General features: G+C 43.2%; 2 protein-coding genes and 2 long non-coding RNA genes across 7 annotated transcripts; 2 read left to right on the top strand and 2 right to left on the bottom strand.

Moving 5' to 3' along the window:
- Window positions 1-15492: 15492 nt before the first annotated feature.
- Window positions 15493-33350, bottom strand: CDX4 (caudal type homeobox 4; the record flags this gene model as incomplete). Its single annotated transcript, XM_081847246.1, has 3 exons — window positions 32808-33350; window positions 17220-17365; window positions 15493-15747 (listed from the first exon to the last, which is right to left on the bottom strand). Exons 1-3 carry the CDS (start codon window positions 33268-33270, stop codon window positions 15493-15495), a joined length of 864 nt encoding a protein of 287 aa, XP_081703372.1. The 5' UTR covers window positions 33271-33350.
- Window positions 33351-65557: 32207 nt separating this feature from the next.
- On the bottom strand, window positions 65558-263828 carry LOC309333435 (vascular endothelial growth factor receptor kdr-like). Of its 4 annotated transcripts, none has more exons than XM_081846914.1 (30): window positions 263532-263828; window positions 209672-209768; window positions 205882-206102; window positions 187412-187536; window positions 182550-182712; window positions 181573-181709; window positions 178980-179145; window positions 176287-176404; window positions 175751-175929; window positions 158123-158273; window positions 150039-150159; window positions 138282-138390; window positions 130592-130885; window positions 126946-127092; window positions 122286-122411; window positions 121065-121171; window positions 119689-119824; window positions 117460-117564; window positions 113365-113481; window positions 111210-111298; window positions 108289-108454; window positions 107025-107122; window positions 105598-105720; window positions 104625-104736; window positions 95225-95324; window positions 91008-91113; window positions 87439-87563; window positions 85908-85986; window positions 78496-78596; window positions 65558-69800 (listed from the first exon to the last, which is right to left on the bottom strand). In XM_081846914.1, the coding sequence occupies exons 1-30, from the start codon at window positions 263593-263595 to the stop codon at window positions 69602-69604; spliced, it is 3981 nt and encodes a 1326-aa protein (XP_081703040.1). In that variant the 5' UTR covers window positions 263596-263828; the 3' UTR covers window positions 65558-69601. The 4 variants fall into 4 exon arrangements, with proteins under 4 accessions (XP_081703040.1, XP_081703041.1, XP_081703042.1 ...); XM_081846915.1 differs by having other exon boundaries at window positions 113365-113478; window positions 263532-263827; XM_081846916.1 differs by lacking the exon at window positions 263532-263828 and adding an exon at window positions 210373-210582.
- LOC309333659 lies at window positions 99407-113399 on the top strand. Its single transcript, XR_014152650.1, has 3 exons — window positions 99407-99883; window positions 112296-112479; window positions 113325-113399. It is a non-coding gene; the product is annotated as an uncharacterized lncRNA (long non-coding RNA).
- LOC309334163 lies at window positions 254450-259889 on the top strand. Its single transcript, XR_014152926.1, has 3 exons — window positions 254450-254955; window positions 256484-257115; window positions 257880-259889. It is a non-coding gene; the product is annotated as an uncharacterized lncRNA (long non-coding RNA).
- Window positions 263829-274866: the final 11038 nt, after the last annotated feature.

Here is a 274866-nt window from a genome sequence, read left to right as displayed (position 1 = left end):
CAAGCCAGCTCTTGGATTTTAGAGGCTTGTGTTTGAGAGTCAATGCAAGGACTCAAAATGGATGCAAAGAAGGGGGGAGGCCTGCCTTCTACACCCCTCCTGACCAGTGACAATTATGCATCTTGGTCTATTAAGATGAAGGCCTTGCTGCAGAATCAGAGACTGTTTGGGGTGATTGAGAACCCCATCCCTGCAGCACCAACGTGTGCTTGGGAGTCACAGGATGTGAAGGCCAGAACTGCTATAATTCTGTGCGTGTCAGACTCTCAGCTTATCCATATACAGGATTTACAGCACGCGAGAGATGTTTGGGACACGCTGAGAAGGACACATCAGAGAGATGCAGGTTCTTCAGCGTTGCTGTATTTTGAGAAGCTGACCAACCTGAGGCTTGCGCCTGATGGAGATGTTCAAGCGCACCTGACGGAAATGAAATTTCTGCGTCAACAGATGGTGGAACGCAATTTCCGTCTGGATGAGGAAGTGTTTTGCTTCATGGTGATCAACAGCCTGAATCGGACTTACAAAACAGTTGCCAGTCAGCTGGGGTCCCTCCCAGCGCAAGATCTAACGTCGGAGAGGGTCTTTGCCGTGGTTCTTTGTGAACATGACAGACTTGCCGCCCTGGAAATCAAGGACAGGGGGAGACAAGAACGGAGTTCTGACACCCCCACTGCTGTAGCTACTGGAGAAGATGCTGTAGCTTTGAACGTTGTCCAATGTTTTAATTGTGGACAGACTGGGCATCTTCAGCGGAACTGCAAGAAGCCACGTCAGAACAAAGGAGCCAAGGGAAGCTCCACGAAGTCTGAGGCGTCAGGCAGAGGTCATGCCAAGTCAAAGGCGAAGCCTGCAAAGGCTTTGATGTCGAAAGGAACCAAGCCGGAAGTGGAGAACGCTTTTGTCGTAGACACGGGTGCCACATTTCATATGTCCCCAAACAGACAGCTGTTTTCTTCGTTTAAGAAGCAAAGCTTCGTTGTACAACAAGCCAACGGTCAAGAGCTGGAAGCCACCGGAATTGGGACTGTGTATCTTAAAAGTCTGAACTTGACTATAAACAATGTTTATTTGGTTCCAGAGTTGAAGTACAATCTGCTCAGCGTTTCGCAGATTGCCAAGAAGGGACTAAAACTGTCTTATGATGATCAACACTGCGAGATCTACAAAGATGGAGAGTTGTATCTTTCTGCCAAAGAGAAAGATGGACTGTATTTGTTGACTTTTGATCAAAGTGATTACATGAATTGTAATCCTAACATGATCTCTTTTGCAGGTGTAGCCAAGAAGAACGCCAACCAGGTCACCTCGAGGGTCGACAGGGCATTTCAGCAGGTGTATGCTGATGTGATTGGTCCTCTAGCACCTTCTAGAGGCAATGCAAAATATTACCTAATATGTGTTGATTCTTTCACAGGTTTTGTCTGGATTTATCTTTTGGAAAGACCGAAAGAAGCCTTAGAAAGGTTTAAAGAGTTTTGTGACAAGGTTAAAAATATGCATGATGCTGACATAAATTGTCTTTGCACAGATGAGAAGCCAATTTTTCTTTTACAGGATTTCCAGAGGTTCCTGAAGAAGAAAGGGATAAGACACAAAATTGCAGCTTCCGAAGAAGCTTGGAACAGATGTATCTGTGTTAGGGTGAACAAAGAATTGCAAAAGGGAATGGAAGCGCAATTGCTTAGTTCACATCTGCCACAGAGTAATTTACAGAGTAATTTTGTCTGAATCTGGTAAGGTGATTCTCACAAAATTTCTAGAGAGTGCTCCTGAACAGGAGAGAGTGATTGTTCACACATTTCCCACAGGTGATGATGATGATGATGATGATGGTGTTGATTTTATTGAATTCAGTAGTACTGATGATGACAGCGATAGCTCAGACAGCTCAGTTGTCACAGTCATTGAGAGGAAATCTCACACAATGACTAGACCCTCAGAAGAGGAGGACGAACCACTGTTTACAATTGGTACTGGTTCTCCAAAGAGTCCAAAGGCTGAACCAGAAAGCAGAGAAGAGCAGCACCTCTTACATAGGTCTGAGAGAGCAACGAAGGGTGTACCACCCAAGAGGTATTCAAAAGAGTTTGCCAGCCAAGCTATTGCATGTGTTGCTGTTGTAAACGACCAAGGTCAGATTGAAGCTGTGTCTGAGTCAGAGACAAAGGCACAACAGAGAGTTGCTAACCAAGGTAATGCAGATGCACTCATTCCTTGGAAGTCACACAACCAGAGAGGTACATTGGTAAAACCAGTGGCGGGTAGTTCCAAGGGTGGAACTGAAACAACAGGGGAGTGTTATACATATAACAACTGTTTGTTTTCTTCTCTGGATGACGCTTTGCTCGCAGCACGCATTGATACTTTAGGGGGAGTATGTTATTCTAAAGCAGCAATGCTGCAGCAAGCAAAGGCTCTAGCAGCTCAGTCAGCTGCTTGTGGCTGCAAAGCCAGACAGGATGTATGTGACTGTTGCCATGGATACAAAGGGGCAGTCCATTCTGTACTGAGCACCGGATGTTAGCTCAGTGTGTGTGTCATATGACCTGTACAGGATGTACATGGGTGGAGTTTAGAGTTTCTCTCTGTTTGTTGAAGAGAGCAGACATCTTTTACTGTATGACTGCTAAAGACAGGAATAAAAGCAATGTAGATACATTTCTGTCTGAGTCTGATTCCCCTCCCTGGGGATATGCTGGGGAGGAGAAGGAGGAGAAGCAGTTGGTGTGTTTTTTTCACAGCCTGAGGAAAATCGCTGGAACGGACCTCGTATGTTTTTCCTGCCGGGAGTCGCCGGAGGGAGGTCAAAAGAATTCAGCCGGTGCCTGGAGAGATAGGCACATACCTCTGACCGAGCCTGATTTCTAACAGAGCTATACCATGTTTATAATATGTATGACATCTTACATAAAGTGAATGAAAATAGAGTGGTCAGATTTGCCTAGGGGAGACATGGATTCAAATCTCTGCTTATATAAAAGTTAAATAGTATTATTTTATAATTAAGATACATTCCTCTGTTTCTCAATCGAAGGAGGCCTTTAAGAGTGTCTTCCAACTTGTTTTCTGTATGGGAATTCTGTTGGTGATTCTTTTGAAAGAACGCACACCGGAAATATTTCATAGGAAAGTCTTCCCCAACCTGGCGCCCTCTAGTTCTCTTGGCCTCCCATCAGCCCCAGCCAGCACAGCTGATTAAAACTATAGTTCAAAACCAGGTTGAGGAAAACTGATGTATGATGATAATCCATATTTCTCAGACTTTCTTAGTGAAGCCATGATAGAGATGAATTTTATGTATTTCATGAGTTTCTGCACTGTTTTTCAATAAACATTTCCAGGGCACTTTACAGCAAGAAATAATGAACAATGAAAACAATTAAAACAGCAAAAATAACTTTATTCTTTACACCAGTAAAGCAGCAGGTAAAAACAGCATTCTTCAAATCTGGAACTATACTTGATGATCTGATAAAGTTAATAGTCTTTACTTAGACTTTGTTATTTTAACTCATGTGCAACTGCTTATTCTACATGCCTGTTGTATAGTTTTGTTCTTCTTTTAATTTTTGTCTGTTATAATTGCTCTCTCTTTTATATACATTGTAAAATGAAATAATAATAAAAAGCTTTACACAAAAATATCAAGTATTTAAAGTTCCATAGATATTAAAATCTCAATAGATGTTTGGAAATACAAGTGTTTGCCTGGGACTAAAAATACGTTAAATTAGACAAGTCTCCTTGGGGTGTCACAACTGATGTGAACCAGTTCTACCAGGTCCAAGCTCAGTATCCTATCTTCAGTCTAAACCATGCAAGCACAATAGTATTTTGGCTTATGTTTTATACTATTTATTTTTATCTTTTATTTACAGGCATTTTAAGAACCTGGACATCTAGATCAAGGGAAGTAATAGTGCTACTGTATTCTGCTCTGGTCAGACCTCACGTGGAGTAGTGTGTCCAGTTCTGGGCACCGCAGTTCAAGAAGGACACTGACAAACTGGAACGTGTCCAGAGGAGGGCAACCAAAATGGTCAAAGGCCTGGAAACGATGCCTTATGAGGAATGGCTAAGGGAGCTGGGCATGTTTAGCCTGGAGAAGAGGAGGTTAAGGGGTGATATGATAGCCATGTTCAAATATATAAAAGGATGTCACATAGAGGAGGGAGAAAGGTTGTTTTCTGCTGCTCCAGAGAAGCGGACACGGAGCAATGGATCCAAACTACAAGAAAGAAGATTCCACCTAAACATTAGGAAGAACTTCCTGACAGTAAGAGCTGTTCGACAGTGGAATTTGCTGCCAAGGAGTGTGGTGGAGTCCCCTTCTTTGGAGGTCTTTAAGCAGAGGCTTGACAACCATATGTCAGGAGTGCTCTGATGGTATTTCCTGCTTGGCAGGGGGTTGGACTCGATGGCCCTTGTGGTCTCTTCCAACTCTATGATTCTATGATTCTATGATTCTATGACTTAGACTCACTTGAATCTGTATTGCCTCCTAATTTTTTTAAGCAAAACTAGTAACGAGAAGTACAAATGTTTTGGCACAAGAACAATCACCAAATGAATCTCAGTGTTGAATGATAGTAGCCATTAGTAGCAGAGTTGTTTTACAAGCTAAATTGATGGGTTTAGCATCTTGTAGGATTAGTCTACTGTAATTACCCTTCTCCTCTGGTACTCAGTGGCACACTTCAGGCACAATTTTGCCAAACTCAAGCACCTTTAAGTCTCAAAAGTTTTAATGGGAGATATTTAAGCATGTGCTGAACTCTGCCACTGAAATTAATCAGCATGAAAAAGTGCATAACTTCAGCTTAATTCTATCCTTGCTGTTAACCTTGCTAGAATTGCCAATGGTCCATTATTCTTAAATTCAACATACACAAAGAAGAGGTTAAATCTGGCTTACAGGTTTCCATTAAAACAACCACAACAACCCTTTCTGCTTTAATTTGGGCCTTCAGGAATATATTTTTAAAACAGATGGCAAAAAGTCTTCTGTAAAGCAATAAGTCATTTATTAAATAAACAGGACACTATAATGGGGAAAATTACAAATTATGGCAAATGATCTTAAGGCACGTCTTACAGAAGGCAGACATGCTTTTCATTTGCATCTAAGTCAGTAATTTATTGTACTTACTGAGTGATACCTAGATAAGTCATAGAGCTGATCCATTGGGTATGACTAATGCTGGATAGCACCCAATGCATGCTTTTTAGTTTAAGCATGTTAATATGAGGTGAGACTTCTTAAACATTAGAGCATCATGAAACTTAGCCCAGCTGTATCAGTCAACTAAACATTTGGGGGTAGCAAAAATTTTTTTTTTTAAAAAAAAGCTCTCATAATGAATATTTTTTCATACATTAAGAATATCATAGGATAACTTTATTGGAAAGACTGTATTCTAATGTAAAAAAAAGAGATGCTATTAAGAAAAATAGATTTTTTCATAATACTCTGGCTCATGCTGCAAAGTGCTATAGATTCAACATCTTTCAAACCTAAACAAATGTATAAAACTTTGAAACTTGCAACTTTGCGAAGGTGAAGTTATTTCAAGCTACCAAGATTTCAGCCTTTAGAAGCTGAAATTATGTAGATTTAATTTGCATAAGCACAGAAGTTTCATTTCTAAATAAAGGTTCCAGCAAAGAGTTAAGAAGTTTTAAGCTCCACTGATTTCAGTAGGAAAGTTAAGCACTTGCTTAGTGCACTTTCACTCTGTGAGAGGAATGAGGAATAGATATGTGTGGGATTTGAAACTTCAGCTGGATCATGCCAAGAGTTCTACTAGAGAAGAAAAGATTGGGGGGGGGGCAGATTACAAGGTTGGAAATATAATAGTGTCCACTTATCTTTATTAGTAGAGTACATGCATTTTCTCATCCATTCATAAGATGAGTTTTGTCTTTGACTATGGGGAGAGACTTGATCCATATTAATTGTGTAACAGAAGGTGAAGGCACAGAAGATTTGGGAGCTGGGATTAGCAGCACTGTATGAAACCCTTTTAGGAGATAAGGAATTCATTTGTAAACAAGTATCTGTCCTGGAGGGTCCTTGGTCGTAAGAATGCCAATCTTCCCTTTCTAGGTCATCATGAGAACCCAGCTCCCCAAAGACTGGTTTACCAGTCCATGGTTTTCCATACTTGGCAGATGACAATAAGCCATGCAATCTGTATATGGTGCTGTGGAGGCAGAGTTTTGTATTGTTAGATGGTTATTGTTGCTCCTTAGGGATCCTGGTTTCTTTTTCTTTCCAAAAGATGGCTTACATATGTGATATCAGTGACTGGTGGATTTTTTTTTACATCCTGCTTGTTGGTTACTCTCTTCCTATTTAAGGTGAAATATAAGTTATTGCTGGTCTTTGGAACACATCACAATCTGATTGAATCTATTACTCTATTTTGAATTAACAGTCATTGTGTTACCACGCTTCTGGTAGTCATGGTTTTGGAAAAGGTCTGCCAATTCTCTAAGTGCATGTCCATTCAAATGAAGAGCTGACGCATCCAAGCAACCCCACCTTTCTGCTAGCTCTGTCTTGCTCTTTTTGTTTACATTTAAAAAATAAAAATAAAATCCTAGATCATATATAACTAAACACTAAGGTATTTGTCAAAGGATGTCCTTGCAAAAGAGATGTGACGTATTATGAGACCTTTAGCTTTTCAGATAGGTGGATTCTTTCAGAGCTCTTTACACCTTGACACCATTCAGACTAGTACATCCATACTAATTCCAGGAAAGAGGGAAGCTGTGACCATCAGAGAGATGGGTAAAAGGCAAGCAAGACAGTTTCTCTAACAAGTGAAGGTGAAGGAAAGTTCAGTATCTAGAAGTGGAAAGTTTAACTCTCATTTTCAGAAGTGGGGAAATTCAGGCACAATGACAAAATGTCACTCTCCAGGACCCATATCTAGCCCTCAGAAGTCTCCACAGGCCACACATCCTCACTAGCCCTGCCTTGTACCCTCTTTGAGTGTTTTTGCCTGTCTGGAATGTGCCCTTGAACTCTGACCATGCCTCTTGTTTCCTGGATGAAAGATGGAGAGGGGTGTGGGAGTTGATTGTAGATGCTACTGTACAAGGGTAAAATTCACAACTGTTGTTCTTCCCACTTTGCCTCTGGCCCTCCCCACAAATGACATGTCATCCTCAGAAGATTGTCTAGCAGGCAATGTAGTCTTGGGATAGAAAAGGTTCCTCACTCCTTCACTTGTTTCATTTCCTTTGTAATATGTTCAGATTTTGATAGCATTAAGCAAGAAATGGACATTTCAGTCAGTATCTGGGGATTAGTTGGGAACAGAGATGGCCAGAACTGTAAGGCAACCTTCTCCAACCTGGTTTCCCTCCAGATGTATTATTATTATTATTATTATTATTATTACTACAGTGGTACCTCAGGTTACATACACTTCAGCTTACATCCGCTTCAGGTTACAGACTCTGCTAACCCAGAAATATTACCTTGGGTTAAGAACGTTGCTTCAGGTTGAGAACAGAAATCGTGCAGTGGCGGCGCAGCAACAGCAGGAGGCCCCATTGGCTAAAGTGGTGCTTCAGGTTAAGAACAGTTTCAGGTTAAGAACGGACCTCCAGAATGAATTAAGTACTTAACCTGAGGTACCACTGTAGTTTTTATTAAAGATTTTCTTGTGTTACAAAACAAACAAACACGGAAAAGTACATAAGAGAACTCATTCTGAAACTTACCTATAGATGGTACCTAACAGCATGGAAGCTGGCGCTGGTACACCCAGGAACCTCACCTAAATGCAGGAAAAGCTGCCCTTCCAGATATTTTGAACTATGACTCATATCAACCCTAGCTTGCATGGCTATTCCCCAAAATACCAGAAGGATACCAGGTTTGGAAAGGAAAGGCAAAATGAAGTGGTCAGTGACTTGTCACTCACAATCCACCATCAGTTCCTGCACAATCCTTATTGAAATGAAATAAACTGCATAAGAGTACAGTAGTTTCTGATTATTGCAATGGAGCATGTGCAGGAATCTTTCATGATGTATTGTGCCCTATATTAACAGATGGGATAATTGTTGTTTAGATATTTCAGCCACTGAAATGTCTTGGTCAAGCCTTCTGTTCCATGGAAGAAAGAAGGTTTGGCACTCAGGAAAGAAATGTTGAGGGCATGAGGAATAATTGGCTTCTTTCCCAAATTCAGGGACCAAAGATGTCTGGAAGGCAGGCAGGCGGACATACATTCTTTCCCCACATGCCAACAGTTTCTCTGATCCCTGGTCCATCTCTTTCTCCATAGGAAATGCAAGAATTTCAGTCAACAAAATGACCACTCTTGTACAAACACTCTGTCCACTCTGGCTGCTGCTTGAGTTCTCTTTGTTTATGAAAGGATGTGTGCAAATGGGGGAAAGGAAACAAAGTGCTGCGAAGTAAAAACACACCTGCAAAATGTTCTGGCTTTCCACTTGTACAAATGTATTTCACAAACATTTATTGCATAAAATAGCTTTTTCTTTGTTACAGTTAACAAAATACTTACTGAATCAAACTTCCTGCATTGTTTCAAATGAGTCAAACTGATGTTAAATAATCACTGTTGTTGTATGCCACTCCTGTCTTTGAGCTATGTAAGATTCCAGGGGTTTCAGTCTCTCACTCAGGGTCCATATTTCCTTTTGGAAATGTGGCACATCAGAGACTGTGGTATTCGTAGGATATATAGTGTATTTACACATATATACAACCTGAGCCTCCAGTGAAGGTGTTCACAGCATTAATACTCCAAGCAGGCATTGCTTTTCTCACAGCCAAAGCCTTGAATGCAAATAAGCTCTCAAACCTTGCTCTCAGAAAATTGCTCTGAATCTCCTGTTCCTGCTTTACTTCTAGGTCACATTACTGCCTCTACCCTAAACTTCTAACTCACATTGTTTCTAACTCTTTATTTTAAACTCTGGCTTTATTGGTTGTGAGAGGGGCCCCACCCATTTGGCTGTCTCATTAAGTCCCTTGGAGCTCATGTTTTCTGAATGGCCCATAACCTGCCTATCACCTCAAAAGGAAACTAGCTAAGCTTAATTATCTTTTAACACTTACTGATCCAAGGATTAGAGATGGCTAGTACACCTCTTAGCACCCCAAACCTTAATTAGATTCTAATACTTTGCTGGATCTGGGGATTGTAGTTGTCTGGTAGTTTTCTGAAATTAGCAGTATTTGATTAAATTCTAACACTTACCGGTTCTAGGGATTTAGAGGAACCTTGCACCCACAGACTCATAACACTATATAACTACTAGGCTAATGATAGATAAGGCATTGTTCAATTTTATAGCAATATATTTTAATCAGGGCTGTCAATAGATTAGACATATTTTAGTTATTAATCTACCTTTTAACCAATTAATATATTGAGTTCAAATATAGTTGCATTTTTTCCATGAGATACTACTTTTTGTGCTACTGAGTAAAATAACTTGCAACTTGATTAATAAAGGATCATTGTTAGAAGGACCATCTTTATCATTTCTTTTCGCATCCTGTATTGCAGTAATAAACTAGGGCTACAAGTGGCTTGAAAATTATATAAACAACTGTGCTCTTAAGGTATAACAGCTCCAAAGAACTTTTGTTCTTAAATCAACTCATTTAAACTTTTCAGTTCTGATTTTAACCTTTGGATACTGCCTTATTAAAAACTCTGCTTTATGTTACATACTAACAGCATCTAATGAAAACATATTGCAATCAAAAGTAAGCAGCATTTTAGCAAATTAGAGTTAAAATATGTCTTCAAAGCCTTTCCTTATCTTCCGTCATAATTATCTCCTGTATGTAAACAAGGTAAAACAGACTGGTTTACCAGATAAACTGATCCTGCAATGATCCTGGGGCAAGTGACTAAAGTGCAGTTTTTGTTTTGACATCCCAAATTTTCACACCAGGAAGTGTAAGTTTCTCTTCCTTTAATTGCCACCATGGAATTTCTAAGGACTTTTCAAGTATGTTTAGGAGAATAAAAGCAACGTAATCCTTGCTTTGTTCATTGATACCAATGTAAGTTGATGGCAATTTAATATTGCATGGGCTGCTCAGTATCATGTCTTTGTATTTTTGAACTGAGATATAAAAGAATAATTTTCTTGCCTACATTTTAATATGATCAGTTAGTGTATTTATTGTAGGGTTTTTGTTTTGTTTTTGTATTTTTACTTATGATCACAAGAAATAACAGCAAAAGCATTTGTGCCTTGACATTTCCTGTAGTAGCTTACACCACACTACAATGGAAACATCTGTATCATTGCAACCTTTGCCATTCCATGATGGCTGGAGCTGATGGGAGTCCAAAACATCTGGAGGGCACCACATCAACAAAGGATGGTTTGTTAAAAAATGTGTATATAAAGCAACTTTAAGGTCTGTTACAGTATAATGTTTGTTTAATTTTTTTAGAAGACGGAACCCATTGTTACAGCCTAAGTTAATCAAGACTCTTTAAGCTACAAAACAACTTTCAAAACTGGATAACAGAAGAAGTAATGTAAAAATGAACATATTTAGCAGTTTCCACTGACCCACTCAGAAGGTGAATTATTTGCTTTGTCTCCTGTTCATTTCATCCTCCAGTAGTTAATATTTCTGAAAACGACACACAGGGCCAGACTTGGAACCCTTCCATATGTCCTTTTTTTTGTGCATTCATGATTATTTGTGCTCATGATGGTAATGGGATAGTTATATTCAGACTAGCTTGCAATACTGTTGGTGTCTGCAAAAGCTTTGGGGCCAACATACTGCTTCATTTCCAGTCAGTGTGTGTTTTGTAACTTCCTACTGAAATCTGGTAACTTTTTATACCACAAATATTCCATTTTATATTTTTTTGTAAAACTCAGTGCTTTTTTCCTAGAAAAATAGGTGCCAGTACTCACCATGAAATTGTTCCAGTAAGTGTCACACTTTTTAACAACAAAAGAGGTGCTGGTATTGAGTACCCCTGAGTACCCCTTAAAGAGCACTGGTCAAACCTAAGTGGCATTACAGTTTAAGAGTGCACTCCAGATAGTAATACAGTAATGGGAAACAACTAATAAAGCAGAATGAGATGTGGACAGTCCAATATAAATCTACCCTTAATGCACTTTTGCTATGTCAATGACATATTGCGGAATACACCTGCAGAAAAACCACCAATCTGGGTGGCCCGACGTGATAGTTTTTGGTAGTTTGGCCCCATTATTGTAAAATAATATTTTTTTTTTTTATAAAAAAGAATAATCTCTTGTTGGAGTGGACTGGGCTATTGGGTTGGACCCCAGCTGTTTAATTCTTTCCTATCTTCTAACTTTTCTCCTCATAATTGCTCTCCTCAAGCTGCCTTTGTCCCAGAGTAGTGTACTTCTAACAATAAAAATAGCTAGAGGAGAAAAAGGTCAAGCAGCCCATTCTTGCATTATTCCTCCATTTCAACTTGAAACTTCTCATGTTTTGTTTTGTTTTGTTTTGAGCATAGCAGAATGATACAGGTAAGTATGTGGCATTCTACTTTGGACCTCAACCTATGACGTTTTGAAGATGGCTTTGGATGCAAACAGGGTAAGCTTCTTCCATCAACAACCTGCATAGAAATGTGTGCAAATATTAAGTCAAACGTTTTGGCAGACTTTGGTAAATTTGAAACTGATTTCATCTGCTCTTGTATATCAAATTTAAGTATTTTCCTCTGTAACATCTTAACAAATCAAATACATGCACTTAACTTAGGTTCAATTCAGATAACATGTCAAACCATGGTGAAGAAAGCTTGAGGCTGCAATCCTATACCTATTTAGTAAATCCCATTGAATATAATGGTGCTTATAGGGTCCTCATGTTTCATACTTTATAGAGGGCAGTCTCAAGGGGTTATCCAATCCATGTTTGGTCAGTGGTTCCACCTGGGCCAGATTTTGGGGCAGAGGTACAGGACCCCACTCAGCAGATTGAGCAGGAGGGCCCTCAAATGCAGCAAGGGAGCCTTATCACATTTTGAGGTAAAGGAGTGCATATAAAGAGAGATAACACCATAAAACTATTAACTCCAGGGGATAAAATAATGTATCTGTTTAAAGATACCATTAGAAAGGAATGCAAGGCTTGGACTACAGACTGAGCAGGAACACAGATCACCTGGTCACACACTTTCTCACTATGAAGGTATGCGCCAGAGTTGTATTTTAAATTATAATTATTTATTAATTTGCATCTATACATGTAAATCAGAACATGCAAATCTGTGCCCTCTTATTTGATTATGTGTTTCCTCCATGGCGACATGAAAGTGGCCATAACAGTGATTTCCTTCTGAGTACAGCATTTCTCTGTAGGCAGTGCTTTTGTTTCTGTGTGGTGTCTGAAATGGCAAGACAGTTTTGTCCAGAAGCTGCTGCACTACGAGTGGGGAGTAAATTTATGAAGCTGAGCAGACAGAATGTGAAAGCACACCTACAGCCCTGATCCATGATTTTTCTTCGGTAGACAGCTACTATTTATAGGATTACACTAACAGGTTGTAACATTGTATGGTCTACATTTAGCACACAAATCCTGGTTAAGTTTCCAAATGATAGTGCAAACCATAGTTTGGCATGATGTCTCAAATGAATCATGATATGAGGAATGTATGGTTCTTGAATATTTGGGATATGTCCAGGCTTGAAGTGGGAACTCATGGTCTAAGGCAGGTACCATGGATTAGGTGCACTCAAGTCACAGAACCTTTTTCAGATACAGAAAGAAATAGTAGCATTCAGCATCAGCCCTGAGATTAAGTGACAGCAGGCCTTTGGTACTGCCAGGCCTGATACGCTACTAGGAGCCTGGCACTATGTCCTTTTCCTGGTTACTGATAGAGTACCCCCAGTGACGGAGCTTCGTGCTCTGGCACCGGGGGCAGAGAGCAGGCGGGGTGGGGCTGGCGTGCCGCTCGCAGGGGCGGGGCGCGTGTTCTGGGGGCAAGGGAGCATCCAAGATGGAACCCCACTGGGATCGCACTGCTGGGGGCAGGGCGCTCCCCTGCCCCCCTCTTCTTCCACCAGTGAGTACCCCACAATTGGGTCAGTGGACCACAGCTAAGGGAAGGGGGGGTTGTACTCTAGCTTGCAGTTTTCCCATGGCATCTTGTTGGCCACTGTGAGAACACAGTGCTGGACTAGACAGCCTTTTGGTCTGATTCAGCAGTCAAGCTCTTATATTTTTAATATTAAACTGAGAACTGAACATGCAGCTTCCGACACACTGGCCTGTTTCAAATACTAATTTTAAACATGATTAAGATGATATAGCTCAAGCCACAGCTCACACAGGCATCTCCTCTTTCACAGAGTGAAAGCTTCTGCTCTTGGTTTTGGCGAAACCATAGTTTCTCATTATGTACGAAATCCAGGGAACTGTGGTTTGATCATTGTTATTAACTAGAATTAGAATGAACGGCAGGTCCCTAAGTTTCTATGTAACAAGAAACTGGTGTAGTCAAAACAGAACATAAAACTTTTCATTCTTGTTCTCTCGCATTCAAAAGGATACTGGAATCTCACTGCAGCTAATTTCCCTCCAAACCAGGATAGAGAACATTGTTGGAATCCAGCTCCCATGAGTCCCAGCCACCATGGTCAATGGTCAGGGATGATGAATGTTGCAACCCCGCAACATCTGAAAACCACAGGTTCCTCATCCCTGATCTAAGCCATAGTTTAAAACTGATAATCTGAACTCAGCTTTTGTGGGTGCAGATTAGGTGCAGATGAGTATCACATTTAGTACTGCAAAGTATGGATGAAAATGTGGCTTCTCATTTGTCTTAAGGTTCCATTGGAAATACACATCCTTTTGGCAGCTGCTGCATCTAGGTGCATATAACTAGGTATGTGCAACCCCTTTTTGCACAAGAGTCTCTCCTGTTCAACTGAATTTTAGAAGTAGATTTTAGTTAATCAATAATTTAAAAATCAGAACTTGAAGAGTACCTCCCCTTCTCTATTAATTCTGGTGTCCAGAGCAATCCTGATGTCATTTAGTTGAGAATATCAAGACATGAAATCATAAGCTCCCGTGCAGATATGAAATAAGTTACAAAATTAAAACCACAGGAATATTGAATTAAACAATGGAATGGAACAGAAGCTGGTGATGTGCCATCAAACTTATTTCATGGCTTCAGGTTGGAGATGTGAAGACCCAGGGGGAAAAAAAACAGTTTTGTTTCTTCTACCTGCCCCATCCAAGCCTTTCCCCTCCCCATGACATGTGAAAGGATAGATAAGCTTGTTTCAACCTGGGCAAACCTTCAGCTTTTAGAAGTCCATGATAAATACAATGACAAATATGAAGAAACAGAAACTGATTGTGGTGGCTCAGAAAAATAGGTTGATTAAAATTCATGTAATATCCCTCTTTGCTTTGTCACAGTTCTGTTTATGGATATGAATGCTTTATGTCTGCTTCACATTGTGGAGGACTGTAGGAGACACAGGGTGGTAATCAGTGCTAACCCTGCTCATGGTACACCCAATACTAACTTAGCTACATTACTTTCAGTGGGTCTACTCTGAATAGAACTTACTTGAATAATTTTACACTGGAAACATCCAATCAGCAAAAAGTTGGCTGGTGTGTAACCTCCACACTAAAAAACAACATCTGCATTTGGACAAGCCATTGTGCAAACTCAGCAAATTTGCACAGTGTCCTTCTTTTGCAAAATTTATTGCTGGTCATAACAAGGAACAAGGAGTTTGCCCTCAAGCACTGGAAATCTTTCTTAGCTATGTGTCTAGGTTCTGAAATTTTATCAGGCATTGCCTGTGCACCTTCAGGCATAACTTTTTAGCCATAAGGACTAGGAACTTCTGTTTAAAATGAAAGTTGTTCTTAGGAAGCTGAATTTTGTGCCTAATACTGCACTGTCTACTTTTCCTGTACTTCTGCAGAAACACAGCATATGCCCAGTCCTGACAACAAGCTACACTGACTCAGTGTAACCCTTCGTTTCCTTGTAATTGTCATTAGATTCACCCTGTTAAGAGAACAGAATAAAAACATTCTAGAAATAACAAATTACTGGAATTGCTCTGTGTAAAAATTATTCAGTCTCAAATCAAGCAAAGTATGGCGCTGCAGATTTGGGGCATTTATTCCAAAAAAGTTTTTCCGGCCATAACCCCCTTTCTCTCAGCCACTATTTCCAGACCGCCTTTGCAGTCAAGAACACAAGGTTCCCAAAGAGCTTTTGCCATATCACAAGTGACCTTGCCAAAAGATGTTTTGCTGTTTCTCCCAGGCCTTGATGTGATGTGAAGTTCTCAGTATTTTACAAATGGCTGTTGTGATCCTGGGGCTGGGGAGTTGGGTCTCTTGCAAACAGCTTTGGCGTTCCTGTTGTGAACTGTAGTGCTCCATGTACCCATGCTTTATCATGTTCTTCCTTTAACGCAATGACCTTACTGAGATGCCACAACTTGCTGGAGATTTCCATTGTGCTGTAAGCCATTCATTGGAAGAGGAGCAGGTGGTGGAGGTGGTGGGAATAAAGTTCCAGTCATTTCTGAATGCGTCTGTGGGTCAGGCATTGGGATGGGACTCATTGAACCAGAGTCACTCTGGATGGAACTGAGGCTGCTGCCATCAAAACTTGTCATTTTCTTCTTCATTAATTTTCTTTCTTTGGCTCTTCGGTTCTGGAACCAGATTTTTACCTACAAGGGCAAATAATATAATGGTTTCAGTTGCTTACCACAAAATTATAAATGCATATGTCCTTCTTTGTATGCCTTTCTCTAATTAAATCACTGGGAAGGTGTGTGTTGCACATTTGGGTCCAATGTGAGGGGCAGCAAAATAACAAAATGGATGTATTTGCCACCCTTTACATTTGTTGACAGACTCTGTGACATCAGACAGAAAGGCACATACAGTGTGCTTCTAAGAAGTTGTGTGCAGTGTATCTGTGAAAGCAAGCAGTGCCATCTTTGGTACCCTCACATACCACCCTCATTAACTTTTGAGTGAACTTACTCAAATTCTGGTGGCAGCTTGTGCCACCAAGATGGCACCACTTCTAGATATGCTTTCTGTTCATGTGTCTTAACAACTGGATACACTTGCCCAGTGCTTTTTTCCTTTAAAATGTTTTTTCCTACTCATATTGAAATACTGCTCCTTGATGAGGCCAAACATAGATTCACAAAATGTTTAGGGGTATGCGTACCGCCACGTACCCCCAGAAAAAAGCACTGCTCTTGCCTCCCAGGCTCTGTGAGAGATATTATACGGGCAAGACAAACTAAGTCCAAGTAAATCAGAAGTTGAGAGAATTACAGTATTGCCTGATATTAAAATGAGGGGGCAGGTATGTAGTGTGCCACTAATTCTTACTGTGAGAATAGTACTGTTATCAAGCAAACAATAGATTTCCCATTTTTGAAATATTGATAGATATCTTAGATGCCTGCCATGAAAAGCTTCATCTAATGACAACTGCATATCAAACTACTGTTAAAGAGACAGGAGCAGGCTGTGCTGGTTTTTCTCTGCTAAGCTGGCAAGAACTTGGGGAGAGGGGGACTCATACAGTAAGTAGTTCAGCACAGAGCATGTACTTTGCATGCATAAAGGCTCAGATTCAGTCCCAGGCACAGGTGGCAAGTGATGGGAAAGTCCCCTACTGCTGCCTCTCAGGGTAAAGTGTGCGATAAACAGTGTGACCTGGTCTAAGGTACATTCCTATCTTTCCAACCTTAATGTAGCCTTTGCAAACCTGATGCCATCCAGGTATGTTGGATGACAACTCCAATCAACCACAGCCAGCATGCTAGTTAGCTTTTCTTAAAGCATACTTCATGCATTCCACAAGTTTTCACTCCCATTTCAAGCTTAAAACTTTAAAAATAACTATACAGAGTCACCTTTAGTACCACCTTTTCAAAATCTGAGCAAAGACTCAATAAGGTGTGCTTAATACCTTGTTCATGGCAATTTTTGTCTATTTATAAATAATAAAAACATTTAGACCACTTATTTATAAAACATTATTAAAGTGAATAGTCACAGTGAGTTGAACTGAGCCATTTTACACATACCTCCCTTGAAAGCTTTGCAGTTTTTGTTTTAACACCACCCAAATTTGGTCCAGTAATTTACCTCTTTTGTATTGGAAACCATACTCTACCTGTCTCTCTGAAAGTCTCAGGTTTGCAGCAAGTTCAGACTTTCTCCTGATTGTAATATATCTATTGTAATGAAATTCCTTCTCTAGTTCTAATCGCTGATGATCCGTGTAAACTACACGGTACTTCTCTCTTGTTCTTGTTTTACCTGTTCAGAAAAAAACAAAAACAAAATACGCATAGGTATTTCTAAACCAGAAAATTTGGCATGTCTCATGTTTGTGTCTTGATTGACTGAAATACAGATGTCTACATATATTCTGGAGAGTGCCAGGATACACACTCTTGCATACTCTCGCTTTCTTGACAGTAGTAGTTTGTATGTGTATAGATTCCTGCATTGCAGGGGGTTGGACTAGATGACCCTTTGGGTCCCTTCCAGCTCTACCATTCTGATAATGAACTATATATAGAGAGAAATAAAGGGGGTGTGACTGTGCTCCTTGATTTCTCTGTGGCTTTCAGTACCATTGATCATGGTATTCTTCTGGACTGACTCAGTTGAATAGGAATTGAGGGCCCTGTGTCCTAGTGGTTCAAATTCTACCTAAGGGGACAAATAGTAGTGGTAGAGTGCTTTCTGGCTTCTTGACAGTTACGCTAGGTGCTGCAGGGCACTGTTGTACCCCTAATACTATTCTTTCTTTCTTTCTTATACTGCCCTTCACCTGAGGATCACAAGGCGGTTAACAATATAAAAACACAACAAATACATAAGATAATAACAAACAAAAACAATGATCCCACCACCACCAACACACAGTTGAAAAGGCCATAGATTGTTTAACTAGCCAAAGATTGGGGAGAAGAGGAATGTTTTCCCTGGCGCCTAAAGATTTGTAACAAATGTGGCAGGCAATCCTTCTTGTGGAGAGCATTCCACAATATTCTACATAAAAAATAGCATTCTATCCCCAGAGTGATTTAATATCTATATGAAGCTACTGTGGCCAGCCATTTGGAGTTTTGTGTTAAGGTGCCATCAGTACGTTGATGACACTCAGCTCTATTTCTCCATAACATCTGAAGTAGGAGATGTCATGTAGGCTTTGGACTGGTGTTGGGATGAGGTGAGATAAGCTAAGCTTGAATCCTGGCAAGATGGAGGCACTGGGTGAGTGGTTCCTGTGGCTGAGAATATGGGCTATTGTTGCGTTCCTTGACATGCTTACTTTCCCCTTGAAGAAGCAGGTACACAGTGTAGCAAATGCTTCTGGATCCAGTGCAAGTCACTGGAGGCTCCAATAGCCTTAGTGGCTAGAAGCACCTTTTACCAACTGTGAATGGGGTGACAGCTACAGCCATTCCTCAACCTGCAGAGCTTGACCACAATAGTTCCAGCACTGGTGACTTCAAAGTTGGATTACTGCAGTGCACTCTTTGTGGGGCTTCCCTGGCACCTGATCCAGAAGCTACAGTTTGTGAAGAATTCTCAAATGGTTGCTTACAGGAGTTAGAGCCTGTCTGCATACACTTCTCTTCAGATCTGCACTGGTATCCCATTTGAAACCAGGCCAATTACAGTAGTCGCTTAATAGCTTGGGACCAGTTCACTGTTCTCTTTTTGGTGTCAGTCAAATACATTTTTGTTTGGGAAAACCTATTCAGAAATGTAGACGTTACATGTGTTTCATTTATTTTTAGGTTTTTTTATTTTAATAAGCATTTGAATGTTTTCAACATCTGCTTTAAACATATATATATATATATATATATATATATATATATATGCAGGTTTTGGTGTCCTCGGGTGTCTTCCCGTGTAAAAGTTGGGGTGTCTAGGCGACGTTTCGACGAGGTCTCACTCGTCATCTTCAGGCTGGTGCTTTCGGCTTCTTGTTACTGGAACAGAGCAGGATCTCCTATAAATACTGTAGAGGGGGTGTGGTGTATAGCCTCCAATGTTCTGGGCAGAGAGGAAGTTCCCAGGCTAGTGTGCCTTTTCTTCTTTTGTTCCTTAATTACTTGAGAGATATCTTGAGTGATTTCTTGAGTGATATCCTGAGTACCACTTAGGTGGGTCATTAGGTGTGGATTAGTTGTTAAAGTCTTTGTGTCTTGACCTCTTGAACTTTGTGAAGAGTTTTCCTGAGAAGATGGCTGTACTGTACTTAGTTGTGCTCTGGCTTGGCTTCGTGTATAGGGGCGAGCTGTGGTTTTGTGGCTTGTGTCAGCCAGATCTGTGATGGGATTGCAGGGGGGTGCAGCATCCGGAGGTGCCACCATGGATTGGCTACTGGATGGTGTCTGTAATTCATCTGTGGAGAATCCAGACACCTCTCCACAGATGAATTACAGACACCATCCAGTAGCCAATCCATGGTGGCACCTCCGGATGCTGCACCCCCCTGCAATCCCATCACAGATCTGGCTGACACAAGCCACAAAACCACAGCTCGCCCCTATACACGAAGCCAAGCCAGAGCACAACTAAGTACAGTACAGCCATCTTCTCAGGAAAACTCTTCACAAAGTTCAAGAGGTCAAGACACAAAGACTTTAACAACTAATCCACACCTAATGACCCACCTAAGTGGTACTCAGGATATCACTCAAGAAATCACTCAAGATATCTCTCAAGTAATTAAGGAACAAAAGAAGAAAAGGCACACTAGCCTGGGAACTTCCTCTCTGCCCAGAACATTGGAGGCTATACACCACACCCCCTCTACAGTATTTATAGGAGATCCTGCTCTGTTCCAGTAACAAGAAGCCGAAAGCACCAGCCTGAAGATGACGAGTGAGACCTCGTCGAAACGTCGCCTAGACACCCCAACTTTTACACGGGAAGACACCCGAGGACACCAAAACCTGCATTCCTGTACCCGTGAAAATCTACGAAAGCAAATATATATATATATATATATATATATATATATATATATATATATATATTTGTATTTTTGTAAATCACACAGAGGTTTTCTTACTATCAAGAGGATTTAATTTTTATTAACTGAAAATAAACAAATTCATGGATAGCTTAGTGGGTTATAGCTGATAATGCCAAGGTTGCAGGTTTGATCCCCATATGGGGCAGCTGCATATTCCTACATCGTAGGGGATTGGACTAGATGATCCTCAGGGTCCCTTCCATCTCTTCATTTCTATGTCTAAATATTTCTTTTACAACTTTGTTTGTTTGTTTGTTTGTTGTATTTATACCCTGCCCTTTAAGGGGAGGGGGGAAATCTCCCAAGGCAATTTACCAAGCTCAGTACTAATACAGTTCCTGTCCTTAGGCTCAAGACATTGACACACTAGGGGAAATGAACGGGCAGGGAAAGGGAAAAACAAGCTCAAGCATGGGCTCTTCATGTTATAGTTCTTAGCAAACTGTTATATAGGTTATTTCTGTCTTGCCTTTTGAAAAAGAGTAGTTCCTCCTCTGCTCCTGGATATGATTGGTTTGGGTGGAGGGTGGGGGAGCAAGAAGCACTTCCTGCCCCTCCACCCGAACCAATCAGATCCAGGAGCAGGGCAGGTGACTGTATCACTTTTATTGCCCACTCTTCATCCAAGGAGCCCCACGATGGGATACGTAAAAACACACAAATATAAAATACCTTAAAATTTCAGAAAATATACACTAAAAGCAACAGCACATTGAAGCAGCAGAAAGAGTGGATTGTCACCCCATCTCACCTCTCCAAAAGCCTAGGCAAGGAAGTGCATCTTGACCTGTTGACAAAAGCTGTACAAAGTTGGTGCAAGTTATACCTCAGAGGGTGATCCCCCACTTTGGTGCTTCTGTTGAAGAGGCCCTCTAACACATTGTGGAAAAATTAGCAGTTAAACCTGGTAATTATAGATGTACTCAGTGCTCCAATGAGAATAGCAATGTCTGCATTACATTTTTATAGGTGGCTATAAAGACTTGAGTGGGATGCACTATTTGAACTAGTCCTAAATTGTTTAACCATTCTACAAACCCTTTTAATACAGGCCCTCAAGACTCTCCTCAGGCTGCCCTCAGGACTCTCCTAAGCCACAACCCTCAGCAGCCCTGCTCCATACCCTGTCTGGAAGGTGTCCTTGATCTCTGATAATGCCTCTTGATTGCCAAACTGAAAAATAGAGAGTGGTGTGTGAGTGTATGTAGACACAAGCCTACGGTTCAAAGGCACAATTTACATTTGTTGCTCTGTCTACTTTTTCAGGCCCCATTCACCAGTGGCACAACACTACCAGCCCTGCAAGAAGAGAATGTGACTCTGTAAATGGTTCACCATCCTTGCTTTCCCTAGTTCTTTACAATTAGTACCACTGTTTTACTTACTCAATATCATAAGGCAAATAGGGTACCATCTAGCCAAAATGAAGCACATTTGATCTGTTTGCTATGGGAGAGTTAAACATGTCCTCAAGCTCTGTGTGGATTCTGCCTGTGGATCTTGGTATTGTCTCAGATCATGTGTAAAGTTATTCTTCTTGAGGGAAACATTCAATCTCTACCTTCTTTTAAATAAGCAAGGAATTGTATGTACAAAACAACTTGTTGCAATTTGCCACAGTTACCTAATTTTCAGACTTTGTTTTGCTTGTACAGTTTGTACAACCCGCCCCAGAAAAGTCAACAGGTATTCCATTGAAATAAAAAGGACTTAAAAGTGCTTTATTTGGGCTGAATTGTATTTTGCATTTTTAAAGAAAACAATTGGAACATTGTCCCATTCATTTTTGTATGTGTATGTTTGGGGTATGTGGTGGGGGAATATAGTGATTCCCAGTGGTTTCTTGGGCTCTATCCCCTTTTTTAAAAAACACGTGAGAAAAGTTTTTGTTGCATCTTGTTTCAAAATTAATTATTACGATGTGCAAATGTTAGGGCAGAGCCATTTAAGTGTTCATTTGTAATCTTTTGTGGAAATCAGGCTGTTCTAAATGCCATGAAACTACTCACCTGATGTTTGACCTGTATTAGGATACTCCTGTTATTTTACCAGTCTGTGACTCAGCCTGAGTATTGTGTGGGATGGGAAGGGGGTGGGGGAAGTTTTCCTATTGGCCATAAAATTCACAGAGTGTTTCTTTTGAACACAATAAAAGCAAAGATCGGGCCTCTTTATTTGCTGTGAAAATTGTCGCTCTTTCCGGCAGTATAACTGCTAAATAAAAGGAAGAGAAGGAAGAGACAGGGATGCACATCAAAGCTGGAAGAGGTGTCAAAAGAGGGTCTGTTGCTTGACATGGCAGATAGGCCTCTGAACTGAAGACAATGGATGGAAGGGGCAAGACATGGCGGGGTGGGGGATGCTCAGACCTCACAGCTAGTTTACAAAGCAAAATAAATTAGCATGAAAACTGCCTCTGGCTCACCCTGTCCTCCTTGCTTGAGAGTTGCTCCTGTTTTACATCATTAACATCCTCTTTGTCACATGAATTAGTCTATGTCTGTGACTTCTGCAGGGTGATAAAAAAGAGGCCATGTTGATATTCTCGTTTGTGTGATGGGGACACAGTTCTAATTATACACATTAAATCTACTTCAAAGCAACAAAGAAATGGTTCTGGGCAAAAATGTGAACGAGATCTGAAGCTCAACTGTTAGCATAGTGACTGATGTAATTGTTAAACTTATTATAGAAGTGGGGGATACTCAAATCTAGCCTTATTTTGGGTTGTATTCAAGTAAGTCCTACTTAGAGCAGACCCACTGAAATTAATGGGCCTAAACTAGGCACATCCATTAATTTTAATGGTTATACTTTGAATAAAACATATTTGAATACAGTCCATTGGTTTTACCACTTAATTCAAGGATAGGGAAATTGTGGGCCTCCAGCTCCCATCACCATCTCATCACTCCCATCACCATTGGCCATGCTGGCTGGGGTTGATGAGGGTTGGAATTCCAGCACTGTCTGGAGGGCCAAAGGCCTATATTAGTCCTCATTTCCTTGAAACAAAGTTTGATAATGTTTGACTCTCATTCACTGCTTGGTATATGAGTCTCTCTTACCCGTCCCTTATTTATCCCTCCACAGTCAAAGTTTTAAAGGGTTTTACTGTCATTTTGCTTATGCTATTCTGTGAGGTGCCATGTACCTTAATGGTATTAAATAACTGATATAGGACACAATCCTGTGGCAGATTCTTCTGAGCAAGCTCCCTTAAAATGAACAGCAGCTGTGGAAGAAGAGCTAACATAATATGAGGTCTTCATGGAGAATTGCACTCTTAGCTTGTTGATAAATGGAAGTGTATGGAGGTGGGCACCATCTCCTTATACTTTCTGCTTCCATGCGCTTTTCTCCAAATTAGACTACTGCATGAGGCTGGCACTGAAGACTACTTGGGAAATGTAGCTGTTCCAAAAAAATAAATAAATAATAGAGTACTATATTGCTGGGCAGGAATATATACAGTGGTACCTCTGGTTACAAACTTAATTCGTTCCAGAGGTCCGTTCTTAACCTGAAACCGTTCTTAACCTGAGGTACCACTTTAGCTAATGGGGCCTCCTGCTGCTGCCAGCACACGATTTCTGTTCTCATCCTGGGACAAAGTTCTTAACCCGAGGTACTACTTCTGGGTTAGCGGAGACTGTAACCTGAAGTGTTTGTAACCCGAGGTGTTTGTAACCCGAGGTACTACTGTATTGCCAATTTTGGAACTTAACTTATTGTCTGTTTCTGAGCACAATTCATAGTGCTGTTGGTTTTAATCTTTAAAGCACTATTGTTTTAACAATTTTTATATGTGCAGTTGTTTTAGCTTAAATCTGTTTTCATTGTATTGTGAAATTGCTTTTATGTATTTCATAAGAAGCTATTAATAAATTAAATTGGTAATAAAACAACAATAAAATATCTCTGAGGCTGCCTGCATCCACATGTGTCTGCTGACAGGTTAAGATAAATCTTAAGAGATGAGGCCAGTGCCTGATTTATGTATAAGCTAAACAAGCTATAGCTTAGGATCCCACTCTCATGGGACCCCCCCAAAAAAATTAAAGGAAAAAAACCTGGATGTACATTTCCAAAATATGAGATAAAAACAATTAAAATAAAACCTACATACAGCAACAAGTGTTTTGTGTTGTGCAGGCTCCTATGATGTAAATAATGGGCCCCACCTAAAATATCACTGGTTAGATACCTATTAGGTCCATAAATTACCATATAGCATATATTCCAAACAAAAAACAGTGACAATTTGTTGTTGACAAAGGACAGCTGCACATATAAAGGGCCCCATTACCTTCAGTAGCTTAGGGCCTCATCAAACCTAAATCTGGCCCTGGATGAAGCAGATAGAGACCAGGTAGAGAGACATTTTGGTGTTAGCACACTCTCTCTGCAGTTTTCTCACCAAAACACTGCCTTTTCCTTATCAGGGAAAGACTTTTATTTACCCAGACATTTTCAGTGGTCTCAGGTTTACAATTATGTAGCTCCTGGGAGGTGCCCCAAAGGCTATAGGAAGCACCAGTTCTCTCTCCCAACGGAGAGAGAGATTCCGCCCCAGACAAGAAGAGCTGGTGTAAGGGAACCCAAACATGAACCCAAACTTGCCTTCCCAATATTAGAGGAGTGCCGGGATGGACCAAGCAAAAGCTCAGATCCAACAGCTTCCCACTCCAGTTAATGCCTCTAGGTAACTACGTTAGCCCTAGATTTTATTTCCTTCCCACTGTTTCCAGCAGGACAAAAGATGTATTTATTCTACATTTATTCTTACATTTATATTCTACTTTTCCCCTCAACCTGTTGTACATGGTTCTGCCCCCTCCCCATTTTAGCCTCACAACACTCCTGTGGGGTAGTACAGTACTGATTGCGCCAAGGTCACCCAGTGAGTTTCATGGCTGAGTTGGGGTTTAAACCCAGGTCTTCCAGCTCCTAGTCTTTAACCACACTGGCTCTATATTGGTTATTTAAAAAAAAAAAAAATTAAGGACAAGAGTGCATCTGTGGCCCATCCTACCAGGTGGTGTGCAGGAGGGCATTGGATGAGGTGGATGAATAATCTTCAGCAGTTCTCTCCTCCACCCTTGCACCACCCCTTCTGTACTTACTTTTACAGTGTAGATCCATTGAAATCAATGACCATGACTAACTTGGTTTTATTAATTTCAGTGGGTCTATTCTGAGCAAAAGGGTTTTGTTTTTTAAAAATTGAGTTTCACATATTTAAGATTTAAGGTGCTGGTTTTGACCTTTAAAGCCCTTCACAGCCTAGGACCCTCACGGCCTAGGACCCACGGAGAGCCTCAAGGTCCATAAATAGCAACACCCTAGTGGTCCCGGGCCCTAAGGAAGTCAGATTGGCTTCAACCAGAGCCAGGGCCTTTTCAACTCTGGCTCCAGCCTGGTGGAACGCTCTGCCTCATGAGACCAGGGCCCTGCAGGATCTGATTTATTTCCGCAGGGCCTGTAAGACAGAGTTGTTCCGCCTGGCCTTTGGCTTGGAGCCAATTTGATTCCCTCCCCCTCTTTCTTTTTCCTTTCTCCTCCTGCGATGAGGCTACATTTTAATATTTTAATGTTTCAATATTTTAATGTTGTGTTTTAATTTTGTTTTTAAGTTGTATTCATTCAACTTATTTTTATTATTGCTTGTTAGCCGCCCTGAGCCCGGCCTTGGCTGGGGAGGGCGGGGTATAAATAAAAATTATTATTATTATAATTACTATATTATGACTGACAGTTTCCTTTTATTTTTCTTACAGCTAATACAGTGGTACCTCTGGATGCAAATGGGATCCGTTCCGGAGCCCCGTTCGCATCCTGAAGTGAACGTAATACGTGACTGTGTGTGCACGGGTCATGTTTTGCCACTTCCGCACATGTGTATGACCTCATTTTGAGCGTCTGCGCATGCGCAAGCAGCGAAACCCGGAAGTAACGCGTTCCGTTACTCCTGGGTCGCTGTGGAGCGCAACCCAAAAATGCTTAACCTGAAGCGTATTTATCCCAAGGTATGACTGTAATACACAACCGCCAAAATCAAATCAGCAACCCAGAAAGTTATGGGAAGGATGCAAACCAAAGCAGAGTAAGTATCATTTTCCTTAAATTACATGTTCTCAGGCCCGCTTTAGGATTATATCCTTAATCTACCTTTTAGTCTGTCCGTAGACCTGATTGCAGATAGCGATTCTTAAATTGTTCTGCTTCTTGACTGATTTTTTTATAATTGTGGTTCTTAAAATTTGTTCTACAATTGTTATGCAGCACTGGAAAATTTATCTGAAAACATATTATAAAATCATAAATTTATTTTGCAGATTCCTCCCCCACATTTTCTCAGGCTGTGTCTTAAGTTAATATTACTATTTTTTATCATTCGGTCTCATGTAGGTCTTTAAGGCAAATATATATACATATATATTGACAGGGGGTGGGTTGACCGATATTTGCCTTTTATGTACCGTATTTTTCGCTCTATAGGGCGCACCGGATCATAGGGCACACCTAGTTTTTAGGGGGGGAATGAAGAAAAGCATTTTTATTCCCCCCCCCCGCCGCCCCAAACAGCAAAGAAGCCAAGACAGCCACCAACCCCTCTCGCTCTCCAGGCTTCAGCGAAAGCCTGCATTCGCTCCATAGGACGCACACACATTTCCCCTTCATTTTTGGAGGGGAAAAAGTGCGTCCTATAGAGCGAAAAATACGGTATCTTGCCTTGGTTCTCCTGTTTCCAGGTTGCAGCTCTGGATTTGAATTGTTCTGAAAAAGAATGGTAGGATAATATATACAATAGGCATCTATTGTATCTATACTTAGCATTTATATAGCATTTTAGAGTGTTCAAGTTGCCTCACATATTGTCTCTTTAATATGTACAACAACCACATAAGGTAGGTCAGTATTAAAAGCATCCCCATTTTCAAGAAGAGAGATCGTGGTTTCCCTAGTGAATTCATGGCTGAGGAAGCAAGATTTGAAACAAGGACCTATCAGTTCACAATACAGTGGTGCCCCGCAAGACGAACGCCTCGCAAGACGGAAAACCCGCTAGACGAAAGGGTTTTCCGTTTTGGAGGCGCTTCGCTAAACGAATTTCTCTATGGGGTTGCTTCGCAAGACGAAAAAATCTTGCGAGTTCCCGCGGGTTTTTCCCCGCTTTTTTCGCCCTGTTCCTAAGCTGCTAAGCCGCTTAACAGCTGATCCGCTGATAAGCCGCTTCTCAGCTGATCGCTAAAAGCCGCTAGACCGCTAATAGCGCTAATCCGCTAAGCTGTCAATGGGCTTGCTTCGCAAGACGAAAAAACCGCTAGACGAAGAGAATCGCGGAACGGATTAATTTCGTCTTGCGAGGCACCACTGTATTAATAGTGACTGCACAACAAAAATAAACAGAGACTTACAGCCAAGTCTCAGAGCATCTGCTTTGCATGCCAAGTGTTCCAGGTTCAATTCCAGGTAGGGCTGGGAAACACTCCTCTCTGAAACCCTTGAGGGTTGCTATCAGTCACTGTAGAGGGAATATTAAGCTAGATGGGCCAATAGTCTGGCATGGTGCAAGACAGGTTCCGGCCTGGTGGAACGCTCTGCCTCATGAGACCAGGGCCCTGCAGGATCTGATTTATTTCCGCAGGGCCTGTAAGACAGAGTTGTTCCGCCTGGCCTTTGGCTTGGAGCCAGTTTGATTCCCTCCCCCTCTTTCTTTTTTCTTTTCCTTCTCCTGCGATGAGGCTACATTTTAATATTTTAATGTTTCAATATTTTAATGTTGTATTTTAATTTTGTTTTTAAGTTGTAATCATTCAACTTGTTTTTATTATTGCTTATAAGCCGCCCTGAGCCCGGCCTTGGCTGGGGAGGACGGGGTATAAATAAAAATTATTATTATTATTATTATTATTATTATTATTATTATTATTAAATTTCTGTCGGTATTGACATCACAGTACAGGCAGCCCCCCATTTATGCAATGTGGTGAACCCAAAAGTGACCTGGAAGCGTTATAAAGACATTACTGAAACATCACTAAAAGGGCAGAGCTGATGTTTACAGTCTTTCTTAATGGAGTTCAGTTATTTCACTGATGTGCGCGATGTCTCAGAACGAAACCCCCACATAAATGTATATTTTTACCTAAATCCTTCGAGAAAGGGGGCAAAAGTGAACCCTGGGCCAGAGAAAATGTTGAATTTAAAAACTTCAGAAAAACCTGGCTGCAGGATCAGGCCAAAGGCCCATCTAGTCCAGCATCCTATTCTCACAGTGACCAACCAGATGCCTCAAAAGGAAGCACACAAGGAGATCCAGAGTGCAGCAGCGCTCTTCCCACTTGTGATTGCCCCCCCCCGCCCCTTTCAGTGATTTACAGTATTTTTTAAATTATTTAACACAATTTATATACAGTACTGCTTGATTGTAAACAAACAAACAAAATCCCTTTATTGTTTATTGTTTAGCAGTAGTAACAAGAGAAGTCCCTTCTCTTAAAAATTGGATTTCCTGAAACCGATAATGGATTAACAATCCCTGGAAATATTGCACTAAGGCCTGCAAGAAAACAAAGGAGGGAGGGAAGGGCAATAGGAAGCACACACACACATATATACACAATGCTAGCTCTTGACCTAATAACCATGGAACCCTGGTTTTTTGGACTGTGATTGTTACACCTAAACTGGACCTCTTTATGCACTATTTTGCACCTGACTCTGTTTGGTGAATTTTAAGATTCTGGTAGAAAACAAAGCAGATCCCAGGGAAAAGACACAGACACAGCACATGGCATGGACCAAGTTTCTACTCACCATGAGGCTGTACCTTGAAAAAACCCATAGCCCTCATACGGAAGCCGAGGAAAATCTGGAGTGAAGTGAGCATGAGAGTGTAAGAAGTGTCCTGCTGGATCAGGCCAATGGCCCATCTAGTCCAGCATCCTGTTCTTACAGTGGCCAACTAGATACCCATGGGAAGCCTGCAAGCAGGACCTGAACTCCACAGTGCCTTCTCCATTGTGGCATGAGAAGGTGGCACCAATAATGAAATGTGATGGCAAAGGGGTAGAGGTCCAACTGGTACAAACCAAAACAATAGGCTCTCTGCATTTGAAGGGGATATTTATTATTTAAAGGCAGGTCTGTTCCCTGGGCAAACATACTCCAAAAGAAATGCTCAGCTTCTGGTCAAACTGTCTTGCAGAGAAAGCTGGCCAGTGTTAACACTCATCAAGGAACCCCTGATAAACTTCTTGAAAGCCCACAATACCCTTGAAAGCAGTTTGACAACCTCTGACCTAATACTCCTCTTCTCACAGGGGAGCATCTGCCACTGTTGGTGCTAAATACACTATATAAAGCATTTGAACCAAATAGGAGAAGTTTGGCCATCTGCTATGTTAACTACCAAGTCTTTGTAGCAGTATATGCTTGACAGCAAGTCAAAAATTTACAAGGCATGCATCATATTGGTTTTGTCATATTTGAAAACTTTAAATCTGAAAGCTCTGGCTGCTAACAGATGACTTGATGTTGACCACAAATACAAAGTCTGTCTGCATGTGTCTACCTTGTTGTAGCGGCTATCTAAGACTGCAGTGGGCAGCACTTAGAAACTTAGCTCAGTAAAGACATTTTATAAGGAAACTGGTGAGATAACTAGCTCTAAAAGGTTCTGTTCTCAAGAGTATATAGGGGGGGGGGAAGAATTGTGTTTCTAATTGGTTGTAGGTTCCATTTGGATTCTTTCCAGAAGATCCAATCTCTTTCTCAAGGTCAAAGCAGAGCTCAGTTCTGGAAAATAATAATAATCTAAAAAAATATTGACAAGCTGCTTTCCAGAGTTGGCTATCACCTAATTCCATATAGCACAGTGGAGGAAAAATGCTCAATAGTAACAATTTTTAAAATATGCTTTAACTGAGTGTTCTTGCCTTAATTGTTGGCCACTTGGATTCTGTAAAAAGAAGAGCTGCTGATATTCCTGATGGTAGAGAGTATAGCATCCAAAAAGAGCATTTGAATAAGCACTTTGCTGCCAAATATCCTTAGGGCAGGTTCTATCAGCTGCCCTGATTTCTGGAAGCAAACAAGCACTGCTTTGTTGTGCACTGTTCATGGAATGTTCATGACACCTTGTTGGCTACTGCAGAAGACAGAATGTTGGACCAGGCAGCTCAATCGGTTCCTGTTTACAGGACAGTTCTTATATTATTAATTTGTTAGGTTCTAAAGGGCTCTAGCATGGTGTGTTTAATTTTAGTTAGAATTGTCTACCAATCTGGTTTTGCATTGTGAGGCAGGAAGTGTTTATTTATCTTCAAGGCGCCACGAGACTCCTTGTTATTTTTGTTGCCACAGACTAAAACAGCTACCCCTCTGGAATTTGTTATTTTTGTTAACATCAAAATATAAGAAGAAAACTGCATTAGGCCAAAGGCCTGCCTCATTCAGCATCCTGTTCTCACAGTGGCCAATCAGATGCCTATGGGAAGCCAGCAAGCAACAGCAACTCTCACCACATGTGAATCCCAGCACCTGGTATTGGGACATACTGCACTGTCTCTGACGCTGGAAGTAGAACACAGTTATTGAGCTGGTGGCCATCACATTATTGGAGCAAATTCCACAGCCGTGTGCTATGTGAAGACGTACTTTCTTTGTTGTGTCTGGTTAGATATATCAGACAGATCTAATTGTTCTGTTGTATGTGTAGGCTGGGCACTGACAAGGAGCCATGCAGCAATATTCTGTGCATGTTTGCTTGTAAGTAAAATTCCACCCTGTTTCAAATGTGGCTAACAGTGCAATCCTAATCATGTCTACTAAAAAATTGAGTTGAGATTGCAACCTTCAACATGTGTAGGATGTGAACCTCAGAGATTGAACTTCCAGAGAGGGGGACTGTGCTGAAACCTAAGAATGGCAACTCTAGGTACTTACATAGCAGCATTTTTAAAAGTCAGTTAGAGTGTTGTGGGAGATAAGGGTTCAAATCCTCACTGAACCGGTTATTGTCTCTCAGCCTAGCCTACTTAACAAGGTTTTTGTGAGGATAGAATGAGAAGGGAACCCATGAGTTCCTTTGATGGAAGGTGGGATATAAGAAGAAGAGGCCTCAAAAGCAATGTATAAAGTTATTTGAAAGTTATTTCAATAAAGACCTTTCCAGTAGCCTGTATTTAGAGAAATACTTTACCACACTCCTTCACTTGGAAGAAATCATTTAAACCATTGATTAGCCCCTTGAGATTTACATGCCCCAGCATTCCATGAAGCCATAATATCACAGTTGAGCTCTTAGATGTTCAAATCACTGATCAGAGTTTCCTGTACTTTACATAATCAGCAAGGAGTAATATGTTTACACTACTGTTTCATAACCAAAGGATTCAATTGAAAGCTAAATACATTTAAGTTTTGCAGTACTTAACACCCCCCTTAATAGCACTATTGTTCTTTGAAGGATTGCCTGCAAAAGTGTGCCTGGCTCATTTTGGGATCCTGGCATTATGCATTATGTTATAGAGCACCAGGTATTGCAGCAATTAACTTCCACGGTCTCTTAATAGCCGCAGTCAAACCACACAGTAGCTGTGGTTGTTCAGGATTCTCTTTTTAATGCAGCACTTTAAAACCAGATTTTTATTATTCATTGTCCATATACTATAATTACTGAGTGTTTAGTAATCTGGCAGTTCCTCCTCACACACCCCCCGCCCCCCGCCAACACCTTTATTCTAGTCCATTATCTAACAAATATTTTCCTGGAGCTCCGAGATATATTGTATACAATTTTTATTTCACCAGCTTACTATTGAAACTCCTATGAAAAGATCAAGCTGGTTGTGTGTGTTAGATCCCTGCAGTCTCTGAGCATGCCTAGCATTTTAAAGTGAAGGATGACCTTTCATCTACTGTCTCCATTTGAAGTGTTAATGCATGAAACCCTATAAATTGAACATATAACCATGGTGTGATGCTGCAGACCTCCCTCTCATGTAGACCTCAGAAGATGTGAAGCTTTATGTGAATATAACTTTTCTCCTTCAAGACCATTTTAGTTTTTCAGCCATACAAGTGTGTAGAAAATGTGAGAAGCTTACTCTTAAATGAGCCATATATTCAATTACAGTGCTACCAAAACAGCGTGTTTCAGCCTGCTGTCCTATATGGGAGTAAGACTTAATTCCTATAAACAGGCATAAGGTTATGTTGAATATTTTAAAAAAATAATTTGCAGGATTATCTCATTTAAAAGACTTTGGGTAATAACAAACTAAACCATACTCAAACAGACCCATTGAAATCAATTGACGTAAGTCATACTCAGAGTGCCCCCATTGTAATCATTCACTTTAAGTCCATTTATTTCAGTGAATCTCTTTAAGTATGACTTAGATGGATATTACCCCAGTTCACTTTCAATTAAAAATTCTCTTATCCCGCTCCTCAAAACCCTTGTTTCTGCACATTGCATGTGGTGATTATTTCATTATATTTGATCTTTCATTGATATCAGAAGGACAATAAATCAAATTTGTTCAAAAGCATAGACAACGTCTAGGGAAGCAATCTTTTTCATCCTGAGCAAGAGTTTTGTATTCCCGTGCAGAGGTGTGTGGGTGAGATGGCACAGAATAATGCTAGAGATTTCCGTGTATAGATTAGTCCTCGCCAACATACCTGTTGAAGTGGATTGGACTGTTTTCCTCATCCATTCGTAAGAGCTTTGTCTTTGACTGTGGGGAGAGATTTGCTCTGTATTGATTGTATTTACAGAAGGTAAAGCCCCCGATCCAGCGGGATTCAAGGAGTTGTAATCAGCAGAACTATAGGAAACCTGCCCGGGAGATGATCCATTCATTTGCGTAGCGGTCACAGTGTTGGAAGGTGCTGGGCCATAAGCATTCCAGTCTTCCCTTTGCAGGCCATAATGTGCTCCCCAAGCCCCTGAAGGTTGTCCACGGTGGTCCATATTTTGCATTGGATGGTATCCCATGTAATCTGCGTAGGGTGTTGTGGAGGCAAAGTTTTGTGCCGGCAGGTTGTTGTTGTTGTTGCTGCTGCTGCTGCTGTTGCACCTTACGGATCCTGGATACATGCTGCCTTCTTTTTCCAAAAGATAACTCACATACATGATGCTCATACCCTAGCTTTGTCCTGCCAAGGCATCCTGCTTCTACTCCTTTGATGTCACACCCCCTCCTCTTTCTCTCACTCTCTTTTTCTAGCCCCAACTGGCTCTATGAATGACTCACGCTAGCCCTGAGGTCTCTTTACTACACATGATTAACAATAGTATTACCAGGTGCTGGGCCAACAGTTTACTAAGGTTCTGTCTGATGTCACAGATAACTGGCTGCTCTCAAGCAACATTTGCATTCAAATGAAGGGTTAGCCATCTCAACAACCCCACCTTGCTGCCAATTTGGGTGCTTCCTTTCTCACAGATGCTCCATGTCCTGACCTACTGGTTTCCCAAATCCCCAGACAGACAGGGCACAGATTCCACACATTTATTTATTTATGCAAAAATAAAATAAATAAGAACAACAAGTATCTCATTCCATCATAAATGAGTTATGTATGCACTTGCTGCATCAGACTAACACATCTGTCCCTCTAGAATTTGTTTTGTCAGTTGCAGCAAAAAGAGTCAAGAAGAGTCTTGTAGCATCTTAAAATCAACAGCTTTATTTTGGCACAACCTGTTGTTGACTGTACAACCTCTGGCATCAGACAAAGTGGATTTTTTTCTGTGAAAGGTTATGCCACAATACAATGCTTAGACTACAAGGTAGGAAAGCTTCCACTGAAATATACTGGAGATTTGAATAAGGCCATCTGATAAGCAAGTTCATTTCTTTTGACAACTCTTGGGCTGGGATATTGCTTAGGGGCTTTTGTTGAGCTGTGGGTTGTTGCTGTTATTGATATTAATTTTTTGTATCTTTATTTTGCATCTTGTATGTGGAAAATTGTTCCATTTGGTTGTGTACTTTTTGATGTTTTATTTACTGCTTCTGACTACTTTTGCTGTGTTTTGAACTGAATAACTTTTTTTCACTTTGAAAGCCACCTTGAACATTGTTTATACTGTGGAAAAGCGGCATACAAATAAAATTATGTATGTAGGTGGCACAGAATAATGAGATATAATGTAGGTATTTATGTATGCAGTGCTTTTTTCTGGGGGTACGCAGGGGTACGCATTTTGTAAATCTTTGTACTTTTGTCCATTTACTGCATTTATTTTTCTAGATTTGAACTATAAAATGGGGATTTTCTTGAGTCAAAATGAGAGTACCCCTAAACATTTCTTAAAGAAAAAAAATCACTGCCCCAAAACATTTTGTGAATCCAAGTTTCGCCTCATTGAGGGGCAGTATTTCAATATGAGTAGGAAAATGAGAGTACCCCTAAACATTTTTTAATAGAAAAAAGCACTGTATGTATGTATATATCATTTTCTTCTGAAGACGGTAATCTTCTTTGCTATGTCAGAGGAGTGTGTCATTCCCTCTAACCACTAAGTGATGCATTACCTAATCAATGACTCAAAATTATTTTTATCACCCGGTACTCCACCCAAATTTATCACTGGAATGGTGGCGGTTTGTGGGGTGGTGGCACTTACTTGACCACCTATCAATGGCATCAGTGTGACCTACTGTAAGGCAGAGGGATGAGGTAGTGGTGAGGTCAGCTTGGTGCAATCATGAGTTGAAACATGGTGGAAATGTCAAATTGTCAGTGGCAATTTAATTTTCCCTGTTCCAATTAAAGTTAAACACTTTTGCATTACATGACGTAGGTAACTGGGCTTCAGTGTATTTATAATTGGCTGGTTCCCTCCAGATGTTTTGGAGTGGAGACTGGGGCTGATGGGAGTTGTAGTCCAAAGCATCTGGAAGGCTGAACTACAAACATTCTAGCTGAAATAAAGAAGGAGTCTTGAGGCATCTCTTTCAAACTCTCTTTTAACAGATTGAAGCAACTGAGAATGAGTTGCTTTCTATAAAGTGCTTTTTTTAGATATTATGAGAATATCTCTTAAAAATGCCATTAAAAAAAAACAATGCAAGAAAGTTCCATGTTTAAACGTGTTACAAGTTATAGCTGAAAATAATCAGGAGGATGATTCCTACCAACCAAGAAAGAAATATGTTCATTTTTAAGTGTGAATTGTATTGGCGCTGTTTTTTTATGAGCCAGCAAAATATAATCAGGATAATTAGGGGGGAAATACAGTCGCTTAATGATGTGATATTTAATTGCACCTTTATGAATGAGCTGACACATTAGAGCAAATCTCTGTTGAACACATTCAACGTGTAGTGAATTGTTCCATTGACTCAATGTGTGTGTGCCCTTAGACACCTCCAATGTAACACCTATTCCCACAATTAGAAAATGTGAAGTAAGCAGGATCTTTTGGGAATGTAACTATGTTTAGAGAAGGATGTTCTTTTCCAAACAGGATTCCAACACAGGATGAATGACTTGTGATTGTTTCCTCAAGGTGCATTCTAGAATGACTTTCAAACAGATTTACACGTCTGCCAAATTTGCTTCTGTAGTGTTTAATTCATTGATTCTGGAGTCTTGTAGGGAGAATCTTCATGATACATCTGCAAAGGTTGTAAAAACATCCTGTGCTCTTTCATACTGGTGTCCTTATAATATTATGCTGAACGCTTTCCTGTCCCTACCAGTGGAAGACATTGGCATGGTGTGAGGAAATTGTTATGTATATATTCTTCACACAGTGCATAGTTAAACTATGGAATTTGCTACCACAAGATGTAATGATGACCACTAATTTGAACAAGTCAAAAAGACAATCTGGCAAGTTCATGGAAAGAGGCTGTTAATGACTACTAGCCATTATGGTTATGTTCTACTTCTACTGTCCGAGGCAATCTGTTGCTGGGAGTCACAAGTGGGGAGTGTACAATGGTACATCAGGTTACATATGCTTCAGGTTACATACGCTTCAGGTTACAGACTCCGCTAACCCATAAATAGTGCTTCAGGTTAAGAACTTTGCTTCAGGATGAGAACAGAAATCGTGCTCTGGCGGCGCGGCGGTAGCAGGAGGCCCCATTAGCTAAAGTGGTGCTTCAGGTTAAGAACAGTTTCAGGTTAAGAACAGACCTCTGGAACGAATTAAGTACTTAACCTGAGGCACCACTGTACTATTGTGCTCAAGTCCTGCTTGTAGGATTTCCAGAAAAGGTATCTGACTGGCTACTTTGAGAACAGGATGTTGGACTAGATGCTCCTTTGACTTGGCCTAGTTGAGCTCTTCTTACATTTTGTTTACCTGGACAAATAGCTAGAATCATAGAATCATAGAATCATAGAGTTGGAAGAGACCACAAGGGCCATCGAGTCCAACCCCCTGCCAAGCAGGAAACACCATCAGAGCACTCCTGACATATGGTTGTCAAGCCTCTGCTTAAAGACCTCCAAAGAAGGAGACTCCACCACACTCCTTGGCAGCAAATTCCACTGTCGAACAGCTGTTACTGTCAGGAAGTTCTTCCTAATGTTTAGGTGTCTTCATTCAGATGATGTCTTCATTCAGATGATGCTGAAAACCCATTGGAGTTTCCAGGGCCAGCACTACCACAAGCCTTTCTGTAATAGTCACCTGAAGCAGCACTCTGGGAGAGATGGCAGTTCTAAGGGTCTTAGTTGATCACAAGCTTAACATGACTGAACAGTGTGATGCAGCAACAAAGCAAGCATCAACAGAAGTGTAGTCTCTATTTTCAAATATCTATAGGGCTGTCACATGGAGGATGGAGCAAGTTGTTTTCTTCTGCTCTGGAGAATAGGATTAGAACCAATGGCTTCAAGTTACAAGAAAGGAGATTCCGACTAAACTTCAGGAAGAACATTCTGACTGTAAGAGTTGTTTGACAATGGAACAGATCCCACAAGACATGGTGGGTTCTCCTACCTTGGAGGTTTTTATGCAGAGGTTGGGTGGCTATCTGTCATGTATGATCTGGTTGAGATTCCTGCATTGCAGGGGGATGGACTAGATGATCCTCAGGTTAAAAAAAATTGCGTTATTCTTATTTTCCTTGCTTTCATATGTATACACCATAAGAACAGAAATATGATTAAAAATAAAATATCGTAAAACAAAAGAAAATACCATGGGTGTGTTGAATATTATTGATAGTATTTTCATGTAACCACATGAAAATTAGCTGGAGGGATAATCCATCCATATGCCTCCTTATTTGTAAATGACATAAATTAAACCATAATGCAAAAGGGGGGGGCTGTTTTTTGTTTTTTTTCTAGACCTCTTAGAGACTTTCAGTTTATGAGAATTTTTTCCTAAGAAGGCTGTCTGCCAGACCCTTGAGTACCAAGAGTCCAAACTAACTAACTCAAACATTTTCCAAAATCTGGCTGCCTTTATATGGTGAGAGACGAGAACTATTTTAAATAATTACATGCTTTGCATGGGGAACAGGATTAATTTTATTACATTTATATCCTGCTCTTTCCTTTCGAAAGCTTAGAGCAGAGCAGCCCTACAGATGGCTCCACAGAGGCGGAATCTTTAAGCAATTACTATACATCAAATAGAGAAGCTGTCTCCAATTTGGTGTCTTCCAGCTGCTTTTGGACCACAGTGCTGGCTGGGGCTGATGGGAGCTGTAGTCCAAAAACAGCTGGAGTGCCCCGGTAGGAAAAGACTGAATACAGTGATCGTAATTCAGTTCAGAAAAGCAGAAATCATCTCTTCAAAGAGATACCGGATTGGAACAGCTTTAAATTTTGTGGTGTGTAAAATCAATTAAGACATCTAGACTTTTCTCACCCCCCCACCCCCAATTTCCTCTCTGGTTAAAGCAATTGCCCTCTCACAGTGCATTTCCCCACTGAGCGGCTCTAAATAGTTTTAATTGCCTGCGGATGAGAAGAAGGATCAACCCCTGGAGATGTTTACTGAGCCTATACAGGTTTTACTCTCCCCTTGTACTAGCTGGTGGAAGCCACTGCTGGAGAGAGACTGGCAGACAAGACCATTACATTGTTCTGAGCCCATCTGGTAACACCCCAGTTCAAGTGGTCATATCCAGGGCCGGATTTAGGTTTGATGAGGCCCTAAGCTGCTGAAGGTAATGGGGCCCTTTATATGTGCAGCTGTCCTTTGTCAACAACAAATTGTCACTGGTTTTTGTGTTGAATATATCCTATATGGTAATTTATGGACTTAATAGGTACCTAAAGCCATTTGAACATAAGAAAATATGTATTTTAATCAAAGTAATTGTTGAACCGAAATACAATTAAGAAGTATATTAATAGTGAAATACAATCAAGAAGAAGTTTATTAATAGTGAAATAATTATTAAGCTCTAACTGTATGTAGGTTTTATTTTATTTGTTTTTTATCTTATATTTTGGAAAGGTACATCCGGTTTTTTCCCCTTTAAATTTTTTGGGGGCCTCCAAGAGAGTGGGGCCCTAAGCTATGGCTTGTTTAGCTTATATGTAAATCCAGCACTGGTCATATCAATTAGTTTCATTCTCCTTTTTTCTTTTGCTTGTCCTTTGTCCCCAGTAGGTCTGCACAGATACTGCTGCAATTTCAAATCTGTTTTATGTTGGAGCATCTGCATTCGAATAGAGGTCTTTGGCTTTTTCAGAATTTGGAGCCACCTTTAATCCCCATCTTCTCTCCCTTTCTGATATTCTGCTGCTTCCATTCCTCTTGTAACACCTAGCTGAGGTCCTTTTAGATGGCTTAAATCAGCCTTCAGTCTAGTGCCACCCCAACTTTTGGACTAGAACTCCCGTCAACTACCGTACATGGAAATTAATATAAGAGCATAAGAAGAGCCTATTGGATCAGGCTGAAGCCCCACCTACTTCAACATCTTGCTCTCACAGTGGCCAACCAGATACTTATGGGAAGCATCCAAGCAGGACCTGAGTGTTACAGCACTCTTGCCATTTGTGATTCCCAGTAACTGGTATTCAGGGCCACATGTCATCCAACATAGCCATTGTGACTAGTAGTAATTGATATCCTTCATGGATTTGTCAAACCTTCTTTTAAAGCCATCTAAGTTGTGAAGGTGAATTCCATGCTTTAACTATACTGTATTTATGTTTTAGTCCAAAACATCTGCTGGGGCTGATGGGAATTGCATTCCAAAACATCTGGAGAGCACTGTGTTGGGAAAGGGTGCTTTAAATATGCACACCACTAGTCTGCATGACACCTCCCCCTGCCTCCCCTTTTGCACACTAGTTTCTTCCCTAATAATCAGGGCAAACATAATGGGCAGAAATGTTGGCAGCACCACTTAAGGCCGACTTACATATGCCATCAAAATTTAGCCCGGTATAATCTACTCTAGTGGTCGGCAATTTTTTTTCGCTGCGGGCCGGTCCACTGTCCCTCAGACTTTGTGGCGGGCCAGAGAAATGGCACCGGGGGGGGGGAGCTGGAAGAAGAGGCGAGGGGGGCAAGTAGTCCTCCTCCCCACCCCCCAGACCCAGCCGCTGCACTTACCTTCCCTGGGGCTACCACCACCATGGAATGGTGTAGGGAAAAAATGGCGCATCCCGAACGAACAGAATCCCCACGCTGATCCATGGACACTTCGTGGGCCAGATCCTGAAGGCAATTGGGCCTGATCCGGCTGACGGGCCTTAGTTTGCCAACCCCTGATCTACTCTGACTGACATCAACTCACCAGCAGAGAAAGGTATTTTGCATCACCTCCTACATTTTATTATTATTTTCCATTTCACCATACACACAACCCAAGCACTGTCCTGTGATCAAAGGCAGAAGGTTCTTGCATAAAACATACAGGTTTGCTTAAATGCTTAAAAAAACAACCAAAAACCAAATGCAGCAAAGGAGACACCTAGTGGTTTCAGCTACTTATTTGTGCTTTTATCTTGTGAGATCAGGATGCTGGACTCCACAGGCCTCTGGTTGGATCCAGAGGGGCTCTTCTTTCATACTTACTGCCAAGCTGGTGCTACTGTGTTTAGAATCATAGAATCATAGAGTTGGAAGAGACCACAAGGGCCATCGAGTCCAACCCCCTGCCAAGCAGGAAACACCATCAGAGCACTCCTGACATATGGCTGTCAAGCCTCTGCTTAAAGACCTCCAAAGAAGGAGACTCCACCACATTCCTTGGCAGCAAATTCCACTGTCGAACAGCTCTTACTGTCAGGAAGTTCTTCCTAATGTTTAGGTGGAATCTTTTATCTTGTAGTTTGGAACCATTGCTCCGTGTCCGCTTCTCTGGAGCAGCAGAAAACAACCTTTCTCCCTCCTCTATGTGACATCCTTTTATATATTTGAACATGGCTATCATATCACCCCTTAACCTCCTCTTCTCCAGGCTAAACATGCCCAGCTCCCTTAGCCATTCCTCATAAGGCATCATTTCCAGGCCTTTGACCATTTTGGTTGCCCTCCTCTGGACACGTTCCAGTTTGTCAGTGTCCTTCTTGAACTGTGGTGCCCAGAACTGGACACAGTACTCCAGGTGAGGTCTGACCAGAGCAGAATACAGTGGCACTATTACTTCCCTTGATCTAGATGCTATACTCCTATTGATGCAGCCCAGAATTGCATTGGCTTTTTTAGCTGCCGCGTCACACTGTTGGCTCATGTCAAGTTTGCGGTCAACCAAGACTCCTAGATCCTTTTCACATGTACTGCTCTCAAGTTTGAGGTCTGCCTTGCTCACTCTGCCTCACAGGCCCCTGGGCTTTTGCTTCTGAGGCTGTCCTGACAATACAAGGTCAGCTTTTCATTGGCCCTGCAATATGTCATCCTGCCCCCACTTCCTAAAACTGCCTTTTGTTACCTTCGAGACTTACTTACTTATTAAAAGATTTCATTGAAGTAAATCAAAGAAAATAATGTGATAAAAGTAAATCAAAGAAAATAATGTGATAAAAGTAATAATGTGATAAAAGTAACAGCCCAGTATATCTTAGAGAGACTTAACATTAGGTTGTTAAGGTACTTAAGACCATTAGGAAAATAAAATTTCACAATGTACTGAGGGAGCACAGTGTTTTTTTTTTGCATATAAGATAATATCCTACCGTACAGCATTTATGGGTTATTTTCCCAGCTAGTGCCAAACTCTACACATTTTGATACCAAAGCAAAAGTAGCAAATCCTGCAAGGTTTTCCATTTTGGGGGCAGTTGAGGTTCTGACAGCTGGCAGCATCCATATCAAGAGTTCCAAGGAGCTGAAAGAGATTTATTAACTCATTTTCTTACTTTTATTTACCTGCCTTCCTTCTGCCATGGAACCCAAAGCAGTGGTGTTCGGTGGGTGAGTTCCCAAGCAGTCACCATTTGGAAACTGACCAGACCTAGACCCACTTAGTTTCACCAAGAGGTGGTAGCTTCATGTGCCTTCAGACCACATTCCACGAGGTCTTCCTCACAGCCTCAATGGGCTCATGGCCTGGCCACATATGGACAGCTGGTCACTGCACCTGGATCATGGTTCTGAGAACCTGGCTTCCCAGAGATGGTCCTGGGCCCCCTTGCCTATGCGCCAGCTGTTTGTGAAAATCCCAGAAAGAGATGGTATCCAGTCCTACAACACTTTTCTCACAGCAAAGGGGAGGGGTCACATTGCAGCTTTCAAAACTGCTCTGCTAAGCATGAAGGTTGCAAATAAGGGGGGGGGAGAGAATAATGCCACAACAACTCCCCACTCTGGGCCTCATTCCATGACTGGCTGGGTTTTAGGGGGAATTCTGAGGTACTCAGTACAACAACTACCCTCAATATCTTCTAATGCTGCTGCTGCATTCATTATTAATGGCCAAGTCCTCAGGTCTTTATGCAAACTGCAGTGGGATGCTGAACATGCAGTTGTGGGTTGGGATTCTGTACGCTTGCATGCCAAACAGATTGGACGCTGGTGTATTGGACTTGGAAGATATAGAAAATTTAGCAGGAGCACAATTCAGACTGACAAATGGATGCTTGAAAATGACTTTTCTCCACTAGATGGCACTTTTAATACATCATAGGAAATGTTTCTGTTTCCTACTACTACAGCCACAAATTACCCATTTTAGAATTGAGTTGATGATATTCAGAAAGTGATCACAACATAGTTCAGTTTATTGACCTCCACTGGCTTTCTCAATTCCTCTCAACTTTAACATGGCTTACTGATTAACTGGTGTTCGTTGCTTTATAGAAATGCAAATAGACAAAAAAGAAAGAAAGTGCATTTAAAGAGAGTGATCCTCCTTCCTCTTTCGGAAAGAAAGCTTCATTTTGAAAGACTAATGTTACAGATTATTGCTTCTCATACCCTATGTTTAAAAACTCAAAAATATGGATAGGGCTATTAATGGCTACTAGCCATGATGGTTATGTTCCCTGTCCAGTGTCAGAGGCAGCATGTCTCTGTGTACCAGTTCATAGAATTGTAGAGCTGGAAGGGACCCTGAGGTTCATCTAGTCCAACCCCCTGCAGTGCAGGAATCTCGACCAAAGCATCCATGACAAATGGCCATCCAACCTCTGCTTAAAAACCTCCAAGGAAGGAGAGTCCACCACCCTCCTAGGTAGTGTGCTCCACTGTCAAACCACTCAGTGTCAGAAAGTTCTTCCTGATGTTTTCTGTAACATGAATCCATTGGTTTGGGTCCTGGCCTCTGGAGCAGGAGAAAGCAAGCATGCTGCACCCCCCATGTCACAGGCCTTTAGATATTTGAAGATGGCTATTCGTATCTCCCTCTCAGTCTTCTTTTAAACACACCCAAGTCCCTCAACTGTTCCTCATAAAGCTTGGTTTCCAGACCCTTGATCATCTTGGTGCACACATTTCTGCTTGTCAATATCCTTATTAAATTGTGGTGCCCAGAACTGGAAACACTACTGTGGGTGTGGTCTGACCAAGGCAAAATAGAGCAGTGCTATTCCTTCCCTTGATTCTTCTGTTGATGCAGCCAGTGGGGAGAGTTGCTGTTGCACTCAAGTCCTGCTTGCAGGCTTCACAGAAGAAGCATCTGGATGACCACTGTTGGAGCTGGATTTTGGAAGAGATGGACCTTTGGCCTGATCCAGAAGCTCTCTGTGTTTTTATGCTCTTACAAATAGCTATTGATAAAACAACAACGGTGTGTGGGGGGGTGGGGTGGGGTGGGAACAGTATCTGTAGCATAGCCCTCATCAGGGAGAAGGCTCCCCATGATCTTGTGGTGGTTCCTTATGCATTTTATAAGCTTGGAAAATCATTGTTGTAAAATGTTTGCAGACCGTAAGTGCAGAACATCATGCTCCAGACAGTTATCTTGGTTAAAGATGAATGTATAGACATCTTTTATACACACACCTTGATATAATGCATTTGGGTATACTGTTTTCTTGAATGTATGCATTTTTGTGCACATTGTTTGAAGGATTGCATCGCATAGTTCAGGTAACTGCAAATTTTGAAGGATAGCTGTGTTTTGGTTCATGTATTGCTTGGAGAAGTGCAAATTGGGTAATTTCTCATTAAAATGCAAACAGAATTAAATTTATTCCTCCTCCCTAGTTCCAAGTGTGTATGGCAGGAAGCAGGGGGGCTGGGTGAGGAAGCAGGTGGGTGGCGGGGATGGAAGAGCAGGGATAATAGTTATGTGTGGCAGGGCTGGCTGCTGCATTGCAGCAGGGGCAGCAGTTTGGGGCTTGTTGCTGTGTAGCATGTGAAATAGCCTTCTGCCATTCCATTCAGTCTAGAAATAAATGCATGAGTGAAAAGTGTAACAGTGGTGTCAAAGGACCTTCCAGTGTCAGCAAGGGAGAAGCTTTGAAGTATTCTTTGTAGGTGGTTTGTCAATGTACAGCTGCAGTTTAAAGCAAATTGCTTTGCAGAATAGAGTAAGACGGGTTTAAAAATAGAAATGTGTGGGCAGTGAAGAAAACTCTTCCCAAGAAGGCAGCAAACATTTCTGAAACCTTAAATGAGTTCTATCTGTCAGCTGAAGATTTCGACACACGTCTCTGATTTCAATAAAGCACAATTTGCAGTATGATAGCTTCTCAAAGGCATTATTAGGAGGTTATCTCAAGAAAGACATTGCCACAATATGTCTATCACAACCGGGTAAAAATAGCAAAAGATTCAGAAAATGTATCGTGAGGGGGTTTTGGGGGTGGGGGTAGGTGGGGAGTGGAGATAGAATGTTTGCATGAGTCCCTTCTAATTCTTCAATCCAGCAAGGGTTAAAATCTAATGGAGGATTCAATTGTTGGAATAACCTGGCCACCTTCTTGGTGAGTTAATGGTCCCTAAGTATGAGTTGTTAGAGTAGCAAAGGAAGTGGCTTCGTGAAAGATAGCAAATGGTAGGTCTCTCCCTGACCTGGCTGGTAGTGAAAAGGACAGGGGTCAGAGGTGTGTGACCATCCAGGCTTTCAGGTAGGAACTTTTTCCAGCTCTACCTGAAAATTTTGGGGACTGAGCCTGGGACCTTCTGCATACAGAGAAGAGGCCCTACCCCTGAGCTTTGGCTTTCCCCCTTGGATTAAGATACCTGATTAAAATACAGGTTTGAGACCTAAGGGTACAAGTTGTGCAAACACACCAGCCACGAATCCTGATGAATTTCACAGCATTAGGAATGTGAAACAGATTGTGGATCTTGTAAAGGACCATTAGTGTGGGATGTAAACACAGGAGCAGTCAATGACAACATTCCTAGAGTGTACATGTTAGAACATGGGGAGGGATGTCTGTCCAGCAAGCAGGTAAACTTCCTGGGGACGGACTTCCTCCGCATGTGACCAGAGGTGGGTGTGGCCTCACCTGTGCAGGTAATGATAAAAGCACAGGGCAGGCAGCCACTCTCTCTCTTGTCTCTTGCCTCTTGCCTCTTGCCTCTCTCTCTGCCATCTTCCTTCGATGAGGAAACATCTAAGGATGCCCTCTTGGCTCTCAGCCAAGAGAGGACAGTACTATCTTCCTATAAGTGCATGTTTCTAAGTGCATGTAACCTTTTTAAGCCTGCCTACCTTCTGGGATCATATTGTGAACAGAACGTGAGTAAACTCTTTTATACTTTTATAAAGACTGTGTCGTGTCTTGTATTTTAAGAGGGAACAAAGGGGAAATTACCAGAGTAATTATTATAGAGGTTCTAGCGAACCTGTGCAAGCGTTACCGTTGCGAACTTAAAGGGGAATGTCTATAAACTCTGCTGATATTTTGGGAACTTGTTAGTACAAGTTGGATAAGGATATAATTAGTCAATATATCCTCTCCTGCACCCCAGAACATTCCCACAAAGGGTTATTGGCCCCAGTATTGCATATTTCTGCGTATTTTTGAAGGATTGCATTGGATTGTGATTTTGAATTGAGTAGTATTTTTCTGAGTTAACTTCCTGGTAAGCACATGGTCCTTTGTTCCATTGTGCAGTGGGGATTAAGCAACCCCCCCCTTCCCTCAGAGTTCACAGTGACCCAAGGCAGTGAAGAATTGTTTTGTATTTTGAGATTTTTGAAATTTTGATTTTAAAATTTTGAGAAATTTTGAAATTTTGAAGAATTTTCAAATTTTTGGATTTTAAGATGGCTAGAGCAGCTTTTGATAGTGATGCAAAGCTAGGAATGCCTGTGCTGAATGAACACAATTTCATACACTGGAAGCAGCGCTTGATAGCATGTTTAGATTATAAGCACATTTTGGAAGCTTTAAACCCTCAACCTACGGGATCGTCTGAGGAAGCTTTAGCCAAGATAAGTGCTTGGAAACGCATGAACAGCGAAGCTAGACACATAATTTTGAGTGGACTTCGTGATGAGCAGCTATCATTAATAAATAGTACAGATGATGCATCTCAAATCTTAAGAGATATTGAGCGCGTGTATGGAGAATCTAGCATAAACTGCTTCAGAAACTTGGTGTGTAAATTAACCAGAGTGAGGATGAATTCAAAAGAGGAATTCACAGAGCATATCAACAAGTTTACTGAGATTATTCAAAGAATTGATTTGACTCCCAAAGCTTTTGATGAAGATACAAAGATAGCATTTTTGTTGTCATCACTTGGACCACGCTTTAGCGCATTTGTAAGTTTGATGGATCATAGACAAGGTCTGACTTTTAAAGACTTGATTGGTTATTTAAAAGAAGAATGCAGAGATAGAGCTGAATCTCCAGTGAGAAATGCTAGAAGCAAGGACAGCAGTTATGCATCTAGGCAATGTACAAAGTCCAAAGAGATGCCTAAGAAAGTGATTTGTTTCAATTGTAACAAAGAAGGACACATTGCAAAGAATTGCAAGGCTCCTAAAGCCAAGAAACCCCACCCCTTTCAGCCAAAAGGGGAAAAGAAGGGGAAATGTGAATGCACATGGCTACTGCAAGAAAGGAATTTAACTGTCCAGAATCGTGAAAATAGACGTAATAAATGGATAATTGATTCAGGTGCCAGCTCGCATTTTTCATATAAAAAGGACTATTTTAATGAGATAAATGATGAAGAAGGATCTGAAATTGAAATTGCAGATGGGAACATTGTTAAAGCAAAAGGTGCAGGTTCCATGAGTCTGAAATGCAATATAAACAATGAATGCATTGAGAACACAATCTCTAGAGTTTTGTATGTACCAGAGCTGAGCTGCAATTTAATCAGCGTGTCCACACTGGACAAGAAAGGTTTCCAGATCACATTTGGAAATGGAGAATGCAAGGTGACTAGAAATGGCAAAGTGTTTGCTCAAGCAGAGCTAATCAATGGTGTATATGAGCTTGATCTTTCAGAGAATCAGTCTGCAAAAGTGGCACATTCCAGCCAGAAGGATGAAGCAGATCTGGACCTGTGGCACAGAAGGCTTGGACATAGAGACACCAACGTCATTCTGGATCTACAGAAAAGAGATCTTGTAAGAGGTTTGCAGGTAAAGCAGAGCAACAAAGCTCCAGCAAAGTGCATAAGCTGTATTACTGAGAAGGCTGTAAAACCTTCATTTCCACGTTGTGCAGAACAAAGAAGCAACAAAGTGCTTGACATAGTGCACACTGACATATGTGGACCCATGAATGTTCCCTCACTGGGAAAGAATAGATACATTTTAATATTTCTGGATGACTTTTCAAGATTTTGTGTTGTGTATTTCCTCAAAGAGAAGAGTGAGACAGTGGACAAGCTCCAGGAATACATTGCCATGGTCAAGAATAAATTCCAAAGAGCTCCAGCTGTGCTAATGAGCGACAATGGAGGTGAGTACTGCTCAAATGAAATGCAGGCTCTCCTGGCCAAGGAAGGAATTGCACATGTAACCACAATTCCTTACACACCACAGCAGAATGCCATAGCTGAGAGAAAGTGTAGGTCCATTATGGACATGACAAGGTGCATGCTAAAGGATGCATGTTTGCCACAGAAGCTGTGGGCCGAAGGAGTGTACACATCGGTCTATTTGCAGAATAGACTGCCAACTAAAGGTGCAGAGCGCACACCATTTGAACTTTGGCATGGGAAAGCTCCCAATCTGTCGCACATACGTGTGTTTGGAAGTCCGTGTTATTTCCACGTGCCCAAGGAACACAGACACAAGCTTGACTCCAGGGCAAAAGCAGGTATCCTGGTGGGATACGCCTCTGGAGGCAAAGGATATAGAATTATGGACTTACAAACTGGTAAGACAAATGCATACCATGCGGTTTATGTTGATGAATATGGAAAGGTAGACACTAAGAACACTGTTGTGGATTCTTCAGATGAGTCAGAAAGGACTCAAGAGTTTGTATATTTCCCTTTTGAGACCCCACAAAGTACTAATCTGCCTTCGAGTGTTACAGCGCCCCCTACAGGCGACGCACCAGAAGACGCAGAGGACCAGAACCCTGGCGGCACCAGAGACGAAGATGAGGACTCAGATGGGGACATGCCTGCGTTGGAGGAGGATGAGGAAGCTGATGCGGTCGCAGAACCAGAGGTCAGGCGCTCGTCCAGAACCAACAAAGGTGTCCCACCATTACGGTTTTCCTACTTTGCAGGGTCGGCGTTTCCACAAGAACCTTCCACTTGGGAAGAGATACAGGAGATGCCAGCTGCAGAAGCCAGTCTCTGGAGGAAGGCCGCGCAGGAGGAGATGGATGCACTGCATCAGAACAAGACCTGGACACTCACTGAGCTGCCTCCCGGTAAGAAGGCCATTGGCAGTAAATGGGTTTTCAAGGTTAAGAAGGGGTCAGAAGGAGAAGTGCAGCGCTACAAAGCTAGACTTGTAGCACAGGGATTTTCACAGCGTTTTGGTGAAGACTATGATGAAGTTTTTGCACCAACCGTGAGGTACAGCAGCGTAAGAATGCTTTTAAGCATTGCAGCCTCCAAGAAAATGAGAGTGAAACACATAGACATTGCTACCGCTTTTCTACACGGGCAGATTTCTTAAGAAATCTATATGAAACAGCCCAAAGGTTTTGTGAAACCACATGAGGCACATTTAGTGTGCAAACTGCAGAAAGGACTTTATGGACTTAAACAGGCTGCTAGAGCCTGGAACCAGAAGTTGCATAAAATGCTGACGCAACTTGGGTACAAGCAAGGCGACGCTGACAAGTGCTTGTACAGTAAGTCAAATAATGGACAATTCTCATATATCTTAGCATTTGTTGATGACCTGATTATTGCCACAGCAAGTGAGAAAGACTATACACAGATAGTAAAACACCTTAGCAAAGAGGTGGAGGTCAAGGAGCTAGGAGATGTCCAGTACTACCTCGGGATCCAGGTGGAAAGAGAAGAGGACGGCTCATTTCTTCTCAGCCAAAGACAGAAGATCCACGAGCTGATTGAGCACATGCAGATGCAAGACGCACATCCAGTTGCTACACCGATGGCTACTGACTTCCTGAAGAATCAGCAGGATTTGAAGCAGTTGCCAGACAACAACGACTACAGGTCGGCGATTGGTAAACTTTTGTATTTAGTTACCACATGTAGACCTGACTTAGCAAATGCTGTGGGGATTCTTAGCAGAAAAGTGAATTCTCCCACTGAGCATGATTGGGCAGGTGTAAAGAGGGTGGTGCGATATTTGAAGGGTACCATGAATTGTAAATTAAGGTTACCAGCCGTCAGAGACCCTAAGTTGGTTGGGTATACTGATGCAGATTGGGCTGGGGATAATGCTGATTATAAATCAACAAGTGGTCATGTTTTCATGTTTGGTGATGGACCTGTTTCATGGGGCAGTTATAAACAGAGCTGTGTAGCATTATCTTCCACAGAATCAGAATACGTTGCAGCAACAGAAGCCTGCAGAGAGATCGCCTGGCTTGATCAACTCATAAAGGACTTTGGGTTGGTAAGAAAAGGGCCTGTCAGCTTGCTAGAGGACAATCAAAGTTGCCTGAAGCTGACGCAGAGTGAGAAGTTCCTGGCCAGAACAAAACACATTGGGGTTAAATACCACTACATACGCCAGATGATCCAGGATGGACTTGTGGAACTATCCTACTGCAGCACCCAAGAGATGACTGCTGACATCCTGACGAAACCCCTACCAAGAGAGAGTTTCCAGAATCTACGTGTCAAGCTGGGACTCTGGGTGGTTGAATAAAGTTGTTTATATTTTGTGTATGTTGTATTGCCTGAGAAGGGGTATGTGGGATGTAAACACAGGAGCAGTCAATGACAACATTCCTAGAGTGTACATGTTAGAACATGGGGAGGGATGTCTGTCCAGCAAGCAGGTAAACTTCCTGGGGACGGACTTCCTCCGCATGTGACCAGAGGTGGGTGTGGCCTCACCTGTGCAGGTAATGATAAAAGCACAGGGCAGGCAGCCACTCTCTCTCTTGTCTCTTGCCTCTTGCCTCTTGCCTCTCTCTCTGCCATCTTCCTTCGATGAGGAAACATCTAAGGATGCCCTCTTGGCTCTCAGCCAAGAGAGGACAGTACTATCTTCCTATAAGTGCATGTTTCTAAGTGCATGTAACCTTTTTAAGCCTGCCTACCTTCTGGGATCATATTGTGAACAGAACGTGAGTAAACTCTTTTATACTTTTATAAAGACTGTGTCGTGTCTTGTATTTTAAGAGGGAACAAAGGGGAAATTACCAGAGTAATTATTATAGAGGTTCTAGCGAACCTGTGCAAGCGTTACCGTTGCGAACTTAAAGGGGAATGTCTATAAACTCTGCTGATATTTTGGGAACTTGTTAGTACAAGTTGGATAAGGATATAATTAGTCAATATATCCTCTCCTGCACCCCAGAACATTCCCACAATTAGAAATGGAACTTTTAATTGCCAGAGACTGAAGATGTTCCACAGCATTCTGCTAAGCTGTTACACACCGCCATGCAACCTAAGAGACAGTGTGGTGTGACAGTTAGAGTGCTGGATGAGGACCTAGGAGACCAGGGTTCAATACCCCACTCATACATGAAGCTTACTGGGAAACTTTGAGCTCTGTCACTCACTCTCAACCTAACTTACCTCACAGGGTTGTTGCGAAGGTATAATGGAGAGGGGGAGAATCCTTGCATGCTTCCTGGATCTCACTTGGAGAAAATATGGGATAGGAATGTAATAATGCAGGGGTGTGTGTGAAATAAACACAGAGGCTTATAGCCTGTCAAGGTGTCAGGCATCAATGACCACTTGACCTCTCCACATTTGCAGCATGGTCTGACCTAAAAACATCCTTAAGCCACATTAGGCCTTGCTGGGCATACATAGGTAGGGCTTCCACTCTCTATTTTGAAGACTCAACTATGTGGCAAGAGCTTAGTATACCAGAATTAGGAACATAATAGTGCCTTATTGCTAATCTCAAGACTCAATCACTGCAATGAGGTTGTATTTTGTTGCCGTTGGGCTGGTTCAGAAACTCCAGCTGTGGCATAATGCTGTGCCTAGACTAGGGTTTCCCAAACTTGGATCGCCAGCTGTTTTTGGACTATGACTCCCATCATCCCTAGCTAGAAGGACCAGTGGTCAGGGATGATGGGAATTGTAGTCCAAAACCAACTTGAGACCCAAGCTTAGGAAACCCTGGTCTCAACTGTTGGTGGGACCAGTCTACCACTAGCACATAACCATTCGTCCTGGTTTGAATTCATCCTGGCTCAAATCAGATGAACCCCTCTTCCTGGTGAAGATCCTTATATTTCAGCTGACTTTTTAAGTATGTTTTCGTATTTTATGGCTAGTCTTAGATGGTTTTATCTTCACCTTATATTTTGTAACCTTACACCCCTTAGTGACTATGGTGGAAAGCAGCATATCAATGGTTGAAAATTCATATGTAAATAAAACAGTACAATGAAGGTGTCTGCCTAATGCACATTTTGGAAAAGTAAAAATAATAAGCAGCAGGTACAAAAGCACGTCAAAGTGCAAGTAGATAAATAGGTACCACTCTGGCGGGAAGGTAAACGGCATTTCCGTGCGCTGCTCTGGTTCTCCAGAAGCGGCTTAGTCATGCTGGCCACATGACCCGGAAGCTGTACGCCAGCTCCCTCTGCCAATAAAGCGAGATGAGCGCCGCAACCCCAGAGTCGGCCACGACTGGACCTCATGGTCAGGGGTCCCTTTACCTTTACCTTTACTGCAGGGCAGTGGAGAAGCAGCAACAGTGCTGCAGGGACTTCCTTTCCTGCCACAACCCTGGCAAAAAATACTAAAAACATGAGAAGAGCCTGCTTGAGCCGACCAAAAGCCCACCTACTACAGCATCCTGTTTTCATAGGGGCCATTCAGATGCTTGTGGGAAGCCCTCAAGCAGGACTCAAGTGCAGCAGCAACTCTCCCCACTTGCGATTCCAAGTAACTAGGATTCGGAGGCATATTGCCTCCAACAGTGGATGTACAACCTAGCCATCATGGCTGAAAAACCATTGATACTCCCAAAAAATGGTCTTTTGAAGCCGACCAAGTTGGTGATGTCCCATATCACCAAGTTGGTGGCAATTCCCACCTTTGAGGTTGTTGTTTGTATTGGGAGCAGCGGCACCAGCTCATGGGGTGCCGAACTGTTTGGAGCCACCTCAATATTGGATGAGGTCAAGTGCAGAGAAAGCCAAGTGCAGAGGAGGCCAAGCGCAAGAGAGGAGCCATTGTCCATTGAGGTGGCTTGGCGCTCGGCACTTGGCTTTGCATGCTCAGCGCCGCTTGACACAGCAACATTGGCACGGGGTGCTTGGTGCATGCAGCTTCCTCCCAACCATGCAATGTCATGCGCGTGCAACATCAGGCCCACTCAGTCATTGGTGGAAGGTGCTGCCTCTGATTCCATGGCTTCTAACGTGCCATTGATAACATAGATAAGTCTTACCTGTTGTTTCATGGCTTGCTGAACAACAGGAGTCTGCAAAGCAAGTAAAAGAAATTCATCTATATCATAAATCCCTGGCAGTTGAAAATATTCACCTTCCTTCCTTTCAGAAAGCCTTGCCTGGGGGGTAGGTGGTGGTTGGGACTGTCCCTTTCTTGTGTTAGGCACACAGCAGGAAGAAGTACCTGTGGCAAAAACTCCTTTCCCTTTCCAGCATCTTGATCTCAGAAGAGGCAAGCTGTGACATTTGGCTCTGGTGTGTGGAGCAAAGCTTCTGTTGGCCTCCCTGAGCCATATCACTACATCAGAGTATTGAGTTCCTCTGAAGGTGACCTGTTTGCAGAGTAAGAAGCAACTCACCAGTGAAGCAAATGTCACCTTGTCTGGATGAATAACTCCACAGAGTGTAACTAAATATCTTCCTGGTTTGGAGATGTGTCAGGTGACCAAGATAGCTTAGGGCCCTTCCCAGAACACTTTGGCCCATCTTAAGTCAATATTGTATTGCACCACAGTTTCAAGCACTTTTCTTTCTTTTTCTTTTCTTACGAGTTCTCTCCACCTTTTCCACATTATTTCTCTACTGACATTTTTCAATAATATATGTATATAAAATTAAAAGTCAGAGCTCTGGTGCCATTTAGGTATTAAAACAACTGCAGGCTGCTGGGAGGGAGACTTTAACATTGGCTCTCCATCTTTGACCTCAGAGCACTATCTCCAACTTTGTAGAGCTAGATACAGTCTATTGCATGATCCATGGAAGTTGGGATGGTTGAATCTGTTAATTTCAGTTTCTGATGTTTCCATATTTCGTCAGTTTGCAATTTATTTATAAAGTTCTCATGAGAATCCATCAGCATTTACTGCAAATTTCTCCAAATATGCAAATTTTTGTATGCAAACCATTTCCCCTAATATAATGCATTTTTATGTTATTTTCACTAATATATGTATTTTAATGGACACTTTACCTTAGTATATGCATTTTAGTACACATTATTTGGCTGTAGAACTGTATCGCAAAATTCAGAGAAGGGCGAATTTTGAAGAATCACTGTGTTTGGGTTTGCATGTTGTTTTGGAAAATGGTAACTAGGAATGCTTGCCTTTAAATGTGAACTGGATCAATTTATCCTCAACCTCTATTTGGTCCCTCCACCCAGGAGTTATGTAATTCACCCAAAGCCCAGTTCAGCCCAAAGCTTGCTGAGCCTTTCTAGGTTCGCTAGGTCTGCAGAATCAGTAAACTAGAGGAAACTTGAAGTACACAGTAGAGCATAGGTAAATGATGGATGAAATGTACAACTTCATGTTGTTTCTGTGCAACTTGCTTGGAACTTTATGCTAGACTTCACTTCCTTCTGTGTGAGATCTCTATATCCTGAGGGATGAAAAGATTAGAAGGCAGGAAATAGTTGTAGACCCAGTAGAAAACCAAAAACATAATGCACTTTGGCCAACCCTGTGTGGGGAATTGCTGATGAAGCAAGAGTCCCAGCTACACTGCTCCCCTCTTGGATAGATTATGTCTTAAGTAGGTCCACCCATGTAAGTAGTGAAATAAGGGCAAGAGAATTAAAAGTCCATGCCCAAGGCCCGGTTTGTTGTTGTTGTTATATGCAGTTATTGGCTCATATTTGCATGCATAACAGGGTTAGCCTGAGCCCTGAGCTCAAGTTGCCAATGTGTTTATCTTAGCAGGCTCTGCCCCACCCCTTTTTTTCCTACCTGGAACAAGCAAGAAGCCATGCGGCCATGGCTCCCCGCAAGTGAACTGAATATCTCTAAAATGTGATTTTACAGCCTGTATCTTTGCTAACCCAAGATTGCATAATCTTTTTTTTGTAAGGAAATCAAGTCATTTTCTTTTCAAGTCATTTAGAACCCCTTACATATTCATTTCTGCCCATGGATGGAGACTTGTTTCCAACCCAGCCTGCAATGCAAGAATCACAACTAAAACACCCATGACAGACAGCCACCCAAGATCTCTGATATTAATATATTTAGCATATTATACAATGTTTAGGCCTCCATGCTCAGATAAGGTATAGGATAAACGAGTGTCAATGTTCTGCTATAGTCCTAGATTAACATCCAGTATGTTGGGGAAGTTTCCATCATGGGATGCTAGTTGCAATAGGTCTTATTTCCTGTGTTGATGAATTATTCATTTCACTGACATCATACCTCAGTGGAATCATCTTTAGGAACCTAAGAAAAACCTGCTGTATCAAGCCAATTGCTCATTTAGTCCAGCATTCTGTTCTCACAGTGGCTAACCAGATGCCAACAACAACATTATTTATACCCCGCTCATCTGGCTGGGTTGCCCCAGCCACTCTGGGCAGCTTCCAACAAAACATTGAAAATACAGGACTTCCGGGTTGGTGCCTCCGGTAATGGCGGAATTCCTCTGATCGGGAGGAATTTGCCCCATGGGAATCTGGGTCTGGCCGCCACGGCAAAGGCGGAGACCCGCAAAAAATCACAGGCGGGAGAAGCCTGTGAGCGTGGGATTCAGCGGGCACCTTTTGCGCCTCCCCTACTCGCGGGGAAACCCGGTTTCGGGGGTCCGGAGCGATGTGGGGTGAGTGGCGCGGTGCTTCGAATTGTCTGCTTCTTCCACGGAGCGAAGCCGCATAGCTGTTGCCGGAGAGCGCTGACTTTTTCCTGTGGACAATTTGATTTTAAAGTAATTACCCGTGAGTAGAGCTGAAGCGGGAGAATTGGATTTTTAAAAAGTTTAATTTGGCATCGTAACGGGGAGGTTCAATACAGGAAGTCCGCCTTCCCCTTTTGTAAATAGACTGAAGCAATGAGGCTGCAAGCTGAAGTCTTGGAAAGCCTACTGTAAAGGACTAAATTTCCTTCTTTTTTTTAAAAATAATTTTTTATTAATTTTCCAATTTTTAACACTAAACAACAACAACACACAAACATCAACAAATACAAACACACACAAAAAATATCATTTCTTAACCTCATTTTCATACGCCTCGTTTCTTGGACTTCCCCATACCTCACCATTTTTGCATCTTTATTTTACAGTTTTTCAACAACCCTTTTTGCCAATTAAATTTAAACTCATTGTCATTCTCAATTTAATCTTAAATCATCAAATAAATAAATAAATAAATAAATAAATAAATAAATTTCCACTGGTAAAGAACATTAAACCCCCCCTTGGAGGCAGGAGAAGAGGGGGGAAAGTTGTGCATTGAGTATGCCTGCAGGAGAGAGCGAAGAGAGCTAAAATACTGCCGCTCTGACTCTGGAAATGGGCTGCTAGCAGGACTGACCTCTTTTGGAATGCTTATTGACAGTGTTTAGAATGTTCATTGACAGTTAGATAAATAAGAGAAATAAATTGTTTCTATTGTCTCCGGCTGCTTTTAAAAAGGAGTAAAAGTAACTGAAAATTGAAACTAACTTTGGATTGTTGGAAACTGTGTTTAAAAGAGGACATTACTGATTAATATAAATAGAAACTGTTTCCCCCTAGTGGAAGCCTTTGAAACTGGTTGCTTTACAAGAGCTGGGCTAGGGGAATTTCCAGCTGCAAGATAAAGAACTGTGAGACTTTGGGACTGACCTTGAATTTTTTAAGTGTTATGGCAAATGGAAAGGAAAAAAACAGACCAGTCAATTGCTGAAAAAACATTAAGGTCTGGGAGGATTTGGCAGCAATCCAGGAGAGGCTCAACATCAGGCCCCTCTGCCTCTTCTGCTGCTGCTTTTGCATCAGTACACTCAAAATCAAGAGGAATGTCGACAGAAGAAGCCTTAGCGGCTGCATTAAATAAAATAAATGATTCACTGGAACAGCTTAACAAGAAAACAGACGCGATATATGTGAAAGTGGATGCTGCAACTACTAAAATTGACTTAAATACAGAAAGTATAAATAATTTGGGACAAAAGGTGAATACCAATACAGAAACTATCCAGAAATTGATACAGGAATCTACTTTGATATGGCAGACTGCGGAGGAAGCCAGGGAGAAAGCCGTTGCTGCTGAATGTAAAGTAACACAACTTGAGAAAGAGAGAGTCCCAGCCCTACAGAGGCAACTTGATGAACATAAGTTGACGCTTGTTATGATTGAACTTAAATAAAAACAGATGAATTTGAGGATCAGAGCCCTACCTTAATTGGAGAAGGAAAGCTTGACAGATTTTCTCATACAGGAATCTGCTGACTTTTGGGACTTGGACTTGGGTCAAGAAGTGTTTAGAATTGTGGGGGCCTTCAGACTTGGAAGAGGAGGGAAAAAAGAGAAGAATAGATTAAGAGACTACTTGATCACCCTTCGAAATTAAAGAAGAGAGAGATAGAATCTTGGGTTGGCATTACCAGAAGAACCTAGAAGTACAACAGTCAAGAGTGGACATTTTTAAAGACGTCCCGAAATATCTTTTGGATTTTAGGCCTAACTACGGAGATATTGTTGCCCTGCTGAGAAGGAACAAAATCGTCTTTAGGTGGGAGTTTCCCCAAGGTCTATCCTTCAGTTTCAAAGGAAGGAAAATAAAAATAAGATCAGTAGAAGATAAAGTAAAGTTTTTGTATAAATATGAAGAAGATCTGCAGAAGGGACTTGGAAAAGAGCCAAGAGCATCGGATAGAAGATCACCAGGATGAAGTTGATGGACAATACGGACTATACGGAACTGGCGGAAATGACTGGCAGAATCCGAGACCAGGGAGAAGAGTCGGCGGAAGAAGACTGGAAAAAGTTTAAAGATTATTTACGGAAATACTGTAAATTTAATGAATGTTAGAAAAATGTTGGAATGAAGTTATATGGCTTTAGTAGAAATGTTATAAGGAATTAAGTATAAATAGTTTAATAGAGTATTAAAGATGAATGTTAGAAAAATGTTGGAATGAAGTTATACGGCTTTAGTAGAAATGTTATAAGGAATTAAGTATAAACAGATTAATAGAGTATTAAAGGGAAAATAAGGTTAGAATGTGCTAAGATAATTATAGGATAGAAAACAGAAGAAGGTGGAAAGTTTTTTATTTCCTTGACATCTGATGGGAGGATAGTTTTTTATTTCCTTGACATCTGATGGGAGGATGTTCCACAGGGCGGGCGCCACAACTGAGAAACACGCAAGAGTTGAGCACCAGTTGAGTTGAGCACAGTTTCCAGCAACTAGTGTTCAGAAGCATTGCTGCTTCCAACTGTGGAGGTACAGCATAGCTGTCAGGGCTAGTAGCCATCAGTAACCCTCTCCTCCATGAATTTGTCTAATTGTCTTTGGATTGCAGGGGGTTGGACTAGATGACCCTCAGAGCCTCCTTCCATCTCTACAGTTTTTTGATTGTGGTCATCATTGCTTCATGGGGAAGCATGTTCCCTTGCTGGTAGAAATGAAGTCTTGAATAGGAGCACTACTTTTAAGCCTCAACTGCAAAATTTCCTTGCAGTTCCCTACTTGTATACATATTTTTATACATATTCTGTAGTGCAGTGGTGGCCAGACTTGGCCCTCCAGCTGTTGCTGGACTACAAGTCCTAACTAACAGGACCAGTTGTCAGGGATGATGGGAATTGTATTCCCAAAATAGCTGGAGGGCCAAGTTTGGTAACCACTGCTGCAGTGAGATTCAAATGCAGGATTTCCCAGCTCATAGCTGATATTCTTAGCCAATGCAGGGATGCATTATGAGTTTTGATAGGACCCAATGCTTTTTGTGTCTTTAAATTGAAGTTTATCTGGTATAGCAAACTTATTTTCTTTGGTGTTTTAATAGCAAATAACTTCCACTTCTATAGGCTTCCTTCATTGCTACTGATAAAATAGATCATTTACTGACACAACATATTATAGATACTTTTTACCAGCCTGGCTTTGCTTAGCCTGAATTTGACTTTCCTTCCCTACATTTTCTGTGATTTAGGAACTTACCAGCTAATGAAATTTCATGAAATTCTCCCTCTGTTGAGATGTTTGATTCAATATGTTTAAAGAGGACTTTTATTTCTTCACATTCAGCTTAGCTGCCTCAGCTGGAGCTGTTTGTGGCAGAATAAATTTCATTTCTCATTCAAAAGCAGGGCTGAAGTTAATCAGTTTCAAGTTTAGAAGCTCATATTGAAATGACACTTGCTACAATGGCTTACTCTAAGGCTTCCTGCAACTTTCATGTCAGCATGAGAACCAGGATAGCAGAGCCTGTTGGAAAAGGAGCAGAATCAACTTCCACCTTTTTAGATGAGGGACCCACAACCCCCCCTGCTTTCCTTTAAAAACAGAGATAGAAAAGGAAATAATGTTGCTGTCTTTGGTGTAGTGTAACCCAGTTTAAATTGGGGGCAACCAACCTGCTAAGGACCAATGTATTGTTTTTGTTTTGTTTTCTAAGTGGGTAATGGAATGACATTTGTTATTATTATTTTTGCTTTCTTAGGGCAACCAAAATGCCAAATAGTGTACAAGTGTTCAACCAGAGGCCTTTCTCCTGGGCATGGTCGGCCAACTGGTGTCAAAGAAGGATAGAACATTTTTTATGTATGCAACAACAGCAGCAAGAATACTCATCGCAAAATATTGGAAGACACAAGATCTACCCACCTTGGAAGAATGGCAGATGAAAGTAATGGACTATATGGAATTGGCGGAGATGACTGGCAGAATCCGAGACCAGGGAGAAGAGTTGGTGGAAGAAGATTGGAAGAAATTTAAAGATTATTTACAGAAACACTGCAAAATGAATGAATGTTAAAATGATGTTGGAATGAAATGAAGTGGTTTTAGTAATAAGGTTAAATAGGAATACATAAAAATGGATTGATATTAGATGAAAAGTATAAAGTTACAATATGTGAAGATAAAGAACTAAGATAAAACAAAGAGGGTAAGGATTTGCTGAAATAACTATTTGAACTGGAATACAAAAAAGGGAGGTGTGAGGAAGTCATGAAAATAAGTAAATGAATTGTAAGATATAGAAAGAGGGACTTATTTTTAATTGTTTTTATTCTTTTTGTAATCTGTATTTTTTGTTTTTTCTCTTTATTTTCTCTGTATCCTTTTTCTTATTGAAATCTTAATAAATATTTTTTTTAAAAAAAACCAAGTTCTCTAGAACCTGATGGAGGTCTGATGAAGAGTTCTGATGAACCTGAAAGCTTGCACACTGTTTCATGAAATTTTGGTTGCCCTAATAAAGGCATTGCCCCAATATGGACTTTGGAATGTTTTGTCATGGGCTTGAGCGGCACACCCAGAGCACAATCCAAATCTGCTAGGGATTTATGGAGCAGGGCAACTGCTGCACATGCAACCTTGAACTCACAATAGATGGGGTGGAAATGGGGATGGTACAGGGCAATTTCCACACTAAGCCTGGAAGTGGAACAGTGAGTGGGCTTGGACTGGATTTGATGCCACTGCAAGATGGCAGTGAGACCGATTCAGGTTCCATCCACCCTGGAATGCTCCATTTTGGGGCCTTCTGCAGGTTACCCTGCTAGAGATCCTGCCAATGGCACTCCTTCAGGGGGTTGAACTAGATGATCCTTGGGGTCCCATCCAACTCTATAATTCTATGATTCCATGAAGAAAACACCTCTCTATCCACTGTCTCCATGATATGCCACGCCATGCATAGTTTTAGTCACCTACTTGGCTTTTCTTGAAACTTTTGTTGTTGTTGTTTAGTCGTTTAGTCGTGTCCGACTCTTCGTGACCCCATGGACCAGAGCATGCCAGGCACTCCTGTCTTCTTCTTGAAACTAATAAGACTCAAATGCTGCAACCTTTCAGCATAGAGTTGCTCCATTCTGTGGATCATATAAAGGCTTCAACTGGCTGGCTAAACCAGGTGAGGGTAGCCAATGGATCGCAAACACTTGGTGAGTTAGGGACTTCCCCTTTATGCAAAGACAGGCTCCGGCAGATTGAGTAGACAATGCCAATATGGGTTCTAACAGTCAAGAAGGCAGTCTTGGCCTGTGCTGTATGGGGCAGGTTGGGCTCATCAACTTGGCAAGGTAGCCCATTTAGGAGTCACAGGTGAGAGCTGATTGCAGAGTAGGGGCCAAATGTGGACAAACTGCCCCAGAAGGAGCATGACATGTCCCCCACCAGAGGTACTACTCCCTCCCCTAACACTCCATACACCCTGGAGGATTGTGTACAACTAAAAACTACTCAGAGTAGGCCCATTGAAATGAATAGACCTAAATTAGTCATGTCCTTTCATTTCAGTTGCTCTATTCTGCATATGACCATTATGGGAGAGAGCAAGCTGGGGCTGCTGGGGGTTGTAGTCCAGAGGGCACCAAGTTGACATGGCCAATCTATAGAGAGAGTAGCATAAGCTGCCAAACATGATGTTGTTGTTTAGTCGTTTAGTCGTGTCCGACTCTTCGTGACCCCATGAACCAGAGCATGCCAGACACTCCTGTATTCCACTGCCTCCCGCAGTTTGGTCAGACTCATGTTTGTAGCTTCGAGGACACTGTCCAACCATCTCATCCTCTGTTGTCCCCTTCTCCTTGTGCCCTCCATCTTTCCCAACATCAGGGTCTTTTCCAGGGAGTCTTCTCTTCTCATGAGGTGGCCAAAGTATTGGAGCCTCAGCTTCATGATCTGTCCTTCCAGTGAGCTCTCAGGGCTGATTTCCTTCAGAATGGATGCGTTTGATCTTCTTGCAGTCCATGGGACTCTCAAGAGTCTCCTCCAGCACCATAATTCAAAAGCATCAATTCTTCGGCGATCAGCCTTCTTTATGGTCCAGCTCTCACTTCCAAACATAGCTACACCAAAACACACTGATGCTAAGGCAAATACACTCAGAATTGGTAAAATGTTCTCCCTCAGTTTGCGAATTGGAGGAAAGAATTTATTAACTGTTCTAATGAATCAGCCTTCAAAATGCAAGAAAAAGGGATCTTGAAAAGGTTCTACAGGGCAATTCAGTTCTAGCGTGCTGTTGGCATGTTATGTCTCTCCATCGAGCAAAGCTGGAACATCAGTGCCTTATATTGAGGGCTTATCCACACTTACCTTTCTTCTGCTTTTTCTAGGCCAAGTTTGTGATTTAAACCTCCATGTGTCATGTCCCGAGCTTTCCTTGTGAAAACCCACTCTTTAAAGCTCAGTCGGAGCAAATGTCAATCTGCAGAAAACCCAAATCGATGTTTGCTCTGATTCAGTTTTAAAGAGTGTGTTTTGGTGGGGAAAGGAAAACAACAACAACTCTGACACAGAGTGTTAAAGCGCAAACCTCTGCCTGGAAAGAGTGAGGAAAAAGTTAAGTCTGGATAAGCCCCGAGTCTGGCTACTGGTCCGTGTAGCTCAGTATTGCTTATACAGAACTGGTGGCAGAACGGGGACAATCCTGGCCCTACCTGGAGATGCCACTGGGGATTGGACCTGGGACCTTTTGCACACAACGCTACATGCTCTGCCATGGAGCTATAGCCCTTCCCCATTATTGGCACCCAGTAATGAATCAGAGACCTGTTTTAAGGAAAAGAAAGGGAGTTGTTACCTTCAGACAGCTTGTTTTCCACCCCTCACAACCTGCTCTCCTCATCTTACCCCCACGTTTCATTGTTTGCTGCTCGATTTGCTAAGACAGTTTGTGACATCCTTGCTCGTGGCGTAAACAGCAAATAGTGGAGTTGAAAAATATACATGAATAAAAGGTCAAAACTCTTCCAGGAAGGAATAAAGTTATCATTTTTAAAAAAATTGTGTAGTTTATGAAAAAGCAAATTAACCTTTTAGAACTTGAAGAATTTGTTCTGACAAAGGTTCAACTTCAAAATTAAGAGGCAGCTACTTCGCCACCAGCAAATCCAAAGAGGCTTCTCCTGGCCATCTCTTTTTATATCTCCAATATAAAAACAAAACATAACTGTAAGCACATCAACAAATCAATATCCCTTGCAAATCAGAGTCTATAGTTCTGGCTTACTCAAGTGACTGTTTATTGGGCGAGATTAGAGGACCAGATGTCAGAGAGTTATGAGTGAGGGCTGCTAGGTTCAAATGTCTTAAGAAAATAAGAGGAGCACGGCTGTTGGATCAGACCAAATGCCCATTTAGTCCAGCATCTTATTTTCACAGTGGCCAACCAGATGCCCCAATGGGACGCACTTAAGCAGGACCTGAGTGCTACAGCACTCTCCCCACCTGCAGTTCTTGATAGCCCATATTCCTTTCCATTTCAAGGCAAGATGTAGCTTCTGGTTTGGATGACATGGTATAAACCTTAGCTACAGCTTATGGTTAGTGAGGAGAGAGAGCTCAACCATGAGTCCAGGTTCAGACAACACACTAAGCTACACATTGGCTTAGTAAACACAGCATAGAAACACAGACTCATGGGACTGCAGAACTGGAAGGGAGCCAAAGGGTATTCTAGTCCAATCTGCAATGCAGCAAAGTGGGGAAGCAAAACTGCTGTGGGAGCCTGCATGTTCACATGTTCCTGAAAAGCGATAGTTTGGCTAAGTGCAGTGGTGGGGAAGAACAAGCATGGGACCAAATGTGGACTTCCAAGCCTCCAAGTCTTAGACTTTCCCCCAGGCTGCACCTCTCACCAGCTCTGCTTCACACGCTCCTTGAGTGTTTCTACCTGGCTGAAATGTGTCCTTGAGCTCTGGTGCTGCCTCTTGTTTGCCTGGATGGAGGCTAGAGGTGTGTAGAAACTAGCATACTATACACAGGTGGGGTGTGTGCGTGTGCGTGGCTTTTTATGTGTTATGTGTGTATGTGAACATTGGTGGCTGTGTTGTATTTAAAACAATTCAGCTGGCATTGAAACATTTCCATGTTGTTACTGTCCCCACCCTCAATTTATAGTTTTATTGTAAGAAGAGGTTAGAAATAACAATTGATATAAAAAACTGAACTTAAAATATAAGTGACAGAGTCTATGAATCTTTGGTCACAGCATTTTGCCAGACATTCACTGACATGGAAATAATATACAGTACAGGATACATCTAGATACTGAGAAGTTCTTCAAAAGGATTCCAGTGAGGTCAGCGGATGTGAGTCACCCAGCTCAGAGCTGACAAATGAAAGTCATCCAAACCACATACCTTAAAAGGGGCCTTGTTTAATTTCACTCCTGGCCAACTTGCATCATTGTGTTAGGATTTCTGCAAGAGGTGTTTGCCTGATTCTGTCATGCCATTGCCATATCCTACTCTCCAGCATTCCACCAATTAAAATCAGGAAGTGCATCTTTCGGTGTCAAGCCAGCTGGGTCCCATCCCCTGTCTCAGTTACCAGCTGCTACTCTTAGAGCAAGCACCGTACCATAGAATCATAGAATCATAGAATCATAGAGTTGGAAGAGACTACAAGGGCCATCGAGTCCAACCCCCTGCCAAGCAGGAAACACCATCAGAGCACTCCTGACATATGGTTGTCAAGCCTCTGCTTAAAGACCTCCAAAGAAGGAGACTCCACCACACTCCTTGGCAGCAAATTCCACTGTCAAACAGCTCTTACTGTCAGGAAGTTCTTCCTAATGTTTAGGTGGAATCTTTTTTCTTGTAGTTTGGAACCATTGCTCCGTGTCCGCTTCTCTGGAGCAGCAGAAAACAACCTTTCTCCCTCCTCTATGTGACATCCTTTTATATATTTGAACATGGCTATCATATCACCCCTTAACCTCCTCTTCTCCAGGCTAAACATGCCCAGCTCCCTTAGCCGTTCTTCATAAGGCATCGTTTCCAGGCCTTTGACCATTTTGGTTGCCCTCCTCTGGACACGTTCCAGTTTGTCCGTGTCCTTCTTGAACTGTGGTGCCCAGAAGTGGACACAGTACTCCAGGTGAGGTCTGACCAGAGCAGAATACAGTGGCACTATTACTTCCCTTGATCTAGATGCAATACTCCTATTGATGCAGCCCAGAATTGCATTGGCATTTTTAGCTGCCGTGTCACAACCTTTGGGCCCAGTGGGGGAGGCCTGGCCTGCACCACTAGCAGCCCTCCTCCCCCTCCATGGGCTCCAACTCAGAGTCCTTCTTTCACATGAAAGATGTGCGTCTTTTGGTGTTGAACTCTTGCAGGAGCCTGCAGACTCATGCAAGAGCTTGGCACCAAAAACAGGACATCCAATCAGAAGCTGGGATGGCTTTTTTAATTCTTGGTTACATCGGCATGCCATATTGAAAATCAATCTTTACTCTTTTATAAATAGATTATTTTCATGTGAACCACAATGGGGAAATGCAGTATTAAATCTTTAATAGCCCTGCTTACAGCATACTGATGTGCCGCCACATTTTTGTACCCATGAATGTACCCTCCTTGTTTTAACAGTCTTTATTTTGTAAAGGCGTTGGCCTGGATTTAGCCATGTGATCTTGACAAGGGTCATATGTTGCCCACCAAGTGGTGGGACACCCACAACTGTGAGAAGACCTGATTTCTTGCTTGAGGCCCCTGCTATGCTTCTTGTCACTGTGGCTTCCCAATCATTGAGCGCTTTCAGGCTTCTGCCGTCAAGTGGATTCTTCCTGTTCTGCTGGTCACATAACAGGCTCTTTTGAGAGGCTGCCTTTGATTCTGTTTCCAATGTCCTTGTGTGCTTCCCCCTCCCACTTCTAACATCCTTTGGATGAAAACTATAGCACTAAACTGAAAACTATAGCAGTCCAATGCTGCATTGTGGCCCCATGCATTGAGTATGTACCTTCCTTCCTAGGAAAGATGCCTTATTCTAGGTGAGATTATTTACCCACAAAGCCTGTTACTAACTCTGATTAACAGCAGCTCCTCAGGTTCTTGGCTAGGGGTCTTCCCCATTACCTGTCAGCTGAGCTTTTTAACAGGGCATGTTTGGATTGAATGTGGGTCTTCTGCATGCAAAGCAGCTGTGCTACTGTTGCAATTCTGTCTATCTGTGTATTTTAGTGGAACCCAAAGATCTACCAACAAACCAGAGACACCAGGCCTGCACTATGGTGTAAAGTGCTTTTAACTGGGGCTTTGAAAAGAAAAGAAAAAGGCATCATGATTGGGTTTGTTTTGATGCCTCAGTTTACATGGGAATTCCTATCCGATGCTTGGAATAGAGCATGAATTCAGAACATATGACACAAAGGAGGCTTAAGGCTGTATAAAATCAAATTATTTTTATTTATTTTTGGTTAATAATTACAATACATTTTTGAATATATAAAGAGAGCAGGTGTTTTGGTTTCCCCCCAGTGCATTCTTCAGACAGACAGGGTCTGGTCTCACTGTACATTCTGTAGTGTTTGGAGCAGAATGGGACATTTGCTTATTTGCTTGCTCTGCCATCTCATTATTTGGGTCACAGGCATTTGTTAATGGTACTGACAACTCAGGAACAATGGGAAAATGGGGCAGTAGAAAAAACAAACCCAAGACTATGGGAGTTTCTGCTCAGTGCGGTTCCTGATAAAAAGTCTTCCCACAACCAAGGCCCAGAGATTTAAGGATGTATAAAGAGCCCTTTTGGATCAGCATTCTGTTCTCACAGTGGCCAATGGTAAGCTTGCAAGCAGGAGATGGTTCCAACAGCACTCTCCCTGCTTGTGATTCCCAGCAAATGTCTCTCTCTGTCTCTGTGTCTTTCTCAACCGAGAGGCAGAAGGCCAAAGAAATATAGGGCAGGAAATATGGTGATTATTGCTTTTGTCAGTGCAGCAGATAACGACATATAATTAGAGCAGGACGAGTAATATATTTCTGAAAGAATCATCTCACTGTAAGAATAGGTTGTGGCTATGAACAAATGTCTTTTCTGAAGCTGCTGATTATGGTATAAAGGGAGAGAAAACCAGGGCTGACTGAAGACATTTTGCTGCCTGAAGGGAAGCATGTGTCAGTGTCTCGCCCATTTCCAGGTACAAAAGCTGTCTAGACTGCCAGCTGAATTCTTAACTTCAACACTAGTGCCGGGACAAACTCCATAGGCAGCAGGCAGGTGGTGCAGGTCAGCCACATGGTACACAGTTTTGTGTGCCCCTCAGTGTCATTCTACCTAATGGTGGAGCCGGCCCCGGATACAAAACAGGTTAATAATACTATCTTCTCTGGTAATGTAGGATTGCTAAAGGAGTGAAAAAAGATAAGGTCTGGCTTGAAACAAAGAGAGACAGGTTTGTACTGATTAACATTGAACATATCTGAGGTTTGTCAGGTCACAAAGGTAGGTGGCTGAGTATCTTCTGAAGTCACAAAATATTCCCTGAGTAGTCTTAAGATACCAAAATATACACTTCTATTGGGCAACTGGCTCCTCTTTTTGTCCTGCAATCGAGATCAGCCTCACATGGGAACAAGATCAGTTATGCCTCTCTTCCCCTTTGATCCAAACACCACAAGATTCACATAGCTCCCTGTTTTCTGAAAGAAGCCAGGTAGCATTAAAAATAAAACAAAGATGCCCCCCAAATGATAAGGAAGGTGGGGAAGTGGGTGGTGTTTGGCAAAATTGGCAGTAATTGTGGAACTGGGGAGATTCTCATAAACTGGGGCCTGTCCTGCAAGCGTTAGTGACATTTTCAGTAAACCCACGGAAAGCTCTTTTTCCAGGGGATTTCCTGCTCTTTGGTACTACATAATAATTATACACGTTGCTACATAAATGAAAGTCTATATAGAACTGCGTTTACAGATTAAACACAATGAGCAAGAGCCTGCAGAAGTCAAACATATTGGTAGCACCTTTGGGGAGAAAAGAGGTTATGCAAAGGAAAGGCTCACCTCTACCAGTGAGATCAGGTGCTTTGCTTCTGCAGGATTATATCTATCTCATATAGCAGCTTAATTGGAAACACACACACATAGTAATTAAATTAAGGGAATGGGAAGATAAGGGCAGAAAAAATATTAGTAAATAAAATACAAGTAATACAGGTTCATTTTTAGGTAGTACACAGGCTGGTTAAAACAAAAACAGTGAGGAAGTCTATGAACCCAAAGTCAGAACCATTCCTGCCAAGAAGCTAGGCACTGAGTCCAGATGGGGTGCTTCTTGCTTTGGGAAGAGCCATACTACACAAATTCTTCAATTCCATATTAGTTCAATGAAGGCCTCTTTGGGTTTCAGATCCAGAACAAGAGGTGAATTAGGCAACCTGCCTGCAAGAAGATAAGGGTCACACCTACTCTCATGCCATAAGGCCCTTTTTGCATCTCCCTTTCTCAGTTTCCAATTAGCTGAATTTAGGGAGAACACAAACATGCACCTCTCTTGCTACGTCTCTGCTCAGTGCCGCCTTTTTGTACACCTGAGATGCTGAATGCAGCAGGCCTTGAGAAAGCTGAAAGTTCTTCTGCTGGTCCTGAAACCAGTTTTCAGAGACCCTGTTAGAAGGTTATGTGTTTGTCAGAGTTTCAGGATTGGGGGCTTGGGCAAAAGGGTTAAGGGCACTTCTTCCACTGCTCTGCCTCTGAGGAAAGGGCCACAAGGATCCTTGAGTCAAGCAAAGCAAGAATCCACAGCACAGTGCCATTCTCTGGATTTATTAGAGTGGCTGGTTGCATCTTCCCATACTCCTTCAATACTAGTGTGGAATGAGCAGATAATCTGACTTCCAAGGAGGTACAACACCAGCATGGGTATCTCCCCAAAGAGAGCTGCATGTTAACATTAACTGGAACGGTGTGTGTGTGTGTGTGTGTGTGGTGGGGGAAGGACATCACAGAGAAATGGCAACTACACCTTTCTGGGAGCCATACAATGATTTTCAGGACCACAGTATGGTGCAGATGCCCTGGGGTGGTTGTGCAGCCAACACACCTCTTTGTGGGGAGCAGGAACAAGGTGGAAGTAGCCACAATCTCCACAGCATTCATATTACACAGCCAAAGAAAGCATGTTATTGATCAGAATATGCAAGATAGTGACTGGAATACAACCCCCCCACCTTAAATAGCCATCTCTCCTCTCTTCCTCTCAAGGAAACGTTTTTGCTGCTCATCAAGGCATACTGTTTTCTTTTTTGGAGCCATTGTCTGAAAAATCCCTACCAGAATCAAATAGATTTTCTTTCCAAACACCTTTTAAGAGGATGCTTTTAAAGTCACAGCTTCACAGGGTCACGGGCTTGCCTTCCAGCTTGACCTAGCCTGGCTCAAAAACACCTGAGGCATATTTTCTCTTTATGTTTTTCCAATACTGTTGGATCTATTGAACCTCATTACCCTAGATGGCTAAAGGTCTTTTTGGTCCCTGCTGAATGACTAACATTAATTGCCAAGAAAGTTTTCGCACCCATTTCTTTCTGTAATAGATTTTGAGGAAAGTGGAGCTAATGGCCAATCTACAGGCCAGGGAAAAGGATGTTATGTAATGGTCATTTTCTCCTCCAAGGGAGATTTCTGTGAAGAAGGGGCTGGGATGGGGCCTGGGATCTGTAATGGAGAATTATCCCACACCCTTCCTAAACTATAATTTCCAGGGCTCTTTGGGGGAAGTCATGACAGTTACATAGTTATAATTGTCAGACTTTTCATTGGGAGAAAGAGGGAAGGGAAGTTTGCTCTGGAAAAGAATGAGCTCATCTAATTATTCCCTTATTAGCTTTTATTTATTAGGAACAAAGGACATTGGCTGTCAAAATAAAAATTAATCCCACCCCAGCCCTGTTTTGCAGTGCAAGCTAATTGTAATCTGATGTGGACTGGGGAAGGGGTGGGATTCTGGCAGATGTCAATATGGTAATGATAATAAGGAACCAAAAATGAGGAAAAGAGAAATTCTTATTTCTACCTGAAACTGTGAGAGAAGCGATCCCTGAAGAATATGCCCCTGTTAACAGAACCAGAATTTTCAGTGTATATCCCAAAGCTTTGAGAAAGAAGCCCCACAGAATGACAATGCAATGGGTACAACTGCATTTTTTCTTCTTTAAACAAATTTGCTGTGCGGAAGGTTAGAAAATAAGAGCTAGATCAGCAGAAATATACCCTTTAAGACATCTGCTCTTCAAAGGACTTCTGTCTGCTTTGGGGGTTTAATACCTTGGACAGATGGACCTGGATAAGAGTGTGATCTCTTATCCCCTTTTTTGTGCGAAAAAACCACCCCACTGGTTCTATTAAGCAGGCAGCAAAAATAGGAAGCCTGATGAATATACTGTATGGTCAAAGATGTGTAAAATGAAGAAGATCAGCCCTGAGCCAGTTACACTGGAGGAGCAGAGTACTGAATCACTGAGTTGTAGTCAGGAGGTGGGCTGTGGCACTCCAGGGTGGGATCGACTGGCAGGAGAACATACTGTTCCTGGACGGCATCGTTCACCTGTGTTGCCGACAGGTACTTCACAGCCTCGCGCTCGTTCTCCGAGAATACAGACTCTTTGCTCTTGTTGATGGCTTTTCTCCTGTGGGAGGAAAAATGATTGAAAATTCAGCAAAAATGTCCTCACAAAAACAAACCAGCACTTTCATACACATTTTTCATAACATTTTTTGTTGGACTACTACATTGCAAAATCCAGTGAGGCGTGGATTAAGAAGGATAGCTGTGCTTTGGTTTATAGATTATTTATGGAAGTGGGAATTAGGAAGGTTCACATTAAAATGCAAACCAAACCAAGTCTCTCCTCCATCCCTACCCTTAAGACATAAAATATTTGTGTTCTGAATAATGGTATAGTGGGTTAAAGTGTCACACTAAGACCAAGGCGTCCCAGGTTCAAACATACTTGGCTATGAAGTTCACTGGGTTTTCAGCATAACCTACTTCCCAGGGTTGAGGCTGTGAGGATAAAAGATGGATGGTGAGACCCTTACACATTGCCATGAGCTACTTGAAGGAAAGGTGATATATAACGTAATGAATGAATAAATTAATCTCATATCTTTCTCCTTCCTGGCCCCACATCAGCTCGAACCATTGTGTGCTGCAGAGAATTCTGGGACGTGCCACACTTGGTTCACCAAGGACACTGGCTCAGCCTGTGGGTTTGAGTGTTGTCTCATGTGAATTCAAACCATAGTTTGCAGCACAGAAGAGGTTGTGGCAGTTGGTGGTTGGGACACGCTGCTACCAAATCACAGGTACAGTAGCATCCTAGATTTCTCCTGTGAGCACCTGTTGTTTTGACTGCTCTAACATCCTGGGAAGTGCTGTCCAAAGGCAAAGGTATTATCTGTATAGTAGTATTATTTTATGGTGTCTGCCTAGAACACAGGTGGAAAACCACTCTGAGTGGAACACTAGGAACATAAGAAGCTGCCTCATATTCAGTCAGAGTTCTACATGGGCTCCGAACTGCCTATACTGACTGGTAGTGGCTATCCAGGGTTTTAGGCAGGAGTGTGTCCTAGCTGTACCTGGAGATGGGAGATGCCTGGGACTGAACCTGGGAACTTCTGCATGCAGGTCTATGCTCTACCATTTAGCTAAATAAGGTCTGTAAGATCCTTGCTCCTGGGAAGGGAGACATTTGAGGCAAAGACTGTTAACTATGAAAGGCTTTAAAAGAGTATTGGACAAATTCATGGAGGAAAAGGCCATCAATGGCTGCTAGCATGATGGCACCTCTACTGGTGGAGGTAGGGTGCCTCTGAATACCAGTTGCTGAAAATTGCAGATTATTTATTTATTTTCTATATTGTTTAATATATTAAAAAATCTCTAAGCAGTGTACAAAAAACTGAAGCAACAGCAGACAACTTAAAAAATTACAAAAACACACAGTTAAACATAAAAATGTTTCATTAACATGAAGGTAAAGGTAAAGGGACCCCTGAGCATTAGGTCCAGTCGTGCCCGACTCTGGGGTTGCGGCGCTCATCTCGCTTTATTCGCTGAGGGAGCCGGCGTACAGCTTCCGGGTCATGTGGTCAGCATGACAAAGCCGCTTCTGGCGAACCAGAGCAGCGCACGGAAACGCCGTTTACTTTCCCGCCAGAGCGGTACCTATTTATCTACTTGCACTTTGACGTGCTTTCGAACTGCTAGGTTGGCAGGAGTCATTAACATGAAGTTTCTAATATATGTTAATCAATATAAATTCATTTTCCTTCTGGCACACACCCTCCCTCTCAGCTTCCAGGCTCTCACCCAAGGTCCAAACAAACTCTCAGCTCACCCACAAAAGTCGCACGACGAGAAGAGTTTCTGTAAAGAGCAGGCATCACGCTACTCTCCCACTCTAGACTTGTTTTTTATGGGCAGGCCCAAGGTGAATGGCACTTCCTTAGGTTGCCCATAGCTGAGTCCTATTCAGCTGCACTCTCCACACCCAGTACCAGGTGCAGCAGGTTTTCTGAGTTTCCCATGGGGCTCAGAGGATGGGAAGAGGACCCTCTGTCCTTCACCCTCTGTTCTCTCCTCCTCCTCTAGCTGCTTTTGCACTCAGGTTCTGCTTACAGACTGCCCATTGAAGCATCTGGTTGGCCATTGTGAGAAAAGGATGTCAGACTAGGTAAGCCTTTGGTTTGATCTCTTATGTTCTTATGATAATCATAGGCATGTTTGTATCCTTGCATGCAGTTGGCTGCTCCCCTCTCTTTGTTAAACTCTTCCTGTGAAAATATTGCTATTCATCTATTTCTCACCCACACACCCTGCCATTGGTAACCCCTGATGTTTCTTCTCAGCAGCTTTTATAATTTACCAGGTATTAAACTAGTCAATGGGGATGGAGAAAAACACAAAAATATCTGGGTAACTTGGCCCTTGGCCTGGGCAAGTCTTGCAGTGCCCAATAAAAGAAGTGTTATTAAGGCTTAGCCTGGCCACACAATGAGACTCTCTGAGCTCTGTCAGCTCCCAGTATGTAGGAAGAAGGGAGCTTGCATTTCTGGTTCATCCCAGCCACCATGTCAAATCTGGGAATGACACTGTCTGTCAGCTAATGTTTAAAGCGAGCCTCTCAAACAATGACATTTAATATTTGCTCCCAAGTCAGAGGGATGACAAGTTTGGTCAGAGGCAAGGAGTGTGGTTAACTATCTCTGGCAGATTTGAAATGCAATTACCATCCTAGAAAATACTCATTTCACCCAAGCTGCATACCCTGAAATTAAGACAACTCTTCAGCCTTTGTTTCCCAACCCTTAATAACTTTCTGTATTTACTGAGATTTCATTTTGTTCTTCCCCTGCTCAGCAACTGACCCAATCTTGAGATGCTGCCAGTGTTGTTTACATGAATTTAGATGCACATTTTGTTTTCCCATTGAAGTTCTGGAAGCCCCCTTTGCATCTCCTTTCCTACTAGGAGGACCAAAGCCATGTGGTATAACACCTGCTCTGCATGAAGGGATGGGAACATCCCCTGTCTGAAACCCAGGGAAGCTACAGTCATTCAGTGTGGACAATACTGAGCTAGTTGGACCAATCGTCTATTCTTTTCAAGTGTTCCTCATCTATAAAGCAAAGGTGAGGTTATTTTTTCTCCATAGTCAATTGTTCCAGCCATTTTTCCCTATTCTTGGCTGATGTTGTTCTTGTAGCTGGAAATGGAGAAAAGTGGATAGTGCAAGATTGTGAGGAGGTTAAGGTGTGGGAGGAGGAAGCACTTAGCATTTAGCAGTTCTTTTATTTTTAAAGCAAAACCCTGATTTATATGTAAATAAGGCAGAGACATTATGGTGGCCTCATAGGTCTGGAATAGTGGCTCCAAAACCCTATGAATGAGAATGCTGGAGCTCGTGCATACTTTCTTAGGAGCAAGGTGCACTATGTTCAATTGAGCTTACACCCAAATAAGGTTGCCTAGGATTGCAGGCTTAATAGATTTTCCCATTCATTAAAAATTCTGTACACAAGGAGCAGCAGCCCTCAAAGAAAGACATCCCAATCAATTTGCTGTTTGCAGCAAGTTATACCTTGCATCTGAGTCCTGTAACAATTGCGGTAATTGAGCTGCAGGGGCTTATAATGGGCTTTATGGCTTTTTATAGGTGTTTAATGAGGCTTTATTTTTATTTTTTTGCAGGGCAAGCATGTTTAAGGCCCTTAATGGATTTAATAATGGTTGTAAGTTGAATTAGAATTTGCAGTAGTGAATGTGGTTGTTGAAACAATGGATATTTTCCCCACAATCTGCTTCTTGGGACAATTAATGGGATGTAAAGGTTTAAGGCCTGGAACATGCTCTCAGTCTGTATTAACATGCTAGAAACAGGTGGTACAAACACTGAAAATTCTAGCGATGCCAGATGGATGCTCAGGTTGTCTCCCCTGATTTTAGTCAGATTAATTTTGGGGGATACTAATTTGGCATTCAGTGAGCACCTAGATTACCAGAGAAACTTTGCTATTTTAATAAACATCAGCAAAGGACCATGTACCAGGTCAGACTATTGGTCCATCTAGTTTAGTTTATGTAATAATATAATATAATATAATATAATATAATATAATATAATATAATATAATATAATATAATATAATATAAAATATAATATAATTAATAATAATAATTTATTATTTATATCCCGTCCATCTGGCTGAGTTTCCCCAGCCACTCTGTTAATTAACACAAGTGTTAATGGTAGGCAAAATGTAGATCAAGAACTACTGATAGATGTCTGGGTGATTTGCAGTACAGCAAGGGTTTCTGACTCCCATTTGTTTATGGATGACAACTAAAAAAGCCATATTCCCCCCCCCCCCCAATGTAAAAAAGCCTGGGAGAAAAACCAGGAGCAGATTTTTGCATAAAGTTGCCGAGAGTTCAGTTCTGGAACTGAAAACAAATCCTTGATCTGAGCATGTGCTCAGAATTTCAGCTAATTGCAGTTTGTGAATTGAGGGGTTCTAGTAAAAAGCAAAGTTTATTCCACAAGCCTGAGCTCTTTCCACTTCTGGGTTACACTGGCTATGTGTACACTGGGTTACACTGGGCAATGGCTATGCAAGGTTTCAGTTAGGGGTCTTTCTCAACCCTACCTGCAGATGCTGGGGAGTGAACCTGGAATCTACTCGGCACAGAGTGTGTGTGCTGTAGCAGTGAGCTATGGTCCCTGAGGCAAGTCCCTTAGCTTCAATGTAGGATTCGGACAACCAGTTGGAGCCCCATCAGAAACTGTTAATGATTATTATTTGCCCCCTAACACTTTAGATTGGAACAGGAAGGCCTGCCACATTTGAGGAGGGTTGTTCGATTTGATTTTGCCAGGAGAAATGCGTCTGAGGCAAAGGCAGTATCCTTGCTGGAATGCTTTGGCATTCTGATGCCTGAAGCACCTCAGCTATGCCCTACTTGGGGAATATCTTGGTTCTCAGCTAAATCGTTAGGTCTAATTATTTCTGAGCTTAATTGGGTATGACAAAAACAAGGCAGAGCCAAGACTTCAATGTATATCAAATAATGGTTTGCTGAAGGAATTCAGAGGAGTATGATGACCAAGGTGGTTCTGCCCTGCTGCAGATGTAAACTTGAGGTTTACCGCACTGCTACAGGCCTGTTCAGACGAGAGTGGTGCACAAATTGCCAAATGAAAATCCTCCATACTGCTTGAGGGCACAGAAATGTTGGGGGCTATTTCACAAAATTTTCCCAGGAGGGGAAAAGAGAATGTATCCATGGGAAGGGGAGGAAGGGCAGCATATAAATTTTCTCTAAGAACATAAGAAGAGCTTGCTGGATCAGGCCAATGGCCCATCTAGTCCAGAATCCTGTTATCACAGTGGCCAACCAGGTGCCTGTGGGAAACCTGCGTGCAGGATCAGAGCGCAAGAGCCCTGGAAGCAGCCATCAATAGCCCTCTCCTCTCTGTGTGTATTACATGTCAGCCTGCTTCAGCCTTGGAAAATTTATCTAGGGATAGAGAAGAAATTCTCCAACAGTTTCTCAGGGCTGCAGTCAATCATTTCTGGTGATACATATAGTGAATGTTTGGTGGGAAAGGTCAGGACTGGACCTGCTCCCTTACATTGCCTGCCACCCATTCACTGGAAAGGCTGAAAACAGCCACATAATGTGGGTTCTCAGTGCCTGGGGAGTACAAGTACGCCAGGGTGCAGAGGTGGCTGTGCCAGCTGAAGCCCTCACTGCCGACTGAGCTGGTCTGAGCCAAAGGTGAGTGAGGCGAGGGAAGGAGAAAGAGGCTCGAAGCTGCCCTGTGATGAGGACAGAACTGAGGGCCATGGTGCCCCATTCACAGAAGTGGCTGCCCGTGCCTCTTGCCTCTGTGGGCGGTGCCAGCGGCGCCCCTTCACTGGCCACAAGGGAAAGGAGGCACTGCTGCTGCCCAGCCCTGAAGGCTCAGCCTGGGTGCAGGTTGGCAAGTGAGGGAGCCTGATTGCGCCCCCTTACGCCCTTTTAAAAATCTGCACCCAGGGCCATGGGCCCCCTGGCCTTCCCCATGCTACGCCCCTTGCTGAAAACAGCTCACTTTTCAGGGAAAACGGATTCAGATCTTCCTTCCATTCATTTGATATATCTCTGGAGGGAAGATATAAGACTCACACCCAACTCATATTCAGCTTGTCTCTTTGGATGTTGTTTCTGTTTTCTTAACACCTGACACAGAATACAGTCATTGTTTGTCCAACAGGATTCCCAGTCCCAGAGTTTTGTATTTGTCTTCCCTAAACTCTCCAAATTCTTCACTTAAGCATTGCCAATTCCACCGCCGCCTCCACCCTTTCAACTCAGCAAATGCAAGTCAAATAAACAGCTAGATTTGGCGGGGGGTGGAAAGAGGACGGGAGCCTCAAGAGCCACCCTGGTTTGGAAAACACACTAAGCCTTCCGTGGGGCTTGTAGAAGTAAAGCAGGACTGTTTGTAATAGGTCCAGAATAAATGTTTTTGATAAGAAGAGAGATATCGTTAACAAGGGCGACATACTGATTCCCAGACAGCCTCAGCAAGCCATGGAGAAGGGAAGAGCTGATATTCAGAGCCGCTTTTTCTAAGTTTGTGGGTAGATGCAAAGCTGTATTTTTCTCAGGGCTTAACTAGGTGTTGGCTTTCGATGACATGGAATGATCCTCATAAATATATGAAATAAACTTTAGAAGTGCAGTTATTTAGTCAACTGAGGCTGAAACCTTATGCACCAAGGATGGGGAACTTACTCCAGCCCAAGGGCCACATTTCCTTCCAAGCAACCTTCCAGGGGCCACATGCTAATGGTCAAGGCCAGAGATAGGAGTGGGCAGAGACACAAATGTGAATTTTACTTTCGTACTGTAGGCTACTGTCTACACACACTGCCATACCCAGCTCTATTGTCCAGGGTAGAAAGAGGCATTATTAGAGTTCAAACACACATTCCAGCCAGTCAGAAAGAGGAGCGTTACCTTGGCAGAAGGGGTGCCACTAGGTGTGTGGTCTGGGGAGAGTCCTGAGGGTCAGATAAAGAGGTATGGAGGGCCAAATTTGGCCCCCAAACCTGAGATTCCTCATTCCCGCTATACACACCAGGACCAGCCCTACCACAGGCAGTGATGTGTATGGGGTGTGGATGGTGGTGCTGATATGCTGGAGAACAGAGCTTTTATGTGCTGTGAAGCTCTGAGGTGAGGTCAATGGTGCTTTACTATCACCAATTAAGGAAAACTAAAATGTGATAAATGTGTAGGTGAATATACAAGATGAACTGAGGTAGGTGTGAGGTTGGAAGGTTGAGAGAGAGTGCTTTGAGTGCTGGAAGTGAGCAATGATTGGACAGAATATTTGAAAGGGAGTTTGAATACTGATGGGAGGGCAGTCGAGAGTGTTTGGGTGGTGGCAGGGTTAGTTTGATAAGGTAGGGTCAGCATTGTGACTAGATTTTGTTTTCTATGAATCACTGTCACCATATGCTTTTGTACACTGAGTTATCAAAACCCCTTTTTGTTGTATCATGCACACATCCTCTTGACTGGCTATGTTAGAGGTGGGAAATAGTCAGATATTTGGTATTTCTGGTGGCAGCAGAAACAATGAGTTATAAAGATAGCTCTCAGAAACCCAGGTCAGGACTGTACATCTTCTTAAGATAGAGAAAGTGGTACAGACGAGCTGAAGTAAATATAAGGCGGCACAACAGTAAGTACCATTGAAATAATGTTCTGGGTATATATGTACAGATTTGCACTACTAATCATTTATTTGTTTGATTACTAGCAGCCTCATATATGGCATTGTTTGGAAATTTCAAGAAACAAAAAAATCAGTGCAGTCTTGACAGGTTTAGTCAGCTTTCTTGATTCAAAATTATGTCCAAACATAAGCAAAAATGTGCTCCTTGATCTCATGAACCATCATTCAGAATTTGGTTAAAATCAGGGAAGTTTTGAAAGGTTCATCTTGATTCACACTGTTGTCTAATCGTATCCAAACATAGATGAAAGCTGCTCCTTGATCTAACCAAAATTAGAACTATGCAAATTTGGTTATATCGTAAGAGGTGTCCAAGTGCATAGCAAAAAACAAAAAACAAAAAAACTTTCCGAATTACATAGCAGAGACCATCCAATCCAATTCAAATCTACTCAAAAACCAGTCTCGCTGAGTTCAATGGGGCTTACATCCAGGCTAAGTGGGTATAGGACTGCAATGTAAATCATTTATACTAAGTTTAAAAAGTCACAAATGGGGATCAGGGCCAGTGATATGGCCCTTTCCCCTCTTTCTATACAAGACCCCAGACATGAATAATGAATGAATACAACTTGTATTTCATCACAAACCAATTCTTGGATATATTAGTTTATGAAAGGATGCCAATGGCTACATTTGCATGTAAAGCTAAGTGTGGTTTGTTTAAAGCATGGTTTGTTTGATAAACCACAAGTCAGCTCACAGATGACGTAACAAGCCATAGTTTGTTTCTTCAAAGCTTGGTTTGTTGGTTTGCCTCATGAGAGTGTTTGTGGTGGGGTGGCCAAACAAACCATGGTTAAGTAAGGATTTGGACATAATACTAAAACGTAGTTAAAACAAGCCATGGTTCATAAGCCAACAACAAAACCATTCCTATATATCACAAATTTTGCAGAAAATAAACCATGGCTACTCTGCTGGGTTGAGTTTGCACATCCAAACAAACCACAGTTATCCCAAATAAACCATGGATAAGCACACCAGGCCAGTATCAACTAATATGTATTCATCCAGGGGTACTTACGCCAGAGCCATGATTCCATAAGGCCAAGAACGAATCTCCAATCTCTTCCGGCTTTTCATTTCATCCAAAGTCAGCACCATCCCGCTATCTGACTCGCATTCCTAAAGAAGGAAAAAAACACAAAAGCTTTAGCTTCTTCTAACTGAGGGCTGTACAGCTCCTTCAAGCTCAAAATACAATCTGGAGGGAGGGTTGGATTCATAGCAAATGCAGCCTGGCAGTGGCAGAAAAAGCAGAAGGAAGTGAATCCAACACCAGCTGTTCAATTTTTGAACCATTCCAAGCAGAGTTCCACCCCTCTAGAATTTTTGTAATGCAAACAGCTTTTCTTCCCTTAGTGATGACACCATCAGAACCACAGGAGGCTTCACAAGCCTTGTTTATGGAGGGTCCATTAAGCACATGGTTAGGGAACCACCAAATATTGAGGCCTGGCTTCTCTAACCTGGTGCCCTCCAGATGTCTGGACTACAGTTCCCATCAGTCCCAGCCAGCAAAGCCAGGCAATGCAGAATTCCCATGATTAGGTTTTCCAGCTTGCTTGCTTTATTTTATTTTTAAACTAATTGGGAGATCTGCATAATTCCTGTGAAGATTGAAGTAGTAGGTAAGGTTTTTTTAGGTTTTGGATCGACTCTTTCAGGTCATTTCCCCAAAGTAAATCAACACATCCCAAGCACCAGTTGGCACCACGAAGGGAAAAATACCAGTGCGTAAGGTGCCAAGCCCATCATATTCAAAGGAGCCATGTGGGGATGTTAATTGGTAAAAGAGAAAACGAGTGAGAGAGATCCTGATCACAGGTGTCCTGTGTCACATTTCTAGTTTGGCCCTAAATGCTTCTGTCAAAAGTCAGTCCCTTGTCCAAGGAGCATAGGTAAAGGTAAAGGGACACCTGACCATTAGGTCCAGTCGTGGCCGACTCTGGGGTTGCGGCGCTCATCTCGCTTTATTGGCCAAGGGAGCTGGCGTACAGCTTCTGGGTCATGTGGCCAGCATGACTAAGCCACTTCTGGCGAACCAGAGCAGTGCACGGAAACGCCGTTTACCTTCCCGTCGGAGCGGTACCTATTTATCTACTTGAACTTTGATGTGCTTTCAAACTGCTAGGTTGGCAGGAGCAGGGACCGAGCAAAGGGAGCTCACCACACCACAGGGATTTGAACCGCTGACCTTTTGATCGGCATACTTAACCACAAAGCAAGCTGTTTTATACTGACTCAATACCATTGGCCTATATCATTCTGCCTTGTCTACATCAGACACAAGACTCTCCAGATGTGGAATCCAACTCTCATCATCCTTGATCACTGGAGAGGATGAGTGGGGCTGATGAGAGTTGTGGTTCATAACATCTAGAGGGTACCACGTTGGCTATCCCTAGTCTACACAGACCAATTGCTTTTTTCAGGATTTCTGGTTTTTTTTGGGGGGGGCATTACCAGCACTACTTAGAGATGCCATATTGAACTTGGGACATTCTGCGTACAAAGCATAGCCCTTTCCCCACATAGTCTTGTAGTTCATATAAGTGACTGTAATGAGTTTTGTGACACAACAACATTTCTGAGCTGCTGAAACCATGCGTATTTCTTTGCACATGTGTACAGGATGACATATGGAGACACCTGTCAACATAAACGGCACATCTGTGAGACTGCAGCTCAGCTGGGAACCCACCAGTGACCCCTTATGTATCCATGCATTCATTCAGTGAATTGATCTGAGATGGGAGGGGGGGTCTTATGAATGAGAGGAAAGCTAGGTTTAAATACTTCCACGGAGAAAGCATTTCTTCAGAATGGTAGTGCCCCACTGGTTTTAAGACAGATCTACTCATGTGATTAGAGAGCCCACTCTCTATTTTAAATTCAAGGATATTCTTGGCAGAGAAATGGCTTAACCTCCCCATTCTCAGCCACCTGGCTTACAGCTGGCTGCAGTTTCATTTATAATGCTGGCACTCTGCAGTTAGCCTGTAAATTATTTCCTCTCTTAGTTTTATGAAGATAATGCTGGGGTGAGGGGAAGAGGCAAGTTTTAAAAACCATATAAAATTAACGTACACAGATGGTATAGTGAGGGTGGCTAATTATATAAAAAGCAAAGATGCTTTTCTTTGATTCATTTGGCTTTCCCATGTATTAAATCCTGGGTATGTTTAGCAAGAGGGATTTCTCTGGGGGGGGGGGTGTTACTGTTTAAAGCAGGAGTGGGAAAACTTTTCCAGTCCAAGGGCCACATTCCATTGTGAACAACCTTTGGAGGGGCCACATGCTAGTGGCTGAGGCAGAACTGGGTCCAATCAATAGACGTAATTCTTACCTTTGCACAGTAAGCTACATTCCAGCCATGCAAAAGCCAAAGCTTTCTATACCCCCCTCCCACTTATCTCTATCCAAGCAATCAAAAAGCATTATCACACATTACAACCAAGCAAAAGCAGGAGCAGGGATGCCAAGAGGGGGTGAACTGGGGAGCATCCTGAGGGCCAAATAGGGAGACCTAGCCCAGAGGTTTCCCATCTCTGTTTTAAAGCCTGTTATGAAAGAGTTGGGTAGCTGTGGATAGAGGCTAATTAGTGTCACTTCCATTTAGGTGAGGTCCCCACAAGCCAAAACTGCTTCTATTTCTTTAACAGATAGTGATGGGCACCAACTTGGATGGCTTTAAAAGAGGATTAGACAGATTCATACAGGACAAGGCTATCAGCAGCTACCAGCCACAAGGCTGATGCTCTGCGTCCACAGTCAGAGGTGAAATTCCTCTAAATACCAGTTTCTGAGAGTCACAGGTGGGAAGAGTGCTGTTGCATCTGGATCCTTCTTTTGTGCTTCCCACAACACTTGTTTGGCCACTGTGAGAAAAGGAGGGGGTCCTTGTCCTGATCCAGCACGGTTTTTCTTATTACTTTCATTTGCCAAGGAAGGGCAATTGGTTAGCGGGTACCTTATCAAAATTTGTATCTTATTTACTGCAGCGGCTATAATTATGGTTTTCCACTGCTTGTATGGTTTTGACAAGTTCAATATATTCTTTACAGTTGCAATGAGAGAAATAAAAACATGTGTTCAGGCTGCAATGGCAATCAGAATGATCTCAATTTTTTTTGCTGGCTGTACAGAGGGCCAAATGACAAATGACTTTTATACTGACAGTTCTGCCTTGGGCGCAGGGTTTCCCTTACACACACTTGACCACACAAAGGGTAGCGGGGACATTAACCCCCCTTTGCTCCCTGTGCCTGCAATCTGTGTTGCAAAATATGCCCAGGAAGGCGTCTGTCTCTGATCTTCCTGTTCAGGTTTTCTATGCATTGCAGAGCACTGGAGGGCAGCATCCAACAAAGTGTCAGAAACTGACCCCGGCAAAACACATTTCTACGTATTCTGGCCCTGGAAGACCTGAAGTTGCTGTGATCAGGATGGTCACTTTTTAATTTAATTTATTATTATTAAAAATTACTTGCACACTGCAATCCTAACCAAGAAAGAAAATAAGACACCAACTTGGATGGCTTTGAAATGGGAATAACAAATTCATGGGTGATAGGGCTATCAATGGGTACTAACTGTGCTGGTTATGTTCCACTGTCAGAGGCAGCATGTTTCTGAATACTAGCTGCTAGAAACTGCAGAAGCAGAGAGTGCTGTTACTCTCTGTTCCCGCTTGTGGGCATCCTGTGAAAGCCCCCCTGGCCTGACTCAGCAGGCTCTTATGACAGCTTATGAACTGATAAATGCATCTCCTCTACTACTCTCTTCTAAGGACACTGTGAATTATAAAATAATTCATTATGAAAAAACATGATGAAGAGCAATGACTATTTATATGCACACAACACACAGGCAGATATATTTGTAACAGGTGCGTTACTAAATTATGATACAGGAAGCCACTTCCAACTAGGCCAGTACTGTCAGCAAGGGAAGAGTTATCAAGCCTCCTATCTCCCACACTATGGTCTGAATTGCCCCCCCCACACACTGACAATTTTGTGTTCAGAAAGTCCCAAGCCTTCAGCTAATGACACACAGATGTAGCTAATGCAACATCAGCAGTAGAGCATCTGCTTTGCATGCAGAAGGTCTCAGGCTTAAACCCACCAAGTCAAGATAGGGGCTGGGGAAGACACTTTGCTAGAGAGCTTCTGCCAATCCGTGTGCAGGCCCCACAGACAGTACTGACCTAGATGATGACTCCTGCCTTGCCTGCAACAGTCGCCTGTCTAATTTTGACTGGTAACCAATTCCAGAGAGCTGGAGCTGCAACACTAAAAGCTCAATTTCTAGTACAGGCTAAGCACACTTCTGGGGCATATGGTACTCTCCAAAGTGCCCGATCCGAGGAGTGCAGTTGCTGGGCAGGAATATAGTGGGCAAGGTGGTCCCATAGATATCCTGGTCCCAAGTTGTTTAGCACTTCACATGTTAAAAACAGGTTTATTGGCTCTCATCCAGCTGTGGCCAGACACTAGTCCAGAGGCTGCATGGCTACTCCTGATTTGGATGTTATGGAGATACAGAGCTGCATGCCATCAGCATACTGATGACACTTTCCTCCACTTCCCTAATGACCATTCTCAAAAGCTTCATATAGATGATAAATAGCACTGGGGACAGAATGGTACCCCATAACATAAATACCAACTGGCCAATGAACAGTCCTGCAGGTGGGACTGTAACTGCTGTTAAACACTAATCTCACAGGAGGATGTTGTGGTTGGAGGTATCAAAAGCTGAGAAAATATCAGGCAAAAGAAGCAAGGTTGTAGTCCCCTTGTCCCTCTCCTGAGAGAGGGATCATCCACCAGGGTGACCAAGGCTGACTCGGTGTCAAAACCAAGTCTGAAACCAGATTGAAATGGGTTTGGACAATAAGTTTCATCCAAGAATGCCTAGAGCTGCCCTGCCACAGCCCTTTCAATCACCTTCCCAAGAAATGTTGTTATTAGCAACCCTGATGATGTTTAGGTGCCTACTAAAGACATGTTTGTTTAGTAAGGCTATCCCAGGGATGTAACTCAGTCATTTATGTAAAATCACTTTTATAGTTGATGAAATAGTTTGGTTGTTTCTAGAGTTTGTGTGGCTGGTTTTATCACTTTAGAGTTTGCCGTATCAATTTCACTAGAGCTTGTGTTATATGCTTTATGGTGCAAAGCAGTCTCTAAATTTAACCACATAGCAGCCAATAGGGTGGAGTAGAGCTGCTCTCCCCAGGCCAGTGTCACTGCAGTTTGCTTAGATGGGCTGGGGCAGGACGGTGACAAGCAGAAGCAATGCAGTGCTCCTGCTCCTGCATCATCCAGAGCCTCAGGTCTTATTCACACTTGTCTTTTGCTCCACTCTTTCTAGGCAGGTCTGCACTGAAAAGCTTTGTGTTTGAGTGCCCACCCCCCCCTCGTGGAGCTTTCCCTGTGAAAACCTGCTCCTTAAAGCTGAATCGGAGCTAATGTCAATCTACAGAAAACCCGAACTGATATTTGCTCTGATTCAGCTTTAAAGAGCAGGTTTCCACAGGCATGGCTCCAGGACAAAAAGCCCAACACCACCTGCTGGAAAGAGCAGGGCAATAGGTAAATGTGGTTAAGTCTTCAATCATATAGGCAACCTGTGCTCATCTAGGAATTATGCAGGGGTGTGGGTGGTGCTGTGGTCTAAACCACAGAGCCTAGGGCTTGCCAATGAAGGTTGGTGGTTCGAATCCCCGTGACGGGGTGAGCTCCCATTGCTCGGTCCCTGTTCCTGCCAACCTAGCAGTTTGAAAGCACATCAAAGTGCAGGTAGATAAATAGGTACCGCTCCAGTGGGAAGGGAAACGGCATTTCCGTGCGCTCCTCTGGTTTCGCCAGAAGCGGCTTAGTCATACTGGCCACATGACCCGGAAGCTGTCTGCAGACAAACATCAGCTCCCTCGGCCAGTAAAGCAAGATGAGCTCCACAACCTCAGAGTCGTTCGCAACTGGGCTTAACTATCAGGGGTCCTTTACCTTTACCACAAGGGCAACACCCCCACCACACCAGTCACTACTGGTAACATATGGCAATCCCAAATGTATGATGCAATATCACTGCACTTCTGAGTGTTCCCACTCCAGTTCCAGGGAAGAGGTGCAAGGAAACTCAGAACACAATGATGTCACACCTCACATTTCTGTATTGCTAGATGCTTCTCGGGAAGAGAGAAGGGGAAGAGGTAAGGCTGCAGTATCTGGTGGTAGCTGTACAAACTCCATAACATCTGACTCTTGCCTACAACTACTCTGCTTTCTATCCAGAGTTTGGTAATGATTTTGGGAGTCTTCTTATTGATTTCAGCCAGTCTGATAGCAAGACTGTTTTCTCTTAAGGACAATCCAGTTCGATGAACACTAAAAATAACACAAGCAAAGGGAGAAAAGAGCCTAAGCCTGCACTTTGAACCTTCCCAAGCAACTCTTTGAATCAAGCATACTGAATTATTTTGACTTGTTGCACTGATACTAATCCTCATGTAAGTCATCTAATGGACTGGCGCGAGGGCTTGGCTGGGCAAGAGTCCCAAAGCAATTCAGAGCTCATTAGCAGCACCATTATTTTAAAATGTCACCTTGATCTAAAAGCAAAGACAGATGTTACCATTAAAGTGTTTCAGTTAAAAACTATCTCTCTTTATGAAGCAGCTTGCAGAACAAAATGAGAAAAGATAGATGTCACCAATGAGAAAAGATGCAAGCTCTTGTTTGGAAATTGATAGGTATTCATAACTATAGATGCCAAATAGTGAAAGAAACCTAACAGCCATTCAGTTCAGGGATGGCCAGCTTGTTGGGTCTCTCTCCCCCATCACATGCTATTTCAACAGGCTTCTGTTTTAACGTTGCCTTTTTGGCAATGACACCAACTGAGAGGCTCACCTCTGCCCACAATAATGTACTTTCAGCAAAGACTTGTTTAAGAATCCAAGAAGGAGCCCTGCTGGATCACACCATCTAGTCCAGCTTTTGTCATCATAGTAGCCAACCAGATGCCAATGAGAAGCCTGTAATGGGACATGAGCATAATGCTCTCTTGCCATTTGAGAATCCTAGCAACTGGTGTCCAGAGGTACACTGCTACCAACAGTGGAGGTGGATTGCAGTCATCATGGCTAGTAGCCAATGGATAGTCTTGCACACTGCTCAGGCTTGCATCCTGGGGAGATCACTTCAGTTCTGCTAGTGCAGTGGTTTGACTTTACCTCCAGAGGCACACACCATTGTCTCTTGAAACAGATGGATGCTGACAAAAAAGTGGGCAGCGGGATAGAGAAGTGTTTCTACCCTGACGTTCTGGTGGATGGTTCAGTGCTGCTTTCCAAGAGAGAGACTGGGAGGAGCAAGGAAGCACAGAGATGCATTGTGGGGAAGAAAGCATTTGGCCCAAGCTTACCTCATGCAATCTTTTTTCTTTCTTCACTGACACCTCATCAAATGTTTTCACACTGAGTGGCCGATTCTTGGGGTTAATACTGAAAACAAGGAGAATGAGAGATTCAGTCATGGACTTTCAGTTCTTTATTGTGTGGTGGAAAGATGAAAACAACAGCTGCTTTCAGGCACATGTGTACTGAATCGTTTTTGTTGAGCCACAACACAATCACAACACAAGGAGAATGCTGGAGCTGGTCCCCCAAAACTTAGGACTCACCTGTGCAGTTGCTGTGTGGCCTCAACAAAGTTGTTCTAGCACCTAGCCTCAGTTGCATGGAATATGGAAATAACAGCCACCAGCCCAAAAAATAGTTTGGAGGTAAAATTAGAAAGAAAGAAAAAATCTCCACAGCCTACCCTCTCTTTTTCAGGTTTCTGTAATGCTCTAAATTAAAATTAAAATGCAGGTCCCTTCAATGAATGGATAGAAGATATGTACAAACTCACAACACATGAAAAAATTGCCTATAAACATAGACTTCCCATGGACAAATTTAATGATATTTGGAATTAATTTCTATAAATGCTGTATTAGGTTAAATGTAGGTTAACTACAATAACAATCTTGTAATGTTTATAAGTTCTGTTCTTGTTTCGTATTGTATATGGTTGTTATCTTCCCCCCCGTTTTCGCTTTCCCTCCTTTTTTCACGTTTTATTTTATCCTGTGCACTTAACAATTACATACACATTACTTTTTATATTTCAATATTTATATTTCACTTAACAATTACATACACATTACTTTTTATATTTCAATAAAGAATATAAATATATTAACAAACAAGCAAACAAAGGTGTCAAAAAACAGAACCCAGAACAGGGCTATGCAGGTAACATGATTATGAATACAGGAGAATGATACATTATGGAGGATGAAGGAAATAACCAGCAAATGGCATGACTGCTATGGAAGGGGCAAAAATGACCCCTCCAGAAAACCAAGTCAGCAGGGGAGAGGGGAGGCTCTACCATCCACTGTATTCCTGAACATATCGCTTTATTGTCTCCTACATCAGGGTCAGGAACCTCAGGCCTAATAGCCAAATGTGGTCTTCCAACTCTCTCTATTCTCTATTCCCTTAGGATTCTCCCCTGGCTGCACCTCTCACTAGTCTTGCTCTGGCCTGAAAAAGGTTCTCCATCTGCACCTTGCCATCTTCTTTAAGAAGAAATACAATTGTTGCCAAGAGATGCATTGCTGTCCCCCTAACTCACAGCCATGTCCTCCTGCAATGGAGCCACTGCCTCTGCTTGCCTGTGATAATGATGCCTTTTTGCTGGTAAAGATATATAGATGCTGTATTATCTATTTGCTGAGATTCTGCAGGCTACCCTGGACCTCTTACATGAATCCGTTTCCGTCCCGGAACAGCAAACAAACCACTGGCTTTACCCTCCTGTTAGCAAAAGCTTAGAAACAGCAGCAGCCTTCTCCCAAACCCCAAAGAGAAGGAAGAATCATTATGATTATTTTACAAAATCCTTACTAGGCTTCCAGTGTACTCCAGCGATGAAAACCCTTCTTCACATTCTCTTCAAGGATGCTGATTTTGGGTTTGGAATCTCCATCTGGGCACAATGTAATGTTCAGTGGGATGTAGTCTTTCCCATCCTACATATTTCATAATCAAGAAGAAAACAAGGGATTCATTTTTCTTACTTGGCTTCAGACATTAGTGACTGTCACATTCTGCTGAGTTGGTTTCTAGCAGGTTGCCTATCCCAGAAACCCTCTGGAGTTTTGCGTCTTTCTTTCATTTTTCTATGAAACTACTGTGAATGTATTGGCAATGCAGCAGCATGATTAGGGTTTAGGGCTTTTGACTAGCCTCTCGTCTCTGAGGTGATCTAAGGCTACCTAGAGAGCTGAGATTTAGTTTTGGGTCTCCCAGCTCAAAGCCTTGATCAGGAAGACAAAAATAACGAATTTGACACTTACTTTCAGTAGCTAAAAAGATTTGCTCATCTCTGTCATTTGGCATTTCCTATAACAATTTTCAAGGCAAATATTAGCAGAACTGGAGCACCCTCTTGCACATTTTAATGTTATGCCCTCAGTTCTCCTTGATGGAAGATTTAAGGAGTTATCTTATATTAACAGGTTATGTCCCTGTGGTTCAGACCTAAATGATACAGTAATCTATGTTTCATTGTTTTGCAATTTTAACAACACCAAATAGTTGATCAATCCACTGATCACTTTGAATCTTGGAAGACTGATGGAAATGTTTATCTTCTTCTTTCTGATACCAATAAGTTAATTACAGAAACGGTAGTTCAATTTCTGCTAAGTGCAATTATGATACATGTAAAAGTATTTTCCAAATAAATAAAATCTTTTTCCCAAAAACCACACACAAACCCTGCCCTGAGATATTTGAAAAGTCTGCAGTTCTATTATGGTATGTTTTTTTGTGTGTGTGTGAAATCTGGATCAATAAAATGAGTAGTGATCACTTATATATCTATTTATTTAGGTAATTTATCCATTGCCACATACTTTGAAAATGGCTCTAAGGGGTTTACAGCATTCTAAAAAAAAAAATCATCAAAAATACAAAACATATTTTGAAAAGTTCATGTTATAAAGCAGCACAGAAGAATTAAATAACATCTTCCCAAACATCATTATATAAATCTAAAAGAACTAACATAGTACCGTATTTTTTGCACCATAGGACACACTTTCCCCCTCCTAAATAGCAAGGGAAAATGTGTGTGCATCCTATGGAGCGAATGCAGGGGGGAGGCAGGCGGGAAAAGCCCCCAAGAGCCGCACACAAGCTTCATGCGCTCTTGCGGGCTTTTCCCCAGGAGGGAGAAGGGACTGACTGGCCTCATCACTCCCTTCTCCCTCCTCGGGGAAAAGCCCCCAAGAGCGGCGCCCCCTTTAAAGGCTGCGCGGCTCCTGCGGGCTTTTCTACAAGGTGGGGGAATCCCCCCACCTCCCAGAAAAGCCAGGAGAAGCCGCGCAGCCCCTTTAAAGAGCGTGAGGCTTCTGCGGGAGGTGGGGGAAGCTGCAGTAGATTCCCTCCTCCCGGGCTCCCTTTGAAGCGGCAATGTGGGAGGGGAGCAGCTTACACTCCTGTAAGCAGCTCCTCTCCTACTTTCCTGCTTCAAAGCAATCACGGAGGAGGGAAGGAAAGGGACCATGGATCCTCCGCTGCTGACGGCTGCAGCGGATTCCCTCCTCCGTGATTGCTTTGAAGCAGCAAAGTGGGAAGGGAGCAGCTTACACTCGTGTCAGCAGCTCCTCTCCCACTTTCCTGCTTCAAAGTGGAGGGAATCTACTGCAATTGCGAGCAGAGGATCCATGGCTCCTCTTCCTTCCCTCAAAGCAGGGTGCGGGGGTGCAGGGGGGAAAGACGGCAGGAAATAGATGCCGGGCAGGAAGACACAACCACACTTTGACCACTGAAAGTCCACCCCAGCCTCCCCAGATTTCCACTGAGACGGCCAGGCTAATCTCGATGGCCATAAGTCTGGCTCAGCATTATTAACTGGACTTGGATAAGCCGTGGTTCCCCTTCCTACCCTCCTCTGAGGCTCGATTTAAAGCAGCAAAGCGGACAGGAGCCGCCCACATTGCTGCTTTAAATAGTTTAGTGCAACATTTTATTCAGAATATTTTTTTCCGTATTTTCCTCCTCTAAAAACTAGGTGCGCCCTATGGTCAGGTGCGCCCTATGGAGCGAAAAATACGGTAACTACTAAAAGATCAAAATACAGAAACACAGCAAAGATACCTAGTCCACTATATCATCATCTCTTATGCCCCTTTTCAATGTGTTAGTTTCGTTGAGTATTCTTTACATAGCCATACCCATATCCTCCAAGGGGGTCAAAATAAAGGAGCTAGACCAGGCTTTGCCAACTAGGTGTCTCTGAACGTTTTTTTGACAACAGCTCTCATCAGCCCAAGCCAGGGCACAAGGCTGATGGAAGTTACGGTCACAAACATCTGGAGGCTACCAGGATGGTGCAGGCTGTGTTAGATGAGCTTCCCAGAAGACATGTCTCAGGATATCTGTACATCAGTGTTGCTACATTTTGTTCTAAGGAGCTCAAGGTGGGGCACATAGTTCTCTCCCTCATTTAATCCCCACAACAACCCTGTGAGGTAGGCTAGGCTGAGAGGCAGCAACAGGCCCAGGATCTCTATTCAGTTTCAGTTTCTGTTCGATTATCTATTTTGTGTTCTCATTTGGTATTTTTATGTTGTGAACCTTTCTTTGTTCTTTGGACGAATGGTGGTATGCAAATTTAATAAATAATAGCAATAACAATGGCTCAGCGGGGATTTAAACCCTGGTCCCCCCAAGTCCTAGTTTGGTCCTCTAACCACTACATCACGCCACAAAGAATTTTCAATTCTGCCACTCCCCTCTTCACCTACTTTTATTTTTATTGTTCCTTAACATCATCTTTTCTTTCTTGTTCTCCTTGGTTATGTTTGGAACACACAAATTATACTCCCCACCCCCACCCCCACATGGCAAACTAGGTCTCCATCAACTGAGCTTCACTGATTCGTTTCGCCAAGTGAAAAGGGAGAACTGAAAACCAAGATACTGAAGGTTACATAACAGCTCGGCTCTAAAAGCAGAAATAAAAGGTTGATCAAGCTATTGTGAAGCAGGCAATTATGTAATTGCCTTTGTGGGACACAAAGCCTTTTATGTTAAAGCCCTTGAAAGCAATGATGAGTTTAGGACACCGGATATATGTCTGTGTCCAAGCTACATATCTAAGGAGAAACAAGGTTGTCACTTTCTGGATGTTGAAAACTAATTAAAAATATGCATATTGTTTATCTAGGGAGACAAATTAGGCTTTCAATGATTGGACATGATTTTTTTTGCTGGTCATGCATGGCTACAACGGGATCTGTGAGCATGAGATATATTGTGCCCATTCAACATTTGCTCTGTATTTTCCGCTATGATGCAACCTTTAACAAACTTGTTTAATGTAAGGTCCCTTATTTCAGCAAAAGCACACAAGCTCTGCACACATTGATTCAACTTGAAACAAGATAGATTTCCCCGAACTTTACCTGTTGAACATTTGCCTGCAGCAAGTCTCCTAAACGTTCCACAAGTTCGGAGAAGGTGGGCCTCTCTGTCGGCACTCCATGCCAGCAATCCAGCATGGTCTTGTAGCTACAAGAAAAGAGAATTGAGCTTTAAACATCAACAGTTCTTATTCACTTGTAATGTTATCTTTTCTCTTCCTGTCACCATCTGAAAGTTGGTATAAGGGCTTGTCCCTACTTCCTTTTGTGCCACGCTTTCAAGGTCTGTGTCTGAGCATGTGTTTTTGGTTTTTGTTTCGTTCCCCATTGCAGACCTGAGTGATGCTTTTCTAGAGCAGATTACCAAAAATTCAGAAAGGAGTGGTACAGTAGTAATGGGAGACTTCAACTACCCAAATATATTTTGGATGACAGGTCCAATGATATTACATTGGCCGTGGCAAAGTTTCTTCCAGAAGTTAAAAGAAACGAAGATCATCATGCTTGAGACATAACAAAATGACGGCCTCGGTTTCTCTCTCTTTTGTGATGGGCTGTCTTAACTGTATTTTGTTCTGAAATTGTTCTATGGGTCTTTGGACTGCAATAAAGATTTATTTATCTGTTGGAACTCAAACTCTGCCAAAAATGTAAAGTCCAACAAATTCCTCATCTGCTTCAATAGCAATTTCATTTCCTAGAAGGTGGAAGAAGCAACAAAGGGGAAATCTATCTTGGATCTGGTCCTCACCAACAGGGAGGAACAGATCAACAAAGTGGAAGTACAGGGAATCTTGGGAGGAAGTGATCATGTCCTCTTGGGTTTCATGATACAGAGACAAGGGAAAGCTGAGTGTAGTCAGACACGCACTATGGACTATAAGAAGGTCAATTTCAAAAAGCTGAAGATACTACTGGGTGAGATACCATGATCAGAAATACTCAAGGAGAAAGGAGTCGAAGATGGATGCTAATTTCTTAAAGGTGAAATACTGAAGACACAAAAGCAGACAATTCCAAGAAAGAAAAAGTGGGAGGCATCTAAAGAAACCAGTATAATTGCATAAGGTGCTCACAGATGAGTGGAGATTTAAGAAGGGCATGTCTAGGGAATGGATAAATGGAAAAGCACGAAAGGAAGCATATACATGAGTAGCCAACACTTGAAGGCAGAAGTTCAGGCAGGCTAAAGTGCAGAACGAACTCAGGCTTGCAAGAGAGGTTAAAAAAAATATAAAAGGTTTCTTTGGCTATGTTTGAGGAGAGAGGAAGAATAAGCAAGTAGTACGTCCTCTGGATGGAGGAGAGGGAGAAATGCTATTGGGGGACAGAGAGAAGCCAGAGCAGCTCAGCACCTCCTTTGCCTCTTTTGTCACTTCCAGAAAAGCAGTTCTCAACCTGATGATAATAAAATTAATGATGCAAGGAGGGAGCTGCAGCCGAAGATAGGAAAAGAAGCGGTAAGGGAACACCTAGCTACTTTAAATGAATTCAGATCTCCAGGGCCTGATGAGCTTCACTCCAGGTACTAATGGAGCATGCAGATATAATCTCAGAGCCCCTGTCTATAATCTTTGAGAATAGCTGGAGAACAGAAAAGGTCCCTGTGAGCAAATGTCACCCACATCTTCAAAAAGGAAGTTTGTGTAATAAGGCATACTTTGCATGTAGAAGATACTAGGTTCAACCTCTGTCATCCCAGGTAGGGCTGGGAAAGACTCCTGCCTGAAATCCTGGATAGCTTATAATAATAATAATAATAATAATAATAATAATAATAATTTATTATTTATACCCCGCCCATCTGGCTGGGTTTCCCCAGCCACTCTGGGCGGCTTCCAAAAGAATATTAAAATACTGTGATACATCAAACATTAAAAGCTTCCCTAAGCAGGGCTGCCTTCAGATGTCTTCTAAAAGTCTGGTAGTTGTTGTTCTCTTTGACATCTGGTGGGAGGGCGTTCCAGAGGGAGGGCGCCACTACCGAGAAGGCCCTCTGCCTGGTTCCCTGTAGCTTTGCTTCTTGCAATGAGGGAACCGCCAGAAGGCCCTTGGCACTGGACCTCAGCGTCTGGGCAGAACGATGGGGGTGGAGACGCTCCTTCAGGTATACTGGGCCGAGGCCGTTTAGGGCTTTAAAGGTCAGCACCAACACTTTGAATTGTGCTCGGAAACATACTGGGAGCCAATGTAGGTCTTTCAAGACCGGTGTTATATGGTCTTGGCGGCTGCTCCCAGTCACCAGTCTGGCTGCTGTGTTCTGGATTAGTTGTAGTTTCCGGGTCACCTTCAAAGGTAGCCCCACGTAGAACGCATTGCAGTAGTCCAAGCGGGAGATAACCAGAGCATGCACCACTCTGGCGAGGCAGTCCGCAGGCAGATAGGGTCTCAGCCTGCGTACCAGATGGAGCTGGTACACAGCTGCCCTGGACATGGATTTAACCTGTGCCTCCATGGACAGCTGTGAGTCCAAAATGACTCCCAGGCTGCGCACCTGGTCCTTCAGGGGCATAGCCACCCCATTCAGGACCAGGGAATCCTCCACACCTGCCCGCCTCCTGTCCCCCAGAAACAGTACTTCTGTCTTGTCAGGATTCAATCCCAATCTGTTAGCCACTATCCATCCTCCAACCGCCTCCAGACACTCACACAGGACCTTCACCGCCTTCACTGGTTCTGATTTGAAAGAGAGGTAGAGCTGGGTATCATCCGCATACTGATGAACACCCAGCCCAAACCCCCTGATGATCTCTCCCAGCGGCTGCATGTAAATGTTGAAAAGCATGGGGGAGAGGACAGAACCCTGAGGCACCCCACAAGTGAGAGCCCAGGGGTCTGAACACTCATCCCCCCCCACTTTCTGAACACGGCCCAGGAGGAAGGAGCGGAACCACTGTATGACAGTGCCCCCAGCTCCCAGCCCCTCAAGATGGTCCAGAAGGATGTTATGGTCGATGGTATCAAAGGCCGCTGAGAGATCCAGCAGAACTAGGAAACAGCTCTCACCTTTGTCCCTAGCCCGCCGGAGATCATCAACCAGTGCGACCAAGGCAGTTTCAGTCCCGTGATGAGGCCTGAATCCCGACTGGAAGGGATCCAAATGGTCCGCTTCTTCCAGGCGTGCCAGTCATTGTAGACAATACTGAGTCTGATGAATCAATAGGCTCACATGGTGTAAGGTAGCTTCCCATGTTAACCTCTTTAAAATGATGCATTGCAGGTTAAGATCATGATTAGGCCTGGATGATGTATCAATACACTGTCCTGGACCAGTCTGAAGGCCTTCACCTGGTAGTATATCACTGGTGGGGCTTGCCTGCCACCTTCTTTCATTGGCTGCCTCCTTTGTCCCTGTGCTGGGTGCTGTCGCTGGATGGAACTGAGGCAGTTTCACCCCACTGCCTTGCAGGGCTGGGACTGAATGATGCTCCTTTTCAACATGGCTATGTTAAGCTGGTGATACATCACAATGTTGAAAAGCTGTTATCACCCAGCCCTAGTCATGACTGCCCACATTCTAGAAAGCTGAACCACTGAAAGGTAAGCTGACATCTTGGTATTTATGAGGGAAGACTGGTTACTACATTCTTCCCTTTTTATCACTCTTAAAAGCCAAATGCTTGTATGAATTGGTCCTAAGGTCATTTGTATGAATGAATGAACACATCTTCCCAATTTCATAGTAAATTACAGTACTTTTATATGGTATAACTGTGTCCACATAAATGTTTTTAATGAAAAAAAAATCCCACTTGTCCATTTAAAAGCAACTTGCACCCCACTTGTTTTTAGAACTTCTAAGGGAGGACCCCCCCCCCAAATGGTAAAGAATAGATATAATTTCCTAACCACTGCTTTTGGACTAGGTGTTGGGTGAAACAGCTGTTCAGAGTACATTACTCAGGCAGCAGCTCTGGAAGGCAAAAACCCACACAGTACTTGAAGAAGAAGGGAGAGGGTAAGGCAGGCACGCTAAACATTCCAGAAGGAATAGGCAGATATGCTGAAGCACGTTAATACATAATGCTGTCCACAAGCAAAATTAATTGATAGATATTGAGTGTTGATCATTTTGTTGATTGTTGTGTATAATAATAATAATAATAATAATAATAATAATAATAATAATTATTACTCGGGGCAGCTCCCAATCGAGTGTTAAAAACAATACAGTATGGTTTTGTTTTGTAGTTTTTTAAATAAAAAAACCAATAAAGCATTTAAAAAGAAGAAAAGAAAGACATGCGAGATGAAATTACATTTCTGGAGTTGAATATTCTGGTGATCTCATCCTTGTCCCTTCCTTGAGGCGTCGACAGAAGTCCTCATCAATCTGCACACCTGGATATGGTGTCGCTCCTGTAGACATAAACACAGACACAGAGAGACAGTTAATGTTCTGCCAGATGCCTTAAGCAGGGCCTGCATCTCCTGCAAGACCATCTAGCATCCCTACAAAGAAATCAGAATGGATGCTAACTAAATAGCCAACATGGACCAATCTCCTTAGAAACAGATAATGAAGAAAGCTCAATAAACTGGTCATCTGGAAGCACCCTGAAACGGAAATCTCCACTTATAATTATGGCTCAGAATTATTGATAGACAAATTATTTTTAAGCTGTCTAAGCTGGTTGCCATCACCAAATGTGGTGGCACTGAATTGCAGAAAAAGGAGATAAGGTAAGGAGATTTGTGACCTACATACTATTATGTATAGAAAGGATGGGCTCATAAGTGGGACCGGCCAGTATCCCATTGTCCAGATGGATTTTCCCTGAAAATCTATGGCTTGGGACTAGGTAAAGAAATGTCATGAGATGGTTGCCTGCAGGTGATTCAGTTCCTCTTAGTTATGCATAGATGCGAAGTCAATGCAGACATCTCCTTGCAGCGATCAAGCAAAACTATTGTGCGACTTCAGCTCCTTAAAAGACTCGGTCAAGAGCAAAAGTTTAAGGCAAGATAGGCTCAAGCTCTTGTTTCATGAACGGCTGATGGGATAAAAAGAAATGTGAAATGTACTGGATAGAAAATGTCTAGAGAGACAAGCCACCTCAGCCCGCTGCTTGCACCTTGTTCTCTTTTGAAGACCCTGCAGGAGCCATGCCTCCAGTAATGACAGCTGAACTAATATGACAAGGAAACCGAAAAGAACACAAATAAATCACCCTGACTAATACAACTGTCAGGGCAAAGAAAGTAAGTGTGCAATGAAGCTGAGCAGCTCTCTAATAGACCTTGATTTCCTCAGAGCAGGGTGGGGGCGAGGAAGTATATTCCACTTCAGAATTGCAAGTGTTGGGAAAAACATGACTCTCTTCAACTATGCTTCAGGTTTTATCTCCCTTTTTGTTTTTGTTTTGTTTTTTACAGGATGCCCATAAAACTGCTGGCTTGAGACAGCCTGAAGGCAGAAAACGAAGGGAAACCAGGCCTTCTTCCTCTTCATTCATTCATTCTTGCATATGTACATTTTATTACATTTACATCCTGCCTTTCTTCAGCTTTGGAACTCAAGGAAGCCTAAATGTGGTTCTTAGTTTGTGTCCTCCATCCAGGTGCTGACCAGACCTTGACCTGCTTAGCCTCAGGTGCCTTAAGTTACTTTTGACTATAAGCATCTACAGGACAAAAGAGCAAAAGAACCTACCAATGGATCAGGACGAGGAGGATATCATCTAGCTCACCATATTGTTTCCCACAGTGGTCTAACCCAGTGCTCTCAAAGTCACCCCTGATCCTGAAGCTTACCTATCTACTGTATGTGAAAAAACATGCTTTGGGGATTTAGAACTAGACAAAATATCTGTGTTGTATGTAGTTATTGCTAATTCATACAATCCTTCTGACATGTCAGGAAGTGAACCTGAAGCAACTCCTTGGGCTGTCACTGCACACCTGGTAAATCTTAAGTCCACCTCAAATCAAACAGCAACCAGGATTGCCCCAACCCTTTGATTACATTGCATTGTAAAATGTTAACCAACTACTTGCCAACTTTTCAAACAATTTATTGATCGCTTAAATGCTCTTGCCACTTACCATCTGGCCTGGGGCGGGGCCTGAAGCCTCACAAGGACTGCTTGCTGCTTGCTGCCCAGGAGGACTCCCCTGAGTGAGTGCCTGAGGGCCCTGCTCTTGCCACTTACCATCTGGCCCAGGGCGGGGCCTGACAGGCCTCACTAGGACAGTTGCTGTTACTGCCGGAGGGGCACAGAGTGTTTTCAAAATGTTTTTAAAAATTTCTTTTGGATTTTTTATATGTGGGGGGTGGGGGTGGGATGGATGTTTGGTTGGGCTTGGGGAATTTTTTTGATTTTGATGTTTTTGTAATTTTTAAAGTTTTTTGTTTGTATTGCTTTATTGGTTTTGTTTGTTTGTTTGTTTAAGGTGTTATTTTGTTCTTAGGGGGAGGGGTCAGGGCTGCCGGGGAATGGGCCCCAGCCCACAAAATGGCTGGGGCATGTTCCACAGGGGGGGATGCACTGGGGCAACCGATCTCAGTGATCACGGGTAGGAGGAGGAGTTACGCTAAGACTAGACCATGTCATTACAGAGGGGGCAGGTTTAGTCGTTGTCTGAGGACTATTCCTGCCACCGGGTCTGGTCCTGACCGGATGGATACTAGAATCAGCAAGGGATACCCACATGACCTGAAGGTGCTGCTGTGCAATGCCAGGTCAATGATTCATAAGACCACTGTCATCCATGACTTGATCATGGATGGAGGACTTGACCTGGCATGTGTAACAGAGACTTGGTTGGATGAAGCAGATGGGCCTGTCCTTGCCGCTGCTTGTCCACCAGGTTTCTCTTACGCACAGCAACCCAGGTCATGTGGGCGGGGAGGGGGGGTTGCAGTGATTTTTAGGAAGTCATTAGTTTGCACCAGGCGTCCTATTGGGAAGACCCAGTTTTCCGAGTGCATGTTCTGGAAGTTGGGCAATAGGGGCAGTACAGGATTCCTTTTGGTGTACCAACCTCCCCGCTGCACCAAGGATTCCCTGCCCGAGCTGCTTCAGGTCGTGGCGGATGTTCTCCTGGAGACACCTAGCTTGGTCGTCCTAGGGGATTTTAACATCCATGCCGACATGGCCTTACAAAGGGCCACTCGGGACTTCGTGGAAAGCATGGCCTCCATAGGGCTGTCCCTGAATAAGTCTGGCCCAACCCATAGCCGCGGACATGCCTTGGACCTGGTGTTTACCTCTATGGATGTTGGTGATCTGACACTAAGTAAAAGCGAAACGAAAGAAGTGCCATGGTCAGATCACTTCCTGGTGCAACTGGACTTCTCTGTGACACATCCCCTCTGCAGGGAGGTGGGACCAATTCGGATGGTCCGCCCCCGCCACTTAATGGATCCAAATGGTTTCCAGAGAGTGGTAGGGGATGCTTTATCCCATGTTGATGGCCTTTCAGCTGATTCCCTGGTGGCCCGCTGGAATGTGGAGTCAGAACCAGTGAAGGCGGTGACGGTCCTGTGTGAGTGTCTGGAGGCGGTTGGAGGATGGATGGCGGCTAACAGATTGAGGTTGAATCCTGACAAGACAGAAGTACTGTTTTTGGGGGACAGGAGGCGGGCAGGTGTGGAGGGTTCCCTGGTCCTGAATGGGGTAACTGTGCCCCTGAAGGACCAGGTGCGCAGCCTGGGAGTCATTTTGGACTCACAGCTGTCCATGGAGGCACAGGTCAAATCTGTGTCCAGGGCAGCTGTTTACCAGCTCCATCTGGTACGTAGGCTGAGACCCTATCTGCCTGCGGACTGTCTCGCCAGAGTGGTGCATGCTCTGATTATCTCCCGCTTGGACTACTGCAATGCACTCTACGTGGGGCTACCTTTGAAGGTGACTCGGAAACTACAACTAATCCAGAATGCGGCAGCTAGACTGGTGACTGGGGGCGGCCGCCGAGACCATATAACACTGGTCTTGAAAGACCTACATTGGCTCCCAGTATGTTTCCGAGCACAATTCAAAGTGTTGGTGCTGACCTTTAAAGCCCTAAACAGCCTTGGTCCAGTATATGTGAAAGAGCGTCTCCACCCCCATCGTTATGCCCGGATGCTGAGGTCCAGCGCCGAGGGCCTTCTGGCGGTTCCCTCATTGCGAGAAGCAAAGCTACAGGGAACCCGGCAGAGGGCCTTCTCGGTAGTGGCACCCGCCCTGTGGAACGGCCTTCCAGCAGATGTCAAAGCGATAAACAACTACCTGACATTCAGAAGACATCTTAAGGCAGCCCTGTTCAGGGAAGTTTTTAACGTGTTATATTTTACTGTATTTTTGGTTTCTATGGAAGCCGCCCAGAGTGGCTGGGGAGGCCCAGCCAGATGGGCGGAGTATAAATAATAAATTATTATTATTATTATTATTATTATTATTATTATTATTATTACTGCTTCTTCAATGCTGGACGGGCGTTAAAATAACTTAAGTGTTTCAGAAAACAACAGATAATGTTTTGTGTGTGAGTTCCCTGTTCAGCAGCTTTCCCTGGAATCATGCCTCCTGAAAGCTTGAGTTATTATAAAAGTTAATAGAAGAATTAATTCCGCTCTAACTCTGTAAGCTTCCCAATTCCTTTATTTCCCAGAGGGCTGTGGGATGTAGCGTTCTTTTCATAATCTGGCCTCCCTGAAGCCTGAAGAATCATTTGGAAGAACATGTAATCCGGTTTTAACATAGGAGATTTAAAGGAATCTGAATGGGAGTCCAAGTTTTGAAGAATCTCTGTACACTTTACATTCCATGCTCAATTTCCTGTTTTTGTCTATCTCTGGCCTGACAGCTTTCACTGGATGCTTGGGAGCAAAGTAAGTAATGCAGGAACAAGGAGGAATGAATGAGAACCCAGGCCAGAGAACAACTGTTCCTTAAAACTGTTTGGATAACCTGGGGGTTGTCGCTTCAGCCACGGTATGCAAAGATGTGTTCCAATTGCTAAGGAGGCTTTTATGAAAACAATGTTGACAGAAGTTGGAAAATCCCTTTTGGGTGTATAAGAATATTTAAAATATGAATCTAATCAAACATAGAGGATATAAATAATATATCCTTAGGGTTTAGTGCTCCTTTGCGCTTCCTCCTTTCCTCTTTGACTACCTCCAACTCCACATTCCTTGTATCAGTTTTAATCATAGGTCAGTGTCACGTCTGCACTACTTAATAAATGCTGTGCCAAATCTTCAAATGGTCTTTATTTTGACTGCTTGCGGGGCAGCAGGCACAAAGCATAGTCGTCTCAGAAAAAAAGTGGTACGTGTGTGCAGAAGTGATGCCTTTTACTATCTGAATTTTTTATTTAATATAGGCAGTGGAGTGGAGGAGCCCTGTAAAAGAGGTAATTTTGGAAGCCCAAACATGCCCTGTAACAAAGGCAAACAAGCCTTCATGTTCTGGTTCTTAATGATCTGTAAAAAATTTTTTATGTAAGTGAGTTCCATCACTGACACAGCTCCTCAATTAAATATTTATTGCATGAACTGTAGATAGGAGAGTGCCAAAACACAGAAATGCCTGGCTGATTTTTATCAACACATTGCTTTGGAAGAAAAACTTGCTTTTCAACTGCAGCCACAGAAAAGGAAATGGGACTCTAATCCTGAGTCACACAACAAGGTAATCAGAAATTGTGCTGTGACCAGAATGGGATGCAACCCAGTGCTGATAGAGCAACCCGTTGTCTCAATGGAGCAGTTTGGGTTGGCAGTAGGGATGCACGAATCTGTCATTTTTAGTTTCCTCCCCATTACTCATTTTTCCAGACTTAGATTCTGTACTCCACATTTCCACATCTGTTTGTAATCTTTTAATATATATAAAAGAAGCCCCATGAAAATCCAGTGCTTTTCTCCTAATATGCACATTTCTGTATGTAACTTTCCCTCATGCGCATATTTTTGCAATATACCCAATATACTCTGTACCCAAAGAGAGTAGGTACAAGTTGGATTCCAGAGCAGAAGAGACTATTATGATTGACTATGCTCCTGGGAGCAAAGTATACAACGTAATGGGCATGAGAAAGGGAAAGTCAGCACAAGACATGTGGTTCATGTACCTTGACTACTTTGCTTAGGTATACCACAACCTGTGTGTGGTCTTGGTCATTTTCAGTTGCAATAATTAAACCATCTACAATGCCAAAACTTAATAAAATTATTCATTTTTGCACTTGGTGTACAAGCACCTGTCTGTGTGATGCTGTGTGTAACCCCAGCTGTATAGTTTCTCATTCCATGCTGTAGCAGCTTGTTCTGAGCCACCAAGCCCCTTCTGAAATTTGCATACTAGATGTGCTTCCTTTGGTTTGATAAAACCTTTAGGCTGTTCCATATAAATCTCTTCTGAGATCTAGCCATGCAAAAATGTGGTTTTAATGTTTCACCTCCATTTGTTTATAAACAGTGATGCTGAAAAGCAGGCTAGCACACACACACCCCACCGCCCTAATGTCTCAGACTTCTCCAGATGTTTTGGACTACAACTCCTATCAGGCAGTCTGGAAATTGTAGCTCAAAACCTTTGGAGGGCACCAAGTTGAGGGAAAGCTGAATATTGTAACTAAGTCTAATTCTGAGAAATAGAAACTGGCATTCTTTTCCAAGATCCACAGCCTGATGAAGCATTTGGACAAAAATAACTGCTTTGTTGTTATTCAGATTCTTTCTAATGGATCAGCCTGAATACTTGCAACTGTAGATTGTTATTCATGAAACCCTCTGCAGACTAATTTAGTTTTCCTGCTCTCTACTCAAAATGCCTAAGGTTTGTTCCACTGCCTACTGGGATAAAGAAGCAACAATCCACATCCCTTTCCAAAAATGTAAACGATTTGATCTAGGGATTAGCAAAATCTGTCAATTTCAGTTTCTCTCACTTTCTCATTTGTCCACTCTTCAGTTCAGTTCTCCGCATTTCCACACCAGTTTGTGAATTTTTAAATCAACAAGTTGCCATGAAAATGAAGCAGCATTTTAATGTGAATTTCTCCTAATATACACCATTTTTGTATTCAATTTTGCCTAATACATTGATTTTTGCAAAGCAACATTTAGTGATATCTGCATCTTTATGCACACTTGATCTTAGTATATGCATGTTTGCACACATTACTTGGCAGGTGAACTGTATTGCAAAATTGAGAGAAGTGCAAATTCCAAGCGGGGTTGTGTTCTGGTTTGCGTATTGCACTGGCAAGCGTGAATTAGGTTGGTTTGCCATTAAATGAAAACAATCAAATTCTCTCCCCACCCCATCCTTACTTTTGCCTTTCTAGAAAGCCTTACCCCTTAAAAATGCACATGGGCATGAATGGAGAATGAATAATCATTCCAAACATTCTGTGGCTTGCATGAGTGGCACAGTCAGGGGAAAAAAACCATCTCTTTCTCCTTCTGGCAAAAGAACATGCAAAGTCCGGCATAACTGCCTGCATTTCTGTGACAGTGGCTTCAGCCAACCTGTGGGCCCTGTGGGTGTTTTGTGTTTCAGACGGTCAGCATTTTGGAATGAATTCTTCTAGGATCAAATATCTGCAGCATTCATTCTCTGCCTCCTCCTTGTTGTGGGAGTTCTTATATTGCTAGTGGTGGGCAGATGAGCCATCTGGGGCAGGAGCTGCAGCAAGCAACTTTTTGAGCTGTGTGGTCCCTGAGTTGAACCCGCTCGGCCTGTGGGAAAATACCATTTGACAGGAAGGTTTTCTGCTCCATCAAAATAGCTTTAATCCACAGGAGCCACGATTAAGAGTTTTCCATAAAGTCTCCTGGTTTGAACTGCTGCAAACGTCAATTCCAGCTTTGAAAGCTTTTGTTGTGGGCCAAAATGTCTATCAGCCACATCAAGATCCATCTGAAACCAACCTCTGGCTTAAGAAGAGTGTATAATCAACAATCAGCTTCCCCCCCCCAAAGGGTTTTGGCTTCAAACCAATTCAGAGATTGGCAAAGCTACTCACTGAGCCCTCACAGCCTGCCTCACAGAAAGTAGGAAAGCTGCATCATATCACCTCAGACCACTTATCCATCAAGATCTGTATGGTATATTCTGACTGGCAGAAATTCTCCAGGGTCAGGAAGGGCTCTTGCCCATCAGCTGCTCACACTTCTGCTTATGCGCTGCCTAGAAAGCACGTGTCTGTGCTGTTTTCCCCTTGGCCCGCTCCTTCCCAAAGGAAAACTTGCTCTTTAGCAATAGATCAGAATAGATCCAGGAAAAACCCAAATGGCTGTTTGCTCCAGCTGAGAGCTAAAGAGCTGTTTTCCCCAGGAGAAAGCAGCGGGATGAGAGGAAGTGTGGATAAGCCCTAACCTGAACTATATGGGGCAAAGCTTTGGTGCTGACCTTTAAAGCCCTAAATGGCTTCAGCCCTGTATACCTGAAGGTGCATCTCCACCATCATCCAGCCTGGACACTGAGGTCCAGCTCTGAGGGCCTTCTTGGAGAGTTCCCTCATTGAGAAAAGTGAGATTACAGAAAACCAGGCAGAGGGTTTTCTCGGTAATGGCTCCCGCCCTGTGGAACACCCTCCCATCAGCATCAAGGAAATAAACAGCTATCTGACTTTTAGAAGACATCTGAAGGCAGCCCTGTATAGGGATGTTTTTAATGTTTGATGTTTTATTATGCTTTTATATTTGTTGGAAGCTGCCCAGAGTAGCTGGGGACCCAGTCAGATGGACGGCATATAAATAAAGTTATGATGATGATGATGATGATGATCCCTTCTGAGACCCTACCCATAGAAATGTTTGGCTGCAGCAACTTTGACTTGTTACTGAGGTGCTCAGCTTTGCTTTCACTTTACACCTATATCTCCCTGATCACTGTGACTCCTAAATGTTTGCTCTGTATGTGTGACTCTGCCAAGCAAGGGCTTGTGCACACCAGAGGATGGGAACAGTGTTTTCATGAACAGGAGGTGAGATTGCTCTCATGGCATATGAAGGTGTAAGCACTGTGGATAGATGCAAATTTCCTTGTTCTGCTGTGGTTGCTGTTATTTAACAAATTTATAAACTGCTTCATGGTCTGGGGCCATCAAAGTAGTGTACAAGATTAAAAGGGTATTCAATAAAATCAAAAAGATTTTAAAAAAACAACAATTAAAAGCACCCCTACACATCTATAGTTAATATTTCATAAATGAGTTGGTCACACCTCAGTGAAAACCTTCTTAAATAAAGCTGTCTTCAGCAGGTGCCTAAACATCTATTTTCAGCTGTTGTCTAATTTTCAGATGGCTGGAATGGCAACCCTAAAAGTCTGGTTTCTAGGAGAAACCAAGCACATCTCTAGGACATGTGGTACTCTCAGCACAGCTCCATCTAAGGGCTGCTGTAACTGACTACTTTTGAATATAGCCACCACAAGCATGCTGCCCTTCAGTAGTCCTGACAAGTACAAGCTTTGTAAGAGAGCACCTCAGTACCTACTGGTAATATAGACAACCATCGTTAGCACCAAAAAAAGAATTAGGAACCCTTCATGCAGATTTGCACACAGAACTCCAATAGTAACTCAGTAATATTAAATCATGCCCGATTTGTTACTCTGTATTAACAAATATCCTACTCTCATTCTTCATCTGAAATGTATTTTGCACAGCATTCAGTCCATTTAAAATAAAACACAATAAAAGTAAGCACAACCTTACCTAGAGAAAATATTTCCCACAGCAACACACCAAAAGACCAAACATCACTCTGAGTGGTGTAAGTTTTGTCAAAAATAGCTTCTGGAGCCATCCATTTCAGAGGAAGTCTCGCCTACAATATGAAGAAAGCAAAAGGAGACTAGTATTAACAATATTTACATTTGTCCAGACAGAGGTGGATTTAGGGGAGCAAGAACAGTTTGGTCATACTGGGCGTGGAGCCTCAAGGGTGCCACAGGGGGCGCTGCAACTATGGTACAGAATGGAAGGCAAGAGATGGGGGGATTTTGGCATTGTGGTGAAATTTGATACCCCAAGAGGCACCACTGGTCCAGGTGCAGGGAAGTAATAGTGCCACTCTATTCTGCACTGGTCAGACTCCACCGGGAGTGCTGTGTCTAGTTGTAGTTTAAGAAGAATGTTGAAGAGCTAGAAAGTGCAGAGGAGGGCGACCAAAATTATAAGGGTATGGAAACTTTATGAGGAACAGTTGAGGGACTGTGGTATGTTTAGGCTGGAGAAGAGAAGATTGAGAGGTGACAGGACAGCTGTCTTCAAATATTTGAAGGGCTGTAACATGGAAGATAGAACAGGCTTATTTTCTGCTGCTCCAGAGAGTAGGACCTGAACCATTGGATTCAAGTTACAAGGAGGGAGATTCTGACTAAACATTAGGAAGAACTTTCTGACAGAGCTGCTTGACAATGGAATGGACTTCTTTGGAAGGTGGTGGACTCTACTTTGATGGAGGTTTTTAAGCAGAGGTTGGGTGGCCATCTATCAGGGATTCTTTAGCTGTGATTCCTGTGGAGAGCTGAACTAGGTGACCTTTGGAGTCCCTTCCAACTCTACCATTCTAGGATTCTAAGATTTATCAACTTGTATATACCTATATCCTATCCCACTGACTTATTTGTTTCAGTCTGCATAAAAGGGTGGACCACACATGATTCTGCATGCCTATAAGACTTACGTCGCCTTTCCGCACATAGTCAGGATCTTTGTAAATATCTCTGGCCAATCCAAAGTCACAGATCTTCACCACATTGTTTTCAGACAGCAGAATGTTCCTGGCTGCCAGATCCCTGTGAATGCACTGGAGGAAAGGACAAATGAAATAAGAAAATATTTTTAAAATTTATTTTATTTTGTTTTATTTATTATTTTATACCCTCATTGCAAGAGCTGAGCTTCCACAACTTATTGAAATATTAAAGGGCATTTTTTTTAAATAAAAAAGTTTGCAAATAATGAAGCAAGTCACTAGAGAATGGAATCAGAACCAAAAATATTATTGAATCCCTCAAGATCACATGTGCTTTCCTTTTATATTTTTCTTCAGAAACACTATTGCTAAAATATACCAATATACAACATTACTCCTAAGACACAGATTCCTCAGATATTTACACTTTCTTTACATCTTATACATTACTATATGCTCAACTTCTACTTTGAATCCTAACATATACATATATCAAAATAACATATAATCTTTTATTCAAACCCATGTTTTTCAGATAAACTGATCTGCCATAACTAAATGGTTCAAATCTTTCTACCATACATAGAAAGGACACTGTCACTCTGATTATTTATACCTGATTTCATACCTTGTGCAATAATACTGCCTTCTATTAATAATTACCGTATTTTTTGACCTATAGGACGCACTTTTTCCCCTCCAAAAATGAAGGGGAAATGTGTGTGTGTCCTATGGGGCGAATTCAGGCTTTCGCTGAAGCCTGGAGAGCGAGAGGGGTCGGTGCGCACCGACCCCTCTTGCTCTCCAGGCTTTGCGCAGCTCTCCGCAAGCCGTGGGAGCCCACACCAGGCTTCCGCGGCTTGCGGAGAGTTGCCTGCATGCTGAAGCCTGGGCGAGCTGAGCTCAGCGCACCCAGACTTCGCACAGCTCTCCCCAAAATGTGGGAGCCCAGCGCTGGGCTCCCACGGCTTGCGGAGAGTTGCCTGTTCTGGGGGCTGGGGTTGGGGGAAGCTTGGGCTTCCCCCACCCCAGCCCCGCGCCTGGGGGGGAAAAATAATTCCCCCCCCTTTATTCCCCCCCCAAAAAACTACGTCCACCTTATGGGACGGTGCATCCTATAGGGCGAAAAATACGGTACGCATTCAGCTGCTTTGCCTCTGTTAAATGGAGAATGTTGGAATAGATGGACCTTAGTTGGATTAGTTGGATCTTGTTCTGATTCAGCAAGGAAGATCCTACAACTTTGATTACATCTCCATATGCATGTGAAAGTGATTCTTGCATTAGTGAGGACTTATAAGACTGGGGTGTGCTTATCAGCTGATCCACGGTTCTTAATAAAGATCATATGGGAGAAACTCACTCTCTTCTCACTCAATGTCTTTAACAGCAAAGGGGTTTTAAACAGGACTTACTTTCCTGGAGGCCAAGAACTCCATGCCTTTGGCGACCTGGAAGCTGTAGCAAATCAAGTCCTCTAAGGTCAGGGCGCGCTTGTATAGATCTTCAACATCTAAGAGAGACCAAGGAGCAATCTGAGCAATGCACATCACATCACAGGGTCAAGCCATGGATTCAGAACAGTAGAGGGAATTGCTCTCAGGATTAGTCCTAGCCAGAAGCACTCCCACGAGAGAAGCCCACTGCGGCAATACCCCTCCAGCCCAAGGACTCCTGCTTGGAAGTACTAGGGCAATCAGGGTCCCCCTGCTCTGCTAGAATCAATGATTGTTAAAACAGGCTGAGTCTCTCTACAGGAAGAGGCTCCCATCATAAGGTGTGAATATCACAACTACAATAGTGGCAAAACTCCCATTAAAGTTCAGTCTGAGGACAACAAGTGCTGAAGCAACAGCTGAGCTTTGCTGTTAAGGAGCTGTTCAGGGTACCATTGAAGACTTAAGTCTCTACTACAGAGGCCCACCTAGCAGTTCGAAAGCATGTCAAAGTGCAATTAGATAAATAAGTACCGCTCCGGCGGGAAGGTAAACGGCGTTTCCGTGCTCTGCTCTGGTTCACCAGAAGCAGCTTAGTCATGCTGGCCACATGACCTGGAAGCTGTCTGTGGACAAATGCCGGCTCCCTCAGCCTATAGAACGAGATGAGCGCACAACCCCAGAGTCCACGACTGGACCTAACGGTCAGGGGTATCTTTACCTTTTTACAGAGGCTATGGCTCCAAACACATCCTAAGCATAGCTGTCAACATTTCCCTTTTTAAAAGGGAAATTCCCTTTTTCCGAATAGGATTTCCCTTAAAAAAAGGGAAAAGTTGACAGCTATGAATTCCTAAGACACATGAAGGAGCCTAGAAGCAACCGCAACAGAAAGCTTCAATCTTGACATTTGGTGGTAGAGGATCCATGATTGGCACAGCAGCTCCTTTTTTTTTTATGAAAAATGTCAAAGTAGCTTCCTGGGACTGCCAATTTAAATGGGAAAGCAGCTCTTCAAGGGGGAACGTTCAGCACTCTTCGATTTATTTTAAAAATACAACTAAAGGGGTTATAGTACAGGTATACCAATTAATGAATATGACAGAGAGAGTAGATAGGGAGAACTGTTCTCTATAATACTATAATATTGGGGGCAGAGGGTGGCTAACAAACCTGAGCTCCTTGGAGAAAAAGGTGGGTTATAAATGCAAGAAACAATCAGATAAATAAGCAATATATTTACCTTCCTCCTCTTCTTCTGAGTCTGTATAACTCTTGTCTTCAATGAATCCTGAGCTTGCAGAGCTTCCTGTGCTAGCCACGCTCTCCAGGCGCCTCTTGATCAGTTCTGTTAAATCACTGATGTATGCTTCCAGCTCTTTCTCTGCAGGGTCTGGATTTTCCTGAGGCTGGAGGAAAGAAAGACCCAAAGAAGCTCTAATGTATAGCTGGATCAATACATGTTCCTGCCATTTTGCAGCTCATAATTAAACTATGCAGCTGGCTTCCACAGGAGGCAGTGATAGCAATAGGTGGCTTTAAAAGAGGATTGGACAAATGCATGCAGGAGGTTAATACTCCTGATGACTACCAGCCACTATGACCATGCTCTTCCTCTACAATTGGGAGGCAGCAATGCTTCTGAACACCAGCTACTGGATACTACAAGAGGAGAGCACTCTTATGCTCAAATCTTGCTTGCCAGCTTCCCATTGGGACACTGGGCTTGGGTCCTGTTTGCAGGTTTCCAATAACTATCTGGTTGGTCACTGTGAGAACAGATTGCTGGACTAGATGAGTCACTGATCTGATCCAGCAAGCTTTTCATTGGTTCTTATGCCTGAGGTGGTTTTACGGGGGGGGGGGGGGGAGCTTGAGCAAGACACTATTCATGGGCCCATTCCCTCCATGAGTCTACCTCCTCACTGAAGTCAGTCCAGGGGGCCCTTGCCAGTGGCCCTCTGCTGGGTGTGGAACCTCAAGTTGGGCTTTGACACCAGCCCTGTTGAGGTGAAACAGTAAATAGCAACCCATCCCACAGTCAAAGTGATTGAAGGCTGGTTATGTTCTTTCCCCCTGGAAAATAATCATAGCTAAACCACAATAATAAATTAAACCAGCTAGCGATCTCATCCCCTTTCATGACACTCAAATTCTTCAGCGAGTTGGTGTTCTCTCTCTAGTGGTACAGTAAGACCCTAAAAAGAAAAGAAAACTGCTCTCCAAATCACCAGTGAAAAAGCCTGCTTCTACCTTACCAATAATCATCTGACCACAAAATGACAAACAGGGTTCCATTTATTGGTCTTTATGCCCTTACTGGGCAAGGGAGGGAAAGACGGTCTTTCAGGTAGCCTAGTCCAGAGTTGTTTATGGTTTTATATGTAAGTAACAAGACTTCAGAATTGGTCTGGTGTCTAATAGACAGCCAGAGATTTCTGTCAATGTGTGGTAATGCTTATGGAAAGAAGATCATTAGTGCTTTCTATGCACAAATGTGAGATCACTTCGAGCTAATCATAAACATGTCGCCCCCCTCCCCTAAACTAAAAATAATAAAGGACCCTATAACTCACTGCTATCTTCCCAGCACACTGGACTCGATTTCTTAGAGCAGCGATGGGGAACCTGTAGTTATACAAATGCTGCTGGACACTAGCAGCCATCAACCCCTGACCATGCTGGGTGAGTCTGATGGGAGCTGGAGTCCCAACAACACCTGGAAGACCAAAGGTGCCCCATCCCTTCTTTCTGCTCTTCAGAAATGGGAGTTTCTGTGTGCTTAGAACCATTTTTAAAAAGTGAATGGTTATTTAGTGTGCGGTTCTTTTTCATAAATATGGTTTGATTTAGAGCATAAATGCCATCCCATGGAGGGAAAAAAACCATGGAGACATGTGACTCAACACTTCTGTTTCTTCTGCACGTTCTAGTCACAGGTCTGGGTTTTCCATGTCTGTGTCTAAGTGTGTTTCTTTTTGTCCTGGTGCTTTTCCCGTGAAAACCCATGTTTTACTGCTGAACAGGAGCAAACAGCAATTTGGTTTTCTGAGGATTGCTATTTACAGTGGTACCTCTGGTTACGAACTTAATTTGTTCTGGAGGTCCGTTCTTGTAACCCGAGGTACCACTGTACTCTGATTCAGCAGTAAAACACAGGTTTCCCTGGTGAAAATGCTGATACCAAGAAATAAAACCCTGCTCAGAAGTAGACCTGAAAAACCTGGACCTGAGTTTAGAAAGTGCAGTGCAAATCTCATGCATCCCCTAGTAGATAAGGCTGTGATGGAATTTGAACAATACACCCAAAAGAATATACATAGCTGATGCTGTCTTAGATGCTGGCAGGGAAACAAATATTAAAGACAGGCTCAGAATTTTATAAGCACTCACAGTGGTTCTTGCTAATCATGGGACATACATCCCTTCAGTTTAATCGTGTCTGAGGTGGGCTGCCTACCTGTTTTGTTTCATTAAGTGGTACCTGTACATTGTATTATGTACACATTGAAAGTTTACCTTACACCTCCCTCCCAAAAAACATTCAAAACATTTAAGGCACACTTGCTCTGCAGAAGAAATGGATACTAGTCTTTAGGTGTCCACAAAACCTGCAGAGTCAGCTTTTAAGAACTACCTTATAGTGAATCAGGCCATTGGTCTACCTATCTATGTAGCTCTCTAGGGTTTCAGAAAGGAATCCTTTCAAGGTCTATGTGGATAAGCCAGGGATTTAACCTGGGTCCTTCTGCATTCAGATGACATACTCTACCAGTGAGTCGCCTTTACATTCTGAAAAGACACAACCAGCCTTCCCCTCATTTTTTCAGACTTCCCCAGGAGAGAAAAACTTAAGCAGAGCTGCAATCAGGCTGCATCTGCTGCTTGGACAGTGTAATCCTATGCACAGATACTTGGGAGAAAGTACCATTGAATTCAATGGTTCTTACTTCAGGAAAACATGCAGAGGACTGCAGCTCCGGAATGCCATGCCTGTCTCCACCCAACCATTCCTAGGTTGTTTCTCCTCAGTTTTCCTTCTTTCACTTAGTGTCAGGAAGAAGGCAAAACAGAATTTATCTAGGCTTTTGGTAGGAAACAAACAAATGGCCTTTTAAAGGACAGCCAATTTCATATGCCTCAGAGGTCAGATATTCATCTTACCTTGCATGCGATGAAGTCTCCTCGTTTTCCTCGTAGGTAATTAGACAGATTTCCGTACTTGCAGTATTCTACAATGACCATCAAAGGACCTGCAAAAATGATGAAAGAAAAGTTTCCAACATAAAGGATGTAGGAATTGTCACGTTTAAGAGAACATCCCTGTTGGATACCTGATGGGAAATGAGATGCAGATAAAAGAACTACAGATTCAGGGGCAAATGGTGATCTGGTGTAAGGAAGTTACCAGGCTCTAAGTCAGGGTAGGGAATCTTTTTCAAACCAAGGCCCAGATCAAGAAATGCCCAAACCTCTTCAGGCCACGTAGAAAGAAGATGGGGAGAAGAGGTAAGATGCCGGGGGATATGGCAAGCCTTTCTTGTTCATGCTGCCTGCCTCACATCAGGAATTGTTCCCAACTTCTTGCTGGGGGTTTTTGGGAGGGGGACAGAGCCCAGTTTCATTATATTTTTCCTGCTGCCTGCCCCACAGAAGGGTCCAGGGATTGTTCCTAAGATCTTGAGCATGGTGGGGGAAGCATAGTGCAGAGGCATAGTCATCATTATTAGCATCATAATTACTATTGCTAATGATTATTGTCATTATTTGTACAAGCTTATATTTCTGATACTTTTATTTTTCTGATCTTTTGGAGGTGGAAGCCATTTTTGTGTTAGCAAATTGGTGTGGAAATGGGATGAACTGAACTGATGGCTGGAAACATGAGAAACTGAGTGAACACAAAATGGACAGAGTCACCCATCCCTATAAACCCCCAATAAAAACACAGATTGTCCCTGTGATTACGTGCCTTTCCATCTCTCTGACTCTCTTTATGCAGTCACGATTGAATTTTGTTTGCATTCTGTCATCTAGCTTGACCTCCATATATTTTGTTGTTGTACATCTGGATGTGAAACTCCAGGAATGGAAGAATGTCAAAAAACAATTGCTCTTGAATCACACCCATCTGCCAGCTTGTTTCTTCTGTATTTAGGGAGCCAATTAAGTATTGTTTAGTTTGCTACAATTGCTGTTGGTGTTCCAAGACACAGGACAATGTTTTAAGCAATTCCCTTTGTATTATAGTGAGAATCAGACAGCATCATTTTGAAGCCATCAGCTTGTACTCTGATGTATAAAAATAACAGCAAGAAAAATACCTCAGAAATGCCAGAAAATATGAACAAATGGGGTTAGACCACATGGAACAAGCCATTAATACCCATCTCAAGCAATCAGCCTTTCAATGTCTAGAAACCTTCTCCAACACGTAAGAGCTACAATTACATATTTGAATACTCAGAAAGCTGAATGCTTGCGTTCACTACAGCTAGCTTATAAAAGGGCACCAAGAGGATTCTCATGACCCAGTAAACTATTCTGCAGGGGGTGAGCAAATCCAGTAGTACTCTCAAAGCTTCAAGAAAGTTTGTGAACTCGGGCCCCTCACAATAGGTTCCCTTCCATTCATGTGTAAACTCTCTCTCTCTCTCTCTCTCTCTCTCTCTCTCTCTCTCTCTCTCTCACACACACACACACACACACGTTTGCCCTGCCTACAATTTTTTTGTAAAGTTTCCAACTTCCTCAGTGAGTGTTGGCAGAAATTGGTCAGTGGGTGGACTAGGGGTAAGTCATAGTGTGTCAGAGGTGGGGCCTGGTGATTTTTAGTAGTATAGGGATCTGTTGGTCAGGTCTGGTGGATCTGGGTGTAAGGTTAATGGGGGAGGTATAATAGTCCCAAGAGGTGCTACACACATGGTGCAGAATGAGGTGGTAGAACTATTAGCTATACCACTTCAGACTGTGGATTGCACTTTTGAACTCCCTTTCCCCCCACCCCCCTACTTTTCCTATTGATGGAAAACAAGCACCTCAGATAGATATTTTTAACATAACTGCCTCCCTGATTTGCTCACTTATTATATGCAGGGTGCCATATGTGTGAGAAGATAGCTCAAAAGCATGACCTGCTCTGCACTCTAAAGCAATACACTTCAGAATTCTGTCACATCATTCTGGGTAATATTTAGAATTTGCATCTATGGAGAAGTTTGCTTTTTGGCCATGTCTTGGATCAGATCACTTGTGATGTGAGTTGTTTTTCCCTTACAGAAACAGATCTGAGTAAAAGAAAGAGATTGTAGTGGCTCACCTCCTGGCTTGGTGCAGGCACCCAACAGGTTGACGACATTCAGGTGGTGTCCAATATGAATAAGGATCTTCAGTTCAGACATCAAAGCCTTGCGCTCGTTGGTCGTTGAGCACTCTGCTTGAGATAAACAGGACAGAGCCATCTTGACACAACAGGATATTGTCAACGTGGGTGGAAAATCCTGTTTATACTCAAAACGGAAGCAAAACACCACCAACCACCATAGTGGAAAGGAAATGAATAAAGCCCTCCCAGGTTGCTTTGTGTGTGTGTGTCTGTCTGTGTGTGTGTGTGTGTGTGTGTGTGTGTGTGTGTCTTATTATTTATTCTCATTAGATTCGGAATGTCTTCCACCCAAACGTCCTGCCTTGGCCCTTACAACATCAAGTCCTCAGAGTAACTTCTCTTTTATCTGTAGAGTTGGGGTGTTAGTGGGGGGAGTTAACTGCCCTGCAGGAACTCTTCCTCTCCACATTTCCTGCTAGAGGTTGAAAGAGCTGCAGCTGATGAAATGTCTCTGTGTTGCCAGTTACACAGAGAAGGGAGGCTTTTGAAGTTCTAAGAACATCTTCCCCAGTTGGGTGCCCTTCAGATGTTTTGGGCTGTAACTCCCATCATCCCCAGTCAGCACAAATGCTCCTGGGAGGGGCAGTCCAAAACGTGGAGCTAGTCTTCTACTTGTTATTATTTCAGTTTATTACTCGCTATTCACTATAAGGTCCCAGAGCAGTTTTCAGTCATTTAAATCACAATATTAAGTAACAGTGTAAAACAAATTACAGTCACAAGACTAGGGTAGAGCCTAGCAGGCACCAGGTTGGAAATCTGGAGGACACCAGTTAGGGAAGGTTTTCTCTAATACAGTGTATGCTAATAACCTGGCAGCACAAAGTATCATCACAAAACCACTCAGCATCTTGCAAAAGACCCAAGTGGACTTTTAGGAAAGCTTTGTGGACCCTGGCTGTCAAGAATCCAGCGCCTTTCCCAGAGATGTTTCCTGCACAATCCACATGGATGGTGAATTGCAATATGACATTTTCCCACCTATGCTCTGCTGTGGGAACTGCCTCAAAAGCTGTTTGTTGTCAGAACTAACCCTTGACGGAGACCTGAAAATAATGTGCAGCACAGTACAAAGGTGCCAATCCAGATAGCCTTGGGAGGAAGTTCAACATTTAAAGGGGTTGGGTGCCCAGGAGAGGAGGCAGAAGATTGTGATGGTTGAGCTAGAGAAGCATTCCACAACTTGGTGCCCCTCCCCCCCAGTCATTTTGGACTACAACTACCATCCGTCCTAGCCAGCATGGCCAATGGTCAGGGATGATGGGAGTTGTAGTCCAGGAACACCTGGACACCCACAGATTGGGGAAAGCTATACCAAGGTGTAGGGGGAGATTCTAAAGCAAAAGAGGCACTGAACTAACACTGGAACTAGTGGATAGGGAATGAAAGAATCATTTGCATAATTGGGCAAATGCACAGTTCCAAAAATATTTAAAAGTGCAACTAAAATATTTTTATAATGTATAACCTGGCAGATGATTTGTTTGTTCATCAAGTTTCTGATATGTAAACGTCATTAGGAGGTCCCATATGGCCCAAGCTTTGGATAAGAAACATATTCCCTTGTTTTAAACATGGTAAGCCTATTGCCCTTAATTTGCTCTTGGCACCACTCACTTTCAGGCCCCTGAACTTCTCTCCATCCCCAAGGGCTGGGATCAAAGGTTTATATCCCGTTTCAGACAATCAAATTCCATTATGTTCTATGCTCTCCTTCCCCCACAACCTACTTTCTAATGGAGGCTGTCACTCCATTTATGCTAGGAATTCAAGGCTGCATCGATGGCTGAGTGTAGAGTTCACATGTTATTCCCTCTGTGTAGACAGCCACTGTGCAGCTGACAAATTGTTCCCATGAAGTCCACATTGTCTGTAGTCACTGGCAGGAAAGTTTACAACAAAGCTGGTGGGGCTGTGCTGTCCAACTTGCTCAACACTGACGAGCAGTGACTATTTCAGGTTTCAGACCAGGAATCTCTTCCCAGCCCTACCTGGAGATGTGAGGGATTGAACCTGGGACCTGGGGGTGTAGGTAAATAATGCCTGGGTCATGTGTACGGGGCACACCCCCAAAAGGAGTGGGGCGTGGACCTGCTCTCTGTCCCGCAGGTCAGTCTTGACCCAAGGAAGGTGGAGCCTTGGCTGTGTGCTTTGTAGCTGCTCTCCTTCCTGACCTGGGGAAGGAGGAGTTGAGGCTGGGTGTGCTGGGCACCACAGCCGCTCTCTGCTTCTTGCTCAGGATTGACCCTGGGAAGGGGGAGCTGCAGCTGGGCCCACCACGCGGGAGCAGAACATGCAGAGGGTGATCTTCACCCTACATACTCTCCAGCCCCTGCCACTGGCAGGGTGCAAGGGGGATCTCGGGAGGGCGCCTGGTTCGTGCCCCTCCCAGATTGTGCGCCTAGGGCCATGGCCCCCATGGCTCCTCCCATGCTATGCTGCTGCCTGGGACCTTTTACATGCAAATCCGATGTTCTGCCAATGAACTACAGCTCTTCCTCAAGTAGCTCTGGGATCAGATCTGTAGGCAAAAGGAATGGAAGAGTACCTCAGGTGCACATTTATTTATTTGTTTTGTTTTGTTCTAGGCGAACTCATTTTGAATGAATTACTTTCTGTCTCTCTCTTGTGCACCTTGAGTTCTCCTCCCTCCCTTCTTACATCTGACGTCTTCCCACTTTTCTTCATGAAACAGCTCTGGAGCCAGAGGGTTGTATCCAATCTGTGCAGGCAGGGGACAGCTGGGTATATTTGCCCTGGGCCTCAGAGAGCTAAGCTGGCTGGGGGGCCCACCAGGGACCGGCAGCTTTTCTGTTTGTTTTTATTTTAACAAGACCCCCACCCCAGGCCTCAGACAAGCTCTACATGGGCCTGCAATGTAGCAATAAGTTAAACTCACTCAGCAGTAATAATCCTGCTGGTGCATATGTCACACAAGAGAATGCACAAGCAGGTTGCTGATAACTTTGTTGCACATCTGTGAAAAACGAGCTTCTTCTAGTGCTGCTCTTGCATTGATTCCTCTTTTGCGCAACATAAAAACAAGCAAGATTTGGATACAGCCCAGAGATACTGAGGTGAGGGTTGGCCTAACTGTACAATCCGTTAAGGACAGCCAGAACCAAAATATATCAAATTTAATATATTTAAAGTCATTTCGTTATGCTAGATATTTATTTACATTTTACCAAATAAGGATTGATAGTGCTGGTCAGTTTTCCAGGGCCCTTTGCACTTGCTGTCCAAAGCACTAGAAGGCAAGCACAAGTTTGCACCTCACTGACCAAATGGGTAGGTTGCCAGATGGGTACAATTGCCCCCACAATTAGTTGACACTATATAAGTTGAAACACTGCAGGCGGATGTTTCCGCTAAAATCCCGCTGAATGTTCAAGGAAAGGTCCTGGGATCTCTAAGAGGGGCCTGCTCCATATCTGAGGCGACTCTCAGCAAAGCGACCTCTGTTGGGCCCTCTCATGTTGGTGGGACCCCAGCCTTGGGCTTCTCTGGTGGCAAGGGCAGTTTCCACCTTGTCTCAACATAGTGTCACTCCGCCCTGCTGGAAGTTGCCATTTAATTTCTTACAGTGCAATTCTATATCAGGGGATTTATGGGAAATTTAAGATACAGCATGCAGACTTATCCCTTTAGCCCCAGTGGCCCCAGCTGTGGTGCTGGGGTTCCAGCTGTTGTCCAGGAGTGCTGACCCCAGACCTGGTCCCTGGTATGGACATCACCACACTGCATTTTCCCATCCCCTATTTCACATAATTCACAGACGGGGCTGTGAAGACACACAATGCAGTGATGTCAGCACAAGGGTAAGGGAGAGGGAGGGAGGAAGTCAGTGCTAATCTCCTGTTTCCAGCAGTGGCTCCACATTTCTGGTTATGCGGAGAAGGAGTGAAGAGCAACACAGGGCTACCATTTTCAGCAGTGGTCCCATCATGTGGAAAATCAGCCAGCAATGGAGAACTGGTTGGCCATATGCTTTGGGAGAAGCATTCTGAGATTCTAAGAGAAGTGTACCTTTAAGCATTTTAACAGCAACAGTTTTGCAGGTTGAAGATTTATCTATGCCAAAAGCAGATGCCTCCACCACTTTCCCAAAAGCACCATGACCCAGAGTTTTACCTAGAGAAGCAAGAGGAAAGAGTGAGCCAGGCAGAACCGTCAACAGTTTGCATCCGACAGAAGCAAGGCTGTGTGTAGTATGTGCAAAGGAAAAAAAACCTAGAACAAAACTATATCACGGTAACCTGAATTCTGCGCCAAGAAATACTGCATTCATCGACTTGAATAAATTATGCAAAACTGAACAGCTTTGCATAATCCCACTTATTCAGCACAGTTCATTTCGCTTTACCTTCTTCTGCTAATCTTGGGGTAGAACTAGGGTCTATGCAGGGAACAAACCCTCACCCCCAGAATTACCATTTCAGATAAACTTGCTTTATTATCTTTAAACAAAAACTAAGAGTTTAAGGACGCTGAAATCTACTCTCAAGACCACAATCTGTGCCTTTTTTGCAACTGCACAGAATTGACATGCATACACACAGCCCTGGATACAAGAGAAACATGCACTGCTTGCTGTGCAAGAAGAGCAAAACATTGGAGTCTTGGTCACATGCAGCAGCCACCATAAATCCATCAAAGGCCCATATCACTCCAGAACATGTGCATAAACTAAGCAAAGTTTATGGACATATGTAGTGCTTTTTTTCTTTTAAAAAATGTTTAGGGGTATGCGCCCCCCTGCATCCCTCCAGAAAAAAAGCACTGGACATATGTGATGTAAGATTTTTTTCTATAAAAAAAATCATCAGAGGGAACATACATTGCAGAGATAATAGACAGGGTAGGAGTTAGCTCTCAAGAGTGCAGTTATTCCAGAATTCAGGTTTCATTCAGACAACCTTGCAAAAAATGTGCTTTGTTAATCGTGAATTTTCCTACAGTACAGATTGTTAAACTGGGATAAATTCTGAGGTCTGTTTCCCTCTACATTCACTGCACCACAAATTATTGCTCTCCTGAAAAACCTGCAAGAAAAAGAATTCTCTGCTATGCCTCAGCTGAGGGCGCTTGCTTGATAGAGGCAATGACATTTCTTCTGCAGAGCTGAGTTTGAAGATGTTTTGAAGCATATCTCTATGGTGGCCTGCACATCCCCTGCTTTAATGAACCCATCAGTTCCTGCAAAGATGATGGACTAAATTGGGAGCCATCAAGTTGGTCAACATGCCTACCAGGAACAGTGGCTTCTAAAACAGAATCTGTAATTCAAGATTCCTCAGTGCAAATACTAGTAATGTGGACAAGTTTCCTTGAAAGACAGCTTGCCTGCCTCTACCAACCCGCTTCCAAGATTCATTAGCCGCGGAGAGGTGCATACTTGGGTGTATATTCAATTACTTCAGAGCAATGAAAAGGCTTGACAGATTTGGACTAGGCTTTGCATGGAACTCAGAGCACACTGTAGACCAAGTTTAGTCAACATGGTGCCCTCAATATGTTGTTGGACTGCAATTCCCATCAGCCCAGCCAGCATGTCAGGGATTATGTGAATTGTAGTCTAGCAATATCTGGAAGACACTGCATTGGCTATTCCTGCTTATATGATGGCCTGGTCAAATCCTTTTATACCATCTTGGGGTCCTGTAGCTGAAAAATCAATATGGAAAGCAGTTACTTGAAGGGTGAAAATTTGAAAACCACCATACAAGAATATCATCTCTAACCGAGGTATCAGCCGAAGGTAGATTGGGATCTAGCGGTAGATATCTGAGTGATTTGCAGTAGACTACCAAGTGTTTCTGACTCCCCATTACTTAACAGTGGCAACATGAAAAATGTCCCCCTTTTCTAAATTGCACTGCTGAGATGGATAATCATAGAAGCATAAAATTGTGGAGTTGGAAGGGACATACCCCTTCCAATCTAGTCCAACCCCCTGCAATGTAAGGGCGAGGAGAAAGGAAATAAGGAGCAAGGAAATCAGGAGTACATTTATGTTTTACAGAACTGTGAGGTCACTTCTGGTAGTGAAATAAAACCCCTGGGCTGAGCATGTGCTCAGAAGTATTTCCCCCACCCCTGGCCACAATTTTGCACACAGCTCTGACTGGTGGACCTTGGGGTTCTGGCAAAAGTGTGTCCTACAAGCATGAAATCTATCCACTCCTGACCTAGGCTGTGGTTCTCAGAATGCTCAAGCTCCTGCTTCTGAAGCTTGGCATGATACACATCACTTACCCAGCCGCAGACGGTCCCTTGGGAATTCCCACTTGCTGCTGTCATATGGGAGACGCTCACACTGCTCATCAAGCGGCATCTCCTCAGGATCCATTATGATTGACAAGTACCCTGTTTTAATATCTGTGGCATCTGGCTGCAAAGAACGAAGGTGGGGGTTGGGAATCCCCAGTTAATGTGGCAAATGGCTGCTGGATCCAAAACTAAAGGAGAGGGAGTCTAACAAAATGAGCACACGACTGGTCAAAAAGCTTGGCTTCGCTTCAGTTTGCGTTCTGTTCACATGAGCACAGACTTATAAATATAGATAGGCATTCACTTAGTTGCACCTGGCAAAGCTTAAATAAATGCATTTCCAGGCAAGTAACCAGAGATGACTTTTTTAATATGCTCAGTAAATATTAGATTAAATAACTGAGAAGGTTAAATATTTGAGATGATGATTAAATATTTAAGATAATGACAATAACAATGGTGATGATTAGAAATATATCATTTAATATATTATATACTATTAATAGATATTAAATAAAAATACAACAATTTTTTTTTTATTTAAAAACCCCCAATAAATATACTTAGCTGAAAAACCAATATTAGAATCATAGAACTGTGGAGTTGGAAAGAACCCATAGGGTCATCAAGTCCAACACCCTGCTATTGATTTGGGGCAGACATAAAGAAGCCATGCTGATTGCCAACCCAATGCATGCGAGAATAAAAATGTTTTAACCATGGCAGCTAAAAGTCAGTAAATTTGCCGCCAAGCAAATCTATCTGAGGAATGTATTTCATAAGTGTGCCACCACAGAAAAGGTCCTGTCCCAATCACCATCTGTCTGCTCTTTGGAGGTGTGAATATTGGGAGCTGTGCGTCAGATGGCTGTTTCAGAAAAGGGGCAGGTTCACAGGGGAATAGGCAGCTCTTCAGATACTCTGACCCCAAACAAAAACCCAGACCAGGGGCAGGGAGCACTTCTCATCCCGATGACTGCATTCTGTAATAGGCACCCTGGGAGGGGGAGGATGCCAGCAGGGGGGGCAGCAACAGCTGTGGCTCGTATCTATGTACAGCAGGCTCTCACAAAAGTTGAAGGTTTCTACATCCACAGGCATTACTCCATCACCAGAGTTGAAGGACATGTTCTAGCTAGGCAAAAGCACTAAAGGAGGTCACAGAACCCAATGTAAGGAGGATAGCCTAGGGAGAATCTCAAGGGCCAGGTGGAGAGGGTTGGTGGGCTGTATTCCACCCTACAGCCTGAGATTCCCCACCCCTGCCACAGATCATTATCTGCAGAATAGCTGCCTATTCCTGTTCGGAACAATTTTGGTATCTAAAAGAAAAGCCTAAAACATTTCAGAGATCCTCTTACTTTTCTCAGTTTCCGTATGAAGAGGGTGAGGAGGAGCCAGAAGAGGGTGGCTGCTAAACCAGTGCAAACCAAAATGATTACTTCAATGTTGGACTTTTCCTCGGAGCCTGGAAAAAGAAATGCACGATTCACTCAGAGCAAAGTGTTTCCCACGGCACTATGCACAACATTCCAGAAATCACACATGTGTTCAGACACAATGATCACTGCTGCAGGTAACTAAAAAGAACACCTTGTAAAATTAAAATGGTCATTGGTGTAGCAAACCAAGGGATTGATTTCAGATGGCTAGATTGGATGTTGCTTGGAGTCACTTTCATACAATGGTAGAACACCAACCTTATATGGATTGGGAGCATGTAGGAAGGAAAAATCTTGGCAGGTGGCAATTTAAATTACTTCTCAGTTTGCAGGGAAGGGATGTGTGTTGGGGTACTGGGATTATTGATGACTACTAGGCATGTGATGGCTGTACTCTGCCTCCACAGTTGAAGGCAGCAAGTCTTCTGAATAGCAATTGCTGAAAACCACAGGAAGGGAGAGTGCTCTTGTGCTTGAATCCTGCTTGCTGGTTCCCCGCAGGCATCTGCTTGGCCATTGTGAGAACAGGATGCTGGACTAGATGGGTCACAGGCCTGATCCAGCAGAGGCTCTTCCTATGTTCTTGGAAATGGAAACTAAGAGACACCACTTTTGGCCTCTGATACTGGCTGGGCCAGTATGTTGGAGGTTTCTGCATCACTAAGGGACAGCAGGAAGACAGAAGTGCCTGGCGTGCTCTGGTCCATGGGGTCACGAAGAGTCGGACACGACTAAACGACTAAACAACAACAACAAGGGACAGCAGATGCTCTGTTGTATCCTATGGCCTCTGGGTCACCCTTCCAGGGACCACAGGATTGCATCCTAAATAAACCTATGGAGCAAGAAACAAAAGCAATGAAAAACAGCCCAATGAAGACTGGGCATGCTCAATAGCTGCAGTATAGAGTGATCCAGAACACCAGTGTGAGAATATGTGTGTTGGGTGGGGGTGGACTGGAATACCTGGAGGAGAGCATATCTGGCTGGTACGAATGACCAGAAGCACTCCTGCTAGGAGGGAAGGATATTCCGCAACATTTTGTTGCAGGCCCAGCTCATCCTCACTGCAGCTTATCTAGGGTATCTTTACAATGCTTGACTGAGCCTGTCAAAGGTTTTTCCCTCTTGCAATCTCACCTTCTATTTTAATAAATGCCTGGGTGCTGTCTTGGCCCATTTCATTGATGGCCTTGCACTTATAGTGACCCTCATCGTCCTTTTTCACTCGCTCAATCACCAGGGTGTTGTTTTCCATGGAAATTCCTGAGGGATGGATTGAAAAGTAGTTTTAGCACGTACTAGAGTGTTTTCATGGAAGAATTTTCAACATATAATTGGCATCTAGAGTTTGCTGGCAACATCACACAAAAGTGCCTGGCAGCGTAAAGGAACATGAAATCAAAGGGAGCTGCCTTATTCTGGGACACACCATTGGACCATCTTGCTCAGGGCTGACTGCTCTGACCGGCAGCATCTCTCCAGCATCTCAGGAAGAGTTTTGCTCTCTCAGCTTTCTGAAACCCTGTTAGCTGGATGTATTGGGTATAGGATCATATGAGGCCTGCTCTCCCCTCACCCCAACCCACAATTTGTACTACATCTAAGGCATAAAATAGGCCTCAGGCTTGCAGGAGCCTGCTGAAAAAAAGCACCAAATTGAAGAAGAGAGCTCAGGAATTTGTTTTGAATCAAAAAATGAAACTGAGCTCCCAGTCCTTCCACACAAAAATCCATTCCAAGTTTTCTTCGTTTTGGCAGCATAACTTAGAGCAGCAGGGGAGTCATTTTGCTGCAGCTATGGTTAGAAAATTGGGATTCAGGAATTCTTTGCAAATCTATTGCAATCTGTATTGGATGTGAAATTGCTTTTATGTACAAAATTGTTTTTAAATTGTTGTTATATATGGAATTGTTTTTTAATTGTTATTATTGTTTCTTTGTTTTTCTTGTTAAAATCACTCTGAGCTTTTTATAGGAAGTGATTTGCAAATAGGATTAAATAAATACAAAATACTTGGTTCCCCGCCCCACCTCCCGGAGTAAAAGGATACTTTTGTTTGCCACTTTCTCAGTGCATTCTGATGCACTCTGAAAAGCAACCATTTGGATACACACCTAAAAACTTTAAGGTGCATGAGGCTCTCAGAGCCAGGCTAGCTCTCCAAATGTTTGCTGAACTACAACTCCCACCAGCTGCAGCCAGCATGGCCACTGATCAGGTACTATGAAAGTTATAGTTTGGGTCCTTTTAGTTGAGAAAAAAGGCAAGTAAGAGGCGACGTGACAGAAGTTTAAAAATTATGCATGGAATGGAAAAAGTGGATCGAGAGTTTTTCTTCCTCCCTCATATTGCTACAACTCGTGAAAACCCAGTGAGGCTGAATGTTGGAAGATTCAGGACAAATAGAAGGAAGTACTTTGTTACGCAGTGCATAGTTAAACTATGGAACTGGCTCCCACAGGAGGCAATGATGCCCACCAACCTAGCTGACTTTAAAAGATGATTAGACAAATTCATGGTCCTCCAGCCATGGTGGGTATGCTCTGCCTCCACAGCTGCTGCAGACAGCAATACTTTTGAATACCAGTTGCTGGAAAATACAGGGGGGGGGAGTGCTGTTGTGCTTAGGTCCTGCTTGTAGGTTTCCCACAGGTAACTGGTTGGCCACTGTGAGAACAGAATGCTGGACTAGATGGGTCACAGGCCTGATCCAGTTACGTAGTTAAGTAACATCTGGAGGGCCACCCATAAGCCACCCATGCCTTAATAGAACTCAATGAAGGAATGGCAGTTCTAGAAGATGTAGTTTCAATGAAGGACCATTCTAAATAAGATGGGACAATATGTTTAGTTTGTCATACCTCTACATTTGGCCATATTTTATCATGACCAAGAAACAGAAGGTACAGAAGGTACAGACTACAGGGGGGGTTGTGGGCATGATTCTCAATGGCTGGGGTAAGTGTCCATTGTTAGGAGAAGAGTGAATTTATGACTGTAACATGGTGTGAACCCTTCAGATATTTTGTTATATTAAGTGGTAGGTATTAAAATGTATGAAATGAAATTGGCAGGGCAGCTCCTGGAGACGCTGCTGCAGTGAGCACAAGTCCTCCCCTCCATCTGGACATTGGGTTGCCCCGGCCCCCACTTACAGGGATCATGCTGTGGGTGGGCCCCACTCTTCCAAATTTCCTTACATCAGGGAAGGCCTCTCTGTGTTCACATACTTCACTCTTTGTAGCGATGGAAGCTTTTTACAAGCACACTATGGAAAAGCCCATTGGCCTGTGCAGACACCAAGCAAAGCCTACTATCTTTAATTTCCCTGCTGATGCAGGGGATTTCTAAGTGAATCTGTTTTGCTAAGGAGGTATCATCACCAAGCAGGTAAAACCCACTGGGACTGAAGGGGGATAGGGTTTAGATCTGTAATGGCTGTTGTTAACATAAGCTCTGCGTGCAAGTTTCCATGCAGAATGCTGAAATATTTACCCTGAGGTGTCCCCCCCACTCCAGATATTTTATTCATGTTTCCATTGGCTGGATGAGTTACATGCTTGTCCCTCTGGAATTATTTATGAAATTTCAGTAGCTGTAAAGGGTTTCTGCCCAGAACAGCCCGATCTGAATTATATATCCCTTTCTGCCTAACCCAAGAAGGAAAATTAAAGACACAGGGGCAGCCACTGATGAGGAGCAGAGAAAAATATGCATCTTTGCAAAACACAAATTAATCAAGCCTTAGTTTGAGACATGGGTGGCAAATGTCTCTAAAGGATGAATATTCTAAGACTAACAGAGGCTGAACCTTCACTACCCCTAAAAAACACATACCTTATTCCAGCCCTGGGACAAGTACTGAACAATTCTGGGAACTTTTGGGAACTGACTTTTTAAAGAAAGGGCTGGTGCTGTGATGTTTTCTTTGCAATAACCTGTATCCTTAAAAGATGTTAGGTAGATAGATGATAAATACAGATAGATAGATTTAATTCTATTAGCTTTTAATTGCTTTTTAATAATGTTTTTTCTGTTTTTTAGTTGTTTCTATCTTATCTGTAAGCTACCTTGTCTGGGGAAAATGTGGGATATAAATAAATAAAATAATAGTAATACTAGTATCAGCCCTGCAAGTTTTCAGCCTCAACTGGAGAAAAGCTGACCCCTTCTCTGGGTTATGGTTGTGATGGATACCTCTCAGCTAGCAACTGTTAACACACACACACACACACACACACACACACACACACACACACACAATCCCCAAAGCAGTGTTTATCTATAAAAAGAAGATTGTGAAGAGCAGATGACCATATGTCTCCTTCTCTCATGCATCCACCCCTTTCTAAAGGTCAGGCAGACTAGCTGAAATGAAAGGGGCAGTTAAGACTTGCTCGCCAATGCAGCATTTGAGTTAAAAAGGTAAAGGTACCCCTGCCCGTACGGGCCAGTCGTGTCCGACTCTAGGGTTGTGCGCTCATCTCACTCAAGAGGCCGGGAGCCAGCGCTGTCTGCAGACACTTCCGGGTCATGTGGCCAGCATGACAAGCTGCATCTGGCGAGCCAGCGCAGCACACGGAATGCCATTTACCTTCCCGCTGGTAAGCGGTACCTATTTATCTACTTGCACTTAGGGGTGCTTTCGAACTGCTAGGTGGGCAGGAGCTGGGACTAAACGACGGGAGCTCACCCCGCCGTGGGGATTCAAACCGCCGACCTTATGATCAGCAAGTCCTAGGCACTGAGGTTTTACCCACAGCGCCACCCACATCCCACTTGAGTTACTTCTTAGTATATTTTGCACTGCATATGATATGGGGCTTATCCATACTTCCATTTGCTCCATTGCTGCCCCCCCCCGGGGAAAACCCAGAGTTTAGTGCTGGAACAACTGGCAACAAGGTTTTCCATGAATTTCCATCTTCTCCAATTTAGCACTAAAGACACAAGTTTTTCTGGATGAAAGTGGCAGGGCAGGGGCACAGCCACTCATACCTGTGAAACAACTGGAAGTATGGACGAGCCGTAAGTTAAGTTCATGCCATCAGATGCTTCAGACAATCCACACTCATTAAATTGGGGAGACTCATGAAGCCAGGATTTCTCATCAATCCGCCAGTATCAGGACAATGATACTATCTGAATTGAAGTGAACAGGTGTGGGTTCCTGGATGTGGCATGCGCTATAGCTAGCATGGTGAGCATCCCAGAACTATCACAACTGCACAGAAAACATTTTCTCATCTCAGACCAAGTGGAAAAAAGAAGCACAAAATCAGGAGTAATATTAACTGTGTTGTCCAGCAGTTAAAAGAATGTTCTGTTTTCTTTCTTATATAGTGGTGGGGCTGGATAACTTACTGTCTGTCTGTCTGTCTGTCTGTCTGTCTGTCTGTCTGTCTGTCTGTCGAGGGTCATATTGTCATGATTAAAATGCATTTTGTATTTTTTACACATGGTTTTAGTAAGTTGCCAACCCTAATAAGCAAAAGCACTAAGGATGACGTATATTTGACAACCTAGTAATGTTTGCTAGAGACATTTATGCTTATGATATATCCCTGTATAATGCTTTTTTAAAAAATGGATCAAATCTCTTTTTTCTACTCTATCCTTTTATTTTTAAAAGTTAAGTAAGCCGTGTTTCTAACCCAGTTATGAGCTATGCAGAGCAGCATATTGCCTACACTGACTGGCAGTAGTTCTCCTGGTTTCAGATGCGAGTATGTCTCTGATGTTAATCAAAGGAAAATACCACTACAGTAATCAAAGGTTGGAGAAACAGAGGCTCACCTGAAGCAGGAGTAATTGGATAGCCATTTTTCAGCCAAGCAATTGTGGGTTTGGGTGTCCCATTCACTTTGCACTCCAGAACAATTTTCCCACTAACATTAACTTCAAAGTCTGTGAAGTTCTCCATAATGTAAGGCACAGTCTTAACTGCAAATATAAGGAAGCAACACTTTTAAGGACCACATATTCACCAAAGACCTGCATTTCCATGCTTATACCAATACACAGTCTCTAATGCATGGAAAGCAAAAAAGGTGCCAGTTTTATCACATGCTCACAGGAGGTTCAAATATGGGGGCGACAAGAATGCAGAGTCAGTTTTGTCCTGTAAAAACAAGAGTGGAGATGACCACCACCCTAAATTAATGTATGATATGCTCAAAGTATCAAGGACAGGTGCCAGGAAGCATTATTTACTTCTCCTACCAGTAACTGCCAGACAATCTAGCACAGTTTTCTATATTTTTCATCCTTTCTGCCTCGACTATTGTATTTTAACCTCAGAAACATGGCTGGTGCCAGGGGTTGGTATGGCAGGACACTTGCCATGGGCCCAAAGCCCAGCAGGAGCCCCACTGATAAGAGCCCTGTGCACCTGCATCTCATGTTTACCATTGCAACCTACTTGTTCACCTGCCTCTTCCTCTGCCCCAGAGGGGAGGAGTGGGTGTCTTCCCCAAGGACTCCCTGCCAACAGCTGAAACTGGCACTCCTCAAGAAGACTAGTCGAGATTTGAAAGTTTTCTTTTCTTTTTCCTTCTCCAAATAGTATCACCTTTATGCATTCATTTGGGTCATATCCACACCATACATATTTAAAGCACATGTAAACTACATGGCTTACCCCCAGAGAATCTTGGGTACTGTAGTTTACTGCTCAGAGCGCAACAATTCCCAGCCCTCTTGAACAAACCACACATCCCAGGATTATTTAGAGGAAGCAATGTGCTTTCAAGGTATGGTGAAGATGTGAACTTTGTGGATTTGAAATGTGGATGTGAACTGTTAGTTTTATACCAGATTATTCAGTATAAATTTTTTTGTTTTAAATATCAGGATCACCGTCTGTCCCCCAAACAGTTCTAATGTCAGCACAAGGGTGTAAGAACACAATGAGAGCCATGCTGGATCAGGTTAGACACCCATTTAGCCCAGCATCCTGTTCTCAAAGTGTCCAACCAGATACTTGTGTCCTACGGACTGCAGCAATACCTCTCCCACCCTGTCCCACTCCACCGTCCAGTCAGGGTTGATATCATACTGAGTAGGCAGAGCTGAGTCAGATCAAGTCCATCCAGTTCTCACACCCAGGTCTTAATGGTGCACACCATGTTGGTTTTATAGGATTAAGAGACCTGTTGCCTTTGAAATGTTGTTGGGATTACAGCTCCCAGTAAATATTGTTATCCATCAGCCATGTTGGCTGTGGCTGATGAGACAACATCTGGATGGCTACAGGTCCCCTACCCCTGCTTTAGCCATGGTGGCACAGCTCACGATTGCTCCCTAATAATGGAATGATTGAGCAGGCTAAACTTTTTCAACACTCTGACAGAGAAAATCTCCAACTGCTTAATAAATAAATAAATAAATCCACCTGTACAGCTACAATATTTTGGTTCAAGCGAATGACGGACACAGCTCTTTGAAGTAAAGTGTTCTGAGGCACCTGGCTGCAGATAATAACATCCTGACAGGGAGAATGCGGTTGCTGGAATTGGATTTTCCGAAAAAGCTGGAATTGGATTTTCCATTTGCTCTGCTGGAGAAATTCTCTCTGACTCAAAGAACGTCACAGCAAATCAAGTGGCCAGGTAGAGAGAAGCAGCTCTCTTTTAACCTTGCTTGTCACATTTTAATCATTCAGATAATTGTGGGGCTGCACTTCACTTTTATATATTTTATTATTTATTCTCTTACATCTATATCCCATCTTCTTCCATCATGGAATCCAAGGCAGTGTACATGTTGTTCCCAGAGGTCTCCCATCCAGACACTCACCAGACCCAGACTTACTTTGCTTCAGCAAGGAGGTGGCCTCATGGACCTTCAGGCTGGACACTGGGGACATTTGCTACAGTCCAGTATTGTAGCTGGCATGGAGGAATTTGTTTGGGAGCCAAGACTCTCTGTTGACTTATGAACTTGGGAGAATCACTCAATTTTCACAGCCCCCCCTAACTAGCATAAACCGAATGGACCCCAGGGTGCAACTGGTGGCGGTGAAGGATATCCATTCCTGCTTTCTTTGAGGTCAAGTGGAGAAAATCTTCAGTCACTAATACCATGCCTAGAAAGATGGGACAGCTGAGATGTGTAGAATTTCCTTTTTTCTTGGTATGTTCTTGGTATGTTAAGAAATCTGACAAGGACCCTTTGACCAGCAGGAGTCTTTTATAGGCTTAGATAACCATGAACATTCCTTAAAATCACAAATCAAGTTTTAGAAATTGCAAGATGTGAAAGTATTAATCTGTCTCATAAAGGTTTCTTTGGATGGTATTCAACAAAGTACTTTTGGTTGCACAATGAACTTCCCCTCCCTCTCCTCTCCCCATGCACCCCTAAATCTATTCTGAGGGTTCCCTCAACCTTCCAGATCAGATTAGAGAGGGGCATGGGGGCACATGGGCAGAGGAAAAAGAGGAAGAAAGAAACTTCCATTCCACAAGTAGAAATTATTGTGCTAGTGAATGTACTTTGTTGGATGCCACCCTTAGTCTTTATCATAGTCCACGGCCATATATTTATTCCTTCAATTATGAGGCTAATACCACAGGCTCTTTTGAAAATAAGAGCTATGATTTTCAGACCTTTAGCATACACCATGAAATGTACAGATGTGCTTTATGAAGGCCTCGAGGTTCAGAGCCCTTGTGAGATTTCAGTGAGATCTCATGTGATCTTGCCAGTGGTGGTGTGAAGCTGCTCTTTGGTGTTCCACTGCTCAAGGCAACTTCCTCAGCCCACCTCATGGGTGGGTGGGCACTACTCAGAGATATCTAGATGGCCATTCTGGGAAACAGGTTACTATACTAAATGAACCTCTGCTCTCATCTATTCAAGGGGTGCTCATATGTTTATATCTATTTGTTTTCACACTAAAGTCTAGAGCCACACAACTTGTGACCCACAAGCCAAATACAATATATCAGACATATATTGAAGTTGACCTTGACAAAACCTCTTGCTGTTTTCTTTTTGTTTGTATTTCTACTTCTTGTCTGGGATTTCAGAAAAGTGAGACATGCACTGTGCAAATCACCACCTCCTGTTTCAATCTTTGCACACTGAGTTTCAGTGAATGGTCCTGAGTTCCAATATTGTGAGATAATGAGAAAAACTTGTGCCTGTCCACCTCTTCCCTACATCACATATAATTTTAAGCACCTCTGTTGAATCCCTCTCAACCCAAGCTCTTTCTACTAAAAAAATCCCTAATGTACCTTTTCTGAAGCTTTTCCAACTCTATGATATCCTTTTTGAGGTGAGGCCACTGTATACTAGAATGATACACAGTAGTCCAACTATTCCACAAATATGCATAATGATATTTGTAGTTTTATTTTCAATCCCTTGACCTGCCCAGGTATGTCCCTGTTCAACAATGTTCCCTTGGCAAATCTGGCCACCCTACCAGACTCACCTTTGACGTTGAGCATGGTGTTTTTCTCCAGCCCCTCAGTGCTATTTGGGTGGCTTCGAGCTCTGCACCTGTATAGACCAGCGTGGGCCTGCGAGACATTCTTAAGGCCCAACGTCAAGTAGATGGAATAGTTGTCCACCTTCTTCTGCATCAAAGCATCAGGAACGGCCTGCAAGGTGGGGTTGTACCAAGAGAGGTGGTTGTAGATGTACTTGGAGGACTTGCAGGTCAACTGGACATTGCTTGCTACAATGGCTGTGATTTGTGGCTCAGTCTGTAGTTGGGATGGCACATCTGGAAGGGGGGAAAGGAGGACACTTGTAACCATGCTTGAAATGCAATTGAGAAGATGGATAACTTCTTGTTTTCAAATGGCAAAAAAGCAATGGCACACAGGAAGCTGACTCAGACCACGGGTCCATCTAACTCAGTATTGCCAACACGTACAGGCAGTGGGTCTCCTGGGTCTCAGCAGGCAGGAGTCTTTCTCCAGCCCTGTATGGAGACTCCAAGGACTGAACCTGGGACCTTCTGCATGCATAGCTGATGCTCTGCCACTAAGCTATGGTCTTTACCAAATGAAGTGCATATGGACTAATGTAGTTTGACCTGAACAATGCTACAAATAGGAGGGGCAGGGAAACTGTGTGTGTTTGTGCCAGTTGTCAAACACTCTCCCCAGCCTCTGACAATATTCGCTCACTCTTTATGTGGGTGATGTGGTATTTGCGGCCTGCTGCCATCTGTTGCACCACTGGGTATTGCTTCTGGCAACTGCTAGGAGACAAATTCCCCCCACGCCAACTGCTGGGGGGCAACTCAAGGGGCCAGGCCTGAGACTGATTCCAAGGAGTCAGATCCACTCCCAGGATTTAAAAGCTGGTGTGGTCTCCCCTGATGCAGCAAGTCTGTGGGGGTTGTACCCACTTGATGTATGTCATGGGTCAGTCCCAAAACTGGCCTTGACCCCCGGTTTCCCTCCGGCAGGTCGGCTGGAGTTGATGGTGACTAGCCCAGTGCCAAGCCTAACTCATTCACATCTGTCATCAATAAACTTGTGGCCTAATATTAACCCATACAATGTTGTTGGTGGTCTTTGGTTTTGCTGAGACGTCCTGATGGAGGCAGGTTCATGGCACCTGGGCATACAGCCAGGCCCTAGCCATTTTTATAGTCCAAAATTACCTGGCAATTATCCTCACAGCTGCTGAACTGAGACTAATACATTTTCCATACACATAGATTTCGCTGTTCCCTTTTCAGGATTGAAACTAACAGCAGACTGGGCATCCACCATTTCTTCTACCTAAAACAGGAGTATGGAACCTCAAGCCTGGGGGTCAAATGCAACCCTCTAGGCTTCTCTATCCAACCATTGGCTCTTTCTCCAGACCACGTCCGCCCCAAGACACCTCCATTGCTCTGCTCATTTTTGCCACTGGTCCCACCGACCACTATCATGCAGATCCCTGGAAGATTGCCCATGGGGGAATGTGGGCCTCATGTTGGTAAAGGTTCCCACCTAAGACATAAAACCCTTGTGTGCTGAGTCATTTTAGTCATCTATCCCAGAGAAGGCCATGGCAAAACTCAAAACCTTGCTCACTACTTTGTAGAATTTCCCTGCTAATGAAAAGGTGTTGTTTCCTGGTCTAAATTTGGATTTTGAGTTATTTTCTTGTGATTAACAAGCAAGTTTATGGCTTTCACCTCTAAAATAAAACACTAAAGGTAATAAATGCACTATTAAAGTCAAGCAATAACTATATGATAAAAACTCAAAAAAAGGCACAAAGAATTCAATCCTATATTCACTTACCTGGGAGTAAGTCTCACTGAACTCAATGGAGCTTACTTCTGAGTAGTTAGGACTGCACTGTAAAGTAATACTTTATTTTTATGACTTTTCAACAGCCCCATGTGTTTGATTACCAGCTCTCAATAACTGCTGGCTTTTATATTTTCAAAGGAAGAGTGGCCATTGCTTCTTTATCCCAGCAGCAGTACGTAAAGCTGCACAAACACTTGCTCCACTCCATCCTGTGATGATTACAAACTGCAGAATGGGATCACGTCCAGTAGCAACATCTTTCTCCCTGCCCCTTTTCCTCTGTGGCTTAAAATCCAGCTCAAGGGGACTTGAAAGCCCGCTCACAACATTTCAGTCAGTCCTAATAATAGATATTACGCTACTGATGCTTTTGGGTTGTTGTTTGTTTTCTACCCTAATGGATCAATATAGCTACCTGCAATGTTTGTCTAAAATAACATGGAAATCTGATGTAAAAGCAGCAGTCAAAACTTGTGCGAAACTTTTAGAAAAAAACCATCATCCAAAAAATAAACTGAAATAAAGTAATATTTAGGCAATGCTAAGTTAGTCAGATGCAAATGCCCAGGCCTGGCTCCTGATGGCTTCTCTCTGGCCTGAGATTGGTGAATCTGTCAATTTTAGTTTCTCTCGGTTTCTTTTTTTCTTTCTTTTACAGTCTTCAGTTTCCCCATATTCCCACATCAGTTTGTGACTTAAAAAAAATTCTCATGAAAATTCATCAACATTTTTGTGTGAAGTTGTCCTAATACAGTCATACCTTGGAAGTTGAACAGCTTAGCTCCTGAACGTTTTGGCTCCCGAACGTTGCAAACCCGGAAGTGAACTATTTTTGGAAGCTGAACATCCAAGGTATGACTGTATTCATATTTTTACAAAGCAAATTCCCCAAATACAATCCATTTTTAACACATTATTTCCATGCACACTTTACACCAGTATATGCATTTTGTACACATTACTTGGCTGGAGAACCGCAGTGCAACATCTGCAGAAGTGCACATTTTGAAGGGGGACTCTCAATTCATGTATTGCATCAGAAAGTGCAATTTGCATAAGCTCACCTTTAAATGTGTACTGAATAGAATTTCTCCTCTACCCCTAGGCCTGATCTGACCATGTTGCCATTCACTGAACACCCCATTAGGCCCCTAAATGGCTATTTTGCTGCAGGCATCTTCATTTACCCCAAACAGAAGGTATCATAGGTCTATAGGCTTGGGCATTGCATTTGGGATAAATAATGTAGTATTTGGCAGAAACTGAACTGCAGCAGAATAGAAACAATGCTAATTGTGACAAGTGGCAATTCCTGCCTTCTTACACTGCCTATTGTAACTGGGCTCTGTTTGTATGGATGGTAACATACAGGGCAGGTCCATGACCATGTTTGTCACATGTACGTAAAGATACACTGTCAAGGCCTTCAGCTGAATGCATGGAATCCATGGAAGGATTTCTCTCCAACATATGCAGGTTTTCCAGACCAGAATTAGTAACACTCATTTCAGTCTGGAATCAAGAGCTGTTCAGGGATTCCAGATGAGGGCATGCAATGGTTTGTTCAGCTGAGTTCCTCTTCCCTGCTTCTCTCAGCTAACATGTTGTTTGTTCAATGGACTGTAAACAAACTTCTGTAATATGGATTTATTTCACATCAACACTTGCAAGTTGTCAGCTTGAAGGTGGGTGTGAATTTGCCCTGGAAACAATACCACAGAAAACAGGACATACCATACTTTTCCGTGTATAAGACGAGGGTTTTTTACTCTAAAATTATGTTCAAAATTGGGGCTCATCTTGCTCATAGTGCAGAGGGGGGAATGGGCGATTGGTTGTAGCCGCGAGGAGGTTGTCAGTGGTGATTGGGTGGGTAGTTAGTGACTGTGGCAAGGGCTGCTGTGGATTGGCTTCCACTGTTGCAATGGTGTGTTTGCTTGCTGGCTGCTGGTGTCAATAGGGCAGACGCTTTGTGGCGATTGTGACGCATGTGATTGGCAGTGTTTGTCAGTCTGGTGAGTGATTTTCGGCAAAAAAAAAGCTCAACAACCCTGGGCAATCCCCTCCCCCTGGGCAATCCCCTCCATTTTCTTAAATTGGAGTCTCCAAAAACAGGGGGTTTCTTATACATGGGGGTGTCTTATACACAGAAAAATATGGCAATTCCCCAAGTGATATTCAGCAATTGGCATGATGGGTCATTTTGCTGGGAAAGATATGGTTTGGAACTCTGAAATGAATGAATGAATGAATGAATGAATGAATGAATGAATCAAAGCATGTTTAACTCCGCTCTACAACCAAAAAGGCTTCCAGAGCAGCTTAAAGATCAATAACAAGCATCTCGAGAGAAACCTCAGAGAGCTGTTGCCAGTCGGGGGGGGAACATTTTTAAGCTCAAGGGCTACATTCAACTTATTTTATTTTTTAAGTGCTTGTCAGATGCAATTTAATTCAGTTTGATTCTCAATTATTTTTAGGGCTGACACCCAATTAAAGAAATCTGAGTTAATGTATGGGTTTTAGTTGATTAATCAAATTAATTCATCAAAATGTCTGCATGTTTGCAGGTGAGTAAGATAATATTGTGAAAGAAAGCCAAAAAGCAGAATTTACTTATTATGGACCCGTGAGCACATCTGCAAACCAAATAAAATTCTGTGGGCATTACCCACCCACCACAACCTATTCTACTGGCTGTAACATAATGCATCTCTTGAGGTGAACTTCAACAGGGAAGTGGGGAAGTAACATTGCGGGCACTAAAGAAGGCCTCTGTGGGCACATGTGTTCTGAGGTGCTTCCCTAATGTTACCTCCTTGTCACCGTCTAGCGGGACAGTTTTGCACTATAGCACCAGAAAAGTGGAACAACCTCCACCGCACCTCTGGGAAATTGTGGTATGAAAAGTTACAGGAGTTCAGCAGAAAGTTATGGGACCTGCACTGATCAGAAACAAAGCAGCGTGATTGCCCCCCAAACCTTTGGAGGCACCAACAGCATTGAAAGCAAGATTGTCGTTAATCACCCTGATGGTATCATGAGCACAAACTGTCATGAATGCATAACAAAAAGGAACAATCAACCAAAAAGTTTTGAATTAATTAAATAGCTTTCTCCACCCTGGTGTCCTACAGGTATTTCAGACTATAATTCCCATCAGTCCCATCTTGTGCATGTCTGGCACTGATGAAAGTTGTGGTCGGAAACATATTGATGGTTCCAAGTTGGGGAGGCTAGATTAAACATGGTGTCCCTATTATGTAAAAGGTTGAAAAAGGTGAAAACCTCTTGTGTCACTCTGCATACCATACCTATGGAGGATGATTCACCTTGAGAGTGCATCTTCACTTTGATTGTTTGTTGAATGTCTGTGCTTACATTGTCCAGACACATAAAATATAATTCACATCCTTGCACTGAACAGATGCAAATAGCCTTTAAAAAATCCACACACACAACTCACCACCGTAAAGCATGTGCTATGTGACATCTTCTAAAAGTAGCTGAGCATTTGCTTTCAGCTGTAGTTACTGTAATTATTAATTGCTATTACTGCAATTTGGGAGCTCAAGTGTCCAGGATTCCTTACAAAAACATATAAATTATTCCAGTGAGAAAAGGTAAACTGTCAATATATATCAAAAAGGAAGTCTGGCTCCATTTGTTTTTACAAGGAATTAATTGGCTTTAATTTCCTGTCCTTTGCACAATAAACTGCATAATTTAAACCCTCTGTGCTTTTGCAAGTTCTGTATTTGAGCTTCTGCAGAGCAGCTGCATTGCTTACAGTGAGAATGGACAGAACAGCTCCCTTGCCAGCCTGAAAAAGCACAGGCCCTTTTCATGTGTCTCATAAATGTGTCAGGAGAGGATAAACTGCCTGGGGCAACCGTTTGTAACTGTCCCCATTTGGGAATCTGGCAGCAAATCTTATCTTATGTCTGTTAGGTAGGACATTTAAACTTTTGTGTGAGGAAATCAAGTGGCCCTCAAGGGACACAATCGTACAGCAAAGTCCTCTGTGCAAGCTCCAGTAAAATTAGTCGGACCTGAACAGGCTTTAGGCATGCATGGTTCTGGCAAGTTCGGTTCGCGAAGATTCTCATTTTCCCAATATTAAATTCAATGCACCACACTTCTGCATCAGGGCGGGGCCTGAAGGGCCAATAGGAACTGCTGCTGCAGCTACCACCCAGGAGGACTCCCCTGCCTGAGGGCCCCAGTCCTGCAGCTCAACATCTGGCCCAGGGCTGTGCCTGATGGCCTCTATAAAGGACTGCTGCCGCTGGGCAGAGAGGGTTCCATTTTGTTTTGTTTTGTTTTTGTTTAAATTGCTGTTATTTTTTACCTATGTCATTTTAAACTTTGATATTCATGCTGTATTCTTAGTTTTATTTTTTGATTTATGTGGAAAATGTTTCCCATTTGGTTGTGTATTTTTTGATGTGGTTTATTTATTGTTTATGACTTTTGTAATTATGTAAATCTTGTTATGCTGTAATCTGCCTTGAGCATTGTTTTTTTAAATTGTGGAAAGGCGGCATACAAATAAAAAATGATGATGATGATGATGCATCAGCTTGCGAATTTATCAGCATTTTTGTGCTACTTTCTCCTAACAAGCATATTTTTAATGCACTTTTGACTAATGTACTTAAAAAACAACCTACTGTCCCCATATACGATGCAGTTTTATAAGTTACTTACACCAAAACATGCATCTTTATGCACATTTCACCAAAAATGTATATGTCTTTATATGTCGTTTGGTTGGACACAGTGCTATTTTTCCTGGATTTAAGAGGTGTGAATTTCTCATTAAGATGCAAATGAGCTTGATTTTCTTCTCCACCCTTTTCATTCTTCTTTGCAACATTCCTAACTTAAGGGAGAAATCCTAGCATACTGATGTTGGTGGCTGTGTGTATGTGCTTAGGATTCAGGGCAGGCTGCTCTCCGCTAGTAGAGGAGAGCACTGCTGATTGGTGGAGGCTCTGAGATGGAGTAGGACTCTACAACAGGATATTTTGGAGGTGGAGTTGGGCCAGCCTAGGATTTGCCAGTTCTTTGCCAGGTGGAGTGAAGGGTCTGATCCAAGCACCTCTGTTGCACCAGCTGGGAGCTGGCTCAGCAATAACGTCTGCAGGAGCCAAAAGGGCTCCCAATTCATTGGAGACTCAACATTCAACATAGATGCCTGGGGCAGTCATAACTTTGTAGGTAGGGCGAGCAGCACAGCCATACTTCATGTTCAACATATGGACCCTCTTTCCATGGGAAGAGAGCTACTGATTGTGTAGCAGGGGGGAGGAATGGAAGCTATGAAGGTATTAATGAATTTAAGAATCAGAAATGTGTTCGTAAGCAAGCTGGCCATGCAGCTCTGGGCTGAGTGGAATGTAAGATCTGTTCAAACCGATAACCACAGGCATCTTTGACAAGATTACCATACATAGCCTCTGCCACAGAAGACCCTGTTTTGCAACCTTGCTATTGTAAAGTGGGACATTCCTACTCTTGCCATGTGTATCTCTTTGTGCTATGTCACAATGTATGTTTAATGGAAACAGAAGTGTGTTTCAGCTGTTGGCATCCAACTTGCTTCATCTGCATGGTGAGAGTAGGTCGGAATGCAATGCAATGCTTTAATAAATAAACATCCTGCTTGACTTACAGTTGGAGTCTCATTCTTACTGACCACCCGGGCTGAACCCCAATATTTCCCTAGCAAGTATGCAACATTCTGAAGCAGTCATGGTGTCCAGTGAACCTGAAGTATATGTATGGATGGATATATGTGCACTGCTGCAGATGCGCTTCCAGAATATAAGGTGTGAAGGCTTATTGGTACCTTACCTGAGACATAGAATCGAATGCTTCTTTCTTCTGTGCCAACCTTGTTGGAAGCCACACAGAAATAGACCCCAGAGACATTGCTTGCTGTGGTTTCCAGGGTGCTTATGATCTGCCACGTGGGGAAATAGAAAAGACAGCCTGGTTACTTTTAGAGGTCATGGAATAAGCAAATCTGCAGAATCTTTCATGCAAAGGACCCAAGACTCACCTTTGGGGGATGAACAGCAGAGGCATTGTCAAGGGAGGACAGGGATAAAGTTTAGCCCAAGCAAGGCAAATTTCATCTTCCAGTGATACCGTTACAGATCCTCAGATGTTTTCAGCTACAGGTCAGGTACAGGTTAATCTACTTTACTTAAATATTGATACCCAGGAAACTGGTGGTGCAGACAGGGCCTAGCTTAGGGTAACAGCAAGGATGAAAAATTCCAGGATTTTTCTACTTGAAAGGGGATTCTAGCTGAGGTCATTCCCATCTTGCTTGCTTCTTACACACATCTACCAGTCTGTCACACATTGATTTCACACTTTCATCAATGCAGCTTAGAGCTAAAAGATCCACATTAGCTGGGGAAACTTTGCAGTTTTAGGCCAGCCTTCATCATCCTGATGTTCTCCAGAGCATCATAATCATATTCCAAAACATCTGGAAGGACACCAGGTTGTGGAAGGCTATTATACACCCTTACCTAAAAGTAAGTCCCATCAAACTCAATGGAGCTTACTAATGAGTAGACATTCCACTGCCAGAGAAGGAGCTGGGATCCAGGATACATTTCCCTCTTCTGTGTCATTTTAAAATGTACGTGATATGGTCTATCCTCACCCGCCCCGATTCTCGGTTCCATCTCACAATCCAGTTATGTTAGGCTTGTGAAGATGAACTAGGGGCAGGGGTCAAGAAAGGAGTTCAGACTATATCAGGCAGATGAAATAAGAGAGAGAGAATCTCCCTACTAATCTAAATCCAAGCTTACACCAGTGATGTGTCAGTCTTCTGACCACAGTTCACCCCCCAAAACTATCTGCACCTTCCAAGTAGTTTTGTAGAACATAAAAAAAAATCTTGAAGGTGCTTTTGTTTCATTTGTTAGTCTTTAACAAGCACATTGGACATGCCCAAATAAAAGAAGCCTGCCTTTCCTTCCCTTGCCAGTCTCCTCCTTTCCACAAGCAAAACAAGCCTTACTTTGGGGGAGTAGGGGTGGTGGCAAAGTGGTAGGGAGGGTTTGCTTCCACACAGGAGAGGACCCACAAGGTCCCTCTTTACCTGGAAATTATACCTGGTGAGTCACTTCCTGCCAGGGACCACCCTTGTGGATCCTCTGCTGAATGGGATGAGGATTTTGCCTGAGGGTCTCAAGTCGTTTTGTTCTTGATATCAAGATCCCTTTTGCTGACAGGGTTTGAATGAAAGAATTCCCCTAAGCCTTATCTTTGTAGAATGCTTTGCAAAAAAAAAGTATCTCTGGCTATTTTCTTTAACACCCTACACCCAATATGCACAGTAGGTTCCCTCTCCCTCTTTGTAAAACGTTCACCTTGAATGCATTTGTAGCAAAAGCTAAGCTTCACTTTTCAGCTAGAGCTTCCAAACCAGGCTCAAGGGCATCCCCAAATAGAGTACATTGCAGTAAACTAGCCTCAAAGTTACCACAACTGGTCCAGACATGACACCCAACTCTGACTCCCAAACTGCAATACGGGACCAACTGGGCAGTCACCCAAGGTGCAGACCTCGGAGGAGTGCAGTACTGACCTTTGAGGGGCACAGTTTTATACAGATTAGTTTTTGTTATATCTTATAAATTACTGAATATTTAACTTTTATATTTTGAAGAATTTTATGGTTTCTGAAATAATTCATGAATTAGAAATGTTCTTTATGTATATGTGAAATAGATAAAGACCATAGTGTTGATCGGAGGTTATGTTACATATTTCTAGTAAGCTACGGCTGATAAAAACTGACCACCTGTAGCTCAACCTGTAGCAAACAAAAGGCAGAAAAAGCTAAGGAGCAGGCAAAGCAAGAAGAGTTCTTCCTGAAATACCTTTGTTCACAGAAAGCAATTGAAGAACAAGAATATGACTGTACTCTTCTTGAAGCTAGCACAGAGGGAGCTGAATGTGGTGTTCCTACTACAAATTAGATACATTTCTTGAAAATGCGCCATAGGAAAAAGAGGATGTCAAGAAAGCAAGAGTAAAGCAAAGTCTGCAAAAGAAGAAGGTATTGTGCCTGACTTGAATTACAGTCACCCTGTTAACTGGCCCAGCTATTGCAGTGATAATTTGTGACATCTTATAACAGAACATGGACCACAGCAGGTTGTATCACACAATTTCCCCAAAGACTAAAAAAGAAGATTTTCTCCTATACACTACAGGCGGAGACTAGCAAATAGTGAAGAAGTGTGCTGTCAATGGTTGACACGTTCAACCTCAAAATATTTGGGTTTTCTTTTTGCTGTAAGTTGTAAGTGAAAAATTTGGTACATCACCCCTACAAGGAACAGGTTCAAAGGACTGGGGACTTATCCACACATACCTTTTGCCCCAATCTTTTGAGGCACAGGTCTGCACTTCAAAGCTCTGTGTCTGAGCATTTTATTTTCTGCCCCAGAAATTTCCTTGTGGGCTGAAGGGGTGATGATGGTTTTCAAGAAGTTTGGATATATGCTACTGAGAATGAGGCCCAGGAAGAGGTACCACAAGATCTAAAGCAGAAATTCAAAGTAGGTTTCTACTATGCTGCCTCTGATATGGCTAAACAATCTATTGAAGAGATTCCAGCAGCTACAAAACCATAATTGCCTATTTGGCTTCATGTATGATATATACAGTATCAACAAAACATCTGCTGAAGATGTACCTAAGGCCTACAAGAATTTGGAAAAACTACTGATGCGGAATTTCTGTGCTGTGAACTTATAACAATAGTTCAAATGCTAAAAGGTGTGCTTCCTTTCATATTACAACAAAAACACCTGGATAATGTGCCCAATGTTTCTGTTGCACAAAGGATCTTTCTCACACTTCCAAAGTCAGTGGCATGTGGTTGCTCAAAGCTTTAAGAAAATGCACATGCTCAACAATGTTGCAAAGGAGACTAGTTGATTGGGAAACTACATCAATTGAACATGCCCAAGCCTCAGCACTTGACCTGAAGGAATTGGTGACAAAATTTGCAAAGGAAATGGCACACAAAGTGAGATTTTTATGTGCCTGAAATTGAAAACCTTTAAGAGACTTGAATTTCAACATCACAATTCACAAGGTTATTCAAAGTGATTTGTGTGCTAAAACATTTTCTTCTGTATTTGAGAAAGTTAATCAAAGACTGTTGTGTTACTTATTCTTGCAATTTGAAGCAAATTTAGCAGTTTCAAGTTTTGTGCTTCTAATTTTTTCTACAAAACATCTGTTTTTGAAAATTGAAGTTAGCAATTTTGGGGAGTGGTGTGTTCAAGTAGTTAGCCTTGTCTAGGGTACAAAATAGCCTGCCTCTAGGACTACGGTTGGCCAGAAATATCTTTTGCATTGAAAAAGGCTTTTGCTTTTCTTCTGCTGTTTTGCAGCACCCATGGAAAGGAGACACTGCTCAGACACTGCAAATAGTGCTCCTCTGTTTGGTCAGCCATCAGTGCAGAAACTACTTTGCCACAGCCCACCTAGAATGGCATCACAGCTTGCAATGGCCAACAATGTGCCTTCCTGATGTTGTTGAACTACAACTTCAAACATTCCTGACAAACTGGGACAGGTGGAAGTTGTACTCTAAAAACATCTGGAAGGAATCTTGTTGGTTATCCCTGCACTTAATAGTTTGGTACCAAGTTACTTGAAGGACCACCTTTACCCATATTAGCCTGTCTGGGTTAACCAGGGTCCCCAGACACATGCAAACAGATGTTTAGAGCTACACAGGCATTGAAACAAAGACATATATCTTGCATGCCCTCCATGCTTGTGTGGGAAATAAAGGTGTAACACAGGCAGACATTCACCAAACCCATTTGCTGCATAACTGCCTTTACTTGCAAACAACTCTTGAGCCCAGAAATTTGCAGGATTTCAGTGGGGAAATGAAAGATTGAGAGTGATTATCTTTTAATAAGAAGAATCCCTTGAAATGATTATGTGCCAGCCTTTCACTCAAGCTTTCTTCTTCTGCATAAATCCCTGAGATCAAGAGTTCAGTTATCTTGGCAAGGGTCTAATGCAAAAGTTTTAGTTGTCTGCATGCTCAGCTCATCTTTCAGTTGCCAATAAAATAATGCCACACGTCTCCAGAATATCACATTGTGCACATGGTGCTATATGTCTGCATGAGCAAACCTATCTGTGGATTTCCCTTTCCAGCATATTAAATAGTAAATCAGAAAACTGAATTCATATGGAAATGGTCAGGACGTCAGCACTGGTAGCTTCTTTAGAAGCCAGGCACTTCCTGTTTTGCAATCAAAAGATACAGAATGTCCTTAATGCTCTAAGGTTATCTGGAATATCGCTCTTGATTTCAGTTTAGAAAAGGGATAGACAATCGGGTATTGAGAGCGCAGTCTAGCTCATAGTGGCTTCTTACAGCTGATCTGCCCCCTAAGATCATCCTGGTTCTCAAGGAACTTCTTTTACATTCTGTTGTTACTTTTACACGGTGCAAATGGCTTAGGGTCAGACTAGATGTGACTTTTGTCTTTGCTGACTTGACAGTGGCTTTCCAGCATTTCAGACAGGAGTCCTTCACAGCCCTAACTGGAGATGTTAGAGACTGAACCTCGAACTTTTCGCACACAGATATTCTTTAGCTACTGAGCTACAGCTCTTCCCCTAAAATAAATTAAGATTCCAGCCTTCCTAGCTCTGAATAAAGGTTCAATTCAAAAAATAACTTAGGAAGTCACTGTATACCAAGTCAGTTCGTTGGTTCACCTAACTCAGGACTTTATACATTGATCAGCTGTGGAGCTCCAGAGTTTTCAGACAAGTATCTTCCCCAGCCTTACCTGAAAACACCAAAGACTGAGCCTGGATACTTCTGCATGCAAAACATCTCCTTTGCTAGTGAATTACAGCCATTTCCCAGTGAGGAAGCAGCTCTAAGAATGACTCAGACACATCACTTAAAATGTTGTAACTAAATTGCAAATTTGCAATTAAAAAGATCCTGATCTTTCATTGATTTGATAAGATTTTTTAAAAAACAACAAAAAACCTGATTATGCCTCATTTATATGCTCAGAGGGTTGAATGCAATGTCAAAATGTGTGGCTACACCCCCTCAGTCCAGATATGGCCTGCACTAACCCAAACGATAAACTGCCTATGACTACATAATGCAGATGTTTGCACAGATGTACCCCAGCTGTTATTTTAGGTGCTTAGAAAAACCACCTCGGGTTGGAGAAGCCCCACTTCCATGAAATCCGTCTGTGTCTGGCCATGAACTGCCGTTGGGGATTAAGGGATTCTTCTTTGAAATCTCGTCTCTTTGGAACAACTTTAAGGCACACGTTTTTTAAACGTGCAGAGAAAGATGATCAAATAATGAGAAGAGTGGGATAAAGGCAAGCAAACAAAACATAAATGCTGAAAAAGATAAATCCAGCGCTTCAAGATCAAACCAAAGCCTCTTCTTTCCCACTTCTTGTTTTCAGAAGTGGACAGGCCATTCCTTCCGGAAAGCCCACAAGCAGTGCTTGGAAGACATTCCCTCTCCCCTGCTGTGTAACCCCAGCACACTGCACCCAGAGAAAGACTGCCTCCAAGCATGAAGACTCTCTATAGCCATTGTGGCAGGCAGATACTGACGGAGCTATGCTGATCATAATTACTGGAGGTCCTGAATTATGGATTAAGGCATGGATGGAGAGCCTGCCCCCACCCCCTTGATGTTGTTGGAATTCCAACCATCCCAGCTGCAGTCAACATGACCAAAGACTAGGGGCGAAGGGAGTTGTAGTCCAACCATTTATGTAGGGTCACAGGTTCCCCATCCCAGGACTGAGGAAGAGGCAGTAATTTGGAGCCAATTAAGCAATCCCATATATATATATATATAGAGAGAGAGAGAGAGAGAGAGAAAGAATACCAAACTGTGACTTTTGTAATGTGTCCTTTTCTCACACAGAAAAATGTAGCCTTGTGCAGTGCCAATCCTATCACACCATGATGACTAGCAACAAAAGCTTCCTGTTTCCAGCTTATGGCTGTAATGAGGAGTGCATGGCTGGCAAAAATGGAGTCTGATAAAGTCTCTGTGGAACATGAGAAACTACCTTATATTCAGAACACTGATCCATCTAGCTTAGTATTACCTATGCTGACTGGCAGTAGCTCTACAGGGATTCAGACATGGGGCATTCCCAGTATTACCTGGAAATGCTGGGAATCAAATCAGGGACCTTATGCATGCAAAGCAGATGTTCTGCCACTGAGCTTCAACCTTTTTATCCTCTCCATTGGGTGACCCTGGCCTGCTAGTCATCCATGGTTATGGCTCCACACAAATACTGCATGGCAAACTTTCAGCAGCCAGTCTATCAAGCTGGATCCCAGAATCCACTCTGTATTCCAGAATTCTCTTCTGAAATGCCTGGAGGATTTCAGGTAGAATAGCTGTTCTTCTCACAAGTACTTTTAGTGCATAAACAGGTGCTTCATATTCCTACCCAGAGCCTATCCATACTCTTTGGTTCTATGATTCTGTGTATGAATGGACCATAACATGACGAAGAGAAATTTCTGATTGTAGCAAAGCCAGGTTGGATCTACACTGCTCGGGATAACATTATTTTTAGAAAATAGTATAGCTCTCAATAAAAGGGACGCGGGTGGCGCTGTGGGTAAAACCTCAGCGCCTAGGGCTTGCCGATCGCATGGTCGGCGGTTCGAATCCCCACGGCGGGGTGAGCTCCCATCCTTCGGTCCCAGCTCCTGCCCACCTAGCAGTTCGAAAGCACCCCTAAGTGCAAGTAGATAAATAGGTACCGCTTTATAGCGGGAAGGTAAACGGCGTTTCCGTGTGCTGCGCTGGTGCTGGCTCGCCAGAGCAGCTTTGTCACGCTGGCCACATGACCCGGAAGTGTCTCCGGACAGCGCTGGCCCCCAGCCTCTTAAGTGAAATGGGTGCACAACCCTAGAGTCAGACACGACTGGCCCATATGGGCAGGGGTACCTTTACCTTTACCTTTATAGCTCTCAATGCAAATTTACATCGACAATAGATCACTGCTCTACAGTGCTCTTGAGTGTCTCATGTTTATAACGCATCTTTCATGTTTTCACTGACCAGTGTAGATTAGTCCCCAATGTGTTTCAGTGGAGCCAGCTGCCTCAGGGCTTATCCACACTTTCCTTTTGCCAGATGCTTTCCAGGCAGAGGCCTGTGGTATAATGCCCCATGCATAAGCATGGTGTTGCTGGTTTTTTGCCCTGAGCTTTCCCCGCGAAAACCCAGCAAACATCAATTCGGGTTTTCTGCAGATTGACGTTGACGCCAACTTAGCTTTCAAGAGCAGGTTTTCATGGGGAAAGTTCTAGAACCAAAAAAGGGAGGTGGGAAGCTTGGATACTTAAAGCTTAAAATCGCAGACCATGCTTAGAAAGAGTGGAGGAAAGGCAAGCATGGAGAAGCCCTCAGTAATCAAATTGTCAAATATGGAAGTATCCGTGGGATATACATTCACATAAGAACAACCCTCTGCTTTGAGACTGGATTGATTCAAGTACAGTGGTACCTCGGGTTACATACACTTCAGGTTACAGACTCCGCTAACCCAGAAATAGTGCTTCAGGTTAAGAACTTTGCTTCAGGATGAGAACAGAAATCGTGCTCTTGGGCACGGCAGCAGCAGGAGGCCCCATTAGCTAAAGTGGTGCTTCAGGTTTAGAACAGTTTCAGGTTAAGTATGGACCTCGGGAACGAATTAAGTACTTAACCTGAGGTACTACTGTACCATGTAGTAACCTCCTCTTTGCAGAATCAAGTACTCTGCTTCTAAAAATCTAGAATGCACACCCTTGAGCCTCTAAGAAAAACACAATACATGACATGGTTATTTGCCCCAAAGGAAGGCTACGCCATCCATCATGTGTGAATAAGAAATAGCTTTGTCTCCAGGACTATTTGCAAGATTATTCTGCAAAGGCTAAAGTGATGAAGGGGCACGCTCTTAAACTGATCTTCCAATTAAGCCTTAAGAGACAGGAAACTGCAGTCAGCAAAAATAGACAGTGCTTGTGTGACTCCACACTTTTCAGTTTCATAGTCTCATCCCCACCCCCACCTCTATTTTCTCCCTTGCAGCGAGGCAATGCGGGTGAGTACGTGTGGGGAAAGTGGGTGGGAAACAGTTCAAGCTGTTGGATACTGTCACAGTGCTGTGATAGAGATGGTTATGGGAAGACAGAATTGGCAGGTTTACACTAGCGTCGTTCAGCGACTCCCTAAATCTGCCAAGTGCATGGCAACAAGCTAACGTTACTGCAAGAAAAGAAATCACTATTAAGCCACGGAAGACAATTCACCTCAAGTCTTAAGGATGATGGCATGTCCTCTGAAGATTATAAAGGGGGCCTGAAGCATACTAGAAACTTTCAGGAATGGAATAAGTTTTACTGCCACCACCACCATCATTGGAATATGACGTTCTGCTTCATTTACACTTGTATTATATATGCCACCTGCAATACATTTCTGGGTCAAGTTTATAATGCTGTTTTCAAAGCCCCTAGCTGGTTTCAGTACAAGCTATCTAACTGCCCCAGTACCATCTTGTCCACACATCAAGAGAGAGAGAGAGAGAGAGAGAAGATAAAACAATGTTTTAAACTGTAACTGTTTTTAGAATATTTTAACTGTTTTATAACGCTGTATTTTAAAAAATGTATTTGATGTGTTTGCCTCCCTGGGCTCCTTTGGGGGAAAAATGGCAGGATATTAAATAAATATGTAATAATAATAATAATAATTTGTGATGTGGGCAGTCCACATGAATGCCTCAATGTATAGCAGGCTACATTATGCGTATAAATTTTGGGTGTTGTGGGGAGAATCATGCTATTTGGGTCCCTGCATCCACAGGCAACCCCATGGAGGGTGAGTGTCTCATTCTTAAAACAAAACAAATTCCTTCCAGTAGCACCTTAAAGACCAACTAAGTCAGTTCTTGGTATGAGCTTTCGTGTGCATGCACACTTCTTCAGATACACTGAAACAGAAGTTTCCAGACCCTTCTATATAGTGAGAAGGTGGGGAGGGGTATTACTCAGAAGGGTGGTGGGAATGGGTGATTGGCAGATAGCTGTGATGAGCCTGTTGACGACTCTTAACGACTGCAATAGGTCTTACAGGAAAAAGCAAGGGGTGAGAAGGTGAAAAATGGCTTTGTCATGTATAATGAGATAAGAATCCAATGTCTTTGTTCAGACCAGGTCTCTCCATGGTTTTAAGTTTGGTAATAAGTTGCAATTCAGCAGCTTCTCTTTCCAGTCTATTTCTATTCAGAAGCACTGTGAAGTGTTATTAAACACACAATTTTAATAAACAAATAGGAGTTATGAACCTGGCGGGGAATGCTGTGCCTTGCCTACCACCACCACCAGAGCAGGGTAAGCATCTCCAAGCCGTGTGTTTTGGTTTGGTTTTTTAATAACCATTTTTGTTTGTTTCTGAAACAGGCCTCTCAATCTCCAAAATGGAAGTAGGCAGCAAGTGATTCACTGGAGGCTGAGGAAATTTGTCTCTCCAGTGATGTCTGTGACGCGAGGCTCTTGATACAGTACAAGAGAGTCAAGGCACATAGGAAAGATTATCAGATCTGAGCTCATGCCAGCATCACAGCACAGTCAATTAAAGGCAGGCCACCAGAGTCTCTGGCATTTTTGTTTTATCTGGCTTGCAAAGCACCAATAAAATTACTTGCTAGTATATGGTGGGAAATGAATTGGTCTGTTTCCTTAATGTTCTATTTATGGAGGTAATTGGCACTGATAAAAAGAGGGTGGGGGGAAGGCTGGAGGCAATAGGGTTTTCATCAGTGTGTTGTTTATAAAATTATATTCATTATCTGAAAGTTTTGCTTAATGCAGACACCCTTGGACTTCATTAAAGTGTTTGCGCAGGGGAGTTTTTTCTAATGGGTCTTCACAGGGAAAATGCTTGAAATCCAAGCCTCAGATAGTTTAGCTTTATGAATCTTAGGCACAGTTACCACAAAGGTTAGGAACAAAAGGAAAACCAATACTGTACAATTTGCACATGTGCACACACATACAGTTTTTATCGTGGTCTAGGGAAGGGGTGGGGAACATTTATCATCCCAAGGGCCACATTTCTTTCTGGAGTACCTTTCAGAGGCAGTATAGGTAAGGCCAAAGGCAATGTTTGCAACAATTGATGTCACTCTTATCTTTGTACAGTAGGCCTCATCCTAGCTATATGTTTCTATCTACCTGCACACACAGAGAGACACCTTTCCATCCCCCATCAGTGGATGCAAGGAACTGAAAGTTTAGTGCCAGACCCACACTCTTTTATGAGACTGGTAGGACTGGGGTATGGGGAGGAACTCCTTCTTAAACCCTCTAGAGACCCACTGCCATTCACCACAGATCTGCCTTTCACAACCTCTTGTCTTCCAGATGTTGTTGGACTGCAGCTCTCATCATTCCTGACCACTGGCCATGTTGGCTGCAGAGACTGATGGGAATTCAAAAACCATCTGGAGTACACTAGGTTGAGGAAGGCTGGTGTAGACAATACTGAGCTGGATTTTTTAAATCTTATTTTTATTGATTTTCAAGATAAGAATACAAATGTAAAGAAAAGAAAAACACCCCCTAATACTGAGCAAGCTGGATTAATGGTATGACAGGCAGGTATAAGGCAGGCAGGCAGGCAGCAACATAGCTATAGAAAGGGCTTTTCCCCCAGCTGGAATTCAGTTCCAGCACCTCTCAGATGGGCACCACTGCCATTCTAAAAGAATGAGGGAGGTGTTCATGGTGAGCTCCACCACCATTTGTTTCCTAGAAGAAAGCATCGATTATAGATATAAATGCACATAGATAGATGGATGAAGACTACAGAAAACCAGCCTGCATTGTGCTAACCACACTTTCCCCCGAAAAAGGGCATTTCTCCAAAACGGGAGAAAGTGAGGTAGGAATTTCATGCATTTCTGCTTTGTTTGGGGTCGGAACCATGGAGTGAATAGCAAGTGTGGCTGGAATGGTGGAGAGCAAAAAAGAAAGACAGCTGAGCATTTGGATGAGATAAGGGATCTCATTAGCTGGGTGCCCTTTGCAAGAGTTCTCATGGCTGGAAGCGCTTCTTGCACTTTCTCAGGCTCAAGACCAAAAAGCTTTCTGAGTGAGTCGTGCAATTTCTGAGAGCTTTAAAAATAAAATGAAAACCAGGGAAGGGGGACAAGTGACATCATCACCACAGTCGATAAACAGAGAAGATTTGAACATGATCCCAGGGTGGAAGAATTCCAAGCACGTCAAAAATTCAGTGCTAAAAGGAAATCAGTGCTTGAGATGTTTGAGAAAGGAGGCTATGTTTTATTTTATCATTACTAACACAACTGGATGTAGTAGCGGTTGTTATGGGGAGTGAACATGGGGAAATTGTAACCGATCGTATATTGGTTTCTATATTCAAAAATTAATTTAAAAAAAACAACACAAAGAGAGAAAGGGGGCTTTTGAGTGAAGCCACTGAAACTGCAGGAAATCAATACTCCGTACCTTTAATTTATTGCCATGTCTTATGTACTTAGGTTCAATGGACTTGATTTTATTTGCTGGGTAGGTGATTTCACGGCCAATGGTTTCTTCCACTTTGATCCTTTCCCCTCGTTGCTTGCATCTGAAATTTTTTTTAAAAGGAAAAGGAAAAAGAACAAGAATAAAAATAAAAATAAGCTGAAATGGCAAATCACATAAATCTGTGCACCTGACTCGAGACATGGACACTTTTCTAGCATGGCAATCCAAGAAAATGGACTTAGGGTTTGAAGTAGGAGTGAGGAACCTGTGGTCCTCCAGTTGCTGTTGGACTCCAACTCCCATCAGTCCCAGTCAGCACAGGCAATTCTCAGGGGTGGTGGGAAGTGGAACCTCCTAACATTTGGAGGGCCACAATTTAGGAAAGCCTGGAATAAAGGACATAAGAAGAACCCTGTTGGATCAGGCCAAAAGCTCAGTGTTGGAAATAAAACAATAATGCTTGCAATAAATTACCTGAACCAGTGGGGGGAATGATAGACAGAAAGGCACTGGTTCCTTCTCTTTTAGTAACCACCTGTTGGTAAAGTAGACTTCTTCTCCTAGTGAATTAGCTCAAGCCAGTTGCAGTATTAGTTAGCCCACGTGTGATTCCATTTTGGCCACATGTAAAACCCATCCTTAGAATGGCTTTCTTTGCCATGAGTAATAAACATTACATTTTCTTTACACTTTCAAGCAGTCTCACCAGACCATTTCTTTTCTGTAGACTGCTGCAATATATTTACCAAACTCCAGAAAGTTCTGGGCCCAGTGCCAGCTTACTAAAGCTACAGAAGGTTTCTGAATGAAAGAACAAAGGCTCAGGCCAACGTTAACAGGCATGCCTTGATCCCAAAGTTGCAATCAGGAGATTTCCATGCTTGGCTGTACATAATCTAGTTGCATTTGGATGATGAAGGACTTCTGGAAATGGTGAAGACTGAAAAAATCAGTGTAAGGTGCTGGTACCATCGCTGGATGGGAAACACATAGGGCAAAGACTCTTTTAATCCAATGTTTGGCTAATTTCCAGCAAATACACATGGAAAATGAAAGTATTGAAAAGGGAGTGTTTCTAGCCTTAAAAAATCTATATGGGAAATCAGGAATTAAAGATCAGAGTTACAAATAATTGTTTTCTGCTTGATGAAGGGAAGGAGATTGTTCTATGAAACAAATGGAATTATTGCTAAATTTGATGGTCAAATTAAGCGTTGCTGGAGGAAATCTAGACCACCACCCTGTTATTACAGTGACAACCATATGCTTATGAGAAGCCCACAAGCAGGAATTGAGAGCAACAATACTCTTCCCACTTGCAGTTTCCAGCAGCTGCTATACAGAGGCACGACTGCTTCCAATGGTGGAGGAAGAACATAGGCACCCTAGTTAGTAGCTTATGTATTTTTTACATACTGCTTGAACCTTTGCCAGAACAGGGTACCAAACAGGTTTGACATCATTGGGCATCTGCCAAGGACCACATCCCAGGAAGGGGCCTTTCCAGAGTCCTCTTGGACTGGCTCACCCCCCTTGCTATCTCGGCATGATCACCTGCCCTCTCTGAGGACGTGAGCAGTGATAAGAGAAAGCAGTGTCTTGCACTACTCTGGATGGTTATATGGACTGGGCCAGGAGAGAGGATCAAACAAGCAGATGTTGTATACTAATTCAGGTCATTGGTCCATCTAGAGCAGTACTTCCTACATAGACTGACATTAGCTCTCCAGGGTTTCAGGCAAGGGTCTATCTTTATCCTACCTGGAGATGTCAGGGATTGAACATTGGGAAATTTTGTATGCAAAGCAAATGCTCTAACTGCTGAGCTGTGGCTCTTGAGGTGGCAAGAAAATCAGTATTGATGACAGTGGCAAAGATGAGGTAGGCTCACACAGTTCTTGGGACTAGGCCATTGAAAATAAACAAATGAAACACAAATTCAGTTATTATTAGAAATATAAATATAGAATACCTATTCACCAGCACTAAAAACTGCCCTTGAACAAAAACAATGGGGCAGCTACTTATTTTAACAATATCAGGTAAATAAGGTGATTTTTTTATTATTATTATTTTGCTACACTACAAACACCTTTCCATTTAAGGAAATTATGCCACAACTTAATAATGGAGCACCTGTTTTGCAAACAGAAGGTGCCAGGTTCAATTCCTGGGATCTCCCTGAAGGGTGGGGTGTCCCCTGACAGCCGCTACCAATCAGTGCAGACAATACTGAACTAGATGGGCCAAGGGGCTGCCTTAGTATAAAGCAGCTTCTTCGGCCCCTGTAATTTCCTGGTGGCTTTTGCAGTTTCCTGCAGACACAATATCACTCAATGAGTGCAAAGGAGACAGAACTCTCTGTACGCAGATTGAACAATGTCAGAAAATCAGGACATTAGAAAATAAAAATGGGAGCAGTGGGGAGTGGGGGTTAGGGGAAATGAAATAGCAACAGGAAATGAAGGAAGGGGTGTTTTTCTCACAAGAGGCTTCCCCTCCAGCTTCTGTAAGGAAAGATAAGGCTACTTTGGAGGTCAAGTGGAGATACAAACACACTTTGCCATTGTGTTTAAAGTGATAGAACCACAAGCTGGGCATTTTCATTATTTGGCTTAGTTTACACTCCTGAGGTCAGCAGAAACACTCAAGATTATATTACTCTGCAATCCTGTTTGTCCATTGAACAGGGTGGGCCTTACATGTAAGTAAGCCTAAAGAGGACTGGACTGTAAAGATGCTTAAATCCCTACTTGTAAGGCAATTTGCATGCAAAATGTGTCGATGTGGCATTTTAGCTAATGCATTGCCATGAAAAGAATGCCTGACTTGTTCTGGATTATCTAGACAGACTTCAATCTGGTTTCAGGTCCAGTTTTAGCACAGAAACAGCCTTGGTCAGCCTAACTGATAACAACAGACGAGATGATGTGCAGATGTTGCACTAGTGCCTTGAAGCCGTAAGGCTGAAAGGGAGTCAATAATATAAGGTTAAATGCTGGTAACGACTGGAGGTGCTTTGGGTGGGCGTTTCCAATATTGGGTAATTATGTGGATGATCTGTTCTGGGAGGGGTTGCACTGAGGGAATGGGTTTGTAGTCTGTGGGTAATCCTGCAGTGGTAGTCAATGAAGCTTAACTTAGAGAAGACCTAATGAAATTAATGAGCATGAATAAATTGCAACCATTAATTTCAATAGGTGTATTTGTATTGGATTCCAACCTGTCACGGGGTCCCAAGTGGCATGTGGCAAGGAGTGCTTATGCCAAGCAAAACCAGCATTCACACCACAAGTTTAAAGCACTAAGATTCCACTATAATTCTCATGCCTTCTCACAAATAATTCTGGGAGCTGAGTTTGTTAAAGGTGCTGAGAGTTGTTAGGAGATCCTGATTCTTGTCCCAGAGCAACAAGTCCCAGAGTGGTTTAACAATCAATCCCCCTTCACAGAAAACTCTGTGAATTATAGCTCTGCAAGGGAAATAGGGGATCTCCTAGCTACTGTCAGCACCCTTAACAAACTGCAGCTCCCAGAATTATCTGGAGGAAGCCAGACAAAGTGGTATTATAGAGCTTTAAAGGTATGGTGTGAATGTGACCTTAGGCTGAGTTGCCAGTTATGGCAAAAACAGGCAATGCCTCTGGTATGCAGGGTCAGTTGAAACAAGAGGTAGAGTTCTATATTGGCAAAATTCTTCATCTGTAATTTTTGACATTTTCAATGCATACCAAAATTCACATTAAAAATGCCTACTTTAAGGCAAAAAGCACACAAAGATTCATATTTTAGGAAAACATACACTAGTTGTTTTTAAATGCAGATTGATTCCCAAATTCGATGGGATGTACTTGTGTATGAACACATGCAAAACTGATCAGAAATAGACTGATAGCATCAGTCTATCATGGGAAAAACAGGAATTTTGTCACACTTCCTTACACTCCACCCCACTCTCCATATTTCTGTTTTCTTTTTCTTATTTATCCCTACCCAAACCAGGGGGCATCTTATTAACATAGATTGAAATAATGCAAGGAAATCAGATCCTGTCATGGGTTGCAATAAATCTGTTTTATTACTTATGTGCACGCACGCACGCACACACCAGGAGGTTCTCCTGGCTGCTCCTCCAACGAACTATCACCAGTCATGACCTTGGACAAATTAAGCTGCAATCTCAACTTCAAATATTTTTTCCATGGGTGTTCTTCAAATGACAGTAAGCCTCCCCATCCCAACAAAAACATCAGAAAAGAGACAAGAGGGGGCCCATTTGGCTCTTTATATTCCCCCATCTGTCCTTTATTTTTAAGGGTGGAAAACCTGACTCCAGCCTCCTTGCTGCACAGAAGGGTGAAAGTGCAGGAGGAGATGTTGGGTTTGGCTCCCAGACATCCCTCCTGGTGCTCACCAAGGGAAGTGCTCCCCATTCAGGCCTGAACCAAGGCATCTCTCCATGGGTTGCTCTGCTAACATTTCAACAGGAACAAAGGAAACTTGTCTGTTTGTTTAGAGAAACTGTGCCGAGCAGCACCTCATGCCTAACTCACTTAATTCCTGTTTGGTAGATCTGGGATTCTTTGTCCCTCCTCTAACCCCACACAGAGAAATAAGGCAGTTAGGGGGTTCCTGTATCTTATGCCTGCCGGGCAATATGTTTTGAACAGTGAGTGAAGTCAAGGATAAGAAGCTGCCCTTCACATCCATGCAGAAGAGGCATGGGGATCTGGCACACCAGGCCTGCACAGCTGCAACCCACCAAGCCCAGCCCAGCTCACAATTATGAGCTGTGTATCGTACGCTCCAGGGACTTGGGCTGCATTCACATGGCAGTTTATTTCATTTCCTTGACCTTTCCCTGCATCAATTATGATGCGGCTCTCAGGCTGAAAGGATTCCCCCTCCTAGACTAGCATCTTGTTCTCACAGCGGCCAATCAGATGCCTCTGGGAAGCCTCAACGCAGGGCTTGAGTGCATCAGCACCCTACCCTCCTGCAGTTCCCAGCGACTGGTTTTGAAAAGCATTTCAGCCTCCATCAGCAGAAGTAGAACATTGTCACTGTGACCAGTAGCAACTCATGAATTTATCCTCTTTTAAAGCCATCTGAGTTGGTGGGCATTGAGAGTGAGGAAGAATGGGGGCTAACCAAGGGGTTAAGTGCTGAACAGTGTTCTCTATAGCTAGCTGATGCAGAATTAAGACTAGTGGCAGACTTTGGGCTCTCACATTTCAGCGCTGCCCTGTAAAACACAAAAATTCAGCGCCCCCATCTCTCCTGCTTCATTTTACAGCATTGTTTTGGTGCCCCCTACAGTGTGGCGTCAATGTGACTGCACCGGTTGCACCACCCAAAAACCACCTCTGATTAAGACTCATAGGAAGAAACATTGTTTCTTTTTAAGACAATTGTATTGTCTCAGTTCTGTCACTAACAGACATGTAGAACACTGTGATCATTTCAGTGTTCAAAACTGTGGGAGATATGCAGTCAAATCTAACAATGCATTTTCTTGCTAGTTGGCATGTGAAAGGATTAAGACCATAGAGCTCTACTGCCAATAGGCAGACACAGACAATAGAAACGCAACTGGTAGAGAAGACTCAGTGTGATGTCAGTTCCTCTTCGCTCCTGGGAGGGAAGAAGCAAAAGAAATACCATATTTACTCGAATCTAATGCTCACCATTTTTGGCCAAATTATGTTGCGAAAACTAAGGTGTGCATGAGATTCGCTGGCACATTTACATTCACCAGCAAATACTATTTTTGGTTTCAAGGTTCCGGAAATTGAGGTGCATATTAGATTTGATGGTGCATTAGACTCAAGCAAATACGGTATTTCCGGTGCCTTCTCTCTCTCTCATTCTCTTCAACCAGCCATGAAGAAGGACGTGCCTCTAAACACTCCAGCATCAGGCACCTGCTAGAAGCAGAAGCTGTTTTTGCTGTAAACACAAGTATTTAACCTGCATTTACTTTTAATGATGTTGCTGCTAAGGACAAATGCTTGACTGTGAGTAAAATATATGTTTTAAACTTACTTTTCAGTCTGTGGCCTGTTTCCTTGATAAACCTAATTTCTTTGCTTTCACTTAACCTGCTTAAGAGGGAATTTAAACTCTGCTCAGCCCCACATTTTTAAACTCAAGCAGTAAGCTGATTCTTTTATCTGTCTGTTAACCTACAAATGTGGCTCTGTAGGGGGATAAAATATAGTTAATTATATCTCCTCACCTGCCTAATAAAACCCATCAAAATATCATTGGACTTCTGTTGTTTTGCCCATTTGTTCTTCTCCCCTTAACATCTCATCTTGGACTGGCAGAATCTACAAAACCAGCCTGGTATCTGTTCTGGCCTGAAGACCCTACAACAGACATTCTGCAGGGGCCTATTTATTTGCTTCTGAACAGCTGTTGCAGTTGGAATCTCTGAAAACTCCAAAACTTCACAGTGGGGTGTGTGTTTTTTGTAGCTGTTTATTGGAGGGGGGGTCTTATCCCTTTGGAGTTAATTTGGCAATTGGGGAGCTTATTTCAAAGCTACAAAACTAAGATCAACTTCATAGTTTTATGTTCACTGATCTTCAGTTCTGTCAGAGGTGAAGCGTTTAAAAAAACCCTGAGGTTCAAGGATTGGAGCTTAAAGAGCTCAATGAAGATTCCTGGGGAAGGAGGTGAAGCCTGTCCTTACTGGGTGACTTACCGGTATCTTCAGCCCAGGGTTCTTAATCTTGGGTGCAGTCAGCTCAATCCCTCCTTCCAAGTGGAAGGAAGTAGAGGATCCTGGAACTGGAAGGGCATGCTGGGAAAAGGGGTCATTTAAATTTTGGAATAGAGGTGGGGATGGATGGAAATAGATCCTGTGCAAAAAAAACAATGGGCAAATGGGCAAATCTGTCAATTCTGGTTTCTTAGATGATGCTCAGAGCTGGGGTTTTCTAATGTCACCAAGCTGCAAAAAATGTGTGTAGGTGGAAACACTACTGACTGTGATTATCAAATGCAGGCAGAGATGGAGGTGCTGCTTCCTTTTCTATCCTATCCTTAACTTCTAGTTGGTAAAAGTTAACTATCTCAAGATGATGATGACGACGCAAGTAATAATGATAGTATTTCAGACAAATCCATGAAAGAGAGTGTCTACTAGCCATGATAATAAATGGAACTTCCATGCCCAGAAGCAATATACATTTCAGATGCTGCATTCAAACCATAGGGAAATATTGTTAGAGGTGATGGGGATTTTTGTTATGTGAACTGACTTGACTTGTATTCCAGGGACTAATGCACAGATCACAACACAGCTCTCCATTGTATTGCAAACTATTTAGAATGTTGCAACACAGTCCTGGGCTTAAAAATGGATGCCAAAAAGATGCATACTTCGGAAGGAAATGCATACAAAACTGCCTATTTTAGGAGGCAGCAGGTCTCTGAATACCAGAGTTGATGTTGCTAGCAGGCTTCCAACAGGCATCTAGTTGGCTGTGAGAATAGAACGCTGGGCCAGATGGCCTTTGGTCTGATTCAGCAGGGCACTTCTGATGTTCTTATGGAAATGTGTTAAAGTTAACTGTGTATTTTAATCTGTTTTCCAGAAAACAGATTAAAACAAACCTATGGACCACCACATGTGAAACTGACTAGGAAAGAAAACAGAAAGATCTGTCCACCTGTAAGGGTGCTTGTGCAGTGGTGTAGGGTCCTGTTGGCTTGACGGTCATATCTGGCTGATTGGTGGGGGAAGCCAGATGCCAAACTAGATGGATGCCTGAGCAGGGCATTTCTAGTGTTCTTATGTTTTTGACCCACATTGTCTTTACCAATTTTCTTCCACAGCTTAAGAGTTGAAGAAACACCTTCATAAATTAATGTCCTGCAACCTCTAGTTGCATTAGAGAAAGCATTAGCTCTCTTTCCAGGACTTTAGTGAATAATGTTTCATATATCACAGTCTTCTGGCATCTTCAGTGCAGAGCCCTATGTTAACAGTCAGGGAAATGACTTGTGGGCAAATGGTTATTGATTCAGATCAGCACATTACAGTGATAACTTACAGGTTGTCTTCATGACTGCATGGCTCCCATTCCCAATGTATGGTGGGCAGAGGATTCCCACTTGATGTGCACTGGAGGCTCTGCTCTTCTCCTTTTGTGACCAGCTCCATTTTAGAAAAATCTGTCTCCTTTTCATAAATCCTGGGTCTCTCTGCAAGGAAAAAGCAAATTTGTCAAAGGACCATTTTCTCCAGAAAGCTGCAGGTAAGCAGAAGAAAAAGACTGACGGAAAGAACTTTACGAATCATGCATTCTGCCATAGAGCGTGTCCAGGAACTAGAAACTGGTCTAAGAAGCCCATGACACACCTCACTGGCCAGGCCCCAGGCACTCTGAATGTTTTTGTCTTGCTGAAATTTGTCTTTGATTTATGACAGTCCACCTATGCCGCCCCCCCCAATCAGGATGTTGCACACCAGAGGTTCTAGGACACTTGATTAACTAAAATTATATCCCACTCCTCTGCCCAATATCTAGTTAGCAGGAGCAGATCACAATACTGTGCTGGCACCCACAAATTTATTTAAAAGTTGAGTCTCAGGAAAGAAATGTTTTATGCTCCCCTCAAGTAGTTTAGTTGAGGAAATGCAGTGATTGATCACATTTCCCCAAGCTCTGTTATCTTGGTATAAACATGGAATCAGGTAGATGGTGAAAATAAGGAAGCTGTCAGGGTGCTGGGGAAAAGGCCATTGCTCAGTGGTAGAACATCTGCTTTGCATGCAGAAGGACCCAGGTTCAATCCCTGGCATCTCCAGGTAGGGCTGAGATTGTTCCCCATCTGAAACTCTGGAGACCTAGAAAGCTGCTCCCCCTCAGTGTTAACTATACTGAATTAGGTAAAGCAATGGTATGAGGCAGCTTCCTGTCTTTTTCCCATCCAGGTACTAACCAGGCCTGACTCTTCTTAGCTTCAGAGATCAGATGAGATTGGTTGTGTTCAGGGTAGTACAGGGTAGTACAGTCGTAGACATCTTCCTTTGTGTGTACTTCTTTCTGTGTGTACTTTTTAAAAGGAGACCTGCATCGTTCCACACAAATGCAGAATTGTATGCAATGTCACTCCCCTCCATTGTCTCCACTGAATACCCACCAAAATATACATACCGCAGGATTAGTCTCAGACATCATAAACTACCTATGAACAAAGCACAGCATGTTCCTATGAGCGCTCATCACAAGAAACACCAGGAGACTTAGTCTCCTCTAATTTTAGTTTCCTCAGAATGAACTCAAAATAAAGAATATTACTTCTTTTTTCTTCCTCCTTCTACTTAAAAAACAAAGAAATAAAAACAAAAGAGGCTGAAGGCTCTCTGACCCCAGAAAAAAGAAATGGTTCTGAGTTCGAGGTGAAAAAAAAGTCACCTCTCATTGTGCATGGATGTTTTCCCCCTATTCCAAGGCTGATTCATAACAGGAAATCGAACAGATGTATCCCTTTTATACCCACAGTTAGAGCTGTCCAATTGGGGGCAGCTGCTGTACTTTCAGCCCTTTCGACAACCTGCGGAACGGTCCACAAATGAAACTTTTTCATTTTCTTTTCTTTGCTCCACAGTTTTTTCTCTCTCATCTTGTCAAGCAGGCCCCTAAATATGTAAATACAAGCTGTTGCCTTCCACATTCATTTCCCACCCCGCCTGACAATTTCCTCCAACTTTGAGCTCTGCTCTCGTATTACAGAGATAATCAGTTTGATCCTGTGGTTTCAGCCCTGCCTAGGTGCCCTCGTTTCTAAGACCTAGAATGGGGAACCTCTTTGCCTTGGTAGCCACCTGCAAACCTCCAAGGCCTTTCTATATGGTATGGTATGGCTCATTTATATGCCACTTTTAAGCCCCCAAAGCTGTGAACAACATAGTGTGCATCTCCAGTTAGAACTGGGGTGCAGAACTTCCAGCCTGTGGGGTGAATGCAGTGCCTATCTGTCCATGAGGCAAGGTGAGGCTGTTGCCTCAGGGCAGAAGGCTCTGGGACTGCAGTTCCCTATCCTTGCCTCAATATCCTGAGATTGTCTGGGACTTGATTGCTTAGGACTTTCTAGAATGAAAAGAAAGCATTTGTTTGTATTTCAGAATTAAAAAGAAATATATTAAAATAATTCATTTATATTTCAGGGGGTAACCTTTTAAACTTGTGATTAGGGATTTGGCAAAATCAAAGCAAATGAACATGATATTCCTGTTTTCTCTCTCTCTGAAGGAATCAATAGAACAACAATTCAAATATCTGTTTTTAGTAAGTATTGCCCCCCCACTTTAGGGTTAATTAATATAATGAATAGCATGATTCAGAAACCCCTTTATAACTCCAGAATAATTTTTATATGCATTTTGTTATTAAATATTACTCCAACTCTGATAGTGAAGCAAAATGATTCATTGAATAAAATAATAATTTCTGGGGAAACAAATGAGTAATTATTGACTTTAAAATGAAAAATGGGACCATTGAAAACATTTTAATTCTTTATGAAACAGCAACAATGGTGGGTTGTGCACATGCATATAACAATTATGAGGGGCACATTAATTATGAGGCAGAGATAAATAGTATGAGAATGAGTGACTTAAGGAAGTCCTTTGTGGGAGGCATATATAAATCTGTTTTGTTGTATGCTAGAGGGATGTGATTACTGTATAAGGAGTCAATCATAAACTGATAAGAGGTTACCATGGCAGCAACATTTTTTAAGCTACTTGTCAGGGAACTGCCATCGGAGAGACAGGTAGTGGACAGGCTACAGGAGAATAGGAGAGAATCTGCAGTAGAAGAGGGAACCAGCAGGGGGAGTGCAGGAGTCACAGCGGAGGGGAGGCTCTGGGATGCTTCCAGTGAGAGTAGTGGAGAGGTAACGGGACCCCCGTTGGGAACGCCCACCCTTCGCCGGAAACTGTCACGCAGAGAGTCTCGAAAGCGCATGTCTGTCAAAGAGCTTTTATGTTGGCGTAAATTCCGTAGACGCCCACTGTCAGATTCTACCAGCGACTGACGGAGTCATGCTTTGGGGGCTCCGTTAGTGCATCGGTTTGGATGACCAGCCAAACCCCAGAGGGATCAAGCTTTTACGCACAAGCAGCACACTATCCCACCACAGCAATCTGACAGTCTTTGAAAGCAGCTTGTGCAAGCAGAAGGCATCATGAGCGAACCATCCGGAACCGGAGGAGCAGGAGCGGGAGCTGGCGCAGATCCAAGCCTGGAACAAAGGTACAGGGCGTTGGAGGTCCAGCTGGCACTGCAAACGGCGAGGCTCGAGGAGAGGAGGGCTCAAGATGCAGATAAGGGGAAGACCACCCCACTTGCCAGACGGGTGCCTGGACTGGTGCAGAAATTTGGGGGGGATCCCCGGAACTATCAAGCCTTTAGGACAGAGATGCAATATGCACTCAATCTACTGTTTGATGACTTCCCCGACGAGAACTCTAGAGTGGCGTACGTGATTGGCCATCTAGAGGGAGGGGCGAGGGACTGGGTTCGGCCCCTGATGGCAGCCAATAATGAAATCTTAAAGGACACAATGAAGTTTTTCCGCGCCATGGACTTGATGTTTTCCAGCGAGATCGAGCAGGGAGTGGTGCGCAGGCAGTTAATGGCGTGTAAACAGGGGAGCCGATCTGTACGTGAGTACTGGACTGAGTTCACCATGCTGATTCATAGACTTGGGTGGGACCTTGCTAGTGAACCTATTCAAATGCTGTTTGAAGAAGGTCTCTCTCCAGCAGTGAAAGATGAACTTTCCCGGGCGCCTAGGGCGGAGTCTATGGATCAGCTGACTAAATCAGCGCTGTCCATTGGGGCACGCCAGGAAGCTAGAGCTATGGAAAAGCGGGAAGGAAAGGGGGAACGTTGGAAGGACTTCCGCATTCCAGAGATTCCGGAGCAGCCTTTCCCGCCAGCAGAGCCGATGGAACTTGGAACAGCGCGCGCGCGCGCAGTTTCAAACACCAGTGAAGGGCGGAAGAAGGAGGGAAAGAGCGGCAAGAGATGCTATCTCTGCCAGCAGCCAGGTCACTTTGCCAGAGTCTGTCCGCAAAGGAAGGAATGGCAAGGGATGGCGGGAACTGTTGGGGGGAAGGAGGAAGAAGAAATCACGGAGCCAGTAAAAGCCAACGCCTGGTTGCCAACATCAGGGCACAGCAGCCAGGCCAGGGAGTAATGAATGTGCCCACGCCGGAACCTCCAAGACCAGCGCTTGTGATAGAGGTGTTGCTGGAACTGGCAAACGGACACCCACTGAAGATAAAGGCGCTATTGGATTCAGGTAGCTCATGTAATTTCATGAGCAAAGAGTTTGCAGCTGCACACCAAATACAGACTATCCCATTGAGTAAGCCTTTGCAGGTTACCACGATTGATGGGAGGGAGCTGTTGGGAGGAGAAGTGAGCCAACAGACTGTACCAATGATAATGAGGGTGGCACGACACACCGAACTGATAGCGTTTAACGTAGCCACCTTGGGAGGAGCTCCTATTATCTTGGGTATGAGCTGGCTGGCGCTACACGATCCGCTAGTAGGCTGGCATCAGAGAGTGGTTTCCTTTGGATCAGCACATTGCCTAGAACACTGCAAGGAGGGAGAGGCTCAGGCAGGCGCCAGGGGCACTCTAGCAGGGATGGAAGTGATGGACAAAGGGAGGGTGCCACCACAATACGCTGACTTGCTTGACGTATTCAGCGAAAAAGAAGCAGATAAACTGCCCCCGCACAGACCCTTTGATTGTCAAATTACCTTACTCCCAGGAGCACAATTGCCAGTGGGCAAGCTGTATGCAATGTCAGACAGTGAGATGCAGGAGTTAAGGGAGTTCATTGACAAGAATCTCAAGCGAGGTTTCATCAGAGAGTCACGAGCGGTGGGGGGCAGCCCAGTGTTCTTTGTGGACAAAAAAAACACAGGCAAGCCCAGGCTTGTATGTGATTTCAGGGCCCTAAATGCAGTGTCAGAACCAGTGACTTTCCCTATGCCCAGAATTGATGACATTCTAACACGGGTGAGAAAAGGGAAAATTTTTACCAAGCTGGACCTTAGGGGGGCATATAACTTGATACGTGTGAGAAAGGGGGATGAGTGGAAGACCACTATGTTCACCCCCTTGGGGGCCTTTGAGTACACCGTTATGCCTTTCGGATTACAAGGGGGCTCCGCCTGTTTTCAATCATTCATGAATCACGTCCTGGGGCCACTGCTCTACAAGAACTGCGTAGCGTTCTTAGATGACGTTCTGGTGTACTCAGACAATGAGGAGCAGCATGTGCGAGATGTAAGAGAGGTACTGAGCAAGCTGCGAGAAAACCGGCTGTGGGTGAAACTGGAGAAGTGTCAGTTTCATACCAAGGAGGTGGAATTCCTGGGGTACCGGTTGTCTGACAAGGGATTGGCCATGGATCCCAGCAAGGTTCAAGCGGTACTGGAATGGAAAACACCAAAGACCAAGAAGGACGTGCAAAGGTTCCTGGGCTTCGGAAACTTCTATAGGAAGTTCATCAAAAACTTTGCCCATTTAACAGCGCCCATCACGGATTGTCTTAGTAGCAAAAAGAAATTTGTTTGGACGGGAGAAGCGCAACAAGCGTTCGAACGCTTAAAGCAGGCGTTTGCGTCGGAAGAGCAACTCTTGCACGTGGATCTACAACAACCAATGAGAGTGGAGACTGACGCGTCAGACCGAGCGGTGGGGGCCGTTCTTCTCCAGCCGGGAAAAGATACGTCTGAATGGAGACCGTGTGCATTCTTCTCGCGGAAGTTGAACAAATCAGAGAGGAACTACACAGTGTACGACCGAGAACTGCTCGCCATTCATGAAGCATTCCGGAAATGGCGGCACTTGCTGATTGGGGCGCAGCACAAGGTTCAAGTCCGAACTGACCACAAAAATCTGGAATACTGGAGAACAGCCCGAGTGCTGAACCAGAGACAAGTGAGATGGGCCCAGGAGTTCTCCAAATTCCACTTTGAGATTCGTTACGTGCCCGGCTCCGAGAACGTGAGGGCGGACGCTCTTTCCAGGAAACCTGAGTACTTAGAGGGGGAGGGAGCGCCTGAGGCAAGGCATGTAATCCCTGAAGACCGCTGGGTGTGTGGGGCGGCATTGGTGGGGCAGAGGGAACTGATAGAGGGTACGGAGAACGATGAATACGCCCAAGAGAAACTCAGAGAGCTCCGGAGGACAGAGGAGAACACAGGGGGGTTCGAAGAAAAGAACGGGGCGTTGTATTACAAAGGGGCACTGTACATACCCGACGGGGAACTGAGGGGCAGAGTACTCAAGCAGTTGCATGACAGCCCCACAGCGGGACATTTTGGACAGCACAAAACCATGTGGTTGGTTACCAGGGAGTTTTGGTGGCCCAAGGTGAGGGAGGACGTACGGGAATATGTCAGGGGTTGCGACAGGTGCCAGCGAGCGAAAGGAGAGAGGGTGGCGCCAGCGGGGCTATTACAACCCTTACCCACGCCCGAAAGGCCATGGGAGGCAGTATCCATAGATTTTATGACGGACCTGCCAAAATCCAAAGGCAAAACAGCTGTCATGGTGGTGGTAGATCAATTAACCAAGATGTGTCATTTTATAGCTTGTTCACATGCAGTCACAGCGGAGGAAACCGCCAAGTTGTTTGTAGAACATATTTTCAAGTTGCATGGCGCCCCCTTGAGGGTGGTCAGCGACAGAGGGAAACAATTTACTTCCAGGTTCTGGAGGAAACTTATGAGCTTACTGCACGTAGAACTCAATTTCTCAACTGCCCGGCACCCAGAAACCAATGGGCAAGCGGAAAGGGCAAATGGGGTTTTACAACAATACCTGAGGTGTTATGTAAAAGACAGAGAAAATGATTGGGTGGATAAGTTACCTCTAGCAGAATTTGCCTACAACAACGCGGAGAACGTGTCCACAGGGATGAGTCCCTTCCTGGCAAATTATGGGTGTCACCCCCGGGCATTCCCAGGAGAGGGAGGGGAGAGGTGGAGCGTGCCGGCGGCGGAATATTTTTTTGAAGAGATGGAGGCGATCCACCGTCAGCTTCAACTTAACTTAGAGAAAGCCAAGGAAGAATATAAGAAGCAAGCAGACAGAAATAGGAGGGAAGGTGAAACTATAAGGGTGGGGGACCGGGTGTGGTTGTCCACCCAAGGGCTACCGTTCAAGGGCGGGAGTAAGAAATTGAGGCCCAAAAGATTGGGACCCTTTGAGGTCATACAGCAGGTCAACCCAGTGGCATTCAAACTCAGGCTGCCCAGTCACATGAAATTACACCCAGTATTTCACAGGTCATTACTGTCGCCGTACCGAGAGGGACGCGAGTGGGGGGAGCGTGAGAGAGAGGCCACCCAAACGCCCGTGATAGAAGAGAGAGAGCGCGACATGAACGTGGCAGGAATCATTGATTCCAGGTGGAAGGGGAATCAGGTGGAATATCTGGTAGAATGGGAGGGGGAAGCAGAGTCGGAAAACACTTGGGTACCAGCAGAGGTAGTCAATGACGAGGTTTTAATAGAAACATTTCATCAGCGTTTCCCAAGAAAACCGCAACCCGTGGCTCGATTTAGAAGGGAACACTTTGGGACCACAGATGAGGAAGGAGAGTTTGAAGGGTTCCCAGAGTCAGGGGTGGGTGAAGAAGCCGACTCCGACGAAGAAGAGGAAGACGGGGAGAGAGACGGTACGCCGTGGCTGGAAGTGTTAGAATCCTCGGACGACGAGGAGAGTTCCTTCAGGGGCTTTCCGCCCTCACCGCCAGTGGGAGAGGAGGCGGGAGGGGGTGAAGGGGGCCCTGGGGGGGAGGTGGATGTCAGGGAACTGCCATCGGAGAGACAGGTAGTGGACAGGCTACAGGAGAATAGGAGAGAATCTGCAGTAGAAGAGGGAACCAGCAGGGGGAGTGCAGGAGTCACAGCGGAGGGGAGGCTCTGGGATGCTTCCAGTGAGAGTAGTGGAGAGGTAACGGGACCCCCGTTGGGAACGCCCACCCTTCGCCGGAAACTGTCACGCAGAGAGTCTCGAAAGCGCATGTCTGTCAAAGAGCTTTTATGTTGGCGTAAATTCCGTAGACGCCCACTGTCAGATTCTACCAGCGACTGACGGAGTCATGCTTTGGGGGCTCCGTTAGTGCATCGGTTTGGATGACCAGCCAAACCCCAGAGGGATCAAGCTTTTACGCACAAGCAGCACACTATCCCACCACACTACTGAATGAAATTAGTGCTTTGCTGAAATATGACACACACACCCCATTTCTGAGAAAGATACTTCCATTTTTCTGCCTCCTTCTCAGTTCAGTTTTAGAATTTCTTTGGAATTTTGATGGGTGGAACACAGGAACACAGAAAGCTGCCATATACCTGGTCAGACATTGGGTCCATCTAGCTCAGTGTTGTTGAGGCTGAGTTGTCCCTGGTGTCTCCAGGTAAGGCTGGGAAGACCCCTGCCTGAAATACACGAGGGCTAGAATGCTACTAGCCCAGAGATGGGTGGAAGAAGAAATACCAACAAAAGAAGAATGGCAGATGACACCACTGGAGTATGCGGAGATGGAGAAACTGACGGGGAAGATCTGAAACCAGGAAGATCAAGTATTTTCTAAAGACTGGAGTAAATTTGTAATTTATTTAAAAGACCGTTGTAAACAGTTAAAATCTTCGGCACAGATGTAATGACACCTGCAATGTGGAATTATTTATGGTAATGATGGTAATATAATAGATGGATAATGGTAAAGGTAAAGGGATCCCTGACCGTTAGGTCCAGTCATGACTGACTCTGGGATTGTGGCGCTCATCTCGCTTTACTGGCTGAGGGAGCCGGCGTACAGCTTCCGGGTCATGTGGCCAGCATGACTAAGCCACTTCTGGTGAACCAGAGCAGTGCACAGAAACGCTGTTTACCTTCCTGCTGGAGCGATACCTATTTATCTACTTGCGCTTTGATGTGTTTTCGAACTGCTAGGTTGGCAGGAGCTGGGACAGAACAACGGGAGCTCACCCCATCGCAGGGATTTGAACTGCCAACCTTCTGATTGGCAAGCCCTAGGCTGTTGTTTAACCCAAAGCGCCACCCGCATCCCTGGATAATGGTAAAAGATGCAGCAGATTTAAACTTAAACATGGAACCCATGGGGGGAGGGAAGGAGGTCCGAAGGTTAGAAAAAACCTTTTTATTTTTAATGTTTAATGGTTATGTTTCATATGTATAAAATTATCAAAAACCCAATAATAATTATATACAAATATATATAAAGAAATATGTGAGGGTTGCTGCCAGCTGGTGTTCAGCTAGATAGACCAATAATCTGACTCAATATAAGGCAGCTTCCTCTGTGTATATAAACAAACTGGATTCTTTAGTTTCCCCTTGCAGTGGCTGATGTGTAGCAACAGCCCATTTTTAACGAATTCCAAGATCTAAAAATAACTTGAGTTGCACTTTAAAAATCATGCATCTCCAACGCAAATTTAATAAGACAAGGACTGTGAAATGAAGCTGCTTTTACAAAAAGAATATTTCTTTAAAAGAGTGGGGTGGGGGAGAGATACAACCTACCACATCCATCTGGTGTGAATTCAGAGCTTACTAAGTGATACACTTGCAAAAAGCTAACACAAGGTGAACGGGTGTAACCAACATCTTCAGGCACAGAAGTAACACATTGCCACAAATAGCAAATGTATGGATTTAGCATGTTGGATGAATGAAGCAGCAAGCATACAGAGGTGCAACCAGTTCTCTGGTAACGTTCATTTCAGCCCATGACCCCCAAATCCAAGCTAGGATAACAAATGCCAAAACTGTTTTGACAATAGTCTGCTGGTAACTTTGACGAAACTAGAAAACTGTTCCATCTCTTTTTCAGCAAGTGGGTGTGACTGTTAGGCACTTTTGTAGCAAAGGGTTTATTGGTGTAATTAATTTCCAGTTAAGATGTGTGCCATGCTATCCAAAAACTGATGGTGGTTTATAGATGCATGCCCACTGCCTGATGACAGCAGCACTGGGAGGTGGGCAAGATTACATGTGCAAACCGAGGATCACAGGTCAAAAACCGCAGATGGAGTCAGTTTGCATGTTTGTGTGCAAATCACCAAATGCTAAATAAAGAAGTGATGAAAAATTGAGCTGACATGCATGTGTAGACAGGCCCTCTGTGCATATTTTCATGCTGTGAGAAAGAATAACAAGGCTGCTGAGCAGTGGGCAGACCATGAAGGGACCATGAAGGAAAGGAGGACGAGTATCGGGGGATATGGAAAATTCTTCCATCATCAAAGATATCCAACAACTTCTTCCTCCACTCCCACATTTCCTTAGCTCCATCTGCCAAATCACAGAATAGCGTCAGCTCAGGCTTACTGAGACTGCAGGTGTCTCTTGCATGGTACCCTGCTAGCATTACAACTCTAGCCAGGCAAAGAACTCCAGTGACGCAGCGGGATAATAGACTTGCCAAGTGATTAACCAGAAGTGTGTTTCTGAATACAATGATGCAGCTCCTCTTTTTTCAGAAGGGGGCAACATGTCAAGGGGCGATCGACACCTGGCAGCAACACTGTTATATTTCTGGCACTAGGCAAGGGTATTTTAGTTTTGCCTGTTATTTAAACAGGAACAAAGGATGCTGCTTTTACACTGTTGGTCCACTTAGCTCAGTGCTAGGTGGGTTGTCCAATCTGACTGGCAACCGCTCTTCAAGGTACCAGACTGGAGTCTTTCCAGGGACTGAACCAGGGGACCTGCTGCTAAGATACAGCCCTCTCTGTTCCAGCATTTCACTGACTTTTTTTGTATTTTGTCTTGGTTTTGTAAACTATTCTAGAAGCTCAGCTGAATGGCAGTGCCCAATTTTAAAAAAACAAAATAAGAGAAAAACCACAGTTGCTGTGCTTCTAATGCAATAGTGGAAACCTGTGGCTCTCCAGCTGTTGTTGGACTCAGCATGGCCAATGGTCATGGATGATGGGAGCTGTAGTCCAGCAACATCTGGAGGATCTCCACCCTTGCTCTAACAGCAGTGTGAGCAGCAGGAAACAGCCGGTGATCATCTTTTTCTCCAAGCAGTGAAAAGCATTACTAGCTAATGTCTGCATGTTAAAGGTAAAGGTAAAGGTACCCGTGCCCATACGGGCCAGTCGTGTCCGACTCTGGAGTTGCGCGCCCATCTCGCTTAAGAGGCCGGGGGCCAGCGCTGTCCGAAGACACTTCCGGGTCACGTGGCCAGCATGACAAGCTGCATCTGGCGAGCCAGCGCAGCGCACGGAAACGCCGTTTACCTTCCCGCTAGTAAGCGGTCCCTATTTATCTACTTGCACCTGGGGGTGCTTTCGAACTGCTAGGTTGGCAGGCGCTGGGACCGAGCAACAGGAGCGCACCCCGCCGCAGGGATTCGAACCGGCAACCTGACGATCGGCAAGTCCTAGGCACTGAGGTTTTACCCACAGCGCCACCCACGTCTGCATGTTAAGTTTCTGTTAAAGGCAGAGGAATATATGTGGGTGTTACCACCCTTCCAAAATACAACAGCTGCCTCTCCTGGCACACTCCTTCCTCCCAAGCCACCCTCCTGCCACAACTAAGGATAGATTAAACCTTTGGAGTTTTCCAATTGCAAATTCACACTCTTCAAACATACTAAACATGCAATGTCAAGTGTTACCCTTGTCTTTGGGTTAAAGTGTTAAAGGGCTTCAGGTCTGCTTTGATGAAAGGTGTAAAAGCTGACCTGAATAACAAAAGAATTTCCCCAGTGCTCCACTTGAGAGAAGAATCTCAAGGAAGGGTGTTTTTTCCTCCCTTGTTTTATACCTTTCAAATTTGTTGGTTTTACGCCACAAAACTCTACGGCCTTAAAAGAGGATTGGATAAATTCATGGAAGATAAGGCTATCAGTGATAGCCATGATGGAGGCTATGCTCTGCCTCCAGTCAGAGGCAGAAATGCTTTTGAATACCAGTTGTTGGAAACCCAAGGAGTGGAGAGGACTCTTGCTCCTGGGTCTCTCTTGCTGGTTTCCCAGAATGGGCTTCTGGTTGGCCACTGTGAGAAGAGGACACTGGACGAGATGGGCCATTGGCCTGATCCAGCAGGCTCTTCTTATGCTCTTATTCCTTGTCCTAAACCCTTGGAGAGCTGCTGCCAGTCATTGCACACAGAAGCATCTTTTTTGCTAAAAAACCTACATCTGCTATTGTAAAAACTTACATGGTCTGCTTCATCAGATGCAGTAACACTAACTGGAGCTTTCTTCCAGTTTTAAATAGCAGGTGTGTTGCATTGCACTGTATGGTTTCAATCACTGGTTTCATTTTATCAAATAGGTTTACATATAAATATAATGCAATAGATGTAAACCAATTTGATAATTTCGTTGTAAAGGTGAAAAACATTATAGAAGTTTCCTAAATAAACATATTAACAACTTTTTAAGAAACAAGAAAATTCTGCTGAATATTCAGATTTTATAATTTGGATTTAGTGGCTGAAATCTCAACACCCACCCACCACAAAACCAAAACTTAAATTTTGAAGTCAAATCCGAACGTTTGATCAGGTTTCTTTTTACAACTCTTCAAAAGGATGTTTTCTGATTGATGAGTGAAGGTATCACAAATATCTGCCAATTTTTATTACAAGTCCTCAGCTGCAGAGCAGAGAAGGCAGTAAGATGGCTGCAGTCTGTTTGTTCCATTTTGTAAAATGGTTCAACAAAGTTTCCAATTGTTTTACAAACTGAGAATAATATGCAGCTAGCTTCAACTGAAACGCTGCCGTTCCACAAAGCCTTGGAGAAGACCCAGAATATTCTGTTTATTTGTTCTAGGGTGAGAATTAAAAATACCCTTACCAGACCAAAAGTAGTTTTTAATCCTCCCCCCACCCACCTTTGCTTTGTACTCAAGTCTGGAGTAACTATTTTCTCCCATGTTTTTTCTTCTTTTTTCCATTTTTGGCTCACCAGGATGTATAGTTGCCAGCTGTTTGTTAAGATTCCCTTTTGTTCACTCTCTCCCCTCCTCTCTAATATTTCATGACATTTGCCGCCAGAAACTTTGGCTCTCAACAAGAATTTAATCCAACAAAACAAAAACACAGCAACCCACCAGCTTCTTGGACAGCTCTTAATGTGCAAACATATCAAGGAAGAATGGGTATATAAAAAAGGGGTCCAGTGGCCTCCAGGAGACTCAAAGAGACCTACATGCAAAGCAAGCAAGAGGGTTATATTCCTCATGCCAGATTAAATTCCATCTGTCTGTAGAGTGGGTTGGAAACATGGGTGGCCCAAACATAGGGCTACTACATGTATCTTTATACAGGAAGTTTAAGGAGGAACGGACTTTGCAACAATCCTTACATTTACGGATCAGTGAATCCATCAATTCTGGTTTACTCAGTTTCTCACATTCCAACCGCAAGTTCAGTTTGCCTCATTTCCATATTAACTTGCAATTCCTTTTATATTTTTGTAGAAGTCCACACAAAACTTTGGCTGTTTCTCCTCATATATGCAACCCCCCCCCCATACAGCGATCCATCAAGTGCTTATTACAGTGGATCAAACAATATATAAAATATAAAATGCAAAATCAGAGTCTTTGTAGGGCCAATGGTTATTTATTACTACTGACGAGCTAGGAACTAACAATCGTAAGTCTGAGAGATGTGGCAACATCTAGATATTTGCCATTATAAGAGAACAAGTGAGTTCCGGCACCTCTTTTTCTAGAAAAATAGTACTGAATAGAATATATCCATTATAGTAAAAGTAGTCCTCAATAACCCTTTCTTCCATGAATTTGTCTACTCTTCTTCTAAAAGCATCCAGGTTGGTGGCCAGCACTATATGCAGCGGGACTGAGCTGAATAGTTTAACTATAGGCTATGTGATCAAGCACCTTATGTTGTCTAGGATCATTCAAGAAACTCCTTCATTAGACGGTAAATTGTGCAATACGTTCTTTTCAGCACCTGAAGACATTCTTATTTAGACAAGCCTGCCCATAAGTTTCCAAGTTTGTACGAGTTTTAATTTGTTTTTAGTCTGTTCTATTGTGGTATAAACTTTCTGTATGTTTTAAATTACCGTATGCTTGCAAAATTATTGGGGTGGGGTTGTTGTTGCCTTTATCAGTATTAATTCTGTACCTTTATTTCAGATCTTCTTATGATTTATGTGGAAATACTTTAATTTGGTTGCATACTTCTGATGTTTTATTTATTGTTTATGGCCACTTTTGTTTTGTTTGTAATTATGTATTTTTTCCATGCTGTTGACTGCCTTGTGCATGGTTTGAACTATGGAAAGGTGGCGTACAAATGAAATTAAGTATGCAGGCATACTTGTACTTTTTATGTACTTTTTAATTTTAATGTGGGTTTTTTGGGGTAAACCGCTTTGAGCATTTTTTCTACAATCAAGTGGTGTATAAATTTTCTCCAAGGTTTGCCATGTCAAAATGTTGTAGTGACAGTAAAAGCCACATCTGCGAGGACTTACAAATACTTAACGGATCCACCAGTAATGATGTAGACCACACTTCCAGATATTCTGGACTACAACTCCCATAAGTCCCAGGCAGCATGACCAATGGCAAGGAGTGTTTACAACTTCCACTGAGCAACATCTGGAGATCTGCAGGTTACCCCACCTTCCATACTACATAAATATGGGAGCACTGCATGCTAGGTGCACACAGGGGGCAGGTAATATGTCAATTTCAGTCTCCCTCAGCATCTTGTTTTTCCAACCTTAAGTTCCGTTCTCTACATTTCCACATCACTTTGAAATTAATTTATCTTTTAAAAAGTCCTCATGGAAAACCACCAGCATTTTAGTTTAAATTTCTCCTACTATACTGTTTGTGAGCAATTTTGCCTAATGCACAAACACATGCATAAGGAGCCACCCTATTCTTCTGACTGTATATTTTTAGAACTGCTTTTAATCTTGCATTTTTATATTGCTGTAACATGCCCTGGGACCTTGTGGTGAAAGGTGGGCAAGGAATATTGTTACTTCTCTTTCAGTTACTTATTTGACCCACTTCTACAACTGGAGGATGTCACTATATCTTGTAGCAGTCAATGTAAAGTAGAGGAGTTTTAAGAACACCATGATATCAGGAAATCAGTCAGTTCTAGCAAACATTATACAGCAGCAGGGCAGGAAGATTCTGTGAGCCTCATGTTGCAATAGCCACATATGTGTTTACATCACAGTTAGTTTATCCCTAACAAAACTGTTTGCGGGGGTGGGGAATGCATCCACATTCATAACAAGAATAGTCATATTACTATTCTTGTTATTGCTGTTATGATTATGATTACTGTAAGTCACATCACAGGGAAAATAAATCAACACCAGAGATTCCTTTTCGGACCATCTTTTTTGGAAGAGCAATCTGTTGCTAAAACTTATGAAGCACCTGTTGTTAATTTCTCTCCTGCCCTCTACGTGCAGAAATATTTCCTCAGTATATGAATTATCAGCATTCTTTGAGCTGGAACGGTTGCGATAAGCAACATATTTACAGTAATTGCAATAATGATCCCAGTTTAATTCATGCCACCATGCTGATGCATGACAAAAGAACAACAGAGAGCACTTGGGCATGAAATCGTAAACAAATACAAATACAAAAAGCTTGCAAAAGCATTAACGGAGATGAATTGAATGGATTGTAGCCAGCACACAAGAAACCCTTTTGTTAACTGCCTGTGAATTTCATGCCAACTGATTTGTGTTTGCATCCCTAGTTACGGACAGTCAATTCTTTAACTAAAAAATAATTCTGTCTTGCACACAACAGCATTTGTACACATATAAAAAAATCCGTTAGCCATAATCCACACGCCATCCAACCAATACTAAACAAAGCCATGAGACAAAATGTTGATATATCAAAATCAAACAGGATTTCTTGCCCTGAAAAACTTTGATGGAAAAAAACTTTGGCAGCAGAAATACAAGCACTGCATCAGATCTGCAAATATGACCCCCAGTCCTATGAGATGCTGAATTAAAGCAGAAGCTCAAAAGAATGGACATAGCAGACCTTGCCTTTCTTGTGTACTGAATTTATTTGTCAATGTGTAACAGTGGTGCCTTGCAAGACGAAATTAATCCGTTCCGTGAGGCTCTTCGTATAGCGGTTTTTTCGTCTTGCGAAGCAAGCCCATTGACAGCTTAGCGGATTAGCGCTATTAGCGGCATTTAGCGGATCAGCTGATAAGCGGCTTATCAGCGGATCAGCTGATAAGCGGCTTAGGGCTTAGGAAAAGGGGGGGGAGGGAAAAAACCCCGCAGGAACTCGCAAGACATTTTCGTCTTGCGAAGCAAGCCCATAGGGAAATTCGTTTTGCGAAGCGCCTCCAAAACGGAAAACCCTTTCGTCTAGTGGGTTTTCCGTCTTGCGAGGCGTTCGTCTTGCGGGGCACCACTGCTATGGCAGAAGTGGTGGGAACCTTTTTCAGTTTGACAACCACACTGCCTCATGGGCAGCCTTCCAGAAACTGTGAGCCAGTGGGGGGGGGGAGAGAAGCAAAAGTGGGTGGGGCAACAGATGTGACTCTTATTTATTTTTATTCCAGCCATGCAAAAGTCAGAGCTTTATACATCCACACACCTCTCTGTCCAGGCAAGCAAGAGGCAACATCAAAGTTCAAAGACACTTCTCAGCCTGGCAAAAGCACTCCGGAGCAGGAGAAGAAAGCAGTGGGCCTGGGAAATCTTGAGGGCTGGACAGAGAGACCTATAGGGCCTGGACAATGGCCTTAATCCCCTCTCACATATATCTTGCCTGCCCTTCAAGGAGCTCAAGGCAGCATATATGGTTCACCCCATCTCCATCTTATCTTCACAACAACCCTGTGAGACTGAGACTGTGGGAATCGGCCCAAAGCCACCTAGTGAGCTTTATTGGAATTTGAACCTGGACCTTTTCAGTTCACACTTCCGCTTATCCCATGCCTAGAAAGCATGGGTCCAAGCAGTTTCCCACTTGCCCCATACTTTGTAGGCATGGGTCTGAGAAGTTTTGGCTATGCCCCACTGCTTTGCCCTGGAAAACCTGCTCTGTAGCACTAAATCGGAAAACCCAATTGCTGATTGCTCCATTTTAGCGCTAAACTGAGGGTTTCCCCAAGGGACAGTGCTGGGTCAAAGGGAACTGTGGATGGAGCCCTAAGTCCAGCACTCTAACCACTACAACACACGAGCTCTGTGTCATTTATTATACAGTAGTACCTCGGGTTAAGAACTTAATTCATTCTGGAGGTCTGTTCTTAACCTGAAGCACCACTTTAGCTAATGGGGCCTCCTGCTGCTGCCGCACCGCTGGAGCACGATTTCTGTTCTCATCCTGAAGCAAAGTTCTTAACCCGAGGTACTATTTCTGGGTTAGTGGAGTCTGTAACTGAAGCGTATGTAACCCGAGGTACCACTCTATTGAAATAATGATAGTAATAACAGCTATAGCAGCAGGAGCAGGCAGTTTCTTGGATATATGCCACATGTTTGTACATCAATTATACAAAGCATTTGGCCAGAAACTGCTTGCCATTCTCCTTTGCCCTGGAAACCAGAAACAGAGGAATAAGCTGGTTAGTTATTTAGGTCTAATAGGTGCTTACCTAATACATCCAGCTCGACAGTGTGTTGTTCATGGACATTATGCTTAGTGTTGCTCAGGGTTATGGTGTAATTCCCAGCATGCTTTGGTTTCACATCCCTTATGATAAGCCTGTACTTCACTGGATCTAGTTCATAGCAGTCACTGTTCGCACTGGTCAGCTTCTTGCCATCCTTGTACCTACAATGTCCAGCAAGAAAGATACCAATTGAAAGATAGAGTAGAGGGGAACAAGGGCAATCCCATGATAGAGTTACTGAGACTTATTCTTCTTATTCTTTATTAGCGTGACTTCTATGCAACCCCTTAATTAAAGTTTTCTGGGCAATGTACACAAAAATGGTTCAAAACAAACAAGTGATTGGGAATACCAAATGCCAAATAAAACACACCACAGCACAGATTTAGGCACTGCAATTAAGCACAGGCAAGCCTGAGTAGACCTGCAAAGAACTGCTGTTAGATTGTTATGCTTTTCTCGCCCCCCTGCATCAGCATTCTCCTTCTGTCAGTTCAAAGTACCTCCTTGGTTCTTACCAGGTCACTATGGGGCGGGGGACAGCTTGAACCTTCCAAGACAATTTCAGCATCTTTTGACCTTCGACAACTTCATAGGGATTGATTTTCTTAAAGGAAACTTTGATGAAAGCTTCCCCTTAAAATAAACAAGAAAAATTGCAGGCATGAATCTCAAATTTGCTTTTTTGCAAAACAATAGTAACACAACAGATAGTAAAAGCTGTGGAACAGAATGCAAGAGTCCCACAAGCAGAAAGCAAGCAGATGGACTGGCCAGCCAGAAGTTAGTATAAAGTAAGAATAGGAAATGATGCTGCCATTTGAAACATGTGCTTCATTTTTTAATTAATTTAAACCTGCAGTTGATTTTGATCCCTAAAGGACACATGATCAAACTATTTGGAGAAAGGAATTTACAACATCTGCCTTCCTCACCTTCTGTTGAGCTTTTACCAGCTCCAACGTTCAATATCACTTGGTGGCAGTAGCCATAAGATATGGTGTTACGACTTCCTGGGTGCTGGATTTTCCACTGATACACACAGAAAGAGCCATGGTGGCTTCAGGGCACTATAAGGACGAGGGCCCCTCCCCTCATGGTTGTGTTTTAGTTGAGTGCAGGGATTGTGGTGCTGGGAATGGGTGCCTCTGGCAATTTCAAGTTATTATTTCTTCCCATCAAACACTCAGTTCTCCACACTTCCACATCTGTCTGGAATTGTTTTTTGAAAAAGCAAGTCCTTGTGGAAATTCACCAGCATTTGCAAGCAATTTTGCCTAACAAACATTTTTTTGGAAAGCATTTTCTGATTATAAAATGCATTTTGTATACTATTTTCACTAATTATGCATTTTTAAATGCATAGTGTACTCTAGTACATGCATTTTTAAAAAAACAAACAAACCAAAAACCAAAACATTACTTGGCTAGAGAATAGCATTGCAAGATTCAAAGAAGTGTGGATTTCAAAGGTTGGCTGTGTGTCAGTTCCCATATTGCAGTGTTGGCCAAACTTGGGTCTCCAGCTGTTTTTGGACTACAATTCCCATCATCCCTGACCACTGGCCTGTTAGGTAAGGATGGTGGGAGTTGTAGTCCAAAAACAGCTGGAGACCCAAGTTTGGCCAACACTGCCATATTGTTTCAGAAAGTGTGAATTAATTAGGTTTGCCTATAAACATGAACTAGAGCAAATTTCTCCCCCATCGTTAGTGTGGTGCTGTTCCAAGGTTAAGTACATAAAATGGTTGGCGAAGTAGTTTGAGTCTGATCACTTCGCAGGTGGGAGCTGGAAACTGGTGGTTGATTACTAGGGTGAAAAGACAGATCCTCAGCTGTAGAGGATAACTCTATGAATGTGAACAAGTGATTAGGTGAAGGATGTTAGGCTTTTATTGATGTTGGTGGGGTCCTAGATTGGATTTGGTTTTAGTCTTGTAGCTAGGTTGCCAATGTGGTGGGGTGGTCTATTTGTATATGCTTCCAGGGGGGTGTTGGGACCAGTAGCTGATTATAATGAAGCACAGCGGGTTTGCAGTTGTGCGTGAGCCCAACAGCTGGCAAATATGTACAGGTGTAGTTTGATTGAAGTATAGGTGTGTTTGGACCATAAAGAAGGCTGATCACTGAAGAATTGATGCTTTTGAATTATGGTGCTGGAGGAGACTCTTGAGAGTCCCATGGACTGCAAGAAGATCAAACCTATCCATTCTTAAGGAAATCAGCCCTGAGTGCTCACTGGAAGGACAGATCGTGAAGCTGAGGCTCCAATACTTTGGCCACCTCATGAGAAGAGAAGACTCCCTGGAAAAGACCCTGATGTTGGGAAAGATGGAGGGCACAAGGAGAAGGGGACGACAGAGGATGAGATGGTTGGACAGTGTTCTAGAAGCTACCAACATGAGTTTGACCAAACTGCGGGAGGCAGGAGTGCCTGGCGTGCTCTGGTTCATGGGGCCACGAAGAGTCAGACACGACTAAACGACTAAACAACAACAACAACAATAGGTGTGTTTTTGGATGTGCAATTTTGTGGGGGTATTGGGTGAATGGAATCCTATTTTATGGGTTTTGATGCTTTAATTGCTTTATATACTGTTTGTTAATTTTGTTCTTTATACCTGCTTTGTGAAAACTTTTTTTCTGATGAAAGGTGGTGAATACTTGAAATAACAACATTTAGGCAGCAGAGGCATTTTCAAAATGCCCACCCTGAGCAAAGGAGGCCAGCTGTTGGAATGCATCATTCAGCTGCTCTCTTTGCAGATGGGTACTCTTTTAAACTGTTGAATCAATGAATTTCTCACAGTACATAATTAGTTCTTTTATGACACATACTGTTTGGGAACAACTGCTTTAGATCAAAGGCACACACACAGTCAAACAAAGATCTCCAAAGGGGAAATATCCCTTTCTGTACTATTCTTTTTTTAAAGTGTGGCGCCTGTCAATGTAACAACATGTCACAGAAACCCCTGGAGTTTCTTGAATGCCGGCTGATGCAATCAGAAATATCGAGTGGTAAATCATTTCCTTGACTTTAGGCTGCATATATGTGTCAGTGAATGTTTGTGATGTTGATTATGATACAGTTGGGGGTCTGTGAAGTGCTGTAAACTGATTGCTGGAGTGGACAGGTGGACTCTGCCTCCACAAAAAGAAGTTGCTACTTTCTAACCAGTGTAGATAGATAGATAGATATCATACGTACTGTATACAGTGATGTTGGCCTCTGATTTTAATTGTGTTGTATTAGCAATTACGCCTCTGCATACATACAACCCTCTGTTTTCCATTGTAACATTCTTGATGACCACATTAGAAGAAGCTTTATACACTGGCTCACTTAGGTCGAATGTATTTTCAGCCTTGGTTTCCTAAAGGGAGCAGAGTGGAGACAGAAAAAAACCTGCTATAAGGCCAGTTCAGAACAGCTCAAACAGAGAGTAACACATATCCAGTCAAGAACAGTGAACTACAAAGGCAAATCTTAGATTTCCTAAAAGTTTCCTCCTTAGAAAGCCATGAATCCAACAATGTAAAAGGCTAAATCAGGTGAGTCCTCAGACTCTTGGTTCTGAAATGTGACTTTTACAAGCTCCACCCTCATGGAATTTTAGTGAACATGAATTATTAAAATGAAAAATTGGTATTCAATTGCAAAATGGTATTCAGTCACAATGGTATTTGGACCCTCAATATTAGTGCAACTCATTCCTATAACAATGACAGAGTTAACTACCAGTGATGGTGGTGCATTGCAATGTAAGATGGGGTAGAATCAAAATTCAGGCCAGAACCACAGTTTGGGAGGGAATTTCCTCCTGAGTGGACACAGGACTTGCCACTTTCTGATGGGTTTGGGGCCTGTGTCTGAAACAGCATGAGAGGTGGGCGTAGCATGTGCCTTTGTGTGCAAGATGCCTTGATGGTGGGAGGCAGGTGGTGCAAAGACAACATAACTCTCCTTTGCTGTGCTGAAGGCCTCAGAGCAAATTTGGCAAGGCTGAGCAGCACATCTATGAGCCATGCTAGATCTTCTCTCAGATGCTCAAAAACCTCTAGTGAGGCAAAGGGTGGTGGAACCATTACTCCATTTGCTCATCAGCAGCCTTAGGGCAGTGGTATCTCCAGGTCTTTCTGTCTGTGACCCAAATCCTCTAAGATGGAAAGGGAACAAAGCCGTCTTACCATAGGCACTAGGGGTGCGGGGCACCTGGGCGCCAGGCTCTCAGGGGCACCAGGCTGAGAGTCCGGAGCCCGAGAATTGAGTCTGGGGAAGAGCCCAGCCGTCGGTTAGAGCACCGCGGCGGGCTCTTCTGTGGGCAGCTGTGTGCCACGACTTCAAGGGCGACTGAGCCAGTGAGATGCTGACGCAGCCGGCAGGCTCCGCCCTCCTGCGAGCCTGGGACTGGACAACTGGGGGGGGGCACCGGGTGGATCTTTGCACCCCGGCGCCACATATGCTTAGCCCTGAAAGGAAATGACTGCAACAAAATTAGTATATCAGGGGATTTTAACCCAGGTTTTATTTTTCTGCATACCCTCCCCACCATCTTGACTAAAAACACAATCTTAGCAAACAACTCATGAGAATGGACTGCAGATATATGGTTTAATCTGCTGATCTATGAACTCTTCTGAGGGCTGTTTCACTACTCATACATATGAGGCTGCTCTCCTTTTTATTGTTTTGACATTGGAAAGATGCTTGAAGCAGCTTCAAAATACAGTACCTGTAGCACACAAGGTAAACATGCTTGTTAAAATGGTACAGGAAGTGACCTTATGCCACTTCCTGTATAATTCTATGCACAAAGGGCCATTGTACATACAATGTACCTCCATCAGTATAAAATGGGGCAGCCATTTTGTTGTATGTAGAATGAACCGTTGTGCATAGAATTACACAATAAGTTGTTTCCTGTACCATTTTGAAAAATGCTTTCTTTGCTGTGCAGCTGATGTGCTGGGCTTTGAAGCTACTCCAATAATATTTACAGTGTTAAAACAAGGAAACAGAAATTCACCTCATAAGTCCTCCAGATCTGTGCATGGGGGGAGGGGTTATGACTTTTTCTTTTTCTTTTTAAGGATTTGTACAGAGTTATCCCACCCAAAAATGCACATGGGAACAGACAGGACATACTTTAAGACAGCCATGTGTGGAATCAGAAGAGAACAAACTGAGGCAGATTTATCCATCCCTAGACATGATGCTGGATTCTTCCATAGAGCTTTGCTCAGTGGTAGAGCATCTCCAGGTAGTTCTGACAGAGACACCTGTCTGAAACCCTCACGGAGGCTGCCAGTCAGTGTAGACAATACTGAGCGAGATGGCTTCATAGTCTAACATGATATAAGACAGCTTCCTATATTCCTATGTACATTAGCTCTCTCTGCAAACATGTAGAATATGTTATGCCTTTAAATTTACTCAGGATGTTCAGTGGAGCAGCCATAATCATTTCTCTGCCCATCAAAATGTACTACCGCCAACCCAAATATTTCTGTGCATTCCTAGCAATTCTGAACTGATGCTAGAAAGCAGGTAGATGCTGTTGGGCTCCCCCAGTCAGTGCCAGCCCACAGTGGCAGTGGTCAGGGATGATGGCAGTCCAACAACATATCTGACATCATAATTTATTTGATTGGATACTGAGCATTTGAATGCTCGCTCAAAAACTATTTGAGGAAGTGAGGACAGAGATTGCTAGCACACAACAAAACTTCTGACTGGAATCTTTTGCATTCAGCAGAACCAATAACTATCCTTGATCCAGGGACAGATGTGATTTACTCACAGTCCTTCCAGGAATTGTCCATACAAATTCAATGCGTCCATTGAAAAATGTCTCCGCACTGCATTCCAGGTTAAGGTTGTCTCCAACCACCAGCTTCTGGGGATTTGTTTTGAGAACCAGGTTCTGTATCCTTTTCTCTGGAAGACATAGCAAGCCAATAGCCAGTATCAAAATCCAAACAGTGGCAGATGTCAAATGCAGATTATCAAGTATCTGGCAAATATTATAATACAATTATCGATAAGAAAAATAGCCACAATTTAAGACTTCTGAAAGGTTAAAATAGCAAAATTCTTTAAAAAAATTAAAACTTGCTTCAGCTTTCTAAACCTCTGGGTAGGCTTGTCTAAATGAAAATGTTTTTAGCAGGTGCCCAAAAAAGTACAGTGAAGACACCTAACTGATAATCAATAGCAGAGGCAGATTTAGGGTAGCATAACTGATTCAGTTGCACGGGGGTGCCACAAGGTGACGCCACAAATATGATTTAGAATGGAGTGTGAAGAGGTAGGGGGCACCACATATTGACATCACACAGGATCCCACTGAAATCTGTCCAAGATCTGCCACTGTCAATAGGCAGGGAGTTCCAAAGTGTAGGTGCTGCCACACTAAAAGATCATCAGCAAAATATCCAAGTATTTAAGCAGCCTTCCCAAACTGGGTGTCCTCCAGATGTTTTTGGACTACAATTCCTATCAGTCCCAGTTGGAGTGCACCAGATAGGGAGAGGCTGACTTAAAGGATATCTGGAGAACTTCTGACACCAGGCTCTGCAAGGTAAAACTCTGGGCAGCATTTGTGGAAGCATCTTAATTTGATCTGTAATTGAAATTAGGGTTCACAAATACTATGCTCCAGTGATGTCAGCAATGGGAGCGCTGGTTTTCAGTGTCCACCCTAAGGCAGTGCTGCTTACAATGAATACTGTACAGGATGGGATCTGCTTCCTCCTCACATCCCTACAAGCTACTCACCTACTTTCTGTGTCACATAGTAGGATGTGTATTCGTCTCCCCTGACCATAGCAACACACTTGAGCATGCTACTGAAGAACTCATAGGTAGGCAAAGTGACCACAAATCCTCTCTTGGGGTCCCATTCCATCTTCACAGACCTCACAGCACTGCTGGAAGGATGCTGAGGAAGATGAGAGGTAGATGTGATGCTACACCTGACATTCAAAACCACCCCAACAGTTATTCATTCATTCATTCATTCATTTATACATTTTATTTATGAAACACTTTTCATGAAACGTCCCAAAGCGATCACCTATATATCATCAAGTACGAAAACATAGAAACACAATTTCAAATCCAATGCACATACACACTGTGGATAAGAATCTCTACCTAGGAGGCTTGTTGAAAAAGGAAAAGATGATGAAAAGATTACAGGAATGGGAGGGAGTTCCAAGGGGCAGGTACTGCCATGCTAAAAAAAACCTGATTCCCACATCGTACAGAACAGACCTCCTGATGGGATGGCATCTGCAAGAGGTGATCCTGCAAAGGGCAGAGATAATTCTGGGAGCCGTAGTTTGTTAAGTGTGTTGAAAGTTGTTAGGAGGCCCCCTATTCCCCTCACAAAGCTAAAATTCTCAAGAGTTCCCTCTGAGGAGGGACTGATTATCCTTGTGATCGGGGATGGGAAGCCGTTTTTCTGTCCCTTTGTAGAGTTGGCCAGTATCTGCACATGCGCACACACCCTTCTCTGTCCTCTACACAGGCAAGACCTCAAGGGTACAAATTCATTCAAGAGCATGCATGCAAAGTAGAAAGGCAAGAGAGTGTGGCCTGAGGAGAGTTCTAAGGGCCAAACGGAGAGAACTGGAGGGCCAACCTCATTCAACACTCCTCATCCTTGTTCTGTATTATTAGCAGGGTTTTCCCCCCATGGTGGTGAATAGCCAGAACGGCACCATGTGACAGAGCACAGCACCACATGCTTTGGTTGGTCCCTATTTAGTGAATGAATCAGCCTTCACAAAGAGTCATGCCCCTGCCCTCGTTTCTCCAGTGTGTTAAGTTTTATACTGGGGATGATGGGGATGTTGAAAAGATTGGATTTTAAGCTCAAACCGAAGAACAAATCATGTGAAGTTAGGCTTTTTCCTTGAGCATTAGCAGTCTGCACACTTCCCCATAAATATTTAAAGGATATGGAGTGCAGTCATTTTAAAGTATAATGGAAATATAAGAAAGGTAATTTATGAGGGGGAAAGTACATTCCTACAGGAATAATACAATGGAATAGAGTTGAATATTACAGCTTTGTGCTTGAGTATCCCTCAGTGGTCAAAAAAAAGAATAGGAAGGAATATCTGCCTTTTTAAGATGGCACCACATATTAAAGTTATTCATTATAATAAAATATTTTAACAAGAACAACAAAAGGGTAGACTCTACCCAACCACTTGAAAAGACCTTGTGGTATTTCCCCCCTCTCTCTCCTTCAGCTTTATCAGTGGCCAGTTATTAATTTTGGGTGAGGATATTCTAAATTCGTCCGATCAACGGACTCCTTCCTTCCGCGTCCCCTCAAACTTCCTCTGAGTACAGGAAGCAGCCAGCATGGCTCTACATGCTTCCAGGCCAGGCCAAAACAGCCACTATGGTATTTCCTTAAATGGGAACAGAACGAAGGCGCCCAAGGTAAACACTCACTCACACACACACCTCCATGAATAGGTTCATCATCTTTACTGAGGATGTCCGGAGGCACCTTCCTTTTGCGGTATGATTTCCAGCCCTGCCCATTTGTCCCCTTTCAAAGAGGAAGTGCAGAATATTTGGCCTAGATTTTGTAGCAGCTCAAAGTGGAAACATTTCGTTTATCCACTCAAAAGGGTAGTAGGAAGAAGGTCCCTTCAGTTCCAATAACAAGAAATGACCAGCTAGAAATCTGAGACAAAGCCAGGTAAAAGGAAGGTTAAGACTCTAAAAATAAGGTATGTAATGTCCAGTCAGGGACACGGGTGGCGCTGTAGGTAAAACCTCAGCGCCTAGGACTTGCTGATTGCATGGTCGGCGGTTCGAATCCCCGCGGCGGGGTGAGCTCCCGTCGTTCGGTCCCAGCTCCTGCCCACCTAGCAGTTCGAAAGCACCCTTAAGTGCAAGTAGATAAATAGGTACCGCTTTCTAGCGGGAAGGTAAACAGTGTTCCGTGTGCTGCGCTGGCTCGCCAGATGCAGCTTGTCACGCTGACCACGTGACCCAGAAGTGTCTGCGGACAGCGCTGGCTCCCGGCCTCTAGAGTGAGATGAGCGCACAACCCTAGAGTCTGTCAAGACTTGCCCGTATCGGCAGGAGTACCTTTACCTTTACCTTTAATGTCCAGTTGCTCAAAGGTAGTCACAAGAAACCTTCTTATGCCACTGGTTAATATTAATCTTTGTACAGTTCCAGGTGCAGGGGACAATGATTCTGGCCATGAACCAGATGCACCCCACATCTCATCCCACCCTTTGGGACCCTTCAAGCCAACAGTTTTTCATTGGGATACAACTGTGAGGGTGATATCGTGCAACTGTGCATCTGCTGCTCCTTCCTCTTACAAGTAGACTAAAGCAGATGGGATACTGTCTGAAGAAACTGGTACTCTTTGCAAATATGCAAAATATAGTCCATGAGTTTTGCAAATTGCATATATGAAATTTTGGGGATGCAGCTGCCTTTTGAAGTTTGATAATTTAAATAGATGTAAGGCGGTGCTTGCAGTTCAGCTGTGTATTGACATTATTTGCATTCTTTTGTAGGGACTACTGGGGTCTTCTTGCTTTTTGCATTCCTATGAAGAAACCCAGAAATGAAGCCCTAATTGGAAACTGTCTGCTGATGATGAAGTGTAGAGTTGCTCCTCCTCTCACTTTTTTCATGTTATCTCACCCTGCCTTCAGCTTAACTGGAGCCATCCTGTACTTCAGAAAGAATATTGTAAAGCTAGAAAGGTGCAGAAACAGGCAACCAATATGACCAAGTTCATAACAACTCCTCTATGAAGAAATGATTAGAACATCTGGGGCTTTCTAGTTTTGGCCTCATCTGCAGGGGTGTCTTTCCCATTTGGCTTAGTGGTACCCTGCACCACAGCGCCTGCGCATCAGGGGCGCTGGGCTCAGGCACCCAGCAGCAGGTGTTTCATTTCTTTGTGACCGTGCTGCTTACAGTCTCTCTCTATCTCAGCAGGAATATCTGTCCCCTAATGCTCATAACTACCTCCAGAACATTTATATTAACCCCCACCTCTAACCTATGAAGCTTTTATCAACTTAAACCCTTCGTTTTCATCTCTTCCTAGTTTTGTAACTTGACTTCGGTATAGTTTTACATGGTTACCATCTTCTTTGGACTCAACTACAATCAGTCAAAAAACAGAGCTTTGTATGTGTTACAAACGTGCAGGCATAAATTGTATATTTGCCTGTTGATGTGACGTTGAGACTAAAAATTAACTGAAACTCATTCTTTATTACCTTCAAATGGATTCTTAATTGCGGATTATGAATACACCTTGGCTGGAGTGGTTTAAAGAAGATTGAGTTTGTTTTCAAAGTACGTATTCTTATAGATAAGGGTCATCTGGCCCACATACCCACCCTGAAATGGAATAAGGCAGCACACACATTCACTGGTTCCATGGACGGAGTCCAGCTGGAGGGGTAGCTGGGTTTTATTCTAGCTCCACCAACTCTGGGAGCTGATGTGATTTCAAAATTTGCAGAGAACAAAGTTACGGGGAAAAAAGGATTTTAAGTGCTTATGCTCAAAATGTTAAGTAAATAAACCAGAAAATAACACTTGCAACAGTAAGTATCTTATTTTTCCTTCTTTAATAATTTCAACGTGGTGGTGGTGGGGTTTGACAAAAAAAATTCCACACTGAGTACCACCTGACCTTGCTATGCCACTGGGTCAACAACTCTGGGAAACGGGGGGGGGGGGGCACCAGGGGGATCTTTGCACCACGGCGCTGGATATGCTTAAGATGGCTCTGCTCATCTATCTGCACTTTCGTTTGACATGTATTTTGATCATATCCTGTCCCAATTAATTCTCCCAGGTCTGAGGGCTTTTTTCATTGTTCTGTGGCTGTGCCTTGGGAAAATCCAATCTGACCTGCTAAATCAGATTTTATCAGATTCACAGAAAATCTGAGGAGGGATTTTGCTTAACCGAGTTACCTTAGATTTTCACAAGGCACAGCTGCGGAACAATGAGAAAAGTTCTCTGACCCAGGGGAATTCATCAGCACACAATGAAATCAAAATACGGGTCAAGCAAAAATGTGGATGAGCCCTGAGGAAAAAAAGGGCGAGTTAAGGGAGATAGGATACAAGTGAGTACAGTTATGTATGGTATGGCTAGAGTGGCTAGAGAGACTCTTTTCTCCCTCTCTCAAAAAACTAGAAGCCAGAGAAGTGTAATAAAGCTGGATGGTAGGAGATGAAGACAAAAGAAAGTACTTAATCGCACAGCACGTAATTAAACTATGGAATCTGCTTCCAGAGGCACTATCAATTTAGGATACTTTCACACTAACCTGTATGAACCCTAAAGTTTGTGTTTTTCTCAATCTGGAATCATTCATGCTCATCCTCAGCATGCTGCTTTCAATCTAGGTTGATAGTGTTGTTTTCAAAAAGCTAAAGGGCTGGATCAGGAACAGCTAAAAATAGCTGAAGTGAGAACTGAAGCAAAACGCTATGACGGGTGACAAGTCCGTCAAATCCTATTCCAAGCCGCTACCAAGAATCGGATTACACCCATAATCTGGTTATGCCACTTGCGGAATTGATTATTTCCTCTTAGATGAGACTTAGAAGAAGTGTGCTCACCAGCAGGAGCATTGGTGTGATATCCGGCGAGGTGACCCGGCAAGGCACGATCACTTCTGTAGCATTGTGTACGAAGATAACATCAGGAACACTTGGGCGGAAGTCTACAAAAGGCTGTGTGTTATCTGCGGAACACAGAGAAGATAAAGTTAGTTATGTGCCAGCCGGCAAGCTCGTTTGGTCATTAGTCAGATGCTCATGCAGGCAACTTTGATGGTATTTCTCTCCTTTGTAACCTGTTCTTTTCTCCAAAAACAAAATAGCCCCTCGTTTTTCTCAACAGCAACCTTGTGAGATAGGTTAGACCAATGATCAGCAGCCATTTTAGGACCATGGGTACATTTTTATTTGTGAGTGAGTGATGTCACTCCTTCTGGTCACTTTTCTTCCCGTCCCCTGAATCAGCTCCCACTCACCTCCTATGCAAGAAACAGGAAGGAAAAAAGTGAGTACACACACACACACACACACACACTTCAGTTTTTCAGGGGATCTGGATAAAGATCCCAGTCACCAGCTGAATTAATCTGATCCCTGAAAAGCATATAGGGTTGAATGAGGAAGTGGGAAAGAGCACCACTCTTTACAAATTCTTCCTTCCACTTTATGTACTTTTCCTGGGAGAAATGGTAACCACCTTTACCTGTACCATGATGAAGTGGGCAGTGAGTGGAGGCCTCAGAGGCTTTGTTGTAACCAGGGGAGGCCTCAAGGGTGCTTTTCTGCCCATGGGTGCCACACTGGCAACCCCTGGGTTAGAATGAGAGAACGCTCGATTGAGCCTGGATCTGCCCAGTCTTAGCCTGTCACTCTACACTTTACTGGCTTTACATGTGAGCAAGACGTCCACAGTGTCAGGACTGAAGTCTGTAGGAAGGCATGAACTGTCAACCTGTGCGGTTGCAGGCAGGGGCTTAATCTGTTGCACCACCAACCAGCTTCAGTTCAGAAGAAGGAAATGTAGAGGAAAACGCCCCACTGGTCAAGGAAGCTTCTTTGCACCGATAGGTCAGAATGGGCCCTTAACCCATGTAAGAGTTTATGGATCCTGCTCACTGGTCTGGACAATGCTAATGCCTGCTTTTACAAGCTGCAGACTCACTTTTACCCCACATCACTCTCTGCTTTTGCTCAAAATCACAGAGACACAACTGCAATGGGTTTTCATTTGTTTCTTTGTTGTTGTTGTTTTGCAATGAGCTTTTGAGACAAATCTGTGGAGGGTGGAATCTCTCAGCTTTGTAATGACCATGACACCACAGTTTATGCAGTTACAGATGTGAGGTGTCAAATGCTGTGTATTGTGGGATCAGTTTCATACCTTCCAACATTCCTCAGATGAAAGCAGGAAAAATGTCTCACTTCCCCACCCTAACTGACCCTCCTTGCACCCCCCATTCCCCCCTGATGCAGACCATTTCCTAGCAGAGGAAGGGCAAGTGCCAACACCATTACAGCAATGGGACACAACACCCACCCCTCTGCCATCCTGAGAAAACCCTTAGTCTGGATTTTATTTTGTTCTTTGAAAGATTTACAAAAAACACACACACACCAATAAATAAATTTTACAAAGGGTGAAATCAAGACTCTTTGCGCTCCACTCTGCCCCCCTTTCTGGGGTGGCCCTGCCCTCCACTTGCCCCTCAGAGCCAGCCTCAGAGCTGGGCCTCAGCGGTGATAGCCTCTCCTCCTCGCCTTCTCTACATCAAACCCTGCAAGCTACCCAAGGAAGGAGGCTGGCAGCAGCAGCCATGGAGAGGCAATGGGATGCTACTGCCACTTGAGACAAGCATCGGCTCCTCCTCCTCCTTGAGCTCATTGGTGGCAGCACTGGAGGGGGAAAAGGACATTCTAGGATCATATCAGAAGCTGGGATGGCTTTCGTAATTCTGGGGCATCCTCTGGAAAATCGAGACTCTTGGAGGGTATGCAGTTTCAGCCAATGCAAAGCTGACAGAATGCAACGCCAGAAACCTGTGCTGTTTGGCAGAAATAATAGTTGGTGTGATCCATCCAAGACACTTATATCCAAATACTGCATCTCTAAGAGGCTGTCCACTGTTTAGATACTGCTGAAAAATACATTCCTTACATTCCAACATTTTCTATTTATTTCTCACATTTCTAACTTGCCTTCTTCCATCAGAGAAGTCACAGTGGTGTACCTGGGATCCCCAGGCACCCTACACAAAGAGAGGGGATCAATAAGACAGAGGAGAAACATTACCAAAAGATATATTGAAGAAGAAGACAGCTACTCAGAGATAATAGAGCTGACTTTCTTCTTTTTTGCCTTGGGTTCCCAGGTTTATAACCACTGAAGGAAGCAGATCACATGCCCAGCAGGTTCACAGATAATGCTGTTTACAAGAAAGTTCCATGGTCCCTGCTTCCACTACACACATGGTGAACTCAATAAGCTTAGCGATAAGTCTTGACTTCCTTTGGCTCACTGGTTTACAGGCTTCAAGAGCTGCCCCTCCCTTCCATCCGTGAGGGAAAGAGACAGTCATCAACATGGTTCATCTGCTTTGTACTGTGTTATACACTGTGGACCATTCAAGCATGATGCTTCCCTAATGCTTTCAGGAGACCTTTGGCAGAAGAGTTCTGCAACACAAGCCCTGCCTATTACAAAGATGGATTGCATTAGATTTTTAAAATATATTATTGAGGAGCCATCGCCAGCCTGATGCCCTTGTAGAACTACTTCCATCAGGCAAAGCTGCTGTGGCTTATGGGAGGTGTAGTTCAAAACCTCTAGAAGGATGCTGTGTAGCATATCTGTTGGGCCTAGGCATTCGTGATAACAGAATAACCTATGCCTCAGGACTTGCAGGACAGGCTTGCAGGACAGGACTTGTTCTTCTAACGTCTCAAATCCGAGACATTGGTTTTACATCCCAAGTAAGAGACTCTACTGGCAGCTCCAAGCAAGTGGGATGCTGTTGTTTGACTTTGCAATACAGTATATCATTACAATTTCGTATTTAAGCCTTGTAGCAAAGGATGCAAGTCTTACAGGCTGATCCAGCACCATGAAATACCAGTTCTTACCACACAAGGGTGCAGTTAGGGTGACTTCTAATCACATCCAAACATTTCTCTTGGTACCAGTACTTTGTACAGAATTTTAAATTTTACCATACTTCTAAATTTATGCTTGGGCATGTGAAGCAGAAAACCAGCTAGTAAGAAGAGAAACATCCTCCCTCATGCATTTTGCATCCCTCCTCTTTCGTTTTATTCAGGGCTATATGTACCCTGTCCTTAAAACACCCAAAATACTTTCACTAAGCTCTGCACCACAAACAGATGCATTCTGCAATCTGCTTAAATTATTACAAAATTTTCACAATTCCTCTTGGATTGTTCACTGCTTTGCCTAATTTAGTCTGGACTCGCTAAGTCATTGGGAAGGGGAAGGAGATACATGTGGCCCCAACCCTAACTGCCACACATTTTATATAGCTGAAATTTTGGCTGCCAAGATTTCAGCAAACATTGTCCGTGCCTTTCCAAACTTTCTCCCTCACAGTCATAAAAACAATACCATAAGTTTCTCAGTGTACCTTATGGCACACCCTGTGTTTTTTTCACTCTCAAACTTGCCCATGTCATGCTTTTTGCTGGGGAAGAAAAATCCAAAGGGGGGCAGAGGATCCAAGGCAGAGAAACAATGAAATTGAAAGCCTGCTAGGATCACACTGGAAGGGGCAGAGGAAGAGAGGGAGCAAGGAAGCTATTTTATTGCCTCCCCTCATATTTCATTAGCTGTGCTTCCCCTGCCTACAGGGTTTGCTAATCACAGTCAATATAGCTCTTCACATTTTGACAGGTTGGATGGCATTATAGCTACTATTATAGCTACTATTCAAATTAGTTTTGGAAAATACCCAGAAGCAGCTCCTTGTCCATCCATTGGCCAGTAAATTAAAATTTCCCCAAGAGCAAAGTGCCTAAGGAAGATGAGAGTATCTACATCAACTCATGTTTGCAATTTCACACTCTCAGAATGTTTTCTGCATCAGAAGCCTGTAGAGCAAATCCAGATGCGCTCCAGAAGAGTGTTTTCAGATTTGATTTTAGATTTGATAAAAAATGAAAGAAGGGTTCTATTGTCCATCCGATAATTTTGTTATTTGCAACAATATGCAATTGTAAAAATGTCATGAGAAAACAAGTCCAGCAAAGGAAACCTTCCATGCCCTCAAAAAACTATGTTAAAACATTGGATGACAAAGTTATATTTGCACAGTGTCAACATGATGCTCTTGCAAGATGGTTATTTTATATTTTATTTTAGCTTGGGGTTTTTTTATTTAAAAAATGGGGCAAAACCAGTTGAAAGAGGAAGTTGGGGTTGGCACTGGGGGCCCCACCCTGACCTCACAACTACACTCCTTAATCACAGATGTATTTCTGTCCTCAGTCCCATCATCATTACAGTAAATATATAATCCTTACATTCTGAAGTGATGGGGATAGAAGAATCTGTTGATTTCAGTTTCTTCCCATTTCATTTTTTCCCCAATCTTAAATTCAGTTCACCCCTTCTCTACATAGTTTATTTTTGGCCATTACATTATTCCCCAAAGGGATGTAATGGCACTTGTGATGTGGAATTATTTATGATAATTATGGTTATATAATAGATGGATAATGGTAAAAGATGCAACAAATTTAAACTTAAATTTGGAACCCATGGAGGGAAGGAAGGAGGTCTGAAGGTTCAAAAGAATCTTGTATTTTAATGCTTGAAATGTTTTATATGTACAAAATTATCAAAACCCCAATAAAAATAATAATAAAGAAATAAGTAAGTTATTTTGGGCAGTCTGGAGGTTACCGACAGTCTTTTGGTGTGGCAGCACCTACACTTGGGAACTCCCTACCTGACATTAGGCAGGTGCTTTCACTATATGCTTTTTGGCTCTTGCTAAAAACCATTTTTTGTTTGGACAAGTCTGCCCAGGTATCTAGAATATTGATGTGCATTTTTAGTTTATTGCTTAGCTTATTTGGGGGGAATACTTTTTAAGCAGTTGTTTTTAACTGTATTTTACTAATAATTTTATTGTTTTATTCTCTTTCTAGACCACTTTGAGGCTTTTTCTGGAATCAATAAGTGTATTAATTTTACGTAATAAAGAATTAAGTTTGTTTTAAAAAACTGTTTTAAGCCCTAGCCGAAATTCATAGGCATTTTTGTGTAGGCTTATCCTAACAGACACGTTTTTGTAGGAAAGTTTCCCCAAAATTCATGTTTTTGCAAGCAATTTCCTCTAAGGTAACTTGCTTTTTGAACATTGCTCTCACCAACATACACATTCTTGCACACACTTTATGCTAATCTTGGTTTGTGTCTTTTGAGGCTGGCAAACTACATCCCAAAATTCAGAAACGGTTGGATTTTAAAGGATAATGGGTGTACTTTTTGTTCACATACTAATTCAGGAAATGTGAATTAGGTGGGTTCACATTAAAATGCAAACGAAGTCCTCCCCCACCCTTGGTCATAGGACACACAAACCCATATTCCAGACTTCATTAAATGCCTCACTGCTTTTTTGCAGATCCTTTGCTGGCAAAAGGACAAAGCCATTCTGACCTCATTGTGCAAGTTCTTTCCTCACAAACACATTGTCCTTGGATCTGATAGTGACATTAAAAACAAGACAAAGAACCCAAACCGCTGACTCACTCTACATTGGTACCCATTATTAAACTTGAATTGTTCATTTTTATAATAGCTGGGCTCCATCTGAAAGACCTTTTTCCTGCAACTGTCTAGTCAGAGACCAGGATGAAATCTTCTCTTGAAGCTAGAAGCAAAAAAGCTTGAGTTGGATGTTCTTAAGACTACCCTATTCAATGACAACTTTTGACTGTTTTTGGAGCTTTCAGAGAACAAAGACAACAATCTTAATAACGACAAAGAGTATCTGACAAAGTGTGTATTACACACGAAAGCTCATACCTTGAAAGCTTATATTTAGTTGATCTTTAAGGTGCCACTGGAATTATTAAAAAAGATTTTTTCATCTTTCATCTTGTTATTTAGTATGACTATGACAGATCAACACGGCTATCCACCTGAGTCTTAATAATGAGCAGCTTTGGCAGAAAAGTGCTGCTTAGATTTAAGAACATCAGAACATAAGAATAGCCTGCTGGATCAGGCCAATGACTCATCCAGTCCAGCAACCTCTACTCACAGTGGCTGACCAGATGTTTGTGGGAAGCCCACAAGCAGGATCCAAGTACAAAACTGATCCAAGTACAAAACTCACACAACCTCACTATGGTTTCCAGCCACTGGCATTCAGTGTGTGGCACCTAGACTGGTGACTGGGAGTGGCCACTAAGACCACGTTCTGTAAACCTGAAGGAGCATCTCCACCCCCATCGTCCAGCCCGGATACATCGGTCCAGCGCTGAGGGCCTTCTGGCAGTTCCCTCGCTGCGAGAAGTGAGGTTACAGGGAACCTGGCAGAGGGCCTTCTCGGTAGTGGCGCCTGCCCTGTGGAACGCCCTCCCAGCAGATGTCAAGGCAATAAACAACTATTTTATTTTTAAAAGACAACTGAAGGCAGCCCTGTTTAGGGAAGTTTTTAATGTTTGATGCTGTATTGTTTTTAATATTTGGTTGGAAGCCACCCAGAGTGGCTGGGGAAACCCAGCCGGATGGGCGGGGTGTAAATAAATTATTATTATTATTATTATTATTATTATTATTATTATTATTATTATTATATTCAGAAGCATTACAGGGCATGGCCATTGTGGCTAGTAGCCATGGTTAGCCTTATCCTCCATGAATTTGCCTAATTTGTCCGTTAAGAGTTTGGGTGTAATCTTCGACATCCCTTTCCATGGACGCGCAGATTGCAGCTATAACAAAGGTGGCATTTTTTCATCTCTGCCAAGCTAAGCAGTTGGCTCCTTACCTCTCTCGCCCTGACCTCACCCTGAGGTGATCCACACAACGGTCACCTCCAGACTGGATTATTGTAACTTGCTCTACGTGGGGCTGCCCTTGAGACTGACCCAGAAACTCCAGCGGGTGCAGAATGCCGCGGCGAGACTCCTTATGGGGTCCTCGCTGCGGGATCACTTTCACCCAGTGCTATACCAGCTGCACTGGCTCCCGGTGGAGTACAGGATCAGGTTTAAGGTGCTGGTTTTAACCTTTAAAGTCCTATACAGCCTAGGACCCTCATACCTACAGGATCACCTCTCCTGGTATGTCCCACGGAGGACCTTACGGTCTTCAAATAAAAATATCTTGGAGATCCTGGGCAACAGGGAGGTTAAGCTGGCCTCGACCAGAGCCAGGGCTTTTTACAGCCATGGCCCCGATCTAGTGGAACACTCTGTCACAAGAGACTAGGGCCCTGCAGGACTTGACATCTTTCTGCAGGCCCTCAAGACGGAGCTGTTCCACCAGGCCTTTGGCTAAGACACAGTCTGACCCCTCTCTCCTTCTGTAATCCTCATAGAACTCTAGCCCAATGGTTGCCATTAATTTGATTCTGAATTGATTTTAGAACGTTTTTTAATTAACTGATTGTGTGATTTTATGTACACTGTGCTATTTTTACTTGTTAGCCGCTCTGAGCCCAGCTTTGGCAGGGGAGGGCGGGATATAAATAAACAATTATTATTAATAATAATATTTATCATCATCATCTCTTAAAGCTATCCATGTTAGTGGCCATCATGGCCTCCTGTGGAAGTGAGTTGCATAGTTTTAACTATGTGCTGCACGAAGATGTACTTTTTAATCTGTATTGAATCTTCCAACATTCCACTTCACTGGATGTTTTCCTAGTCACTTTCTCTATGCTAAGCATGATTTTCTAAACTTCCATCATGTCACCTCTTACTCTCCTTTTCTCTAAGCTAACCCCCCCCCCAAAAAAAAATGCTGCATCCTTTCTTCACAGGGGAGTTGCTCTATCTTTTTAATAATTTTGGTTGCTCTTTTCCGAACCTTCTCCAACTGTACAATATCCTTTTTGCAGCGAGGCAACCAAAACTGTACACAACATTCCAAATGCGGTTGCACCACAGATTTGTAGAACAGCATTACGATATTGGCAACTGAACATGAGAGTTTCAAGGTGCTCCTAGATCCGCCTTTGCCACAGGCAGCTCAGGTAACTGCCTTTTTCAGCGGGTCTGGGAAGGCTCCCTCACAGAGAAAAGCATTCACCACCCTGCGAAGCCCATCGCCCAGCCCATCCCGGCTAGCTTTTATAAGCCAGGATGGGCAAGGATCAAGGAGACAGGTGGTTGGTTTCACTCGTCCAAGCAGCCTGTCCACATCCTGGGAGGTAACAGATTGGAATTGGTTGAAAACATGTGGCTTCCCACCCAGAATCCTGGGAATGGTAGTTTATTAAGGGTGCTGGAAATGGTATTTCTGTGAGGGGGAATTAAAATTCCCAGGATTCTCTGGGGAAGCCATGTCTTTTAAATGTGCACTGAATTTGTGTTAAATGTATAGTGTGGGTCTGCAGCAAGATGGCCAACACGGAAAGAGAATAATAGAAACATAGGATTGGAAGGACCATGAGAGTCATCAAGTCCAATCCCCTGCAATGCAGAAATCAATGTGGGGCTCTAACCCACGATCCTGAGATTAACAGCCTCAGGCTTTACCAACTGAGCTATCCCAGGACAAAGGCATTGATACATCAAGCACAATCAAACAAAAACAGCAGGTTGGTTAACAGTCAGAACCAGAGGGAACAGATACCAAAAGGGAGAGAGGCGGGCAGTAAAGTCAACCCAACACCTAGGTCAAATGCCTGCTGAGCAAAGCTGTTTCCAGATGACAGCAGAATACTACCAGAGCAGGGAGCAGGGGGTTCCAAAGAGCAAGTGCTGCAATGATGGAAGCCCCTGTGATCACATCCACCCCCCTCACAAAGGGTTAGGGTCTTCCCTGCTGACCTTAGTGAATGGGCAGAATTATGCAGGTTACGGTGGTGTCGCCCAAATCCTGTTCTCCAAGCCACTGATAGGGGCTTGAAAGGCAATAGCCACTAACTTGAATCAAATGCAGAAGCAGGCCATCAACTATCAGCAGCCATTCACTTACACAGCAGAAAAGAAAGAGATGAATCCATGGGTACCATCATCAGGCAGATGAATACAAGAATCATAGAACTGTAGAGTTGGAAGGGACCCTGAGGACCATCTATTCCAACCTCCTGCAATGGAGGAATCACAGTTAAAGAATCTCTGATAGGTGGCCATCCAACCTCTGCTTAAAAACCTCTAACAAAGGAGAGTCTACCACTTTCTGAGGCAGTTCGTTCAAAAGGCTCTTGCCGTCAGAAAGTTCTTCCTAGCATTTAGTTGGAATTTCCTTCCTCATAATTTGAATCCATTGGTTCGGGTCCTTTCCTTTGGAGCAGCAGAAAACAAGCTTGCTCCATCCACAGAGTTGGCAGTGCATTTTTTAGCTTCCCAAGGCAATGTTTCTTCAATCCAGCTTTCACCAACCTGGTGTTCCCATCCAAAACACCTGGAGGATTCCAAGTTGGTGAAGGCTGGCTTAAGTGGATGAATGAACAAAGGTCCATACAATTATCTTGCAAGACGTCCACAAGCTGTCGGATAATGTCAAATGTTGACTCAGCAGTCACATGGGACCACTCTAGATGGAAGCATATCTGGCATCCTGAGCTCCTAGAGAAGGGATTTCCCCTGCGGTACAAAATGTCTGTGCTGCAAGGGCAGCTTGCTGCCTCCCATTCAAACACCCTTCAAGCCACCCACAGCTTCTTCAAGGGAAGAAAATTGCTATAAGCTGCAACACACATCGCACCCAGAGACAGACAGGCACTGCAGAATGTTCACAGCTTATCGGCTGTCAGGGAAGTCCGAGGAGACGGAAAAGGGTTTTTTGTGGGTCCCGCAGACAGGCTGTCTGGCTCGGCAGGTCGGTGGAATTTTGCAGGAAGGCAGGCAGGGCGGGGCTCACACAATTTATGTCCAGTGTAGGTCAAGAAGGTACACTTACATGGAAGAGCTGAAGAAGCATTCATGGTGGGTCAGAAGTTTTTTTTTGGGGGGGGAGTGAAGAGGAGAGAGGGGCAGATGTGAGCTTAAATCAGCAGAGATTAGCAGGCAAAATGAAGCCACACCAATCTGTAGTGGAAAAACAAACAAAGGTCACATCTGAAACATACATTTAACGCAATATGATATCACTTTATAAACAGTTGTGGCTTCCCTCAAAGAATCATGGGAAGTGTAGCTTTTTTAAAGGGTGCTGAGAGTTGTCAGGACCAGAGCTTTTTTTTGAGCCAGAACCTGCTGGAACTCAATTCGAGCACCTCTCAGGTAGGCGCCATTGCCATTCTAAGAGAACGAGGGAGGTGTTCATGGTGAGTTCCGTCACCTCTTTTTCTAGAAAACTAGACACCTCTATTCCCCTCACAGAGCTACACTAAACCACCCCTCTCAGAGTGGTTTAAGAATCAATCTCTCTTCACAGAAAACGCTGGGATTAGTAGCTCTGTGATGTGGACACAGATCTCCTAACAGCTCTTAGCATCCTTAACCAACTCTAGTTCTCAGGATTCTTTGCGAGTGGGGAAGCCATTGCTTTTAAAGCAGTATCAAAGTGTTTTAAATGTATGATTCGGAAGTGGCCAAAAAGTAGAATGGGTAGCTTTGTGATTCATTGAAATTCATCGCAGTAGCTTGTACAGCTATCACTGATAAATGTGCATGCCACACTAAATCAGAACACTAAGGCCAATTCACACTTTACACCTGGAACAGAGTTGACCCGGCTATTAGGCAGAATGAGGCAACTGCCTCAGGCAGCAGACTGGAGTGGGGGGCAACTGCTGGTCAAGTGTTAGAGAGCAGAGTTGTGTGTACCACACACAAGTGGGCCTGCACCACCAGCTTGCTGTTCTCAGGTGTAGTGGAATATATTCTTCTATAGCTAGTGTTGAAGTAAGATTCACCCTGCCAGCCTGGCTGGCTTTAGTACATGGAATTGGAGTGGAAGGGTGCCATCTTGTCCTTTGCTTCAAACTGCAAATTGTGTTTTGTGTTGAATCATCTTACAATGATTCTGTATTGTACTGACGGTATTTTATGTTTTGCTGCACTTGCATATTTTGTTGTAACACCTCCTCAATATTTGATATCAGGAGATGTGTGTAATGTGAATGTATGCATGCCATGGTTTAAGATCCTGGTTACTAAAGTGGCAATAAGCCATGGTTTCCCAGTTTGAGTTAACAAGGATCAGTGCACTACAGCTGGTATGCTAAGAAGGGCAGGCAGTGGGGTGAGGGAAGACGCGGAGTCCTGGCACTCATCTGGCTTAGCACCATTTAGGGATTACAAAACAAGACAGTCCCTGTTCCAGGGGTCAAATTCTAGAAGGCACAACAGAAAATGAAAAATTACCAGTGAGGGAAGAAGAAAGCCAGCAAACCCAGACTTAAAGCAGCATTGGTGTCATGATGCTGTGTTTGCGATGAAAACATTATAAATGTTGCTGGGGTGGAGGAGCTCACATGGATTGCAAAAGTCAATTGGTCACATGAGGCAGAGGACAGTGAAGGCTAGGTAAACATAGAGGGCACCAATAAGCTTTGGAACAATATGACTGTTCAACAAAGCAATGTTTTCTCTCTTTTTGTCTGAGTAACTGACTACTGGTCTGTTTTTGAGCACAATTCTAAGTGCAGGTTATGACCTATAAAGCCCTATACAGCTTAGGTCTAAGCTCTCTGAAAGACTATCTTCCCACACAAACCTGCCCAGGCTCTGAGATCTTCAGGGGGGAATCATCTCTTGGTCCCACCACTCTCACAGGCCAGCTTTATGGGGACATGGGGGAGGGCCATCCTGGTGGCTGCTCCCAGACTTTGGAATTCCCTTCCTAGAGAATCTAGGCTGGCTCCCTCACTGCTGTCCTTCCGCTGGCAGGTGAAGACTTTGTTCTGAAATGGACTGGGGGTTTTTAAGGAAAGGGCTTTAATAGTGCTGTGAGGCTTTTATTATCTGTATTTCAATAATTTGTTTGTTTATATTGTTTTAATTCTATTAGAGTTTAATTAGTTTTTAACAGTTATCTTTTACATGTTTTTAACTTTTTGTATTTCATCTGTGTTTTTAAAATTTGTGTAATTTTAATCCTGGCCAGGGAAAATATGAGATATAAATAAATATGATAATGATAATGATAATGTACTTGGCTCCATGCAGTCAGAGATGCAAGACAGCATCTTTCCCCATTCTGCCCTGTAATCATTGTATGCGGCATCACTTCTGTTCTGCTGCATTTCATTTTCTGCCAAAACTTATGTTATTAGTCTCACTGTCCTCTGTGGCACAATTACATAATTTACACTGTCATTATATTATTCTACCCCATTCATTTCAATGCAAGGGAAGGATAATGCAAATGAGGGGGACAATAATTAATTTGCAGATTGAAAGCAACAGCAGGGAATACTGATCATATTCATTCCAGACATAGGATGAATAAGTGAACAGTGGCAATTTCCACTCTACACACCAGGGATGTCTAACCTGTTCCCTTCTAGAGTCCAGATGTTGTCAGACTACAGCCCCCATCATTTCTGACTGTGGGTCCTGCTGGCTGAGGCTGATGGGAGTTAGAGTACCACATCTGGAGGGCACCACATTGGCCACTCCTGTCTCAGGCAGTCTGTGCAGGCCAATATATTCAGCTGTCAGGGAGCCTAGTCTGACAGCCCTGCAAAACTCCCCGGGGAAGGCTGTCAAAACAGGGGCAGGAAACAGTAGCAAGGGCAGCAAAACGTCTGTTGAAACAACAATCAGGGACTTCAGCATTAAGCACAGCTGGGGTGGGGGGCAAAGAGGGATTGATACTATTTTTCTTCCCCTTTATTAAGAATGGCCTGGTCTCCCAGAGGAAGAGCAATTTACTCAGCAGTTCCTCTCACTCCACCTGCTACAGCCCAGAGCAGTTGTATAGCCCTTTCAAAATCCACACTTGCTTTGATGCAAACATGAAACAAAAGCTATGGAAGAGCTTAAATGTAGAGTAGTAGTTTTAAAAAAGCATGGCAGCAACCATAAAACTTGGCAACTGTCCTCTCCCCACTTTTTATTTTATTCACAATGCCATTGATTCGAACTTCCATGGCCTTGCATTTTGGGATTACATTTAGGGGCCAATGATATGGCATCCTGCTGAGGGTTCTTTGATCCCCTAACCAGCACCCACCAGGAGGATCTGCATATTACATATAATGGACATGGAAAGGGGAGGCACCTAAATCCTACATGGTGTTTTAGCACCATAGCGGGAACTAGGGTGATACGCAAACTTCCGGCCAAGTGTAGCGTGACTGAATCTAGATTCCTGTTGCTTACAAAGGCCATGATGGAATTTCAGAGGGGGCAGGAATTCTGACAATTCTTGCTTCAACAGATCTGAATGGGCCTTGAAGGGTCCCTTTGCTAGCTGGACTGTCTTAGCATGCAGTGGATCCTTGTCTCTGTCCTCATTGCCCCTTCCCAAACAACCCATTTTGTGGACTTCTGTCCATGTCTTTTAGTGGGTACAGTTGATGGTGAAGTCCACCCCCAACTCTGTCCCTGTGCAGCCTGATGGAGTCTGGTGGAGAAGGTGGCCTCTGCCACATCCTAACCCCCTCCAGCAGATAAAAGAAAATCAGAGACGTGCAGGCAAACTCTGCCTAGCACCATGGATCATTTTGTTTTGGTTGGCTGTTAATGTGCTCGTGGCAAGGAGATTGTATCTAAAGAGGAGAGAGTTGTAAAGAGGAAGCACAGTAAACCAGATAAGTTAAGTTTTGTACTATCTGGCTTACAATGAGTCCAATATAACTGCAGGTACAGGCCACATCCTGTATTGGTCCACTCATGGGTGTGAAAAAGAAGCAGAGATGTGTGATCTTAAGCTGGAAAATGGAAGGAAGGAGAAAGAAATAAGTATACGTGTCCTGTCTCTTATTTCCATAGTCAGGTGATCCCTGCCCATGTGCTAAATCACTGGTTCCCAAACCTTTTCAGGCCCCTGCCCTCTTGGTTCCATAAACTCATCCCCAGTGCCTCCACCCAGCATAGTTCAAAACTGTGGTTTGCACAACCCAGTAAGGAAGATAATAAAACAATAACAACTGGTTGCACATTAATTCGAAATCCAATTAACACTATTTAGTTTAATTAATTCAACAAAACTGATGAGCTTAATCCAGTGATATCAGCTTTTCAAAGTCTGGTGGTTATTTACACTCTAGCACTCCCCTGCTGCCCCCGTGCCAGTTAATGCACCCCCCCCAGTAGGTAATCCCACCACCCCACAGGGGACGGTACTGCCCACCTTGGGAACCACTGTGGTAAAACAAGTATCCAGCGATCAGCAGGAGAATGAACCACTGAGCTCTACATAATGTGTCATATGAAGAGATTTGGAACCAATTTTTATTTAAATCTAATTTACCTAAGTTTTCCTATTCATATGCATATTATGATTGCCATATTTTGCAGTTATTTACACAAATGGTTTTAATTTACACAGCCTTCTTTTGTCCTCAGGGGCTGAAGGTATGATATTCAAGTTCCCTAATTATCAGTTTCATTAAAAAATATAAAAATAATAAGATGATCATTTATGAATTGCTGAAGTGCAATACTGATTTCACAAGTCACATTTAAGAGCTGGAGAGTTAGGGATCATGCTGAAGTATTTCTAGAGTTAATCAGCCCTCATTTCTTGCTCACAACAGGGAAGATTTTCTTAATACCGGACTGCGCTTTTTTTAAAAAAGGAAAGACCTTGGGCACTCCTGGAAGGGTCTCAAAACCCACGTTGAGGCAATCGCAGAGAAAAGCAATTCAAGTCAAGGTGGTTTTTAATTTGCCAAGGGCACCGAATGCGAGAGGGGAATTGAATTTTTGTGTGTCCTGCTTCCTGTGGCTTGAGATGCCCGGGGTGAGTCAAGAGAGTTAAAAGGCAGGCAATCACAGCAGAATGTTGAAACAGGAAGAGGAAACAGCTCAAGACTAGAATTAAGGGAGATAAAGACAAATCAAGGTTATTGTGTTGCAAGGAGAGGGAATTCCAGGAATGTACAAAATGGAGGAAGAAGAAAAAGAGTAATTCACAGCACACACCAATGTAGAAATAAACCCAACTAAGATCAAGGGAACTCACTGCCTATTATAACGAAGTCGTGTGGGTACAGCAGTGCAGCTGGGCAGAAGCACAGGGCCCACCACCCAAAGACCACCCAAAGGACCACGCAGAGAGTGGCAGGTACCAGGGGCAACAGCATCTGGACTGACATGGTTGTGACATCATGATTTATTCCTTTCTGTTTTTTGATAACATTTCATGGCATTCACTTTTAAAAGTGAATAGAGAATAATTTCCAAATTCTGCATCATGGTATCAGAAGCAAACCCCGGTTTATTCCTGTATTCATGATGGCTCTCTGCTTTACATGAGTTTTAAAATGCAAAACTGCACATGCTCTGAGTATTCCCCGAATTAAGAAAAATCTAGGTCTACAAACACTTTAATTTGGCTTTTTGTTTTTTCTTTTGCTCTAACAGATCAGGACCATAGAAAGAATTATAAAGTATGGAATAATGGGGATGGGGAAGGTGCGGAGGAGAGAAAGGTTAATAATAATAATAATAATAATAATAATAATAATAATAATAATTATTATTATTATTATTATTATTATTATTATTATTATTATTATTATTTATTTGTACCCTGCCCATCTGACTGAGCTTCCCCAGCCACTCTGGGTGGCTTCCAACAAAGATTAAAAATACATTAAATTATCACACACTAAAAACTTCCCTGAACAGGGCTGCCTTCAGATGTCTTCTAAATGTCAGGTAGTTGTTTATCTCTTTGACATCTAATGGGAGGGCGTTCCACAGGGTGGGCGCCACTACCAAAAAGGCCCTCTGCCTGGTTCCCTGTAGCTTTGCTTCTCGCAGTGAGGGAACCGCCAGAAGGCCCTCGGCACTGGACCTCAGTGTCCAGGCAGAATGATGGGGTGGAGACACTCCTTCAGGTTAACCGTTACTACACATACACATGGTTGACTAAAGGCAACCACCCTATAATACAATTAAGTCCAGGTTCTAAGATTACTGGGCTGCACCACTCCATGGGCAGTGCTTTAAGAGACTAAGCAACAGACCAAATCATTATTCAGATGACTTGAACATATACTCTGCCTTTCTTGGAAGATGCAGTGCAGTGTTTTGTTTTTTAATTGTATTAAGACACAAAGCCTATAGTGCCCCCCCCCCCGCCCCCTCGGAAGGGAAACAGTGGAAAGTGATGGGCCTGGGAGATGCTTGGAGGACGGTGACACCAGTGCATTGGAGTCAGCGCAGAGGGTAACCATGTGCTTCAGGAGCTCCCTGCAAGGCAGTATCTCGGAGGCTCACCAGATGATAAACCTGGTTTTCCATGCAAGGTTGTTGCAAGTGTCTCTGAGCAGCTCTGCAAACATATATGCCTTCATTGTACTGTTTTGATGCCGGTTAAAAGCTTTCCTATTTATGCAAGCCCACCAAGGCATGCAATTTTATTATGTATACCATTTTTTTAAAAGAGCTGGTTTTATCTACATTTTTATTTTTTAAAAAATTGTGCCTCCTTGTTTTTCCAAGTCTCTTGAATTTATTGGTATTTTCTTATAAATATTTTATATTCTTTTATATAAACAGTTTTGATGATTTTCTTATATTATGCAGTATATAAATCCTGTTAAATAAATAATGCTAAGCACTGCTGTTATTATTCTTTGCTAAACAGTGGGATTCGTTTCCAGAAGCCTGACCAGTCCTGTTACAAGTGTGTGTGTGTATGTGTGTGTGTGTGTGTGTGTGTGTTATAAAGCCACCAAGAAACTGCACTGACAGCCACCTTCTTTGATCACTCTTGAGAGCCAGAGTGGTGTAGTGGTTAAGAGCGGTGGACTCGTAATCTGGTGAACCAGGTTTTCGATTCCCCGCTCCTCCACATGCAGCTGCTGGGTGACCTTGGGCTAGTCACACTTCTCTGAAGTCTCTCAGCCTCACTCACCTCACAGTGGTGGAGGAAGAGAAAGGAGATTGTTAGCTGCTTTGAGACTCCTTAAGGGCAGTGAAAGGTGGGATATCAAGTCCAAACTCTTCTTCTACTAACAAAGGCTCCCCGAAGCCTAGCACTTTTCCAAAACCCTGCAAGGTATCTCAGTATGCTTTGGATAATTTAGAGGGAAGGAGGACCCTAAAAAAAATATCACCTGACTGGTAGGATGCATTGCCTGCCCCTGCCCCTCCTCCCACAATTTGTGGAGCTGGCATGGTACATCTCCCGTGGTCTCCAGGTTTCTCTGCTCAAGTTGGTTTCTACTGTGACTTCACAGGAAGTTGCCTTATACTGAGTCAGATCATTGGTCCATCCAGCAACTGCCCCATTGTTTCAGGCAGGGGTCTTTCCCAGCCCTGCCTGGAAATGCTGATGATTGAAATTAAGCCAAGGCAGGTGCACAACCACTGGGCTGCCCTTCCCCCTGCTTTTTAGCCTTGGTTGTTCTCTGCCTTCCTAGGATTTCCACTTCCTCAAACTGAGAGACTAAGGGCCAAGCAATGATGACTACAGAGGATTCCCCTCTACATCCTGTTTAGTTGGTTTGAAGGTTCATTTCTTCACCACTAAGGGCTTCCCTCCACACTCCCTCCACACAGCCAGCATGAAAATACATGATGTGAGTGAGTCCAAGATCCTGCCCCTCAGGCTCCCACGCGCATCTTTCTCTTCCTCATCCTGTACTAGCTCATGTCTTTGTCTTTGCCCTTAATACCTTTCAAATCTTTGCTGTTACAGTCAATGATAAGCAAACAAGATAAGTAGTACAAGCTTTGCATTATCCAGGTGTGTATAGTAGAGTAAAAGAAAAAGAGAATAGAAAACAACAACACAGAAGTGGCACAGAGTGAAATAAAATCGGCACCAGCGTTTTAAAAGTTGTAGTCATGTCATGAACTCCAAAAGAGGAAAATTACAAAATGTCAGAAGGGTCAGTTCCTGGAAGGTTTTGCTTGCTGCAGCATAAAACTTTGCCACACCAAGAGTATTAGATGCACTTTGGTAAAGAGTAAAAGGACCTAAAATGCATCTGGTTGTCTTGGCAGATTTAACAAAGATGTTGTGGGCTACTGACAACCCCTCCAGAGTCACATGGCATTGTGGGCTTTGTGGGAAATTAAGTAGCATCAGGGTGGAATGTTTTTTAAGAGCGGGGAGCCAAAAGGAGACAACAGCATTCAGCCTGGCAGATTTAATAAAAGGGGTTTGGCTTGCCATCTTTCATGCCACGAGAAGAAGCAGCCTTGTAAAGACTGATAGCCTGAAAGACAGGTTAATGAGTACTTCATCTTGAACCATTTACCTCTGACAAAAATGTATAACTCGGCCTTGAGTTCTTTGTTTGATGGAAGGTCGCTGTAAAGGCAGGTGAAGTAGCTTGTGTCATTGGCAACAGCTCGGTTGACCACAAGGGTGCTGCAGGTGTGATGTGACCTGCCAGGGCATTTCTTTTCGAATACCTGCCACCGATTGCCATCCTTGTACCGGTCATTTCTCCAGATCCAAGTCAAACCAGGCGAGCCTCTGTCAAAAGAAGACATTGAGACATGAAACCTGTATTCAGACATAATTAGGCAAGTACGTATGTGAGTGTAACATAGAGATGTGTCACCTCAGCCTTGGGGAACAAATGTGGCCTTCTGGGCCTCTCTGTCTGGCCCTTGGAACTGGATGGAGGATAGAGAAGCGTGTGCAAAAATCCTTTGGCATGGCAAGAATGTAGCCTACTGTAGAATGTAAGAGTCTCCTCCATTGCTCCAAATATTTTCCCCCTCATTCACTCTGAGTCAGGACTCACCCACTCTGGCATGCGGCCCCCCTGAAGGGTGTCCATGAGGGAACATGGCCCTCAGGCTGAAAAAGGCTCCTCACCCCTAATGTAACATATTAGGCAGGCGTATATGTGAGTGCAACCTATGCTTCAAATATATGGAGTGGGGATGAATTGTATGATGCATGGATGTATGAATAAAATTATACACAACTTGGAGAAAGTGGTTATATAAAAGTTTTCGCTGCCTCCCTCACATCACCAGAAGTCATTGACATCAATGAAGCTGAATGTTGGAAGATTAAGGACAGATGAAACAAAACGCTTCATCACTCAGTGCATAGGAGGCAGTAACAGCCACCAATCTGGCTGGTTTCAAAAGATGACACAAATTCCTGCAGGAGAAAGTTATTAGTCACTAATAATTAGTGGCTACTAGCCATGATGGCTATGCTCTGAAGTTGGGGGGCAGTAAAAAAAAAAAATTGCACCAAAGAGGGCACATATTTGTATAATTTTTGCAGGTGCTAATTTATATATATAGTTGCACATTTAGAAATAATTTAAATAGAAATAAAATTAATGTTATAGTGGGGAAGAGTGGTGAGGTGGCTTGTGTGTGCTGGCTTAGCCTGCTGTCCTGGTGCCAGCCTCAAGCTTTGTCTCCCTGCCCACTCCTGAGGCTGCTCCTCCTTTATAGGGTTATATTTAAGCCAGACTTATTCCAGGCAGCTCTTCAAATAGAGAACTCCTTCAGGTACATCCAGATCAGTGCTGCCTACATTGACTGATAGCAACTCTCGTGGGATATCAGACAGAGAACATTATCAGTCCTACCTGGAGACACCAGGGATTGAACCTGTGGCCTTATGCATGCATAGCAGATGCTCAGTTACTGAGCTATGGGCCTTCCCTACTCCAGACAGAGTCAGGCTCTTCTGCCAACCAGCTAGACACCATCTTCTGCCCTCACCATGTACTATCCTTGGCCCAGTAAGCAGAACCTCTACATTCTCAGATTCTGCTAACTCAAGCAACTCAAACTGGGGACTTTCACAGGCATCCTAATCCCTGTTCCTCAAGATTCATTGGAAGAGAGTTTGCCTTCCATTCCATCTTTTACCCAAGTCACTGAGGAGAAGAAGAAGAAGAAGAGTTTGGATTTGATATCCCGCCTTTCACTCCCTTTAAGGAGTCTCAAAGCGGCTAACATTCTCCGTTCCCTTCCTCCCCCACAACAAACACTCTGTGGGGTGAGTGGGGCTGAGAGACTTCAAAGAAGTGTGACTGGCCCAAGGTCACCCAGCAGCTGCATGTGGAGGAGCGGAGACGCGAACCCGGTTCCCCAGATTAGGAGACTACCGCTCTTAACCACTACACCACACTGGCTCTCCAGAGCAAGGCCTCCTCAGTGTTGGCTCCCATCTTTGCAGAATTCACTCCCAAATGCGACTCTGCCTGGCTACCTTTCTAGCTAGCTTCGACATAATTCATGTGTGTGTCAGAAGGCCACAAATGGGATGAACCAAACCTGCCACTGCTCTTTACTCCCTGGAGTTTGCTTATAGCTTGTTTGTAGACTGCTCATATACTATACTGATGGTGTTCATTTTGCTTAAAGATATCAATGTTGTATGTTGCTACGAGTTCCTTTAAAGCAGAAGAGTAGCTTCTAAGCACTCTCTCTTTTTCTTGGAAGAGACAACCCCATCACGATCTGTATTCTGTGATCCCATCTTCTTTAAGTAAAAACTATGATTGGCTAGTTCAGGAGAACGGCTGCGGCTTGGAGACAGATCATCTGCTTTGCATGCAGAAGGTCCCAGGTTCAATCCATGGCATCTCTAGGCGGTCCTGGGACAGACCCCATCTGAAACCCTGGAGAGCTGTTGCCAGTCACTGCCAACAATACTGAGATAGATGGACCAATAAGACAGCTCCCTACGTTCCTGAGGTTGACTGCTAAAGCTGTTTGAGGAGTTATGCTAAGTTGCTTTTCCCCAAAAGAAAACTTCTGAAAGGTTAAGGGATGAGTGTTCCTGCGTTTCTTGCATGACATACGTGATGTTACAAGAGCAAGGTTATAAGCAGAACAGTATTGATTCTGGAGGAAAGGTATGATTATATTCCATTTTGGTGCAACAAATAGTGGCTGTTTGAAGTTGCTATAGAAATGCTCTAAGACATTAGTGGGAAAACACACTATAGATTTCTTCCAAGTTAAATTCAAATCTATTTGTTTCCATCAATGTGAGTGAGTGGGTGTTGTAGGGGCAGGGAGGAAGGGAGAGGGAAAGAGGAAAGAGTGATCGGCTCAGGAGCTTGCAAAGAGGTTAGGATATTTTCACATGTTGTAAGGTTTAAACACAGTGTTTTCACTGCAATATTCTGCCTTCTACTGAATTCCTTATTAGAGCGTGATTAGGAGGTGATTGCCAAAGAAGGTTTTAAAAAAGATTTATGGTCCAACCCTAGACAAACAAAAGAAAGCCCCATTTAACTCAATGAAGATTGCTTCTGAGTGGACATGCATAGGATCACACTGCTAATATGTCAATATATACATGGTTACAGTGTTTGGGGATGCAGGGAGTGTAATTCAAAACATGTTCATTAAGTTTTACTATCTGGTAGGAAGTTATTTGATTGGTTTGGACAGAATGCAAAAGCTGGAGTGGGGCACCAGTGACCCTCCAGACCAATGTTTCAAACTGGGACTGTCTGCATCCAAAGGATCTACTCTGCTACTCAGCTAAGCTTCCTTCCTGTCACCACTAGGGATGAGTGAAACCATCCATTTTGGTTTCTTTCAGTTTCCATTTTTCTTAAATCCAGTTCTCTACATGTCCACGTCAGTGTCCTGATGAAAAGTCATCACTATCTCACAGTGCATGTTCTCCTAATACACACGTTTGTATGCAATTTTGCCTAAAATACACATTTTTGCCAAAGATTTTTAAAAAGATTTTTTAATTTATTGCATTTATACCCCATCAAGGAATCTAGCTTTTGTCTTGTCTTCTGTTTTCTCAAGAGTGGTGAGAGGGTTACATTTTTATTTTATTGTAGGTGGTAGGTCTGATTTTTCATTTTCTTGTAAAAGCACCTTGAGTTCTGGTGAAGTAGGGTAAAAATATTTGAAATTTCTGCCTCCTGCAACTTTTGGATCATGGCTTAATTAACACCCTCCCATTTAGAATTCCTTCCCTAATCTTTCCTGTCTGGGAAAAGTTGCTTGTTGGGAATCCATGCATCAACTCTGGATTCACCACCACACCTTCCTTTTTAGGATGGAACCCTGGATTCTCATTGCACCACTTACCGGCAAGTGATTGCGAAAGGCTTTCCGGCGGCAACTGTAATATGGTCACTGTTCAAGTTCAACTCCGGTTTCATCAGCCGCAGTTCCTTTGCATGACCTGCATCAAACATGCACAAAGAACACAAAGCAAAACAATTTAAATACTTGTGTCTATATAGTTCCACCCCTTTTTCACTTCTTGAACCCAAACTGATGGACAGGAGGTTGCAGATTTCGAAGATTAACACATCTCATGCAAAATCTTTCACAGTTCAACTCTTATGATGACAAATTGAGAGTGGAATATGGGGTGGCTTAGGGCAGCCGCCACTGACCTGCAAGCCCTGCAGATGCTGGGGCTGATGGGAACTTGGAAGTCCTGCCAGACTGATGGGAGTGGTAGTTCAAAACAACTGGACTACAGCTGGAGGGCGCCAGGCTGACAAAGGTTGACTTTAGGGGATATTCTGTGCTGGGCTTCCCTTTCCTCCTCCCTTCTCCTGCTTTTTTAGATGTTAAAAACTTGTAAAACTTTTTCTTTGCTTATAGCAGAGATGACTAATCCCCAGTTCAAAGGCATGCCCCGCCCCCCACCAACAATTTTTTTCTGGTACATGAAGACCCTACCAATTTGCTAGAATCGTTGTAATTTCATTAGGTGGTGTCAGGGGACTGCCATCAAGAGTGGGGAGGGAGGTAGGAACGTACAGAGAGCCTCCCACTTTGATCAGCAGTAACACTTCCTCAGAGACTGGTGTCAGCGAAGCCTCGGGGAAACGGAAGAAGAAAGGTGGAGAGAGGGAAGGCAAAAGCTCAAAGACTTATCTGCGGGACGCAGAGATGCAACTTCCGTCGCCTAGTTTTGGCAGGGGTGTCAAGCGTAAGGAAAAAAGGCGGAGACTGGGCGTGTCGAGGTTCTTATGATGGGAGGGGGCAGGAAAAGCCCACTCTCGGAATCCGCTAGCGGCTGAGGGAGTCATGTACTTTGGATGTCTGCACTGTACATAGTTTGCACCAAATAAACTGTAAAAAGGCAGGTCGGAGTCCTGGCTGTTTACTCGTGAGCAACCATACTCATCCCTGACAGGTGGGTTGGAAAACCTCTGGCACAATGTACTATATGTACCAATTTGAGTGGCAGTGTGGAGGTGACCAGAGCCCAGTGCCCTGATGGGAATGTGAATCACCCCACCTTTCATCTTCATGAATCAGCTGAGAAGAGGGACTGTGTGGCTGTGGCTGTGTGCATGCACATGTCCCTTGGGACAAAATACTAATAAAATAAATAAAGATTAGCCACCCCAGCTAATGGCGGGAAAGTGGGGGGGGGGGTAAACGAAACAGAGTATCAGCAAGAACCCAGACACTCAGCATCTGAATTTGCTCAGAGACAGAAATTTGTATCTATACATATACAGTAAAGCCGCAATTTATGCAGGGTTACATTCTGGGGATAGTGCATAAAGCCAAAATTCAAGTATTGTGAAAACACATTGGGTGCAATGTTAGGTGGGATTGCCAAAGGTTTTTTTAATCCCACTCACTCTGTTTCCACCCCATTTTTAAAAAAATTGCCAAGCACATAAAGCTGAATGTGCACAAGTTAAATGCACGTAACTCAAAATGATAGAATTGTAGAGTTCAAAGGGACCCTGGGGAACATCTAGTCCAACCCGCTGCAATACAGGAATATGCAGCTATCCCATATGGGGATCAAACCTGCAACTTCGGCATTATCAGCACCACACTCTAATCAACTGAACTGTCCAGGTCTACTGTGTGGCATTTGTATCTTCTTTTAAGTTATGTAACAATGGTTCACTTGTCACTTATGTAACAATTCACTTGGCTTAGTGGTTTTCTGCAGTAACCGACCATAAATAAGAAATTTCTTCATGTGCAACTGAAACCAGTCAGAAGAACATAAGAAGAGTCCTTCTGGATCAAGCCAGTGGCACATCCAGTCCAGTTTCCCGTTCTCAAGGTGGCCAACCAGTTGCCTCTTCTGGGAAACTGGCAAGCAGCACCCAAGCATAAAAGCAGGAGTCTCCCTACCCCCCACCCCCGGCGACCTACAGCTACTGGTATTCAGAAGCATTATTGCCTCCAACAGTGGAAGTAGTGGAGGCATCATGGTTCAACAATTCCGTTCTGTTTCACCATGGGACTTTCCAATATAAATGTCACATGACACATCAGTGGAGCTTAAATGAGTCTTTGCAAAAACTCAAAGTTTTCTGGAATTTCCAAACTTATCACTAAAAAGTGGAACGATACTTGACAATGAAATTCTGCTTTGACATTTGAAATCTGAGCAACAGATTTTAGATGACACTTCTTGGCTTCTAAATTTTAAAAAGTACAAATGTGTTGCAAGCAGTTGCACACCAAACACACCAATGCTATTTCATGTTGGCTATAAAATGCTGTCAAATAGTCTATGGCATTAACATATCACTCATCAGAAATGTTGACTCAACTGACTGCCAAATATCAAATGCCAAAATAAAAAGTAAAGCAGACTATCTCATATTAAACTAAACATTGTTAAATATTGTCGTTAGTTGTTGGTCTTCAACTGATGGGTTGGAGTTGGATTGCAGGCAAAACCAAGAGAAGTTGCAGCAGGATCATAACCACCATTTTGTCTTTAAATAACAATAAAGGGTAAAAGACAGACAGACAGACACACACACACACACAGAGAGAGAGAAGACTACTGCTTTTGACATGCAACAAACAGCTGGAACAGCGTTGGCCAACCTGGTGCTCTCCAGCTGTGATACAGTGTTTGCACAGTACCGAAATAACATAAAGCATGCACTTGGCTGGCATTCCGATTCACTCCAAGCTGATGTTTTCACTGGAGAGAGAGGAGTATGCAGTGTGGAGCTTTTCCTAATCCTTCAAAATGTTTTCACAAGAGGCAAAAGAGAGAAAAGTGCTTTCTTCCTCCGCAATTACAAGTGTTTGCATTAAACAGCTACTTCTTTAAGTGAGTTTCCTTTGGCTTCACAAAGCGGGGACAGGGGGGGAAGGGTCAACGAAGTGGGCTGTGGATGTTTCCTCTCTCCTGTCCTGGCTTTTATATTTTCTGCCAAAATCTTTTAATGCTCAAATCAGTACAGGGAACACAAGCAAAATAAGGTTCAAAGGCACAACAGGTGGTGGACATGGCCAAGAAAGTGAAGAGGTTGAGCCAATGATCAACATGCCTCCTTGGGTCTCATTATAAGGGAATGGGATGGGCACAACTTCAGCAGGGCAAGCAGGGTATTCCTTTGCACTGGACATGGAAAGAGGAACTTCCTTTTGTGTGATGGACCTGAACTGCTTGTTCACGCCGCAGCTAGCATCCCTATGACCAAGGTGATAGAGGAGTTGGCAATGGCGGCTCCAAACCAGACTTGGCAGAGGATAGGCTGTGGATGGGTTCTGGCAGTGCTGGTGGTGGTTCCAGGACTGAAGGCGAGGTTGTCATGGGAACTGAGGGAAAAGTGGGCACCGAGCATCTGGTTAACATGAGAGAAAATGGGGCAGATCATTGCAGTGTCACCTCCCACCACTCATTCTGGTCTGACCAGCCCCTGCATGGCATCTCCTCAGGACTCAGGACATCTCCTCCCCTCCTTGAGGCAGCAGAGTGAGTGAGAGGACTCTACTTGTGATTGGTGCCTTCCCTTATCCATCTATATGAGAGCCAGTGTGGTGAACTGGTTAAAGTGTTGGACTAGGACCTGAGAGACCAGTGTTCAAATCCTCCACCACCCCCGCCTGGCCCTGAAGCTCACTGGGTGGCCTTGGGCCAGTCAGCCTAACCTACCTCATAGGGCTGTTGTTGGGGTTGAATAAGGAGGGGAAGAACTATGTACGCCACCATGAGCTCCATGGAGTTAAAAGTAATATCCCACCTTTTCTCCCAACTTGGACTCAAAACAGCTTTCACAAAGCAAAACAATACAGATAAAATACAAAAAGCTACAAACACATTAAAAAATTTTTAATGTAATTGTGTGGGGGGAGTGCTGTTTTTACTATCTGTATTTTTGCATATACATAAACATGCACACGCACATTAAAATACAGATAGTAAAAACAGCACAGCACTGTTAAAACCCTTCCCTTAAAAAACTCAGTTCCCAAAGGCCTGTTGGAATAAAATAGTCTTCATCTGCTTGAGGACAGACAAGGAAGCAGCCAATCTAGCTTCTCTATGAAGTACCAAAGTCTGGGAATAGTCACTGAGAAGGCCCTGCTTTGGGATGCTATGGCTACTCCTTGATCATATATGATCAAGGCCTTCGGTAGGAAGCCAGCGTTCTGTTTTGCTTTCTACCTAGGATTATCAAGAAATGATGGGGGCTGGATTTCAAGCATAATCCCATAACTTCTCAAAAGTTTATGCTTATGAACTTATGGATAGCAGGGATGAAAGTTCAAACACCTTGAAAGACCCCAATAAATAGCTGGTGACCTGCATTTGTCTTAATGGGTCATATAATCAGGGGCCACCAACCTTCTTGAGCTTGGGGTGACATGCGCAAACTAGAGAATCTGTTTTGGGTACCACAGGCACACCACAACCAAGCACACATTGGAACCTATTGTATCGCCTACCAAAGAATGCTTCTTTCATGCCTGATCTGCATAGAGGGTCAAGGGAGCCTTGTGGGTACTCAAGAAGTCTTTTGTGGGCACCATGTTTGGAACCGCTGGTTTACAAGTACTCCAGCCCCTGCCCATCCAGTTATCTGCACAGTTTAAAATAGCTACCAATGAATACACGACAGCTTGACATGAAGAAGTGTTCAAGGCACCGGATCCATTGACAACCAGCTAGCTGTCAAGCACTTGAAAAAAGGTGTTTGCTTTCTTAACAGGTCTTTGCCATGCTGAAAACTCAGCTGGCTCATGGCATGAAAAGCAAATTAATTGAAGAAGGACGACAATGAATGAAAGAGACATGAGGTGGGAGGATGACTTCAATCCCCTTTCAGCAAGAACATCATTTGTGATGCACATAGGAAGATCACCTTTGAATCTCGGGTTTCATTTTATTATTTTAAGTCTTGACAATTTCCTATTATGCAGCAGAACGCACGACAGCAGCAGAAACTGGGGAGAGGGGCAAGGTTGAAAGGAACACGCAAGCACGCTCACTGCTGCTGCTAGCTTGCCTATTGAAGGTGCACATCTACTCGGCAGAATGACAGTGAATGTCATCCTGACATCTGAGTAAAAGGTCCACATGCCCTTTTGAAGTGGCAGAATAGGCAGGAAGGAAGCCAAAGCACAATACACACAGGAGGAAGCACAAGGACTTGTGATATAAATAGGGATGCCCTGGGCCCCCTCCTCATGAAGAAATGCTGCTTGTCTTCTCAAAACTTTCCCCCCTGCTCCTCAAAATTGATTGAGCACTTTGTCCAAGAACACACATAGACAGAGCAGGCTTTGAGCAAATGTCAGGGACTCTTCCAACAGCAGAAAAGCCTCAAAGTTTTGTTTCAAGAGAAACTCAAGAGAGGCAGCACTTGTACAAGAGAAAAACAAGAAGCCGAACGAATGTTAAGAACCTAAGAAAAGCCCTGCTCCTGGATTAGGCCAAAGGTCCATCTTGTTCAGCATCTTGTTCTCACAACAACAAAAGTCTGGATCCTACAGGATTATGCTCTTTGCCCAAGAAGAATAACTACAAAGCCAAGAAGACTTGTGAAATGGGCTTTCTAGTCTTCATGACAAGCACAAGGCAGACCCAAAGCCCATTCAAACTTTACACGTGAAAAATCACCTCTGAGACTCTTTCTTGCTATGTTAAGCATATGTCTGATTTTTGCTTACGTAGAAGATAAAAGCAGGGTGGAGCAATTTCTAATGCAAATGGGAACTCCTGCATTCACATTCCAAATGGGTTGAATCCAGAACCTTCTTTTTAATCTTCTCAATCAATGTTCTCTCAATCGGGGTTATAGCTAGCATCTAGCTCAGCTTTCTCTACTCTGAACCTGCCAGCAGCTGTTCAAACACTCAGAGAGGACTTTGCCACCACCAAATTACAGATCCGTTAAAAAACACACACATCAGTGTCCATAGAGGTTGCAGCTGAAGCTGACTGAGGGATCAGACCCATCAGTTTCTGCATGCAAAGCTCAATAGGCTGCCAATTTACATGCTGACCCCAAAATATGAAATGCATGTTCAAAGAACAGGACAAAATATTAACATGCACATCTCTGTGTCCAGCTATGCAAGAAGATTTTTGAATGTTCAAGTATATATACCAGCCAGGGAAAAGGCTGTAGAGTTGAGCCAGTGAGAGACCTGGTCTGGGGAGGGAGTATAGAGAGTGATGAGGCAAGGAGGGCCACATCTGGCACCTGAAGCTTAGGTTCCCCACAGCTTTAAATGAAACTTGGAGATGAAGCCCTTCAAATACAAGGCACCTTCAAAGATAGGATTGTCTTCTGTAGATGACATATGGCCACTTTGGTTCTTCATATCTTAACTATTATGCTTCCCAATGTCTTTGCATCAATCAAAACAGCAGTACATATCTGTGTCACCTTCCAGGCCAACCAGAGGTTTTGAGACCAATCATGCTAATGTACTGCAGCAACAAGTCTTGTGTAAACAGATCTTCCTTGTCTGATGCCCTGTGGCACCCCAGAGGCTCTGGGTCAGAATCTGTGCAGAAGAACACCACTACATTCCCAATTTTCCTTTTAAGCCTGACAATTGCATGGGCGCTGCACTCTGCATCAAGCCAATTCCCCCTAGCAAACAGAGCTCTGCTTCATAACCCCCTTGCTTCATCCAAGCACAACCCTGAAAAACAGAAGACGTAACAATCTAAGTGAAGACATCTCTTTTGAGAGCGTGTCAGCACAACCTGCCAAGCCATCAGTCTGAAAGGGAGATATTTCCAGCACATGTGTTTCTTAGACACTTGGTTTAACCACAAGCTTAAACAGCAGCCTAGCGCCAAGCACAACACAAGGCAAGGCAGATATTTATTGACTTCTCCCCAAAAATGGCTTGGCTATAGTGAGCAGCTTGCAAGAAAGCGGGCTGATAAATGTATGCTGTGGAAAAACCATGAAAGGAGAAAAGAGGAACAGGGACTCAGGGGCTCCAGCCTGGAACCACATCACCAAGTGTCCAGTGAGTGCTCTCGCATGAGAAAATGGGAAGTCCCATCTTTTTCCAGGATACTTGTGGGGTATGATTAAACCTATACTCAGAATGGCTTTGTTTTCCATCACTAATAAACCTTAGGTTTTCTTCATCCTTTCAACCAGCAGTCTTACAAGACTATGGGCTCATCCATGCAGAGCTCCACTTGTCCTGCCAGTTTCACCCAAGTTTTACTTCTTTCCTTGCAAGATTCTGACAGAATCGGAAATCAGTTTGCAATTCATCCTAAGGTATTGTCCCATCTGCACAGTTGTATATACAATGGTACCCCGGGTTACATACGCTTCAGGTTACATAAGCTTCAGGTTACAGACTCCGCTAACCCAGAAATAGTACCTCGGGTTAAGTACTTTGCTTCAGGATGAGAACAGAAATTGGGCTGTGGTGGTGTGGCAGCAGTGGGAGGCCCCAGGAGCTAAAGTGGTGCTTCAGGTTAAGAACGGACCTCCGGAATGAATTAAGTACTTAACCCAAGGTACCACTGTATCTTTATCAATTTACTTTATAGTGCCTTATGCCCTAAAAGATCCCGAAGTGATTTATAATGTTCAAATTAAAAGAATAAAGTCACTTTAACAACAACAACAACAACAACAACAACAACAACAACAACACCACCACCATACATCTAAGCTAAAGTTACCCAATTTTTTTCAATTAATCCGGGGCCACTTTTCAACTTCAATGGATTTTGTATGGGGACTGATTTATAAATCTGGGGACTGTCCCCAGAAAACGGGGATGTCTAGTAACCTTAATCTTAGCTAATCAAATCACTGCAAACCAAGGTTACTATAGTTGCTGCAAACCATATCTAGCTGTGATGTCTGAACTAAATCTTGATTCCTCATTTGTGGAATGGAAACACTGATCTTCCTACTGGAATGGAACAAGGAACTCTTGGTCCTCATCTTCTGTGTCCCAAGAGCTGCAGGTTATTCTCTTGCCTCCTTTTTGATTTTTTCACCTGAGTTTGTGATCTACAGTGGTCAAGACGCTTAATGAAGAGACAGAGGTGGAAATTGGAAAAGGAGAAGATGACAGCAATCAAAATAAATTAAGGAAAATGATTGGTGTGTCTTTCATAATGTTGCCTGTGGCTTGACCTCTTCTGCTGGCTGGGGAGCGGGGACACTAGACTGTCTGAAGCAGGAACAGAAAGATTTGAAATATTCAAACCTGAACAAGTTTTCCAATCTTTTAAAGACTTTGCAGGGGAATATGAACATAGGATAAGATATCCAGTCTATCTGCCCCAGTTCTGAAAGGGGCAGCTGAGGCTAGGTTTGGAATAATACAACAAAAACAAACAAACAAATCTATAAATCAAAGAAAAGGGAATCTGGGACACAACCAGGATATTATTGCCTATGCACATTAGACTTTACATGCAACTCCTTGGCAAATCTGCTGTGTGGGTGTCTGCCGCAGCAGGCTAGCCTGGTTAGGTTGTGCAGGAAAGCAATCCATGGTCCTATATTGCACACTGCATTCTCATCTTCTTTGAAAAACTGTTCTTAATCAAGGATGCATTAACCCATCAGAGCTTCTTAAGGAGGACACACCACTGCCTCCTTCAAGGTGGATGGTATTTCCCCTCCCTCCAGAGAAGCATTGATCATTCCCTGGAGTGACCCGCCCAGTCAATGCCCTACAGCTACTTCTAAGAAGCCAAGATGGGCAAGTGGTTGGCTACATTTCTGCAAGCAGCTTGTCTATCTCCTTGGGGCAAAATAATTGAAACCAGTCCTGTGGAGATGGATTAGACAGGGCTCTGGTTGTTTCCATTGGACTTGTTCTAAGTATTACTATGGTAATATGCTACCTCCAGGATCAGAGGAATAATTCTGAAGTGGAGAGAATGCTGTTGCGCTTGTGTCCTGCTTGTAGCCTTCCAGTAAGCATCTGGTTTGGCTAGTGTGGGAAACAGGATGCTGAACTAAATGGGCCTTTGCTCTGACCCAGCAGGCAGGCTCTTCTTATGTTATCAGTTTCCTATGCTTTCTGTACAAATAAGCACTTCACACAGGCACTTAATGTGGGTGTGAATGCATCATCTCCAATGTGCCTTCCCCTTGTCTCAAGCGAGTGGCACATTTTACCATACCACACTCAAAATAAGCAAGGAAGGCCACAGCTTCAAGATAAGAGGAATAAATCCCAAAGGAAGTGGTGGTATCTTGAGCTCCTGTTGCACAGTGTTAACCAGGCCAGTCATATATGAATAAGCTTTTCCTGTTGGACTGCCATGGGGTCACACTAGTTTCCTCCTGTAATCAGTAGAAACCTTTCCATAAGGGTCACTCAACTGCCCTTCCTTGCTATTGGCAACTCCCTAATAATTTCTGAGGATTCTTCAGCACTGCACTTTTCTGAACCCAGAAGTCTCATTTCTCCTTATACCAGGGTTGTGGACCTGAGGCTCGGGGGGCCAAATGAGACCTTTTATCTGGCCCTCAGGACTCTCCCAGGACTCACCCCTCTTCAGGACATGCCTCTCAGTTGCCTTGTTCCATGTCATCCTCAAATGCTTCTGCCTGGCTGGAATGTGCCCTAGTACTAGGATAATGCCTCTTGCTTGCCTGGATGGAGGTGGAAAACATATAGGTGGATGTCAGAAAGCTCTGACTTTTGCATGGGTGGAATGTACTATGGTACTCTCATTGGCTGTGCCACCTGCTTTTGCCTCTGGTTCCATTCACCACTGACATGTACCTCTCAGAAGCCTATGAAGGAATGGGGCCCTCAGGCTGTGAATGGTTCTCTACCCCTGCCCTGCATCTCTGGTTCTGGCTCACTGTCTCTGCACAGTATGGGATGCTTTAGAAGGTCAAGAACTTCAAGAATTTCCCAGCACTTCTTGTTAGTTTCTATCCCCCCCTTTTTTTACATCCTTTATGATGTGCAGCCAGTAGTGATAAAGGAGTGGTGTCATTTCCTGGCCAATGTGCACTGCCAATGGGTGAAAAATTAGGGTTGTCACCTTTGGTCTGGCAAAATAAAGGACAGGCTGGGCAAAATATGGGACAAAAAAAATGAAATGAAATTATCCGTGAGAGAAATTAACAACAATTTAAGATTTTTGAAAAGATAAAATGACAATAGACTAAAAACAGATTAAAACTCACATCAACTTTGTAAACACCTGGGTAGCTTTGTTTTTAGCAGGTACCAAAAAGAGTGCGGTGAAGGCTCCTGCTGAATATCAATAGGCAGACAAATACAAATAAAAGCTTTTTAAAAATATGATAACCACCTCTTACTTTTCTCTCTCTCTTCATCTTAGGAAGTGAGAGAGAATGGGCTGTATGCAACTAGGTTTCACTAAGAGTAGACCCATTGACATTCATTAGCCTATGTTAGTCGTGCCCATCAATTTTCAATGGGCCTTTTACAACCCAGAAAGATTGAGAGAGGAATGGTGGTGACCTTAAGAAAGAGAGAAACTGCACATGGAGTGCTGAAGATGTGCATGAAATTAGTTTGGTTTCCCATTTCTATCCTAGACCCTTCAGAGATGTGCTGTCTCTCCATAACTCATTCTGGACTCAGAGACAGTCTTAACAGTTCTTTTTTCTTCTTCTTTAATTTTCCGTTGGTCAGATGTTGATCTAATTTCCAGGTCCTTTGCTGTCATTTCTTCCCTTTCCCTTCTCCTTGGTTTTCCCTGGGCAGTGTGACATACCACTTCATCACTGCATTGTTGCCCATCAGAAGAGCCACAATACTCCAATGACTGCCTCTCCTTTAGAGGCCAAGAGAGAGCGCCAAAACTTGGCACCACCATGATCTCCAGAGTTCTCATGAGCTGCACATCCTTTGACAAAGCAATTTGAGGGTTTTGCCCACATGATGCTATGACAATGGTGCAGACGCCAGTCAAACATAAACCATATGTTGTGGCTTTCCATTTGCCAAAACCCCCATCCTGGTTCATCCAGGTTAAACTATTAACATCTTTGTAAGAGACTTCATGTGTAGCAACTTCCAGCAGTTCTGGATTCTAAAAAAGGGGAATGTTTTGAAAAATGCACACATAGCTAGGACTAAGCTGCCATATTATTACACCTAACTCATTTATCAAAAGAGCACTTGCAAAGCTGGAAAGTCATTGGTGGCAACCTGCAGGCTTTGAGCTGTCGTTCCTGCAGCCCTGTGTGTATCAAATTTGGCATCTCCTCCCTCTGTTTGTTTCAAACCCATTTGCTTTCCGCAGCCACAAAGGAATGAAAGCAATTGTTGCACGCAGCCTGGTCCAAGGAGCATTCTCCAACCTTTTAGCACATATCAAAGGAATAACATTACCAGAATCTATTATGATGCAAGCCAGGGCCTCATGTGTAGCAATAGCAGAAATACATCTGTATCTGCCAGCAGAGTGATCTGTTATCCATTTCCTATGTCATTTTTTACAAACTTATCTATTGGACTTTTCACCTTCAATAAAGACCTAGCTTTGGACCAATGGCTATATCAAGGAATTGCCATTTCTATTCAAACAAATGAGGAGAAACACCTGCAGAAACACCTGCAGAAGAGGTAGCCAGCCAAGCAGAGGGAACCAATATTGTGCTCTCAGGGGAATGCACTAGACAGACCAAGGCCTGCTTAATCTTCAGCAAGGTGGTGGCTTCATATGTCTTCAGATCATACCATAGGACACTTGGAAAATAATAAGTAGATTTATTTATTTATTTATTATTTCATAAAATTTATATACTGCTTGATTGTAGAAAAAAAGCTCTAAGTAGTTGATCTAAAATGGATTATCACTGATGTCTTATTGACATTCTCTACTGAACTAGGATTGAAATGATGACCAGTGTTTTGAGTGTATTGGCATTTTAAAAGAAATTAATTAATTAATAGCATTTAGAGAGGGGCCAGTCTATCTAAAAGGTGGACTTATGGCACTTTGATCTAATAATCTGACTGCAATAAATACCGTCTTATTGAGCTGAATCTCTGGGCTTGCTTTACAATCAGATGTTTTTGCTTGGAAAATCAACACTGTGGTGGCAAAGGCTGAAGGAATCTGGAAATCAAATGACACCCTCGCACTCACAGTTAGCTTTAGAACTCAGCTGTTATGATTCTTTCGCAACTTCCAAAAAGAAAGAAAGAGAAAGAACAGAAGCAAATGAGCCAAGCAGTTCAGAGAGATCAACACGATTAACCTCCTTTTTTGAATGTTGACTCCTTTCTTTGACCTGTATAGATTCAGCATGCTGAAAATGAGGACGTCCTTGCTGACAGGAACTTCACAAAGTGACTAATTATTATAGAGGGAATGTACAGTGGGTAACATTCAAAGCCTGCTCTTTCATTTCTGAATGTTCTAGCTCCACAAATGTGATCATGTAGAAACCAGTAAGTCTTCCCCTATGACTACCATCATCCCAGGGCAGCCTTCCCCAACCAGGTGCCCTCCAGATTTTTTTTTTTAATATTTTTTATTCAGTTTTCCATCCATAACAAAAAAAACAAAACACAACAATAAAGAACATACAACGCGTATAATTTCAGAGTCTTAATTTCATATTCCTTACTCTCCCGACTTCCTCATACCTCCCCTTTCTGCATTCTCGTGTCGAATTAATTAATTAACAAATCCCTCCCTTACTTTCAAATTAATTGTAATTCAGTTTCTTCCACTTAACCGTTATCGCTGTTAACCCCTATTTTTCTCATTCAACATCAATCTAGCATTCACTGATTTTTGAGTATTTCTTTAAATAGTCTTTGAACTTTTTCCAATCTTCTTCCGCCGTTGCTCTTCCCTGGTCTCCCAGATTTTTTGAACTATAACCACCACTGTCACAGTTACTGGGTATCTGGCTGCAGGGGCTGATGGGAGCTGGAGTCCTAAATATGTAAATTAGATGGCTTGATTAAATTTTTGGGTTTAAGGGTTTAACCTGAAACTTCAGACTTTTAGTCTTCTCAGGGTCTCCCTGACACAGGTAAAAAAATCATAGTGAGGGGAAGAATTAAGGAGTGGGGTATCCTTTCTTTGTCTTGAGAGTTTTTTTTTTGCTATTTAATTTGTACCACCCTCACCCCCCCCCTGCCATGCCCACCAACATCTACCCTAAAGAATTAAGCACAGCTCCCTGGGTGCAACCTCTGTCCTTACTGGGAGCCACTATTTATTTATTGACTGTATTTTTTATAACAGAGAAAATAAAATAAAATATTAATGTACAGTACAGAGAGAACATTTCCTCCCCTCTCCATCTGTAGAGTAAAAGACAGCAGCAGTTTAGAAGCATAGATTTTGAGTAAACTGCAGATCAGATGTGTGAATACTAACATTACTAGTAATAATGTTATTGATCTGGTGCTGAGAAAACTGTGACAAAGGTGCCAGGTGAGATTTTCTGGGGAGGCTATTCCAAAACTGGGGTGCCACAACCACCAGGCACATGTTTTTGAGAGGGCATATGGGACAGCTGCTCACGGTGGCAAATTTGAGGAGGTGGCATTGACATTGCTATCTGTGGTGCTGATACCGGTAAATGCCAGCACCTGTCAATCAAATAAGATATTGCCACCATACCACACCTTGCTAGAACATCCTCATTGAGCTTTAGTTGGATAACAGTTGAGCCTAACCGCTCTGAAAGAGACTTTGCCTAAAGACACACTTAAAATTCCCACCAGAGAGTCCTTAAGTAAGGTGGTTTTTACTAAGGTATCTCTGGGCAATCTGCTTCTTCATTCCTCACACCATTCACTGATTAGAGAAATCAGTATTTAGAAATATATATTTTTTAATTTCTGCTTCTGGATAGGAAAAAAACCAATTTTTTCTTTCTTTTTAAATGCCATGGGAACAGTGTATGAGCTTGTGTTCTGTGTTTCAAGTTGCTTTGCAAGCTGCATTTGTTTTTACTTGACTAGAAGCTTTAAAAATACTTTTTATCTGGGGGCAGTTTTTAAAGCTCTGAGTCTTGTATGCTGTTTAACATTATTTTGGAAGGTGCATTTGTTTTGCTTGTTATATGGGAGTAGTTTTTAAGCTAGGTATGAGACTGTGTGCTGAAATTTGTTTTACTAAAAAATATGATAGCCACTGCTCCAACCCACCTGCCCTGGCATCTAATTCTGGTGTACTGCTACTATTCTTATATGGTTGTTTATTATTATTTTTACTTCACATGCTTCTCAGATTTAGAGACTAAGGCTGCAATCCCAACCCCCCCTTACCTGAGAGTAAGCACTATTGAATGCAATATGGCTTACATTTGAGTAGACATGGTTAGGATCGCTCTGGGCTTTGGGCTAGAAAGCTGCAGAACAAAATGAAATGCATTGAAATGTCCACAGCAAAAAGTGTCCAAAGCAAATTCTTCTTCTTCTTCTTCTTCTTCTTCTTCTTCTTCTTCTTCTTCTTCTTCTTCTTCTTCTTCTTCTTCCATACCTACAGAATGGGGGATTTCTCCAACAAATTCTGGTAGTTGAAGTTTGACAAGGAGCTGAAAAATCTCCATTAGCAATAGTTTTCTCATATAATACGTGAAACAAATGGACTGTACTGTTACAGACTGTTCTGTTACATTTAAAGGTTAACTTGTTAAACTTAAAGGTGGGAGATTAATTGCAGGTGACAAGTAGGTGGCAAGTAGGCACTGTCTGTTGTTGAGACCCTCCAACTTTCTTGAAAATATGGATCAGGAGCAGTGGCGTAGCGTGGGGGTGCAGGGGGGCCCGGCCGCACCGGGCGCAACTTCTGGGGTTAGGGCAAATCCACGGGTTAGGGGGCGCAAATCCACGGGTTAGGGGGCGCAAATTACTTGCCTTGCCCTGGGTGCTGACAACCCACGCTACGCCACTGATCAGGAGACACATAGCCCAAGGCTTTTCTGCACAGTGACTTGATTGGGTTAGCAGTTCAAGGCATGATCTCAAGAGAGAAAGGAATGAGGATGCCATTCTAACATCATACAAAGAACCGCCAGTTGTAAGTTGGCAGGGAATATTTGATCTAGAGGTAAACTGCATGGTGTTTAATGTTATATTTATTTGCTGTATTCTATTTGCCCTACTGCATGTAACCATTCTTATGTTAAAATCTCTTCTTTAAAAAACTACCCTTTTATCATTTAGCATACTTTTAATATTGTTTCATCGACCCTTCATTGTCTCCTTTAATGTACTACCCCACATCTAGTGTCAAGTCAGTGTCGCGATACCTGGGGGTATTCTCAGGGATACAGGGGGATTTTAGGCTGTCAGGTCAAAGCCAGCCAAAGGGTTACCATATTTTGAAGAGCAAAAAAAAAGATGACTCTATGACAGCCATTCAAAGCAAACAAATGCAATTTGTTTGCTTTGAATGGCTGTCATAGAGTCATCTTTTTTTTGGAATTTACCCCAGAAAAAGAGGATGTGTCCTGGAAAAAGAGGACATATGGCAATCCTAAATTAAATAACTCTAGCACTTGGTGGAAGCAAAGATCTAAAAGGAATGATGGGCAAGCAGACAGGTACACTTTAACTAGGAAGGATCTTCCTTCAGGACCCAAGGAAGCTGGGGTATCATATGCACACACACCCTGACAGAGCCACAGCTGACTGATTCCTTTGAGAAAAGGAATAACAATCAAGCCAGTTTAAGGGTGCTTCAAGACTGTCGGTATTTTGCAGGAGAGAGTTCAAGCACATACAGGACTTTAAACTGGATTAAAGTGCTCTGTTTCCCTTAATACAAACAATCCATCTTTTAGAGAAAATGGGACTGTTTGTGTTTTGGAAAATAATGGCTGAACCCTTTGAAAAGTGTAGAATGAACAAGTGGTCAACAGGAAGACACGTAAATATTGCGTAAGCAAATCAGGCTGGATGCTCATTGCCATATAACCTCCTTACAAACAAATCAGGAGGAATGTTCAGTAATGACCGGATATAGTCTAAGCTTGTACAAACAAATCAGGATGAATGCTCAATAAACAGGTTGTTGGGAGAAGCCCTAAGTTTATAGTGTAGTGCAACAGTGAATAACATTTTGTTTTCATTCCAAGGGCCACATTATCTGATGAGGAACCTTCAGGAGGGGAGGCTACATGTCAGAGGTGGATGAAACCAGAGATAAAAAGTGTGCAGAGTGATTATTATTGTTGCTATGGATTTGGAGGGAGCAAGGATCCCCTAAAATTCCTGGGTGTCTGGTTCTCCCCATAATTTCTGATATTAGTAAATGTAGTAAATTCCTCAGGAGCTGGGCTTAGAGGAATGCCATCCAAGAAGAAAGACAAGTGATTGCAGAGCCATTACCCTGACAAAAGTAGAGAGGTTCATCACCAGACATTAAAGGGGAAGGCTGCCAGGATTACAGGAAAAAATGTGCCTTTTGCAGAAGGCATTTGAAATGGAGATTGCCAGAGTGGCAGAGGGTAAGGGGATGCTGAAAGTGGAAGGGGAGGAGCTGTTTTCTGGAAAGACTGATGGGTGGAAGGAGGGGGAACTAGGCGGAACTCCATGCAGTGCTGAAGGAAGAGGCTGCACTGAGAGACAAGTGGCCGTGACTGACAGCTGCTTTGGACTCAAGCTTGCTGAAGCTATGAGAGGAGTGAAGAGGTACACTCTTGGGGTGTAATGTTCTGTACCCCTGCTATTGAAGGCTTTAGGTGTAAGTATTTGTAAAATAAACCATATTTCTTAAAGACACCAGTCTCAATTCTGCTTTGATTTTGCAATGGAAACACAACTTAGAGTGAGTGCTTAGAACCCCCTGGAATTTTGCTACTGCTCGGAAGTGCTGTGCAACACTTTTATTATTATTATATATTTCTCTGGCAGACTCAGGGCAGCTTACAGGTGAAACAAGAACAGCTAAAAACATAGAATCATAGAATCATAGAATCATAGAGTTGGAAGAGACCACAAGGGCCCCTGCCAAGCAGGAAACACCATCAGAGCACTCCTGACATATGGTTGTCAAGCCTCTGCTTAAAGACCTCCAAAGAAGGAGACTCCACCACACTGCTTGGCAGCAAATTCCACTGTCGAACAGCTCTTACTGTCAGGAAGTTCTTCCTAATGTTTAGGTGGAATCTTTTTTCTTGTAGTTTGGAACCATTGCTCCGTGTCCGCTTCTCTGGAGCAGCAGAAAACAACGTTTCTCCCTCCTCTGTGTGACATCCTTTTATATATTTGAACATGGCTATCATATCACCCCTTAACCTCCTCTTCTCCAGGCTAAACATGCCCAGCTCCCTTAGCCGTTCTTCATAAGGCATCGTTTCCAGGCCTTTGACCATTTTGGTTGCCCTCCTCTGGACACGTTCCAGTTTGTCCGTGTCCTTCTTGAACTGTGGTGCCCAGAAGTGGACACAGTACTCCAGGTGAGGTCTGACCAGAGCAGAATACAGTGGCACCATTACTTCCCTTGATCTAGATGCAATACTCCTATTGATGCAGCCCAGAATTGCATTGGCTTTTTTAGCTGCCGCGTCACACTGTTGGCTCATGTCAAGTTTGTGGTCAACCAAGACTCCTAGATCCTTTTCACATGTACTGCTCTCAAGCCAGGTGTCACCCATCTTGGGGGCAACAATCATTAAAAAGCAATTAAACATTAAAAGAAATAACACAGTCTATCATTCTCTCATTCCATGTAAAGGTAAAGGTACCCCTGACCATTAGGTCCAGTCGTGGATGCCTCTGGGGTTGCACACTTATCTTGCTCTATAGGGCGAGGAAGCCGACGTTTATCCGTAGACAGCTTCTGGGTCATGTGGCCAGCATGACTAATCCGTTTCTGGCGAACCAGAGCAGTGCACGGAAACGCCCTTTACCTTCCTGCTGGAGCGGTACCTATTTATCTACTTGCACTTGATGTGCTTTTGAACTGCTAGGTGGGCAGGAGCTGGGACCAAACAAGGGTAACTCACCCTGTTGCGGGGATTCGAACTGCTAACCTTCCGATTGGCAAGCCCTAGACTCTGTGGTTTAGTCCACAGCGCCACCTATGCCCCTCTACAATGTATTAAAAACATAAAGACAATCATAACAAAAACAGCAGGGCACTAACCCCTCATTAAAAGCAGCCAGTTCCCCAAAGCCTGTTGGAACAAGAAGGTCTTGCCACCTGCCAGCGGAAGAACAAGGAGGGAGCCCATTCAACTTTTCTAGGGAGGAATTCCAAAGTCTGGGAGCAGCCACTAAGAAGGCCCTCGGTGATGGATGTGACTCTTACCCTTGTACAAGATGCTATTCGGTGGTACCTCAGGTTAAGTACTTAATTCATTCCGGAGGTCCATACTTAACCTGAAACTGTTCTTAACCTGAAGCACCACTTTAGCTAATGGGGCCTCCTGCTGCCGCTGCGCCGCTGGAGCACGATTTCTGTTGTCATCCTGAAGCAAAGTTCTTAACCTGAAGCACTATTTCTGGGTTAGCGGAGTCTGTAACCTGAAGCGTATGTAACCTGAGGTACCACTGTATACCAGTCACGCAAAAATTTGAGATTCCGATATACTCCCCATCACCCACACAACTCTTCATCCAGGCAAGCAAGACATGCTATCACAGTTCAAGATAGCTACAACTTATATTTGGTTGCCTAATTAATACATCTGAAACATGGGTATCACAGTTCAAGAACATTGCAGGACCTGAGGAGGGCACTAAGCAGAGCCAGTGAGAAATGCCCAGAGGGCAAGACAGAAACCCTAGAGGGCCACATCTGCATCCTGGGCTTGAGGTCCCCCATTCCTGGTGTAGAGATATGCCTTTTAAAAAGAAACAAATAATGATGTTGATGTTTCTGTTCCCTTTCCCAAGCAGCAGGTTCCCTGAATTTCCTGTTCTTGGAATCTCTCCTGGGGAAGTTCAGCAGAACTACACCCAGGCACACCAGTTGGACATAACAACAAAGCAAATACTTTCAGAAATCAGATTCAGTGGCAAATTCCATCCTCCCAACAAGCTATCCCTTTGCTGTTTCCTTACACGACCCCTGTTTGTTCTTGTTCAGCTTCTCCACAGCTGTGACATAACGACAGGCTCTGGAAGAATTCTGCTTGTGGCAAGGCTGTGGAGGAGAATCTGCTTTGCATTAGCACTCCACCTATTTATCAAGTCCCTGTGCAGCAAACAACACATTTCCTTTCTTTTGCCTCCCCACTGCTGCTGTCTACCAAGCTGTGCTTCTAAGCACACTTACTTGGTAGGGAGCTCTGCGGAAATCAGCACACCATAGAATTGATCTGCATGTTTTGCACAATGCGGGTCCTTAACATGCTTGGTATACAAAAGGTCTCTGGCCTCCCCAGGCAGGACTGGGCAAATCCCTGGTGAGATGCTACCTGCCATTGTAGACTGCAGTAAGCAATTTTGGATCAATGGTCTGGCTCAGTGTAAGGCAACTTCCTTAATTGCTCCTTTTGAACTGAACCACTTCAGGTGCTTGTGTATGTCTATCATAATTTTCATGCTTCCCTGAATGTGGCACATCAGGGTGGAGGGGAGAGAAAGATGCACTTAGCCTTTCTCTCCCTGATTTGTTTTCTTCATGCAGAAAGTGTGTGTGAACACACAAAAATGCTGATCATCAACTATAGTATACAACATTATTTTTAATAGGTCAGTTGGCTGAAATGTTCTATGATATAATGGGTTGTATTCAATTAGGTTTTACTCAGAGTAGGTCTACTAAAACTAATGGACCTAACTTAATAATGTGCATTAATTTCAGTGGGTCTACTCTGAGTAAGAACTTGTTTTATTTGGTTTAGCTGACCATTGGGGTTTTTTTTATTCTCATAAGTGGGGCAGACAATCTATACCAGAAGTGTTTGCCAGGAATATACACTCTCATTCTACTGGAACTCCAATGAAGCTCAGTGTGGGAAGATTAGGGGCAGGCAAAAGGAAATACTTCTCAGTACAGTGCATTGTGTAGAATTCACTCCCACAAGATAGCCACCAACTTGGAAGAGTTGTCTGGTTGGCCACTTTGAAAAAAGCGTTCTGGACTAGATGGACATGAGCACAACAAAGACTTCAGTACCTCTCTTCCACATGCTCTTTCATCTAGGGTTTCAACCCAGTGAACAGGTATTTGCCCTATCTGTGAGAGAAAGAAGAATCTCTCTCTAAAAACTGGTGGTCACCCTCAGCAGTTTTGAAAAGCATTGTATCAAAAGCAATATTGAAATAAATCTGTTGCCTGTTAGTTCGAAGCATCTTTTTAATTCAGTCCTTCTTTTTAAAACTATCAATCTGATTAAAGGAGGGTGGGCAGCATGGGGCTGCATGGGGCCCTTGGACCAATTTAATGTGGGTGGGAATAAGGTTGTAAAACAAGGGAACAAAAGATGACAGGGGGCAGGGAGAGAGGGAGGAAAGGAAGGAAGGAAGGAAGGAAGGAAGGAAGGAAGGAAGGAAGGAATAGTGCTCCACCTACTTTGGGGTCTGGCCCCACCTACCACTAGCTTTAGCCCCGCTCACAACTGCCCTGATAGCTTACCCCTAAGGAACTGTGGCCTTCAACAGAAAAACGTTTCCCTACTCTGGATTAAACATTGCTTTTCCTACTTCTAGCTGGAATAGCAGTGGGTAAGATAAGCATCTTGGATGGCATACTATATACAAAAGCACAAAACTTCCCTAATTCAGTCTGGGCTGATGTTGTGCCATGAGTTCCATATGATACCTGTGGGAGGAAAATATGAATCCCTGTGACCCATGTGTGTGGGGTAAATAAGAATTGGATGGGTGCCTGTATTCAAAACGCAGGGCTAAACTCACTCCCCAACAGAAGAGAGCTCCCAGCAACAGAGTTTAAACTCTAAAGTAATGTGGGAACGTAGGCTATTAAACCCTTTTCATTTCCTGTTTAGTTGCATACAGCACTCCTCTCTTTCTACCCCTATTACAATGAACCAACCAGACACTGGTAAGTATGTTTCAAATGCTGTACTTACAAAATGTCCCAAAGTTCAGATTCATTTATTTATCCATGCAGCAGCAAGAATGCAGAATACTCTTGAGCAGAAAATACAGGAAGACAGGTTGAAACACATGTTTCCTTAGTCAGTTACATGGAGCTGAGAGAGTAAGGAAGAGAAGCAGCTTCAGTTACTCCCCCATGGTGATGAGGGGGTGTGACCTAGCCAAGTCTAGGAACACAATTCTACGGTCTTAATCCCTTCAAGCACTAACTGACACACATGCGTAATTATGTTTGACTGCAATTTCCCATGTTATTATCATCAACATAATCAATTAAACAATTAAAATTATTAAAACTGAAAATTAAAACTAAAATTAAAACTGATCTGCTTGGGGGCTTCCCCAAAGAGGCATCTAGTTGGCCACTGTGAGAACAGGGTGCTGGACTATTGGCCTGATCCAGCAGGGTATTCTTGTGTTCTTATGTTATTACTTATTTGTCTTATTGAAATGCAGTGCTATTATTGAGTTCTTATTACTGAATTCTTTTTGAAATGCTTTTTGAAATGAAATGGCAGTAGATAGTTACAGAAATAAATTATTACTACTACTATTATTATTATTATTATTATTATTATTATTATTATTATTTTACCAAAAAAATGCTTTGCGGAACTGAACCTTACCGCACAGGCACACACTCAGTGACAATGTCTAGCTGGCCTCCAATAGTTTTCAGGAATGAACCACCACCTCTGGTTATTTCTGCTACAAGTGATGCCTCTGAGCTTCTGCAGGTATTTAGTTGCCTTTGATGAAATGGGTTACATGCATAGCAGACACACGGATCAATTTAGCAACAGCAAACCTTCTGGCAAAAAACACATTCCTCGCTTCAGCAAGACTCCCCTGGTGGGTGTCTATGTGTCTATGTAGATCCCTGTTCATTACACTGTTCAGTCCAGGTGGACAATCCTCTTGACCAAACACACATCACTAGAACCTGAAAGTGTGGGCTAGGGTTTCCTGAAAAGATTGAGTGTGTAATGCAGTAATTTTAAATACATTTATACACTGAATTTAGCAACACCAGCTCAGTTTAAGCATTGCCTATATCATGCCATCTCTTGCCTTGCCATTTTTAAATTGTGTGTAATGTATCTAATGAATTTTGTGTTCTCATTTTGCATTTTTATGTTGTGAACCTCCCTGTGATATGGGGATGGGGGGGCAGAACCCCTGGTTTTGGGAAACCCTGGTCTAAACAATGCATCAGTTTACAGTTTTGTAGATATCTGAGTTGTACAACTGTGAATTATAAAAATGAAGGTTCTCATCCCACTCCCAAGGTAGACGTGACTAGTTATGCTAATAAATTGAAGAGCTGATCCTGTTAACAAAAGCCAGGTCCTGTGCAGCAACCAAACAGCTTGGCAAGCTGCTAGGAGCATTAACCACAGTTACTGAGTTTATCCCACTGAAGATCTGTTTTCTCCCCATCTCCGTTAGGAAAAGAGTTTTAGCCTGGCACAAACCGCTTTTGTTATTTGAGAATATCTGCTTGAGCCAAGTGGAAAGCAAATATATTTCTGGTTACCTTTTGCAGCATAGAGACAAATAAAGTAGGAAAAGGTTAGGTGGGTGTGAACAAAGGTTGTCAAGATCAGGCCCAGGATAAAGGTAATACAAGATCAGGGGTGAAGCAGGAGACTTGAAAACGAAAGGTCAGAGGGAGATTTCACAGGTGAACAAAGTATCTGTGTAGCTGCGTAGAACAAGTATATATTCCTGTTTATTTGAAAGGAAGATGAATTATGGGACCTCTGTGACTACCAAGAGGTTTATACTGTTTCTACCTATATTCACAAACCTCCCTCTATCCTCCATCTAGACAACCAAGAATCATTATCAAAGTCCAAGGACACATTAATGCCAGGCCAAAACGCTTGGGGCGTGAAGCAGGGCTGTGGCTTGGGGAGGCATGAGGCCTGGAGAGAGTCCCATGGGTCAAACAGAGAGAGTTCTGAGGGCCTCATTTGGCCCACAGACCTGAGGTTGGCCACACTTGGTCCAAGCAATGCAATTTCTTTTCTTCTTCTTTTTTCTGTCCAGCCTTTGACTTCTTCCAAGCAAGTTTAAAATTTTGTGTATGCTTGTAATTTTTTCCAATATTGCCACTCAAGGTTTGAGCAAAATGTTGCATTCAGAATTTATATTTACATTTGAGTGCTTTTAGGCTTGTTGTTACATCTCGACAGTTTTGCAGATGCCAAAAGGGGATGTTTCTTTTGCTGTTTGATGCTGTATCATTTAGTATTAGCTGGTTATCAAACACTATCACCATTGCATATTAGCTGTTAAAGGTAAAGGGACTCCTGACCATTAGATCCAGTCGTGGCCGACTCTGGGGTTGCAGCGCTCATCTTGCTTTACTGGCCGAGGGAGCCGGCGTACAGCTTCCGGGTCATGTGGCCAGCATAACTAAGCCGCTTCTGGCGAAACAGAGCAGCGCACGGAAAACACTGTTTACCTTCCCGCCGGAGAGGTACCTATTTATCTACTTGCACTTTGACGTGCTTTCGAACTGCTAGGTTGGCAGGAGCAGGGATCGAGCAACAGGAGCTCACCCTGTCACGGGGATTCGAACCGCCGACCTTCTGATCAGCAAGCCCTAGGCTCTGTGGTTTAACCCACATCGCCACCCGCATCCCTATGTTAGCTGTTACACACTGTCAAATGCCAATAAGGGTGAATCGCACATTGTCCCACCAACCTAAGCCAGTCTCACCTGCTTGCTTTTCTACTTGCTTGCTTTTCTGCTTGCAGCCAAGGGAAGACTCTGCCTGTCATAAGCGCTGGTTCCACCTATTGTTAGTCTCCTTGCCCTCCACCCTGCTAGTCCTAATGGGCACCAGTAACTACTGCGGTGACCATGGAATTACAGGGCCTGAGTGCTGTGTCCAGATCAGGATACCAGGAGTCCAATATTTTGTGTAGAAAGTGGTAGGGATTCTGCAGGCTACCCTAGAATTCATTCCACACTCTGAAGGGTCTAAAATCTCATATTTAAGAGCACTGGTATGCTATTTTTCTTTTTCTAAAAATAAAAATAAAAATCTGATTCTGATTGCTAGATCTAATTTTTTATTATTATTACTTGTTCCAAAGAAGATAAGTTTAAGGTTTCTACCATTGTTCTTTAACAAGAATATCAGAAAATGGAATTCCTGAGGAAGAAAAAGCCTCTCAACTCAGATAAAGAAAACAGAGTTTGACTCAGAAATGTGTGAGACAAGGTTTTATAAATGCCACAAACAAACACAAATCCCCTTTCTAAGAAGTGCACATTGACAGTTTTCTACATTATTATTAGCCAGATCGTGATTTTAGATACCTCTTTTCAAGGTTCTGTATTTCAATTGACTGTTGGCAGATTTCCCCCTGAAACCATCGTGAGAATCTGGCTGGACATTGATTTGTAGCAGACCTTCAAAACACCAAGTTTCAAACTCAGTCCACCTACAATGTCAAAGTCCTTTACAAAGCTCCTTCTCTGACTCATTTAAAGTGCCCCCTCACAGTTTTCTCAAGCTGCTTGTAATCCTGAAGTGCAATATTTCTACTTTTACCTCATTTGTGTAATGCTTGAGTGCCAAACTGACATACACACACAAAACTAATATGCCAGTTTCAGATTCTCTAAACTTTTCATTTTTCATTTTAAATTCATTTTGGCCCATTTACATATTAGTGTGCAATACAATGGAAATTCGTAATTAAAAAAACACATATTTCTTCTAATATAGGCAACTTTGCAGCAGTGTTCCTCCATCTTATGGATTTATGCATCCAATGAACAGGGTGGGAGATTCAGGAATGACAAAAGGAAGTACTTCCTCATAAACAGCACAGCTGAATTATGGAAATCACTACCACAAGGTAGAGCTCAGTTGGCAGAACATGAAACTCTTTATCTCAGGGTCATGGATTTGAGCCCCACCTTGGGTGAAAGATTCATGCATTACACGGAGTTGGAGTAGATGGTCCTCTTGGTCCCTTCCAACTCTACAATTCTATAATTATATAATTCTATATCCTGATGGCCACAAATTTGGATGGCTTTAAAAGTGGTCTAGACAAATTCATGGAGGTCAAGGCTACTAATATTTGCTGGATATTTGCCTGCCCAGAGAATATATGAATTCAAAATATGCAGAGGAGAATTTTGGAGGAGCTGCTCCAATGAGAACATCAGACATTTGGGTGGTGGGATTCACTTTTATTTCACCAGGAACAATATTTCACTTACTCTCTTGCCCCGAGCACCATCTTTTGCAAAACAGCCTAGAGTCTATTTACTGCTGGGCAAAGGAAGTTCCATATCACAAGAAACAATGGCCGGAATTCCTCTATCTGTGACGACTCCTGGCGCTCAGGCCCCTTCCCGTCTCCTAAGTATACACAAAGTCCCACTCCCCACTTTTTACTTCTGCTGCAGCCCCAGCTATTAAAGATGCTTTATTCTTAAAAATCTTCCTGGGGCAGGATTTTGTTTTTTAATATTAAAAAACCCCTTTCCTTTCTGAAAGGTGCTCAAGGTGAAAAGTTAACAATAAAGAATAAGGAAAGGGAATAACAACCTCTTTGTAGTAAATTTGACCTTGACTGTTTTCAAAAACACACACACTTGGTTTTCTAATCTAATAAGGGAAGAGCATCAGTGAGCTGATTATTCCTCTGTGATAAATCTAATTGCAACTATTTAGCTACTGTCCCCCTCTTGTTCTCCTAATCTAAGGGGGGATGTGAGGGTATAAAGAAAGGGAAAAAAATGTGAACCAAGTTATGCAAAGGCTAACATTTTAATCAGTAACAATGAAGTGTCTTGTGGGACCTTAAAGACTATGCATTATGGCATAAGATCCCATTTATCATTAGGCCACCATCAGTCTTTATGGTGCCAAAATAGTATTTGCTGTTTTTGCCACAGGAGACTAACATGGTTACTACCCCTCTGGAATCTGCAGCCATTGAATTGTTCTGTAAAATGTAAGAAACTCAGGCTTCTTAGACATCTCACCAGAGGAGTTCATCCAATTATTCCCTTTAAATGAAACGTCATTGACAACTCCCATAAAACTCCTTCAGCAGCCAAAGTATTTAGGCATCCCCAGCCTTTTTTCTTTGCACACAAAACTGGCTGAGGGTGGCTGCATGTTCAGTGCAACCTTGCAGTCTCTGTGGCAGGATGCAAGGCAAGATGTGGTGGCCCTTGGCAAAACTACATATCCCTGGTCTACTTGCAGCCTGGCACTGGGGTGGGTAGGGTGCCTTCCCTCTTTGGAGCTTGCAACTGCCAAAGTATCATCAGCAGACACTCATTTGATCTTGTGCCTGTCTTCTGCCCTGTCCCCTGCAACAGGGGTCCTCCCCTCACTGCCTTTTTGGCCAGTTAGACTTTTCAACCTTTTTGGGTCCTTGGCTTCCTTGACCAACTACATTATTTCTGTGGCACCCCTGTGGGGCTCAGGAGCCCAGTTATGTCAACCCTTGCCTGCAGAGCTGGCAGTCCCTCACCCTTTTTAGAGCATCCTTCTTTGTGGAGTGTTACCTCAGCCTTCTCTCCTCTCCCCTCTCCTTGGGATTCCTCTGAGCAGTCTCTGCTGCTACGAAAAGCTATGTAAGCCTTTGGGAGGCAGAGCCACAAGAGGGCATCAGAGGAGGGAGGGAAGGAAGGAGAGATGGAGGCCACTGTTGCCTGTGGCACCCCTGGTCACAGCACACTGATTGAAAACCACTGATTGGGGTATTGGCATACCCTCTGAGTGTCCCGATCTTCCAGGGACAGTCCAAGAATTATGAAAGCTGTTCTGGCTTCTGATTTGATCTCAGAATGTCATGGATCTGGAAACAAAGCCTTACGAGGAATGGTTGAAGGAGCTGGGTATGTTTAGCCTAGAAAAGAGGAGACTGAGAGGAGATATGATAGCCATCTTCAAATATCTCAAGGGCTGTTACATGGAAGAGGAAACAATGGCTTCAAATTACAAGAAAGTTGATTCCAAGTAAACATCAGGGAAAACTTTCTGACAGTAAGAGCTCTCCAACAGTGAAACAGTCTGCGTCGGGAGGTTGTGGACTCTCCATCCTTGAAGGCTTTTAAGCAGAGTTTGCATAAAAATGCATATATTAGGGAAAAAATAGCATGTAAAACTACTTTATCCGTGGGAAATTGCTTGCAAAATATGTAAAATGCTGGTGAATTTTAATGAGGACTATCACTATCATTACAAACTGATACAGAAATATGGAGGACTGGATTTAAGATTGGAAAAAAGGAACAACTGAGAGAAACAAAAATCAACCAATTTACCCATCCCATGACACAGCACTACTTTCTATTGGAGATCTTAGTGCTGGGGAATTTGCTAAGGAGCAAGCTCTGGCACTAAACCCTGAGAATAAACTTGGAGGCGGAGCAAACCCACAATTAAAAAAGGATCAAGTAACAGTTCCTTTTGAAGATACAGTGACTATGCACTCCAAAGAGCCTGAGATATGTGGAGTGATAACAGCAGCGCCCTGTGGTTGACTCGCAGCCCTGTCCAGAAGCAGGTGTTAACTCGCATTGTATGCAAAAATAGCGGAGGCGTTGCTTGTGTGAGTTTTGGGTGCTGGTTTCTAACTGATCCAGTGGTGCATGTATTCCCCTGCCACAAATTATGAAAGCCTGAGAACTTGGCGGCCATGGGGACATCTTGGCAGCTGAAGTTAGTTCACTGGCCCACTTATTTATGGCCTCGCTGCTTGAAGGCAGAACCAGATGTCCAGTCCCTGAGTTCTATAGACTGAGACTCTCATTTGCATCAGCTTCTCACTAAATCCAGAGGCCAAGTGATTATACAGTAATTAAAACAGAAAGAGAAAGCTAGTTGGTGCATCTCACCCAGGGCAGCCATCTGCACTGTACGTTTAAAGCAGTATCATGCCACTATGAACACTCGCTGTTAGGCGACAACCCCCATTCCCCTCACAGAGCTACAATTCCTAGAGTTCCATGGCAAAAGGGATTTACTGTTAAACCACTCTGAGAACTGTAGCTCTGTTTTCATTCATATAAACATTTTTATTTTATTTCCTGCGAATGCACATTTTTGGGTGCTGCTGTAGGTTGAAGAAGTGTGGATAGCTGTGTTTCAGTCTGCATATTGGTTCCAGAAGTGTGAATTAGGCAGGTTTGCCTTAAAACGCAAATCAAACAAATTCATCCCCCACCTCAAAGACTGATGTAGCTTCATATGACATAGGAACAGGGCTGTTCCCATTTGCAAGGACACTGAACTCTTAAGGCAGTGTGGTGTAGTGGTTAGAGTATTAGACTAGCACCTGGGAGACCAGGATTCAAATCCTCACACAGCCAGGAAGCTCCCTTGATGATTTTCAGCCCATCACTCACTCTTGGCTTAACCTATCTCAGAGTTGCTGTGAGGATAAAATGGGGAGGGGAATAATGTATGCCACCTTGAGCTCCTTGGAGGAAATGGAGGGATATAAAAGCAACAAATACATAAAAAATCAGCTCAGGCCACAGCCTAAGAAGTACATGTGCCATGGCTGTAAAGACCAACAATGACTGACAACTTTCAAAGATGTTATTTAATGAAATGCTGACTGAAAACAAATCAAACCAAAATTCATGCAAACTAAATTATTCAGGAGCGTTTGATCCAATTGATATTCTGTTTCCAAGCCTAGATGCAGAAATCAGATTTCCCTATAATGTAATTAAAAGCAATAACAACAACCTGACATTACTGTGTATAATAGATATTCCTTACAGTCTCTAATAACTGACACCGAAAATAAATTACTGATACTACAGTGATAGGATAATTCATAGTATGGATAGACTGAACGAATAGAAATACAAGGCAGAAGAGGGCACATAAGGGACAGGGCCATAGTTCAAGGGTAGAGCAGCTGCTTTGCATGTAGAAGGTCCCAATAACATCTCCAGTATTTTTAAAAAAGATATGGGGGAAGGTGAGAGGAATGATACCTGAGACCCTGAAGAGCAGTTGCCAGTCAGAGTAGGCAATAGGGCTAGCTGATTAACAAATGGCCTGACCAGGAATACAGCTGCTCCCCCAGAAGAGGTTAGATCAGAGGGAATGGCAGGATTTATTTGCATTTGTTTTTTAGGGGAACCAAGTTAATCTGGACTTCCTGAATTTATAAGCAAACTGAAAAATGGCTACTCTTGAAATTCACACTTCTCTAAATTTTGCAGTGCAATATCCAAAGCTCAAAGTATATTAGGGTAAGCTAACACAAAAATGCTTACATTAGCAAAAAAAAAGTACAGAAATGTAGTACAATAGGCACAATTGTTTGCAGAGGTGAATGCATGAGGTAAAATTGTGTACAAAGTGCATATAGTAGGAGAAATGCCCAAAAATGTGCCGAGAAAAATGTTTGCTTAAAAAAATTAAAATGTAAAGTTATTTGGAAAAAGATTTAAATGCAAACTAAGAGAAACCAAAATTGTCCAGTTCTGGAGAGAACTCACAGCATGATAAAATAATCCTTTCTCTCTTGTTTTTGAGTTCACAACTCTCCTGTGCCTGGATCTTTCATTTCCATTTCACCCTGAGGTGCAGTCTTACAAGATTGCAAGCGGCTTCCCATCTTTATTTACCCAGAAAAGTTAAAACAACCATTCTGTTTTCCACATGGAAAAATGGGAGATGTATTTTGAGACTCCATCTTTTCTCAAGAGTCTATTTTAACCATAACATCTTCTAAAACCCAGTACCTGGGTATAAACAAGCAGCCAATCAATGTGGTCCATTGGAGGGAGGGATTAGCAGAGAAATATGAAAATTCCTGGCATGCTGGATTGGTAGTTATGAAGATTATTCTCGGCTCATGAGTCACTTTTAAAGGGTGTATGTATCAAGCCTCGATCTCAGTGAAGACGATCATGCCAAATCATGCTCTCTACCTCTAATTTGTAAAAGCCGGCTTTTCTGTTAGAAACATCTTCTCCAAGTGAGAATATTGCAGCCTTGCAGGGGAAATGCAATACATCAGGGGTGGGGAATCTGTGGCTATCCAGAACATCTGGGAGAGAGGCACAGGTTTCTCATCCCTGCGTCACATGGTAAGGAAGTGCTGCAGACTGCGGTGAAGAAACAACATCAAGGAGCAGAAGGACACACTGATGATCTAAACCAGCAAGGAAGGTCGTCATGTGGAAGGCAGATCCACTGAGTTGATCATGGACTAGCCACAGTCTATCAACCTAACTGATCTTGTGGGGTTCTTGTGGAGATAAAATGGGGAGAAGGATGGGGAGAGAACAATGTACACTGGGATGAAACAACATACTCCTGGGAGGTATGGAGTAAATGCCATAAATAAAAGAGTGGGTTGCCTATATTAAAAACAAAACCTAAAAATGCAGGAGAGAGTTTGAAAGGAATATCCTTGACAGGGAAAGCCCTCGAGGTCTTCCCACATTCACCAAAAGCATAATCTTAATCCCTGATCCTGTGACATGCAGTGAAACATATAGTTGACAAAAATATGTGTTGGGCAAATCCCTCACCCATGTGCCCAACACCACTTGACTGGCTGCTTTTCACAGGGGTGGGGAATCTCAGTGCAATTATATCATGTTAGGACAAGCCTAAAGCACCCACTTTTACCTATTTTCAAGGTGCAGTTCTGCATGCCAAATCTGAGTGCCGAAAAACAAAGATAAAACTCCCAGTTGTTGTATTTAATCATAGTTTCAAATAACTGTTGCAGCTCTGGAGCCAAAGACACATAAGCTCTTCAAGCACTTTTCTCACAGCTGCCATGCATCCAAAGGCCTTAATCGAGATCTTCCCCGAGGCATCCTATCCTATCATCTCTTTAAAAGAGCCTCAGAAGATCCCCACCCCTTTCCTCCCTCAACTGTGGTAAACACAACATGAATGTAGTTGCATGAATTCTGACAAGTAAAGAGCACCAAACTCCCTTTTCCTGTGAGGAAAAATGAATGATGGAGCCAATGTGGCTTGCAAGAGATGCAACCACATCACTGCAGAGATTTGTTAGTTTTCTCAGCGACAGCAAGAAAGATATAGTTCCAATTCCAGCAGTGGCCCCTTTGAAAGGTTCCTGGACACAGACAGTGCATGGGGATCAAAGCGCAACTCCTTAACCCTGGCAGATGTTGAGTGAGAATTCCACTTAAGACAGAGAGGAACAGGCTCTGAGTATTTCATTCTGATTGGGAAGGCTGCCGAAATATAACCGAAGTGGCCTTTGGGGATGAATTCCACAGCTGAAGCCATTATTTTTCCTCTTCATGCATTCCCTGTTCAATGCACAATATGCATTGTCCCTGCTAGGAAATTAGGACACTGCATTGTGTTTGTGGGCAAATAACCCGGGGGGGGGGAGGAGGATTGTATTCAAAAATAGATGCAAGGAGACCTAACAGACCCACAGCTAAACAGTGTTTTGCACAGATGGCATAATTAAAATTTATGGCAGGAAAAGGTGGGGGGATTCTATGGGCATTCCTACAAAGGAAGATGTATGGGGCATAATGAAGATTGCACACATGCCTGGCATTTCAGAAACTCATGTCATGATTTTGCAGTAAAGCAAGTGTTGGAATCCAGGAGACAAAGTGTAACCACCTAAACACCCTACTATTCATCCACTCCCAACTACTAAAGGAGGAAGGACGGGATCATCATAGTCATCTTTTATCAGTCTGTGCAAAACATAATTTGCCAGACAAGGATTCCTCCTAATTTTGGGAGGTGTGGTACAGATGAATTAACCAATATTGTAGCTTCATGGCTCATTCTTTTCCTGCTATTTTTTAAAAAAGATAAATGCTGGGAAATGGAAAACAAAAAGGCTGTTTTTGAACGTATGAACCTGCCTTCTACTGAGTCAGACCAGTGGTCTGTATCTTCCCATATACATAAAAATCTAAGTCTGTCATCATGCTGTGCAGTACATATGGCCACCAATAGGTGAGGATGCCAACTCCAGCACAATAAATATCAGGCATCAGAGTGAGAAAGAATCATTGGGGGTGAGCATTTAACTGAGGGTGGTGGAGCTGCTTCACAGACCGCTTTAGCAAGCCACTTTGTGAATGACAACTCCACCCATTAAATGCAGCTGCAACTAGGGTTTGGGGATTGGAGTGAGCTGTGAGAGGAGGGGGAGGATGGGCTAGGTGAGAGCTTTAAGGGGATAGGTGAGGGGTTGGGTAAAGTGTAATGGAGTGGGAACTGGTCATGTGAAGGAGAAGGTGGGGTTTGTGAGGAGAGCAAGCAGAGATGGAGCCCTTAGATGTTTAATTTCTTTTTCTTCTTTGACAGGCGGCATATTTTCTAGCTCAGGGTGGCTGCCCTGTGGCCCTCCAGATATTACTGAACTACAACTCCCATCAGCCCCTGCAACTGTGGCCAATAGAAGTGATGAGAGTTGTAGTCCAGCAAGTTCTGTCAGCCCAAAGGTGCTTTAAGTAGAGATGTCAAGGAAGTAGCAGAAAGAGGAGATGTGTCTAGATGCTTGAGAAAGAACAGTGAGTGTCCTTTTACTATCCTTGGGAACTCTCCAGAAGCTCCATTACGCCTGGGTGCCTGCTCACAGACCCAAGTGAGAGAGACTAGGGTGGCACTATCAGATTCCAGGAACCCTCTTGGGGGTGATCTGTGAGTTTGTTTGAGCCCTGGGTGAGAATCAGGGTAGCTGGGTGTCCGACTCTGAGGGCCAGGAGACTGAGAGGCATTGAGTGGGGAACTGTGTCAGAAAAAAGATTTAATATTCATTTATTAGTAATTTATATTAATCGTTTTTTGGGGGTATTTGTTGTTAGGTTTTATGTGCACTGCTTGCAGATTTTTTTAATATATTGCCCAAATAAATAAACCTCAAACTTTAGATATGTATAGCCCGTGCTTTACAACTGAGCTATGGTAGGTTTACTAAAATAAATAAATTCTCAATGGCATCATTTCCACTCAAGGGAAATTATATACAGGTTGTTTGCAGGAGCATAGGAAGTTTACTTATACCAAGGTGGAATCTACACACATATAAAAACTGTTCTAAAAATGCTTTTTTAAAAAGCGTTTTTAAAAATATATTGAATTTTCCATAAAGCTCACCATCGCCATCTAGTGTAACATTGTGTATTGCACTTAAAACACACTTAAAAGGTTTTACAGTGGTGCCCCGCAAGACGAATGCCTCGCAAGATGGAAAACTCGCTAGACGAAAGAGTTTTCCGTTTTGGAGGTGCTTCGCAAAACGAATTTCCTATGGGCTCGCTTCGCAAGACGAAAATGTCTTGCGAGTTCCTGTGGGGGTTTTTTCCTCCCCCCCCTTTTTCTAAGCCTCTAAGCCGCTTATCCGATAAGCCGATAAGCCGCTAAAAGCCGCTAAAAGCCGCTAAAAGCCGCTAAAAGCCGCTAAACCGCTAATAGCGCTAATCCGCTAATCTGTCAATGGGCTTGCTTCGCAAGACAAAAAAACCGCTAGACGAAGAGACTCGCGGAACGGATTAATTTCGTCTTGTGAGGCACCACTGTATTTGCAGCTGTATAGATGAGTCCCAAGTCAGGATGTTGTTGCATCCAGTTCAATATTTCCTATACTGACTGGCAGGAGCTCTCCAGGATTTCTCTTAGACCTACCTGGAGATGCCGGGAATTGAACCTGGGACTTTCTGCATGCTCTGCCACTGAGCTACAGTCCTCCAACGGTGAGCTGCTTTCCCCAGCCCACATTTGCTGCCAAATGTCACTCCTTTTAGCCAATGTGCTAATGGGCACAATCCAGTATAAAATAACACCAAGTTGGATACTATAAATATTCCAAGCTTTTTATAGACCCATATCCAGGTGCTTTTTTTTCTCAGAGAGGCCCTCCTTCTCATTCTGCAGAGTGGAACCCTGTTTCTATGCCCCCCAAAGACCTACCCCACTGGCAACACTGCCTTGAGGTCTAGCTAGTCCCAAAAAGAGCTAATCTGAAACTGTACTTGATAATCTTGGAGTACCCAGCACATGTCCTCAAAATTATTCAGTTTTAACTTAGCCTTTTCTCAATTAGATGCAGAGATGAGGCAGCAGCAGGGCTGTAGAGATGTCCACCCATCACTTGGTTAGAGATGGAATAGAGCAGCAGTAAATTCAAGGCTGTATTGTGTGAGCACCAGCAGGCCTAATCTGGCACTCCTGCCAGCACATCTTTGCAGCCCTGACCTTGCTGCCTTCCTGCCCCAGCCACATCCAGGTAAACTGCAGTGAAGTCAGCAACAGAAAGAGGTATCCCTGGCTCAAAGTGGACAGGGGTCTATCCATTTTGAATAAACCCCATGGTACAGTCCAGAATTCTACCACCCAGGATGCTACAACTTTATTCTGTTTAACATGCAGATATGTTTTGTTATTACACTATGGGCCGTGTGTGTGTGTGTGTGATGTAGCTACATCTCAGAAGCTAAGCAGATGTGGGTTCTGCTGTGAGTCTCCCCACACTTGGAGCAACTTGAAAAAAGGGAGGGGTCCGAATGCAACAGACAAAAATGTGTCTCTGTTTACAAAAGTACCATACCCAAAATAGCCACATCTTCTCAGAAATGAAAACTATTCCAAGGGCTAAAAGGTTAGATGATTCTCTTGGATTCTTTTCTTGAACCAGCTCAAAATTATGTTTGAAATGCATATTGGGGTGACATCATTGTTTATGTTTGCCTGGATGCTTTCTAATTGCAATAGCAGAAACATTTTCTCAACTAGCCAAATCTCCCCTCCCATTCTCCCTACCAGTGTTATGTCCAGAAAAAGCCATTTAAAAGTTCCCAGCTTTTCAAATATCTGAGAGTGGGAGATAAGAGGGTGTAATTCAGGGAAAGTTATCCAGGGCTTCTCTTCTTCTCTCCATGCTCCTCCCCAGCAAACACAGCAGCCATGTGCAGCCCTAGAACAATGTGTTGCTCTCTTTAGATAATAACAATGTGCTTGCATCTGGGAAACTTGTCCTGATCCAATTCACACTGCTTATCTTTGGCTAGGTCATTCCTAAACTGATGAAGGCACTCCAGATGAGAGTGTTGGGTCCAACAGCAACCCATGTGTGGGGCTGAAGACATCCTACCAGCACTGGCACCAGTACAACTTAACGAGATAGGGATGAGGCAGGGAAGGATGATGGTGAGGTTGGGGCTGTTCCAGATGAGCAACATCATACGACATGGGAGTGATGGTTCCAGCTACCCCACTCCTTGCCCTTTGAAACCTTATAAGCATCTGCTGCAGATGACGGACTGTGAGAAACATCAAGGAGTGGTGGTGAAACCGTGATGATCCCTTGCTATTTTTGCTATTGGATGCTGCAAATTGCTTAAGAGATCTTTTTATATCTATAGTATTGAAATGTCTTTTTTGTTATGCTATTATATTTTTGTTTTACTATGTTATTATGAAATAGTTTTTGCAGTGTTTGTTTGAAATGCATCCCTGTTTCTTTGTTGTAAGATGCTTTGAGCATGGCTTTTATGTGTGAAAACACAATATACAAATAAAATGAATGAATGAGATAGGCTCTGCTGGTGCACCCACCCAACCCCATTGCCTCTCAGCTACACCACTGTCCCATCTAGTTATGCTGCAGTAATGCCAGGGATGTCAAGAGGGTGCCTCTGCCCCAGCAGACAGGCTGTGTCCAGTTCTGGGCACCACACTTTAAGAAAGATATAAACTGGAGCAGGTTTAGAGGAATGCAGTTAAGATGGTTAGGTATATTCAAAACAAGGTCTGTAAAGAAGGAATGCGGGTTAGTTAGCTGAAATAAGTACTCTTCAAACTCCTGAAGAACTTTGGCATAATCGAGGACAAAGACTTGTTCTCTGCTGCCCATTTTCTTAGGTATGACTAGCTACTTGGGCTGTGAAGATTCAGGTCCTGATTCAGGCTGGATCGCTTCAGGCCCAACCCAATCCAGGCAGGATCCAGGCTCTGAATGGAGCCAGGGGTTTTGCACAGCCTTGGAGTCAAGTGCCAAGGGGGAGAGGAGAGATTTCTCACCTGCACAGTCTAATTCTCCCTTCTCCTTGCCAGCTGGCTGCATGTTTAATATCCTCCCCCAATTTTTCACAGCTCCAGGTTGCTCTGAGTGAACCCAACCCAATCCGAGATGATCTGGGGCTGCATTGACCCACTCCAGACTGGATGCTCAGCCTTAGCTGCCACAGTCATCAGTCTTCAGAATTCAATTTTCTCTTCAGGGTCACTTCAAGTTAGTTTTCTGGGCAGGAGGGTGGTTGCATCTTGTCTTTATATATGCATGAGCCCTAAGGCACACACCCGCCATGTTTATATCTATAAAGTGTTGAAGGGCATACAGAAATGCATCTTGAGAAACCTGTAGTTTTTCCTCAACAGCTTCTGTATTTGCCATCTGCCCTGTACCGGGAAATGTTTAATGCCTGATGTTTTACAATTTTTTATGTGCTGTAAGCTACCCAGAGTGGCTGGAAAAACCCAGCCAGATGGGCAGGGTATAAATAATAATAATAATAATAATAATAATAATAATAATAATAATACTTCTCATGGTGCAGAAAATAGGAGGAAAGGTTCTGTGAGACAGAATGGGAGTTTTCCTTTGTCATTTATTTACTTTTTTCAGGTTTTTAAAATTAAGAATAAAAAGAGATACAAAGGTACGCAGCAGGATACAAAACAGAAAAAAACCAAATGGAGCATCAGATTAAGGTTTCAACCATTTCCAAACAAAATTGTATTTGGACTGGACTTGCCAGTGTTGAGTCTAATTTGATAAATAAGTCACAAAAACCAACAGGTGGCTATGTTGTGGAAATATTGGAAGGGGGCTCCCTCCCCAACCAACAATACCTGTGGGTTCAGCCTGGATGGCCAAAATAATCCAGACACCAATTTGTTGGCCAAACAGGATGTCTTTATTAAAAACATTGCAATAGATGACATTTAACACCCTCCCCGCAAGGTAGAGGAGGGATGCGGGTGGCGCTGTGGGTTAAACAACAGAGCCTAGGACTTGCCGATCAGGTCGGCGGTTCGAATCCCCGCGATGGGGTGAGCTCCCGTTGCTCGATCTCTGCTCCTGCCAACCTAGCAGTTCGAAAGCACGTCAAAGTGCAAGTAGATAATTAGGTACTACTCCGGCGGGAAGGTAAACGGCGTTTCCATGCGCTGCTCTGATTCGCCAGAAGCGGCTTAGTCATGCTGGCCACATGACCCGGAAGCTGTATGTCGGCTCCCTCGGCCAATAAAGCAAGATGAGCGCTGCAACCCCAGAGTCTGCCACAACTGGACCTCATGGTCAGCGGTCCCTTTACCTTTACTTTTAAGGCTGAGAAGAAAATACTGCACCAGGTAAAAGACACAGAAATCTCTCTACCTTAAGCATTCCTAAACAACAGCTATTCTGTCTGGCTAAGTCATATGGCATAACAATGGCCTTCACCCTTATCTCCTTTGTCCTTCAACAGTTTCTCTTGTTTATGTGCCACTTTGTCTTTCTTTCATGCCTCTCTTGCAGACACAACCTTCACTTGTTCAACCCTTCTCATGCACATTTCAATTTTCATTCTAGAACTCCAATAATTTCAATAATTTCTCTGACAGCACTATAGTCCAGTGGAGCAGTGTCTCCCCAGACAACCCTTAGTTGGTGACTCACATTTCTCAGATATGGCCATGAACGATTTAAACCATTTTAACACAGAATGCAGTGCATTCTTCTATCCTTGAGCTAAAACCAAATAGGCTGTAGCCGTCAGGTGGGTAATCAGAGTCTTACTGTGAATTTCAGAGCTACCTTCTACAAACAGAGAAATCAGACATAACTTAGGATCCAAGAAAACATTTTGCCCAGTAAATAATCCAATTTCCAGCACTATCTGACCCCAGAACTTATTTACTTGGACACAGTCCCACCACATGTGATGGTTGGTTCCTCTCACATTACAAGGACACAGAACACAGAAAGGGCTGAACTGGGACACAGAAAGGGCTGAACTCCTCAATGCCTTCTTTGCCTCAGTCTTCTCCAATAAAGAAAACAATGCCTGACCTGAAGAATTTGGAGCAAATGATTCAGCAGAGGAAACACAGCCCAGAATAACTAAGGAGATAGTACAAGAATACTTGGCTAGTTTAGATGTATTCAAGTCTCCAGGGCCAGATGAACTGCATCCAAGAGTATTAAAAGAACTGGCAGATGGGATCTCAGAACCACTGGCAGTCATCTTTGAGAATTCCTGGAGAACAGGCGAAGTCCCGGCAGACTGGAGGAGGGCAAATGTTGTCCCTATTTTCAAAAGGGGGGAAAGAGAGGACCCAAATAACTACCGCCCAGTCAGTCTGACATCAATACCAGGGAAGATTCTGGAGCAGATCATTAAGCAAACAGTCTGTGAGCACCTAGAAAGGAATGCTGTGATCACCAATAGTCAGCATGGATTTCTGAAAAATAAGTCATGTCAGACTAACCTGATCTCATTTTTTGACAGAATTACAAGCCTGGTAGATGAAGGGAACGCAGTGGATGTAGCCTACCTTGATTTCAGCAAGGCATTTGACATGGTGCCCCATGATATTCTTGTAAAGAAGCTGGTAAAATGTGGTCTTGACTATGCTACCACTCAGTGGATTTGTAACTGGCTGACTGACCGAACCCAAAGGGTGCTCATCAATGGTTCCTCTTCATCCTGGAGACGAGTGACTAGTGGGGTGCCACAGGGCCCAGTCTTGGGCCCAGTCTTATTCAACATCTTTATCAATGACTTGGATGATGGACTCAAGGGCATCCTGATCAAATTTGCAGATGACACCAAACTGGGAGGGGTGGCTAACACCCCAGAGGACAGGATCACACTTCAGAACGACCTTGACAGTTTAGAGAACTGGGCCAAAACAAACAAGATGAATTTTAACAGATGGGTGACTCCTGGCTTGAGAGCAGTACATGTGAAAAGGATCTAGGAGTCTTGGTTGACCACAAACTTGACATGAGCCAACAGTGTGACGTGGCAGCTAAAAAAGCCAATGCAATTCTGGGCTACATCAATAGGAGTATAGCATCTGGATCAAGGGAAGTAATAGTGCCACTGTATTCTGCTCTGGTCAGACCTCACCTGGAGTACTGTGTCCAGTTCTGGGCACCACAGTTCAAGAAGGACACTGACAAACTGGAACGTGTCCAGAGGAGGGCAACCAAAATGGTCAAAGGCCTGGAAACGATGCCTTATGAGGAACGGCTAAGGGAGCTGGGCATGTTTAGCCTGGAGAAGAGGAGGTTAAGGGGTGATATGATAGCCATGTTCAAATATATAAAAGGATGTCACATAGAGGAGGGAGAAAGGTTGTTTTCTGCTGCTCCAGAGAAGCGGACACGGAGCAATGGATCCAAACTACAAGAAAAAAGATTCCACCTAAACATTAGGAAGAACTTCCTGACAGTAAGAGCTGTTCGACAGTGGAATTTGCTGCCAAGGAGTGTGGTGGAGTCTCCTTCTTTGGAGGTCTTTAAGCAGAGGCTTGACAACCATATGTCAGGAGTGCTCTGATGGTGTTTCCTGCTTGGCAGGGGGTTGGACTCGATGGCCCTTGTGGTCTCTTCCAACTCTATGATTCTATGATTCTATGATTCTACAATGTGTTTCAAACATGACTTCTTGAGAGGGAATGGTAGGTGAGTCAGGATGGCTGACGCTGGACAAAGGGACTTAGCAAAGTGTCCTCAAAGGAAGTTGCCTTGCACAGAGTCAACTTAGCTTAGGGTTGCCATATTTCAAAAAGTAAAAAAGCAGAATACCCCAAAAGTTTATGAGCTTTTTGGGGGAAGATTCCAAAAGTTGTTGAGCTTTTTCTTTGCAAAAACACATTTAAAAATTGTAATTTTTCGACTGACTTACCTAAGATCCAGGACAAAGCGCCACATTTCTGAAATCCCCCTTGGACATCATTTCTGGATTTGAAATCCTGGACATATGGCAGCCCTAACTTTTAGCTCAGGACTGTCTACATTGACTGGCAGCAACTCTCCAAGCTCTCAGGCAGAGAAGGGATTTCAAGGACAATTGCATTTAATCCCTGTGGCCGCAGCTCAGTGGAAATCACACATTGTGCATGTTTTTCTGCCATTACCACTTGAGAAACAATGTACTGGAGAGTAAACCCCACTGGACTCAATGGAACTTGGTTTTGTGGAAAGGGGGGGGGTTGCATGTGTTTGCTGCTGTCAAGCCAGCCCCTATGCACGCTTGCTTGAAAGGAAGCCCCAGCAGTATAAAAGGGACCATACACTCTAGTAATAATGCCTGCATGTCTCTTCTTCCCTGGCCACCCTGCCTTTAGACAACCCTGGATCACTCCAGGTGGGTCCAAATGATGCAAGGCTATCACAACACAATCTGTTCAAAGCCCAAATCAACCCCATATCAGGTTAATGTGGTTCACTATCTGGGCTTCAGATGGATCTGACTGAGCCACTAATCTGAAAGTGCTTTAATCATTCCAAAGTGCTATAAAAATGCGGAGATTTGTATCGGTTGGGATAATAATGTGAAGGTTGGCCCTTGTGTCTGAAGCCAATAGAAGGCAGAGCATGATACCTAACAATGAGAATTTATGTCAGCAAAAGCAAGCCACACATTCTAGCTGAGGGGGAAATCTTAGGTTCCAAGTTTTTCACCAAGGAACAATAATAATTTTAATTGTGGTTGGATGTGCTATCTGTAGATCAGGCTTTTGAAACTAAACAAACAAACTGAACAGGTAATGGTGGGTCAGCTTTCCTTGACCCTCAAACCTCAGAACAATCCCAGTGATTCTGCAAGCTCCTCTGTCCACTTCCTTGGCAATCTCTTTCCCACACTTGAGAAAAAACACAGGAAGATCTAAGGAAGCCTATGTGGAAACACAGAAGACAAAAGCCACGAGTCCTGAAAATAGAACGAGAGACCATACATTTCCTTTACATATCGCAGCCAAGACCAGGATTTTGCAAAATCTTTCAGGCCCATAGGCTTTCATGATTCCCCATACACCATAAAAGGAAGCACAGCAAGGGCCATGCCATCATCAACTAAGTGCTTAAACAATCCTGTTTTCTTTCCCTCTTGACCAGTCCTTTCAAAAACTCCTTTGCGGTGCTAAAAGCTTTCCCATGTCAGAACCAAAACAAAATCTCTTTGCATCTGCACTGTGCAAATTCCCTTTCTGTTATGGGGGCATGAGAGGAACTAACAACAACAACAACAACAAAAACCCCGCCCAGTTCTAGCTCACTTCAGTGGCAAATGAAGAACGGCCGCCTTCCCATCTGCAGAAACGGAACATGCCAACTTAACCAATTGGACCCCAGCACAATAAATTCTGCTGCTCTCAATGGGCAACAGGGCTGGGGCATCCCTCTATTTGAATGAATAAATAAATAAATGGAGAAGCAAGAAGCAGCATTGGGGTGCCTACTGGTCCAGTCTGGCACTATGCAAAGCCCTTGACTGCCCCTTCATTACGCACCTTGGGTACCTTATTTCAAATGAGCAGAGAGCAGCTCAAACAACTCTCCTATTCACAGAGTGGACAATAACTTATTTAGCTCAATCTCTGTTTGGCCACTTTGCTCATGTTATAGGGATGGGCAGACCTGCCGACTTAAGCACCTCTCAGTTTTTCATTTTTCCAGTCTTAAGTTCAGTTCTCCACATTTCCAAATCAGTTTGAGGGAGATGTTGTTGTTGTTTTTAAAGAAAAATCTCCATGAAAATTTATCAGCATTTCAGTGGAACTATTTTCCCTAATACACACATTTTTTGAATGCAATTCAGTCTAATGTACACATGTCTGCAACAACATTTCCTCTAAAACCTTTTCTTTTTGTACACATTATTTGGCAGGGGAACTGCACTACAAAATTTGGAGAAGACCACTATTCCCCTCAAGAACCCAGAGTTTCCCAGAGTTCTCTGGGAAGAGGGATTGACTGTTAAACCACTATGAGAATGTAGGTCTGTGAGGAGAAATGGAGTCTTCTAACAACTATCATCACCATTCAATGAACCAAAGCTCTCAGAATTCTCTGGGAGAAGCCATGACTGTTTAAAGTGGTGTCAAAGAGTTTTAAATGCATGTTGTGAACATTGCCTTAGTCAATGTTCTAAAGTGAGGGACTAAAGTGCATAATAGTAATCGGAGGGCTCTGTCACTTAACTAGATGATTCCTTGGCCTGATCCTTATATTCTCATTGTATCATGTTGTCAGAGCCGCCCTTAGGTCCCAGCTCACAGAGGACCAACGCCCGGCTGTGGTTATGTACAAAAGTCTTTATTGAAGTTCAGTTTCCATTTCAAAGCCGTAGTGCAAAGCCCTACGTCTTAAACCCTAGACCGGCGAAGCTCTGTCTGAGTCTCCTCCCCTTCCACACCAGTTTAAGACTCTAGCCTTGCTCCACCTCTTCCTTAGCTCCTTCCTCCTCTGGGCCCTCCTGCCCGCTGGGGTTTCACCTTTTCTGGACTCTTCTGACGCTGACTCCCCTGATTCTTGCCCCTCCCTCCGGCGGGCTTTAGGACCTGGTTCCCTATCCGGGCTACCTGCTGTGCCGCTCGCCTGTACATTTGAACTTGGTGCGCGCGCCCAGCCGGCAACCTTCCTCTTGACCGTTCCCTTGCTCTCCGATGGAGGCGTGGTCAACCCTAACTCATCTTCTCTCCCTCCTGGAGGAGACGCTGTCCCTGATACCTGGGATTCTTCCCCCCCACTGCGCTCTGGTGGGGAAGCTGGTCTTGATCTCCAGCCGCTGCTCTGGGAGTCCCCGCTGGCCCCTTGCTTCTGGCGCGTCCCCCCTGGGACCCCCCTTGCCCTGGCCATCGGCGCCTCCCTCTGGGAATCTTCTGATTCGCTGGAGAGGCTCATGGAATCTCTCGGGCTACTGTCATCTTCTCCTACGCTGCCCTCGGATTGCTCCCCCTCGCTCTCCATCTCCTCCCCTCCCTGCGCTCCCGCTGCGTCCCTGACCCATGTATTAATGTTTTGCCTCACTTGACTCTCCCACTTTCCCCTCTTCCCCTCTTCTTTGTAACAGAAATGGGCCTGGGATGAGTCATTAGCATCCCATCTGCTGCACGATAACAGTTACATATGGTCAACTGCTATATTGCCTTGCTCCTTGCTGGCTGGGGCCTTCTCCTGCCACAGCAAACGCTCCCTTGGTGAAAATGTGCTTATGTGAAGTGGCATTGCCAGATAACAATCTGGGCTGGTTGATTTTGGCAGGTATTGCTGCTTTCTCTGTCTTTCCTGGCAGATAAATAAACAAGTAGTGGATAAAATATCTCATCAGCTAGTGAACTGAGGAGCGTTTAGCCTACCATCATTCTTATGCCAGGGTGCCAACTTGGCCAGAGTGCTTTGGGTATGGAGCTGGGCTTCCTGCCCAGTTACTTCTCAAGGGGTGAAGGGATGTTGGCAAAAGGGCAGCTTAACTTCATGTCAGTCATTTCATGCAGGCTGCAAAATTGGGGTAAAACTACAACAACCCTGATCTCTTATTTCAGGAACTGTTAAGAGACTGAAAGCATGGTTTTGTTGTGTCCATGTTGCCATGCCCCCCCCCCTTCAAATTGCAATTCATTCTCCAGAAGGACAAATGGAAGTGTGTGTGTGTGTGTGTAGTGATGCTTTCTAATTTCAACTATGAATTTGTTGGCACATTTACTTGGAAACAATCTCCATTGAGCTCAGTGGGACTTACATCTGAGTAAACAGGTATAGCGAGGGATAAAGACTCTCAAGCTCAAGGGTCTCTATCCAGCCCTTCAGACTCTTCCCAGGAACCCCACCCTCCCTAGAAAGCACTCCCTACCTGCAGTGCTCTGTGCCCTCCTCAAGTGTTTTTGCCAGTCTGGAATTGTGTCCTTGGACTGTAGTGATGCATTTTGCTTGCCTCTGTAGATGCACAGATGTGTGTGTAGAAAAACCCCCACTTACCTTTGCATGGCTGGAATGTAACCTACTGTATACAGGTCAGTTGCATCTTTTGCCCAACCCACTTTTTCTTCTTGCTTAACCCACTGCTGACATGTGGCCCTGGAAGGCTGTCCACAAGGCAATGTGGCCCTCAAGCTGAGAAAAGGTGGGTGTGCTACTGTCTGCTTCAAAGTATCCGTAAGTCTGTAAATGTTAGTCAGTCTTAGATACAAATCTATGTAAGATGCTTTGGCAATTTTGAGTAGCGCAACCCAAAAGCGCTCAACCTGAAGCAACTTTAACCCGAGATATGACTGTATCACCTATCTGCATTGTATATTTTAATCTATAACTGCATGTACACTAAGTAAAAGTTATTTGTTATTTAAACCTTAAAAGAGAGTGAAAAGAGAACTAATTAAAGGGTCTAATGACACAGGGCTGTCTTCCGCATACTCTGCAAATGAGAACTAGAGTTTTAATTCCCCTTCTCGGACAAAGTGCTATGTACAATTATTATTTTTAAACATTTTCAGACCAATTTTGTCTCAAAGATCGTTGAAACTTTTTTTTTATTCTGAAGCAGACAGCTGCACAACACAACATGCCTGCTGCTCTAACTGTTAAGACTGTTCTACTAATTGCTATAACTGTGCCAACTGACACAGAGTCAATGACATCATAGAGTTCTACAGCTCTTGCAACTGACCTTTTACATATGCATTGATGCTAACATCCCAGAAAAGGTTCCCCATCTCTGAGGTGTATAAGACAGAACTGGCAATATCTATTTTCTTTCTGTGACTCCTGGTCCCCCTTTCCTAGTTGCATTACAAGTCTCATTGGCTTCTACAGCCATTCATTACTGCTTTTTTTCCAATTGGGACACAATATTGAAATCACTGGGTGGGGGTGAGGGCAGTGAAGGTCTGCTTTCACAGCCCCACCCGGCCATGGAGAATAAGGAACAAGATCAGGTTTCGAGCATTTTGAAGGGAAATTACACCCTGTCTGAAGCCAGGTTTCTCTGCAAATCTTGGCACACGCTTCAACATCTGATGAATGAGAAGAGATAGACTTGTGTTGTTTTAAATAGCAAGCATGCAGCATAAGAATGATTCCAAGGCAAACCTGAGACGTCCAGGGTGATATGGCAGCATGTTCTCCATGAGGTAGGCAGCTCAGTCGTAGAGCTTGTACCTCTAGGATTCAATCCCTAGCATCTCCAGGTAGGGCTAGAAGAGACTCCCACCTGAAACCCTGGAGAGCAGCTGCCAGTTGGTGTAGACAGTATTAAGCTAGACCAACCAGTGGCCCAGTTCAGTACAGTATGTCACCTTCCTATGCTCTTATTCACCTCAACAGTGCGCAAACAGGCTATTTCCTCTACCTACTTCCATTCAGATTTGGGCAGACAGAATTTCAAACCTACAGACACTGACTTGGAACAACAACAATATTTATTACGGCCATAGGCCCATACAGGTAAAAACAACACATAAATAACAGCTTGTGCACGTGGGAAAAAAACAGCCGCTAAAACACCACTATAACAATAAAATACTATAAAATAGAATGGCATACTACGCCTTAGTTAGCTTGTAGTGCTAACTAAGACTTGGAAATATACGTTGAGCTCAGTGGAACTTACTTCCAAGTAAACATGTGTTGGCTCCTGCCGCATAGTTGTGCAGAATCTGACACATTTTTATACCCTAAAATTCAGGAACAATTTTATGAGCACTAGTAACATGGCAGAAAGTTTGCAGGGTGGTGGTGGCTCCCAGTGGGAAGACAGCTAGTGGTGTATAGTGGTTAGAGTGTTGGATTAAGTCATGGGAGACCAGGGTTGAAATCCCCACTCAGCCATGAAACTCACTGGGTTGACCTTGGGCTAGTCAGCAGTCTCTCAGTGTGCCCTACCAAACAGAGTTGTTGTAAGGATAAACTGGAGAGGGAAAAGAAACTATGCAAATCCACCTCTAGCACCTTAGTGGTTCCCAATTAGCCAAGTACTGCAGATGCCCTGTTTTTCAAAAACCAAGCCATGGACCCCCTGTGGAAATTTTTATATCTCTGTGATAGTTTTTATTATGTGAATGGTGCCATGACCCTCTGGGTGTGTTACACCCAGAGCAGTACTTGGAACAACTGATTTAGAGGAAAGGCAGGATCCTATATTGTGACCGTAATCTTAAAGGGACAGGAAAGTGTGACATAATCAGGTAGAAGTGTTCTGGGAATTTAAAGAAAGACTGTATATGACTCCGTTGCAAAGTCCTTGCCTGTGTGTGTGTGTGTGTGTGTGTGTGTGTGTGTGAATGCCTTTCAAGTACAGTGGTACCTCGGGTTAAGAACTTAATTCATTCTGGAGGTCCGTTCTTAACCTGAAACTGTTCTTAACCTGAAGCACCACTTTAGCTAATGGTGCCTCCCCCTGCCGCCGCACCGCCGGAGCACGATTTCTGTTCTCATCCTGAAGCAAAGTTCTTAACCCAAGGTACTATTTCTGGGTTAGCGGAATCTGTAACCTGAAGTGTCTGTAACCTGAAGCGTCTGTAACCCGAGGTACCACTGTATACAAAACTACAATGAGATTCCATGTACAGTACACACACAATCACAGAGAGCTTTCTTGATTTTTACACTCTTCTAACAAGGGGCTGATGCATTTTGAAGAGGGCTTGATCTCTTTGGCAGGGACTCACACCTCCAAAGGTCTTCTGTTGCTTCATCTGACTACCTGTAGGCTGCTGGATAATTGGAGTTGACTTCTGGAAATCTAAGGGCTTGTTTACTGGAAGGAGGAAATCAAGGGTGAGGATGCACAAGTGGTAAAGAGAAGCCTATAAAGATGGTATCTTGCCAGAGTTAGCAAGTAAGGATGGGCAGATCAATCTATTTTTGGACAGTGTCAACTTCACATATGTTCAGTCATAAATCCATTTCATCCCTTTACTGCTTTTTTATCTGTTTACTTAAACTCCACATGAACAGTCATATTTACATATGTATCTAACAAGTATTTAAATAAAATACATCAATACTATTTATCTTAATGTTCTCTTTTTGAAAATACATATTTGTAATGCATTTTGGGCACGTATTTTGAGCTGACAACCGTATTGCAAAATCTGGAGAGGCGAAAACTCTGAAGAATAATTACATTCCAAATTGTTTATTGTCCAGGAGTTGCAAATTAGGTCAGTTTGTTGAATTCCTAAAGGCAGGGCCAGCTCAAGACATTTTGGCACCTGACATGAACCACAGAATGGTGCTCCCCTCCCTGGCAGGAAAGAAGTGGGAAGTGAAGATTGACACCAGAAATAAAGGTGAAATATAGATTTACATTGGGATCCACTCCCTTGTGGATTCTGCCACCCGAGGTGGTTACCTCACCTTGCCTCATGGACAGGCTGGCCCTGTCTAAAGGATCCCTTGTTGCAAGTCTCCGTGGACAGTGAATGATGCAAATTTCATTTCAAAGCATGACTTAGTACAGGTTTCTCATCTGTTGCTTTGCTTGACCTTTCTTTTCTGTTCTTTGTCCAGCTGTCAAAATGTAGATTGCAAGTTTCTGGTGACACTGACCTGTCTATATGTGGGTGTGCAGGAGGGATCCTTATATGGGGGAATAACCCCAGTGTCTGCAATAATAATGGTACTACAGTACAAAACCAACTTTGCAGTGAGTTCTTTTCATAGTAGAGACCCATCTGGACTCTGGCTGTACAAACTCACTGGGGAGATCTGCATCTCCCTCATGCTAGTCTTTTCAAGTTATTGCTACATAGTATTTTCTGGTATTTACCCATTGCCCCTGGCTCTTCCTGCTATTTTAAAAATAGAGTTAGGCAACTTCATGTCAGTTAAAGTGAACAATGGGTGTTAGCGATCATACAGATTGTGCCTGTATGTTCAGAGGCAGCATATCTGTGAAGCAACTGCAGGGTCTGTTGCTCTCACACGTTGCTTATAAATGTCTCCAAAGCACACAGGCGACTGATGGTGGGAAGAGAATTCCTGATTAAATGAACAGGCGCCTATACAACAGTGCTCACTTTATGTTCTTAGCGCTGTTCCCATTTTTCCCCAGGTTGCAAGCTTCTTTACCAGCCCTAGCTCCTGTACATTTAACAACAACTCAGTTGGCTGACAACTGCATGACAGTTCTGGAAGATCAGGTTGCTAATAAAGGCATGTAAACAGGCCAGGCTTGAGTTTTAGAACAATTGGCAACCCTGGGTATGCCTCCCTACTACACAGTGTTCATGGGGCTATAGGTATGACCAAGAAACAGAGCAGAGGGTGCATTCCTGACTTCTGATTCTTCCTAACTGCAGAATCCAATTATGTATGGAGATACCTCACAAGGCTCAAAATGTAGGTTTTGGTGTGCAAGGAAGATTGGCTGCAAAGGAGGGTCTTTAACTGCTGTCCTGCAGAAGGTATGGTTGACACATTCTCACTTTCCTTTCATAAGCAGCACCTGCTGACATTCTGGTGTTAAAAGGCACACCTGTCCTCTCCTGTATCAGGTCACCCTATAATGGGTACCTAGTGACTGAGCAACTGCATCCAGATTTCTTTTTAAAAATCCTGTTCACACACTAAGGTTCCAAGGGGTTCTCCAGGGCAAGATGAAAATAATGGTTGTGTTAATAGGTGTTCACAGGCAAGTGGGGAGTTAATGAAAAGTTGGGACTCTTTTGCGGACAGGGGAAGGGCTGATCATCAATGCAAATTTACTGGAGGTAGGACAGTAATTGCAAAAGGTAATGCCCAGCTACTACTGTCTTTACTCCATCCTACTGAATACTAACTGAATGCAGGTAGTGGGTGTTCTGCTTGCAGAAGGTCCCATATCTGATAACTGACATTGCTAGCTTTCTTCTGCCCCCCCCCCTTTTTAAAAAAGGTCAGGTAGGTGGTGACCTACCATGGAAGACTGCTGTCATTCAGAGTAGACAGTATTGGGCTAGATGGACAGCTGGCCTGACTGGTAATATCAAGTTGTAGGTTAGTGTTATGTGCACAAGTCTCAAGCTCTGATTCCCTGGTGCAGCTATGAAGAGGAGCATTTCCCTCAGTTTTCAACTAACAACACTTTTGCATGATGTCCAAACAGGGAAATGAGGTTAATATTTATGGTTTGCTGGAATACACCACAGTTCAGAGGTGGCTTGCTCAGACAAACCATTGTTAAAATTAACCACAGGTTGCCAGTCTTGGACTTAACCTCAAAATGCAGCTAGATGAACCTGGAAGCAAAAGCTTACAAGACCTTCCATGCAGCCATGCTGAGAAGAAAGTGAGAGAGGACATAAGCCTGAGGCTCATGCACACAAGCACTAAATGATGGTTTGGCATTATGAGCAAATGCAGTAGTGCAGCAATAGGAGGCATCTTCCTGAATTTCCACCTAGCATCTGTAGCAACTACGAAAATGTTTCTAGCAGGAACCGCCATCTAGTGCCAGCCCCCGGTATTAATGTGCACATCTCCAGTTCTGCTTTGCTTCAAAGCGAAGAGAAAAAGCATTGTAATTGGAAACATATCTAGGAAAATCCTGGCCAATTAAGTCAACAGCATTTTTGAAATACTTGTGTCTATAAAGGAAACCAAACTGAACTCTGTTACCGTTCAACTTTAGGCTGAATGATTTCCCCCAACCAGTGCCCTCTCTTCAGACAAGTGCAGCAGCCATTATCATTACCATTTGATGAAACTGTCAGAACTTAAGCAGGAACAGTCACTCCCTAGCTCTGTGCTATGATAGGTAACGAACACATCTGTACGACTAGACAGCAGTGCATACCCAATGAAGGCTTCTACACAAGAGCAGCCCTCTGTCAATCCACCCTCCTTCTACTTTGGAGCCATTAATTCTGAAAGAACTATTCTCTCCTTCTCTCAGCCTCACTATAAACACATCCTAGAGTGAACATGAAGCTCAAGTTGCCTTTTAGTCTTTCTCCTGCTATCAGCATGGACACCTGCTTATCAGAAACTACATTAACCAAAAGACGCTCTAAACCCAATGTGTGATAGAACCCTTTACATTCCCTATTCCATGCCTAAGTATTGCTGATAAAAAACATGTACAAGTGTGTGCCCATGTGCCAATATCTTTTTAGCATCCCAGCTTCCCGTAAGTTCATTTCATATTGACCTCTTGGTAAAGTATTCTTCTTATTCGACTAACAGAACTACCCCTCCAGAAATAGCTAAGGGGTCCTTGCTTTGTAGATAGGGTGAAGAATATAATCGGTGTTCAAAGTTGGGAGTACTGAAGCAGGGGACAGGTTTTTTTAACCCAAAGTAAAAATAGCATTGGGGATCTGTCCCCTTAATTGAAAGTACCAAATGCTGGAATAACTTGCAGGAAAATTATTCCAGATAAAGGATGCATCCAGACAGGTGGCGTGTCAGACACCTCAGAAGTCAAGCTGAAATTTTGAGGCTGGCAAGATCAGAATAAGTGGCACTACTGAAATGCAGGTCTGGCTTTAATGAGTACTTAATTTTGAGAAAAGGCATTTGGGGTGCAAGTCTGTTTGGGAACAAACACATGACTATTTAGAAGCCTTTAGGCACACACCATGCCTAATTTGATGCATTCTGCACCAGCTTTGAGAATGCATTTTTACTTCATATATTCCAGATTCCATTCTGGCATTAAATATGGATGCCCGGGCTGACATACACACACAAACTGTCCCCCAAGTCCCCCAGCACAAGTGAAATCCTACCTATGGGCCATTGACTAACTTTGTACTTCATTTCACCACCCCCTTGGTTTCATAAACTCATCCCCAGTGCCCCTTACTCTGCCCTACAAAAAGCATTATTCAGAATTGCAGTTTGCATGACCCACTAAAGAAGATAATAACACAATAAAATTCAAAACAGTAACATTTAATTACACCTTTACTGCAAATCCAGTTAAAACTATTTAGTTTAATTAATTCCAGAAAACTGGTTAACTTGATCCAGTGATGCCAGATATTTCAAAAAATATATTTTTGTGCATTATTACAAATGAAAACAGAAATGTGAAGCAAATTTATAGCTTTAAGTATTTATAGATAACTACTTACTGAACTAATTTATAATAAAATCAATAGCTATACCCAATAAGAGGCTATCTTGTGACTTGAGACAAATGCAGGAAAACATGACCAAAGGAAAAAGCTTTGAAAGCAGTAAGAGCAGTAAAACTTTAAATTTGAAGTGAGGAAGGTGTTTTGCTCTAAGCTCTAGCCTGGTCAGTCATAAATAAGAGATCATAACACTTTAGAAGGAACCACTCCCAGTGTCCCCCTGCCACCCCTTGCCTCTTAGTGACCCTCTAGGTAATCCCACCTCCCACTTTGGGAACTACTGCTTTAGATGTTCTATTGGAAAGTGGATATATGAGTGATTTTCAGAGCTGTTTCTGTGCTACCAGCATAGCACCCAAAGAGGGAATTACTCTCATTACAAACCAAATGCAGAGATGGTTGCCATAACATGTGCATTTGGGATGCTGCATAAGAGCCACAAAGCATGGACCTGGATGAGAGGGGTTTATATACACATAAACACAGTATATGATGGCTAGCTGCAAAATCAAAGGGCAATCTGCATATGTTCATGTGTACATCTCCTCCACCACATGACTGCATCACGACTAAGCTACCTCAGAAAGCATTATAATGTCACCTGGATCCACTTCAGGCACAGCACCTTTTACTGCAAATGGTTAATGCTCAAACTGTCCCCAATGAACACTGATGTTCTGGCCCCTGTGGGATTACTGTCCCACATTCACATTCTGGGGAGACTATGGGGATTCCTTTCAAAGCACAGGTGTGTATCAAAATTCTTCAAGTTTCAACTCTGTCATTGGAGACTCCGGAAGTTAACCCTGTCCCCATATCTTTGTATACATCTTCCTTCTGACACACATGCATCTAAGCACTGTGCTTCCTTTTCCTCCCCTCTCCCTGGGATATAACCTACCCACCTCCATATGAAGGGACTCTAGCCTCATTGCAGAGCACTTTCTTTCCATGCAGAAGTCCCAGGCCAGCACCTGGGTGCTGCCAATCAGAGTTGCAAATAACTGGGCTAGATGGACAAATTGCCTGACTTGGTATAAGGCCATCTCATCTGTTCACGTGGATATGTAAAGAGTTGCAGCTGCTGTTTAATAAATACAAACAGTTCAACTAAATACCCTATTTAGTTTTTATAAATAAAAAAACCCCCAACAACAACAGCAAGCAAGCAAACCTGCTATGGTCAGCCTGCTAATATGACCTGCTTCAAAAGCCAATGCAGGGCAGAGAAAATAAGTGCAACATAGAGATGACACAGGAGAAATCTTGTCAATGCATGATTTGGGGAGAGAGATCAAACAGGGATCCTTGATAAGGAGAGAAGAGGGGTGCTACATGTGCCTAAGGGTGTCCTAATAGTCCCCCATCTAAACCCTGGGAAGGCCATGCTGAGCTAAACAGACCTATGGTCAATTGGTATAAGCCTACTTCCTATGTTCCAATATACTAAATAACAGCTGCCGGTCAGTGAAGGCTAGATGAACCAGTGATCTGACTTGGTACAAGGCAGCTTCTTATTGTCCTTTGCAAAATGTTGAACAGCAGGTTGCATGCAACAAACAAGGGTTCAGTTATCCACTAACAAGATACCAACATATGCCACGTTTCTGTCCTGTCTCTTTAGGAAGAGAGAAAGCTGGCTTATACCAAGTCAGCTTATTGGTCCATCCAGCCCAGTGCTAGGAATTGAACTTGGGGCTTTCTATATGCAAAGCCTGCACTACCCCATTGAGGGTACATTCTCCCACAGGGCATATTTCAGCATATGACACCGGCCTTTTGCTGAATCAGCGCACGGGTCCATTTAAATCAGAGTATTGCATATTCTGATTGGCAGCAGCTTTCCTTGCACAGGTAGGTGTTTCCCATTACTGGAGATGCAAGGAATTAAACTCAGGATGTTCTGCATGTACCACATCATAGCTGTCACCGTTTCCCATTTTTTAAAGGGAAATTCTCTTATTCCGAATAGGATTCCTTGCAAGAAAAGGGAAATGTTGACAGCTATGTACCACGTGTGCCCTGCCACTAAGTCATATTCATGCATATGTGAAGCAACCTCAAAATGTTTGCATTCATGGCAGAGAAAGAAAGCAAAAGAAGCAGAGGCTAGGGGAGCGGGGGCGGGGGGGGGGAGGACAAATACATGGGATATTTGTTCGCTCCTTTTATCCAGTAATCTCCCTGACAGTGTATGTTTTGGCCCAGTGGGAATGCCTTGAAGCCAGGCCCAAGAACCCAGGAGCTGAAAACAAAGGCCACATTTTTAAAGGAGCGCTGACCAAGATCAACATGAAAGTGGCTGATGGGATTTTGCAAAGTGCCAATCCCACCTCTTGGCTCTTTCAACCCAAATCCACCTCGTCCTCAGTTCACACCAAAACAAGGTGGCCTGGCTGGCTTTGGAAACCCCTCGTTTGTCAAGGGTGGCTGTCAAAGTGTGCCATGCCTTACAAAAAGTAACTCTCAGCCAATCAGGTGGATGGAAGAAGAAATAAAAGCAAGGAGCCTTTTTGCAAAGGTGCCCCTGGAAGGTGGAGAGTGTGAGAGGGAAAGCCAGGTAACCCAGAAAGTGGATCCTGCCTGTTTTAAAAAAGAAGAACTGAAATGAAACCAGATTGAGTCACTAGAGAAGCCGCTCTTACCTTGAAGCGACAGCAGTCCATGCAGAAGGGACAGCAGCAGGGAAATCCTGAGGTCTGGCAACATTTTCAGTTGCAGTTGAAGCGGATTCTTCTGAAAGGTGCCAAGAGGCAGACGACGAGTACTGCCAAAGGATGCCCGCTTGAGCAGCAAACAAGCTGAGTTGCTAGCAAGCTAGCTGTCTGGGCTGGAGGAGACGTCCAGCGCTGTTCTCACTTGTTGCTCCACTCACTGCTGGGGTGAAAAAAGTTTATCTCTCTTTGTTTTTTCCTGCTGATGCAAATCTTAATTTTTCGTTTTAAAAAAAGAAAGAAAAAATCCTTTTTTGATCTAGAAGGTGTTTTTTTTCTGGGGTGGCTCAGTTTCATAAAGGAAGAGCAGTCCCTAGAAGTGGTTAACGATGGGGGAAATAATCAGCAAGTCACTCCAACAAAAGTTTGCAGACACCCCAACAGAAGTCTCTCTCTTGCAGTCTTCCACTGGGCTGCAATTATTTCTGGTAGAAAGTAAGCAGCTCTCTCTCGGCTTGAGGGGGCTTCTTTGCAGCTTCACCCGAGCTCTCCCTGGTGAGCCCGGGAGGCACAGGTGCTGCTGCTGCAGCTCCCGCTGTGCGGGGACCGAAGTTTGAAGCTTCCAAACTTGCTCAGGCTTTCCAAGGGATGGTGAGAATGCTTGAGAGAAAAGAAAAAAAGAACGCTTTAAGTTCCCAAGAACTCACGAGGATCTAATGTTGTGATGGGGCGGAGGGGCACAAAGCCGGGAAGACGCGACCAGCTCTGCTGCCGCCTCTCAGAGGTCTGGGGCTTGTCCTGGACAGATCAGAGTGTAGGTATTACTCTCTCTCTCTCTCTCTCTCTCTCTCTCTCTCTCTCTCTCTCTCTCTCTCTCTCTCTCTCCAGCTCCTCCCAGACGGATTGCTTTTGCTGGGATGCTTAATGCAAGCCTGGAATTCTTTATAGCGAAAGAAAAGGAGGAAAGAGAGACGTCAGAAAGAGAGAGAGAAGAGTGGGGGGGGGGGAGAGAGAGAGACCCCCACCACCACCTCTGTCACTTTTCCTCGGCTGCCGGGAGTACTGCCGCTTCCTGTTGCTTAGGTCTGGGCAAGATTTCTCGACGTACCCACCTACCCACACATTTCTATATGCCAGACTACTTTGCCCTGAGTTTTGCTTCCAAAGTTTGAACAAGTAGCAGCAGCAAGTGGCAAAACAGAAAAAAAGACGAAGCAGGAGGACGGTGGCAGTTTTGCATAGTGGCTAGAGTACTGTTGCCGAGACAAGTTTAAATCCTTGCTTTGCCAAAAAGCTCACAAGTGACCTTTTCTCAGGGCTCCTCCAATTGATGTGTTTAATAAGCATTCATCCCGATTTGCCTACACAAAGCTGACATGGAGGTCAGATGGTGTGCAGTCTTTACTGAGGATATACGTTCCAACTTGTTTGCGGGAAGATTATACGGCAGTAAACATTCAGCCTGGTTTCTCCTGACTGCCTCCTTCCTGGCACTTTATTCTGTTTTCATTTATTTATTATTCTTATAATAACAGCATTCATAATTATACCACAAAATTTATAAGATCATTACTCATAAGAGAAAACAACAAAAGAGCAATAACAATAACAATAATCTTGCTAGACAAAAGCTTATCCAAAAGATGTACCCTTTTTGTTACCTGTTATACTCCTAGGTTAAAATAAATATAAAGCACTCTTTCCATAATTTATTTGATGTATCTCATAATCAATAACATATACTTGCATTTATTTATTATTTGCTTACTGCATTTATATCCCATCTTTTTCTCTGAGGAGTTATGCTTCTCCCTCTCCTCATTTAATCTCCACAACAACCCTGTGAGGTTGGTGAGGCTGAGAGGTGGTTACTTACTGCAGGATCACCCCTGAGTAGGGCTTTGAACCCTGGTCTCCAAGGTATTGGTTTGACACTCTAACCACTACACCACACTGGCTCTATTTTCCTGATATTATGCATTTTTGAATGTCATTTTCACTAATATATAATCTTTGCAAACACTTTACCCGTGTAAATGCATTTTTGGATGGGCGGTTATTGGGTTGTTTTTGTTTTTATTATGCATTTTGTGTTTTTGTATTGTGGTTTTATGTTGTAACTGCCCTGAGACCTGTACAAATTCAATATATAATAATATACAATAATTTTTGTTGACATTTCTTGGCTGGGGAGCCATGCTGCAAAAATCAGAGAAGTGCGAATTTCAAAAGGATGACTGTGTTTCTGTTCAGATATTGTTTTGGAAAGTGTGGATTTGAGAGGCACGCCTTTAAATGCAAGCTGGCTTTCTATCTAGCATTTCTATTTTCCCCACAGCTCCTTCTCATTCAGCATACAACACTTTGCTTGCAGGATTTGCACTGGCTGCCAATTGGCTACCTGGCTAAGTTCAAGGTGTTGGTGTCAACATGCAAGTCTCAATACAGCTCAGGACCAGGTTTCCTGAGAGACCTCCTTATTCCTTATACACCCAGTAGATCCCTGCAGCCTACAGGAGAGTTTCTCCTGCAAGTTCAAAAGTCCTCAGAAGTTCACTTCACAATAATGCAGAGCAGAGCTTTTGCTAGTGGTTGCCCCTGTGCAGTGGAATAGTGTTCCTGTCGCAATACAGGCAAGCACTTGCTATCTTTTCTTTCTGGAAACAGCTGAAGATATTATTGTTTCAACAGTCTTTCCCAATGGGATAAATGGGTCTTTACTGCATGTGCCCACTTGTTAGGGTTTTAGTCTTGTTATAAATGTATTAAAGTAATTGTAGCAATAATAATATAAGAAGATCAATTAATCCCGAATCCGTCCTGATTTGCTTATGCAGTGGTTATGCCTTTCCACTTTATGTGGTCATTTATTCCACCCTTTGTAGTGCATTTCCCCATCACCACAAAGTCTTTTTTTAAAGCAGATTTATCGCGCCAGAGCAATAGAGTACTTTATAGTTCCACTTTAACTGTACAAATCTAAATTTCAGTGGAATCCCTCCCACAAAATGTTGACAGCCTGGAGGTGACCTCGGCCAAACCTACCTCACAGGGTTGTTGCAAGGATACTATGGAAAGGGGAGGACTTTGTATCTTTGGCTTCTTCAGATACCTGGGCACCCAGCCACTTAGGACTTTGTAAGTCAACAGGAGGAATTCAGACCAGAAGTCACCTGGCAATGAGTGGCACTTTATGAGGATTAGAGTTGTATGATTCTTTACAACTGTCTCTGTGGATACCCTGGCAGTTTCATTTTGGACTGCTTTCAAGAGCAGCCCATTCTAAAGCACAATGCAGTAGTAATAAGAGGCTGCCAGAACATGTGTCACCATGGCCAGGCTATCTCTGACTAGGAACAGCGACAGCTGGCATACCAGCTTAGGCTAGGAAAAAGCATTCCATGCCACCAGAGCTACCTGGGCTTTTAGTGACAAGGAGGATCAAGGAGTGCTCCCAGGTTACACACCTGTTCTTTCAAGGGGAGTGCAACCCCATCTAGTACAGCCTGTCCACCCAAGGCCTAGACACAAGAGACACTCACACATCGTACCTCCATCTTGTTGGAATTCAGTTGCAATTCACTGGCCCTCATCTCACCCATGACCTGTAAGCAGTCCATCACTACCTGCACAATGACCTTACTTGACTCAGATGACAAGCAGAAATAGAGGTGGTGCTGACCACTATGTGTTAATAACCATTGTTATTACTGTTGCTACTATTATTGTCCAGATGGAGAGGCAATTCATTCACCTTTACGAATAAATAGTACATGACCTCTTTGGCATGCTCAAAGGCTGGGGAGGGGTTCAACTGAGGACTTCCTAGTTTGCATCTCTCAGCTTAGCTGGTTGATTATTTTGTCCAATCACTCTCCTATGTGCAGCAGTGAACAAGACTACCCTTTACCTGCTCATCCACCTGGCAGGCATGTCCTGCCCTCTCATTCAGTCTTATGTAGATACCACATCAGGTAACCCACTTCCCAGATAAAATCCAGGAATCACCCATGCAACCTGAGCCTGCAACTGCTGCACTGTGCAAGCATTAAGTGATGAATGAGCATTATGACCACCCTTCTATGAATAGCTGGTACTCTTGAATAGGACAGGTGTGCTGGGTCTTCTTATGGGACAGATTTATTCAACCTCAGCACTCCAGATGTTGGATGACAACTCCCATCAGCCCCAGACAGCTCCACCAACATGGATGGTGAGAGTTGTATTCCAGCAAAATAAGTAAAGAATGCCACAGTGAAGCCACTGTAGAAGTGGGACAGAGGAAGGCAGAGGCAATGCAGAATAGCCATGGGACTCTTTCAACAGGCTATTTTGACATGCATTCAAGCCATGTGGCTGGAGGCTAGGATGGAAACTAAATGCAAGTCCTCCTTGCCTCCAGTTATTAACTTTCCTATGGCTCCTCCTCAATTCTTACTAGTTTGCAGGAATTTGGAATCTTGAAATATAGCAAGTAAATCTCTGAGCAGTGGAGATAGTTGCAAATGAATCTGTGACTTAAAGGAAATGAGTGATGGAACTCATTGGATTCAAAGTGGCTGTATCACAAGCAAATTGTAAGCCACCTTGTAAATAAATGAACATCTGGGGTCCCATGGTGGAAAGAAAGCTGTTATAGGACATGGGCTCATCACAGCAGATATGCAAAAGAAGGAAGAAATGGAGTAAGAAGAAAACTCAGCAAGGGCTGTTTAATTGGTCATTTGCCTGAATCTCCAAAAACACCTGGGTTTTGAAAGTGAGCTAAACTGAGGAATGAGGTGCCAGTCAGGCCATGATGCTTGGATTACATTGGTGTTGAAACTTGCAGAAGAAAAACAGAAACTGAGACAAAGCTTATGTGCTTGTGGTCCTTCTATTTATAAACATGTATTGGCTTTTCCAGCTTGTTTTGCCTACTGAGCTCTGAAGCCTCTTCCAAGCTTTTGGGAAGAAGTGGGGGAAAGGACTGCCAGAGGTTGTTTACAAAAATCCAGGCTGTTCCAACTAGTCTTGGACAAGGTGATAGTTCAGAGGGAAGAAGCTGCTATGTTCCCATTCCATGAGGCTCAGAGACAAGCAGGCAGGCAGTTTTCCTGCAAGGGAATCCCATAAATCACCTGGGAGAGAAACTGCACAATCTGGTTTCTTGTATACATGTATTCACCAACTCAAAACTGCTCAAGTATGTTCATGATACCAATACAGTGGTACCTCGGGTTAAGAACTTAATTCGTTCCGGAGGTCCGTTCTTAACCTGAAACTGTTCTTAACCTGAAGCACCACTTTACCTAATGGGGCCTCCTGCTGCCGCTGCACCACTGCTGCAAGATTTCTGTTCTCATCCTGAAGCAAAGTTCTTAACCCAAGTTAATATTTCTGGGTTAGCGGAGCCTGTAACCTGAAGCATCTGTAACCTGAAGTGTATGTAACCCGAGGTACCACTGTAGATCAAACATCTCAGGTCTGAATATGGATGCTGGAATGTAAGGAGTCTCTTAATGGGGCAAAGTTCACTGATGCTTTGAGGCATGCAAATTTGGAGAGGGGGGGATGTCACGACTGTATTTAGTGCTACAGTGCGGTTCTTGTTTTTTGTATATACACACACTTATTAGAGTAAAGGGGGACATTCTGCCAGCTTTTGAAGATGCATCTGTTTACACGGGCATTCCCTCCTCCTCCTCCTCCTCCTCCTCCTCCTCCTCCTTCTTCTTCTTCTTCTTCTTCTTCTTCTTCTTCTTCTTCTTCTTCTTCTTACCTCAGACACGGAAGGGGCCACATCAACACTGATAATAAACCATTTAGATGGGAAGGGCCATAAGAGTGTGGCAACAAAGATGATTTAGTCATCAGATAATTCAGATATACAGTGGTACCTTGGTTTGCAACCGCTTTGGATTACAACTGTTTTGGATTAGAACCACATCAAACCCGGAAGTGCATGTCCCTTTTTTTTTGCATTACAACCCATTTTTGGGGGATAACAACCATTTTTTGGGGGGAGGCCCCATTGGCGAAAGCATGCCTTGGGTTACAACCTGTTTTGGTTTATAACTGGACCTCCAGAATGGATTATGGTTGTAAACCAAGGTACCACTGTATAAGAATATTTGAGCCCTACATTGGTCCATAAATCCCTAAATTTCTGGGGGTTGGACAAGATGACACTTATGGTCCCTTCCACCTCTACACTTTTATGGTTCTATGGGAATGGTCACATTATTGCCCACTCCCTGCCTGGAATCCCATTAACCTGCCTGATTGGGATTTCATCACATGCTAAAAACCACTTTTTCCCCACCCAGGCTTTGCCAGACTAGTTTGCTTCTTTATTTATTTATTGTGCACTGCTAGCATTTTTTGTATGTGTTTTGCTTTTTTTAATTTAACAAAATCAAGCACATTTTAGGAATATAAGTGTGTTGCCAGTTAGATCTTCATTGTCTACTCAGAAGTGATTTCCACTGAATTCAATGAGAATTACTCCTGGGTCAGTGGGAATAGGACTGTAGCTTTAATGCTTTAAAAGTGGAATTAGGTACTCACACAACTCACCTACAAAATATAGTGATTGGCCCTCTCCCTCCCCATCTTCTGCCTTTGCTAGGATGACTCACTTTCTAGTTTCTGCAGAAGGATGTGATAAATCTGACACTACTGCACAAAGACTTTTGAATATAATTTTTAATAAAGAATGGGCTGGAGCACTTCCAAATATAGCTTTCTGCCCATATAGATGTAACTCTCTCCATTTCAAACTGTTAAGAAGAAAGAGCATTCTCCTAATTGCCCTTTATTAAAAAAATTAATTATGATAAACAATGCTGCAGTCAAGACTGGCACCATTATCTGCTCTCTCTACAGAATGGGATCTTTTGAGATAAATTACTTTTGAGAAACTCATATATTAATTTAATGCCAGGAAAACTAGAAAAAGAAGATAACTTTTACAATAATCTGAATATAGTTTGTCATTATGTGATGAAATATGAAACAGAGGATTCATATATGCAGAAAGATTGTAGTAGTGAATTGAACCTCTTATTTAATATACTATTTTGTTTTTGTTTTTCAATTCACCCCACCTGTTTTAAATCTTTTTATTTCTTTCAAATCATAACATGTTGCTTCTGATATTCAATATACATAGTTTGTCATAGAATCATGGAATCACAGAACTGTAGAGCTGGAACGAACTATGGTGGTGATCTAATCTAACCCCCTGCAATGCAGGAATCTCAACTAAAGTGTCCCTGACAGACGGCCATCCAACCTCTGCTTTAAAACCTCCAATCAAGGTCCACCACCTTCTGAGGGAATCTGTTCCACTGTCGAACAGCTCTTACTGTCAGAAAGTTTTTCCTGGTGCTTAGTCACAATCTTTTTTCTTGTACTGTAACTTGAATCCTAGCCTCTGGAGGTCTATACCAGACACCCACAGTAAGTTCACAGTTGTTTTCCTCTCCTACAATTTCTACCCATGTACTCTCAACCTACCTTCCATTTTCCAGATCCTGGAGCTCTTCATAAGTGTATACCTCCTTTACTTATAATGCTGCTACTCCTCTCTTGTTTAGTCTATTCTTTCAAATATGTTTACCCCTCAGTTTCTATATACTAGTCATAGGTCTCATCCCAGCAGGTTTCACTAATGCCTATTAAGTAATATTTGCCATCTTGTATTAAGAGCTACGTGGGAAGGTAAACGACGTTTCCGTGTGCTGCTCTTGTTTCTCCAGAAGCGGCTTAGTCATGCTGGCCACATGACCGGGAAAAACTGTCTGCAGAAGCGGACAAACGCTGGCTCCCTCAGCCTGTAAAGCGAGATGAGCACTGCAACCCCAGAGTCGTTTGTGACTGGACTTAATTGTCAGGGGTCCCTTTACCCTTTACCTTTATTAAGAGCTAGAATTTGTCTTGCTTGTTTCCAATACTCTGTGCATTAGTATTGAGAAAACTTAAACAACGAATCATTCCGTCCAGCTGCTTCTTTCTTACAGTTTCTTGCGCTTTAGCAGGTTTCTGTAGCACTACCTCAGTTTCCTGTGCATCAGTGAAGCTATTATCCCTAGTATCAGTTGTTCCTTTGTGATCTGTAATACTGTCTCCTGCTTCCTCAAGATTTAATTTAAAGTTCTCCTGGTCAGGTTTGCAAGACTCTTGGCAAACACATTCTTCCAGTAACTGTGAGGTATAACCCATCTCTTGCCAAAAGTCCTTCCTTGAGGAAGTGGAGACCATGGTCCAAGAAGTCAAACCGTTCCTAATAACACCATCTGTGCAGCCAGTGGTTTACTTCCAATGTTCTCCTCTCCCTTCCTGGGCCACAACCTTCAACAGGAAGGAGTAATGAAAAAAACACCTGTGCCCCAAAGCGCTTCAGCTTACTGACCAAAGCCTTATAGTCCCTTGTTATGCGTCAAAGGCTGTGTCTGGCAGTATCATTTATTTTCAAAGGATTATCTGCATATTTTTTCCCCAGGTGTGGGGTGGGGAAATGTCATTGGCAAATGATGCTTCTTAGAGTCTTAAAAAGGGTGCGTAGATGCAAGTGGGACCTGAAACAAAATGTTGCAGAATGCCCTTGGCATCTAACCAAAGTGCTAAAGTGCTTCTTCATTTCATTTCATTTTAATTTCCATGTTGCCTTTCTATATTGCTATACACTGGCCAGTTTACAAGCCACAGAAACAACAGGTACAACAAAGCTTACAAATTCTATAACTATCAGACCCAATGCAAATAAGTCATAATAGAAAATATGACTTTAAAATAAACCTATGTCAAATAAATTGATATTCAACAATCCAATAAAATTAACTCAGAATGCCACCAAATAACAATTAAATAGAAATTCACTCTCAACATAAATAATTACTAGACTATAATCAATAAAAATAACAGCAAAGGAACCATACATAAAATACCATGTAAAAAGATTACACCGAGCAACAAAGTTATATAGCTTATAAAATTACAAAATGCACTAACATAGCTAGTCCCCTGGTACAGATCCAATATCTAATCCATGACCTCTGGCTCTAAGCCTCGTGTGTCATAACAGATCCAGGGGGGAAAAATATCCTGAAGGTTGTGTTGATAAGTGTGTGGCTTTTGTTTTTTATTTATGCAGTTCCTGCCTTACCCTACCATTGCAGGTGATCTCAGGGTGGGGAATAACATTGTTTTAAATAAAACAAAATCCAACAAAACACATCACAGTAAATCAAAACAAGGAAATTATGATGCAGAACATCATCCATCTTTCCCAGTGCAGTGCCAGTAGGTCCAGACTAGAAACTGATAATAATAACATTATTATTATTTATTGAATTTATATACTGCTCTATACCCGGAGGTCTCAGGGCGGTTCACAGAAAATATCAACATATATAATCAAAATAAAAATAACAACCCGATAACACCCCCCCCCAAAAAAGAGCCACATTTTAAAAGGACATAGGACATCAATCAGATCAACCAAAGGCCTGTTTAAAAAGGAATGCTTTTGCCTTGCCCCTAAAGGTGTATAATGAAGGCGCCAGGTGAATTTCCCTAGGGAGATCATTCCACAGATGGGAAGCCACTGCAGAGAAGGCCCGTTCTCGTTTTGCCACCCTCCAGACACACGAAGAGGAGGCACATGAAGGAGGGCCTTGAGGTATTGTGGTCCTGAGCCATTTAAGGCTTTATAGGTCAAAACCAGCACTTTGAATTGGGCCTGGAAACTAATTGGTAGCCAGTGCAATTGGACCAGGATTTGGGTAATATGCTCAAGCCATCTTGCTCCGGTGAGCAACTTGGCAGCTGAATTCTGCACTAGATGAAGTTTCTGGACCATCTTCAGAGGCAGCCCTACACATAACGTGCTGCAGTAATCTAACCTTGAGGTTACCAGAGCATAGGCAACAGTAGTTAGGCTATCCCTGCCCAGATAGGGGCATAGCTGGGCCACCAGCCAAAGCTGATGGAAGGCACTCTGGGCTACTGAGGCCACCTGAGCCTTGAGCGACAGCAAAGGATCCAGGAGGGCCCCTAAGCTATGAGCCTGCTCCTTCAGAGGTAGTGTAACCGCATCAAGAGCAGGTGACCTCCCACCCATCTGGTCTAGGGAACCACCCTCTAACAGTGCCTCAGTCTTATCTGGATTGAGCTTCAGTTTGTCCAGTCCATTACCGAGGCAAGACTTCGTCCAGCACTTCTACTGCCTCACCTGCAAATGTAAAGGAGAAATACAGCTGAGTGTCATCAGCATACTGCTGACAACGTACTCCAAACCTCCAGATAACCCCACTCATGGGTTTCATGTAGATGTTAAACAACAATGGGGGATGTGATTGAGCCCTGTGGAACCCTACATTGAAGATTCCATGGAGCTGAAAAGCATTCCCCAAGTGACACCCTCTGGGAATGACCATCCAAGTAGGACTGGAACCATCGCAAAGTGGTGCCACCCAACCCTAGTTTGGAGCGTCGCTCCAGAAGGATACTATGGTTGATGGTTTCAAAAACTGCTGAGGGGTCAAGAAGAAGTAACAGGGACATGTTTCCCTTGTCTCTCTCTCAACAGAGGTCATCATACAGGGCAACCAAAGCAGTTTCTGAGGCAAAACCAGGCCTAAATCCCAATTGAAATAGATCCAAAAAAAAAGAAAGAAAAGGGTTTCTTCCAAAAGTGCCTGGACTGCGACCACTCGCTCCAGAACCTTGCTCAGGAAAGGGAGATTAGCAACTTGCCAGTAGTTAGTTGGGTTTTCTGAATACAGGGAAGGTTTCTTAAGGAGTGGTTTACCACTGCCTTCTTCAAACATATTAGTGCCTACCAAGCCTTGGGGAAATGTTATTCCAAAGTCTGGGTGCCAGTGTTGAGGATATCCTCTGGCATGTCACAGTGTATCTGTCTTCACCCAAAAGGAAAGCAATGCTAAACCTGATGATTACACAATAAGCCACTGTGGTGTAGTGGTTAGAGTGTTAGACTAGGGCCTGGGAGATTCCCACTCAGCCATGAGGCTCACTGGGTGACCTTGGGTCACTCACCTCCTCTCAGCCTAACCTACCTCACAGGGTTGTTGCAGGGAGAACCATGCATGCCACCCCAATCTCCTTGGAGAAAAAGGTGAGAGATAAATGCAATAAATAAAAATATTCTGGAGCTTCAGAAAGAGTAGCAGTAATTGGGCCACACAGGTGGTGCTGTGGGTTAAACCACAGAGCCTAGGACTTGCTGATCAGAAGGTTGACGGTTCAAATCCCCGCAACAGGGTGAGCTCCTTAGTCATGCTGGCCACATGACCCGGAAGCTGTACGCCGGCTCCCTCAG

Source organism: Podarcis erhardii (assembly GCF_964252035.2).
Source record: "Podarcis erhardii genome assembly, chromosome: Z".
Taxonomy (NCBI): domain Eukaryota; kingdom Metazoa; phylum Chordata; class Lepidosauria; order Squamata; family Lacertidae; genus Podarcis; species Podarcis erhardii.
Note: the sequence above shows the minus strand (reverse complement) of the source record. Positions and strands in the feature narration are given on the sequence as shown.

Coding starts and splice junctions, on each gene's coding strand:
- LOC309333435 (XM_081846914.1), bottom strand. CDS start 263,595: ATGTTGCCAGACCTCAGGATTTCCCTGCTGCTGTCCCTTCTGCATGGA. Junction 127,093..130,591: donor CACCATGCTCAACGTCAAAG/GTGAGTCTGGTA, acceptor TTATATTTGCAG/TTAAGACTGTGCCTTACATT. Junction 119,825..121,064: donor TCATACGGAAACTGAGAAAA/GTAAGAGGATCT, acceptor CGTTCTTTGCAG/CCAGATGCCACAGATATTAA.